Consider the following 271,123-nt stretch of genomic DNA (forward strand, 5'->3'; position numbering starts at 1 on the left):
AATGCATGTTGATCATAGAAGAAAAAGAGTACCTATGCTGCAAAATGCTTTTAGAGCAATACTATGACCTTGTTCATTTCATAGGTAATTTATAACAATTCTATTGAGGAAGCCTTAATTCAGGTAACTCTAAACCTCCAAACTTCCTGTGGTCTTTTCTATTGCAGCTCCTTCCATATTCTGCTATATGTAAAGCTTAAATATTACTGGATCTTACCTGATCATCCCTTTTCAATTTATTTCCATGCAAACCAGGCAGCATCTTGCCTTTTCTGCAACCAGCAAAGACCCAACAAGACAAGGGACAGACAGTTTCACCAATGAAAATACCAAAGCTGGAAACATAACAAAAAACAATAAAATACTGGGGAGGGAGAGGAAAGGTAATTACAGACACCGCATAAACCAGACAGAGAGGAAAGGTCCTTACCCTTCAGAAAATTCAGATTGGTGGATTGGGTACTATAAAAAAGAAACACATACATTAGCAAAGGATAAATTCATTCCTCTTTGGTAGTTTTCTCTAGAACAAAGCAGGCTATATGCAACAGGAGTGAATATTTTGTGTCCTGAATGAACTCTATACAGATGCTGGTATTCACCATGGAGCTAAAGCCAGGACTGCCTGCCTGGGGACTCAGTGGGAATTTCCCTCAAGCACCTCCCCAGCCCCTGCGAGTGAATTTGGCTTGTCACAACATTTATAAACCAAAATCCCAGCCAATTAGCTTTTTTGCAAGAACGTACCTTTTTGAGAAAATAGTTTTACATGTGTTTTGGGGAAGCCTGTGATCTAATAGAAAACTTGTAAATAAAAAGAGCAAATCTTGGGAAATATTGAGACAAGACCAAAGCATATCTCACAAGACCGTATGCACTGCCCACTAAATTTGAAGACTTGAATACTCACAATCAGAAAGAGAGTACAGTACAAGCCATTATTTTTACAGCAGAATTGACTGAGTACTGAAAAAATACATGGAAAAGCTCAGGCAAGTTAGACTAGAAAAGGTGGTGTTATTATTAAAAGGAACTTCTTTAAAAAAATAATTGCACAAGCATGCACATGAAAAGATATGTTGGTTCTGACTTACTCATCACCTTATTTAGGGTCAAGTCAGGTTGATCAGATTGATTTTGTCTTTGAAAGTCTGATTCACTCTACCAACTATGAAGATCAACCTCCAGCTCTTTGATATGTAACAAAATTGGGAAAGAATGGGAGAGTAAGGAAGGACAGCTTTGTAGGAAAGATGCCAAAAAAAATTCAGCATGCTTTCTCACAGTTCAAAGCAGCAATAGCCAAGGTGAGCAACATCAGAGAAGTGGTATTTTTACTCTGGTATTTGGGAAAAGGAAAAAAAAGTACAGATAAGATCATACAGGTAGAGATATCTTTGGTGCTTCCTTTTTACCTCTGAGGGTTTCTGGACTTCTTTCATCTTCTCTTTCAGGAAGCCGATGCTGTGATATTGTACATTATTAGCCCTCAGACTTTTACTGGGGAAGTTTTTGTTTGTGTCAGGCTAATTAGATCTAGTCACACATTCACCAGCCAAGAAAATGTAGCCCAGGGCACAGTTCTAAGAGTAGATAGTTCTGAGCTACTTTCCCAATGGAGAAGGTAAAACATGGTCTGTACATGTGCAGTCTCAGAATTGTGTAACCTAGAACTGCAATACTTAGCTTTCCATTTTCATCTGTTTCATCTGTCTGATTATTATTTGAATAGTCACTTCTCTTACAGTGGCATGAATAATTTTTTTCATTCTGCCAAAGCTGGCCCAGTAGTAAGCTTGCTTTCTTAACCTTGAAAGCTTATAAGCTTAAAAGGTTAAATAATGAAAAATAAAGTGGCAAGGGAAGTGGAAGAGATGGAGTAGTCATTGCCTATCTAGCAGAAAATGTCCTCCGTATTTTTGGGATGACATTCCAAACAATCCAGCTCAGTGGAAGCTGGGACAGCGTTCCCATGTTCTCAGCACTGAGAGGCTTTCCCATCCTTGAAAGCAAAATATAAAAAAAATTATAGCTAACATTTCTAATGATGATAATGGAAAAATAAAGTTTTTCTATTTCAAGTTCGTATAAAGTTTACATGACCATAAAATCTCTTTTTGGAAAAGATACTATGTCTATTGCGTAAACACAAGTCAAAAATAGGAATGCAGTAAGGTAGTAATATTTACATCAATATAATACCTAACTCCAAAAAATACTGATTTAAGGGTGGTAGCAGAATCACACAAGAAAAGCACATAATTGGAGTACATCAACTGCCAACAATCTAAGATTTCATATTTTCTTTTTTAAAATTTATAACTTCTCACACAAGGAGTAACAGAAGTTGCTTATTTTAATTTCTTCTACTCATAAAATACCCATGGGGACGTTGAAGATAAGGTCTTCAGATATTTCTGAAAACTTTCCATTAATTTTAGCCCTTGTGACAACATATAGGTCTTTTTTTGCATTTTTCTAGGGAAAGACAGTATAGGCACCTACTTTACATCTTCCGACAGCTTGTGACGCAGACATGCCTGCAACAAATTACACGTATAGAATGAACAGGGGATGGGAATTTCCCTGTTAGCTTCATAATGCGATCCCAGAAAATGGTGCTGAGCAGCTGACCATGGGTCTTGTTTCGTTTTATCCTCCTACAGCTCCAGCAGCAGAAACAAAGTCCAGAAGCGCTGGCAGACACACGGCTTGCGTACGCCACCCCGTGAGTGCTCGGCAGCAGCACAGTGCAGCCCTGGCAATGCCAACCGCTCTCCTGCCTGCCACCAAACGCAGGCTCCAGGGACACGTTTTGGGGTTGCTAGACCCACCTCCGCCAGAACAAATTTTTTGTCATCAGAAGCTTCATTTAAATAACATTACAAGTCTCTGTCTATAAATACTGCTCGCTATAAATGCAAAGAACTTTTTCCTAGCTTGTGTTTATCCCACGCACCCTCCTGCTGGGTCTGCTGCCTGCAGCACATCTCACGCTGCTGCCGCTGTTCCTGAGACAGCAGACTCTGAGATACGGCTGATTGCAAAAATGGCTGCACAGTCCACTACAGTCATCACAGAAACACACATTTAGCAACTAGCTCATCACAGGATTTTTACATTTTAGACTATTTAAACAATTGTCCTTCTTTCAATAATCTTTGTAATTCCTGTGAGTGAGAAAGGGTATGTGCTTTTTCAAGATTTTGATTATTTCTTATGCTGCCTTCCAGACACCCACCACTCAGTCCACACCTTGGTAGTAACCCTGGGCACACCGTAGCAGCAGCAGCCTTACCAGTGCAGAGAGCAGAATGATTCCTTCACACGCCATTAAGTATAGTTCAGTGTGCTGTGAGGTTTCTCTTCCATCAACATTCATCTCAAGAGAAGAAGGTTTGGGAAATGGGGTACAGCTTATGAGACATCCGTCAAGGCAGTTCTTACTCTTTTACTCTTGCAGCTGGCCAAACCCACCTATAGAGAGAGACTACCAGCAGGAGGTATTCCCCCACTCTCCTTTTTTAAGATTTTTAGTTTTACTAGAGAGTTCCAAGTACACTGGCCCTTCTCTTTCAGTTTGCCTCAAGTTTAACAAGCACACTCTGGTTCTCCAGGATAGCAATGAAAAATTCTAAACAAACTTAATCCAGAACAGGCTTAAAATAGTTATGTTGTGGGAAGCTAGATTTTTGTGCTTGTTTTCACATTTTGGAAAACCCACTGTTTCCCTGAGAGGAGAAACAAAAGGATTATTTTGTGGAGGTTGTGTTGTTGTGGGTGGGTTTGGGGTTTTTTGTTGTTGTTTGGTTGGGGTTTTTTGTTTTTTAGAAGCTCTATTTGTTAAGAGTCAACACCAGACTTTCAGCATAACCCGCACGCAGCAACTTCGCAGAAAGGCTAGAGAGGCACAAATTGTGTTAGAAACATAAAACCTAACTAGGGATGCACAGCTAACACTGGTTCCCAGAGATGGGAAGACCCCAGTAATTGCTACAGTGAAGCTAGTAAGAGGCATCAGGGTAGACTATATAGACGGTTCTTGTACTCACCAACTTACAGATGCTTCCTAGAAGCAGTTTTCACAGAGCAGGCATTTTCACTGACAGCACTAGCTACTTCGGCTGTAATGCTTGTTCCTAATTACATGATAGCAGCTGATGGTTATTACTGGGTGTCCCCGCCCAATTCTAAATCACAATCATATTTTTCTCCCTCCAAGACAACGATGGATCTCCAGTTGCATTTGTGGTTGTGTCAGAGCAAGCTGATGAACACCACCTCAGCCACTGAAAAAGGACTTCAGAAAGGATCATCATCAAACCATTAAGTTTATCAGCCATTTGCTGTGCCTCTACATATGGAGAGAGCTGTCATACAGTCCTGCTGGTGAAACAGAGCAGGTCGGCACTCCTCAACCACATTATTGGTAAGGCACAAAACCTAGCTTAAGGCAGATAGTTCAAATTTCTGCCAGAAAGTTTGGAGTGACCCAGTAGAAATTACATGGGAGCAGAGCCAACAGCTCTCCTAGAAATCAGTGTTGACTGAGCTTTAGAAGCAGAAGCTACTGACACCCTGACACAAAGGTGTAGCAGCAACCTGACTCAGATATGCCTACAGCTTTTGCCTGATATTTTGTGAGAGGTCTTAACATAAGACATCAAAACATACCTGCTTTCCCTTTTAAGTTTGTAAAATTTGTGGTTGTCTAGATCTAAGTAATCAAGTGCAGTTGCAGCTTCCTTTAGAGCTGTTACAGGAATGCCAACAACCAGCCTTTAAACACATGCATTCCTGTATCCCAGAAAAGGAAAGACTCTTCAGAGAAAGAACAGCAAAACCCTGGAACAAGTTGAAGAAAGTTGTAGAACCTCCATCCTTGGAGATACTCCCCGTGCGAGTGTTCAAGGCCCTGGGCAAACCAGTGTAGCTCTGAAGTGGCACCGCTCTCAGCAGATGGGACCAACTGACCTTCAGAGGTCCCTCCCAACTCAAATTATGCTACAGTTGTTTCAAACCTAACCCACTCAACCTGGTGTGTACTTACCAACTAGATCTGCTCCTACCCTACAGACATGGGGCAGTCCTGTTCTCAGACTACAGCAAAGTACAATTCGTGGAGACAGAAGGCAGTCTCTCTAAGCCTATCCTCCAGGTTACAGAGCACTGGAGAAATTCTTCCAAAAGACTTAAAAACTGTCAAAAATTATTAATAAGAACTTGAAGATTTGTAAGCACTGCCTTCAATATCTTCAGTTTTTCTGGCTTAATAACCTAGATCAAATTAGCACTCAACTGCCAGAGTATCCAATTAACAGTCACTGTAAACCTTATCAGTAGAGAAATTCTAACACTGCACTAGCACAGTTAGTATTAACATTTACTGTACTCCTCCTCCACTTTACTATTTGCTCTAGAACACCCTCAGATTCTCTAATAAGCTTTTTTTTTTTCTTATTTTATGCTAAAAAGCTGATTACTTTACTTACCCCAATAACTGAGAACAAGCTGGCTTTGGTCACCTGAAACATGAGGCAATGAGACCAAGTCTTAATTATGATCGACATATGTTGATTTCACAGGCAGCAAGACAAAGACACAATCGCTTCCTAATCATACATGCATGCTTAGAAATCTTCGTTCTTTTCAGGAAATATTATGTTCCATTAAACTGTAGCAGAGAAAAGCCACTGAAAAAAAAATAAATCTATTAGATGAAGGTGCTAAGTTCAGTCGAGACTATTTCTAAGCTGCAGACGACAGTGTTACCACCTCTACGTAGTAAAAACTGCCCTCTTTGGATGGTGATCAGGAATCGGATTCCTCTGTTCCTAGATATATTACAGTTGATTCCCAGCAGTTGACAGCAAAGATGCAGCATAATCAAGTTCTCAACATTCATTTTCACAAAGGTTTAATCCAATCCTAATCATTTATTATAAGATTAATTTGCTCCACTAAAGCAAGAAGAGGAAATTCCTATACTAAAGACAAGGTATCACTTTCTCCTAAGGATTCAGGGCATTTAACTCACCTTCAAAGTACATAAACCACATACAAAGAGAAGAGGCTCACAATTCAGAGATCTGCATATTGATCAAATCAATGTACATCTACTGGAAGTAAAAAGCACACTAATGTGCAACACATGATACGGTCCAGACCACAACAATGCAACGTAAAAACTGCTTTATTGATTGCAGTTAACATGTTACAATTAAATTATGATTCCAAGCATTAAGCCAGCTGCTTATAGGAAGTATAAGCTGCCATCATAGTCACATGGAATTGGACGAAGAGATGCTAGTCACTGAGATATCTTGAACTGGAATCATTTCTGCTTCTTGGGCATTGAAATGGCGAGCAGCTCATAAACAACATAGGCTGTTCCTGAATTAAGAGACAGAAAAGAGATTTTCAGAATGGTAAACAGAATTTCTTTCAAGTCAGCTTTCCTTTCCCAGTTTGTTCCAGAAGAAATACTGATAATAAGCAGCTACAATCCAGACACAACACATTTCCATAGCCACGTCTCAACAATTTTATTTTTGGTAATTCATATTTTAGAGGAAAAAAGAATACTAAATAGTTTTCCATAGACTGCATAAAAATAAAGAAACAAGGAAAAAAAAAGGGAGAAGCATATCTGTGGAATTTACACAGATGATCATAAAGTAATAGTTATTCTTACAGTAACTGAACGGAAAATCCATTAGATCAACCTAGTTAAGTTAGAGGCTTTTACAAAACCATGTAACAAGCAATATAAAGGTCAAATATAGATAGTATCAAAGTTTGGATATACTCTGCTAGTTTGCACAGTATGTAAAACCTCAGCACGTCAAATACCACCTTGCACTAGAAAGAGTGAGGCTAGTAAGAAAACTGATATATGTATGTGCTATAATTACTCCTTTTCAGAATAAGCTTTCTAAGTAGTTAGAGAAAGCTGTAACATCCTACATGAATTCTGAAGGAGTATTCAACATCTAGTAGTATTAGGGGTAAAAAAGCCATCTGAAAAGCTAAACTTGATAAAGCACGAATAAATATGTAGTATGTCCATTTTTTTCCCCCCCTCTCTACATGCATTTTGCATGTTCTTTAGAACAGACTAAAGGGACTGCCTAACGAATTTACAGAGTTAGTGACAGTCATGTTGGGGATTGTACCAAAGAAAAAGTATTTTCATGTTAGCACATTGGAAATTGTACCAAAGCATAAACATTTTAGTATTAGCCTTACCAACAACTGTAAGACCCATGGTGACTCTATACAAGAGAGCATCCATCACACCACCTTTAAGATGCACCGGGATGCCATTATCCTCCTAATGGAAACAAGTGACAAAAAGAAACTATTTAAATAGAGTTTTTGCAATATTGTGATAATGTAACTAGAATTACCCAGAAGAAGAATTACTGCCTCAAATTATCTTCCCAACTCACTCCCAACTCACATAAAGACACTGAACCTTATTTAGATTCCACTTTGTCTTTCAAGCTTTCGCTCTGGTATCAGGTGATCACTCACTAGGGAAGTATAGCAAATGATGTGCACATTAATTTCTAAAGCAGTGATCGGCAGATGCCTAAACACATCTGACACAAGTAGCCAGCCCCCTGGGGTGCACAGGATACAATGACCATCCCTAGAAACTTCCAACAGTCTCCAGCATAGTCACTCCCTGCCTCAGGGAGCGGCCTCTACTGTCACCTGATGTCACACAGGAAATTGTTTTGCTCCACCCAAAATAAAACTCCTGGGACACCACATCCACGTGATCTTTACCCTTGTGAGCGAGTTCACGCTGCTCTGGAATTCAAGTTGGCCTCCAGTGCTGGTGACCCACAACCCAGCCCAGCTTAACTTGCTACCACACAAGAAAAGAACGGGAGGAGGAAGAGATGTGCCTAGAGCTCTACGCCAGCAGAAACAGAACCTCTGACCTCACCCACTGCCAACATCCCGCTTCCCCCGGGTGTGCAATGAACCCTGCGCTCCTTCGGCAGCGTCCCAACAAGACTGACTTTATCTTTCAGGGAAAAGTAAAGCAGCAAGACACAAAAACTATTAAACTGGGGCTTCTAATGTACTTTTTCACTTTCACATCGCTGAATCCCAGTCTACTCTATCATCAGTATGAAGCTACTGCTCCAGGTTATGGCTCACAGTTGGGAATATGCTCTTGAGTATCCACTGCTTTGGCATTTGAAGAACCACTAGTTCTCACTAGGTGGCCCTATCAGTCAGGAAGGGATCAATTCAGAAATTATTTTTAAAGATTTAGTAATTTTCTAGGAGTGAACCCAATCCCTTATAACCTTTACTGTTTTCATAACTGAGAAGTACAATAAAACCACATCCTCATTAAGAGCTATGGGGCTCATCCTTGAGCTATGGATATATCTCTAAGACTGCAAGTTTAACTTTTCACTGTACTTCTGCACTCTCACTTGTTGTTTTTTCTTTATTTTTTTCTTAGGACATACTCCCCCATCTCATCCCATTTCAGAGTACTTTGGTTTTATCTTTATACAGTACCTACACCTCATAAGAAACTCGGGTATAAATCATTTCACTGGGTAAAAAACCCTAAAAAGTCAGCAAGTCAAGCATGCATGTACAAATACTCTTAATCTCTGCAGAAAATAACTGCTGATTTCCAACACTGTAGTCATACAACTGATTTCAAGAGGTCACCTCAGATGTAAAGAGAACTTTCACCAGTTCTTCAGAAACAAAACATATGCAATTACAATCTACTAAAACCTTGCTGTTCTACTAACATTATCCTACTATCAGTGCTCACTCAATACCTGAAAAAGCTTCTGCTTCTCAGGAACTCTATTTTCAAACTGCCTGCGTGAAGCAGTGCTTATGGTCCTCTGGGAAATTTGGCGAAGACCCTGAAATAAAAGATAAAAGAGTGTTTTAAAAACAGTGAATTTTTTCTGCCATATGCACACTGGAGTAGAAATATTTTCTTTTAAAAGTAAGATGGAAGTGGAAGAGACAGTCTTAAAAAAAACCAAACACAAAAAACCCGAAAAAACAGTAACAGACAAAGTTCACCAAAACCCACTGGTTTTAAATTCAGTCAATCTTTCAACAAACTATGTAAAAGACTTATTGACTGATTACCTAAAAAGGAAAAACTCAGGATTATTACTTTCAGTAGGATACAACAGATTTATGGATCTGCAGCATAACCTTCATAACTAGCATCCTTTTGGGGAAATTGTGACCTCAGCCTCTCAGATCTGCGTTTTAGGCACAGATTTTCTACGTCCAAGTCTAGTGATAGGGGCAATAATATTTAAGACAAATACTTTTGTGCAGACAAGGATCTTCTCTCAGCTGCAGTCGATGTGCCAGCCACCAGCACAGGAGCTAACCTTCACAGAGCTGAAGGAGGCGCGCACACGCTCCCCAAAGGGCACACAGAGAATTTAAAGACATCCTGCTGCATCCTAAGCTAGAATCTGTTTCTGTAGTCGGATCATATAGGTGCTCGTTAGCACAGGTCAGGCAAAGAAAAACAATATCTACAATTCTTCCGATGGCTCAAAGCTTGCCTTCATTAACGCGTCAAGTCTCAAGAGCCACTGTGCCTCTATGCTGCCAACTGTCTCCTTCAACCAACGCTGATCCTCCCTCACGAAATTACCACCACTAAAAATGCCACCGCAGGGCAAACATCCAGATGATGGAACGACACACCTCCTCCCCTCGCCCACCCCAAATAAACACACTATAACATTTATCTCCTTAGAGCCGTATTACCGGAACGACCCAGACCCACTGACTCAACTCCCGTCCCTTCAAGTACCCGGAGCTCAGCACTAGGCGGAGCGAGTGGGCCGGGACGTGAACGGTAACACTTCTCCCCCGTCCGCCATCGCCAGCAGCTCCTTCAGCAGCACCCGGCACTAGCGCGGCCGGCAGGGACGTGACCAGCCGGCCGAGTCCCGCAGCCCGGGGGGCACCCAGGAGGGCGCCGGCAGCCCCTGAGGGAGCCCCGCCACACACACACACACACACACACCCCCGCCCTGCCGCACCAGATCGGCTGCCCGCGGCGGCCCCGCGGCGGGCTGACACAGCGGCAGCCGGTTGCTCCCCCGGCCCGGCCCAACCCGCCCCGGCCCGGCCCGGCGGCCTCACCAGCAGGTTCCGCCACATCGCGGCTGTTGGTCCCGTCACCTCCCGCCGGCAACAAGGGCAGCGGAAGCGGAAGCAGCTCCCCCACCGATGGTACCACAGAGGCAGCCGCGCGTCGCGCTCAGAGCGCCGCCGCAGCGCCTACAGCGCCGCCCCGCCCCGCCAGCGGCGTTAGTCCTCCTGGCGGGGGAGTCCGGCTGCCGCGCGGGGGCCCTGGGGAGGAGCGGGCCGGTGCGTGGGCCTGGGCTAAGGAAGGGTACTCCCAGCCCGAGAGCGCCTTTCCCTGGAAAGACAATGACGGCAGGCGGCGCAGGAGGGTCCCCGCCCTGAGCTGGGGGAGGCGGCGGGAGCGGGAAGGTGCACGAGGAGACCCCTCGGGGCGGGTGGGCGCGGGCAGCCCAGGCCCGGACCCCGCCGGGCACGGGTTTTGTCCCAGGCTTGGTCCGATGGGGTGCTTGTCCGGTGTCAGGGGCCGGGAACCGGAGAGGGGCCCCGCAGCGCCGCGATGGGATGCGGAGGGTGAGGCGGGGCGGGAACGTCTCCAGCAGCCGGCGTGCGCGGCGGTTTCGAAGCGGGAGGCACTGCTCCGCACCGCGCAGCGGGAACCGAGGGACGTCGTTGCCGCAGCATGCTGCGGCTGCCAGCTGCTTCCCTGCCTTCAGCGGCGCTTGGGCAAATCCGTGATATAAACATCCCTCCCGGCTGCTACATCCAGATTTTAAAATCGCCTTTCCTGAGCTGGTTTCAGAGCTGCAGAGGGCTGGAGGCGCGTCCCGGGAGAGTACCCGCATGGGCTCCCTCCACATCCCCTTCGCCGTCCCTGCAGGCAGGGCACCGAGGCAGGCTCTGAGCCAGCCAAGTGGGTCTTACACCCCTAGGGAAAGATGTGGCATCCCTTGTCGAGCTGCTACACGCAGGAAAAAAAGAAACTAAACCATGCACCTGCCCTCTGCCCCAGACTTCATTAGTAGCAGGGATAGCGAGTACTCTGCATGAGGAAAAAAAGAAAACCCAACTTCAGCTTCATGTTTCACAATACATAATTACAGTGAAGCAATGCCAGATTTGATTCTAAAGGGAGAATCTATTTGCCCTCCAAGGAAGCGCTCCGAGAATCCTGCGTTTTTTCTGCATTGCGGATCTAGCTCCATAATTGCATCTTCTCGTGCTTCAACCTCACACTGAAATGCAGTGCTGTCAGAACATTATTTCCCGGCTTTGCTGCAGTTGCAGTGCACTCTGGTTTTGGCATTGGGGTGCTTTTGCACTGGTGCCAAACCTCTGGTGAATATTGTGTGTCAAACACAGCAAATTAGTGCTCAATCTAGTATGGAAATATCTCAAAGCACAGCACTTCTCAATCTGATCAGCTGCCCCAGAAGGAAACTAGAAACACAAAGATGAAGAGGTATTTATAGGTATAGTCTTAACAGAGAAGAATATTAAAAATACAAAGCATAGTCATAGAGAAATATGATGCATTGTAACAAAGGAAGAAATTGGATGCATTATTTAACAAATAGTTTTCAAACACCCAGGCAGTGCTATTATAAAACAACACTTAGAATACATTACTACTACTGCAGGGTAGATTTCCATTCATTACTCTTGCAATCTTTCATCTAACAAGGCCATATAATATTCATATTCTGATTTTTATATACTTAGTCATACTTAGATACTGCCGAAAGGATCATAATCCCCAGATAAGTTATAATTGTTTCTGTTCTGCTGCGTGGATCATTTCCTGGTATGTCTGAATCCGAGCTTCAGTGCTGTTGTCTGTCAAAATACACTTTACAACAGCAAGGCCATACTTAAAGCTTGGGATGTGGGTTACGTACCCATCAAAGCTACAAGATGACTGCTCAGAGCGAGCACAGCTGGTGTCTTCAGTGTTGACTAATTTATGAAGAAATGAAAACTCAAGGGAAAGAGAAACAGCAACTTGCAGCCTCAGGGTGAGGGTATTTCACTAGAAGAAAACTCAGACTGCCTTTTCCTAACAAGATACAGTAACTTTTGCATGTATTGTATTGAAGAAGAATAAAATTGTTAATCAAAACTCATTGTTAAACAGCTTTAAGCCAGAATGAAAACAGGGCTGTTAATCTATATGTTAATAAGCATTCACCACAAAAAATGTTTTACCTCTTAAACCAATAGAAAGGTATGTAAACCCTGCTGAAAAGATCACACAAATAACTGAGTTACCACTCAGCCCAGCCCTGGTGCAGCAGGATGGCTGAACATGACAATTTTTTAAACCTCCTCCTGAGTCCTGCCTGACCACTGGTTTGATTTTTTTTCTTGCAAACAAAATAGACTCAGTTAAAAGCTACACTGTGTATGAAGAGAGAAAACACACTGTATTCTATCTTAGTATAACCATTTTCCAACTTACTTTGTGTAATACACTAAAATGGCATTAAAAGAACTTGCTGACAGAACAAAGATTTGTTATGAAGTTTACAAGCATCTTGTGAAGCATACACTGGCTTTGGTAGGCAAGCCTGGAGACAATTGTATTTTAATTTCTTCCAAGAATATCACAGTCTAATCTTCCCCATTTTCGTAACAGAATGAATGAGGTCATTAATTACATTCCTGGCCCTCTAGTACTACTTAAAGCATCTCAATGTTTTATTTTGCAAAATTTAAGCAAAATCCACCTGCTCAGGTGCAAGTTTAATTAAACTTGTACATAACTGGTATTGTTTGCTTGAATTGTTTTTGTCATCTTTATCCACAAATCAGCCTCCAGTGAGAAAGAAAACCACCTATTTTTTTTTTTTTAAACTTGAGCTTCATTAATTATTGACTTTTTTTATTCCTCTTCATTCCCAACAGGACATGAGAAAGATAATTTTCCAACTTCAGGCGTTCTAGCAGCAGTTGGTATAATACTTTATTTTCAAACACAGGTTGAGCATGTTTAGAATGGGAAGCTCACAGGAAGGTAGTTTTTTATTTGAGACTCAGGTCATAGAAGGACCTGCTAATTCTTATCAGGCCATTGCATAATGGACTTCAGTCTTAATTGAAACTGCCAAGTAAGATTAGACTTCACATTTAGGCATAGAAGGCAATACGGTGATCAGAACAGATTTCATGAGCTAGAATGAAGGGTATTTTTACATGCAAATACTGCTGCTGATCTGAGGAAAAATCACTACTTTCTGCAACTAGGCTTTCTACTTCAGAGTCCATCTTGACACTGCTAGGAGCAGCCTCTTCCATAAACTGCCCACGTTGGTAAGAAAAGAGCAGGAATACAATTTGCTTAGTTTTTCACTTTTTTTCCTCCTACTTTGAAAGTGAGAATTTTTGGCAGGCTGTTCAATACAGATGAGTATTTGATATGTGGAACACTTTGGAGTGTTAGGTTTTTTTGTGTTTGGGTTTCTTCTTTGTGGGTTTTTGTTGTTTGTTTGTTTTTTTTAACTCACTGACCAGGTCCCTCATGGGACTGGCTTGACTTTAGGATTGATAACGCAGCCCTTCCAGAAGACCTTTGTGTTTTTGCACTCCTCATTTCTAACTCACCATAACAAGCTAGTTCAGTGATAGGGAACAACCCCAGTAACACAAGTATTGAACTTACATAAAAACCAAACTTACGTAGTACCAAGGGTAGATCACAAATTTTCAGGCAAGATCAGAAACCATATTATTGTCATGGGATTTTTGAAGACCAGAATCATTTGCAGCACTTTCAGACTACTCTGTGGTTATACCTTGTTCTTTGTCTTCAGCAGTTCCATTCCAATCAGTAACTTTTTTTTTTCCTAAGTAACTGTAGGTACATTCTGCTTTAGATTTAGTCACATTTTTCCACCAGTCACTTCAACTTAGTCTGTCTACAACCATTGTAATCCTTATTTTCCCACTGCAAGTAGGGCAGCTGAAAGGTGCCATCAGTAATGTCTCCTGCAAATCCAATCCAAATGCCAGCCACAGTCATTGCTGTTTGACAGATTGAAGCAGATCCATATGCTTGCAGATGTTACCTGACCCTAGACTGTCATGGCCTTTCCTCCCACAGAGACTTCTATTAAAAAAAAAAAAAAAAAAAAAAAAAAGAGGCTTGCATTCTTCAAGGTTTAACATTCATAATTAAAGCAAAACCATGCTGCTGAGAACCTGGTTTCAGCACCAGTGTGACCTTGGGGAGGCAAAGGCTGTGAAGGATCCTTCACATTCCAGTTACAAGCTGGTAACTCTTCCCTCTGACTCAGCAAAGCACAATCGACAGCTCCCCAAATAGCACGCAGTTAAAAAAAAAATACCTGAGTTGACAATCTGCTTTGTTACAGGGATGTAGATTTTTTTACAAGAAACCAGAAGGAAGTTGGTCTCACACAAGAGATTTTGTTTGGAGACTACTAGCATGAGACAGAGACATATCCTAGTTTCCCAAATTACTCTCTCCAGGAACAACTCCTTTGTAAGCAGACCCTCCTAACAGCAGCAGCCTCCAGAAAGCATATGATGTCTGACACTTTGGGCAGTGCCTCGTTTGGGTAGGCCTTGGAAAGTGCCTAGATGGCACTCAGAAAGCAAGAGGCATTGCTCCTTGTATTGCTGAACCCTGGTGGCAAATACCTCCGAAGGATGCCACTGAAGAACCAAGTTGTGGGTGATCAAATCCAAATCCAAACACAGGACACTGACCACCAGGACAGGGACAGTGCCCTGAGAAGTGTCAGAACATGTGACATACAGGCGACTTGTAAGAAATACAAAGTCCAAGGATCTCCATAGTTATCAACATGGCATCAAGACAAATGAGCATGAATGAATGAACAGTTTACAAATTTGACCTAATATTTTAAGTTGTTATAAGTATTTTAAGCTCCTCAGGCATGCTATCTGTCAGGTATACTGCCTGAAAGGTATTTACTGCTACAGGCTATCAGAGAAAAAGTGTAATTGTAACAGAAACCGAACAGACAGCAATTCTTAGAATCATAGAATCTTTAAGGTTGGAAAAGACCTCTAAGATGATCAAATCCAACCGTCAACCCAATACCATCATGTCTACTAAACCATGTCCCAAAGTGCCACGTTTACATCCTGGTGCACTTCACAGAGAAGATCAAAGCGGCACTGACAGCTACAGTCAACAGAAAAGGAAAAAGAAAAAAAAAAAAGGTAAGGCATTAAAAAATATTTTAAGGTAAAGACAGAAAAATACTTTGTTTTTAATTCTGAACACAGCCCAGAAAGCAACATTTCCTACTTGGGAAAAGATAGGGATTATAAATGAAGCAGAATGTATTTGCATTTCAAGTGACAAAGTTTAAAAATCAAAATATTTTAACAACCAGTAATTGGGAATTATCTCCTTCCTTGCTTGCTACATTTTGCACTAGCAACTACTCTAGGCATCAAAGCCAGCTTAACAGTTTGTGTGTGTTTTCTGCCTTGCAACATACAAAGGTACATACCCTTATTCTGTAATTCCAGCAATATAGATACATGGCTGCAAATAAAATCTTAACATCTTTTGACTATTTAAAGTCCAGTGCTGCCACACCATACTATGCAAACAAATTATCTTATGGAGTTACAGAAAGCTAGCACACTGGAAACGTTACCTCATTCCACAGTTTATACAGACTTACACACTTAAACTGCTAGCTTAAAAAGATTACAGAAGTAATTCAGTAAAAATGGTCATATGTTTATGTGATAAATAGTGTTGTTTAAAGCTGGCTATAGATTAAGCTCTTGGACCATCAGCAAATATGCAATCCCAGAAATACAAGTCACTTAAACGGCATTCACACTTAATGAGAATACATTTTTCATCCAGATGAAAATAAATGTATGTTCAAAAACAAAATAAAATCTCTTATTAAATGGTTTGCAGATTTATTAGAACTTTAATATACTCAATATTTTATCAAGCTAGTTGCATATAAAGGGATCTCCACCATATACATTACAATTTCTGTGCATCATCTAAAAAAAAAAAAGTCACCACAAAGTAGTATTTTACAGATTACAGTTAACTTAATTAACCTAAAAGTGAACCCTTCTGTAATTTGATTTAAGACACTAACCCGCACATTGCTTCTAACTGTAATATTTAAATTAGGTTTCACAGCAAGCTCAACCTGCATTTCAGTGAAAAGAGGTTACTGCCATCTCAACTTTTGAATTTCTCTCCTAACACTGGAAAAATTTCATGTGGTGTTTACTCCAAATAAGGATAAAGTATATGACAATTCCTTTACACAGCTTGCTCAGAACATGTATGCCTCAAGAAAATTAGGAAACTCCTCCAGTAAAAGGAATTCACCCAAATTTGTGAATGGAAAAAACATTTTAGATTGTTCTTGATTAACGCTTGGAGCTGCTCATAAAAAGCAAAACCAGCAAGCACAATAGGTAAACTAGTATTGGATATGACTTAAAGCAAAGAAAATTAGAAAAAAGCAGATTCTACCTGCAACAAATGTTTCCCAATTTAGAAGAAACTTTAAAAGGGACTCACGCAGATAATCAACAAATAGGTTTTCTGTTATCTTCATAGGATGCTAGTTTACTGGCCAGGCACATACATTGTAAATATACAAAGAATCCAGAGCGCTGAAATTTACACAGCACTTAAAGGATTTAACCTAACAGAGGTGGGTAGGACACAGGAAAAATATTTAACAACTTATATAAATATATTAAAATCTCAGCAAGAAATGTAAGAGCCCATGCACACAAGACAGTAAATTGAAAAAACATTTAAGACTTGACTTTTCCTTTCAACAGCACTGACACCTGAATTCCGGAAAGTTAACCATTTACAGTATCTTATAGCAGTCTTTATCCGCACAATCTCTATGTACTGAATCATACAGACATTACACAGCACATGAACAAGCAGCAGATGCATCAAGGGAACAGGAGCTATATGCATCATGTGGCCTGCCCAGTTAGAGGCAAATATCAGAAAAATTGTTTCTGACATCGGCAGAGATACAATCAATATAGCTAATTGTATACCCGTCATTTTCAATAGTTAATCCACAGTACGGGAAAGGGGAGCTTTAGGTAAAAATTGAGTACCCAGTCTCAGAAGTGACAGAAGCAGAGACTTATCTTTCAAAAACTGGGTCCGTTCTGGACTGGCCTTGATGCACATGCAGTACATTTGTTTTCAGAATGCAAGATTAATTGGGAATGTCTGCACTAGTGTTTCGATTTCCATATTTGTGATGGATGATCAGCAATACAACTCCTAAGAAGAAGCATATGGACCCAACAGTGATGTAAGCAATTCCCAGAAAAGGATTTTTGCCTCCCATCCACGAGATGGTGCTCAGGATCATTCTTTTTCGTCCATCAAAACTGTGTACAGGATAATCTGAAAAACATTTAGGAAAACAAGAAGCACGTTTCCAAATCTAGCTTGATGTGGTCAGGCACATTAAGATTTTGGGTCATTTTACTCAGGTTCCAAATACAAACTGCTGCCTTCAAATAACGAAGGTGTAAATACGAACATTTAGCCGTTCTTTTAGGCTAAGACTAATTTTGGCACGGTCAGCTACTCCAAGAAAAATGCCACATTAGGAGATGTTAACTCCTTTTTAAGGGAAAAGTAAATGCACCATTTTGTGGGTTCTTGAAAGCAGCTTCACTAAAATGAGGGAAATTCTAAGTTTTAGTTCCTGTATATTTTTAGTACAAAATTTTTCTTTATGTTCATTCAGTTTTATATGCATTCCTCAGTTTTGCAGCAAAGGAAGACACTGCAGTAGCTATTTAAAAATGATCATTAAGTGTTTTCAAATTTTAAGAATTTGGTAACTATGACAACCCTCCTCCTCTAATCTCCTGCACTTCTACCTAGTCTTTAGTTTGTCCAAAATAGAATGACAAACCTCCACTTGATCCACAGCTCTGACATTTTTCTGACCTCCGAAGTCAGTCTGCCCTTAATTGCACATTGTCATTACACCCTGAAGTTCTCAAATTTCTAGGCTGCCAACTACCTCTGTTCTTTCCTTTTTCCTATGCTCTCTCAATTCCTTTACAACACCCAAGCAATCCGATTTCCCTCTCACTATGAAGCCACTAATTCTATAAAAACTTGCACAGAAGTAAAAGATGGTAATACTCTACCCAATTCTCACTACTAGTTTTCAACCACAGCTCAATACCATAATTTTTCAGAGCTGCTAAGAAAAAAGGCTAGTTCAATTTGAACTTGCACAAATACATGCCCATGTAATCCAGCTAAGGCCCTTAGCTGCTTTCAAAGGATACTGTACGCAATATCCAAAGAGTATTTTCCAGCCTGTAAGGTAGGCTGTAAGTTATTCTTCCTTTCAATGAGACGATACAGCTTGCGAAAGGTTGGCAGAGCAGCAGTACGCATCCACACAATGAAGTCTTCATTGATAAAGCCATTGTTGTCAGGCTCCAAGTCCAGCATATACACTGGCTTGGGCCAGTTTACAGGTTTTGTTGTGCCTAGGATTAAATGAAAATAACAACAATAAAGTATTTCAAACACAGGACTAAGTAACACACTGGCTCATCAAAATTCTTTCTAATATTACAAAAACCCCCATATTAACTTCTAAACAGTATGAACAGACAGGGTGGCTCGCTACTATTGCAAGACACTGGGCTGTTTAAGAACCTTTTATTTTGCAGCTTAAACTGTAGTGCATATCGATTTATTCTCATGACAGCACTGTCCATTTGTTTAAACAAATTTGTCTCCCCTACCTATTTATATAGCTATAAAGTCTTGTCTCAAAACATTACTCTACCTTAGTGACATAGTTCTCCATTATGATGATTGCTCCTCGGCTCACTCGTTAAGAGTTTGACTACCACTTCCTGGACCATGAGCAAATAAAATTATGTACAATATTTTAGATGATGCCATACGAATGTTTTGGCTTATTTTATTGGAAATACAATTCTACACTGTATCAAGGTAAGGTATCTGCTTTTCCAAGGGTAGCATCACATCGGTAACACGTAATTTGGCTGTGACTAGGCGAGAAACGCACATCAGGTTAAACCTGAAATTATTACATACCTTGCATAAGCACACACACACACCCCTTAAAGCCCTGAGGAAGATTATTTTCAGACATTGGTAGCCAAAGAAAACTTTGATTAACCAAACTGTATTTAACCTAACAAATGACAGACATCAGTCACTTTTAATCACAAAAAAGAATCAGGTTTTTTGAAAACTTTGCACACTCTAGCAGTAGAAATATTTAAATGAAAACTCCATGTGAAAGAGTTTCATTAAACAACTGCAGGATTTCTTTTCAAGTTAAATCCAAGCATTAGGGCAGTTGTACTGGTTTTGGCTGGGATAGAGTTAATTTTCTTCATAGTAGCTGGTATGGGGCTGTGTTTTGGATCTGTGCTGCAAACAGTGTTGATAACACAGGGATGTTTTCGTTACTGCTGAGCAGTGCTTACACAGAGCCAAGGCCTTTGCTGCTTCTCACCCCACCCCACCAGCGAGGAGGCTGGGGGTGCACAAGGAGTTGGGAGGGGACACAGCTGGGACAGCTGACCCCAACTGACCAAAGGGATATCCCGTACCATATGACGTCACGCTCAGCAATAAAGCCAGGCAGGTAGAGGTAAGCAGGGGCTGCCATTGCTCAGGGACTCAGATGATGATGAGCAATCATTTTCTTTTGCATCACTTGTTTTTCCTTGTGTTTTATTTTCCTCTCTCTTTGTAAGAGAAAAAAAAACAAACAACAAACCAAACCCAGCAATGTGGGTTTTTTTATTATTAAACTGTCTTTATCTCAACCCACAAGTTTTCTCACTTTTACCCTTCCAATTCTCCCCCACACCCCACTGCGGCGAATGACTGTGTGGTGCTCAGTTGCCAGCTGGGGTTAAACCATGTCAGCAGTGCACATAGTCAATTTTTCTCAGTATTCAAGGTGGGGAAAAAGATCAGAAATAAAAAAAAAAAATGATTACAATAAAGGTAAAACCCAAACACTTTCACGTGAAATTTGCAACTTTCATTATTTAAAGACAACCTTTCTAGATAGCAGAGTAGTCCTCAGCTTGGATTTCTTCAGAGCACCACAATATTTTTTAATTAGGACATTCAGTAAAATGTTGCCAGTGAGGTAAAACTCATTGGAATCAAAATACGTTTGAAGTGTTTTGTTATTCTTAAAATTTCACTTTTTTTTTTTTACCTTGGAAAAGTGCAGTTAAGTTATTTCCATCTCCTGTAGGATTCCTGAACTTTACATTTTTATCCGTCCACCATGCAATGCCTTTTTTAATCAAAGTAATAGGAATCCTTGTGTCATTGTCAATGCGGTATAATTTCAATGTATCTAAGGAGAAAATCAAATTAGAAAAACAGCTGAAGAAACTTTCATTAGACAGATGATCCTGCCGGGCAATGAAACAATTACCTCCAGGAGAAACAAAAACCAAACCTGGACAAGGCATTTATTACCTGCCTGCCACAATCACATGCTGTTCTGTAAGAATCAATGTATGTTAGATAGCAGCGTATTCTCCATATATGATACCTCTGTTTCTACTCCACAGGAGTAACAGCTTCTCACAAGCATTTCCATCCTTTGTATGCCATCAGATTAATTCTGATAGCAATTTTGAAAACAGCACCAGCAGTACAATACAAGATATTTATTTTATACTGAACAATGAAAATGAATTGCAAATTATTCTGAGTAAAGACATCATGGGCCTCTCTTTTTGGAATTAACACAACCCAAAACACACACTAGATCACAAAAACATTAAGCGATAACTTAAAACTGTGGTACCATACCATTAAACATGCTGTTGGCAATAGCTCCACAAGGAGCAATGGGTTTGTCTTCATTTGTGCGGTAAGGCTCACATTCCTTACTTGGATTCTGATAGTTAGAAAGAAAAAAGGCAGATGAGTCTGTGCTAGTTTATCCAACTAACCTGTCTGGTTTTTTTACTACAGTACCTCAATATTGTGTACGTCTTAAATGTACCACAAAATAATCTTTTCACAAGTCAGGTTATTTACAAAGACTTCAGCATTCTAGTTATAAAATAAAACTAGTTAGTTTATTTTACAAGCAGGAATAAAATCTAAATAAAACATGAATAAAGTCAGAATCACATCATGGCCATATTAAAATAACGCTTTTCTTGGAAGCTATTAGAACTTTTTTCCTTTTCTTGTTTAATAGAAACAATTTCCCAACAGGAAGTACTCAAGTATTCTTTTATTAAAGGGGCTTTTTAAGTAGCATCAGTGTTATAGAAAATAAGACTGTAACAAGAAACCAAGCATAACATAAAAAAGCAAAAGGTTACAAGGACTCCAACAGCATGCCAAAAATGCAAGCAGAAAAAGTCCCCCGCCAAAACCCCTGTGTCAGTCATCAGATGTAACCTCCTGAAACTCCCCTTTTTTAAAGTTTACAGATAAAAAGGAGACTCGTTCTTGCTGGAGCAAGAACCCAACTCGATTTCCACTCCTCAAAGCAAAAGAGGAGGTCTGACCCTAAACATTACGCAGTACCTTGAACAGAATACACAGTACTCATATTTTCCAATATTGCTGATGTTCAATATTGAACCAGTCTACAAAAATGGATGCATTTAGCTGCAACATCCAAACCAAGTGCGAGGCAACCAAATATTATTTTATACTGAAAACAAAAACTTCAGACAGAATGGATACAGATAGATACTACTGACTGAAGATAGCAAGACAGTTTAAAACTATTCAAATTTGAGAACTGATTGAAGTATTGCATTGCTGTCCACTTAACGAAATTATTGACATGAAATTTTACGGTATTGTACAGTTATTTCTGTGAACAAAATATGAATTCCTTATGGTTGTCTTCTGTTATGCATAAAGTCTAGTACCTCATTATTATTAAATTAAATATTCTGCTATGTGGCAATCTATGCAATAGTCAGAAGTTAGTTGCTTATTAATATCCAAGCTTGAACACCTACAAGTAGTGAACTGTTGTCTCCGTTTAGCTGGCTATCATCTCGAGATTTCACATAACGACGATGGTTTTGATAGAAGTTGGAAAGTCCGTAATACATGAATACATTACTCTACAAGAAGCAAGATGGAACAAGATGGGTTTTCATTCACACAAAGCTTAAATTTTAACCTCTTAAACTCTGTGTTTACTTTACAGCAACATTCATAAAGTACGAGGCTCAATCCTTTCTTCACACTGAGTACGTAAGAGTACTATCCTAACATAAGCTGGCATCCTGAAAGCAAACAGTATAAACATGCCATTAACTATCAGAATGATATTCATCAGCACTATTCCGAACACCTATCTTGTTCAATGTTAAGCACATAATTCTCATTATTTGCCTCGAATTTGTCAGAAAGCACGTATCTGGTATTTCCAATTCTTGTTGAACTGAGTTTTTGCAAATGATGCAGGTATAGCCGATCTACTCACCAGCTGTAAGACACATACAGTAAACCTAAATGTGTAAAACATAAGCATTCCATTTAATGTTGTACATTTCCAGATAAAGAGAGGCATCAAAAACTATCTCATCCCTGCTACTGAAAAGGCACACAAAAATCAGATCCAAGTTCATAGGAAAACTAGAAATAATCCTTCTTAAAAAAAAAACCCCAACAAACCCAAACTTAAGTGATAGAGCTTTCCTATCAGTTATGAAATAAATCTTAGAAACTGTTCTAATTTCACTTTGCATAGAGGGTAGCATACCTCAAATGAATGTTCCAATGTAAAATTGATGGTGCAAGTACAAGGTGGTGTGCCGTCCCAGGACACATTTAAACATTTGTTGCAGGGACTAGAAGGCTCTGTTCCTGTATAGTCAATCTACAACAACAACAAAAAGTCAGTAATTTACAATGGGAAAATAAAGAAAATTGATTAATAAGCCAGAGAGAGTTGACAGGGCCTTTATTTTGCCATAGTATTGCACCTCAACTCCAAAAGCCCATTCAGGCCTGTCTGATATCTCAAGAGGCCCCTTCCAACCTAAATGATTTTGTGATTCTGTCTACGTGCTTGATTTCAGCCTCAAAGTTAACACTGAGGTGAACCATTACCGCTGGGGGAAAACAAAACAAAACTAAACCAAAACAAACAAAACAAAAAACACATACCAAAACATAAACAGCAGATACTCCAGAAACGATGTTTCCAAACACACACATGCTATACAATACACAGATCTGAGCTTTTACATGCTTTCCAGAGGGGTGAAACTCTAGATATTTACTAAAAAAAGGTCTGCATTAGAAAACTTGCTTTGCTGACCTTTTTTTTTAAAAAAAAAAAAAATCACTTAATGCCCAAGAACTCTCCTGAAATAGGGAAAATGAAGACATTTATACCGTTTTGCCAGGAATGGTAAAATACCAGTAGACAGACAAGAAAGATGATCAGTGTTAATCTCGTTTATACAGTATTATCTTTCTTTAATGGTGTAGCTCAAAACCCCCCAGTATTTGTAATCTATACATACAGGCTACCTGGACAGTATGCATAACATATCCCGAGCAGCCAGAAGCTGACCATACGGCCCAAGTCACCTTGAAGTTGTTTGACCACAATAGCTCTCCCTCATGTGTAGCTCCAGCATGTGAATGGCAGGAAATAATTTACTTGAGCTCCACAGGCTAGCTCCAAGCGTAGCAGGAAAAAGCTTCCATCTGTCTATAAACTATGTATTTCTACACTTAGAATGAACTTCCTATTTAGAATTTAGACTCAGATTGGTGCAACGTATACCAAGTTATGGCAACAAACTGCTTAACAGCAGTATCATTTAAACTACAACACCTGTGTAGTTTTATGAAAGGTGCTGCAAATGGTTTGCCCTGATCTATGCTTGTAGTGAAATGCATTATTAAGAATTAGAGTGATTTATGATCTCTCCTAACACCCGTATTAAGGTTAGCTACAATAAACATGCAGTTTCAAGGTTCAGGAATAACTGAAGCTATTTTCTTCTGGATCTTCTTCAAGGTCTCTCCTCCTGCGATTTCTTCGGCATCTCTTAAACTACAGCCCCTCCCTCAGCACTTTTCTTAGTATGTGCGCTGCTGCCAGATTTCTGACAGATGAGACCTACACCCTAACAAGCCTAGCTGAAACGAGTCAGCTTCAGAAGCTATTAGCTGGCAGAGAGAGAGAGGATCACATAATCTTTGCTTCCTTCCCTGAACAAGATATTGAGTTTATACTGATCTAGAAATAGCATTACTGCAGCAGTCCTGAAGAGCTCTATTTAGCTACAGCAGACCGACCACCACTGCTCTCAACAAACAATGCACCTCATTTGTTCAAGGCTAACTTGGTGTTGGTTTTTTTTATCCTGCTGAAGTCATCTTAAACAAGCACTTCCTTTAGAAAGAACTTAAACCTCCACATCTCGAGCTAGTTCTTCTCTGTGTGGAGAAGTTTTAGATTTAAGAACAAAACTCAAATACTCTAAGGTTGCAAAAGATCTGAAGATTTCACTTTTAAAAATATAATTGACTAAATTCTGTGGAGCATGAAATTGATGTATATTGAAAAAGAACCATGCTTTTGACCACTGCTATCAGCTTCAATGCTATCCAAGAGCTTTCCTGTACAGTAACTGCCAACACAAGTGGGTTTTTTTCTGCATCCCCATTTACAGGTTACATTCAATAGCTAGCTTAACTAAAGAGATAGTGGTATCTGGCTTCATCTCTGACAAAACAATGGAACCAGGACTCTGAGAACTGAAGGACTGACGTTGGGGTCCATGGCAGGAACCCGCCTGACCCACTGTTCTGTCCCCAGGGATCGGCCAGCAGCTGAGTATGACAAACCCCCATTGACTGCGCCCTTCCCCACAACTGCTGATCCAAGGACATCGGGTACATCCAAGCTATCCAGCACCAATGGCTTTTCAGGCTGTTGATGGCCTTCTCCATTGATTTACATTTTTGCAGTACAGAGATAACATAACTATTGCATAAACATATTCTCCAAACCATTTGTGATTTTTAGACTTCATACGCTGTCACATATTTATCCTACTCTGCTTGGCCACTTCTTGTATAAAAGACATCCCGTAACTCTGGTCCTCTTTACTATCCCTCTCTGTAGATTTTATTAAGTTTCATGTAATTTATGAGATGGCGCTACTGGAACTGCACACAACACTGAAGATGTATGCAACACTAATCTACTTTGTTTCAGTTCTTCATTCCTCGTCATGCCCTAAAGCCTATTTGGCTTTCTAACTATGATTATGCATTTCACAGCACAAAGATCTGTTTCCCCACACAATTAATGTTTTGGATATTCCTCAGTTTTTAATCACATTTTAATATGCTGTCAATACTTCTTAGCCATTCTAAAAAAGAAAAATAAATCAGGAAATAAAGAACTCTTTCACCCTTTAATAACAGGACAAAAATACGCACTTACACAGCTGATTCTCATTTTCCACCCAAATGAACTATTTTCATGATAGACCCAAGATAAATGGCTGTTTATACCCTTTAAAACAGTGAGAAAGTGCTAGAGAACAACCAACACAAAAAACCCCCCATAATTCTAGTACACTTAAGCTGTTGGAAATCTTCCACATTTGAATTCAAGAGAGCTTATAAAGGAAATCAATGGAAAAGCTACATTTTGCTCCTCAGTCCCGGCACCTGTATGAGAACAACACAGTTCGCAGAGATACAAATGGCTGCAATATCTAGTTCCAAGAAAGGGTGATTTGAACTGTACATAAATGTGTATTTCAGGGGCATGAATTATACATCCTATTCAATTCCAATACACTAAGTTTACAGGCAGATTATATATATATACACACACGCGCACACACACTTAACAAGCATGCTATTGTCTAGGAGGTGGGTGTAAATAACTACCTCTGCTTCCTCCTTCGATTACATTTTTAAAAGAGCTTAGTCACTGCACCTAGCTTCTATATGTCTTGTCTCCCAGAGCTAAATTTACAGCTATTTGTGAATAATACTTGGAAGTTACTAACAAAAGACAGCATACTAAGCAGGGACATATCTCAGCTAAGCATATAGGCGATAGCAGTGTCTTAAACTGCATCCCTCACTGCTGTTCAGAGCCCAAATGTTGGTCTGTAAAATGTTTCATCAACATTTTGTTGCTGCAACTGTAAAGCCTTTTTTGATCTAAACTTTTTTTTTTCCAAAATTCAGCTGCCTTTAAAATGATAATCTCACTTGCAGAATTTCTACATTATAACACTTTATCAAGTGTTATAATGTGGTAACACATGAGGATCAGAGAACAGAACCCAAGTTTCCCCATTCTTACCCGCATACCCTGCTTGTCTGATCATACTCTCAGAAGTCAAGAACTCTGTCCCTCCCGTCCTCACGAAAGCCTTATGATCTGACTTGGGAGAGCTTCATGTGACATGGATAATACAAGTCTGAACCCGCACAGTAAAACACACAAACAAATGAAACCCTTTCTAATCTTGAATATCTTGAAATTAGAAAGGGTGGAAGGCCAGCACCTACCAACTGGTTTCTAAATATAAATGGCTGCTATTGCTTTATATATGCATAGGGGAGCATCAGTTATGCTCCCAGCTCACCTATGGATTTTTGTACTGCACATTAGGTGGGAACATCTAGTTTTTGGCTCCTACTGGCACTTATCAGGAGTACATGACTGAGCGGCTAAGCCACAATAGTATATAAAAATTCCGTATATGCATACAGCAGCAATATAGGCACAAGGAGTCATATTTTTGGACTCGTGAAACTCTGCTGCATTTCCTGTCCCTATAGATCAAAACAAACCCAGTCATAATGAAAAAAAGGAGATATATTTTTTCAATTATATTAACCTTACAATCATTATTACTTTCTATTGCTTTACTATAGAAATGGCTATTTGAAATGCAATTGTGAAAAAAAAAATCAGTTGGCAAGGATTTGGGTTTTTTTACTTCTCTTGAGTGTCCTGTTGAAAACATGTGATTGTATTTACCTTAAATATAACTGTAACACGACAATTTAAAAGTCTACATGCCCACAACAACTTGGAAACGTTCTCTGAAGCGCTTGTGTCAATCTTCAGATGTCCTGCATAACCTCAAACCTTGACACAAGAAGCAATTGCTTTTTAAAAATATGCTTACATATAACATTTGGACACTGAAAAATATACTTCAGCTTTGGGTGTGGTTTTTTTTTCACGTCTGTTTTTCTCCTTGATTGGAATTTTAGTTCTTAACATAAAAGGGAAGTATACCTTAAATTGATTTTATTACAATATTGTTTGTATTTTAACAAAAATATGAAAATATAATACCATTTATTGCCTGCCTCAGGATTTCTTTAGTTAATTGGACTTCATTGCCACATTGCTACCACTAGCCACGCCACTGTCTTGAACACTACTTATTTGAAAGTGACAGCTTAGTCTGATAACTAGAACGATTTGATCCACAAAAATTCATGTTCTCCAATATAGCAATCCAACAAACAACTACACTTTTTTTTTTCCCTACAATCAATCTTGGTGGCATTAGCTCACTGAAACTAATCCTAGCTGTCAATTTGCTTTTCAAGGTTGTCCCTAAGCCCTCTGCGTTGTTTCCTTACAACACAAAGTGATTCTGTTACCAAATGGAACGGTGATACACGGTTCAGTTTTTTGTTAATGCTCAGCAACTTTTTACAGCAGTGGTGTGGTTAATTATGAGATATAAATGACTCAGGTTTTGTAAGCATAATTAGAATAAGCCACACTGTTCAATCTTTGTTTGTAAGTTTACTCAGGACACCCTGATCTCCCATAGAGCATCTAAAACGTTAAATCATTAGCAGTCATAAGAATTACAGCACTACATTCACCACAGAGTCTTGTCCTGAAACTACAATTACTTTGGAAGATTTGAAGATACATAACCCATTACCACAAGCTATCCCGAGGATGATGCACACGCTTTCTGTACTACTGAGAACAACACCTCAAAACTCGCATCGGGCTGTGTCGATCAGACACCGGCATTACGCTCCCTGGCAGTCCACTCAGGAGCGCTGGCAAGGCTGGCAGCAGGGTGCAATCTACGCGGAAGATACTCTGTGAGCTCAACTTCTGCTCAGGGTAATTAGTGGATGGTTTGTTAAAGAGTACAAACGTTAAACTGAAACGGAACAGCCAGGGCGAGGTGTCCGCTCACCACACAAACCACGTAACCCACCTCTACTTCCCGCCGAGTGTCGGCAGGAAGAGACGGCGGCAGATTTCGCAAGGAGGAGCAGGCCGAGTTACGGGTACGCGATCCCTAACACCGCTCGCCCAGCCCGGCCCGGCGCCCTCCGAGCGGGCTCCGGGGGCTCCCCCGCCACCGCCCCGCCCGGGCACACGGCCAGGCCCAGGCACCCACCGGCCGCCGCCGTCCTCCGCCCCTGCCGGCGGGAGGAGCCTGACCCCGCGCACCTCATACTCGCGGATGTTGTTGGAGGTGACGAAAATGCCGATGCCGATGGGGATGAAGATGAGGCCGATGATGAAGAAGGCCGGCAGCACCGTGCCCGCCGTGAGGATGGGCTGCCAGGCCGGCAGCCGCTGTTGCTTGAACGCCGTGTTATCGGGCTTGCGGGTCTTCACGGCCCCGCCACTGCCGCCCACCGCCCCGCCGCCCGGCACCCCGACGCCGCCCGAGGGGTGCCCGTCCGCTTCCTCCTTGGCGCTGTAGTTCACCGCCATCCCTACCCGGCGTCGCGCGCTGCCACCGGCACGGCCGGCGACACCAGCCGCCCCGACACGTGACCCCGCCCCCCGCCCGACACGTGACCCAAGGCCCCCGCGCCTGCGCGCTCGGCCGCAGCAGACGAGAGACAGCGGGCGCGCGCCTGACGAGCATAGCAAGGCGCGCGGCTGATGACGCGCCCCCTGGCCACGCCCCACCTTTCCCAGTGGCGAGAAGACCGCCTCGCCCACGCTGCGCATGCGCAGAAACTGGAGCTGAGGAGGCCGAGCTGCGCCTGCGCGCTTCGCCTCTTTCCGCCGGCGCGAGGCGGGTGGGCGGGGTTAGTGGGGGCACGCGCAGTGGTGCTCGGCGCGCTGGCGGGCGTGAGGGGAGTGGTCGTGGTTCCCGCTTAGCGCTTTGCTGCGCTCTGGGCAGCCGGTGCCGCTGTGGGACCGAGGCCTGCCCTGCTGCCCGCCCCCACGCCGTGGACGCTGTCTGGCGACCGGCGCCGTCATGCCTGCCGCGCTGCGTAAAGTACTGTGTCGCTTTCCGATACCCTCGTCCTCTTCCGGCGGCGCAGGGCCTGGCTGAGGCGGTTCGGGCCCGGCCGGCCCACAGGCCCCCCTCCGAGTGGGCGGCGTGGCCGTGTGTGCCCCGGGAAGGACCCTGCCGCCGCTGCCGGCCTCCCTGTGCCGCCGGGGTGCGGCCGTCCCGACCGGCTGCGGCCACCTCCGAGCGGAGAGGCCCCGGGCCTGCAGCCTTGTCACTCCCACTCGGTGCTTCAGGAGGAGCCCACGCACACCTTCGCTTCCCGCTGCGTCAGAAGAGTTGCTGGAAAAAGGCAACATCCGTTGGATGGCAAATGGAGAAATTAAGCTTCCTGCTCATGAATAGCAACAGCATTAGTGCCGCTGTAGAGATGTAATAATATAGGTCATGTCAGCGAAGTTATAAGAGTTTATCTTAATGAAGCCATTCATACTAACCGTCGCTTTTGGGAGTTGTTTTGCACTATGTTCCTGCTGCATTGTCAGGATGTCTGAGTGAATCAGAGTGAAGTGAATGCACATATGGACATTGCTGTCAGGATTACTACTTATTTCCCTTAGGAGCTAATCCAGCATCTATTCAATTCATTAAATAGTCACCTTGTGGAAATCAGTGTGGGAGTTTGTATCCTGCTTTGTCAGACATTGCCCAAGCCAATGCAACATTGAAAGCCTGTATTTCTCACTTCATTGGCACTTTTATGTTAGAGTTTGTTTTGTGAGGACAGTGTGGTCTTCACTATAGAGAGTGTAGCTCTCCGCTTGCAGCAAGTATTTCTGTATTTACTTGATTTTAGGAAAAAAATAATTAAAACTATTAATTTTATAAGCATGTAATCTAGACTAAGACGACTTAGCCGCCTGCGGAACAGTTTACCTCAAATAAATACTTTTCGAGAATGAAAAGGTATCAACAAAGACCACTGGGGGGAGCAAATGACTTGGGCAAATCCAAGTCTCTCTGTGGAGACTCAAGACCTCTCTTCATAGACAGTATAGGGAATTTGGATGCTTAAGCACCTAAAATATAAGTATGAATTCGGTGCCTAAATAATTATTTAGGGTTCAAAATTTAATCGTATGCCTTGTGGCATCTGCGCTAAAGCTCTGTGTCATTCCTAATTCGTCCTTTCTGTTATCTTGTGGGCTATACCGTTTGCTGTCATTCCCCTTAGCTAAGCCCCTTGTCCCTGTTATCACCCTTTTCTTTACTATCGTTTGCTTTCGACTACCATCTTCAACTATAGTAACTTTTACTCCTGCAGCCTCACAGAAAATCCAGTGAGGTGCAACCTGAGGTGCCAAGGGAACAAGACCACTTGTAATCCCATGCTGTGAGATGGCAAGAAATTTATCTGGCAGCAGGATAAGCGAGGGGCAGTATCAGGAAGTTGGGAATCTCATGCCGCCAGAGAGGATTGGCAAGGAGGGGTGCATAAAATTTGTGTGGGAATCTGTTCTGCAGTGCTTAAACTGGGCAATACTATTAGCCAGTTACAGCTTGCTCTTTTCAGCTGCTTGTATCTAAGGCTGTATGTTCGTCTATAAGCTTGGCCTACATGTACACCTTGCACTGTAACAACTATGTTAATTAGAAGCATGATTTTTCTTTTTACTAAAACAATTACATCCTGAATAGCATAACTGGATGCAATCACGGGGTATATCTTACTTCCATTCTTTAGAGAAAGAAAGAATATCAGCATAAATACTAAAATATATTGGTTTTACTTTTTCAGCAGTAAGCTAAGGTCTTGGTTGGGTATTATTCCACACTTTTACACTAAGGCAAATTCATTTATATACAGGCAAGTACAACCAACAGATTGTTCATGAAATTTTACATTGAGGTGCTGTGTGATGTAGTGCACTTCACGTTGGTTTGTGTGCTGTTACAAGACAAATGGGTAAAGAAAAAAGAGAAAAATACTTCTGAAAACACACATTTATAATGTTCCTTTTTAATATGTGGAATGGCAAGCTGATTTATTAGGCATTGACTTAGCAATGAGGGCTACACAGACAAATAGTCAAGGCCTCGGTTTGTTACATTTATTAATCTTCAGGGCAAAGAAGAAGCAAATATATGTCAGACTACCTAAGAATAAATGCTAAAATTACAAAATTTTAATTTGAAAACAAGTCTGATTACAGGAGTATAAAATGAGCCTTAAAATTGTACAAAAATGAATGTATTGTAGTTAATCTAAAAGATCACCAGTTGGCATTTACTTTTTAATTGTGTTCCATTAAGCCCCTAAAATTATATTCTTCTGGCACTTATTGTATCACATTGTCTACTTGTTTCTAGGAAAGGTGTAAATAATTAATACTTTTCAAAATAAAATCTAAAGAAATAAAACCTTATGCTGTTAAAACTACTGCTATTTAGAACAGGCAAGGCAAATGAAATGCATTAACTGTCAAATAGATTATTTCAGGGAGCAAATCTACGTAACTTAAAGCAATAAATATGAAGTTTTCAACTTAAGAAAACCCAGCAATTCACAGTAGGAGGTGGAACATTCAGGGCAGTAACCTCCATTTAATATCTTTTTTTCTGCATTAGAGATGGTTCTACAAAATGGGCAATTTTGTCTCCTCTTTGTGTCCAATTGTATTTCACAATGAGGCAAAGGAAAACTAACTGGCTGTAGAGTTTTTCTCAAGAAATCAAAGTATTTGAGATTTTTTTTAATAGATTGAAACATTGTATTTTATCTAATTATACTAACACAGGTCTTCCAATCCTCTTTAGAGAGTAAGAGATCTTTAAGAGAAAAGTGAATCTTTTGCTGGTTTTCAGTTGCTTAAAAGCTACTGATATCTGTAGCCAAAGGTGGCCTCTGCATTGTCTTAGTCTGAAAGCACTTCATTTAAAGGATTGCTTCCTTTAAAGTGACAGTATTTGTAGAAATTAATCACATCTCAGTCTATATTAATAGATTTCATCCCGAGTGTCCCCAAAGTGTAGGCTAATTATGTGGCTATTGCGCTTTCGTTACTTGTTTTAGATTCAAATCCAAATTAGGTCATGTAAAAAATTGACCAGGAACATAAATGCATTGAAGATGAAATCCACCCTTTGCACATGTGAGTTTTACCCTTTGGGCATTTCTAGGAAATACTTTAGCTGCTTGCCAGGTGTCAGATCAGAATTTATTATTGTACCTGCATAAACCATCATCAGCGATGAAATACTGTATATCACCGCGAATCTTTTATGACCAGGGTTACCAAAGTGCTACAGTTCTTATTTTAAAATCTAAATTATTTCAAATACACCACGACTGTATTTATGTTTTAAACAAACCTTTATTTTGTAAAGCTTAAAAACTTAATGTATTCGCAAAACTGTAAATGTTCATATATTTGTTCAGGAATCATAAACCAAAAGGGGACAACTTATACATACAGTCATACTGAATCAGCTTTATATTAAAATCCAGACAAGGAAAAATAGTTCCTACTTGGATTTGGACCTTTTAAATCTAGACTCAACTTCAGAATAAGATTTTACTTATATCTTACTCATATTTAAAAGCTGAAGTTTCTTTCAGGCATGTCACTTGTCACTTTCAAATAGCCGACAGTTTCGTTCCATATGAGCTCAATGTAGTTCTTAACATGGATAGGTTTTGATTCCGAAGTAATGCTTTGAAAATAAAAGATGTGGGTCATTACAATGTTCATTCTACTGCACAGTAAATTGAAATGTGGCACACACCAAGCTTTATTCACCTCAGCTGTATTACTCTCTGAAAGCTGGAATTCTTCTCGACTCCAAAATGATCTACAGAGACAGCTAAGCTATTGGCATACATTGTCGGCCATAAGGAAAAAACACCCGCTCAAAAACCTGGGTGTACCAGCTGAAATATAAGCTGAAGTATAAACTATACAAAAAAAAAAAAAAAAGACTTTTTCGCAAGGATAAGCAGCATTTATTTTGATTACTCAGTATAGCTGTATTAGCAAATGCTTTACAATGCAGAGCAACTCCAAGAAAGTTTATACAGGTCCCAGAATATTCTGCCTCTCTGTAACGCCAGCATTTGCTGCAGAACTCGTATCTAGAAAGGAAAAAAGCTCCCCTGGCTGGCAAGCAAACTAAACCACAAAGATCCAGTTGACTACATAGCAGTGCATTATTACATCTTCAAAGATGAACTAGCCTTCTCATCTCCATGGGATGCTGAGTTAATGCACTCTTTCTTGCATTCCACAGCACATCTCCTGCAAGCAACACTGTTTTCCCTTCCAAAAAGTAGTTTCTCCCAGTGGCTTCTGCAATTAAAAAATCTGCAGTATTTTCAATATGTGCCAATGATTTAGATTAGAAGTAATTCATTAGGAAATGTATAAGAAAAAAAGACCCTGCCTGGGTTGTATCCAGCTTTATATATAATTCATTCAAAAATCATTTGGAGTATAGCTGCCACAGAACTCTCTGGATGCTATTTAAAAAGTTACAGCCACCAGTGTAAAAATGCGCCCTTCAGCGTATGGCAGAGTGCATGGCATCTCATTTCTGCAGTCCTGTCCATCCTGGACTCAATCTTCTGACCGTACCAGTCCAACATCTCTGCCAGTGCGGTCCAAGCACAAGGTTAGAAACCGTTAAGTCATTAAGGCTGATAGATCCCCTCTCTCTCTTAACATTGGAATTGGTTTTACTATGTACATCACTGCGATACCGCAGTGAAATACCAGTCGGAAAAAGTAACTTCCAGAGGCGTACATTCTGTCCCTATAGACAAATACATATGCGAGTACTGTCAACCTTAAGAAATTAGAGCTAAAATTCAAACACTTGATTACATTTGCATAGTTGTGAAAATTTATTAGTTACAGTGTAATGAAAATCAGCTTTTTTGGTACAGGCAGAAGTAAGAACATACATTATATAGAAAAAAAATCACAGCTTTAAAAACTGGCTTACATGGTTTAAAATAGAGTAAATCTGGTTGTTTTTCAAGGACTTTAATACTTAAATTTATGCCAAACCATCACACAGTGCAAGAAATATTCTGCAATAGTACAAATTCCATACAGCAGTCTTCAAAGTATTTAGTCTCACAGAATCTCATGTTGGCAAAAAAATGTGCTGAATATTTTTCCATTTACACACAAAACGTTGTTGAAGTTACATTTTTCTTTCTTTACATACTCTCTATTACAAAAATATCAAATCGCGAATTTGACAGTGTATTCTACAAATAAATGCGCCGTGGACAACAGGAATTGCAACTTTGGAACAGTTACTTTACAAAGTGTATTATAAAAATAAATTATATGGCAATCATCAAACAAAATCAAGCACGTGCCTTAGGCTTTGCAAATAAAAGTGAAATTCAGCTGGCAGAAAGACTGCTTCTCTCTCTCTGACTATGTACTTCCCAAATATCAGCAAGGCCCTTCATTCTTAAAGGTCTACCAAGAAAAAAAATATATAAAATCTGATGGAAGCAAGGAAATACTTCCATGAATAATCAGTAGCACAAGAGACCCTGGTGTTGATGGTAGAGAGCTTCTACAGTGATCCGTCCGACTGGTAAGGAGGGTAGTGCACACAGAGAGCGTATCGTTGGGGCAGTAACTCATCTAGAGTTCATGCGTAACTGGTGAATGATGACACTCTCTAAAAGAAAAGAGAGCAAAACATTTAGGTTTGTGAAACTGCAATTACATTACAAGTTACTTTAAAGGAGGACAATTACAATGGCAATGCAAAGCATTTTTCTTCTAGAAATGTCTCGCGGACTTAGTCTCACATCGCTGGTTGATAAAAACTGTCCTGGTTAATGCGACAAAGGGAAACTAAATTAGTACCAGTCTAGGGCTTGGAGGCCCTTGGCTTCCACTTCAATGTCAAGACCATCATTTGGCCATCCATAGGGAAAAAGGATAATACAGTTGAATGGATTAAACCGCAGGAACACCAAGGTTCCAGTCCCACACCCGAATCAGGTAGAGGAAGATTTGGAGTTGGGTCTCTTGTATCCTGTCTGAGCAAATCCATCATAAACTCGCTGGCAATTCTGAAATGGGGATGAGGAAGAGATATGAGGTCAATTCTCATTTTTAATTGAAGTTTGGTTTAGAAACCTATGCTGGTTTTATTCAGCAAGTCTGCTTGAATCTTGCTACTGACTTTAATGGGGATAAATTTCAGCTACAGCATGCAAAACTAAGCGTTGGCATTGTCTTTGAAAGGCTGGGTTTAACTTTGCCTTGTGTGTAATGTAGGAGATCCCTGATCCTCTGCTGAAATACTAATGACCTGGTCTTCTGTTCTTCTATCCATATTCGCTGCTCTTACAGGCAACTTTTGTAAAGTAAGAATTTAGCTTATCAATGACGTTTCTCTCTGAAAAGGTGTATTTTATGCATTTCAAACAACATAATTGTACCAATGCTAACCACAAACAGACAATAATACATTTTCAGAAATACTCATTTTATTAATTGAAATTATTTGTTTTCTTTCTTAAGATTCCTTCCTCTCTTAATAGTCTGGATTTTTCAGAATTTACATGACCCAAGAAATGACACTAATCATGTCACTATTCCCTTTTACATTTTTATTGATTTCTGCCTTTGTCTGCTTCCCAACTAATATTTGCAAGATGTCTGATTAAGTTACATTATAAGAGGAAAGAAAACCAAAACGTTTTCTATGTACTCTTAATGCCAGAACTTTGACACTAGATGGCAGATTCCAGTGGTGCTTTTCATACATGGTGAATCGGAAAAGCAGGGCTAAGGCAACATTCAAGAACATATGTTAAGGCAAATGAAATAATAGAATTTCCTAAATAGAAAATATTTCTTTTCCATATAATTTATCATTAAGAAATTATTTTCAACAAGATACGTATACCCGTTCTCCCAAATTTACGCAATGAATGTGAAAGAACCACAAACTGCAGTAAATATTTACCTTACAACCAGGGTTGTTCTCTAGCTTCACGCTCTTGAGGAATGTGATGTAAAAAGCTGCATTTACTTAATATCAAATTGTAACCTCTGGTGAAATCTCCCATTTACTTCAACAGGAGTCACACAAACTCTATACGAAACATTTTTTTTCTTAATATTTACTATGTGTATTATATATTAATATGGACTTTAGATACAAAATTTTAAAAAACTACATGTGTAGCAGAAAAATATCATGCTCCTTGTAAAGGCTCAATTACTGAACAAACAGCAAAACTACGGTAGGTTTCTGAATCAGTCTTCCTCGTACAGATCAAATATAGCAATTATGCAGGGAAGAGCAGGATAATTAAAAAAATCAAACGATTTCCACTTCTAGTATTTGTTCATTCATTTCTCACACACGTGTATATGTATGCTCTTAGTTTTTCTAACCATTTTTTTGTCTTTAAAATGCTTAGATATATAAATAAATATATGTATTTATACACACACATTGTAGTTACTAAAAGAGGTGTCCAAACAGTTATTAAGCTAAAATTATAGTAGGGTAGATTTTGTCCGAGTTCTGTAGGACTAATCTCTGTAGGACCATGATCATATCTGTAGGATATGATTACATACATTTTTCTAGGGTTACAGATGTGAATATTTCAAGGTGCTATGAGTTCACTTTATGAAAACTATTTTAATGACAGGAAAAGAAAACGAAGTTAAGGTAAAACTGCTAGTTCTGCTTTCAGTCCCACTGATGTAAATCAGAACTTCTCTGGGAAACACATCATTAGCAGCTGGCCTATCAAAAATACCAGTTCATGTAATGAAGCACATCAACTGACATTTTAACATATGAAGTTTAATTTTTTCTTACAATATATACAAACAAATAACACCAGATAATACAAAAATGTTTGTACCACAGACAACACACGACTGCAAAGAATCATACATCAGTATTTCTATTTTTAAAATCCTGTTGAAGAGTTTTTAAAGTGAGGAACCATTCATACCTGAGTGATTGGTACTTGACTCTCAGAGCTGATAGCTCTGCATCTGAGAGTGTTTAACCCTGATTGCATCTTCCAAAAAGCCAAGTAAGAGCAGTGTGTAGGTAGTAAGAAAGATTCAAAGTGAAGTTATCACCTATAATGAGAAACATTGCATACAGTTTTGCCTGAGAGAGCAAAATTAAGGGAAAGAGGGTAACTCACACTGACGTAGGGGAGAAAAACATTCCCCGAAATGAAAACAAGTTCGAAAGATGAGCTCACAGAAACTCCTGCCAGCAAGCTACAGGTTTCAAACCGACTCAATGGAATCGGCCACTGATGTGTGATGGGAACATTTAATTAGTCTGAAAATTGCCTTGACTGTTGCAGTTTATGCCAAGTACCTGAAACCCAGCAGGACAGTAGCTTACTGTCTTTAAAGACATGCTCTTCCACTTCTGATCAGAATCTGAAAACTCATGTATATGTTGGGCATGTTTTAGAACATGTGTAGCATATTTCAGGCAGTAACATTCGACTTGGCATCCAGTTGGCATGAATCAACATATTAACGTGACTTTAGAGATTACTCACATGATGCTAATTACTAAGTGCTGTAAGTGGTTTGAGGTTTAAATATGGTAACATACATACTTTATGGGCATATTCAGAAGAGTCACAAAGTGTTACTTGTTTGTTGAAAATCACAGTAATGGGTGTCATGAAAGGAAGAAAAGGTGGGCAAAATAAATCAAAATCTCTGTTTTTCTTCTATTACTTACTTAGCTTGTTTACCAATCTGAGAGCAATCCCTCAGGGGTTAGGGCTGAAGCTCTGTGCTCCCTCATTTTCGGTCACACTTACTCAAATGTATGGCTCTGCTAATGACTACATTAGCAATACTCATATGTAACAGTAATTCAGGTGATAGGATCTAATCTAGAGCACAGTGGAAAACTTACTAGGAACCAGATTTAAAATCACAGAGATCATCTGGAGAACTGAGGGTGCACCTTCTCATTCCATGTGTGCTGCTCGTGAATGGGCTGGCATTGCCCCTGCTCTTCTGCCTCTCCACCTTACTGCTGTCCCAAGCCGTATGTTCCCACTGCTGGACTTGAGTTATCACAACTGCTTATATGGCCACACAGTCAGCCAGAACAGGGCATCTCTCCAGCTGACACTGAATCCTACCAAAAATTACAAAGATTGGTTCTCAGCCACCTCAGTTCCTGATAAGGCACTGTAACTATCATTACTATTCTGACTTGAGTGCATTTTGCTACTGAAACTGTTCCACTTCATTTTAAAAAAAAAATCAATATAGAGAAAAAGGTAGGAGAGAGAAAGCATGAGGATGAGTCATTCTAGATGATCACCTGGGCAGAGGAAGGCTTGGTTTCTGCATTGTAATCCGGTAATGTAGAATACACAAGAAGCCCTGTAAATAAAGGCCCTAATATTTTCCTATGGATTGGTGTCTCAGAGTTTGATTCTTTGGTCCGTAGTAAAATCTGAGGTCTGAACAAAGCTTGTCCTTGTGGTATTTCTGACATCACTCTCCTGTGTTCATTCTTTGATGTTGTATGAAGGTGAGCTCATGCTACATTCTTCCGCACAGTGGGGCACTGCTAAGGTCTTGCTCTTCTTCTCTGTCACCCTTTTCATTAAAATAGAAGAACTTCTTACTATGGAGACTCCTATTGCTTTGTCAGATTTGGTTGAAATTGGTGTTCAATGTTATTCATCAATGAAGGACAGATGGAGGGATGGATGAACACAGACACTTCATCTTATAAGCCGCCTTTTCACAAAAGGCCAGGCTCAAAAGCAGCCTTTGGAACAGGGACCAGAATCCGGGGGGAGCTCCCTCCTCCTAGTTCAATATCCTGACCACTCAACCACTCCTTGTTTCTGCCCAGTGAACACTGAAGCCCTCTGTGCAGAACAGCACAGTCATTACATGAGGGAATGAGAATGGCACCTTCTTCTCCCTCAACTGTCTGTCAGTGCCATTGGTGAACCTGGCTGGAGCCGATGTGGGTTTGAGTCTCCTCAGATAATGGTGAGAAGGGGGACCCGTCTCCTACCTTTGAAGAAAGTCTGCAATCAAAAGGTTTTAAAATAAGCAGCACTACCCCTAAATTTGTGTGGTATTTGATCTATCGGGGGCATTCATGATTCCACAGCCACTGGTTTCCTACACCTTCCTTCTTTCTTTTCCTGGCCTGAGAGCCTGGAACTAAGCTATGTTAAAGCCAGCCTTCATGCTTTTTTGCCAGATTCCTTTTAGTTCTGATCGGTTCCCCAGTTAGGTTCAAACATTTGTGCCAGCTCAAGGGACATCCACATGGAAGTGAGTACTTTCTTGAGTGGAGGTGACAAAGACAGGACTACAGCTTTTGACTCCAGTGAGGGGTTACATCCTGACTTTAAGTGACCATGAAATTGTGGCTTGACTTAAAGCCCTTAGAGGAAATACAAGAATACCCAGATTATGGATCTCGATTAGGTTCAGAGGCTGCAGTGCTAGTTAAGTCATAACCGAAACACTGACTAGAGAAGTGCAGTGGAAGAACTTCAGGAGGATCTTCAGGATGCCTCTGGGGCTTAGGCACTGTCATTAGACTTGGTTGCCTAAATTGCCTTCTGGTGCTGACCTACTGAATGGAGAATCTTACTGTAGTCACTAAAAATAACTGTCTTCAGATTCAGAGGAAATTCCTGTATAATAAAGATAGTTACGCTTCAACTTTTAAGACTTCTGAACTATAGGCTTTCTTTTTTCTTCATCTTACCCTTCTTCTACCTTCAAGAAACAAGAATCTCAGGTCAATTAAAACGTGTTAAAAATGATAAGTATAACTAAATACCTATTTTTAGCTAATGGTTAAACCAGTTGCCTGATTCCAACTCTCTGGGCTTCTGCTATGGAGCAAAAGTTCCTTTTTGTTGTGCTGCCCCTGGGAAAAATAACAGGATCCTTGGTCTGACCTGTCTGGAATTTCTCAAGCCTGTCTCACCAAATCCTACTGACTCTACAAGAGTAATCCTTGGGTTGTGCCTGCAGTTCTGGTTCAGTTGTGCTAATTTGTGTGTCCTGGATTTCAGGTACTGTAAGGCTGGCTTGTTTCTTCAGGTGGATTAGTTTCTTAGATCTCAAGCAAAACAAACAAATTTTTCAACCACAGGCACATGTAGAATATTGCCTTGAATATAGCAACAGTTAACAAAGGAACTAAGTTTCTTTGAAACAAGGATCTGAAAAGGAAGGCTTAAGGCAGCTGTAGTTCATCACTGTATCGAGCCACATTAGCTTGGGGCTCATGCTTGCAATATTATTTAAATGACTGTTTTGACCTAAAGACTTGTTTCAGTGCCAGTGTTTAGAGTGAATATCCAGCAAAAAGCTCTTAATAATGTGTTTTCTTCAACCATCTGCTAAAAAGTCTATGTTACAATAAGAACAGTAAGATCTCGGCAACAATTTATTGACAAATTGAGGCTTTTAAGTGATAACAGTTAGTTGAGAGGATCTGATGTATTTCCGGCATAGTAACTCACATTGCTTGCTAATTCGTTTCCAAGTTTTATCTGAAATATTGGGAATTGAGCGTTATGAAAAATGCTACTAATACAAATTTGATTTTCAGATGTCATAAAACCCAGAACCTTAAAATTATCAGGTATTGCAGGTGCTACACGTGTAAAAATTGAAACTGACTTCTTTTCTGATGTGACAGCAGCTTTTACACCACAGACAAAATGCCCTTCACGTGAATAATAAAATGCCAACTTTATGCTGGGATAATGGCTGTATCTGGATCTTAAACTGGAGAGCAATGCAAGGTACAGACTGAAGACTAAACAGTGCTTGGACTGAATATAATTTTGTTGACCTTCTGTGGCAGATTCTTCCATGAAATCTCTTCTCCCAGACATAAAGCCATTTAATATTTTAGCCACTGGTGCATTTTCTTTTCTGTGAATTGTATTTATTATTTATTGGTGGTCTTCCTGTCTTGCCATCTGAAAGCCATTGCTAACCACTGGGTCCTTTACAGCTTGTTGTGGTGGTTAAGGTATTATACAAGCTTTAAAACCCTCATTTATCAGTCTGCTTGGCTCCATTTCTTTTGGTTTTGACTTTCTTCTGTGGAAATTGATCACTTAATGGCAATGCCCTTTAATAACTTTACTGTTATTAAATAAACAATCATAACAATCATCAGCATCCACACCATTTCCATGCTGGAACAATTCCTTAAAACATGCTTAAAAATGCAAACATGTAAATGAGGAAATGACAAAGAGGGAAGGAAAAATGATGGATCGCCATGGTATTGTGAGGCAGTCTGCCTTTAAGACAAAATATTTCAAACAACAGAGAATTGAGAGTAACTTCCATACCAAACCCTCTCTCTTTCACTGTCTGTACCTGAGCTGTGCCTTTAGATAGCAATTTCTGCCAGCGGCTGTCTGTGTTTGCTTCCCCTCTAAGACATAAGGATGCTTGGCAACTAAGGTTTAAATATAGCACAAGTCCATCCAATCAGGAAAACTGAAAACCTAGTGAAGTCAATGGAGTGATTTACTTCATAGCCTTTAGCGGTCTTTGGAGCAGGCACAAATGGAATGTATTGATTTCAGGCAGATCAATGTTTCTCAAGCTTTTTTTAAGGACTAAACGCCTTTTGTCTCATTTGCCTTCATCTGACCCAAGCTGGCAGTATCCTGGTGTGTCTAAGTCAGGGACCCGGCTGTAAGTACTGTCTACAGGTGTTAACCCCCTCTGGAAGAAATAAGCTGCTGCTTAGCTCCACTGCTGCTGAACGTTGTGCAACTTCCCTACCCCCTTGAATTTTGTAACCACCTTGAGAAAGCAGCTCATCACTGAGAAATGCTGATGTGGATGGGAGACTCCCAGAGAGAAGGCTGGCCACAGGGTGCCCATCCTTTTTCTCTTCCCCTCCCTCCCGTACCTGAGGTACTAGTTTTTGTTAAAATAGGACCTCAAGTGGGCTGTCTCCTGGCATTGCTTCCCTAGGCGACGTGGCACCTCAAAAGATGTGATCACAGGCAGGAAGGAAAGTGCCCCATGCAGTAGCGAAGGTGGGAAGTGATCTGTTAAGGTGGAAGACAATCTAGTAAAAGTGACCAAACTTCCTTTGATCTATTAAAAAGTGACAAAGTCTATCATTAAGAAATCCTGGGCTAGATTAATAACCTAGTGCAGTTGCCCCATTCTCACTTCCTAGGCTGAAAATCTTCCTGGCATACAACTGCTTTTCAATGGCTCTTTTTTTTAACTTCAGTAAGAAAACAAAAGGATGTTGTTACTTCAGTAGTCAGTGCACACACTTATTAGTTTGTTGTAAGTGACAGCTGCAGGACTCCATTAGTACAGGCAAATGTGAGCAACTACACAGACAGGGGTCTGACTTCCATGGTAGCAGTAAAACCTGCAGAACATACCCCCTGAGCCACCGCCATCAGCCCTGACCCCCGCCCAGGGAGGCAGAGCTGCTGGCTGAAGATTTCTTCAGTTCTATTTTCATAGACTGAGTCTCGGCACGAGGCTCGAATTTTGTCACATTTCCTGCTCCTGGGGCTGCCACTACTGGCTTTCCTGCTTTCATACCTTTTGACACAGGAATGCGGGTGGGTGCAGGTCTCGGGGATGACCCATCCTGTCCTGTCTGCAAAAGAGAAAGACAGAGAGAAATTACATGAATGGACTTCTCCTTCTCATATATGCTCATCTTTTACTTTTCACTGGTTCTTCATTCACCTCTCAAGCAACAATGTCCCAAATCACGCCTATAAGCAAATTAACGTTCACATTTGGAACCTGGCCGTAGAACATACTGCTAGAATAAGGTACAGTCAGCATCAAACGATTTTCCCAGAGCTGAGGTCTGCTGTTTGGATGTCGTAGGGATGGGAACCCCTGCAAAACTCCGATCCCGCAGCACGACACAGTGCAGGACAGCCATAGAGGCAGACCTCTGCCAGCCTGCCACCCTGGACAACAGCCTACCAAGCACACTTATCCCCAAATTTGAGGTCTTCAGAATAAAAAGAAAAATATGGCCTTGAGAAATTTTTAATGGGTTTTTTTTCACCTTCTGTATGGAATCTGGTTGGGGACCCGTGCACAGGGCTGGCAGACCCAACATGATGCCTACCAGGGATCCGTGCCCTTCAGGAGCCCCAGCTGGAGGCCAGGCCGGCTATGCTATAGCTTTGAAAATGGCAGTCGGTACATACATTTAGGCAACTGAATCCCACTGTTTAAACACACAAGGTGCACTTGGGTAGGACAAGAAGATTCAAAAGGTCCAACTCGTCTTTTCTGTCTCCATTGGCCAGATAACGTTGCACATACTCTGCAGGGCCAAAACTGGAAGCTACCCCTCATGGACCATGACCTAAAAAAAATTCTTGTAACCATGACAATTCTGAGAGGAAAATGTGTTCTACCTTCTGCAATGTGCAACACAGACACAAATGTTAACAGGGACAACTTCACTGTCTCAGCTGAATTTTTAATGTGACTTTTTTTCTGTTCAGATATCAACAAAGACTTTGATCTCACAAAAGAGAACACTTTTCATAAGATCCTGGAATCCTAGCTAGGCCCATCTGCTAAATGATTAAATTCTGCAACTTAAGACATGTAAGCAAAATAAAATTAAACTGCAGAAATAGATTGGATTAGGGGTTCATGTCGACTGCAACATGTATTTGGACATTTACTTAAAAATGCTTTTTAAAAATGCTCCACGAAGGAGCATTTTTCTCTCTCGAAGGATTTCCAACCAGTAGCATCAGAGCCTTCTGTCTGCATCCAGCGTATTCAAAGGAAAACTATTCCTTAATCTTCTAAGAACAGTTCAAAACCCCATGTGTATGCACACAAAAAAATCACAATTGCAAAACTTGAATGCTGTCTGCCTGGCAGGAAGGAAGCCATTTTCAATAACTAAAAGCAACATTTACAATAGCAGTCTAAAGGCTAATATGGAACTCACATGTAGATGTCAAAACAAGTTAGGCCCATACAATTCTGTAGGGCAAAACATGCAAATGCATTCCATCAGCCTTGGAAAATATGTCAACATCCCAGGGAACCCAAATGACAAACATCTTGTACTCCCTGAAAGAGCTCCACAGTGTGTAAACATGAGGCAATCAAATGAAGTAGCTGGAATCTCAGGCATTTCTTCAGCTTTATTCACATGTAAATTATTAACTAAGGATTTGGGTGCTTTCAAGTTACTCATTTCAAGCCTAAATTACTCAAAAGCACTTTGAAAAGAACTCTAACTTGCTTTAAATTTCTGAGTTGCTTTCCTTATGGCATACTAACATGTTGATCATATGGAAGCTAATGCCAGCTTCACACGTAGCTGCAAAAGCATTTTGTGTGTGCCAAGTGAAATGGCACAAAGGTGGCTCTTCAGCAAGCGGTCCCGTAAGCGAGCAGAGGACACTCTCTGGTACACGTCTGTAGTGTCTGTGGCAGAGAACCCACACGACTGTCTGTCTCTTGGTCATCTCTTCCAAGAACCAAGCTCTAAGCAATTCCCTCCAGCCCTGTTCGTCTGTAGGCTGCTGTCTTCTGGTTGATGCAGGAATGCGGCTCCAACCAGAAACCAACTCTTACGTCCAGAGACGTGGCCTTGCGGGACGCAGAGTGACGCTGGCTGGCTCTGAACGGACCGTATGTAGTGCTGGAACAGCACAGAGGGCCAGAACGAGGTTAGAAAATACATTACTGAGAGTGAGATAAATACATGCAGCCGCTAAGCTGGTGAGGCCGATGATCAGTGCTCACTGCAGACGCTGAGGTTGCAGTAAGGTTGGACAGTCCCATTGAAGGAAGAAAAGCAATTTGAATGTACAGAATGTTTAGCATGTTTTAGTGGTTTAGAACAGATCCTGCTTAGTGCATTTTATTGACACACAAAAAGAGTGCTTTCATTCACACATTTACTTTTGGAATATTTTCATAACAAAGGTGTTTTTTTCAGCACTTGTTCTCGATCAGATCAGGGACCAGCTTGCCCTGGACAGAAACGGCTCAGTTCAGTGGTTGACACAGGTATCTAGTGCTATTTGAGATGCCCTGGGCTACTCAAGCTATCTGCACAGGGCTAATAGATAAGACACAGGACCCAAGGAGACCAGCAGCCTCTGATAAAGCAGCTGGAAGTTAGGTAGGCTACTTGACAGCACTTAAAATGACGCTAAAGAAGTATGTTTAGGCAATTGAATCCTGAAAGGGAGGGACTTGAGATCTAGGCAATACAGTCAGTGGAGCCCAGTGGGCAGTTCAGCTCCCACCGAAGCTAGCAGCATCTCAGCTGAATCACCCCCTGGAGCCAGCATACAGGGCACAGCACTGACAAGGGGACTGATGACTCGGGACTCAGTTGCCTGCACTGAGGCATCTGGTGCCATCTGAGGTATCCCATCAGCTAACGCTGCAGAACTGTCCAGGTCTGTGTTATATCTACCAGCCTCATGCACGTCTCAGCTGCCACAGGGCATGCAGATAGCACCGTGCATCTCTATATGGGCAAGTGAGCTGACCTCTGGATCCCTAGTAACTAACAGAAGCTTAGAGCGTATATGGGACACCTATGAAGAGCTAAATTTAGGTGCCGATCTCAAACTAAATGCTGCCCAAATGGAAGTAGCCTTATAGCTGCTTTAACGTGTGCCAGTTAGCTCTGGCACCCAACAGTCTTTCAGCCGTGCCTGGCTGCCTCGGTCACAGAACGGTCTGCATGGTTGGTGCCGTGCCACTACGCTGGCTCTGCTGCAGCCGGGATTCCCTCGGCTCCCTGCAGATTTGCACGTCACCAGATTCACTGTGTACCCTTGCAGCGTAAACAGCCGGCGCTGGATGCCAGTCTTGTAGGAGGTGGGGAGAACAGCAATGAAGTGATTGTAAGACTCACACCCATCCTGGTAACCAAAGAATCCAAATTCACCAGCAATCCCACAGCCAAATGTAAGGCCTAAATCCAAAACCAGGATATAGGCAACACAGTTGTTTTTTTCCCAAAGAATATTTGTTTTTATTCTGTGGGGGTTTTAATGTATACCATATGAACTGTCCTGGGAACAGGGACTTGGGCTAATGTGCTAAGGCAAGACTAACAACCAGGTTACAGTTTCACGCTCATTTTGGTCTATATATTCTCTGGTCTCATAGTCTTGAATTTTTAGTTGTGCTGCAGTCCTTCTGTAATAAAAAAATTATCTGCTAGGTCTGCGAGGGTAGTCCAGGTATTTTCCTCGGAGTGGGTTTGACTCTAATCAAGCTAAGGAGGACCAAAACCCAATTTTTCCACTTCTGTGGTAATTACCCAAATCCACAGGCTATCACATAAAAGGCAGTTAACAGCTTAGGGTTTGGTTCTTTTTTTTAATCAAAGCAGCAATGGTTCTGAATTCAATCCAACTGGTCTACCAGTTTCATCACATCAGCACTGGGATCCAGGATGCACTAAAGCTCCTGCCGTGGAGACCCCTGTGGGACTGGAGCACGCTGGGTGGCAGTGCTGGTGTGAGCAGCTGGCCAGCCCTGGGCTTGTGCAGCAGGCAAAACACAAAGTGCCCTCCTAAACATTTGGGTCTAGCCAGTGGAGACACAGTCACTGATCGGTGCCTTTTTTCGTTGATCATTTTGGTTAAGTGCTCAAAACTTCCTTCAGGTGTCTGTGTCTTTCTTTGGATCGGGGTCTCATTTTATCTAAATCAAAACTGTTGCAGACTGAGAATAGGACTTGGATCAGGGGAATATAAATCTCTAGCTACTCTAGAGTGTATGTCAGTGTAAATCAACGCAACCATAACATCCCTTAATCCATGGGATTCATGGGATTCGAAAATCTTGATGATCCATCATGAAACCACAGTCTCTGGTTTTGGACTCACATACGCAGGGAAACACCACAGCTCAGGCTGAACCTTTAAAAGCACCGTGTGTGCACTTCAAAATTAACTCCACTGTTACTGCAGTACTGAAGATAACCCAATAAATTCAAATTGGAAGAGGAGTTAAATGTTTTCTAATATGAAAACACTGACTGCAAATTTGTTACAGCAACAGATGAGAGCTAGGAACTTTAGGATTATTTTCCCCTTTGTAGTTTGGCACTGCATTAGTACACTGTACACAGCATCTTGTATGAGGAGAGCTAAGAAAAATATTAAAAACAGTGAGATAAGAAAGCAGTTTTGTATCAATTTGTCGTCTTTGATTTTATGAACTTAAACACTCAAAATTGTATCAATGTTGGTTTCTTCTAGGGTTACTGAGTAAATTATTAAAACTTGTTTTTTCCAACTAGGGGTATTGAAAAGTGTTTGTAAAGTAGTCATTTGCAAAACAGATGGTGAATATTCAACTTCTATCTATTTTCAGGGGGTTAGGGAGGAAAAGACACATTTGGGCTCATTAGAAGTTCCCTGTTCATCTGACTAGGGACCTTAAAAAACAAAGGAAAGCACAAGATAAAGTAAATCTTATGGTTGAACTATTTTCCTTACATTCCAAATCAGGAAGGATGAAATGAAGAAAGAAGCCACTTTTTAGCTAGATGAAAACAAAACAAAAAAGTTTTGTCTACCATGGTTCGCTGCATCATCACAGTAGAGACAGACATCTAGTAAAAGAGAATGAAGAACTCCTAAAAAGAAAAGTTTTCCAAGCTTCTGAGAGAGAAAGGAGTTTGGAAATTAATTAATTCAAGACTTTTTAAAAAAATGAACAGTTCCTTCTAGTACGTAGGAAAACACTGTATAGTAAAGGATACAGTACATTATATATGTGGGGAGAGAGAGAGCACGCATGTGCGATCCCGAATAGATCCGTGTGATGAATGCAAGTTTTCTTAAGTCAGGGGGCTTAAATGGGAATGGCAGCCTCTCTCCAAAAGTGTGGAAGTGTATCTTAAATACACTTTGACATTTCAGCTTGGAAAGAGATGCCTGAAGCGGCATGTTGTAGGGGTCTGCAGACTCCTGAGCAGCATGGACAAATGAACAGGGGATGACTATTCAGTATTTGTCAAGATACAAGAAAGAGGCTGTAACCAATGAAGGTATTGCATAAAAGGTATCAAACAAAAGCGCATTTTTCCCAGAGCCCACAGCTGAATTCACTGCCCCCTGATGTTGTGGAAACAACAGTATAAATGAGTTCAAAAAGCAATTAGAAGAATAAATAGAAGAAAACTCCGCTACGGTCTATTAAACACAAAGATGTGGCTACAGGCCCTGGTTCAGAAAGAAATACCCACCTATTGCCAAAAACTGGGAACAGACACTGAAGGAAACATTGCTGTGTGTTTACCCACTTAAAATAATCTTTCCCTAAGCATCTGCTACAGGCTCTGTCTAGCTAAATAAGCTTTTGGACTAATACAGTACTGCTGGTTTTATATTTTGGTTAAATTCTTCTTTCTCAGGATATTTCAAACTAAAGCAAAGCAAAACCATGTCCAGTAATAAACCTAGGGGGAGGACTATCAATAAATATTGTCTGCTATGTTTAAAGACAGAAGTGAGAGGCTGATTTAAGTACAAAAAAAAAGAAGCTAGGGAATCACCACAGAGGCACACAGAGAAAGCAGCAAAAAATACGTTAGAAGAAGGACTACTGTAATACAATACGTACAGAAGTTGAGAATTTCAGAGGAACAGAAAGAGCTTTACTGTTCACTGACTGAAAGAGGCTTGGAGCTGTAAGCGATGACACCATGTCTGCCTATTTATTCTTTTGGTGTTCAGTATTACAGCAGATCATAGAATCATAGAATCATAGAATGGTTTGGGTTGGAAGGGACCTCAAAGATCATCTAGTTCCAACCCCCCTGCTGCGGGCAGGGACACCCTCCACTAGACCACATTGCCCAAAGCCCCATCCAACCTGGCCTTGAACACTTCCAGGGATGGGGCATCTACAGCTTCTCTGGGCAACCTGTTCCAGTGCCTCACCACTCTAACAGTAAAGAATTTCTTTCTAACATCTAATCTAAATCGACCCTCCTTCAGCTTGAACCTGTTACCCCTTGTCCTGTCACTACACTCCCTGATAAACAGTCCCTCACCAGCTTTCCTGTAGGCCCCTTCAGGTACTGGAAAGCGGCAATTAGATCTCCCCGGAACAATCCCAACTCTCTCAGCCTGTCTTCACAGGAGAGGTGCTCCAGCCCTCTGATCAGCTTCATGGCCTCCTCTGGACTCGCTCCAACAGCTCCATGTCTCTCCTGTACTGGGGCCCCCAGAGCTGGATGCAGTACTCCAGGTGGGATCTCACAAGAGCGGAGTAGAGGGGCAGCATCACCTCCCTCGACCTGCTGGTCACGCTTCTCTTGATGCATCCCAGGACACGGCTGGCTTTCTGGGCTGCAAGCGCACACTGCCAGCTCATGTTGAGCTTCTCATCAATCAACACCCCTAAGTCCTTCTCCTCGGGGCTGCTTTCAATCCATTCCTCGCCCAGCCTGTGGTCGTGCTTGGGATTGCGCCGACTCACGTGCAGGACCTTGCACTTGGCCTTGAACTTCATGCGGTTCGCACGGGCCCACCTTTCCAGCCTGTCAAGGTCCCTCTGGATGGCATCCCTTCCTTCCAGCGTGTCAACCACACCACACAGATATTAATTGAATTATAACTACAATGGGATTCTACCAAAGAAATACCAGCCTACATGATCAGACTCTAAAGACCCTCCAGCCGAGCCAAAAATCATTATGAGTATTTTCAGAAGTCAGAAATTGCACTTACCAGAAATAAGAATACAGTTTCCTGCTCTCTCATCTCCATCATTCTTCGTCTCTCTCTGTTTCTCATTTGCAATTTTACAGGATTGCCATTATGAAAATAACTTTACACAAACTTTGCAGGGACTTCCTTTGAAAGTTACTCCTTTGGGAGATAATTCCAAAACTATACCATTGTCCAACACTGGTACAAAAATATCCGAATCAGGCAAATTCTAATTTTATTGTTAAGCTTGTATCTGAAACAGATGTAGGGAAGTCAAGAGTTTCTCCTTACCTCATCCATTCTTTCTGGTGTCTCAAACCCAAACTATAGTTTCCCTTCTCCCCAGCATGAAGACTGTATCATGAGACTATGATGCTTACCACTGACTGAGTTCCTCGTGTGGAAGACGTTGTAACAGGCGTTATAGTGATAGTACTTGTCACCTTGCTTGCTGCAGGTCGCGAGGACAGGTTGTTCCGGGGTGATCGAAGGACGGTACCGGTCACAACTTCTTTCTCTGCTGCTATGTTCACCGGTCTGACTGTTATCACAGGACTCGCGCCATCAGGTGCAGCACTGGGAGAACGTTTAAACTGGGAACCTAAGTGGATGTGGATTTTGTTGTCTTCTGTTGTAATAATGTTGGCGTTGGCATTGTACTTGCGGATTGGAGTTGGGACGGTTTGTTTTTCCGGTGTTACTTTGAAGACAGCCCTTCCCATGGTCATATCTTGTGACTGCGGAGAGACAGAGATTTCTGCTGGTGCTGCGGATGTCGATACTGTCATAATCTGAATGGGCGATGCAGGTCTGTCGGCAAAGGGTGCTCTCCCTCCCTCTGGGGACTTTTCCCTGGAGAATGTTGTTATAGTGACTGGAGACATAGAACGATCTGGGCCCATGGGACCTTCACTTCCTTTCCCTTTTTGGGGCATAACGTTTGGAGAGGGAATGATGGTTATTCGTGGCTTCTGATTTCCCAAAGTAGGAATGACAGTGGTACTTGAAAAAAATTCCTCTGAGGTTGGACTGGTTATCTCTAAAGTAGCTGTGCTGTTCTCGTGGTCTGGTGTCACCCGAATATGAAGAGGTTGACCCTGCTTTGGTGAAAGGACAACCTCTCCAGGATGCGCTGGACTACTGTGCGTTCGGGCTCCTTTATCAGGAGTTGCCTGACCCCCAGTTTCCCTCTTTCTCATCCACGGTATCCAAGATTTCCTCATTGCAAGTTCATTCGCGGCTGGAGGATATCTCTCGAGCACTGAAGAACGCTCCATGGGTTTTTTCAGACCTACCTGTCGCAGATTGCTCATGATGTGATTCTCTTCCTGGAAGGATTTCCTTATAAACACTGCTGGAGTTTCTTCTTCTGCTGCTTCGCTGCTTACAGCATCTGTTTGCACGCCAGTGGATGTCACGGGAACATCAACCATTCTTCGTCCATTTATGCTGGGCCTCAGAGCACGGCTGTAACGCTTAGAAAGCTCCAGCTCTCTTGTTAGGTTCAGAACTTCCTGCCCCATGCTCTTGTTTTTATTTTCTTCTTCCATAAACCTTTGCTGCAGAACCGAATAATCGACTTGCAGCTGAGAAAGCTGGTCTTCTTTGTTCATCAGCTCATGGATTTTTTCCTTAAGAGCTTGAACTTCTGCTTTCAAATCTCTGCTTTTGGCCTCTTCCAGACGAAACCTGTGCCTCAACTCTGCCTCCTGGCTCACTGCTTCACCTTTTTCTATTGCTTTGGTTTTGGCAATCTGGAGCTTCATCTCCTCCAGCTGTTGAGAAAGAAAGTTAGCTTTATCCTGCTCAGTCCTGAATTTCTGCTCTAGCTGATCATATTCATCTTCTGTCTTCATCAAATCTCCTTCAACCACTTCCAATTGTTTGAGACGTTTTTTCAGTCTTTCAATTTCAACCGTAAGTTCTTTAATCTTGTTGTCCTCATGACAACCATGCTCTGGTCCTTTCCTGGTTCGACCTCTTGTAATTTCTCTTTCTACTTCCTCTATACCATCAATTCTTTTCTTTAACAGGTCAACTCTACAGCTTAGTTCAGAGGATTTTTCTTCCTCGCTTCTCAGTTTGCCAATTAACTCATCCCTTTCCTTTGTCAAACTAGACACTTTTTCCTCCATTTCGGATTTCAGTTTCAAAAATTTCTTACTTTCTTCTATCAGTTTCTCTGTTACATCCATAACTTTCCCTTGTTCAACTTTAAAATTCTTATTTAGACCCTCAACCTTTTTTTCCTCCTGTTTTATTTTTTCCATCATATTTTTTCGTTCATCAACCAACATTACGGTAAATGACTTCAGCTTTGTAAGGTCATCTTTTAAGCTCATTTCAGCCTTTTCCAACTTGCTCTCTGATGCCTCAAGGTCTTTCACTCGAGTCTTCACCACTTCCAACTCATTTATCAAATCCTTAGTCAAATTCTTTTCTTTCTCCAAGTTTAAGTGTAGCTGGGTGCATTCAGACTTACTTTTACTGAAAGCCTCTTCCAGTTTCTCCAGTTCCGACATTCTTTTCTGCAATTTTTCCACTTCAAGTTTCAACTCTTTGCAGTGGTGCTCTTCCTCTTGCAGTTTATTTTTCAGCTCTTTACACTGGGATTCAGTTTTTGTGATTTCTTCATCCTTCCCTTCCATTTCAAGCACACGCTTGCGGAGGTTTTCCACTTCTGCCATTAAGCTAGAGTTCCCGCATTCCCCTTTTGCTATTTTATCTCTTAGTTCTTGAAGTTCCTCCTCAGCTTTTTGAAGATTTTTGTTAGTTTCTTCTAGCTCCTCTATTCTGCGAGTCAACCCCACGAGCTTAAGCCTTAACTGTCTATTATGTGACTCTTGATTAGCGAGTTTAGCAGTCATCTCCTCATGTTCTTGAGAAAAGGATGATGTTTTGTGTTCAAGTTCTGCCTCTAACTTCATCAGTTTTTGTCCATCTTCTTTTGTTTTTGCACTAATAATTTTGAGCTTTTCTTCTTCTTCCTTTAGTTTTTGATTTAAGTCCTGTATTTTCTGGCTTTGTTGACCAAGTTGTTCAATATGCATTTGTCTTTCATCCACCAGCATGAGTGCAAATGATTTGAGCTTGACTAGTTCTTCTCTTAGTTTATTGAGTCTCTTTGTATGTTCCTTCTCCTTCCGGGCTTGATAGATCTTCTCCTGCTCAAGAAGTTTCTTCAACCTGAAACAAGTTAGAAGAGATGCATTAAACTAAAATATATATGTGTGTATATTGCTGTATTTCTCCTTTTTTAAAATCACCTTCATTTTATCTTTTTTTTTCATTAATAACCTAGGTAGTCTTTCAAGAAATAACTACCTACTACAGTTACATTCCCAAACCAAATATTATAAATTACAGATGTTAACTGAAAACTGTATAAAATCATCCAGAAATCTGAAAAGCAGTGAAATTTTGTACATGTATAGGTAACAAATGCATCAGGATTTAATTCCATTTAATTTATTTCTCTGTTAGGATGATGTTGGTAAAACTATATAATATCCTAAAAGGACAGATATACTTACTCACCAATCCGTTTATACCAAACTTGTTTTACAAGCTTCCTTATGTCTTGTATACACAAAAATGTGTAAAATAAGATAAAACCTGAAAACTAATTGCTATATGCTACATAAATAGATCAATACTGGTTATAAATAAACAAGCAGGACAGAAGATTACATTAGCACACAACTGATAACCATCTGGGCATCACAGCCATAAGAAATTAGCAGGAAGATAAATTTACCAGCAGAGTGACTATTTGTTAGAAGGTTTGTTCTTCTAGGCACGTTTCCCTTTACAAAAATAGATTTTGTAGACTGCAAGGGTCAGACTAATCAAACCTTTGGCTACAGCTAACCTCAGCTGGAAAATGCTCTTCTTTATATAGTCTGTAAAGCTGTATCTTCAGACAATCTCAAGGCTCACGATAGACAAATTAGGTGTATCCTCAGAAAGAGAATAAAGACCTAAATTTTCCAGCCTTACCCATGCAACATTTCAATGCAGAAATTACAAGTAATGTAAAAGTATTTTATATCTGTGATTTATATTCAGGGTATGTTGACATCAGCATGGGAAGTGCCTGCACATATTGTAAGCACAGATTTATGAGGATGGTGATCCTCAACTGACAAAGAGGTACAGAAAACACAAGAATATATACCCTACTAATGTAACATCCTTATTGTAAAAGTAGCAATACGACTTAGAAAAGAAGACACAGGTATGCACGCTGAATTTATGTGAAATGACATGTTTTTCAAACCACTGTCACATTACCTGCAGCTCCCATTTTCTCTATCACGACACATGTGATGATTGAAATCCACTTGCTTTGCTTACCCTATGTCTGAAGCTTTTCTACTTCTTTATAACTGAGACACGCAGTGAAGTAATAATAGCAGAGCAATTTACCGCCTGTTAACTAACTTGCAATAAGTGGAACATCCATAGCTTAGCAAAGATAGACTGTTATCAGTATTTTTATCTTAAATGCTGGACTGTAGATGGAGGTGGGTAAAGTACAGATATACATTCCTCTCTGCTGCCCCAGCAACGAAGCGGTGCAAAGAGCTCCGGGGCACAATGTCCTACACAAAGGATGTCTCTCGGAGCCCTCACCTGAACTCTAAACTCATAACAACAGCTAAATTAACTTGGACCTCCAGCAACTGTTAATGTTTCACTCCTCGTTCCTCAGGGGACCAGAGTGAACAGGAACTGGAAAGAAAAGCTATAAGAAAAGAGAAGGAAATCAGAAAGCAGAACACAGGATGCAGTAGGTAGGGAAGGAGAAGGCTGAAGAATGCATTTGAAAACAAGAGTCAGATAGGATGTGGGAGTAAGAGAATAGTAGGAACCAGCAGGAGAGAGAAAAACAAACAAACCTTACAGCCAACCTTGCTGCGTCACAGATTATTCTCCAAAAAATCTCTTCAGTTTTGGCAGCTCTTTGGAAAGGACTGAAAAGGCGTGCTGGTGGATGCCTCATTATGGGTCAAGTTAGAATGTCAAAAGGTAAAAGAAAGACCCGCTGCCACTCACAAAGCATGTACTTTTCACACTGAAGAAGGAACTTTATTAGCATGCAATATATTCCCTGGCAGCTCTATCATACTGCTTCATGCAAAAGTTTCTGCCAAGAACGCTCCCTTGTCTCCCCGAGGCTACATTTTTAAATAAATAGTATGCATCCTTCCACAACATATCATTTGCCACAACAGAACAGTGTACCCTAACTTGGTGGTGCTCTAAATCACCCATCTCCCAAGGTCATGAACATATATATGAAAATATGAGATCTTCAAAACAGAGAACATTTCCAGCCTCCTTTGTCCCACAGGAAAATTTGAAGTTGACCCCTATAAAGTCAAAACAGGGAGGCAGCATTTTGATTTCTTTTTATCAATCTTGCCGCTTGAAAGCCTATCTAGAGATGCTCAGAAAACTGCCTGTGATTTTGAATTCCTAGGCTGTTCATAAAGGGCACATGTGATTTTCACCCAGCAGTTGTAACGGGTGGTACATGCCAGCCAGGCTGCTAAGCAGAGTGCAAAACAGTTCACTGGCCCCACATGGCCCCACAATTACCGGAGAGTCTCCTGGGGAATACTGCCAAGAAAGCCACTGAAAAAACCCCAAATATCCATTAGACTAAGACAAAGAAATGCCTGGGATGAGACTGAGCAACAGAAGAAGAAAGCACATTAGCACCGTCACTGCCTTGCGGTACCTAGCAGGAGAGTTAGCCATGGGGAGTAAGTGGACAAGTGAACTTTCACAGAAGATACTTGACAATACTTCTGTTTTCCACATCCAGGAAAACCGCTTCTAAAATCTGGTTCTGTGAGGGATGAGTGGGAAAGCAGCATCCTAATTTGTGCAGATACTGAAGTAATAAACAAAATCTACACCTTTTCAGTGTTACTTCTAAACACTAAAATAAATCATAGAATCATAGAATCACAGAATGGTTTGGGTTGGAAGGGACCTCAAAGACCATATAGTTCCAACCCCCCTGCCATGGGCAAGGACACCCTCCACTAGACCAGTGGTTGCCCAAAGCCCCATCCAACCTGGCCTTGAACACTTCCAGGGATGAGGCCTCCGCAACCTCTCTGGGCAACCTGTTCCAATGCCTCACCACTCTAACAGTGAAGAATTTCTTTCTAACATCTAATCTAAATCTACCCTCTTTAAGCTTAAACCCATTACCCCTTGTCCTGTCACTACACTCCCTGATAAACAGTCCCTCCCCAAAACTCATAAAGCTGAGTTTAAGCTTGGTCCTGCTTTTCTATCCTTGTACAACTCTCATACCTCAGTGGTTATAGTGGAATTTCAGCAAGACTGCAAGGTGACGTTGTCCCCTCTTGACACTTACAACTGATTTATTATCAGGCTTCTCATCTGACTGCTGCTTCTGCTGTTTGCTATGTAATGCAGACCTGCATGGGCTTCGACCCAGCACTAAAAGCACCTCAGAGACTCAGAGCACGTGTATCTTCAGAGTGTTAACCAGAGCAACTGCACGCCAGATTGTGAGAAGGTTGAAAGCACCTCTATTCAGGATAGAGAAGAGAAGAGAAGCTTTAATAATAAAACATGAGGCTAGATACAGCCAAAACACTGACAAGCCAACAGTTTGGTACCCCCAGTCCAGTTCTTGTACTTGCTGTCTCAGTTTGTTTTTTTTTTTTTTTTAGAGATAAGGAGAAATATTTGGCTAACATTGGATAATCTGCATTCATCAGTAAGAGTCTCAGGGGCTCAGCATCCAGACCACAGTGGGGAAGCAGGCAAATCTGCTCAGGTTCCTTGTGGTGAGGGGTACCGTACCACTTCCTTGCCTGCGGAAAGCACTGCTGAGGTCTGTGCAGCACTTCTTTTCCCCACAGGTTACCACATGTATCATGTCAAAACATGCAGCCCTAGTCATTCCCTGAATACACGGTCTTCTGCTGCCATAATGGTCCAGGTAGTCTCTCCCTCTTCTTGCTATCTGTCCTCACCCCAGTATTTGAAGAATGGGTGCCCTACAGCTATCCAGTGTTTAAGATGATCACACTCCCCCTTTACAGTAAATGAGATAAAATAGCAACCCTTATGTATGAATAAGTGCAAAGCGTTAACTGCTTCAGTTAAAAACAAACACCCCAGGACAATGCTGTTCCCTGATTTTGTACCACAAAGGAACTGACCGGCACGGGGCAGGACACTGGCCTACACAAGCTACTGATGCAACCGCACCTGGTCCCCGGTGCATCGGGGAGTGGCGTCTCCTGCAACCCTCACAGCCCCCCCGGGCAGTGCTTCGGCAGCAGGAGGGAGGTGTGTGGGCAGCAATGCTGGGGGGTTAGGAGCCTGAAGACTTTCAACACCCAGACACCAGAGTGGAGAAGGAGAAACTATAGACTTAGTTTTAATCTTCTTCATGAACACTGTGCTGAAAGCAGCCAGCGAGGAGGAAGGTGGGAGTGGACGGGCAGTAACCAGGCCCTCCCTGTCCTCCCTTTGGTGCTGAAGCATTTTATTGCACAAGGTCTTTCTGTCTCCTCTTCCCACCTCCAGGCCTCAGACTGATCATCAGAAGCACAATGGGATGCTGATAGCTGCTGAACCCTATCCCTCCAGAGATGTTTCATAGAATCATAAAATCGTTTAGGTTGCAAAAGACCTTTACGATCACCAACTCCAACTGTAAACCTAACACTGCGAAGTCCACCACTAAACCATGTGCCTAAGTGCCACATCTACACATCTTTTAAATACATCCAGGGATGGTGACTCAACCGCTTCCCTGGGCAGCCTGTTCCAATGCTTGACAACCCTTTTGGTGAAGAAATTTTTCCTAATATCCAATCTAAACCTCCCCTGGCACAACTTGAGGCCATTTCCTCTTGTCCTATCACTTGTTACCTGGGAACAGAGACCAACACCCACCTGGCTACAACCTCCTTTCAGGCAGATGTAGAGAGTGATAAGGTCTCCCCTCAGCCTCCTTTTCTCCAGGCTAAACAACCCCAGGTCCCTCAGCCGCTCCTCACAGGACTTGTGCTCTAGACCCTTCACCAGCTTCGTTGCCCTTCTCTGGACACACTTCACCACCTCAATGTCCTTCTTGTAGTGAGGGGCCCAAAACTGAACACAGTACTTGAGGTGCAGCCTCACCAGTGCTGAGTACAGGGGGACGATCACTGCCCTACTGCTGCTGGCCACACTATTCCTGATACAAGCCAGGATGCTGTTGGCCTTCTTGGCCACCTGGGCACACTGCTGGCTCATATTCAGCCGGCTGTTGACCAACACCTCCAGGTCCTTTTGTGCCAAGCAGCTTTCCAGCCACTCCTCCCCAAGCCTGTAGCATTGCATGGGTTTGTCGTCACCCAAGTGCAGGACCTGGCACTTGGCCTTCATTTCTTTTATTATGGTTATATTCCTCTGCTTTCTCCTACCAGACCTGCCTGCCTTGCTTAGGCTGGTGCCAATCACTCCTTCAGGTTCAGATCGCAATTTTTCCTTAAAGCAAGTCTGGCCAATACCATACAGTTTTTCCGCATCAGCTACATGCAGCTCCCAGAAAGTCAGGTTATTTTGTCAATGTATTTGTAAGACACAGTTCTGGTTTATGGCAGACACAGTTTTCAAAACAGCATATTGAGTAAGTTGGGAAGAGGTGTCTAACACAGGCAGGGCTCCAGTCTCTGCCCTGAAGGATGAGTGACAGAGGACATGGATGGCTGTACCTCCTCCTTCCAATGTGAAATGCAGAGTGGTTGAAGGACTTCTTGCTGGAGTTTGTGCTGGATTAACTCTACTGGTTAGCCATCAGGGTGGTTTAACATTCTCTTTAAGGATGATCAATTCATTGAATCATTAAAGCTACAGACTTCACTTAGCAACATACATTGGTTTTCCTGTTTTGTTGCCACGTATGTCAAGTTCAGTCACTGGGCTGCAAAGGAGGAACCCAACACTACCATTTTCACAGCCTCTCTTTGCAGACCAGAGCGAGACTTCAACATGAATTATAACTTACAGCTGGAGAACAATGTTTTTGTGTTTTTGAAAGACATTGCAATAGTTTCATACCAGAAGAGGTCCAATGGGCATTGCTGGATTTTAGATGGGATTTATTTTATTTGTAAGTGGTAAAAGCAGTAGCTGCAGCAAGACCTTCGCTTAGCAAGAACCATTAGTTCTTGCCTACATTTGCAAAAGAAATTACAAATAGTGGTCAGTAGACATTTTCTTGCCTTCTGAAGGATCATGAACTTCATGACTATATTTGAAATACAAGAAATGTAGCAAATTAGGAACTATAAAAGCCGTGCTTAGCACTCCAAAGTGGCTTACAATATTTTGAGAAAATATGAAGAAGTTTCAGTTATCAGGGGGAAGATGCTCAGTGGATTCCAAAAAAACCCACCTCTCCCCTCAAAAAAGCATTCACTTTAGAATGTTTTAAATAGAGCATGCAAAAGTGAAAATCCTCCAAAACATTTATTGAAAATTATACCAGTGTTTGCATTGCCATTCCCATTGGTACTTCCATCAAGATGAGAAAACATCACTAATGCTCGTGTGACGTTTTCCGTCTCTAGCATAGAAATAGGCACTCACCTACACGAGGAAACCCTGGTAAGGCAGGGCAAGACAGAGGATGACCTGAAAGGACATGAGCTGCCCCTGCGGTTTGCGTACGTGTGAACGTTTTGGCACCACATTGCAGCCACGCTGGCCTGGTTTAGCTACCTGCTTTGCACACAGACTAAGCCAAGCTTCCCAAGGTGTCTCCCAATGTTCAATGAAGCACTCACAGGAAGGGCTAATGATGTGGAGGGCAATCTGGAGAGGTGGAGAGCTATTTCCCCTTTTAAGAAGACAGGGGCAGCAGGAGGAACAGCAGATAGAAGGAGGATGGGAAGAAGGGAAGCAGGTGAAGTCTGTAGAGGACCTTTTAAGTGAGTTCATACACAGCCTGGAGGTCCACAGAGCTCCTCATTGCTGCTCTAGCACAAAGCCACCTCAGATGTACTGCTCCTGTAGTACCTTATTTTGCCATTTAAATTCTGAAAAGTTTGTTGCGATGGGATGTAATGACTTCTACTTTGCGGACGGCCGGTAAGTGAGGGTTAAGGGAACTGCATTAATGAGGACTTGGTCACTCTAAGGATGAGCTGACAGCTGGTGAAGGCTGCTTCCTCCCCAAGGGGCCAGCAGGGTTTCTGCCACTCACACAGGAATCCCAAGGAAGCACTGGGAAAACAAATGCCTTTGGAAGCTCGACTTTCCACTTCAACCCTAAAGAGTTTGCTGCTGCATATGCTGTGTTAGAGAGACTGGAGAACTTCCTAGTGGTAGCTAGAAAGCTGCTGCCCATTAAGTGATGTGAGAGGCTGCTCACTAGTATCCCGGGACAATGAAAACCAGCAAGAGGTGGTTTAACTTAATAAAGGAGTTCCCTTTTCGTTTTTTCTTCCTGTTTAATGTACAACAGCTGATTTTGAAGATTATTTCTACAGCCACTGGGAAATCCTCCACATGTCGGGACTATTGCTGAGTGCTTCCGTGTTTGGGGCCGGGCTGAGGTACCCAAAGGCTGAATTGCACTGATTCTGAGCACTTACAATTTCAGCTAAAATCAGAGAGCCAAGAGGTGCCTAGGCTTTCTAGGAAGCAAAACAATCAGGCCTAACACTCAAGTTGAGCAATTCAAAATTAGGTAACACTTTCAAATCATCAGCTTGTCCTTCCCTCATATCCATCTCAACTGAGAGAAGAAACATATAAATGAGATCAGATCCCATGGCAAGTAAAAGAATAAAGCGCATCTATGTTACTTTCTCTATACATTTCTATACGTTAAACATTAAAGGCAAGGAACAGAGACAAATGTTTGAATGACTTTGCTACAGAACTTCCCGAGTTGTTGTTCAGTTTATCACAGGGTCAACTCTGAAAACAAATAGAAACTTGTAAAAAAAATAGTTATCAGTTCTAGTAACTCTAAAGACAAATTTTAGTAGCTACCTGCTATACAAAGCTGAAGTGTAAAAAACTGCATATTCTTCACTGCTGAATTAACTTTTGAGAAGTGATTGTATCAAATTATATCAAAAGCAAATTAATATTCTTGCTACGTCAAAACTACATGACAGTTCCCAAATTATACTGAAAGAAACAAACACTTTCTTTATTTAGGAGAACACATTGCTTGTTTTCTACAATTTTTCCTCCCCTTTTTGTTCCTAACACTGATTTTATAAAAATTAAAATCCAGTTTGCTGACATAGTTCATTTGTGTTGAAACTGTCTCGCTTCAACTGAACAGTGAGTAAGGGCAGTGTTCTGGAGTAAGAACACTTAATAGATTCAGCATCCCACCACCTTTCCAGCATCTTGTACACATAAGAAAAGCACCAAAGAACTTTAAGAACAAAACATGACCAAAACCAGTTCAGGCTATGAAACAGGACAGGCGCTTTTTTTCCCAGCCCCCCAATTAAGATATCCACAACAATTTCGCAGGTCAGAGGATGGGAAGAGGGATGCGCAGAAAGCATGCAAACAGCGTCCGTGAGAAAAGGAAGCGGCAGCACTCAGCTGAGAGATGAAATTTGCCAAACCTGTCTCAGAACTGCGGTTATCCTTCCCTGACCCCTCGCTGCACTGTCCGGGCGAGGAAGCCCCGCAGCACCACCACCCCCCGCCCAGGTGCACCTTCCAGGGCTCCAGCCAAACACTAAAATCAGCTCCGGACTCCCCCGGCCCCTTAGCGCAGTTCTGCCCCGTCCAGCCCGGCTGGAGCCGGAGCCGCAGCGGCGGGAGCGGGGCTGCCCCGGGCGCACATGCCGGGCATCCCGGGCCCCCCCCGCCCCGGACGCACACCCCGCTCCAGCCTCCCCCCCGGCGCCTCCCCCCGGCGCCTCCGCTTATGCGGAGTTATTCCGTGAAGCGCGCGTGTACAAGAACAATTAGCACTGCTCAAATTAAAAATAATTTTAAAAAAAATAAAATGGAATTATCTTACCTTATAATTAAGACTTTTTTTTTTTCTTTTCCAAGCTACCAAAAAAATAATTAAAAAGGAAAACTTTCACAGCACGACTCGCCCCGCGCCGGCTCAGCCCCTCCGCCGGCGGAAAGGCGCTGCCATGTCCCCCGCGCACTGCAAGGTGACTGCTGCGCCCCGCCGCGGGGCACGGGCACGGGGACGGGGACCGGGGGGGCCGGGGGGGCCGGGGGGGCCGGGGCCGCGGCGCGGCATTGTGCGCGCCCTGCCGGGGCAGGGGGAAGGGGTGGAGCCGCCGCCGCGCCTCGGCGGGGCAGGAGGGGTGGAAAGGGTTTAGCCGAGTCGGTAGCTCGCTTCTGGCCCCGCTTCCTTTTAGCACCCCCTTTCCCGGAGTTTGTTATTGACGGCCAGCTCCGGGCTTAACGTTTATAGGTTGACGATTAAGAAATAATAGTTCGATCTCGGGGAACCCTTGTGAATTGCTTTCGCTTAACTGAACTAGGATGCACAAAAGCGATGCTTCCCAACCCGAGCTGCCAATTCATTCTTCTGACCCAAGAAAAGTTCCTGTTGCTTTTCTCTCTTGTCTTGCTGGTGTTTGAAGTGACAGTACTACTGTTAGTAAGCACTGGCTGAGCTTAAGATCAGTTGATAAAGACGTGAATACATGAAGAAAATCCCCTGTGGATTTAATATACATGCATATTTGTTTTCGAAAATTCATGCATAGTAGCAAGGCTAACCTAGAATCTGCATGAGGTCTGAAAAGCACCATTCTGCTAGCTCCCTGCATTAAAAAAGTCCTAAATCAGCCCTTTTGTTCCCAAACCAACATAAAAGAATTTAGAGATTCTTTCTGTTTGCCTAATGATTCCCTAAACTGCCCACAGTCACCTTTTCAGTCTTTGCAAGGGGAACTAGAAACCACTCTTCCCTTTCCTTTCCCCTTCCCTTTCCCCCTCTCCTTCTCTTTTTCTTTCCTCTTTATCTTCCCCTTCCCGTTCACTTTCCTCTTTTCTTAAGAAGCCTGTAATATCCAAAACCACTGAAAACATATAATGTGAATTATTATTATCCACAAAAAATGGACCAGTGTGTGTGTTTACATTTTTGAGAAACTATCTAATTCCATGCTTTTTCATTATTTTTCCCTAGGAACCTTGCCTCATTCAGTATACAGGCTGGACAGTGCTCATTTGAAAAGCAGGTGCTTGATGATTGATTTTATGGTCTTTATTCAAGGCCCTATTTACCACACACTCTTCAGACTCTGCTGAGAACAGAATTGCTCATTTCTGCATGGGAAATAGAAGCACAAAGGGACTAGGGTCTAGGTTGGTCACCTGCTCCAGGGTACGTAGGATGTGGTTTTCGGAGCACTGCAGGGTGGGTGCTGCGTGTGCTCAGATCACAGCTCTGTTTGCCTCTAGCCCAGGAGTGGATGCTCCACACTCCTCCACTTCAGAGCCCAGATCTCCAACAAGCTCCCCAAAATGAAAATCAATCTTAAAGTGAAAAACAGTCACTACCTATGTAAATTAGCTTCACGTGACTTAACTAGCACCATGTAGGAAATCCGTCACACAAACTCAACAAGGGTAGAGTCATATTTTCCAAGGAAATATATACCAGCCTTAATCATTCTCTCCCTTTTTATATTCCCCTACCTCATTTACTAAATACTTTCCAAAAGATGAAGTTGGGGTCCTACAGAGAAAGCGTTGCCTCCTACATGCAAAGCAGATGCATCTTAACATGTTTCTATTTTTCCAGTGTCAGAGGAAAGGTTTCTGTACAAAACTTGTGTTTGATTATGCAATTACAAATGATCACATGCATTGAGCAGACGAATGTTCTGCTTAATCTACTTACTGTATCCTTTGCAATCCTAATAACTGTTCTGGTAGAGCCAACTATTCTTTAAAAAGAGGAAATTGCACGCACAATGGCAAACATGAAAATAAATATCCACCATGTAAATTTAATGCTGTGGCATTATATTGGCACTTAGGGGACCTTCAGAAGAGTTTAGGTCCTTTAGATTGCCTGCATAAAAGTCTCTGTTCTTGAGTTAACAAAATAATTGATAGCAATAGCAGGTTGACAGCCTCGAGGCAGTTTGATGCTAGAGGGGCACAGAGCACTATGCAAGCAAGTTTCAAAACTGTCTGCTGACAGACAGCTTTGACTGCGGTCAGCATCTGAGAGCAAGGCTCTGGCCCACTGGTACTGCCAGCTCTGGTTGCACGCCCTGTCCCAGCTGGCTCTGGGCTTTGAGCTCATTGCACAGCTCATCCCAGTCCTGCTGCACCCACCATTCAGTCCCAGGGTCCTCCTCACCTCTGCACTCCATTGCTAACCCCCATGTTTACCAAATCCATAGCCCTCCTATATGTCCCCTCATATCTGCTCCATGATGCCGTGCTTGGACCAGGCTGGAACTGCAAGTGACACATCTTCCCTCATCTGTGTTTTCATAGTCTCAGAGCAGAAATTTCAAGGACATCAAGAGGATCCTAATATTTATATTAGGAAAGCAGCTGTGAGTCTGTAGCAATCAGCTTTGTACAGATGTGGCATGAAGAAGGACAGGGGTCACTAGGGGTCCAGGACAGAAGGAATCACCTGTCTCAAGAAGCCTGACCACTCAGAATCTCAGCAGCCATGCAGCAGACTCCTGCCACACCACAGACTTCAAGGCATTACCTCTACTCATCACAAATTTGGTAGCAAAAAACCAGCAGACAGAACAATTATCTGTCATGAGAAGACCAGAGAGTGCCTGAGGGCATTGCCAGTGTCCCTGCCTGTCCGGTGTTAACAGACCCTGCCCCAGTCTAACCCACTGCCTCTTGCACAGGGCTTGCTCTACCCATGCTCAGCTATGTCCAAGGACGGAGACATCACAACCTCTCTGGGCAACCTGTCCCAGGGCCTGACCAACCTCATCTTGAAAAAAATCTAGATTAGGTCAAATCACTAAGACAACGTGACATACACCACATACACTGCCTCATTGTAGTCACCAGTGGCACCTGTGACCATAAGTCTTCCCCAGAGGGGACTTATCCCAGACTGCCAGCTCCCCCAGCTTACTCTGCAACTTAGAAATAAAAGCGCAGGGAATGTGATGTGGAGACACTGAAGTTGGTGGATGTAAGCCAGCAGACAACTGGATGCAAAGCTTGATAGAGAAAACATAGCATGGTAGTGGTGAGCCTACACAGCCTGCACTAGCTGAGGCATGTCTGTACCACCACCAGACTTCATAATTAAAGTATTCTTCATCACCAACTTCATCTTCAACTACTCCAGGTACCCACTGCTTAGGCAGTACCAGAGCTATCGAAGACATCACATAGCATGTCACAGCTAAGGTAAAACAGGCCTCTGACCCTTATAATTTTTCTTTTACTGCATAAGAATCAAATTATGTGTGTATATAAAATATAAAGGTACTCCATATGTTGTTATTTCTCAAGAGTATCTTCACTTTGAAGTCACGTTGTGCTGGTTTTGGCTGGGATAGAGTTAATTTTCTTCACAGTAGCTGGTATGGGGCTGTGTTTTGGATCTGTGCTGCAAACAGTGTTGATAACACAGGGATGTTTTCGTTACTGCTGAGCAGCGCTCACACAGAGCCAAGGCCTTTGCTGCTTCTCACCCCACCCCACCAGCGAGGAGGCCGGGGGTGCACAAGGAGTTGGGAGGGGACACAGCCGGGACAGCTGACCCCAACTGACCAAAGGGATATCCCAGACCATATGACGTCATGCTCAACATATAAAGCTGGGGGAAGAAGAAGGAAGGGGAGGACATTCAGGGTGATGGCGTTTGTCTTCCCAAGCCACCGTTACACGTGATGGAGCCCTGCTTTCCTGGAGATGGCTGAACACCTGCCTGCCCATGGGAAGTGGGGAATGAATTCCTTGTTTTGCTTTGCTTGTGCATGTGGCTTTTGCTTTCCCTATGAAACTGTCTTTATCTCAACCCATGAGTTTTCTCAGTTTTTCTTTTCCAATTGTCTCCCCCATCCCACTGGGGGCAGTGAATGAGTGGCTGCGTGGTGTGATGTGCCGGCTGGGGTTAAACCACAACACACATCAAAGACTGGGAAAATCTATCTTGCTGCCCAGAATTTCATGAATCTTCTTGTTTATGCTCTCATTGGGATGAAGTAGTCCAAGAAATGCATTCCTGAGTAAAGCAGCACTTGCAACATTGTGAGACCAGATAAGAAAATCATCAAGAAATAAAAGCAGGAGAGGGAATAGACAGGAATCCCAAATTCCAGCTCACCTCTGAAAGTCAGAAATCGTACTGTGCATGTGGCACAGTTGTCTGCTATAGAGGGGAGTAACTAGGAAGCAAAAGATGGAATTGGTTTAACTATTTAATGATGTGCTAATAGACTACATATTTCTTTGATATGTTGCTCTCTTTAAAAATTCACTAAGCTCTGCACAGCAATGGGATTCCTCTTGCGGATCTTAGAGACTTGTAACAAATGATTGCCTGATTATAAAATTCTCTGTATACAGGACTTCATAACCTTTCCAGCAGACTGCCCTGCTCTCTGTTGGCTCTTTATCTTCAGTGCAGAAACATTCGTAACATTTATAGTGAAGGCAACCCTTGCAACTTTCTCCAAGTTCTGTAATGTGTTACAAAAAAGCCCAAATATTTCTGTCTGTGCAAAAGAAAACTTTTCCTAAATTTGTGTTTACTTACACACATGAAAAAGTACACTTTGTAGCTTGCCAGGCTTAATTTTTTATTCATAAAACCTTCAAAACAGTCTTTCATCATTATTTTGTTTGGTTTTGGTTTTTTTTTTCCTTCTTTTGGTAAGTCAAACTCATTTGGTAAGTCAGATCTGTCCTCCACTTTCTACTTAGCCAGTTGCCTACTCTGAGTGTAACAGATATTAATGAGTTCAGTGGCATCTTGATAGAACATGAAAACTTTGAATACTGAGGGAAGGAAGAGGCTGATTTTAATTTGCTGCTGAAGATAGAGTGAACAAGGTGTTCAAATAGGCCTTTTGGGCACAAATAAATAATGATGATAAATACAATAAATTCTTGAAACAGGAAGAACCTGAGGAAAAGACTTCAAGTTGGACTCTGTGCTGTTATATCTCAGGCAATACATTTTATATGGCATACGTCATGCACACTAAAAAACTTCATTTGGTGAGCTGCACTGACAACTGGCTTTGTTCACCTTTGTTCTTATTTAAAACAGGTTGTTCCACGCAGCTGTTAAAGAAACTGTGCGCGCACACACTCACACACATTCACACACTGGCTCTTTTATTACTCCCCAGATCTTTCTAAATAAGTCATGCTGCCTAGATTTAAAACTCTTTTTCTCTTTACAGCATGAAAATTGCCCTACGTTAGGATCTACTGCCTTTTATGGAAGCATGATTCAAAAGTGTAACAAAAGCATTTCTGGCTTTGTTTTCCTTTTCCACTTTTTTTTCCCGCCCTTCTGGTTTTCTACTTTCTTAACACTTGTGCGTATCTTTTGGTATCTGGGAAAGCTCAGTATCTCCAACATTACACACCTGACTCAGATATTTCAATAAATAAATAGAACGAAATTGAGTGGAAATCACAGATAGGTACAGAAATGCACAACATGAAGTTATATCACTAGTTTCTTCTTTCCATGAAGAACAAAGTCTGCATTGGTGGGACTCCCTTAAGTCAAGGTGATTACAGCTGAAGTAGGACCTGTCTACACAGGTACTGTTTCATAGTATGTTTTGATCATTATTTTGTGAATAAGCACCAACGGTGTCATAGAAGCAGGCTGTGGCTCTTTGACCAAAGCATCTCTGGAGTCAGGGGCTGAGGTGTCCAGGACCTCATAGAAGTGCCACATGATAGGGTCATAGAATCATAGAATCATTTAGGTTGGAAAAGACCTTTCAGATCATCAAGTCCAACTATAAACCTAGCACTGCCAAGTCCACCACTAAACCATGTGTCTAAGCACACATCTACAAACAACCCCCATTCCCTCAGCCGCTCCTCATAAAACTTCTGCTCCAGACCCTTCACCAGCTTCATTGCCCTTCTCTGGACACGCCTCAGCACCTCAATGTCCTTGTAGTGCAGGGCCCAAAACTGAACACAGTACTTGAGGTGCGGCCTCACCAGTGCTGAGTACAGGGGGACGATCACTGCCCTACTGCTGCTGGCCACACTATTCCTGATACAAGCCAGGATGCTGTTGGCCTTCTTGGCCACCTGGGCACACTGCTGGCTCATATTCAGCCAGCTGTTGACCAACACCTCCAGGTCTTTTTCCGCCGGGCAGCTTTCCAGCCACTCTTCCCCAAGCCTGTAGCATTGCATGGGGTTGTTGTGACCCAAGTGCAGGACCCAGCACTGAGACTTGTTGAACCTCATACAGTTGGCCTCGGCCCATCGGTCCAGCCTGTCCAGATGGTTCCTTGCACCCCCTGTGGACCTGCCATTTTAGTGTTGGCTGCTTCCACACATCGATGCTTTATCACAGCACCCCACTAATGCTGTTTTTCTCTGCTCTGGTCTTCACCTTTGTTTTTCTAAATTACTCACTTTTGATATGCTAAGTGTTCATGCGGAAAAATGATGTGGAGGAGTGACCTTGAGGTTTTGAGAGCAGGGAGAGCCATGGCTGTTCTCAGCTTACCGGGAGAGAGAAACTTAGTCTTTTTGCAGTGTTTCGGCCTCTTTTGCTCAAGTTGGATCTGGGACGTTAATTAACCCTGACTGATTTTACCTGTGTGTTGCTTTTGTTCTGTTGGCAGCTGACTCTCTGTTGTTGCCCCTTCTGCTGCCTCTCCCTCACCTGACTTCCCTGAGTGTGGGTTTGTAGAACAGAAATACTCCATCTGGAGATAAAGGTCATGTTTTTAAGCATGACAATAAGTAACTCATAAAGAACAGTGGTGAATATTCCATTACTGGAAACTGAAAATCAAGACAGAATTACTTTTTTCACTAAAGTGTATCATCTGTTGGTGCAAACAAGCTCTGGGAAGTCCCAGTGCCTATGCTATACTGCATCAAGCAACATCATCAATATGTTGCCTTCTGCTTAATTTTGGCTATATTTTTCTTTATATATCTTCTTCTGCTTGCAGCTTGGTCTCTCTTCCATCTTCATCTCTTCACCATCTTTCTTCCCTCTGTCATCCACCTGGCAGGCTCTGCAGCACTCGACTTGCACCAGCAGCTAGTTCCCCTCGCCACTCCCTCTGTTCCCATTAATCTCCTAATTCAGATTCACTTCCCATATTCTTTGTCTTGTGGCTGCCATCCCTTGCCCTAAACCTGCCTCTTTGCTATTCCTCATCCTTTGCCTTCCAGCTCCATCGGTTCAGTTCTTGCCCCATTGCTCTAAGTCCTGCTGACCTTTTCTGGACTTCCTTATAATAATGTATTTGGTAGAGTGAATAAAACAAGTGGGCAGGAAAAACAAGAGAAAACAGGCACCAAAGAATTGCTGCTTTGTTTTAGCGTCAAGCAACCCAAGTGATGGTGTCTGGAGTCACCATGACAGGGTGTCAAACATGGGAGAAATGTCCAAAAAAAAAAAAAAAGAGTGAAGAGCTTTAAAATCTGGTTTTAGGAAGTAGTATCATTCATATAATTCCACACACTGGGGTAGTCAAGCATGGAAAAGCTCACACAGTTGTATGACAGCAATGCAGCTTGAGAGCAAGAGTCTGCTCAAGTGGAGTCAGTATAAAAACTCCATCTCCCTCAGTACAGGATCTCAGATTTTCTTAGAAATACAGGCTATGTGTCCACTGTTTTATATTATATTTGGCCACCTCAGTCACAACTTGACAGAAGGATAAAACAACACACACCTATAAAAGTGGAGAAAAGCAAATAATGTCATGAAGATCCCTTCTTGATTTTTAAACATGACTTTCTGTGAGCATTGTATTGAATAATTCAGCAAATAATAATGAATCCTTAGTAAAATTTTCAAATGCTGTAAAAGACCAGTCAGCATCTGCTTTTATGAACTAAAGAGAGACTAATAGATTTTAACATCAGCACTGAGTAATCCTGGCTGTCACACCACATCCTAATATGCCATGTCCCAGCTGTCAGTATGAAAGGCTATGAAGGTATTGCTGTTAACGTTCATGCCAAGACCCTCAGCTCTTGCCCTGAACACAAAGGAGCACACACCTGCCCACCACATCCATCTCACAACCCCACCTTTGCTAGTGCTTTTTGACCCTGTGTTCTGGAGGTGCAGCATTACTGGGCATCTCACTTAAAAAATAAAAAACAAAACAAAACCCACGAACACCAAAACACACCACAACATTGAAAAAAAACCCCAAACAAAAAATCCCCCTACACCAAGCTTTTCTACCACCACATCACTAATTACTACGATTCATGCAATTCTTAGGTTTGCTGCTTGCATTAGAAGATTTGTGTCTCTTGAGAGGCAATTATAGAAGAGATTGTCCTCACTGTACACCCCACAGCACTCCCCCAGGGGCTAGACTCTCCCAAGATTTGAGCCTGCTATTTTAACCTCCAACTTGTACTTGCTTAGAGCAGGAGCCAAAAAGGACTCACACAGATTTCTGGAATGCAGTTAATGAAGAATTTAAAGAGGGAAAGATAAAAAATACAACAAAAAACCTAATACACATAGAAATCGGAATGTTCATAGGCACCTGATTTTTGGTCAAATCTGTATTTTGATTGCTAAAATACTTGCTGTTGCACATTCTTGGAAGGCCTGTCTTGCCTGAGCTGAACATCATTCTGCACCTGAGGTTATCTGGGACTCATGAAATATACGCCTTTATACATAGGGCGGCAAGGGGCTTGTTCTGAGGAGCCAGGAGACGTGGGCTGACCACAGCCATCGCACAAAGATGGTAGCCATAGGTGCTTCCATTCCAAGAAGGACTTGCAAGGGGGCTGCCTCTTGCACCAGCACCTGCGAGCTGCGTTACTTGCCCAGGGAATGGCATACCTGGCTTTATTTCTCTCCTCAGTCTGAAATAATTCCAACTTGCACTACCCTTTTCCAAAATGATGTCCTGTCCACCAGCCTGTTGAATGTTTGGATGGCGAAAGGACAGGGAAAACTCATTATTATCATAAATGGAAATGCATATGGAAGTTACATAAAAATACAATCATACAGGAAATAAATATTGTTGATAAGTTATTTTGCTAGAGAGTGCAGCAGGAGCTGTAACTGCACTCAAGAATCTGCTGTATGTATGTGTATATATATACACACATATACTTCTACAGGTACATACACACACACTCTCTCTTTTAACATTTTTAGAGTTCCTACCCTGATTCTCACTAATCCCATTAATCAAGAAGAGCTCTACTGACTTCAAAGGAATTGCACCAGTGCCAGCTCTGTGCTTATAAAATCCCCCATCAGGTTAGTGTTTTTATGGATTAGTTTAGTTATTTCCTAAGACCCAAAGAGGCTGGATGCAGAGACCTCAGCATGCTAATGATGGGCACAAAGCAATAGTGCCTGCCACCGAAAACAAGTTGGACCAACAGCACATGGTCTGTCAAGTAAGGACACGAGCCAGTCGAACCAGGACACGCTTTTCTCTGTCATAGGATTAGCAGTGCCCACAAAGTTTGAGCCGTGCAACAACTGCAAGTGGTGATGCTCTACCCTCCACACCACCCCCCCGCCTTTCACCAGTATGGACACTGTTTTGCCCCTACTGTTTTTGGAAACCAGGGTTGTATCCCAGCCAGAAATTTGCAAAATAAAAAAAAAAAAATATTGAAAGCTATGCATCATTGTAAAACAAGTCATGTAGGAAAAGCTTGATATTTAAATGATGAAAGAGAATATATCTATGCCTTTCCAGTTCCTCTGAAAATAAACATTTTAAACGGAACTGTACAGGAACTTTCATCCTGTGATATATATACTTGTCACTAAGAGATACTTTTTCACCTATGACATAATTGCTATCATCAGGAAAGCACTGCTGTCACTCTGCTGTAGTTTAACCTCATTTTTTGCTCATTTCTTTATCTTTTCTCATTAGGCCATTCCGTAGTCAGCTACATTACTATTAATCATTCCCTAATACAAGCAACTGGATAGCAGAGCTGTGTGAGTAATTGATATTTCAGTTCCAGAGCTGAACCAAAATTCACTAAGTAATTATGAAATAATAAAAAAAGCTTTATTCTTCTCTCTCTCTCAAGTGAAAAAGAAGTTTCATGTGGATTTCAGTGAAACATCTGTTCATCTTGAATAAGTCATTTAATTTCCATCTTTGTTATTTTAAGAGAAGTGGCTGATAGAGAGGACCGTATCTTGGCACCATTCACCAAGGCAACAAGTGAAAAATCCTCGCTTTTTGGGAGGTGGAGAGACCTGGCTCAGTGAATTCCTGTGTCTGGGGCACTGACCTACAAGAAGATTTTCACCCCTTTGGTGAAAAGAACACAAAAAAGTATAAAAGTAAATTGTAAAAGTGGAACAATTTTGTCGGGAAAAGTGGGAACGGAAAACTGAAATGATGCAAATATAAAACTCATTATTGGTATGGTATGGAGTGGTAGTCCTGCTCCACTGCAGGAATGAGAAAGGATGCACAACTTAGCACCCTTTTTGGGAAAGAAAAGGGAAAAAGCATTACAACTGTTCAGGGTTAGGAAATCTTCTGTGCAGGCTTACTGAGTCAGAATAAACCCCCAAATCAGATGGCATCTTGAGGTTCCTCACACAACTTAGTGGAAGTTATCTGACCGTGAAGAACAGGTCTTGAATATTTGTAGGGCATTAATCAAAACAGAAGTCATATACTTCACTGATCAGTCTGTACACCTATGCACAGGTATACTTCCATTTAAACGTAAAGCAAATATCCGTGTTCAAGCTTGAGTGCCCATTAGCATATATTTATACTTGTAAATAAGTGGCATCTATCTAGATTTTTTAGAAATTCAGTGAAACCTGGCACTTCCACTGAAACCTGTTTCTAATCTTTCTGAACGAGGAAGCAATTTTCCCCACATGACCCTGATTCACTGCTTGTTTTCTTTGCCTAAAAAAATGACAACTTGAAAAGACGGCCTCAATAGAGCTGTGAACTGATATTTATTTCAGTAGTATAATAACTCTGAAACATGCCAAAGGCCCCGTAAATGTTAAAATTGTTACCTATTGCACCCTGGACAGAGTTTGGGTTCGTGAGTAGATTTTGAATGAAGTCATTTTTTCCCCCCGTCTGACCCTGGGAGCATTTGAATTGATGATTTTAGCAAGCAAACTTGCTGGGAATAATGAACTACATATAGTTTTGTATAATAATTCTCTCTCAAGGGCTGTGAAGCTGATGCCTACTTAGAAATAATTTTGGAAGAATAGCTGAAACAACACATGATGCCATTTTATATAATCCCAGAAGTGACTGAAAGACTGGACAGTTTTGAGGACTATCCAAGTGTGAAGAGATGGATTTGGATTAGTCCCAGCTCATGTCAAGCCTCACATTGTGTAAGGCTCGCAATACTTTCATATTGTTTCTCCACAGTCCGATGTGGCTGTTTGTTCACTCGTTTTTAAATTACCTTTGAGGCCGTTTTGTTGGAACTCGGGACCAGATTCGTTAGTTAAAACATAAACTTCGAGCAGTCGCTGCCTTGCAGTCAGCTAGAGCTGTAAAACAGGACCTGCAAAATGGATGACCTTCAAATTTACTTAACTGTGCAGAAATGGTATTTGTCCTTGCCAGATTTTTTCATTTATTTCTTTTAATAGACTACCACAGAATTTGTGATCTATGATCCTGCGAATATATTACATCGACAGAAAAAAACCCTCAGTGTTTCCAAACCATAGAGATAGCATGTCAGCCTAAAAGGAAAGAATAAAAACTGTACTGCTACCCTTGTCTTCTACATTATAAGATTAAAAGTTTAGAGATGCACTTACTGAAAAGTAGACAGAGAGTGACTCAGTGCTCTACTACGGCCAGTAATGGGCGGTAAGATGAGTAACTACTGTAAGCAATGGTGAATTCCCACAGTCCCATCGGACTGGCTTTTCCGTTTTTTGGGTCACAGTTTGGAAACCAGGACACAGAAACAATTACCATATGAGAAAAAAGTCAGAGTACAAATATGGCTAAGAACTCTTGGAGGAAAAGAAATAGCAAAAATCTTTCTGTAAAGTAACTTAATTTCCAGACTGTAGAGGAGTCACCAACAGATTACACGCTTACCAGCCAAAATCTGTGCTATATGTTTGCACCATACACCTCACCCCAATATCCCTGTATGGGGCTATTCTTACCACAGAATTTGGCCTTAAGCTAGCAAATCGCAGGGATTTATTAGCCCTGAACACTTTATACTTTTGGGTGATTGTTCTCTAAACAAGTAATTGACTGATGGATACACTGCCCTGCTGTCTTCCTGCCAGCTCCTCTATTTTACAGTCTCCATAAAAATCAAGAGAAAATGCAAACTGGAAAGGCAACGCACACAAAATCTCCAAGCTGTGTCACACTCCAGCCTTTACACTTGCTTGGGTCCATGAAATAAAGGGAAACAAAAAGGCAGGCACTTCCCGGTGAAAGGCTTGGTGCTGCCGTCTCGTGGGAAAAGGGAGAAGGGGAGCCTTGGTAATAAAAGTAGAAATGCAAAAAGGGGGAAAAAATATTTTAAAAACTTGCTAACATCAACACTCCCATTTTTGTTTTTAGACGTCTGTGTGCTTTATTGCTCGCAGATCAGTTTCCTTTGCAGGTGATGCGGGCCCAGAATTACATCACCAGCAGAGCAGCCAAGAGCATCTCGGTGCCAGGATGACCGAAGCCGAGAGGAATGTATTATCACAGACCTCCGAGGGACTTGCCAGTGCATTCCTTGCTGGGGGTGCTGCGATGGGGGAGGCAGAGAGGAGACAATTTTACTCGAAGACTGAAAGGAAACTTTGTGGAGGAAAGATCTGGGGTCACAGTCCTGCTGTCTCCTCTAAGCAGATCTAATTATGGCCATGTACTTCAAAAAGAGGGTTTAACTAAAACCAGATTTAGCAGGGCACTGCTTAGGAAGTACAGACTGAATCCTCGGCTTTGCCTTTGAGGAAAATGTGAAATGCTTCAGTGAACTGGGAACACTGTCGCTGTGGTTGTAAAGAATGGTTTGAAGCTGCAGCAAGGAAAGCAAGAGCCAATTTAAAATCCTCATCGCTTCAAGGAAGTTTTACAGCAAAATGTGACTAAACATAATATCGATGCTTTCAGACAGACAATACTTACATTAGATACTGGGTGTGTATTTACTGACACGTTGGGGGGGTGGGGGGTAAAAGAGTCTCAGCAGTCTCGGGGATCATGCTGGAAATGGTCAAATTACTCACAAAGCAGTTGCACAGATCTCCCTTAAGGAGCTCCAACAAAGCCTTTCTGCCACATCGCACCCTCTGTTTGGCAAACCACGTCCCATACATATGAAAGAAACTCCCTCCTCCCCCATTTTTGGGGGCTTTCAGGCTATTTCTGCCATCCGTCCTGGAGGACTGGCTCAGTGGTCCTCACCACAAGCCTGTTTCTGAACCATTAAAATCAATGGTAGCTTTCCAGTGCTTTTAATAGCAGCAAAATGTGCTGTCAACAAATAGGATTAAAAGAAGAGTACAAGACAAATTGTTCAGAGATTAGCACCTCTAAAAATGTCAGGATTTTAAACCTCATCTCCTAGGTCGATTGAGGGGTCAAAGCAGTGCCGAGGTTACACAGAGCTCTCCTCTTTTTCACCAGAAGAAAAAGCCCTGATGATCACATAAAAAAGTTTATAATTCATCCTAAAGATCTTCCTCCACACCCACCAGTTCCCTAAAGGGGAAAGCAAGAGGGCTGGGACTAGGTAGAACAGAGAACAACCAAGTACCACTTCATGTTAAGCCTACTTCACACAAGAGCTTTTTGGGGTAGGGAAGTGCCAATAGTGCTCATGCCGCCAGGTCACTCCCCAAAGCGTGGCTGAAGATCAGGAGAGTGCCTGTGCTGGAATGACTAATTTTATCATTGCGGCTGCTGCTGCGTGGCCTCCTGCTCTTCAGGTGTCCACTGCAAGCCACGTTGTCAGAGCAGCTCCAGTCAGACTCCTCGTTCTCCACCTACCAGACCAGAGACTCCTTACCCCACCGTCTGCCACCAAAGGTCTCTGATGGGGGCCTGGGGGCCCCCAGCTCTTCTCCTTATTCCTCAGCTGCGTTGGGAGGGTCCAGGAAGGTGGCTGCTTTTGCACTCTTGTGGACAGGAGATGCCCAAGGACTACTTGATGTTACAAGAACAGCAGCTAAGGTGGGCAAGCGTGGAAGAGAGGAATTTTGGTTGAATGGTAAAAATGGAAAATACTGTCCCTAACTTTCAAAACATTCCCATCTTTAGATATGATTATAGCACACTATAGAGAATTTGCAAAACACTTCAGCCACCGTGTCTGTAGAAGCACCTTCCACTAAAAGTACGGGATTTCTTTCACCTCCCTCTGGCAAACAGCTGTCACTACTCTTTTCCTGTAACACACCAACCTTTTCCACAACCTTTCTACAGCTTAGTTGCACTTGGTGTTGCGGAGCCAACACCAACAGTCAGGCACTCCAGCTTTCTCCATTTACCCCTTCTAGCTGTCTACATTTTGAATATCCTTCAGTATACTTTTTTTTATACTTTTCATGCATAATTATTCTTGACAAATCATGTTTTCCTGTCACTTTCTTCCTGTGCGAGGCTGACCTAATAATTAGTCCCTCATAGGGACTGTTTACTTTCATATCGCATTGTTGTGGATGGATTAGAGATAATGTATGAAAGTGTATGTAAAAGAATTTTCCAAAGTAAATACATTAAGAGAGTGCTAGAAATACATTAGAACCAAGGAATATTTCTGCTCTTAAATAATTCCCCTTTTTATCTTGTTCAAACTTTCACAGGACAGCAAAAGCAGATGTGGCCTCTAAAAGTTGGTGTGGACAACAATGGTTAGGAAAGATTGGTAAAATACTGTGAGGAAAGAAATTACTTAAATTAGTTGGATCCAGGACAGAAATTATTACTGCTCTTCTTGTACCCGACTGCTGTGAGCTGGCTGTCCCACAGGACTGTTCTTCCTCCGGCTCACCCTGTCTCATTAACGTTATAACTGCGAGTGCAGCAGAGTGGCTGACGGGCAAAGTTCACCTCCATGTCCCTTTTCTTGTTCATGGAGACTACTTGTCTGCTCAACTCTTAATAAAATAACCCTCAGGCCTCAAAGCACCACAGTAAAACAAATTATATATGTTGTGGTATTTATAAAACAGGAACGCCTAGGCAGGACCCAGAGAAATGCCTTTGGGCAGGTCAGTTCTCTGTCCCAATATGCAAATTAAGTGAGTATGAGAGGGTTTTGTGTGTTTTAGCTATTGCAACTTAATCTTTCCACTACGAACTCTCTTTCTGACAAGAATCTATTGCTGATTGCCACTGTGGGGCTTTCTCGAAGAAGTCATCCCATCACCCTCTCTTTCTCCGTGAATATAGCCCTCAAATGATACTACTTCAAGTTTTTAATACCTACAAAGATGTGGGTGCAGCCTCAGTTTCACGTGCACTCAGCAAAGAAAGATGAGGGTTGAGATCATTTAAGACTATACACTAATGAGTGGTTTCCAGCCCATCCTGATTTTGCTAATTTGCTCTGCAAGCGATCTGGGAGGAGGATGCTGAAGAGGGAGGAACGTGTGTGCTTGGTTTTCTATGTTTAGCTACATGCCATGTTCTCTCTGCTTGGTTGCTACTAAACTTGAAACGAATTTTCTCATTAGTGCCTTAGACAAACAAAGTGGATTAAATAGCAAACATCAGGTTTCTCGTGTCACTCAACATAAATCAAATGGGCTTCAGCACTGCAGTTCTTTCCCCGCGGCCACCAGTACAGAGGCACTGGTGACTAAAGCCAGCGGATTTAGTTGCTCTTAAAGATCTGCTTTCAATAGAAGTTCAAACCCAAATTCTCCTTTTTTTTATTGCTGTTTTTCCAAAAATTGTACAATGTGGAAAAACTGACGTTTAAAAGACATGAAAGAGCAGGAAGAGTATGAGAAAATGCCCACAGAGATGGGACTTGATATCTCAGTAGTAGTAATGTAAGACAGAAAGCTTTTTAATCAATTCATTGAAGGAAATCAGTTCAAAACAGGTCATAATATCAGGCTATTTAGATTCATGAGTTGAATTGGAATAATAAGAAGGCAACAATTGTCAAATTAGAGTGAATATTAAATGTAAAGACAAATGTAAATAGTTTTTTAATAACACTTTTTCTTTTGAAGCATTTTAGTTGCCCGCATGTCCACACACACACAGATATTCAGCATAGAGAAAAAATATCATCTATGAGAATCAGATGTGAAATTGCTCCTTACTTGGAAATACAACAAATTTTTTTATTTTCTGCTAAGACAATCAAATTGCCAAGATGCAATTTTGTCCTTTAAAGTTTGCCAGTCATCTCAGAAAAGTAGAGAGACAGAAAACCAGGAAATATGGTCGCTGTTGCTCACGTGCCACCTACTCAAAGCTGGCTCTGAAGGGAGCTCAGGAAATACGCTAAACAATGTAGCTCCTGGCTTTTTGCAAATGTCTGCCACCAGACTGTGGTTTCCTCAAAAGCATTTCTTCTTTGAACTTGCCTTAAGTATTTTTCTCAGAGCTTTTTTTTTCTCCTAAAAAACCCCACAACCAACCAATGTTGTGGATTGATTTCAGGCAGTTTGGTATGAGTATGAAAATTTCATCTTGAAAAACTGAGGCTGTTACCGAGTACTCATTCTTCACCTGAGGTAGGTGCTCCTTCTTTTCTTAAAGACTCAGAGAACAAATTACTCCCACCAGGACAACAAACACTTGAAGAAAAAACCTAGAGCGTATGAGCCTGTGAGATAAGCGCTGCAGATAGTCCATCGCAGGCTGGGCGCGTTTTATAAAACATGAAAATATTTTCTTCCAGGGTAACATAGATCTTGCCTGAGGCACGTGTCTTCAAAAATATGAAAAATACTGCAAATGGTTTGTGACTTTGCAAACCTAAATGCGAAGGGCATGGCAAGGTCCCTACCACTTGTGTGCCAGTATCCTAATGTGTGTTGTGGTGTTCCTTACCCTGTCCTCCTGCTGTGAGAAACAGTGGCCCGTCCCTCGCAAAATGCAGCTAAGCAAGCCAGCCCCAAACTTAGCCAACATAAATAACATCTCATCAAAAGCTACCAGGAGGTGAACCCAAAATGGGCATGAGTAATTCAAAACAAATTCATTTCTCAATTCAAGCGCAGACTGCAGGAACATTCAGTGGAACTCCTCCAGTTCTAGACTTGCACGGTAACGTACTTACTAATAACATGAGTAGACTGACATTTACAAATAGTTTACACATAAGTTTACTGTTATTTAAACACAGAAAATACCAGATCGTGTCCCTGCTGAACCAACAAGCAGTGGGACACTGGGGATAGATACTCTTTGCACTGTCTCAGGTACTCACCTCTCCCGCTCCTGTTCCAAGAGGTTGGTAAAGTCATCGCTCTTGTTCATGTAATCTGTATGTTTATGTTTCTCGTTTTCTAGCTCATAAACTGTGCGGCGATGGCACTTTTCTGCCAACAGGAGCTGTTCCAGCATGCGCCGATATGTCTCTTTCTGCTTTTCTTCAAGTCTGTCCAGCTGGATTGTAGAAAAGGAGAATAGACTGTTTTAAGGGTCTCCTTGCTTACTTCATCTGATTTATTAACCAACAATGTTGTGGTTGGTAAACATAAGTCCCATAATTTTATGTCTTGGGCTTTGCATAAAGCAGTGACTAGAAATAAGAGTAACTGTCCTGTAAAAGTAATGATTTCTTTGAACGCTGTGTTTGCAATAAACATTTGCACGGTTCTCAGATACACAAGGGACAGAACTTTGCTTAGTTTTAGGATAAGAAATAATATTGTTGCAGTGCAGAAATTCCCCTGTGGCGAGGTGCTGTGCACACTTTCCTCATTGCACACAGGAAAAGCTGTAGCAAATGCCAGGGCAGGATACGTGCCCCCAGACCCTGGCAGCCTGAGTTCGCCCACCTGTATGGGGACTGGACACCTACACGTGGAGCATAAGCTGTAAGCTCAAGGCTGAAATTTGTTATGCATCTTCAATGCATCTGTAGGACTGCTGAGATAAAAAGTCTAAACTATTTAGATTCAGCACAGATTTAGTTTTACATTACCAAATGCAATTCATTATAAGCCTTAGGGTTTTCCCCTCAGGCTGTTTTTGACAGAAATTTCTTTCTTTATTAGCCAGACTTTACCTTTTTTGTCTTCGGGGGGGTTTTTTATTAATTTAATATGCCAATTATTATTCAAACAAACACTAAGGCCAGAGAGGTGTGTCTGAAAAGTTGCCAGGGCACTCTGAAGCCACCGCAGTTATTCACGTTGCTCCTTCCACTGTTTCTTGGCAGCTGATGACAAACTCCATCCTTGGCCCTGCCAAAGCAGCCTGCAGCCCTGGCACTTCTCTGCTGGCCTTCCCCCGGTACGGTGGCTGGCAGAGCCTGCTCTGCCCAACCTCAGCCCTTTACCCTGCGGGAATTGCATCCTCCTCAGCCTCGGCTGCACCAGGCAGTTGCTGTTTCACAGGGTGCCTCAGCAAACTGAGGAAAATAAGAGAGCAGGAGGACCACGGTGATTTGCTCTCCAGGGGTTGACCATGGCAGTCAAAGCAAAACAGTCGTTGCATTTTATAAAGGAGCCAGGTTGAGCTGCTTTGAGAGCAGATCTTTTGCATTTAGGAAATTTCATTACCATCCTATTTTAGCTCCAACATAACCCCTGTGGACCTACGCATGACAGAAGTTTTACACTGAGGTCCCCATCAAATTATCAGCTTCTTTAGACAAAAGCCCTGCTAATTTAATCTTGTACAACAGTATTTCATGCATGTTCCCACATGCTAATGTTTGCTTGCCTTATTTACTATTGTCATAGTTTAGCACTGGCTGAAAAACAGGACAGCAATCATACCAAAATTTCTAGAAGATGCTTCAGTGAGAATACAGAGGATAAAGATATATTGTGGTAGACACAATTCCTGCTGAAAAAATTAAATGTTCTAATAGGAGGAACTATGAAGATTTGGACAGGCACTACAGCATATTATATTGCATGTTGTTGCATGCCCTTTCTCCATGCCCTGAACTGTTCTGAAACTATAAACATGAGCAGTGGCTGCTTATTGTGGTGTTCACGCTGGCCTCAGACACTCCCAGGTCTATTCTACGTTAATTTATTGCTTAGATTTTAAAGCAAGGGATCAAGTCCTACAGGTCTCCTTTAGGGGCTGAACTGACTTTGCAGTCCTAGAGCTTAAGCGATGCAAAATGATTCTGGATTTATGATCCCATAAATATGGTCAAAGTAAATCTCTGAAGATCTTCTTTTCCTAACTACACATGTGATAGGGGTATAGTTGGCCAGGAAAATCAAAGAGTGCTTACCAGTGCTTTGAGCAGTAGAGGTTGGAGCCTATAATTTAAAGGAATTTAAAAACCAGAAATGTAACACCCAAATATTTTGTTCTCACTTAACAGCACCAGCCCTAAGCAGCATATAAGTTCATTATTGTTTGGGTTCAAACCCAGTGACTTTGCATACAATTTATTCTGCAGTTGAGTGAACAAGAATATTCAATTTTTCTTCGATTTCTTGTCATTTGTACAAATGCTGTGTTATCCTCTTGCATGCTTCGCACACATCCACATATGTGGAGTCTCAGTTCTGGTTAGGATTCCCCCTGTGCATACATAATGATGTAAATCAAGAAGTTATTACCTCTGAAATTGGTTTTTCATAGACGTCTTCCCCTATAGACTTTTCTTGGGCAAGGATGGCATCCCTGTGTAGCACTCGGAGCACGTTCTCTGGAGCTGCAGACCCATAATGAGCTTCTAAAACTTCAGGTTTGGTTTTCTCTGTCTTCAGCATGTGGATCACATCCTCCCTTGCCTGTAACATTGCAAATCACTACCATAAGCCAACCTATTAACCAACAGGGAAAACAGGGAAAATAGGGCATTTCATACATACGGACTGCATACACAAAAATAAAATAAATTAGAAGAATGCTGGACTGCCAATGCAAATATAAAAACTTTGGGAGATATCAGAGTAAACATGATCTGTGCGATCCGAATGTCATCCTTGTAGGCATTAATTATTCTATTCCTGCCTGCCATTACATTCGAATGCTATGAATTTTTTATCTGGATTGCAACTATAGCCAGGGAACATCATTACTGTTCATATACTTGATCTTATTCACTGCCCATGCTATTCTCCAACTGGCGTAAAGAGATGAGTAGAACAAGCAGCATAAGTGGGCTGAATTAATATTTCTCAGACAGCCTCGAATCAAGTATTTCCTAGTCTTTCCCTACCTGACTTTGTGACTATATATTCTCTTCAAGTAAATTTTAAAATAAAGTTTTCTAACTTTTGATTGTTTAAACAAACCCCTAGAAACACAGCAGACCCTGGCTAAGCAGTGTAACCAGTGGCAGACCTGAAGAGGCTGAGCAAACCCTCCCAGCAGCAGAGGAGGGCTGCTGATGCTGGAGCGGGGGCCGTACCTGGGAGCAGTGGGGCTGCTGTGGCCGAGGGAGCGTGGGTCCCAGCTCCCGCTCCCTGCCCTGGGTGGGAGTCCCCAGTTTCAGGCAGTGCAAACAGCCATCTGGGCATGATGAGGCTGCTCTGCAAGGCCACCTGGCTATGAACAAGGGGCATTTTAGGGCTATGCTGCGGACAAACGCTTAATCCTGAGCTCTGTTTCTAATGATACTTGCCAACATCTGTTAAGCCATCTGTAAAATGGGGGCAGGGCACTCATCCTTCAAGGCAGGTTTATAAGGCCATGATCCAGGGAGGAACTGTAAAAGGTACAAGTTTTTGGCGGGCACAAAGGAGGTTCCGGATTTCCCTGGAGAACATCTCTCCCACAAGCCCAAAGGGATGGGGGGCAGAAGAGTATGGGCAACAATTTTTCTCCTGCCTGCCCTTCTGACACTCGGCCCATGTGAGCTTGAGAAGTTAAGGAAAGGGTCAGATATTTTAGGAAAAATGCCTTACAAATCCTGCCCCTATGTAAGTAATGACTGTTGAGGATTTATGAACTGACCAATGCTTCATGTTCATAATGGCACTCCGTATTATCCCTGTAGCAAATCTTAAATCTTTACCCAGTAACACAGAGGCATTGCAGCTCTACAAAACCACCTGCTTTTAAAATGAGCAAGGAAATAATTTCAGAAAATGGCAAAGATCCTTTAATTATTTTTTTTAATACAACAGAGTAACATGAAAATAAAAAAAAAGATGAACTTGAGGCAAAGATCATGCCACCCCGTTGAGAATCACAGAATCATAGAATCATAGAATGGTTTGGGTTGGAAGGGACCTTAAAGATCATCCAGTTCCAACCCCCCTGCCATGGGCAGGGACACCCTCCACTAGACCATGTTGCCCAAAGCACCATCCAACCTGGCCTTGAACACTTCCAGGGATGGGGCATGAACAGCTTCTCCGGGCAGCCTGTTCCAGTGCCTCACCACCCTCACGATAAGGAATTTCCTCCTTATAAACATTTTTGGATATGATATTCATAGAATCATAGAATCATAGAATGGTTTGGGTTGGAAGGGACCTTAAAGATCATCTAGTTCCAACCCCCATGCTGCGGGCAGGGACACCCTCCACTAGACCAGGTTGCCCAAAGCCCCATCCAACCTGGTCTTAAACACTTCCAGGGACGGGGCCTCCACAACCTCTCTGGGCAACCTGTTCCAGTGTCTCACCACACTCATAGAGAAGAATTTTTTCCTAATATCTAATATCTAATCTAAATCTACCCTCTTTTAGTTTAAAGCCATTACCCCTCATCCTATCCCTACAAGCCCTTGTAAACAGTCCCTCACCAGCTTTCCTGTAGGCCCCTTCAGGTACTAGAAGGTTGCAATTAGATCTCCCCGGAGCCTTCTCTTCTCCAGGCTGAACAACCCCAACTCTCTCAGCCTGTCCTCATAGGAGGGGTGCTCCAGCCCTCTGATCAGCTTCGTGGCCCTCCTCTGGACTCACTCCAACAGCTCCATGTCTCTCCTGTACTGGGGCCCCCAGAGCTGGTGTGGTCTCACGAGAGCAGAGTAGAGGGGCAGCATCACCTCCCTCGACCTGCTGGTCACACCTCTTCTGATGCAGCCCAGGACACGTTTGGCTTTCTGGGCTGCAAGCGTACACTGCCGGCTCATGTTGAGCTTCTCATCAATCAATACCCCCAAGTCCTTCTCCTCGGGGCTGCTCTCAATCCATTCCCTTCCCAGCCTATAGTCGTGCTTGGGATTGCGCCGACCCGTGTGCAGGACCTTGCACTTGGCCTTGTTGAAGTTCATGCAGTTCACATGGGCCCACCTCTCCAGCCTGTCAGGGTCCCTCTGGATGGCATCCCTTCCCTCCAGCGTGTCAACCCCACCACACAGCTTGGTGTCATCGGCAAACCTGCTGAGGGTGCACTCGATCCCACTGTCCATGTTGCCGACAAAGATGCTAAACAGCTGGTCCCTGAGGAATGCCACTCATCACTGGTCTCCACTAGCTCAATTATAAACAGCTAGATGTAAGAACTTACTCTGTACAACATTTTGTAACCTTAAGTAAAAGCTTTGTGCATGTCTGCAAGATACAAAATACAGACTGGAATGGTATTAATGTTGTTTCAGCACAAGCATGGGAAAGGTGCATCACTCATGGATGTCAAAACTACAAGTGAATTATGTGGGCTGGTCCCAAAGAGTGCCAAAAAGAGCATGTACACCTCACTACATCATGTCCTGGGAATACGCCACTCTCAGTACAGGAAAAAACGTTATTTTAGGAAAGTTTTAGACAGGTTTGAGAATATATCATTTTTTATATCCCTGTAAAAATAACAGTTTTCTTAGTGTCTTTGTTACTATGAGGCCAATGCTTCTAAATTGATGAAAAAGCCTTAAAAAGTCTAATAGGATAGCATGGGAGTTTGAGGAGATTTATAAATATCCAGATTTTATGACGTGTTGTCTTAGACCCTTTTAGGAAGAGGGCCGTTTGGGGGCCATATCTGTGCCCTGCCCCAGTGAACGAATTCGGTGTCCCGCTGTGTGCCTCGCAGCAGGGGCTGCATGCCACAGGCGTGCTCGGGGAGAGCCCTGTGCAATGGGAGCACCCAAAACAGGGGGGTGAGTGGGTAGCCCCCTGCCACCCTATGCGCCAAGGGCCACAACCAAGCATGCTGAAACCTCGGCACAGAAAGCATCAGGCCCCACGCACCCCGTTCCTCAGGGACAGGCACACCTCGGACCCTAGGCTATTTGGGAGCGGAGGAGGATGACTTCATTCTCTCCTGTTGAAGCTCTCGGGCCCAGATGGCATAATTCAACATTGACAGGGCCAGGCAGAGCAAACAGAGACAACTTGGGCTTGCTGATTTAACATTATGACTTGGGAGAGCAAAGAGCTGGACTCCAGTCCCTGCAATGGTTATTCAATACTGATGGAGGAACCCAACACTGCTCTTCCCAGCGAGTGCCTGAGCCCCTGTCCAGTTGTGTGCTGCCGCGCGTGCTTCCTTCATTAGTCTTTAATAACTGACAATTAAAATGGAGAAACTTTCGCAGGAGGGAATGAGAGTCCCGGAAACAGCTTATAACTTGCCAGCTAAGAAAGGTTTCTGGAAGCTGTGGGTTTGGGTCCCCCAAGAGCCAGAGGGAGCTGAGGCAGGGGGGTGGGTGATGCTGAATGGAGGAACCAGCACTCCAAGTAGGAAAGAAGATGCCCAAGCTCAGTTCAGAGCTTTGAAGGAAACGCCTATTCATTGCTTCATCTTTAGAAGGAAGCAGTGACACATTTAGCTCCAGGGCAGGGCTGCCAACCCTGCAAACACCTCGCTGCAGCCCAAGGGAAGGGTACCCAGCCCGGGGACAGCCTGGGTGGCTTCATCCGCAGGGCACACACAGCTCCCCACTGACATACCCTTTCTTGGGCACCCCACGCTCTGCAGGCACTCGGGATCTGGACCGCATTAGCATGGCAAGGTGCCTTCTGCCCTTTCTGGGCTTGGCCATTGCTCCTATCTTTTCAAGGGTATCAGCTAATTCACCAAGTACTCTGTTTCCATGGACTTATGATAACAGTTTGTGAAAAGCAAACTAACAAACAGACAATTAGGTTGCTAGGAAGCATTGGACCAAAAAAGGGGGCCTCGTGCTAATAATAAACTGGAAATATGCTTTTATTTGGTCAGCAACAAGCCCAGCAAAGGAAGATTCTGAAGTGCAGCTAGCCTAGGACAGAGAGGGGCCAGGGCAACATCCTAATCTCCCATTTGCAAACTCCAGTTAGTCTCTCTGAAACTCCTCGGGATAATATAGAGGGAAGGAGCTGAAACAGCAGGCCTGTGTAACTTGTGATTTCATGTTTCCTCCAAATGACTAATTTTCCACTGAAACAACTAGAAGAGAGCTCACATAGAGATGTTTTCTTTCAATGTATGGTGAACAACTATCACTATATTAACCAGACCATTGTCAGAAAACAAGTCAGAATAATTCTGTAGAGGAACACTTGGGCTACTTCAGCACACGTACTTGGAAAGAGGTACAAGAAGCTCAAAGTGGGGACATCCTAGCTAAGAAGAGGGAACCATACTGGCAAGCTGTTTCTACTGGTGGACATCTACTGTAGGTGCCTCCCTTGTCTCAAAGCACAATGCTGTTTAGCATAAATCAAAAGCTAGGAGACAATCACAAGGAGGAGCTTTCAAACTTGTATATAAATGCCAGAGGAAAGTTTTTAGCTGTTTTGGTAGAAGGAACATGGTGTTTGGCACAGGAAAGCCATCTCTCAAGTCTTTTTTGTTTTGTTTTGTTGGTGCTCTGATGAGAGAGAGTATTCAGGCATGAGAAGACCACATATTGCAACAGCTTGTAACACAATGGAACTTATTTGCGTAAGTCTGGAAGACTGCAATTAGTCAGAAAAGCTCATTAAAGTCAAGACACAGAATTTAGAAAATACATACATTTACTTGTATTGTTTTTTCATTGCTTAAATTGTCCTACAGAAAACTCCAAGCTAACTATACTGTTCAGATTGTGGGCTCTTGAAAATAAATAGACTTTTCTGTCAATAAAGTGCCTCCAAGTACTGATTCTTTAAACAGTAGGAACAATGAAGACAGATTAATCAAGAGGCCACTTTTACCTCTTAGTACACTCTCAAGGCAAGAAACACAGAAGGCCAGATATGTTGAGAGGTGTTTTTCCACACTCATTTTCTCCAGGAGCAAAGCATCCTTAGAGATTCCCTGTCCATCAAACTCAACCATAGAACCATAAAACCATAAAGCCATAGAACTATAGAACAGCCCAGGTTGGAAGAGACCTTAAAAGCTCATCTGGTCCAACCTTTCATGGGAAAGGAAGCCTATATGAGATCATCTAGTACCATGTCCAATTGGATCTTGAAAACTTCCAGTGATGAGGACTCTAGCACACCCATGGGGAGCTTGTTCCAGTGATTGTGCTCACTGTAAAAAATTTTCATATGTCAAGATGAAACCTCTCCAGGTGCAACCTGTACCCATTGCTTCTTGTCTTTTCCGTGTGGTTCCTTGTGAAGAGAGAACCTCCATCGTCTTAGTAGCTGCCCTTTAAGTACTACAATAATCTGATGAGGTCCTCTCCAAGCCTTTAAGAGAAAACTTTTCTCCAGGGAGAAAAGACCTAATTCCTTTCATCTTTTGTCACAGGGCAGGTTCTCCAGTCCTTTGATCATCTTCACGTCCTTCCTTTGGACCTCCTCCAGCTTGTCTGCATCTTTGTTGAACTGTGGGGACCAGAGCTGGACACTGTACTCAGTTAACTCCTTCAGCTGTCCCTGCTGATAGAGGAACTGCAAAGTTGAACTGTATCTAAGCCTTGTTTTATGCTTACTGGAGGTGCCAAAATCTAAAGGCTGATGACCTCAGATCTTGAGTATGTCCATGGAGGGGCTGAAGTGCCATGGAGCATTGTTATCCCATGCAGCTTTGCCTGCTCTCCTTTCCCTCCTCTCTGCTACCCACTGATTAGTGCACTTACTTACTTAAGATGTGGGGTCTGCGTTTCCACCTGGGAAACAGGAGACAATGCTCCCCTGCCCTCAGGACAGCATGCTAGCCGCCCAGCTGGAAGGCTGAGACGTGAGGCCACTCTTTGCAGGGCTACCCTGAAATACTCACTTTTTAGCAGAATGAAAGAGAAGGGTTTTCTTTTGCTCGCTGCATGCCTAGTAAAATATTTAAATGATATAGAAAGGATATAAAGAGGTCCCTGCATAAAATTGAAACCATTTAGGAAACAATAGCATGACTCTGCTGCTTGTAAAAGGGGACCAGCAGCCTAGCAACCAAATTCTTGGTTAATGGAAAGACTGTTACACAAGCCCGGCATTCGGAGGTGCTTCCTCCTCATGCCCTGCCCTGCCAATTTACTACAGTCGTCTCTCCCCATTCCCACAGTCTTTGGCCTCTCCCGTGAGACTGCTAACAAAACTCAGCACCCACTAAACGGGGAATTTTTGCCACAGGCCATTTGTCACCTGGGAAATGGGACTGAGCTGATCAAACTCCTTTCATATAAAGCATCTAGTAAATCGGAAAAAAATTTCAGTTGTATTCAAGATGGGCTGAATGGAGTCAAAGTAATCACTGTCAGATAAGAGTGAAATCCAGTTCAAGATCTTTTGCTAGTACATCTCCTAAACTCTTCTCCTTAATTTTGCTTGTAAGTAGCCTTCCTGCAAATTCACAATGTGCCTCTCTCTAAATCAGTTACCAGTAACTATTTACTTCATAGCTCCATGTTTGGAGCCATCTAAAATACATCTAACTACTTCAGACCAATATAAATACTTCAATAACATGATGAAAATCCTTTCAATTTATTAAAAGAAGTTTTGAAAATTCAGGAGCAGGAGTAGTGTTTGCAGGGAACACACTTATACAATATTTGGAAGATCTGATATTTCCAGCTTTTGACTACTTCTTTTCTAGTTATCATGACACTTTCTTACGCCTGCACAAGTGAAAGCACCAAGTAATAGAGGTTTAATGTTTATGAACTCATATTTTTCTTGCCAGTGATTAATGGCAAGAAATAACTATCAAACCACAGACAGGAACCTTTACATCTACTTGTGGTGGTGTTACTTGCCTTTCACACAGTTCAGGTTATTTATAGTGCAACAGCTGCTCTGTACTGCATCAGAAACTAGATAAGGTCACAGGTTCTCCATGTAATGTTGTGATCTTACCAGTGGCTGATTTCCTGAGTTCCAGTAGACTTTACAAATGTTTCACCTAGAACTAACAAACATCACACTGAAGGCATCCTTCTGAGGGGGATCAAGAGGATGTTCTCACACTGCTTTCTGCGCTATCCAGGACAAGCTCATGCTGTGTCACTGCCAGGGCAGGAATAGTCTTTTTTTTTCTGAAAATTCCCATCAGAGACCTCAGAAAGTGAATACTGCATGTTTGCTTAGCTTACTTTAATGAAGAAAGCATCTTCAGGCAGGTGTACTCAAAAACCTGTAGTTGCAAAACCTTCTTAACACTAATCCACTAATCCCTGTTTAAACTCAGTAACTTCCCTTTTTTTCTTACCTTAGGAAGAAATTCAAATAATTAAAAGGAAAATGCACTTTCTTCATTTTGTGTCATGATACTATGAATACGAATAGAGAAAGTAATAAAAATTACCCCTGTTAAAGGCTTGATTCCTCAAACTATCCCTACATACTGCTACAGGGACTGGGTAGCAATTTGTTTTCAGGTCAGATGTACTCAGTGTACAAAGCATGCTGCGAAGCTGGGAAGTTACTGCATGTTCCATCGTACAAAGGTCTTTTTTGCTAAAAACTCAATAAATATTTTTCTCTCCTATACCAGATACCTGAAGTAGCCTTGTTTATATCACTCGCTTAGTGAATCTAGCCATGCAAAATGCTGGCTAATGACACGTGTACATAGTTTTTATTGCAAGGAAGACTATGTACAGCAAAGTTTTTTTCTTGCCTTTCATGTTAGCTTAATTTCCTAATACTTGAAACTGCGGAGTTCACTTGCATGAATTTCTTTTAACATTTCTGGACTCGGGCCTATGTACGTGATTTACTTTGGAGGTAAAGAGATGACTTTAGTGATGAAAAGTGACCATCAGTGTTTTTGTACAAAAGTTTAGTGAAATGTATTTGGAAGTGCAAGTGATCCCTCATGACTCTGGGGATAGGAAACAGAATTGTCCTGTCTTCTCCACACTGTCAAAACTTTCTGGCCTTGTAGGAAGCCCTTGGAGCTATACAGTGTATTTCATTTTCTTGTGTGCTATCTTACAGTGATAACACAGAAAGTTGTCCTAAAATCAATACTGGAGGAGAGGCACATGATAGACCAGCTCATCACTGCACAAACCCTCTGAAGTGGCTCCAGAAGAATTACATCAGAGATTAATTTGGCCTCTTATGTTTAAAAAAGTCCACGCTAAAGATTGCAGAGCTGAGGAGAAGCAGCACTGAGCAATGTATTACTTCTTACAGCAAGCTTCGAAACAGATCAAATGAGCACTAGAAGACATCTGTCTGTTATTTCCTGCCCACACAGCTTTGTTCTGCTTTATTGCCAGAGAGCTCCATGGATGATGTCACTTTTTTCTGAAGAAAACAGGCCACCAGAGCCTTTCACTGACATAATTAATTATCTGTAGTCTGGGCCTCAGCCAGAAAATTCCCATGGCAAGTCCCTGAGAAGTATTAACTCCACACTGCTTGATGTTTTCAAAATTATTAGGGTCTGAGATATCCTGTCTTGTCTTTTCACACTGAAAGAGTGCTTTGCTCGATATTATCGAACCATGGGACAGTTACTGCAGCATATAGAATTACAGTGTCATGATCCAGTCGGCACAGAGAGACCAATGTGAGGGGTCACTGTCAGTTACGCGCACAAATCTGCATGTTGGGATATGCTCTACATGCTTCAGCAATGCATCACAATGGCTAAAACCACTGTTTTGGGTTTGCCATATCTAGTCATATAGTTTAGGTCTCAGCCAACGTTAACCGTATAATAACAAACATTTTGCACATGACCTGACGCCTGGCAGCAAGCAGAGACCACAGATTGATCCAACCAGCCAGCAGGGAGAGGAAGGAACATCTGTTAAAAGACCTTTTTGGACACCTGAGCAGGAAGAATCATTAACAACAGCGTGCGAATGACTGTATTCGCAGTTCAAGGCTGGTATGTGATCTGCGTGATGCAGTGTGCATCCTCACAAATGAGGTAATTAGCAAAGCAACTTTAGGTCTTTTCTCTGATCAGCACTAGTCACCACAATACTCGCAAAGGCAGAGGAGAGCTCCCTGGTTCAGGTATTCCAAATCAGACATGAAAACCCAAATGACTAAGTCCCTATTCTGGTTTATTCATGCTAAGGAAATGATCTGCAGCTTTCCATATCCCAGGTGAATGGCCAGTCATGAGTTACTATAGCGGTATAGGAAGTCATTAAAATTGTAGCACATTTCCCACACATTGAGGTGTTTTTATATTGCTGGACTCATGTAGTAAGTTGACATGTTCTTTTTGTAACTACAACTTATTTTGTGATCAGTTAGCACCTCTTTAAGAAGAAAAAAGATGACTAATGAAAGGTTAATAACAGAAAAAGCTTTTATTTTCCTCTATCTTGTCTTATCATGTGCCCCTTAGTCTTATGTTAACCAGTCTGGACCAAGACTCAAGAAATCCATGTTCTGTTCATGGACCTCTTTCTCATGCTTCACACATAAAGTTAACCTCACCATGCTCCAATTCCATTCCATGAAGGAAATAATACTTCCCGATGAATGCTATCACATTTAGTTCATAAGTATATATGAGATCTAGGTACTAACGCTATGAATACTACAAAAACTATGGCATTCTGACGTCACTATAGTTGTTCTCCTATTCGTTTTCCCCCATTCATTATGTTCTTTTATTTCCTTCATGTTTACGTACTTCTATACTATCATCCAATTTGTTGAAATCCATTGGAAACTAAAAAGTATCTTAATTAGACATGTAACTCAGCGTGTCTAAATTGCTCTGTGAAAGTGCTTCATTGACTGTATAAGGAACTGAAGCATCTGAAATTAGGTGCTGTGACCTGAACTTCAGGGAGGCACTTGAAGCTTCTGGCTGAAGTACCCCCTCTCCAAGCGGAGCAAACCTGCCCAGGTATTTTTTTCCACAGTGATCTAGCTGTCTTCTGGCAGGAATGAGCACGTGTGGAGTGGGACAGAGCAAGAGACAAGCTGGTGCCAGAGGGGCTGTAGCTGTCAGGATGATGAAGCTCAGAGGAAATCCTTCTGCCTCCTCTGAGGAGACGAGAGAATAACTCAGAGCGGGATACCAACAGACATAAGTGTGTATACATATGTAATAAACTGTATACACAACTTTCTCTTGTCCAAGCATTTTGTTGGCTTCAGCAAACTGTTTTTCAGTGCTCTGTGCTACATGGATGTGCATTCAAGTTACTGATGACTGATGAATGGGCAAGAACAGTAGGACTGCATTACAGCGAGCACTTACCAGCGTAGCCAATTATTTGAACAGAGGAGTTGTCAGAGGAGACAAGGGAAGTGGTGCAAACTCTTAGAGTGAAGTAACTTAGAGAAGGCGGGCAACGAAAGGCGCAGAGCAAGATCTCCCGGCCATGCCCACGATGCCCTCACAGCCTCCTGCTGTCTCCGAAATCCCCCTGATCCTCCCCGATGTCTGTCCTTCCCCTCGTCCTCCCCAAGACCCACTTGGATATCCTCTCCCCTCTCCATCCTCCCATGGCATTCCCAGGAATGACTCTGAAGCCCTTTCAGGATGCCATTTTGCCTGAACTGCTGAGACTGCCTGAACCAATACTGAGGAACGGGTTTTCGTTATAAAGCTGACTGACCACATCAATACTTCTGCTTCTGACTTGTTTAAATGTGGAGGTGACAAATGCCTGGAAGTTACCACGCAATTGTACTCATTTTGCTGGCATGGAAGAATTGATGCTAATTTTTTTGCAAAGAAAAACAATCATTTCCAGGATGAGACAGACTTCACTTGCAAAATTCAAACCATTCCTGTCTTAGGAAAGAATTTCCCTTCACGGTGTCTCAGCAGTGCCTCATTTTGGGTGCTGCATGTGCACAGACCTCAGAAATTAGTCACTGGGCTCTTTTTTTTTTTTTTTTTTTTTGGACATCATGCAAAATTCTATGCTAGAGCCAGCAATTTCGTAAAGATGTGGCAAGACAGCGGATGTTCAGTAGGGCCAGCAGTTTTCTATGTGAGAATGGTACATTTCTCTCATTTTAGTCAACCAATAGGTGGAGCCTTTAACCCTGCAAACAAGACACTTTCTCAGATAGCCATGTTCTCACAATTATTATATAAAGATTTATATTTGCTTTTATTTAAGCTCATTTTGGATGGAAAATAATCCGTTTTGCTCTCAAGAGCTTATCTGATCCTCAGCTGGAGAGCAGGAGACACAAACCTAATAAATACACAATTGGAGCAACAAAGTTAATAAAAACAGACTCAGCTACAGCGGCAATGTTAAATTAACAACTGGTGACTCAGAGTACTGGACAGCATTATGACACATAAGACATATGCTCATTGCAAGCTCTCTCAAGAATCCCAGATATTTTAAAGCCAGAGAGTCCATGCATCTAGCATCTATTGCAAAAGGGTTGGCCATGTCCTCTCCCACAGACTGAGCCTTCTCTCAGGAAAATGAGAAAAGATATAAGCTTTCTCATTGCTGTTGTACTGAGTATACAATAACTATTATGTATATGGGAAAAAAAAAAGAGTCAAACGACATCATTTCATTAAAATTATTTTTAAAAGTTTTCAAAGGAGGATCAGTTAAAGACACTGATCCCGATGGGGACAAGACCAAAACTTAAAAGTTGATTGGGGGCAGTCCTTGCTGTTCTGTTTTGGACAGAAGACCAAGAATTTTTTAAAAAAAGTCCAAATTGTTCATACTCTTCCCTCCACTCTAGATGAGTTGTTCAATGGATCAAATACACCTGCCCACTACTCCTTTCTCTTCTGACCCTCCAAGCCTAAATAACATGATAGATGTAGCTCTGTGAAGTACAGCTCAGGCATTAACAGAAAAGGATGCTAAAATGTCTTTGTGAAAGAGATTTTCAGCATACAGACGTCCAGTGACAGTGACATTTTATTGAGGATAATTACTTTGAAAAACATATAACTCTAAAGCAATTTTATTACCAAAGAGATGGCTATCATCACTCTGGTTGATAGTACATCTGCCCTTAATTTCAGAGGGAGCAGGAAATTGCCTGAATGGCACAATTTGACTACATTTCAGTATACTGTCTTTTTTTTTTTTTTGTCTTTTTTTTTTTTCCTCCCTCATAAAACAGCAGGGTTCTATTTTAAAATCCATGATTCTGGGACTTGCTAGACAAGCCCTGCTTACTTCCCATGGTATCCCACACTTTGCACAGCAATGATTGCAAGCTACAGAAAAAACATACTACTCTGGAAAAAATTCATCTCTGGTTATAAATTATTCAATGAAAATAGAAGAGAGCATTTGTGGTCTGAAGTCTATCCTAACTTAATTTTTTTGTCCTACAAAAGTCTGCTTCACCAGGAAAACACAAACAAATGAACAAGGGGTCAGTCAGAGAGGAGAGGATTTTTTAACTCATTGTACTGATATTCTTATGGCAGACATTTTTAGGGATTAGAGCCTCAAAGACTCTCACTTTGCTACAGTGTGGATACCATCTTTCTCTTCATTGTCTTGCCTTTTCTATGTCCCTTTTCCATGTCTCTAGCTTGGCTCCATTTATCACTGTTGTGTTTCCCCTTTCCTTAAGCTCTTTTTCTTCTATTGCCCAACCTCTTTCCTCTCATTCCATTCTCCTTAAGTCACCTCTCCCTCCTCACATTAACCCTTTCTTCTCTTTTTCCCTGTGGCTCTGTACATGCCCACATTTTTCTATTGGGGAATTTGAATTTCATCTGTATGATATGCTCAGAAAATCCTAAACTATTTCAATCCAATTAACAAGACTTCACAGTTAGAAACACTTATGCAAAGCTACTCTACATGCACTTTTCTCTGGCTCTACCTATTCTTTCCACTTTAGTTCCTCTTCAGCTTCTCAAACTGTGAGATTTTGCTAATGACCATTTGGAAATTCCTCCCCTTCACTCTGTTACGTACTCTTTCCTCTATTGCCGAGGTATCTTGTCCCAACTTTCTCCTCTCGCTTTAATATTACCTAAAAGAAACAGATCTGATTTCCACCCACCTATCTATCCCATATTCCTCACTTGATCTTTCACGCAGCTCAATATTTAATAATATTAATGCAAGAGTATCAAGAAAGGCACTGAAGAAAAAATATAGGAGTTTGTACGGTATTTTTAGCCAAGCAATACCCAGGTGGCTATCACAATGTTGTTTCAACATCTCAGGAAAGTCAAGTTTGAAACAAAAGCAGTTCAAGGCACTACATGAGAGTTTACACATTGCAGCAAGAGGAAAAAGAGACAGAGAGAAAAACATCACAACTACAACGTCAAACTCTTTCACTTATATCAATCAGACTGACAAGTGATGGGAAGGCCAAGTAAAGCCATGTCAGCAGAGAAAGAGGAAACGAAAAGGATGTGGCAAGGCTAGCACAGCAGAACAAAGGCTCAGAGGGTGCGAGACTGCTGTCTGCAAACACATCAGGCATTAAACAGCAGGGAGAGAAGTAGGCTTTTCAAAGCATGATCGATGTATCGCACAATTTCATGAAGGTTTCACTAGACATAATTACAATTGCACTAGAAATTAAAAGAGAGAAATTTGCCAAACAATAAAGCTTTTCAGTTCTGGAACTGTTTTCCGATAGGAGTAGTCGAGGTAAACAACCCACCTAATCTTAAACCACAGCTTGATAAATTCATGAGAAAGGTTAAATGAAGTGGTTGCCTAAAGAATTAGCTGCTGGGACTTGATTTACAGCAGGTCTTCTACAATTTTATCTCCAGGATTCTCAGGAAAATGGGTCAGTCAATGCATCTGCAGTACGAGGATCATAGAATCATAGAATCACAGAATGGTTTGGGTTGGAAGGGACCTTAAAGATCATCTAGTTCCAACCCCCCTGCCATGGGCAGGGACACCCTCCACTAGACCAGGTTGCCCAAAGCCCCATCCAACCTGGCCTTGAACACTTCCAGGGAGGGGGCATCCACAGCTTCTCTGGGCAACCTGTTCCAGTGCCTTACCACTCTAACAGTAAAGAATTTCTTCCTAATATCTAATCTAAATCTAAAGGATGAAGAAAGCCTGAGTTAGGAAGTGATAAGAAGGTAGAATAAGGGAAAAGGCCACAACTAGAGAAATAAAGGAGGAGGGAAGGAAAGCTGAAGAACGAGAGAAAGTTAGATCTTAGGAAAGAGAACAGAACAGAATGATTATAGCATAAAATGTATTAATAAAATATGTAGCTATACAAAAAAATGTAAGTAGAATGCAGAAAAATGGAAAGAGTAGAGAAGTTTCCTTTTCTTTCCATTTACAAAACTTTGTTTTCTGATAGAAAGACAGATGGTAAAATGCTAATATACCTTTACAAATGTTAGAACTCAATAGGTAGTACATCACCTATACCCATGTGGGTACCTGTTGATCGAGTTTGTTGAGAGGATTTCCCTCGTGGCAAGATATACAGCCACTGTTATCTAGGTGTTTCATAAGGACCTTACCAGAGAGAGCAAAACACACAGCCCTCACCCACCTCTGCTAAACCTTCCCTCATACACCCAGGTCAAGAAGAAAGTCTTGCAGCCCACCTGAAAGCAAGCTCCTCCTGGGTCTGTGGTATGAGAGGTCTCCCTCCCAACACGATTACTCTGTTTCAACCATCAGCAAACAGCCCCCCATACCTGCTCTGCAACAACCCTTCCGGCAGCTGATGAAGCCACCAGTGCAATCTGCAGTTTGGTAATCAGTGGCACAAATGCAATTAACCTACTAACCCCAGGCTGGCAGTCTTAATCCTGGAATGATGTTTTCACTAGCAACCTCATCAGAAAGACCAAATCAAACAGGGTACCATGAGATGCATTGGCTTCAAGCTAGGACCAGAGATAAAGGGGGAGCACACCTTGCTTTGGGGTGCATCATGTGCTGCTCCTCAGGCAAGGGGAGAAATCCTTCCTGGGGAGCTATCACTCTGACGCCTTGACCGAGCGCTCAAATTAACCATTAAATGCAGTCTTAAAAAATACAGCTTAAAGGAAAGGGCTTTAACAGTGGATCCGTTTGGTCTCTCCTCTTGAAGGAGGGATGCTATGCAAACAGGTTTACCTCTGAATATCTGCTACACAGTGTTTCCCTTCAAAAGTCGGTCCAAACTCAGTGTTACATTAGACCATTTGGAAGTCTGAAGACTTCTCAGGAATTGTGGTTTATGATTAATCTATATATAGCTTGTATATTATAAATACTGTTCTCCAAGACATCACATTTCACATATTGCCCATCCACATCCTCAGGCCTGCAACCGAGGAAACGTACCGCTGATACCTTAACATATATTTCGTTTACACCCCATGGTTGCCCAGCTCTAAGGAGCAGAGCTCTGCTCCTCCACAATGCCAGGCTCTCAGAAAACATTTCCCTCAGCCCTAAAGTGTGCAAGGGGCCTCGACAGGAACGGGTGGCTGAGCTGCAGGGGATGAATGCCATTTCTGCACTGGAGAAACACAGTAAAACACTGGCTATAATAAAGACCTTGAGTGGAAAAGTGGCTCCTATTTAAATTGGTGTGAAATACAGGAACCTGTCTCCCATGCTTAAATTGTCATCTGGCAATAGGCACAGAACCTGGCTAAGTAGTTATTTTTCTTGATAAACCCAGTGATTTGTAGTGGGGTGCTGTCTTCGTAAATGTACTTGTATTATTGTCGGGGGTTTTTCCAAACATGCAATAGAAGAGTGAATGGTAAACATGTATGAATACTGCTCCTCATTTCCTTTTGGGCCCCTAATCAGGAAATGTTGAAAATCAGTGTTGGTATTGCTGGAGATTAATGGCTGCTGCTGAGACAGTGTACAGGGAACATATTCCTGCCAGGACAAATACACAGGCCATTGGACAAAAACCTGTGAACCACAGATAGGATTATATCATCATAGTAAAGATGTTATTATATCATCATTGTAAAGATGCCTGTGTTGCTCTGTAATTAATAATATTCACATGCTGGTTTGACTGAAATCACTGTAACAACCAGGCAAATTAATGCCATGCCTTCATGGTCCAATTTATTCTACTGGTGTTTGAAGTTTTCTTTTCAAATCAGTTTCACAGTATTTAAAAATCAGAATTTTTTTCCCCAGGTATAGGAAGAAATAATTTATGGATTTTTTGCCCACTTTACATTCAATATATGTTTAAAGACAATGTAATCACTGTTTTTTTATATGAGCAGTGAGATCTCACAGAGAAAAGACACTCCACAGAGCTATAAAGCCTTTAAAATCAATCCCTGTCATCAGTTCATTCGTTTCCCACTATCCTTCAGAGAGGTTGTACTTAAGAGCTCTCCTACCATGTATATTGGGATACATTTTCATCGCCGCAGCTTCTGTATACTTTTTCTCCCCTTTTGTTTTCTTACAAAATAAGGCCTAGGCTATGGTGACCTCAGCCGTTTATGAAAACCTTTCCTTCTCTAATTCAGTAACTGCACAGTGCCCAGCCAGGAAATCTGACGACAGGCAGAGCTGAGTCCAACTCGGCCCTGGAAGCTAAGGCACATGCAAGCTACCTGAGGTCATTATAATAAAAAAAACCAAAACCTCCAAACAAACAAAAAACCCCCCAAAAACAAAACAAAAAAACCCAAACCAATGACAAAAAAATGAAGACATAAACATCACTGCTAGGGCATGTCTCCATGGTTTACGGGCACGTTCACCTTCAAAATGAAGAGCTGGGAGGTCAAGTCCCAAAGTAAGGACTCAAAATTGATACCAACAGCAACGTGGCATGTGTCTACGTTTGCTATGTTGTTAGATTACGTGAATAGGGAACTAAGCACATGAAGCATATATATACATTACCAGTTTACCCTGCTGACCCCGTGGTTGTCATGGCCAGATTACTTCCCGTGGCTGAGCTCGCTGTTTGGGGTTTACAAGGTAGCATCACCCTGCTCTGCATTTGGCAGTGCAGGCATAAGATCCCCCTTGCTCATGGCTGCTGAGTAAACAGTCATGGTATTTTATCCCATTTTGTTCTTCAAAAAATATCAGATCTTCCTACAGGTACACCCAGCTGTTATTCTCAAAACAAAATTTTTTTACATATGCCTATATAATGTTTGCTTTGCCAGTATTGAAATGGCTTCAAAATAAACCCACAGTCTGATTCGTCAGTCCAACAAAATGCCAGCCAGCCACCAGAGATGTCCGAACAGATCTGAAAATGAAAAGCCACGAAATGACTCAGTGCATTAGGTCACTGTGACAGCCAGGAGGTAATACAAGAGTATTTACTTTGGCTGGAGTCTTCCTTGGCTCATCTTCGTTTGTAGCGTCAAAGCCAGGCTCTCATCTCAAGCCAAAGTGCTGTAGCTTGCCCACTTCAGTAACGGTTCAACACAGGTACCAGGTAAATAAACCAAAACGGGGGGGGGTGTGTTTAAATGAAATTAAAAACTTCTATAGATTTAAAAGAATAATGATTCTCTTCCCTGCCTGGCAGTAAAGAGCAGAAGAAAAGATGCACTCTATGGCTGCGAGCGTGGTTGTCCTCACAATCCTCTCATGATGCTGGGAAGCTTTAGCAGAGCCTAACATCTCAGGGTGGGGTCTGTATGTATAACTAACCCTAAAAATATTGTTCAGGACAATGGGAGTATCATCTTGGTGAGGATTTTTAGCCCACACTACAGCGCAGATGGCAGCTATCCCCACTGTTCCTACAGGGACAATGAGAACATGGGCAGTCCTTTAAAGGTTTAACTTTAAAGTAAAAGACTACGGTGAAGAGCCACATTTCCGTGTATTGAACAGGAGAATTACTCAGAGGTAAGAGTAAAGACCACATTTATTGCCACCCAGGAAACATCAGTGACTTTCTTTGCCTCCCCTTTCCAGACCGCAAAGGTGACTTTAGGGTACATCTTTCTGCACAACATGAGCATGATACATTTCTAATGAGGTTTGGCTCTATTCAGCACTGAAGCTGCATGCTGGCTCCGTCTTTTAGGAAATGACATATACAAGTTTTTGTACAAAGTAAAACAAAGCACTATAAAAATGGATACTGTTCTGTAATGATAATTTTTTTTTCCTTTGCAAAATTGCATTCAACAGATTTTCTTGCTTTTTTCCACAGTTTTTCACTGCAAAATGACCATTCTCTGTCTTTATGACAAAATGATTTAGTTTGAAAGCATATTGCCTGCAACTTGAAAGTGCTTTCTGACAAACTGAAGGTGAATTATGTACAGGAAGAGTGATAGTTAATGATAATTAATGAGATGGAATCTCAGAGTTGTGGTAATGGTGCAACTCAAGTGACTCCTATACCAAAGAAATTAACAAAACAATTGCTTCTTGTAATCAGATAAGATGGTAACAAGTCCAAAATGAAAGTAAAAATGTTATGGATGTGGGAAAAAGAAAAGCCTTATATGAAATGCTAAATAATGATGGTTAACTAGAATAAAGGAATTGAGACAAAATGTTTTCACACAGGTTGGGCAGGTTTTTTCTGCGTGTCCATAGGTTCAGTGAAAAATATCACTGAAGTGCAAACAAAAGAGCGTATAAATTTGTCAGGCAGTCTTACTGCAAAAGGAGATAAGTTTTGAAAAGTCAGAAGTCTTCATAGTGACTTTTTGACATACCACGTTTGAGCTCTTTATTTCGAAATTCCCTGAAGGCTGACACTCCTGAGAGCTCAATGATTTATTCGCATTACAGAGAATCCTCAAAACTGGATGGACGTTTTGGGGGATGAGTTAAGCACAAAATCAGGCTGTCTGCCATCAAGGACTTACTACTGGGCTGAATAAACATGCAAACCGGGACAACTGAGAAAACTTTCAAGCGAGCGCTGCTCCAAGAAATAAAGCTCACGCGTCTTTGCCAGGCGGGGAATGTGCAGAGCACTGGAGGCCAGGCAGAGCCTTGGCTCAGCCCTGCGCAATATCTGAATATGCAGAAGGTCCAGGGGCCATCTTAATACTTTTTCAGTATTGCTGACTTGCAGATATGTCTCTTGAATATTTGCATTAGCAATTGTAATTACACTCACTATATTTGCTTGTCTTTCCACTCCCCCTAGCCTACCCCCCCACCCCACCCCCCCCCCCCCCGGCCCGAACTGATTCCCCTGTGGTTGTTTTCTGCCTCTTTTTAAGTGTTTGAGACCTGGAGATCTCCCTTTCTTCGTCAGTTCTGACCAGTGTTTATAATTTCTTTTGCTTTGGTAGCTGCAGATAGAGATGGTAAATAAAGTAGTACTTAAAACTACGACTATCCTGTTAAATACCAGCTACCACCGTTCTCTCCTTATGGTCCTTTGCCTTAAATTTGCATGTCCCTGTCAGCTGAGCCCTATGCTTTTTGGACAACATAAAAATATATAGGTAGCTAGAAAATATAGTTTAAAAGATGTTTAATTTACCTGTAGTTCTCCTTCCATTATACTGAGGAGTTTTATCAAGTCCTCTTTAGAAAGCTCTATGGACTTCTTGTTCTTTCGTTCAGTAGGTCCAGATGATTTTGAGTGCCGTTTGACAGTTGCTGAAACCATGACCTCATCTTCCTTCCGATGAGGTTTGTTCTTTTTCTTGGCATCCTCCTGAAGTTTTTCATTCTCTGCATGGCTGATGACAGGCTTGGAACTGGAGAAGTGCCCGTTAGACGAGCTTTCTCCACCTTGGTTTCGGGATCTCATCCCTACCTAGAAAGAAACAAACATAAAGATGCATTTATAAACAAAATTACTTACAAAAAGCCACAGTGGAAATACTGCCTTTTGGAAGAACAACACTCTTCTAAAAACTGAAAAACAGTGTCATGCTCAAGAGAAAGCTCAACCATTTCAACAACTCTGTGTGTGGCAGACAGTGAATCCAGGATATTAATAATAAATTTAACAGAGTCCTAAAGTAAAGGTAACCATCTTTCTCAGCATGCCAAGATGCTGATATGAGTTTAAATGTATGGAACTAAAAAGTTATGTAGGAAAATGATAAAGAACATTTTCCAGTGTTCCTTTTCCTTCAGTGAACATTTTGATTACTCACAATTTATCACTACATAACAAAGCAGGTTAAGTAGATCTTATTTTAACACAAGGTTTACTTGAGAGACAGAAATGCAATGTGGAGTGACAATCCATGACAAACAAAGGTCACTCTATAGTTTCCCTGAGTGAAGCAATGGTTTTATTGCAGGTAACCAAGAAAAATGGAAAATGCAGACTAAATCAAGTGGTAAATTCCATCTTAAGCTAAATACCATGTGAGATTATTAGACAGTAAGTGCCATACAGGGAAGTTGAAAAGAAGCTTGAAAAAAGAGCACAGAGGTCATGAAACCTCTAAGAGGTAAATGTGCAAGACCAACGCAGTCCTTCCAGAAGATTCAGGGTTTCTCCAAAATGTCAGGTCATGGTTACTGAATGCTCACATCTCTGTCCCCTTAAGCATCTACCCTGTGCTCTTAGACTATGTGTATCCCAGGAAGTTAAACAGTGACAACAAACGTTCCAGAGCTCTGGCACTTGACCTACTGTATTGCTAAATTTTTAGCACATTCCTTGGCACACTTGTGGTCCAGGCTAACTACCACTCTCCCAACCAGTTCCTGGGCACAATTCAGGAATTAACCCAGGTGGGGTCCAGATGCAGCCACCCTGTTCCGGAGAGTTCAGTAGTACGAGCATGGCTGGATTGTGCTATTTGACCCCAGGGACAGAATGGGTGCCCTGGGACTCTTTAGTTTACAAGTAACATAGCCTTGGTGTCACACGAAACATAGCTGTGAAAATCATCCTTCCTGCGTATCATCCTCATCAAACAGTCTTCTCTGATCCCTCTGCTGAATGCCATTCGGCTATATCAAATTAAACCAATTGCCTTTGTCTTCAAATCTTTTCACAGTTCTTCTCTTTCTTACCCATCAGGCCTTTTCAAGTTGTCATCCACACAACACTTTCAACTAAAATTAGCTTAATCTGCCTGTCTGTTGTCTTAACCTATTAACATCTCTTTCCTTTCTTCCTCCTTGACCCTGTAGATTGGCCAGGGAGGTTGCTAGCCCTTAAAATCCCATTTACCCTGTAAAGTCTTGTCCTGTGTCACAATGGCAAACAGGATGGGTTCATCAGTGTGTATCTCATTACTTATCATTATTAAACAGATCTGCATGGGATACTCAGACATTTTTATATATGGACCCATATTGCTATCCTGTCACCTTGCTATCCTGACACCTTCCTATGTTATGTTGAAGTAGGTCTTTGTAATTATTTTCTGTGTGTAACTGTGGAAGACCTTGATTGTTATTTGTAATCAAGGTATTTGTCATAACAATACAAAGGCAATAGTGAAATTAGGCTTGGTTCAGAGCCCAACACAGATGTAAAAAGTAAGTTGGTCTCCTAAAAATTAGATATTCTTCATCCTGCTTGAAATTGCTTGTATAACAGACAAGGAAAACCATCAGGAGTTCATGTTGCCTTACTCCAATTTACTTTTGTATATGGTCATATTTTCTGGTACCTTAATTTTTTACTTAAATCCTGTTTACCCAAGATAGTCTAAGAATACTAGAAAGCAAGATCTGCACAGAGGAATATCTTGCTTTAGATCAACTTCAGTTTGAACAGACTTCAGAAAGCCGAAGAAGGGTCTGTATGTCTGAAACTTGCCCAGTTTTTAAATAAATCTAATGAATAATATTTCACTGCTTCCAAATCTTCCCTCTCACTTAAATTCATCTCTGGATTTAGTCTGCAGCTTGTTCATTAGTCAAACAGATGCTTCTCAATGTCACCAACATCACACACTTTTCTGATAAGGATCTCAGCAGCAATTCACTAGTGATGGGGCAAAACCTAAAATACATTGACTAATCAGCTTGGCTAGTGTTACACCGGGCCTGCTGCAGATTGCTACTTACTTGACTCAGGCCAGTGTTATAAATCTCTCACTCACATTAGACTTGCATTTTGGTAGTTTCACACTCTGCAGAAAGATTGTCTTTTTATTATCATTGGTTACTCGAGTCTTAACTTCATTAATTCAGTGGCATTCGTCCAGCAGCATAAATGGAGTGAGAATTAGACCCAATGTTTTCGAGTGAGAGAGTTTCACAATGAGATTCCTTGCATTTTAGGTCTGCTCCTATCCAAACAATATGTGATACAGGTATACAATGGCCTTTAACTTCCTGAATGCTTATGCAGTGTGTTTTTCATCAAACAGTTTGGATTAAACACACGAATTACGCTTTCTAAAAACAGATCTCCATTATAAGCATGAACAATACCTGAGAACCTCAGGAAATCTTTTAGGTCTCAGGTTTGTAATGGAAAAATAAACATTGTACTATGTTTCCTCTCAGATAGGGCTTTTCAATTTGTTTAACTTTAATGGGTTTTAAACTTTCCAACCGTGCTTCCTCTCAGGAGAGAGCACTTGGGATTCAATCTGTCTCTATTTTCTAAGTGTTTCCTTCTGAGTCCCTGTGGGTCATAGCCTCCAGCCACTTTCATCTCTAAACCAAACCTATTTTTCATGGCTTACAGTGAATGGCTTCATGGCTCTAGAACATCCTACATGTTTTAAGAATAAATATTGCAAGTCTGTCCTACATATGTTTTCCAGTGGAAAACAGATTATTACATTACAGCGTATTCTGCTTAGTAACATGCTGTGTTAGTGATTTCTCTGTAGTAAGATGACTCAACTGTTAGACCTGAAGGTGCACAATTAATTTTAAATTTAACTCATGACTAGTTGAGACACATCATCTACCCCAAGCATTGCATAATCAACCAGATGCACTTAACTGAATATGTTATACTTTACGAAAGGTGGTGTGTCACCCTGTCACATCATAACTCAAGACAGCCACTTTGATCCATCTGTCCACGTGGGAGCTGAGATGATAACAATTCGTGAAGCCATGTAAAGACTGAGTAGTTGACTATAGGTTTATAAGCATGCTGACAGAGAAATAAGGAATGCATGTTTAAAGTGTGCTTTTACTTGATGTAAATCAATATAGGTCCACAAAGAACAAATGCAGTTTTTTGTTTTTTTTTTTAATTCATTCATACAGCAGCAGAATGGCTTAACCAATTGATCTGGAGTTTTGTATCAACTAGCTAATTAGAATACGATCATCACTAAAGGAAGTAAAACTTAGCCTTTTTTAAAATTTCTTTAGCACTTGTAGATTTATTTTGCAGCAAGTCTTACATCACCGTAAGTGTGGCAGACGGTCTGTCACTCTCAGGGACATTGCCCCTAGCAGCCCTTCTTTGTGTAAAAGCCTGCCAAAATCAGTGTAACACTAACACCTACTCTGTCTTCAGTTATGATTTTGATACTTTTCCAACGTGTTATCCAAATGCAGAAGTGTTGTGTGCTGAAGCCAGAGATGCAGGTGAACTCAAGCTTAAATGGTGACAGAAAGGGCCAAAGTTTTGATATTCACACAGTAATTTCCAAGGAGTTTAAGGGCCAAAGTCAACGGCATGATCCAGCTGTTGTGCAGTGCTCTAGGAATACAAAGCAGCTGTAAGGATGACGGAGTTTTAATTAGAGCAGCGTGAAGTAGCCAGAACATACTAGTGATCTTGGCTGAAATACTGTGTGCTGGAAAGGAGTGCTTAGTATTATCATTTTGGACATCCGTCTGTATTTCTGATGGCATCATGATAAAAAGGAAAAGTTTCTGACCAGTTGCATGACATTATTGCGGTATGCAAATACCAAAATCCCCAAACTTTGCCTGTCTGTTGTTTCACCAGGGTTCCAAAACCGATTCTGGGGACAGTGCCAGTCTAACACTGGTAACAAATGTCCTCCTGCTGTCTGCCCTGATCATGTCTCTATATCTTACAGCATTCCTGATCTGCTGAAGGGATTGTGTTCCCTGAAGAAATAGCTGGTATGATTTATAATGACTTTAGCATTTAATATTTAACTCTACTGGGGTTTTTTTTCCAACCCTTATCATATTGCATATTAAACTGGAAACCTTTCCAAACAGTCTCCAGTCAAACAAGAAGTCTTTATATGATCAGTCACCTTGATTTCGACATTTATTGGCTACTCATTTCAAGATGTGCTCACAGCATTGGTACTTGGCATGGGAACTCTTCAGCCTCTCCTCTGTTACACTCGTTTGTTAAGCTTTAAGCACAAAGGACAAATGCTATGATTATTTACTTGAGCCTGTATTGTTGTTCTGGGCATGGGTCCTTCGATTTTCACAAGTTAGCAATCCATATAAGATTTTATGAAATAACCTTTATGTTAGTTTTACTGACATCAGGAGGAAATCTGTGAGGAATTTGCTGAGTAGGATGTCAGGAGAGGACAGGCTGCATGCCGTTCCAAATCTTTCCCCAGTCGACAGCAATTTGTTCTCCCTACAGCTCTTGAAATGACAGGTTAGATTAGGCTCTGTTACTAGTGCTATCAGAATCAGATAATGCAAAAGGGTTCTTTGAATTAATGTGTAGTCCCTCCTGCTAATTGGACATGCTGATTTTGGCTCTATAGTGCTTTCCCCTATAATAATAATAATAATAAAAATAATAATAATAGTGATGATGATGATGATGATGTTATAACACACACACAAGTTGATTTACAGCCATGATATGGTTGTTGCCTTTGGCTATAAATTTGTAGTCTGGAGTTCAATTGTAGATCTAACCAATTAAGATATCACATGGAAGTGCTGGGTTTCTGACAGGCTAACAATGTGTTGTAGGGTCGGTGCACTTGGGTTATTAGTGAGCCAGAACTGGAACTGTTTCTCAGCTGTGGCACTGGGAACTGTACGATGGGGAACCGTATCTTTCAGAGGCTGCGCTGCGCAGGCATTTGAGTGGAGCCGAGCACTGTGCAGAAAACGCCTGGTACACGGGGGAGATTGCTGAGAACTCAGGCACTGAGCAAGCCAAATCTCTGCCCAGTGATTACCGATCAATGTGTAGCACCAGGAGTGAAAAAGAAGTTAAAATATACTCAAAATGGATACTAAATCATATAAAACCTCCATCAGATCTAAACCACCCCATAAATGAGGAGGAGAGCCGGAAATTTTTTTAAACAGTATCAGTCTGTATCTGCAAGTAGTAGATACCAATAAAAAACCACCAAACAAAAAATACAAAAAAAAGATGACACCTTCTCAGATGTCAGGAAGAGAGGAAGATAGGGACACCAAATTCACCTTGTTGGCTTAGAAGTCCTCAGCAAGGACCACCCCAGATGGGGATGGATGGCTTTAGCCCCAAGAGATCTGGATAGCCGGAACTAAGGCGACATGGCCTCAGCGGTGTGGCTTTCACAGGACAAACATGTAGAGATGCAAGTGTTCACACCACCTCAGAGACTGATTAAAATTGTTAGTTTTATTATCAGTTATTCCTTATTATTAGCTATTCCAGGCTGTTTTCCTGGACTCTGAAAATGTTCATTATTATTGTTTTGTCTGACTTGAAGAAATAAAAAGGAATTACACTACCAAGAGGTTGTCATAGGACCAGGTAGGAATTGATGGCCGCATTGTGCAGAGGCACGTGCTGAGCAATGCTGCCCAGATGAACTTGGATGCTGCATGAAGCAGACATGTGTCAGACTCCGCACTGTGTGATAGCCGAACAACACCATGCCAAGGGAACGCAGACCTCATTCTTGGGTTTGCTTTTGCAGATGACTCCAGTGTTTGTTTCAGTCATACTGGTCAGAAGAGAGTGCTAAACCAAATGACTAATACAATGAAGAGCAGAACAAATATCTACCCTTAGCAATTCCGGAGTTTCCTGAATTTCTAAACATTCATGCCTAGAGCACTAATCCAGTGTGCTCTCTAACCCTCCCCCGATCTCTTGCCCTCATATGCATCACGAGTTATCTGCAAGAGCAAACAAGGAAAGGTCTTTGTTCCTTCTGACAGTATTATACATTACCTGTGTGCTTTTGTGAGAGCATGCGTTAGCTGCTTGCCCTTGTTGTTGAAGCATTGGCACGGAGGGACGGATACTTTATGAATCAGGACAATTCTCTACTCAGTAAACAGCCTGAACAACTAAGCCACAGAGCTGCAAATCTCATACAGACTAGGAGAGGACTTGTGGCTAGTCTAGCTTCATAACACCACTACTGCCTTCGTTCTTTCACCTGGTCTGCTTGCTGCACTAGAAAAGCATTTGTTATACAGGTGTTAGGAGGAGCAACGCCCAAGCACACGTGCTGAGCCTCAGGCGCGGAAGAAGAAATGCTCACGTCATCCTGTGGACGCGGCCCCCGTAGCGGGGTTTGCACCACCTGCATTAGGAGTGCTGCTCGGTGGGCTCCCTCCCACCCTGTCAGCCCTTTGCCAGCTGCAGCAGACCGGGCTGGTCCCTGGACTGCGCCCGCTGCCTGCGCTCGAGTGAGAGGGAGAGGCCATGGCATTGCTCGGAGGAGCCCGTGCGGGAAGAAGATATTGTCCTGTGGTGGAGGGGTGTCACGGTGTCTCCCTCATTTTGTCATATCGTACATATGTGGAGTCTCATCGATGGAAGAAACTTGAATCTTTTTAATTATGAGAAAGAAGGTGAATTTGTCACTGTTAAGTGTATTGGACAAAAATGCAGTGCAGGACACATTATTTTCTTCTATCAAGTCACTGCTATCTCATTATCCCCTAATCTATTTTGGTGAAAAGAACTTTTCTTTTTATGCTGCTTGCAAATAGTGTAGAAAAGTAGCAAAGTTATAGCAGACATGCTTGTTGAGGTACAGCACAGGAATCAGCAAAGCCTTTTTGCTTTATCAAAGATTTATTTTATAGCTTCTAAAATTGATTCTTATAACGGCGGAGCATAGTAGCACATGGATTATATTCACCGAGGATTATATCAACAATAGTTTCTTTGCTTGAAAAAAGAAATAAGAGGAATAAGCATAAGTGAATCCTCAAGAAGAAAAGAAAAAGATTTCTGAAAATTCCATATCCGGATGCTGTTCTGAATAGGTATAATCTGCGTGAAAGCAGAAAAGGATTTCACAAAACTAAAAGAGGAAACCCAGTCACCATTAAGGCAGATTTATACTGCTTTAACACCATTTTCTTAATTCCAAGATAAACTCTTCTCTGGCTAAATTATGGCACAGATTTACAAAGAACAGAGTTTATGCTGGTATTATTCCATTAATTTTGTCATTTTCAGGAAAACTTGTGGTTTCAGCTGGAATACTTTTACTTGAGGAATGCATGCTGACCAACTAAGGAGTAACATAGACTTGTTTCACAAAAATTCATGTTTCCCAGGCTTCATCTGGAAAAACATCTTGGATGCATGAGGTATGAGGAATGATAAGCTATTAGATCATCATTCAGTCAAAAAAATAAACTTTTATATATCACTCTACCATGTTTTGATTACTGTGCTTCCCAGCTGCCAGAAAGTACAAACAGGAGTCATAGAGAAGAGACAGCTCAAGTAGCTGACACCACTAGACAAACATGCCGCTAGGTCTGACGAGGGTTTAGATATTTATTCTGCGGAGTGGCTATGTGGCTGAAAGGGACTGGCCAGGAGCAGGGTAGGTGGCAACTGTGCTAACTCCCTGCGGTGCAGCCTTTCTAGCACATTTCAGCTGAACTGGGAGGCATGGGAGCAGGTTGGTTCCCATTCATCTGTTTCCAGCCCACTGGAGTGTCCTGTGCCCAGGACTGCTCCTGGTTTGAAGGAAAAGCACGGATCCCTGGAGGAAAGAAATGCCCCTGCTTTTTGGGGCTGCGTCCCTTGCACCCAGCTGATGGAGCCTGTCTCAAGACACAGCCACCCCTGGATGGCTGGATGAGCACTGTGCCCTATCATGAGTCTTCACATACTGTTTTACGGCTTTCTGCCCTTTTCGGTTATGCCATTTCAATTGAAAATCAAGCTGTGAACTTCACATGAGGATAAAGCTAGCAATGTCACCATTACTTTCCGTCCAAACGCGCCAAACATTTGTTTTATCACCTGACAGCCAGAACGTGCCTGGAAAATGGTAAGAGAGGTGATGCAGATTAACTGGCCTACCAAAGATTTTTCTCTCCTGCAGATGGGTAATCTTTGGCGTTAGGTAAGCATTAGTCATTTCTTTTTGTTGACAGCATAGAACCAAGCTGATAACCTGCAAGATCAAATATACCATGAACTTATGAACCACTCCGTATCTCTCCTAAGTAGTTCGTAAAGACCACTGCTTCTATAACAATACATTTTTGCTTCCAAGATGGCAACTGCTGAAAGCAGCAACAGACAGGAGCAGGCTGATAATCATCACAGCTCTTGCCTCCGAGTCCCTTGTCCCTATCCTTACAATGACCACGCAAAATACCTAAAACTGATATATCACTGAGGGAACACAGCATGGAAAGTAAAGTCCTTGCAATCCTGCTTTAACCTAGGAATGAACCACAGGGAAAATAGGGAATGTGATTACGAAATGAGGAAACTAACTCTTATTAGCTTTCTGCAAAATCTATTTCAACTTTTCACTTTAAAATTATTTTTTATTTCAAAATTAACTTGGATTTTAACAAGTGTGAGACAAGACAAAAAGCTAAATGTCCCAAAAGCAAACTTCAAGCTTTGGGTTGAGGGAAGTATTCTGCTGTCTCCTGCTGACCAGATGTGAATCGTGAATCCTGTATTCTTTTCAGTAGCCATGATTTGCACAGCTCTGATTTTGCTGAAACTAGTAAACAACTATAGCTACATTTTATTTTTGACTAATTTATCCTTCTTTTGTTTTATAAAAATGACAAAAAATAATCGCGATAAAGATACCATTACAGATTTTACAGCACAGGGGAAAAAATTATACAGAGGACCTGTATCTTCTACAAATATTGTCTCCAAGAGACAACAGCGTAAAAACACATCTGCAGCATCTCAAATTTCAGCTGTCAACCAAAGCAGGGAGCAAGTTCCAAATCTCTCTCAGTGACTCCTTTGTAGGAAGTTTCAGTTGTTGATAGACACAGAGTACCAGCTTGCACATGAATGCCTGGTCGTTTGGTGAGAGGTGAATTTAACCCCCTCCGCTAGACTGGGCTGCCTTCCACCTCCCAAAAGGTTCCTCCTCTGTGAAGTTTAACTGGTTTCAAAACAAGGAGTTAAAAATAGTCTCTGATACTAAACCTGCCCTTGAGTTTCATTATCAGTTTTGGTGGTTTTACAATAATATTTTTTCCTGGGGGGGGGGGGGGAGAATTCTCTGGCTACACGTATACTGGAGATTAACCATGTCCAGGACTGCTCTCTGACTGTGAGGCCAGCTGTCCTGGAAAATCCTTCAGGCTCTTAAGCCCTCTTAGCATCCCTAACATGCTGGCTTCATCCACACTGCCTGCTGGGAATTGCTCCTAGCCCATGCTGACTCCCAAAACACGCTCTCAAATTGTTCGGGAGGGTGTTAAGTGGCCTGGTCAAAAGCGTGCCGGGGACCACTCAAACGGTTTTAATAAGAGTACAGACATTCACCTTCCAGAATCTGTGCTCATGCCCTGGCACTGTTTAATTTACAGCCTTTCCTTTCCACAGCCTGCTCCTTTACAAACAAAGGAAATGGAAAACTAATCAGCCGTGCAAAGGGAAAGTGCAACTCACCATAAATACACAGTCTGCAGAGAGAAAATAAATGGAGGGTGGTGGGAAAACAGAAAAGAATCCGTATTTTTTTAAGTAAGTTAGGTCAGAGCACACAGGAGTATATTACTTATTCTGGAGGCATATTTTTAAGTTGCTGCTGAAGGATGGTCTGGAGACAGAGCAGTTCAGCAGGGGTCAGGAAGAGACAGGGCAGCTGAAGCAGAGAGAGAGGTCGCACAACATCCCCGCTTCACACCAGGCTTCTCCTGGCTTTCCCTGGGCTCGGTGGCACTAACTTTGAGCTCTTCTGCTTCATGTCACTGATAAGAGGACTAGCACTTGCATTATGCAAAGCCCTGGCCTTCACTTGTCGTTACTGTTTGTAAGGAGGTAAAGGAAAGGAGAGTCTTACTTCATTCCTGGCAGTGCCAGCCCAGTGACTGTCATTATTTCCCAGTAATCCTGCAGGCTTTCCACTGACTTCAGAACTTGTGACAAAGAAAGTAAAGAAGTAAATGTCAGCCTAACTTGTCTAAAAAATACCAATGCTTCACGCTGGAAGGGAGCAGCACAAAAACCTGCAGATACCTCACCTGGGCATTGAAAATGGCCTCATCCACTTGAATAGCTTTCATTTATAGAAACCATATTTATGTGCCTCTTCTAATGTCTTGGTTTCAAAATCCCTAGACAATTTCTTCACTTGAAAAGAATGAAGTTAAAGAGTTATCCTGCATCTACAGGTTGAGCTGGCTTTGATCTTTTTTTGAACGGCCTGTCAATGTTAATCTGCTCAAATCTTCACCTGGCTTTTTAGTTCAGAGCAAGAAGTCAGGCTAAGCTGAAAACACAGCATAGCTACTTTGAGGAGAGAAGGAAGAAGCAAATAAATGTCTCTGCATGGGCTTGGTCTCGCATTAACATAACTAAAATTATCTGCTGCCAGATCCAAGTTGCTTTAATGTCCGTGACTTCTTAAAATACAATTTCAACAGGGAGAAAATCTAAGTGAATTGTGTTTGTCTTGATGCAACTAGCCAAACTCCCTACCTTACTTAACTTTTTAAAAAAGGTTGCATTTTCTTTTTTTTTTTTTTCTTTCCACTAGGATAGAGTAAAAATTCTTAGCTGCTTTTCTTAGAAAGTAATTTCAGTTCAGAGCCATGGAAAGATATTAAAAAGAGCTCCTACAAATGGAGTGGGTGTTTTACAAGCCTACATGAAGATAAAATCATCTGCACTGGCACAAATTCACACTGTTCAGCTTTAAGTATCTCACTTGTGTGCCTGAGCTAGGAGTTTAGGTTTCATCCATAATCTGCAGTGTCTTTGAAATGGAGCCTGAGCTCTCGGAGGCTATGTTAAGACTTCAGGCCTGTCCTCATCCTCAGTCATGCAGCTCCCATGACCACTGCTGAAGCCCACCACAGCTCCTGTCTATCAGGGAAAGCATCCCCTGATTTTCTTTCCATGGAAAAAGGTGCTGGGCAGAAGGCGGTGTTGCTCCAGCCTTCCTGTGAGAGGACATGGCTGGAGGACACCACTGCATCTTGACCCTGAGATGTGCTGAGAGGTCCCAGTTTTGCCCCTCCGAGCCACCACCGACCTCTCTGAAGAGGTTATGCCCCTAATTTGGGCACATCAGTAAGCTGACTGATAAACTGGGGCTGGATCCATAAATGCATCACCACAAAGGCCGATTTTGCTTTTGGGTGGGGAGGCAAGAGCAGATATTTGGCACTATGTTATCAGCATCTGACACAGTGCCGTACTTGGTGGCACGTGTTAGGACAGGACAGAGGCTGTGGGACTGTGCCTACCCCTCAGTGTTGCTGAAGGGAACTGGTGGGTGCCTCTAAATATTAAGGCATCACTCAGTCTCTCAATATAAATTTAAAAGACTGATTTGACTTTTCACAATAATGCCAAAAAGTTTGGACATCATCCAAAAAAAAAAAACGGGGGGGGGGGGGGAAGGGAAGGCTTATACAGATGGTATACGAATGGTAAATCAGGTAAGAAAGCAGGTAAGAAAACAGCATATAAATAGAGAAATGACTGTTTCTCTTTATTTAGTGAAAAACTGTCTGACCCAGCAGTTATGTAATGTCTCAGCATTACTTATTTGTTTACTTAAATATTTTTCAGCTGCCTTCAAGGAAGTTTAGGTGACTGGGAAATTACTTTGGGCTGCTTCTCCTGTGCATGTGTGGTGGATCCACGGTGTTGGCAAGGACCTGCTGCGGTCGTTGTTGGCAGCTCCGTCACGTCTTGGCTCCGCGGGGAGCGAGCCAGACCCCGCGCTGCCCGGGCAGCTGCTTTCTTAGGTGTAAATGCTAGTTACGGCCAAACGCCTAATCTTTCCTCCTGCCTCTGAATTGTTCAAAATGGTATCGGTATTGCTTTTTAGCTTCTCACCTGTGGGTTGGGAAAAGGAAGATGATTAACCAGTTTTCTTCCATTAACCAGTTTTCTTCCTGTGAGGATGCAAATTCGCTGCTTGTCATTTTAAGGTGCTATATTTAGTTATTTTAAGAAACAAGATGAAGCAAAAAGCATTCTCACATGCTCATTTCACATTTCACACATTTTACTCCCAGTGAGAATAAACTTTACTCGGTTTTCTATCCCTAGTGACAAAGTCTAAGTGAGCTTTGAGTACCACCTCTTTCCTCTAAATACTCACTGCATAGGCCACAGATAAGAGCTTTTCCTTATCTGTATTTGTCCACACGCACACTGCAGGAATTTCAGAGGGGAAAGTGGTTTTTTTTTTCGAACCTGCCCAGCTGAAAGTTAAAGGGCAGCTCTCCAGAGCACCCAGTAGCCAACTGGTAAGCACAGCTGTACAGAAAAAGCAAGTTCAGACTAACCAGCTGAGCCTCCGCGGTATACGTACTCAGAATACTTCACAAGGCTTTCAGAAAAGTCAGGACAAAGTCCTCATGTTGAATAAATATTTCCTTACTGAATTATGTAGAGTATTTTATATCTTTAAACCTGAAAGACTCTGTTAAACCAAATGTAATTTGAGGAATGCATACATTTGCTTATTATTATAATACTTATCAGCTAGGAAACCAATTTAAATTCATCAGTTCATGTTCATTTCTATTCAGTTACACTTTCAGATTTTCTTTTATCAGCACAGTGCTTTAGGATTTGTAGATCATTCTCTTAGAGAAATTACTAAACTCACTCAAAACCCCAAAAAACTGTTTGCCTCCATATTAAGTTCTGTAACTCATTTAATCAAAGTTAATTCCAAAATCTGGTATCCTACTGTATCTTTAAAATTCGTCCCGTACAACATCATTGACTGCATGCCAAACAGCCAGCATAAATTAAAAAAAAAAAACCATAAATAAATCAGCAGTTTGTCAGTCGATCTAGGGCTGCACATCTGACCTGGTATGAAATGGCCATACTTAGACAATCTCTGTACAGCTGGGAGTTTGCCACATGCTTGACCTAAGGTAGCTGTCAGGCTTGTGAAAAAAAATCTTTATTACAATTGTAATTACTGATACAAATTACAAATTACTTTTTGGCATCTAGAAAAAACAACAGCCTGCAGGGAGAAATGCTTGGCAGCACACACTGGCGTAGTAGCGTCGCTCAGCTGTAGCACCGGCCTTCCAGGCACGGGAAATCACCTGGCCGTACCCCATGGAAAGCAGCAAACGCCAAGTATTTGACAAACCTCAGACTTGTTGAAATAAGCATATGTGTCGAAGACAAAGCATTATTATGAGAGGGATAGAAAAGCCTAGAAAATAAAAATATCGTCAGAACCCCACATTTAGTGTCATAGCACAGACATCATGGGCTGGTGTGCCAGCAGCAGGCTTAGCTCCCCTGCCCTCTGCTCAGCCAGGGTATGAAGTAATGTGGTGCAAACAATTTCTGCAGGTAGCCAAATACATGCCGTTATCTCTATTTAAGTAAGCAAGAACGAGGCTGGAGAGTTCTGTATAAATACTTGTTGCTGACTGATCTCTTACACCTCGAAGATGGATTTCTAGAAAGGAAAAAAACCCCACCAGAATTGTTCTTCCCATTGTATCTTTAAAAAAAGCTGAAATGTGGAAATTTATTAGGCTTTCTCAAACCTCGGAGAAACTTTTCCAAATGCCTATAAAGGTGGAGGATTAAATAAATGGTTTGTTGAAGTAACGGAACAGTTACTGGACTTCATAACACATGCATATTTTGTAAAAAAAAAAAAAAAAGAAAGAAAAAGAAAATACTGTGGGGTTTTTTAAAATTTGGTTTTAAAATTCCATAACTAGAAACACATCATTAGCCTTTTGTACTTACATCAACTTTGTATCAGAGAAAAATAAAGTTTTGTTTGTGTAACATTGTTAGGCAAAGTAGTAACTATACAAATTTAAGCAAGAAAATAACTTGTTATGCCAAGTTAATGGAAATGAGCATTATGAATGACAATTTAAGGAGGATTATATGATGTATTGCAGGTTTCAACCAACTAAATATAGAAAAGCTGTACAAACCATGGAGATTGCACAATGCACAACTTTCAGTTCCAGGAAGATTGTGTTTGCAATCCTTGACTACAAATGGAGCTGCTTTCTGACTCTTGAGATAGATCTTCTCGGGCCATAATTAATATAGACTATCCTGAGCTTACCAAATGAGTCAGAAATTTAAAAATATGATATGATAATGGGCTTAAAGTTGTGAAATATTTGTAGAATCAGTTAGTGATCGCATTCCAGTTTTTGAGCTGGGTTCACAGTTTCAAAGTATGTTCCAGCACTGTGAGGCATTTTAAAACTGGAAATAAAGATTGCTGTATGACCAATGTGATACTAGCAATGGAGCTTTTACAAGACAGGCAAAATCCCAGATGAATAGTGTGAGACATCCAGTATGGTCATAAAAGCCATCAGTGCCTGATGAAGAGTTCCTTGTTACACTAACTCGTTAACTCAGGATGTTTATTATTAACTCATTGTGCTAAAAATTTTCAGGGAAAATAATGTACATTCAGGATGTCCTTGGCAATCCTCAACAGTCCCTGAGGGCTTTGACAGCTCTGCAGTTCAGATGAGCTTTTGTAAGCCAAGACATGACATAAGTCACTTTGGTCACCTCCTGGAGCTGACATCTGCAGGAAGCTCAAGTGTTGCTTTCCCACCGTGCTATTGCAACAGCATCTCCTGAATGTTATTAATTTAGGAGCGCAGCTCCACCTGGAAGCCGGACAGCCCGTGGTGTGGAGTAATACCTGTGTCAAGGGATGCTTCCAAAGCAGCGGCTTCGCTAGAATCTAGGTCCAGAGAGGGGGAGGAGGCAGTCGAGGATGGAGGTGTCCCTGTACCATCGCTCTGCTGCTCCCACCTGAGGCTGACTGGGGTCCCTGCTGCTCCCTAGAGAAAAGATAAGGCTCAGGGGCTGCATGCGGGGGCAAAGTGAGAAGCACCATCTTCTGCTTGCTCTGCCTGCTGGCCAGCTGGCCAGCTAGAAAACACAGACTTCCAGAATTAAAGTGGCTTGAAAATGCTTATATTTTCTAATCTAGAGATTCCCATTGACTTTATCCATGTGTCTCCAAAGCCATGACAGAGCACAGTGACCTGAAGAGTCCAGAATACACTAGGCGACGTGTTTGCAGGTACAATACAGTATATCAACCCGGGTGGCGAAACCTCTCACTCCTGCTGCCTCCTGAGAGCTGGTACCACAAGGTGCAGCTTTCTGCTTCAATTTAGCAATCAACACCAAGTAACGCTCTCCATCAAAAAAAACCCCAGCCCTAACGAGGGAAGGAAAAAGCTGGTAGGTAATGCACTGGGTTCCTCATTGAGTAGACTAGTTCTGCAGAACATCTGCAATGCAATGCAATGCGATGATGAAATGACAGCAGAGAAGTAACGTGTCCGGCTTGGCCCATCCATTAGTCACACTGCACACAGTCTGCTCAGTGAGAATCCATCACTCCTTCGGCTGGCCAAGCTGGGTGACCTGCAGGACAGCAAGAGCTGCAGACCGTTTTTTTTCACAGCCCACGAAGCAAACAAAGGAAAGCTGGGGATATGGTGACCACTCTAAATACCATGGAGGTATTAGCAGACATGGAGGGAACTGGGAGCATTGCTATTGGAAAGCTGGGAATGTTGCAGAATATATGGGGAACGGAGCCATAACGCTGGAGGGAGGCAAGGTCTCATGTTGGTAAAAGCTCGTTCATGCATTTAATTAGTTTGCATAAACAATCAGAATTTGAATTCACTTTGTGGATTCCCTGAATTCTGCCCTGACCTTCTCAACTGTGCAGCACAGTTATGGTATAAGCAAAGCTTGGTAGGTCAAGTCAAAGACAGCTAGTATGGAAAGATCAGAGCCAACAGGTCTGAGCAGTGATATGTCCAGGCAGGCTCAGTGGGAGGACTGGTGGTGCCAGATTGCTTCTGGTGGCTGTGAGACCATGGAGGTATTTCCTTTGGCAAAACATTTGCTCAGGGAGAACATGGTGTTCGGGAAAGCTGTGATCTTTTTAAAGAAAACAGTAACAATTCTGTTCAGCTCTAGAGGCTGACTGCAATTTAAATCATTTATATGGCTCTCCTAATAACAATATAGTCATACTGGGGACATTACCATTTAAGGAACAAAGCAGGACTATTACAGTCTAAGTTAATAGCAGTTAGAACAGCGTATGTCACATTTCCCAATTATTTCTTAACATACTGTATGTGAATTCTTGCAAAATAGTAAATACCAACTTGGGAATTGTAGAGGTTTTTTTGTCCTTGCTCTGAATTGAAAGAATGAGATTTACTGGATTATAAACAACACAAGGATAGATATAATAATGAAATCTTAACTGGCTGTAATCACAGTTAACTTGGTGCAAACACATTAAGTAAAAATTGGCTTTTTAAGAAAAAAAACCAGACTATTTTATTGATACATACTTTAAATTTCTTGAAAATTTGTTTAGGAAACTTCAGTCTTGAACAGCTAGTTCTAGGAGAAAATTGAGCAATTATTCATCTATCTATCTATCTATCTATCTATCTGTCTGTCTGTCTATCTATCTTTTAATAGTAGAAAGCATTTCCTACAAGTGCAAGAATTCGGGTTATCACACTGTTATACCCACAAACCCTGAATCACATCCGGTATGGCAGTTTACAAGAAGCAAACTAGAGATAATTTGTATGAGGTACATGGGATTTACAGAAATTAATTCTTTGCCCTACAAAAAATTTGTCTTTCAAAAAAGTCAGTGAGAGTTTTCTCATTAATTTGAACAGGGAAGGATCAAGACTATTAACTTTAAAAGTTAATATGCAAGTATCTAGAGCTAATAAAAGAAAGTGAGCCATGCTTTCTCAACGAAGAGCTTCATTTTCAATGCAATTCACAAAGTATAAGAAGCAAAGAATAGTTTTCTGTCAATCAGTTCATACTAATCATTAAGATTACAAAGAGGATGGGTGAAGGCTTAATGGGTCAAATTCTGAGCTCATTTGTCTTGACTCTTCTGAGTTTAAAGAAGTTACTCTGTGTTTTCATCGATATAAATGAGATTAAAATCTAGTGTACGGAATGCAAAAAAAGTGGCATTGTTCATGATTTGCAGAAACCTTGTTCACAGGAGACATAGTTTAAAAATAGGCCCTTAAGAGAGCTTTCCCTCTACTATATATTGGTTTAAAGTTATCTTACAAGTGTAGTAACTACACCTACATCTTCCCAAGAGGAAGGGAAGTTCCCCATCCTGGAACACAGTTAGGACTTGAGTAATATAGATCCTCTGATGTTTCACCAAGCAGCAGAATAAGGTAGATGTTTTACACCACTCTGGAAAACTTTATTCTTCATTAAACTTTAAAATATCTTGAGATAATATTTATGCCTATACATGTCATCTTATTCCCTATTTTAACTAAGTGATGCCACAGTAAATATGGTGAGCAAAAGAAACAGTCAGGATGAAGATCACTGTATTAAATTTAAATACTCTCCATTACACAACATTTTGTTGTACTGAAAAGTCTATGGGATTCTGCCACTGACTTCATTAAAGCTGGTATTTCACTCACAGTCATCACATGGGTACATAAAAAATGATCCTAACCACCCGTTAGGCTAACGAAAGCAGCAGCCTTGCTTGCAGACTTCACCTCACTAGCATCTTTAGCCTAATGGGGCTACAATAACATCACAGTCTTTTGCACAGCAGGATGCCTCTTGGGCTCTTTTTTCCATGCCAGTTGTTTAGAGTTTTAATCACATGCACTAAATAGAATCTTTTTTTTTTTTTTTTTTTTTTTGTTAATCTCAGTGCAGTAATACGAAGCTATTGATCTTTGAGTTTGCCAACAGCACCAAGCTGTGTGGTGCGGTCAACGCTCTGGAGGGAAGGGATGCAACCCAGAGGCACCTAGGAGGAGAATAATGTTGATAACACACTGATGTTATTAGTTGTTGCCAATCAGCCAAGGACTTTTCAGCTTCTCATACTGGCCTACTCATGAGGAATTAGAGGGTGCCCAAGAAGCTGCAAGGGGACACAACTAGGATAGCTGACTCAGACTGGCAAAAAGGATATTCCATACCATATAATGTCATGCTCTGTATGTAACTGCGGGGGAGGGTTGGCCAGAAGGCGATGCAGCTCAGGAACTAGCGAGCATCAGCTTCAGGTGGCGAGAAATTATGCTGTTCATGACCTGTTTTGAATATTCTTTTATCATTGTTGTTATTATTATTGTTATTTCCTTTTCTGTCCTATTAAATTGTCAACCCATGAGTTTTACTTTTTTTTCCCTTTTCAATTGTCTCCCACTGGGGGGAGTGGGGAGTGAGCGAACGAACAGCTGTGTGGTTGTTTTAACTGCTGGTTGGGTTTAACCACAACACCTTATAGCAGCCTTCCAGTACCAGAAGTGGCCTACAGGAAAGCTGGAGAGGGACTGTCTACAAGGGCTTGTAGGGATAGGACAAGGGGGAATGGTTTTAAGCTAAAAGAGGGTAGATTTAGATTAGATATTAGGAAAAAATTCTTCTCTGTGAGGGTGGTGAGGCACTGGAACAGGTTGCCCGGAGAAGTTATGGATGCCCCCTCCCCAGAAGTGTTCAAGGCCAGGTTGGATGGGGCTTTGGGCAACGTGGTCTAGTGGAGGGTGTCCCTGCCCATGGCAGGGGGGTTGGAACTAGATGATCTTTAAGGTCCCTTCCAACCCAAACCGTTCTGTGGTTCTATGATTCTATCTTTCTATGATTCTATGATTCTCTGTAGATTTGTTTTGGAGAAAGCCTCTCAGCTCTCATTCACCTACACATATCCCCTTTCCCCTGGGGCACCTTGGATCAGGGAACCAAACTTAGCAGAAGGAAAGCTGAAATTTTCTTTGGCAGATTGGCCAAGATACCCTAATGACAGCTTTGATGAAAGTCCCCATCTTTCCATTGATCTACAAGCCACAGTTCCCAGGACCCTCAAAGGAACAGCCAGGGAAAGCAAAGAGCTTTTGAAGCTCCCGGCCTCAGCCCCTCCGCCCGTCCCCATCCCCAGGGAAGTGCCTGATGCCCAGGGCTGGGGCTGCCCCCAGCCCACTAGTCCCCATGGGGATTCCCCCTGCTCCCAGCTCCCAGGGAGCAGCCACCCATGCAGTGCCCTGACATGTATTTCCTTAATTGTATATTTAATTGCTTGTAATCACAGTTGGGATTCCCCTTTGCTCTTGTTTAAGAAATTGCTTTTATTTTAAAAGCTTTTCATTTTCATTGATCTTCATACATGCATGTACCAGCTTAAATTTGTGCTTTTCTTTTCCTACAGCATATTACAAAAACTCTCTTTTCCTTATGCTACAGAACAGAGAAAAGCTAAAAAAAGATATCAATGTGTTTATTCCTGAGAAAAGAAGGATTGTAGAAAAACAAGTGCCCCCCACCCCACCCATATTTCTCCTCCACACTAACAGAGGCATCATACACTCCAGTGATCGTGGCCCCAAGCGCTGGGATGGCAGGCTCAGCACAACTAGGAAAGAGTCTCTGCATGAAGCTCCCCTTGAAACTTGATTAGACTATCGACTTGGTAAGGATTAAAACAGCCAAAAAAGATTGCCGTCATAGTCTTAACAGCTGAGAGTGAGGAGTTTCCTGGAGTTTTCCAAGAAGCTATGGCACAAAAGACCAGGAGATGCTGGATTTGACCAAATATCCTTTTCTCTGTGGTGCTGGGATGTGGTTGGGTCAGTTGTCCTCACATTCTCTTCTGCTTTCCAATGGCCCACACCGACAGGAGCAGTCTGCAGAGCTAACTCCAGGGAACCAGTCCCCAGAACTCTGCCACTGAGATTTCTTAAAGACAACTTGTGAATGCAATTGTGGCTTCTCCAGAAAAGATTCATCGCATACTATACAGTGTTCACAGGAATTTTCTCAGTCATTATTGTCAAACAAACTTTCAAAATGCCAGACCCATTTCTTCAGTGATTACTGTCACAAATCTAATCAACTGAATACTACGCTGACTGAAGCTCTCAACCAAATCGTAGTTTTCATTCATTTCCCAGCTTGTGATTAAACCCCTAAAACCTTTCATAGTGCAATTTCAATCAACAACTTAGGAAAAATCCCCACATTATTTCTAATAAAGATCCCCTTAGAAGATTTCAAAACCTTTACTCAACCTCCTAAATATTTGGCACAGCACATCCTCGCAAGCCTGAAATTATTACTCTGTTTGCTATGGTTTCTTTTATTATGCTATTATGCAAGACTGTTGTACTTTGTCATTTGTAGCACATTACCTCAGACTTGTTCAGGTACAAAGATGGACTTCTAGGATGATCAGGGGAATAGAGAACCTATCATATGAGAAGACAGAATGAAGAGCTTGGCTTGTTCAGCTTAGCGAAATAAAGGCTGTTAAGGGATCCAGTTGCTGTCTATATATATATATATCACAGAGGCAAACATCAGGGAGACGGGAGAGCCATTTAAACTAAATGACAGTGTTGGCAAGGGAACCCATTGGCACAGATTGGCCAGAATTCAGTCTATGCTAGAAACCAGAAACAGGTTCTCACTTGGAGCAATGGGATTTGGGAAGAATTCTAAAGTTTGAGTAACAGCAGCAAAAATCTTAACCACACCCACAGTGGAACTTGATAAGTTTATGAAGGGGATTATAAAACAGGATTCCTGTAATATTAAGACAATAGATTTGATGAGCCATTAGATCCTTTCCAGTCCTGTGTTCCTGCATAAAGCAATAGTATATCGTGCAGATTCTGTAACCTTCAATTGTGCACGCTTAAGAACAAGATATGCCAGCATACTTTATATGCTTCAAGCTATTTAAAAACAAACTAAAACATATAAACCCCAGAACCAAATAGTTCAGTTTAGTAAGTGTATTTGTTCAGGGTAGTGGTAATACTGAAATAATTTTCTCTCCCACAATGACAATAAATTCAATAGAACCCAAATGTATTACAAAATAAACATCTTTTACATTCAGTTGTCCATCACTGAAATTCTTAGGATTATTGATAATTAGTTCTACTTGTCTCCTAGCAATGTTTATTACAAATTTTATAAAATATTTTATCCATGACTTTAAAACTTTTGGAGCTGAAGTTGAACTGTTATTTATGGTATTCTTCTCTAAGCTATAAATTAATTAAGGACAAGTACATTTTTGTGCTAATGCATTTTATGTTGGAGGGTATCCAAAAGATATAGCCAAAGGAACAGCATTATGATTGTTTCTCATTTACTTTGGTCGTAGCATGGGTTGTACATGTGAGAGGAAAGACATCTTGTTAAAAACAGAGCCCTCTGGTTTTGGAGATACTTTATAGAACTTCATTTTTTTTCATGCTTAAAAGATTGCTTATGCTGAGCTTCAAGTAAAACCCCATGAACTTCTACAAAGCAGAAAACTTCTTAGGCAAAAAAAAAATTTGGAAAAAAATCTACTTTCACCAACAGCAGTAAAATGTTTACATAAAAAGCAATCATTTACAAAAAGTATTTCTAAATGCACACACCTACACATACAAACACAGAGAGCTTCTCCAAATGGGACGAAAGTATAGCCTACGCATATTTGCACTTTCCTGTAGATCTTATTTAAAAATTTGATAGAAATACCAGCACGCTATCTTCTTATAAAGTGTACTAGCACAGTGAAGGCAAATTTTACTAGGAAGATGCTCAACTCATTACTATAAGATTATATTTTATGATAATTAATAGTATCTTAATCTGATTTACTCTACTCCCACCAAAGGAGGCTTCATAAACCTAATATCAGTTTTGCTGGTTTTGTTATTAGCGGTTTGTTTTCTTAGCCAGTGAGGTTAAAAATCTCTCACCAATTTCTTCCGAACAATGTTAATTTCAGCTCTCCAGATTCAGCATTAGATGCTCAGGAAGAAAGGATCCAGTAGAACGGAAAACATCTCTCCATTGTCATCAGTTAATGGATGGCTTAGGACCTGAATTATTGACTTCTAACGCCTTTTCCTACCTTATAGAAAAATTCTTTTGAAAGCATTCTAAGCTTCTGGCTTTGATCAAACATGGTGAAAATCAAGCATCCATTTACATAGGTGTTTGTCTACATGGCTTTGCATTTATTTTTTTCATTTTAATTTTGTTGCCTTTTGCTTTTACCATATGCACATTCACTCGTGCATTATGAAGGAGAGGAGCATCCATCCATCTTCTCCAGTCTCTTCTTATTCAACATCCTTCCTTCATGCCTCCTATACACATTTTTCTCTCGACTAAGCAATCACAGTTTCACTTTTGACTCTGACAATGCTCGTGATTTTCATCATAGCCTCAGTTTCTATTCCAATTATGTATTTTTAAGGATTCAATCAGAAAAGATATGCATTTTTCAAGTTCCTGATTTACCTCAGCAGTCCACTTGATGTATGTTCTCGTTTTCTCCTTAAACTGCTACTTTTGTCTCAAGCAAAAATAGTCCTTGATTTGAACAGAAACTGTTCACGTGTTCTGAACTCTTTCAGGAACAAATTGGTCAAGAATAAATGGAGACTGATGATTTTTCAGAAGGCTGATGTTCTGAAATATTTTTTCATACATGGGGGGAAATGCCCTTGCTATTTTTAAGAGAAAACTTGATCCATGTTCAAAAGAAAAGTTATATAGTTTCTGACACTAGACTCTGAATTTACACATCAGTAATTCATTTTTTTTTTCAAAATGTACTCCTTTGATTTGTCAGGATTTATTTGCCATCAGACTTCTAATTCTTAACTTCTTCCTCCCACATTAAAAGTAACATAAATCACTGTGTCACCTACTAATTTAAAGCATGATGTCTGATCTCTTTTCCACCTTTTTATAGTAAATATAGCAATGTAGTTCTAAAACAGTAACACATTGAATTTTGCTAATCTTCAGTTGAAAATTTACAGATTATTCTTAAAGATTCGTGCACAAAACCAAGGTGGTTAGGCATTTTCTGCTTTTTTTTTCCTCAATGCTTAATATGTGCTTTACTGTGTAAATAGACTGATTTCACCAATCCGTAAATTCAATCATCTCCACGTTCAGTGAAAGTGGCGACTACTCAGCACATTGATTTAGACAAGATAAATTAAGCATGGCTGCTACGCTCAGCAAGAGCTGACCAACACGCGGCACTTAAATGTGCTTGTGTGACAGTAGGCCACGTTGGTAGTAAACAGGAGCCTGTATTTTCTCATGACTTCTCTGCTCTTTATATGGAATAAATTAGTGGCTGTGGTGGGATTCCTGACAGACGCTTATTCACATAACAAAAGCACCATGGTATCTTGCGTGCAGATCCTACGCAGAGCTGCCAAACACTGGCAAGGCAAAGATCCTGAACTTTATTTCACAAGTGAGTCAACTAAAAAGTGTTGGGCCCTGAAAAGTCTGAGAAAATCCTAATGGGACACGTTATTTTGTTCAGGTTTGTTTATCAGATACAAAAGATGGCTTCACTAAGGAATCTCCAGGACTACAGGTTTTAAGTCTCTGTTATGACTGGTATAAGCATAGTAAAGCCTCCCTAAGGACTGCTGGTTTCTGTGCTCCTCCGAAATATTAGGGAGAAGCAGTTTAGGGACGGTCAGAAAGTTTATGGTACTAATTCTAGACCTAGAGCCCTGGGCAGCAATTTAATGTGCAGGTTTTTTATTCATTTGCTGTGAGAGGCAAGCCTGTTGTCAAGAATGTCCCAGAGTTATTAGATCATTTCTGTGCAACTCGGCAGCCAGAGAGCGTTTGCCTTCACCCCTCTTGCATCTGAACAGCAGATCTGCAGAACGCCTCGTCCGTGGGTGCAGAAGTTAACGTGGCTTGGAGGGATACAGTAAAAAATACTTGGAAGAAATGTTCACTTATGGTTGCTAACCAGATCAACCACATCAGGTTCGGGCAGTCTCTTAAACAGAAAATAGCTGGAGGCGGGGAGCGTGCTCAGGGGAAGTTTCGAATCCTTGCCCTGCACTTGCTCTCCCTTGATAGCTGCTTTCGGCCGCTGGTTTGTGTGTTGGTTGGTTTGTTTGCTTGCCCAGAGCAGAGCACAAACGTCGTCCCCAGCTGCCACAAATGACGCTGCGGAGTTCCCAGCAGTTGACTGAATTGCAGGGGTTGGCACAGAGAGAGTGCAAGGCTTTAACCTCACCTTGGGAAAACTAGTTGGTGGCTTACTACTAATTTAGTAAACTTCTCTCTTTTCATCTGATTGCTTATGACAGGACATGGGGCTAAAACTGAAGGATTTGATACTCAGCTATTTTAAATTACTATGGCTTGGCCGAGGCCCTTGAAAGCAGGCTTCTTTATCCCACTATAGTTCTGACATGGAAAACATATCTTTATCTCACCGAGGATGCTTTTATGGAATTGTTTTGAATGTAAATGTTATGTTTCCTTTATTGTCCAAATGCAAAAGACCTCTATTTTTAGAAGAAAAACTGTAATTCATACCCTACAACAGCACAAGCTAACCATATCCTCAGCTGAAGTACACAAAAATCACGATATCTCCCGGCAGGTGCTCTGGAACTGACTTAGGTTAGTCTTAAACCACAAAAATTTGTTGTCATTACTGAGCAGTTCAAATGAGAAAGCTGTTCTTGCTAAACAGTATTTAATGGGCCTGCAAATAAGAACAGAGCAGCAGGGAGCTGCAAAATGTTATCTCAAAAGCACTTGCCTCGCCCTTAAATTAAATCCAAAATCAGCTCTTCCCGTGGACGGAAAGAAGGGCAGAGCATGCTGTTTGTCACTGGGCATGGGAATGAGCTGCATGCCATGGCTCCAATGTCACAGCACTCTTTTCAGTAATATTTTTAAGCTTTCAGTAATGCCTCAAGCACCTAAAATTAAAGGTGAATATCTTAAACAGCAAGGATCTTAATCTTACATATATTTAGAGATTTATGTTTATTGATGTAACAGTTGTTCCTCGGAAAATTTTCAGCTGAATTAGTGCTGGAGTTGCAAGTTTTTAAACAAGCTGTATCCAAATTTTTGTTAAGCCAGAAGGACTGTTTAAGATAAAAGTAACATACATTATATTATCAGAGCTACAATTTAAAAGTATATTGAGTTGCTTCTTAATTGCAGAACAGTCTGATATTTGAAAACATTAGCAATGTTCACAGTGCATGTCACAACCAGAATTCCACATAAACATATTTTTAAAATGATCTCTTCTTTCACTTAGCCATTTTGTTCAAGAATCCCTTTCTCATGGATGAGTTGGTAAAATATGCATCACTCAAAGCTCTGTAAAGAATGCAGCCTCTGCTCTGCTTTATGTCAGATGATTTCATCTGCTCTTGGAGAAGGATTTGAACAGGGATGTTGGCAGATAAAAGTCCTTTTGGTTTGCTTTAAAATTGTGATACATTCATTTCTAATTTTAACAAAGCATGCATTGTACATGGGGCATTGGAAATGTATGCAAGAAGAGGGGTGGTCTTTTTTACTTCATGCTATCACTTCAGGATGGAGTTGCCTCTGAGGTTCTGCTTCACTAACAGGAGGAACAACTCCTGGGGCTCTAAGGCACCGCCACTCTCCTCTCACAGGAGAGGAGGGCCAAGGGATTCAGCCGGCATCAAATCCCCATGAGTTGCTGCAGACTCCGGTGCTCTACTTCTGCATGGAGCAGTGCAGAAAGCCCTGCGTGGCCTGATGTTCCCACTACGTAACAGTTGTGTGCTCCATTCTGCTGAAGCCAAGGGTCCACAGTGGTTGTTTGAGTTTCCAGTTAGTTTGTTGTCTGTTTACAGTTTAGCCATTGATGCACCAAGCAATTATTATTATTCTCTTCTCTGACAGTGCTTAGAATTGCCTGTATGGGTTTTTTATGTTATTCATTGAACTGCTGTTCAATAAAAGACAGATCTCCAAAACCACATATGGTTAAAATAAGCTTTTTTGCTGGCATTTTTTCCTTGCTCACATGTTTCCTTTTGAAAAGGAGATAGTCCCGTGAAACCCTGTGCACAATTGTGCCTGTAGCTCTAAACACTGTTCGTTCATGAGGAACTAAGAAGACCCAATGAAGTGTTATTAGCTTTGACTCATCTGACCGTATCATCTGCTATGCTCATTAATTACAATAGTTCAGGTGGAAACATTGGTCCCCAAGCTTTATTAAAATTGTATGGGTTTTTATTTTTTCACTCATCTAATGAAAGGAGAACAAGGAAACTAACATTTGAAGCAGAGCAGTAGAAAGCAAACAATGGCGCATGCAGAGGAGATGATAGTAAAATAATGCCTAAGGAACCAACTCAAAAAAATCAGTTTAAACATGTGTCGCAAATGTTTTTTCCAATGCTAAAATTTTCCAGCATTCAAAGTTCAAAATATTCTTGGAAAGCAGTCACTCTATCCACAATCTTAGAGAAGTCTGATTCAATAATAATAAACTGCATCTTCATAATGCAAAAAAAGTTTTATGTGATTGTTCAGATAATCCCCGCCATTTGATGTGTTCAGATGTGTATGACATGAGGATTATGTCTGAACTAGTAGATTAAACAGTGCCAGGGCTTGCTCAAAATTTTAGCACAGACTAGCCGGTGATCTTCTTGGAATGGTTCAAGAATTAGCCCTGGCTGGGGACCAGCCTAGCCAGGGGTCAGCAGCCTGGATGTAGCCAACCTGTTTTGAAGGCTAAGGAGGTTTAGTAATGTAGGTATGACCAGCCACTGATGACTAAACCAAGGGTCAGAGAACCAGCATTGGCATTGCCTAATTTCCTGAAAGCAGACATAGTCAAAGTATCACCCATAAATTCTTAACAGTTTCTGTATGGCCATTACCACATCACTTTCAAACAAGGATAAAACTGTGAGAAATGGAAACACTCATTGTTGCTCTACAAAACCGCAGCAGAACTGCAAAGCCTTGACTTTTGAGAGGAGAGCAAGGAAATGAGAAGCACTCGGACAGATGGCACAGTCAGATGGAATGAATTCCTGAGGGGGAGTGCAGCAGAGAGAAGAGGAACAGCGAGCATGGTAAAAATATGGGAATAGCAGCTGCCATAGCTGTTTCTACAAAAGTAAAGCAGGTTGAGCAATTGCCTCAGGAGCGTGCCCTGTGCCCAAACCCAAAGGGAAGAACTAAGATGACAGCTTTGCAGGGAAGCGTGGTGCTGTGCAGATGGGTGAGGATGGGCTCTGTACTGTGGTTAGGGAGGGACCGGAGATGATCACTTCCACAGCTCACAGCTGGAAGGTCATCAAAGATGGACACTGGGACCCAGAGAGAAGTCCAGCTCGCCTGGCAGGCAACGGTGAAAGGTGAATGCCAAACAGAGCAATGACACAAATCTCAGACCATGTGAACTGAGAGAGTTCTGATTCCATATGAGTCAGCTGAAGATCCAGATAAATTCCTAATAAAAGCATATTTACACTGACAAAGTGTCAGTGTGATTGTTCGTTATCCTCTGCCTTCCCAAAGAGAGTGTTTCCATCCCACGGCAAAGGTGATGGACAATACCTATCACTGGCAAAGACATCCTGACTGACAGGTACAAAGGTTTCATCCAAGGGCTTGTCCCAGCACTATTCCTTCCCAGTGTCCCTCCCTAGCAGCAAGAGCAATCATGCTGTCCACACAGCTTTTCCCACCGTGGCACAGTCTCTGCTGAGGAATTATTACTGAAACAGAAAAGACAAGAGCCTCGGGGGGGTTTTTTGTGCTGTAGTGCTGTAGCATCAGATGAAGAAGTAACTGTGGGAAGAGTATTGCTTAACCCTGTAACCCTGAGACGGAGATGCTCTCTGGAAATGGCACGTGCATATGCCAGCTCCAACAGGTGAGATGTGAGGAACTGGGACAACATCAGCATACGTGCGCTATTCTGAGACATTAGCTACAAATCTCTACCAGGTACCCTTGGTGAAATACTTTTTTCAGTGCCTCTTAGCCTGGCATAATTTTCACAGTGATGGCAAAAGTCAATTCGCTGCCACAGAGCAGTTCCCTGGCTGAATTTCAGTAGATCAAGTAGATCACTCTGGAACATGGAGACATCAAAGCTCTTCAGCAAAATGGTTATGGGATTGTTTTCACATGGGGAAACAACAATTTTCTCTCATCTCATTCTTGGAAATGCTCAGAGCATTCTAGTTGAAACTTCCAAAACCAATTCAGACTCAGCCAGACATCCAACCCGAACAACTGAAGTTTGGCAAAGCTGTGAACAACTGGGTTTCATACAAGACTAGATTTTTTAATGAAAAATGTCAGGCAAACTTAGATAGGGGTCCTGTTATCAGCTTGCTCTGTAGTACGTCTTCTCTTCTGTGCCGCAGCTTAACATCACATTTGTAAGTCAATTGGTGTACCTAACTTTTAATATAGCATTTAATATCTGCTCACATTTATACTTCCCATTTTCATCTATTGCTCATTCCCAGTTGATCAGCTACATTTTGCTGACACGATGACTACACTTGAAACTAATAGAAATCCTTCAAATGCCCCTATTAAGAGAGTTCCAGATTATTTTCTAGATCAGAGAAATCTGTGTCAGCCTCACAAAAATACCTGGATGGAACATCTTGATTTTTCCCAGTTTTCTCATGACTTTAAGGAAGGATTCACAAGGAAAAGTTAAGAGAAAGCTACAGAAGAAGTTGACAGATCAACTAGTTCTCTTTCTAGAATTAAACAGATGAGACTCACAATGTACTTAACATTGATAAGACTGCTTATCAACCAACCCACTCCCTCCTTTCTGTGTTCAAAAAGAAGCATGTCTAAAAATGTGATAAATAAAATCAGAGGTTTTATTAAATAACTTAATACATTTTTGTTTGTAACTGAAACATCAGAAGTAGTGTCTTCTGACTTTTGCTGTCTTATTCTCAGGGGATTTCATGGTTTCTTAGAGAGTACATGAAAAAAGGAGATGGTCATGATCGGTGAGCTGACATACACAGTGCATTCTCAAAGATGCCCTAAGAAATTTCTAAATATTCCTTATAATGGTTTCAGCCAGACCTGCTAAGATTTTTCCTTGATTTGATCTGCAAATGACCTATTTTGGCAGCATTCGAAAATATATATAAAAATAACATAACATCTGCAATTTACATTTTCCTGCCTGTAACGCTCCATGACAGCATTTTTAAGATGAACCTGTCTGATGCTCTGCCAGACTTCTCTGCAATGTCCTTGGGAATTTTGACCTATTAACTACAATGGAGTTTTAATGCAAGCTGTTTAAGGCAGGCTTGTTTCCATAAAGAAACTGTTTTGGTTTTAGGGGTTACACAGATAAAAGCCACTCCTCAGAGTTAGAATCCAGATTATTCCGCTGAACTGCATGACAGAATTGCAAAGTTTTTGCCATCCTTGAGAAGCCTGTGGAAGGAGAGTTGTACCAAAGAAGACAAAATAAAACACAATTAAAATACAGCAGTAGCTACACTAGGTATTTCTTAAACTGTCAAAAGCTATATAATCCAGTATCATCATCGGACTCACAGAAAACCTAGGTTCGTTGCTTCCTTCGTAGTATACTGACACCATATTATTTATTTGTACTAGTAGATATTTTTTTCAGTGATGGCTATGTGCTTGCTTAAGTTCTCTCTATGGAGAGAAATGGGAATATGAGGTTAATACCAATATTCTCCAGCACTAAATCGGTTCCCCGCGGCCTAGAGAAGGGCTGGGACACCTGCACACTATCTCTACAGGCTCAAGGATGGATGTGCTTTTCTTGCTTGGCTTCTGGTGTTACAGCTACCCATCCGTCCTGCTGCCAAGGCTTTGCCCCTTGGGGATTCCCACCGCAGGGGGACGGGAAGCAGAACAGTCTGATTAGAGCCTGCAGCTGAAATTATGCTGGGCAATTTCTTCTAGTAAACAATTCATCATGCCTAAAAGCATCGGTTTGAGTACTCCGAAGAAGATTTGGGTCAAATTCAGTATAAAGTTTCAGAGAAATAAAAAATGAAAATGGCATGTATGAACTGCAGAAACAGTTCCTTTTGCTATTTCCGATCTTTTTTTCCCCCACACTAACATCTCAAGAAGGCAGAGGTACTATCAGAGTGAAGCAGAAAGATGATGAGAAAATGGTTTCTCTGCCCTCCTTTTCCACACATCCCAATTCCCTGTCAAAGCCCAATAGCGTGTTAAGTTCTTACTATACAGAAATAAACTGTTGTTCAAATCGTCTGCATAATTCAAAATGTGTATTTGAGTAAGAATGAGTGAATTTTGGGTCACAGAGAGTAAGAACAACTCTGTGACTTTGCATGTAGCTCCGGGTCTTCCCAAGTGACAGGTCTTGCTCCGGTGAATATTTAAGTATTTCATACGAAGCAGACTTTTTTTTTTTTTCCTGCAAAGAGTGAAGCAGACATCTCAGAATACCTTGTATTTAAAGTATTTTCCTGGGAGGTGGAAGACCTATATTGTAGCAATCCCTATATTATAGCAATAAAGTATTCTAACCTTTTCTTTTCTGGGTTGTTTTGGGTTTTTTCCATGATTCCAAACTCCCGCTTGTCATCATCTTTAAATTTTGCTAGAAGAGCCCCATAATAAAAAACAGTATTTTACAATCTGGTAAAATATTTAATCCTAACAAAACCTAATGTGCCTCACTGCAAATCCTGAAAAAAAATAGCAAAGTATTTATTTGTTTTTAATTTTTTAGATTCAGCCATCAATCAAAAAAGTAGAGATATATGCACAGTATTAATCATAATTAATTTTCCTGGGAATTCCTTTGAAGGACTGAGCAATGCATCTTTCCCACTTTTCTCTTTGGGTCTCTCTCTTACGTGCTGGCTGCCTCTGAAACCTACCCTCCACCTTCTTCTCCTCTCTTACAGCTTCAGAGGTTCAGGGGCAGAACTGGGAGCACTGTAAATGTTCTTGCTTTCTGTCTGGGAGGAAAACACTGCTGCATTTGTGAAAAGTTCCTTTTGTGGGTGAATCACAGTGAAAACTTTTATGATCCAAGAAATCAAAACCTGTTTGCTAGGGGATTATACATTAAGATGGATAAAATATTGTTTATATTGACCATGGTAACAAAGATAACTACAACAAATATATAGGGCGACAACTAATGTAAAATGCAAAATATCTGTCGACAGATTTCATACCTATATGCGCACTATTATTTTTATTCCCAGATTCAGGTGCCTATTTTCTTAGAGCATGGGAGCTGAGATGAAGGGAAAGGAGAGGAGTTGCTGCTGCGCCATCAGCAGCTGTGGGATGGCTGATGTGCCCCCCCAACACGTGACCTGACTGCAGCCCTATTTCTGCTGCACTATTACAAGTGAGCAGTGTGAATAATTGCGTAGTTACGGAGTTGCACTGTGGTGCAGGTAAAGCCACGAGGAAGGCAGCGTTGTCGGTCTAAGTAAGGGAGCCTTGAGATAGGGTTGATGTTGGGGTGAACTGAAACGTTATCTGTCAGCTGTAGCTGTCAGCAAAAAATATTAAAGAAAGAGCAGCTGCATCATGCCACAAGCAGGGGAGTGGAGCGGTCAAAGCTCCAAAATAGATTTTAGAGTCAGACAAAGTTTTCTTTTAATGAACCCCAGTAATAGTCATGGACTGTTTATTTTCAAACTTGCTTTGAGCCAGTTGATAATGCTACTGATTTTAAAATGCTTTAAACCAATGCTTGAGATGCAAGTAAAGAAGAGCTATTTCAAATAGGACTTACTGAAAAGGATGTTACTACACCTATAAAATGTAATTTTCCCTACTAATTATTTTCAGCTTCTGTAGCTTTAAATTTACCCTCACCATTTTTGTGTATAAGTGCTGATATAACAATAAAATTGATATGACAATAAAAAATCATAACCAAGTTTCTCAGCTGGAAGAAAAATTATTGGCTTATTATAGCTTCTGTAGCATTTATTCCTCTGTTTGAGAACATTTAATTAATAAGGTTCTAAGCTATCCTGAAAATATTTATTAAAGAATAACATCTTACAGTCTTTTTGGGTTACCATTAAAGAAAATAATAAGCAGCAGTCTCGTCTGGATCTTGAATTCCAAGATAAATGTAATAAAGCTTGTGGCAGGGTGTTATTGTTTACTGCTTGGAAAAACTTATGCAACAGCAGAATACTGTTCTGATTTTTGAGCTGCTGCTAATGAAGTACAACCAGACAGGGTACATCGCCATGAGTCAGGAAATCTGGATGTTCCTGGACAGAGGCCAAGGGAGCTCAGACACATCAGAGATGTGATGTATATGTATTCTCTGGGGGAGATACACTGAGTTGTTTTCAAGCATCTCAAGCTGCCTGATTCAAGAAGCAACCAAATGACCACCCTGAGAAGAAGTTACTAGCTGTCTGTTTCCCAGAGTCCCTTGTTTTTACACCAGGAAAACAAGAATGAAGTAGGCTGTCCAGGGGAGCTTAGAGATTAGATATTAGGTTCAGCCTTGAGACAGTAGGTCCAAAACCCTGAGGGTTTAGCTTTGTTCTTTCACTATAAAAAGAAAAAAACCCAAACCAACCAATAACCAAACACAAAACCGAACAAAACAAAACCCCTAAATTAAAAAAGAAACCCTGATATGTTACAATTTACTGTGAGACTTTAAACAAACCTTTCAAACTCATGGTTTGCTAAAAATGGTATGACTTTTTGGTAAGAGCATGGGCACTACCATTGTACACATGGGGACAAGCTCCGCTCACCACAACGCTAAATTGTTTGCGGAAATGCTGCTACGTTTCAGTACAGCACTATGGTACATATGCAACTCCCTAGCATTTTTTGAGCCTTCAAAAAGTTGTTATTGTGGGCCCCAATTTTTCGAGTGACATTAACTGGTTTCCTAAAGCTAGTTGGTATCACGTAAAAGGGTGCCACCGGTTTCTTTTCCTATACACTCTCCTTTCTTGCAGCTTAACATAACTGCCTCAGGAGTCTTTAATTTTTCACTCTCCCCTACCCTTTTTTTGGTAGGTGCATTTTCCTTATCTTCCACAACCCTCCCCTGCATCGTGTCCCAAGGGAAGGCTACAGCTTTCACCGCCTCTCCCAGCAGAGCAGGACATGCAGAGCAGTTTTCCCAGTTGGTGCTGGTACCCCCAGGTACGTGGGTGGCTACTTGGACTTCCACATTCCACTTCAGCTTCATCAGGGGAAACTCTCACAATAAAGACCTGACCTCCCTTTCCTGAAGTCCAAGGGAGAGTCATTTATTACCCCATTCTTTTCTCCCCTGGAAGGGCTCTCAAGTAAACTAAGAAATATATTCCAGACCTACTACTTTGATCTGGACTAGCTTTGGGCCCACCTTCGCAGTTGTTGCTGCCATTACACCGCGGCAGGGCATGGTGTGGTAGACCTGCATTGTGTTCGATGGTGTTTCAGCAGCTGTGATTGCAAACCTTGGCCTGCCTCTTCTGTGCCCACTGAGTGTGGGACTCTGCCCTGCTCTTGGACTCACTGTCCCTTCTGTTTACTGGTACTGCCAACCACACACATTCAAAATCTTCAGATAATCTTCCAAAGTTGTATTTCAGGAGATTTTAAAGCAATACATCATGGCATCATATCATCTAGACCTCATAGACTTCGACTCTCTTGAAGCCATCAGGACTTGTTTTTTCTAATTTTCTCTAGCTTTAATTAAAGCTGAGAGTCATGTAATGGCAACCTATCCCCTAGCGTAAATCCTTATCAAAAATCTCAGTTGCCACGAGAGTCACCTGAGCTGCTGCCGCCATTGCTTTAACAAAGCGGGCAGGACTGGGAACCCCAGCTACTCGCTGAGCCTGCAGGAGACAGGCAGCACCGCAGGACATTTCTGTTTTCCAGGCACTCTCTCTTCCCCCAGAGAGTACATGGGGTTTGTGTGCCTCCCCACAGCCCCATGCTGTCTCCAGGGCTGCCCCACCACCAGCTAATTTGGGCAGTCACCACCTGCCCACCCCTTCCCTCAAAGGTCCTTTTTTCCTCCGAGCTGTTTTTTTTTCCCCAGCAGCCTCCTCCTTGTACCAGGCAGCTTGTCCTGAGCACTCCCAAAATAACAAGAAGCCTACGAGCTGACAGCACCGTCTTTGCCCTATGAATTACTTCCGGTACAACTAAACCTGAGGGAATGGTTTTGTTTTTCCCGAAATATTTTAGTAGTGACACTAGTTTGGTTCTGTTCTTGCAGCTTCCTGGTCACGTCCCCTGTCCTCCTCTTTCCTTTTTGTGCTGTGCTTTACCAGTATGGCTGATTTTTTGCCACACGCAACTCAGGGCACAGCTATGCTTCCCTCTGAGGAGCTCCTCTAAAAATACGTATTCTTGTCATTCAGACTAATTCAACTTCTATTCCTACTTCTCCCAGTAGAATCTGGTTTCCAAGGAGGGCTATTTAAGTCTCCTTATCCAAAGCTGTTGACATGATGTTCAACACTGCAACATCTCAGGGTGTCAAAGTCACTGCTATATTTATTCTTGTAACATCCCAGGTGTTATTAAAAGTGTAGAAGTAAATAATTCGCTGAGAGTCATACAAGGAGTCATACAAGTGATGTGAAAGCCAGCCATTTAACCAGCCTTCCTCTCCCTCCCATATGATACCTAGGACCTCACATTTTAAGGTAACATTCTTTGAAAGGGATAAACAACAAAATTCAAAACCGGCATGTATATTTTGGAGAGGCAGCCTGAATTTAGCAAAGTGTTTCTGATTAATAAGCAGTCCATCAGATGTCTTGTCACTCCTACAGCCTATTCCCTGCAGCATGATTTAGTCTTTGTTTATACAACCGATGCTGGAGGTATCTAAATTAACCCTCCTCGTGTGCAGTTATGTTTGCCTCATTTTTAGATACCCACTGCTGTCTTGGAGGGATTTTTTGAGTTGACAGCAGTTGCCTGCAGAATTGTTCCCGCTCTACTTTAACAAACCGTTGTGTTATGTTCAGGGTGTTAACTGAAAACCTACACAGATTATTCAGTTTATTTCTGATGCATTCCTGCATTTCCTTTGTGCTATCTGAGCTCTAAGGAGAAATTAATTATGCTTTCTATAGCTAACATCATGTATTTTTCTAGCACTTCGTTAGTTCTCAGAGGCCTGTGGTGATAGAGGTTGTGGGGAGTGTAGTGATACTGAACAGGGACTAGAAACTAGTATCGCTGCAGGGAATTTGTTTTCCTGGAGCCAGGTAGCTGTGTCACTGTCACAGAGAAGGCTCTGAACGGCCCTCAAGTACCACAGCTATCCTGTTGTGTATTTTCTTCTACAAATAGACCAAATTCTGTATCAAAGCTATTAACATTGTACCCCCTTCATCTTTCCAGTAAAAAGCTGTTCCAAAATAATTTTAGGTTTAAGAACATGTTCTCGGAAAGTGGGAAAATCAGTTTAGTTGTTTTTTTTCTCCAACCCATAAGCTACTTTTGAAACCATTGCCCATATGGATTCAAGGCAGGGTAGTTAAAGATGCTCTTGGCTGGTTAACCCATGGTTTAGAGGCCCCTAGCTTTAGAACGCTAAGCTTCCTGGCCTCGTGCTGAAGCACTTCTTGTCTGTCCTAGCCCATTCTGGTGTCTTTCAAAGCATGATCCCGTCTTCCTAAATCTCAGTAACTTTCTCACTAACTTAACCCCCACTGGAGCATATGGCAGCTTTTTTTATTAAAAAAGCTGCAAGGCTAATTTGTATGACCTCTGTGTGTGTGTGCAAGTCATATTAGCTCCTCAAGTTCCTCTCTGCAGCAAGTGCTGACTTTAGACAAATACAATGGGACCTGAGACCTCTGCACTCCACCAGCTGTGAAAATTCCCTGGACTTCTACTCATCTCTACTGATGACATCAAAATTTTAGTTACAGTATCCAGTTTTAGGAACATTACTTGCTGATTCATCTAAAGAGAAGAAGAATACCTGTCTTCAGTAGTTATTCTTAATAGATATGAGAAATCCTCTATGGAAAAATTGCCTGCCACATGCCTTTGAGTGCCACGAGGCCACTACTTTGTCCTCATTTCATGCTACAGTAATCACCACCACGTAAATTTAGATGTTTCCACAACCAAGGGCTATTCTAAACCAAAAGTGCCTAAGCTAGTCTCAGGTTAACCTGAACTCCATCTAGGAATCCTGTTTGCCATATGTGCATCATGTTCTGTTCCTGATTAGGATACAATTGGAAAAAGGTGTTCTGTAGGAAAAGTGAACTCAGCAGTGGAGGCAGTCTCCAAGGTTTCCTTCCTGAAAAGCAGCATCCCTGTTTTCCTTCCTTATTTGCTTATTACTGACCATCTCAATGCCAGCCTTTCAGCTTATTGGACTACCTGGAAAGATAAAGATACTTGATCTTTTTTTTCAGAATTATTTTTCAGAGAGATGGCAACTTAATGGCATCCTAATTCTAAATGTTTGACTTTCAAACAGAATATGGCAGGGAGGAGGAGAAGGAGGATGTGCATTCTAAAAGCTGGAGTAAACTAGGGTAGAGAATTACATACAATATTTTTGCTTCATATTATGCTTAATTTAGCATATAACACATCAAAATATAACAAAATCAAACAAAAAACCCTACAGATATTGCTGCTTTTGCAATTTTGAAAGTGCCAAAGGCCTGTGATTTATGTTAGTATCAACTGTCTCTCCAGCCATCTTTTATTCAGCGTATAGATTTTGATACACTGATTATCATTGCTGGCAAAATAGTTCTCGGTCAGCCATGTTCAAAACTTTGTGATCCAAATAAGATGTGAGACCTTATAATAATTACAAATTTAAAATACTTAAGATACCTGAAAGTAATCAAAGCGCCAAGCAACCTGATAACCTGATCAGACTCTGGAGTCAGTCCCACTTTGAGTGAGACTGGGTGACTTCTGCCAGTTCCTTCCGCGTAAATTCTGGTTCCGTAACTCCGTAAGTGGCACCTCTCATTCAGAGGACGTGCTACTGTGACCCTGCCTTTTACCATTTGCAGTGTGATACCTTCTGAGACTTGGATTCTAGCTTCTGGCTCGTGCCGCTCACAGGGGCAGTGGTTCCCACAGCCAGGTGCCTCCTAACACGTGGATCCTCTGGCACTCAGGAGCCCTCTTGCCACGTGTGTCCCTCCGTGCAGAAGGGACATCTTGTTCTGCACTATGTTTGACATGCCCGAGGACATCTAGCATGGCACCATTCTCTTCCTTCTGACTCTCGCCCAGAGTCAAAAATTGGAATGTTTAATTTTCTCTAAAGAATTTTATCAGATTGAGGAACTGAAATTCTTATCTATTGGAATATAATTCATGTTTCTTTTTATTACAGAAGTCCTTGTAGAAGAATGAAAGGAGGAGAAATAAGACACTACAGAAGAACTACTGTAACCTTTACCTTAAAATTCAGATCCAAGAAGTTTTGTGATTAGAGTTGGTGGGACAAGTGAGATTTTGGGGATAAGTATGAATGACAGACACAGAAATTGAAAAGATTTAGCATGAGAAATATATGCATAATTTTTTTTTTTTTTTAATTTTAGTCAGCCCAACACCAAACTAGTCATGGTGAACCACATGTGCTTTGCCACCCTTTCATTTATGTCCTCGCTTATGGCTTTTAGAGAGATATTTTTTCAACAATCTGAATTACGTATTTTTAAAGTAAGAATGTCCTTTGAGTCACATAACTAGATAGTGTGAGATTTTATGAATATCCTACCTACTACGTTCACAAATCTGAATTTGAAGATAAATTGTGTGTGTTTTTCTTTAGTGTATATTTGTTGTCACAGTAACTGCAGTCTTCCCAATAAATGGAAATTGCATCGTTTCCTTAGCATTCAGGTTATTGCACTGAAATAGCACCATGAACTCACCACCGCTTCTCCCTTCCTGTTGTCAAGCTGGATCTCATTTAGTTACAGGAACAGACACTAAACCAGGTTAGTTTAGATATGTGTGCATTAGAAAGCTGAAGCAACTCTGCTTAGCCCCATTACATCCTATGACTCATGCATGTGTGGGAAAGACCTTATTTTCACAGAGATCTCTTAGATAAACAAGGCAAGTTGGCAGCAATTCGATTACACTGATGTTAGCAGTCTCCTGCTTTCTGTTGCGTTCGGTTGCTTTATATTTGCTCAAAAATGCAAGCAGTCTGATAAACTCTAATGAAAATTCTTGCAGCAAGGACACACAAGATTTCATTTTCAATTACTTTTTTTTTTTAACAGGAACAGCCTTAAAACAAATCTCTAAAAAAATCCTTTTCTGTTATTACAATAGAATCCACTTTTTCTCATTTTTTTTTAAAGTTTGTTAGTGAAACTGTAGCTCTACCTATCCACAGCCATAACACACTAGTTAGTTAGATACCTCCCCCCCAAAACCTACAAGCCTCTAAATACTGTGGACTTCAGATAGAAAACAGCATAAATCACAAAACATTATACGCTTTGACACCACTTCCCCAAAAAGGAAAAGCAAAGCAAGCCACCCTTACTGTATTAAAGAGCTCTTCAAGCATATAAATCGAACTGAAAAAGTTTATTGCAAGTTCATCAAGGTTTTTGCTCTTGTTCTGAAACCCTGCTGGTTTATATCTGAATGAGTCTGGCCACATCACAGGTGATTAAAATTTTTAATTGCCGTTTTATCAGCTTTGAAATGAAACTCCTTCGCACAATGTACAGCAATCTTTCAGCTTCACACACCCCTTTGCTTGTGTCAGCTAACAGCGACTAGACGGGTTGCCCATTTAAGGGAAAAAGTACAAGCTCCAGCCTATTTCCCTCTGCTTCGGATGTGTTTGTCCCACTCCTTCAGCAATGCATTCTGTAATGCCAAAAAGCATTTCTTCTCTTACAAAAGGCACGCACACGTGCGCGCATGCACATTTCTGATTAAGTTTCAGCTCTCACTGAGCTGCGAAATCAAGGAACTGGATGTTGAAATTCTTCATTTTCTTTTCAGTTCTATAATATAATAATTTTCTATTAACTGGGGGAAAAAAAAAACCAACCTCATTGCCTCAGAACACTACTCTCTAAACAGCCCAGGATAAATCATGCATTTAACAGTTGTGTATCTATAGGAGAATGATTTCAAACCAAAATGCGATTGCGCTTGTAGGATATGTGTTTTTAATGGCAGGAATTGTCTCTTTCTCTGTATTTGCAAAGTGTGTAAACCACTTTGGAGGCAACCACAACCTATGTAATCTTACATATCATCTTTAGAGCTAGCACTTGCATGCTTTACTTGTGGAAAAGATTTAGAGATATAGTCCAGCCAAAGGAGAATGAGAATGATAGGGCAAAGACATCTTGAATTAAAAAAACCCCACAAACCTGTCCCAATTAGGAAGATTTTGTGTTTGCATTGATATTAGTACTTATTTTGCTATGATGGTAAGAATAAAAAGTAATACAGAAAGTGCAGCTGGAGGAGTAGATGAAAGGACCCAAAATAAAAGGAAAAATCTAATCAAGTATCCAGAAAGGCACAATTTTCGCAAGTACATTAGGCATCACAGAATCTTCAACAAGATTAGAGACTCACGCAGTCTCTCCTCAACAGGAAATAGGTAGAATTGTTCCTGTCCTTTGGACACCAGTACCTCAAAGAATAACTGCAGGACTGTGTTATAAAGGCTTTATTTTTCTAGTATCACTAACTTGGTACAAATACTAGCTACTAAATGAAAAAAAGAGAGGTTAAGGAATCTTAATTCTTTATTAAATAATTGTTTGCTCAGTTGTCCAATATCTTCCAATATCATAGAAAAACTGTATTCCCCAAATAATTCCAGGAATTTTGTATAATATTAGGAAACAACTTTCACTAGAAAACACTGGGAGAAATGAAAAGAGAGAAGGCTAAATGTGAAAAGCACCAGAATATGATGATGAAGCTGAAAAGTATAGGTGTTTGTGTTTCTCTTAAATAAATGTTTAAACTGTTCTTTTCTATATGACAGATCATTATTTTATCACATACACTATTTTATCTTTCTAGCTTTCAGCTCTTATCTTAGGTTTCATATACTAAATATTTTTGGTGAAATAGGAAGTATGAATAGATGAAGTGGAGTTCCTTCTCCTTTGTCTTGTTGTTTTATCTGGCTTCTTCACAAATATTATAGCTCTATTTCTCCAATGGCATTTCAGACATGTAGAAGGACAAATTCCCTGCCCCCAAATTCAGTTAATATATTAAAATAATATGGCAAACTGCAACAACAGACCTTGAGAAAGGAAGGGAAGAAACAGGAAATTAGAGAAAAAGTAAAATGTCTCTTAGGAAAAAATTATTTGGACAGGAATATAGATGATCCATTTTGTTAAATGCTCTTGAGGGGAATGGAAATTTATCTGTCAATTATTGAACACTAAGACCTGATCTTATTAAACTCAAAGGAAATCTCACTCAGAATTCAGTGGCATAAACCTGGCCTCTGACTCAGTGCAGCTCTGAGGCACATTCTTAATTTATGCCTGGGGGCACACCAACTGAGTTAGATGAGATTACAAAAGCCTTAAATTAAGCTTGTGTGGAATCTGTGCCAACAGAAAGATCCTCCATCAGGAGGAATTTTACTGATACACCTGTATCAGTAAAAAGCTTTTAGTATGGAAATAGCTACGCAGGCAAAATTGTCACCCAGAAGAACAAAATAGGGCATACTAGTAAAAGTAGAGATTTTCTAATATAGCTATGCTTACTCCACAGACTGCTTGCTCCACAGGAAGCACAACTATATCCTCAGGAGTCCTACCTTGGTCAACATCAAGGGCTACAAGGATGATTAGCGGACTGGAGCATCTCTCGTATGAGGAAAGGCTGAGAACTGAGTCTGTTTAGCCTGGAGAAGAGAAGACTGAGAGGGGATCTTATCAATTCTTATAAATATCTAAAGGGTGGATGTCTAGAGGATGGGGCCAGACTCTTCTCTATGGTGCCCAGTGACAGGCCAAGGGGGAACAGGCACAAACTGGAACACAGGAAGCTCCATCTCAACGTGAGGAAAAACTTCTTCACTTTGAGGGTGACAGAGCACTGGAACAGGCTGCCCAGAGAGGTTGTGGAGTCTCCTTCTCTGGAAATATTCAAAACCCACCTGGACGTGATCCTGTGCAACCTGCTCTAGGTGATCCTGCTTTAGCGGGGCGGGGGGGGGGGGGGCTTGGACTAGATGATCTCCAGAGGTCCCTTCCAACCCCTACCACTCTGTGATTCTGTGATTGATGCTGTGACATAGCTCTGTTAGTAGACAAGTTTAGTCTTTCCGTAACATTAACATCAGGTGCTACAGTGAGAGGTGCTATAGAAAACTCATGTGTCATTAGGTCAATTTGAAGCTTACTAAAGCCGGTAGCATAGAGGACGGACCAGCTAACACCAGAGCCAAAGGTTAATAGTCTACCAGATATGGGCGTGAGGAGTAGGGGAAAATCAGGGCAGGTGTAGGCAAGGACAGAACAGTGCTGAGCTTTGAAGATGAATTTCAAGTCTTTGTATTTGGTGTTAAAAAGAACCAGACGTTCTATAAAGAGATTGAAAGACTGAGGTGATGACAAAACACTCAGTTAAGATGATGACTTTAACTGTTGCTAGATTGGCCAAAAGAGGCCATAAATTATAATATTGCTGTAATTAAGGTGAAAGAACAAGCCACATGCAGAGTCTGTAAGTGCATTCAGATTGGGGGGGATACACAGTCTTTAGCACCATGAAAGGCACCATTCATTCCACCGTTACAGGAATATAAACAAAATCAAAGTAATATATAATGGGGAAAATAAATGGGTATGCTATGTCTACTTGTCTTCCAAGAAAATCTCTACAATGGAGTGTATCGCCAGAACCTAAATTACTTTTTGATTTGATATAAAATTGAGCTTGGTTTCACTGTAGTCATTAGTAGAATTGGCTATTCTTCAAATATGAAACCATCTGTTGAATAGCCACATTACATATTCCACAGATTTGATTGGAAAACCCCAGAGCCTCTTTGTGGACACCTGTTGAGAAGAGTAATTTTAGCCTCCTCCTCCATTTTGAAATGGAAAGGAAGACAGATGTATGTAAAACCACAACTCCATGTGTTAGAGTTGGAAGTTGCTATCAGATTATTCAAAAGCCACTTCATTTGATAGTTATCAGGCTAATAAATTTGCCATTTGCTTTTAAAAACTTTGCTAAAAGTAAATTGTGCAAGAAAAGTAGAATTGTAAAACCATCTATTACGCTGAGCAACAACTAAAACCAAAAAGCAGTCAATAATTAGCATAGCATTTTCCCGGATTTTGCCATCCCTATATATTCAGAAGGTAAATTTGCCATTTCTCCACAGTTTATTATTTGCTGATTAACTCAGTCAAAATAAGAAACAGTAATTTTCACTCTAATGTCAAGATGACAAAAACTGTACAAATCATGTTGTCTCAGTTTTAGTTCCCACTGTACAGCTTCCTTACGAAAAAATAACTTTCTCAGGATATGTCTATATTAAAAAGTAATACCAAAGTTTCCTTTTGAGATTTAGATTTGGGATACCATAGTGCTGTAGTAATTCCACAGCAATTATTATAACATTAAATCATGGCCACCAAAAAGTATTCCTAGTTAATGCTAAAGTAGTGTGCCCTTTGCTATGAAATAAAATGTAAACTATATTATTTTTGCTTTTAAGAATTTTCCTCCATCCTAATACTTCATTTATCTTATTGTTTCACAGGCAGTTACGTTCTCAGCCACCAAGTCAAAGTTGCTTCAGAGTATTTTAATTTCATCCAATCTGTAAGCATGTCACTGCTAAGATGTGGTATTGATGTCATTTCTATAGTATGCAGGGATGAAACTAGAAAAGCTAAAGCAAGGCCTTCTCATCTTCCTGAGGCAGTCCCAGAGTCCACAGACGAAGTGTCAAACACCACAGACAGTCAGCATAGACTCAGGCAGTCCATTCTTTCATTAGGACAAATAATTTTCATCTGAGACAATTCTACATAAATCTGTGAACAGGGTTTTTGCAGGGGTTAAGTGCATTATTTAAATCTTTACTTCATAACCGAATTCATATTGCATATAAATTCACAATCAGCACATCTTTTAAAAATTCATGCATACTAGATTTCTTTTGTTTCAAGAAAATGGCTTTAAAGGACGGGATGGGGGGATTCGTTCTTCAACTGACCAAACAGCTTTTGTCAGTTTAGACAAAGCAAATCATACTAAGCAATTCCTCCCTTAAATGACGTGACCCTTATGGGACCATAGGATACGCATTGCCAACAGGCAAACAGGCTGCCACTCTGCTGCCAGGGTAAAACATCTCAGAACTGGTTTCTTATTTATTTTGCTAAGAGAAACACACACTTTAACACCAGTGACCCAGCTCAAGCACACAGGTCACAAAAAACATGTCAGTCTTTAGGATGGTTGCATTATACAGCTAATCAATCGAGCAGAGATTAATATTCGGTCTATGTAAATAAGTACAAGAGGAAGAACCGAGAGCTGTTGTCACAAGGGTAGTATGAAGGGCACCAGGTGTGCCCGCGTGCTGAAAGTTAGTATGGAAACAAAAGGTACAAACGTGCTGGGGCACAAAGTATTCGGTTAATTCAGTTACTGAATGGCTATTTCCTCTTATCACACAGGCTGTCACTGTTTTTAATAGCTGCTAGACTGTCACTGGTAGGGGATGATATGTATTCTATTCTTAAATGTTGGTTTGTCTTCTGTCAGCATGTAAGCAGATGTAAGCAAGATACGTGTCGAAATCTAAACAATTTTTTTCATATGGATACTTGATTATGCTCATTCTAAGAACTGCAAAAGTTATTTAAGCAATGTTTTTCTGTGATGCAAACGTAAAAAAAAAAATCTAAAACTTTTATCCCAGCTTTCATCTACTGACATTTCCAAATCATGCAGAAGATTGTTCGTAGAAAGAAAGAGACAATAGTCACTAGAAAAGAAAATCACTTCTTGTAAAAAAGAATCGGAGTGCTTAGCTCAGTCTTACCTGTCAGCAACACGAACCTAGGAATATATCCTTTAGACCGCAAGATCGCAGTAGCTCGTCCCACAGTACTACCACAGTGGTAGCCTGATCCAGCCCAGGAGAATACAGCAGAGAGAAACTTTTCCCACTTTTCTAGGTCTACCAGCAGCTGAAGTAATGAAGGAAATGGGGTAGAGAACAGAAGACCGGAGCTGCTTCTCGCAGAAATCCCAGGCAGGAGAAGTAGGAGGTATACTCCGTCTGTGTCTCACCCACACTTTTGTTTAAAAGTTTTTTCAACTGTTGCTAGGTGGTGTTAGGCTTTGGCAGTTTAGTTCTCAGATTGTATTTCCCCTCTTCTGGTCTCTTCACACAGTGTTACAGCAATGACTTTGTTGAGCTCAGCTCTCTTGTGCTATATTTAACCAGTGTTCTCAGCAAGTCAAGCCTGTCAACAGCTGAGAAGTTTGGAGCGGGCTTTGCAGAGTTCCTCAGCTGCTGAATTATCAGTGGATGTAGCACTGCACAGCCCAGCTACTACATTCACTGAAAGATTGTGGGGAAACTGTCAAATCCTTTTAAGGGCTTCCAGTGACTTCACGGGAGTAATTACTATTTAAAGCAGTAAGTACAAGATGTGTATTTAGGCATATATTTTAGACTGCTAGAGAAAGAATACTTGTGTTCACAGCAGATGAGTTCAATTATTTATACAGTGAGGATTTTCCTAGGACAAGTAGGAAGTTTATAATTTGAAAGGTATGCACGTCACTTGAGGAAAAATTACATGTGGGGAGAACTTTTTGCAGCATAATTTTTACGGAGTTTAAATATATTAAGATGACATGGAGAAATTAATGAAAGGCTTAGGCTGGAAAGTTTTCAGTGTGATATTTATTCCAAAGACAACTTTTTTTCCCAGACCAAGAGCTTCCTACAGCAATTACTACTCTAACTCTCACTGAAGAAGATAAGGAAAGCCACACAAACCCCGATTTGTTTGATACGGGTATTAGGGACACATTACTCCAGGGCTGTACACATTTTGATGTATCCACACTTGCTTCTGGATCTAATTACTCTTCCTAATTCTAAGCTGTAAGTCTCTTAACCAACACACCAGCAGTAACATCGGACAGCTTTTCAGCCCACAAACCACCATGACATCAAGATTCTCCAAAGATGTTGCAGATATCAGACTCCAGAGCAAAGTTCTACCACCTCATAGCAGAACAGCCCCCGTAAATGTCTCTGGCAAGGAAAATTCCTTACCCCAACAACTCTGTTCTTACCTGAGGTGTGCTTCAGAGCCTCCTTTGGAAAGCTTTTCCCTGGTGACAGTTTACGATATTCATCTAGGGTTAGATGAAGAGGAAGGAAAGAAAGAAGAAAGGGAAGAAAAAAGTAGAAAGATGCTAAAAAATTCGCTTGTCAATATTTATACATTGAGACACCCCAACCTTTCAGAGCAAAAGAAGGACATTCAAGCACATCATAAGAATGACGTTGGGTCGCTGTGCAAATAGTAGGATGGGTAGCGAAAAGGTATGATGCTCTTTGTGGCAATTTCAACGTGCAGGAACCTAATCAGCCACAACTATATGAGATGCTGGGGGGTGAGTACGAACCCTTACGGGAGGCAGCTGTACGATTAGCTGTAGCCTGGGGCTCTTACCCTGTCTCTGGAATGACTTCTGCTTGATCTGTCTTGTTTTCTAAACAAGTAAGGAACAATGAAAAAAATACTTTCATTCCCAAGGAGCTTATAAGGAGAAAATGAAGTAAATATTATGTATTATGTCGAGTAACTGATATGGATGACACATTTATAAATACCTCAAATGTTTCCATCATGTCAAATATATTTTATTTTGGAGATCAAGTAATAATCACTAATTTCATGCTGTCCATTTCAATATTTGACGTGTACAGAACAGCTAGAATGTATAAAAATAGCAACACTTCTATTGTACAGAAACAGCTATTTGGAAGATTATTGTAGAAACAGATAATATATTGGTACAAAGTTTGGTGTTACATGCTTACAGTTTGAAGTGCATTATATATATCCACATTCTAAAAAGAACATCTAGTTTTGTTCCCTCATATAAAATTGAGGTACTCCAATCAGATGAGTAATGTTTTGACTATTCTGGCCTTAACTTCTTGCACAAACTGCAATATTAATAGTACTTTATCCATTCAACTACAATAAATCAGGAAAAAAAAAAAACAACCCAACAACCCAATTAACTTGGCTCATAAATCTCAAAGAAACCAAATGATTCCCAACATTTTTCTCCCATTAGTTAGTGGCACATTCACTGAGGGGAACACAATACAACTTTTTAGGAGGCAATCTCTGCTGCCAGCCCTTGTGGGTGGGTTTCAATAGTGACCTGCTGATGCAAGTCAACTTATTCTTGTACACTTGAAAACTTACTCCCCAGTTATGCACCATAGATATTAATCCTGTAACACAGTGGAAATTTCAGCAAAAATTTGGGGAAAATAGATTTTGCAAGTGAATCAAAGAAAGGACTTCTACCATAGGAAAGAATGCAATCAATCTGCATTACTGGAATTGTAAAACTTTTAACTTTGTGCAGTATATAAATGGTTCGCATCTAAGTTTTTCCCCTACTGAATGATGGAAAAAAAATAGTAGATATGTTGTGGAGATTGGGAAGTAAGAAGAGGAAAAACAGAACTACAGAAGAAACTTTTTAGTTTGGCATCCTACATTAGGTCCTAGTGTGAACATACAGCATCATCCTAAGTCCTAGTGACATTCTACAACTAAGTCTAACACGTAACTTTCCCACAATTTCTGATAATTATGATATCTCTTAATTAAGTAACCATGATACTACAGTCCAAAGTAAAGACTTCTAAGAAAATTTTTAATGGAAGCCAAAGCTCTCCGCATTATTTCAATCGAAACACCAAAGGCCAGAGCCATGCAAAGGAAAGGGACAAATATCACTCCAGAGAGTGAAGAAGAGCAGGAGCAGGACCTGTTGCCATTTTTGGAGATAATTTAGTCACAAAGACAGAAGAGGGATCGTCATTGTTCACACTATCATATTTCTCTGTACTTACTTTACTGGAAAATGGAAGAAAAATTTTTAGGATCTGAGGTGCTCTAGAGAAATTCCAGGCTTGAGGCAGCAATTACTGGCAGAAAATCTACGGGTTTTTTATAGAGAAGATCAAAACAGATGTCTTCTTCTGACCTTAGTGGTCCCTACTGACCTTCAAATGTATGCCTGTAAATAAGCTTTTTCTGGAACACATACAATAGAATTACTAGATAATTTTTATCTCAGCTATCCATCACTGTAGTGCCCAGGTGTATCTCATTCTCTTAAGTCATAGTAGCATCCAGAGATAACAACCTTCTACCTTTGTCTTTTTCAAACATTTTACATCATAATTATCTGGACTAATGTATTAGAAAAAAATCCGCAAAACATATGCAATTAATCTTAATTTTGCTACTGGTAAACATGTCAGATGTATCAAAAAAATCAGATCCTTGCCACAGTCACAAACCTCCAGGAACACTTACTGGAGTTTTCTAGTCTTTCCTTTAATAATTTTGCATGCTTTATCAGTGAGATAAAAAAGGGGGTCTTTCATTTTGATGCTTCATATGCTGTCTTGATCTATATTCTGTCTTCAAAAAGTATTTCTGGCTTTTTTTTTTTTGGGGGGGGGGGTAATTTTAGTGAAAGAAACACATTAAAGGACCTGGCTATTTCAGTTATTTTGAATTTCGTATTTCTCCATTGTGCCAAGAAAAATATTGTCATTTCATAAGTCTTCTCCAGATGAAGTGAGGTGCAAGTCAAAGATGACTTGAGATAGTTAGATACATAGCCACATCAAGGAAATCAGCTGGCCCATCAGACTTAGAGGGGCACAACACAGTCTACAAAAAATGACAGCAAAACCAGTGATAGTAGAAATACGTTTGGACACTTTTGAATCTGAAACTCCAAAAGCTGGCTCTGACTTACAGTTGGGTTATATGGAGACAGCCTGAAGTATAAATCTGGAGGAAAGTGCCAACTCAGACCTCCGGAAATGAAGCTAATCATCTTATTTGCTTCGCTGCCACACCCCAGGAGTGGTATGCAACTTACTCGGAGACTATGATAAAAATGAGTTGAACATGGATTAATTGCTTTTAAGGCCTGAATAAACTATTTTCATAACCTAATACAGCCTCCTACACAAGAAAGGCTGTGGAATTTTCCTCCTGTGAAACAGCAAGTTGCAGTGACCTAAAGCGCGTCTTCTAGAGAGATTATATAAATGAAATATGGACAGTTTACTCTGTCAAGGTATAATGAAGTCCAACAGTTAATTAGTGTTTCAAGCAAATTAAACTTTGCAATTTATTTCCAGTTTTGATGTTGGGTGACTTTAGCTCCTAGCCCATGGATGACTACTGAGTGGCCTTCAACCTCTCTCCATTTGTTCAATTCTAAAAATGTTCCTGTGGAGATTACCAGCCCTGCAGAGAACATCCAATCCTACGGGAGCTAGCTGTACTTTCCCTGGGTTTTGTGGCCCCTTTGGAAATAGTGCACAGATGTCCTTGGACCACAGAGTGAAAACGATTCTACACCACTTTTCCCTATGTAGGTAAATAAAAATCATAATCAAATCAGTTCAGAGTCTTCTCTTTTAGGGACTAAATACAGTGAATTTCTTACTGTCCCTTAGCAGATATTTGTATATTAAGAAAGAACCCACTCAAGCTACCTACAGTTGTTAAAAATAATAAAGCAAATAAACAAGCGTCCTACTTGTCTAATCCTGTGACATTAGATTACCCATCAGATAAATACGGATAAATAGAGATAAAAATAGAATACTATTTTGAAGCTTAAATATTTCCTTGAAATTATATATTTAGGATAAATACACCTAGGATATGTTTCATGAATAAACTCATGATGAGATGTTGCAGTGCATGAAAATAGTTCTGTATTTTCTTGAGATTTGTTTGTGCACTCTTCAACCCTGAAGGGATTCCAAAAGAATTGCTACAGATTTTTGTAAAGTAAAGTAATCAAAATATCACCTTCCATTTAATATTATTACAAATCTTACTTTTATAAAGGAAAAACACTCAGAAAGGACCATAAAGATATCAGCTGCAGGTAGGTAATTACCAGTAACACATGCAAGGAGTATTGTAAACACGTGCCCTTAATGAAAGAAACACAAACTTCACTTACACTTTTAATGGAATAAAACCAAAATCTAACAAGCTATGAACCAGAAAACTGTAGCTTAATTGCAGTCAGTAGATCAACATCTATGTTATACCAGTGGTAGGTCTGGTCATTTATCTTTAAGATGGCTTCAATTCTTTCTGCTGTCTTGCCTTCATTAGTCCATCAGTAGCAGAAAAAGTGGAATTATCAAGTAGATGCAATTCCATTATTGTAACTCTGTAACTGTACAGATATCGACAGAACTTGGTAAGATCCCTCTGCTATAGGTGTGCTCTTTACCAGAACTCTCCCTTCCATACAAATGAGCCATCTTCAAATGAAAAGCAGCGGTCTGAAGTGAAAGATGGCAGTCTTCGTAAACTAAGAATTTTACACAATAAATATGTAGACCAGAAGTAATAGAATATTTTCTCCAAACAAAACCGATCATCTGAATGTATTATTAAAGCTGCAACACCTAAGGGCTAGATTATCACGAACAGCATCTCTATCCTTGCAAACAGTGTCATGCACTCTTGGATGTCCATTGGAGGTGAAGCTCTCGTTTTGGCATCTCCAAGAACACAGTGCCACCTATCTATACGTTAGGGTTAATTCATGGTAGACGGCATGAGAGGATGGGGAGAGGGGACTGTATTCCTTGCATCCAGTTCAGCGCCATCCATTGCTCCCTCTCTTGCTTCCCTGCGGGCTGGGGGGAGGCTTCTTCCACTGCACACCCCCAGGCTGCAGCTGCATGTCCCCTAAGAGACTGGTTTCTGTCATCAGCTCAGTGCCATTTATGAGCTTCATTTCAAGTTCTGACTGGTTATACCTTACTTTGCTTAAGACATTGTAATCTAACACTCATATCATTGGTACTCCTACAAATTTTATTGACAGAAGCCTAAACTGATTATTATATCATCTGGTGACCTGTAGAACTTGAATTGCTGAGGAGAAAGGAGTGGCTAAAACATGTATAGGCATCCTGATAGCTTCAAAATAGGTACCTGCCTGGAGTTATCTGTCTAGCAAAGGGTAGGCTCACAGGAGCAGCCTTTCCTAATTTTGTCTCCCTGGAAGCCTCAGGACAAGACGACCCAAAGATAGGTCAAAAATGTACTTAAGATGTAAATAACAGTCCAACTAATATTTTCATGAAGAACTGTCTCCAGTCCCGTGACAAAACTACACATACACCTCTCAAAGACAGTCGTAGCATTTGCAAGAATAATTTGTGTGCACTGAGCAGGAGAACAAGAGGGAAAGGATAAGGTATTTAGATTCAGGCACAAATCCATGCTTGAGGAACATCTCTGCAAGGGGCTAGAAGCAGGGTTCTGAAATTCAAGATTATAATCTCTATGGAGTATCAAAGACAAATAAATATGGGCTCAGCTAGGCTCAGTGCCAGGTCCTGCACTTGGGTCACGACAACCCCATGCAATGCTACAGGCTTGGGGAAGAGTGGCTGGAAAGCTGCCTGGCGGAAAAAGACCTGGGGGTGTTGGTCGACAGCCGGCTGAACATGAGCCACCAGTGTGCCCAGGTGGCCAAGAAGGCCAACAGCATCCTGGCTTCTATCAGAAACAGTGTGGCCAGCAGCAGTAGGGCAGTGATCGTCCCCCTGTACTCAGCACTGGTGAGGCCGCACCTCAAGTACTGTGTTCAGGTTTGGGCCCCTCACTACAAGAAGGACATTGAGGTGCTGGAGTGTGTCCAAAGAAGGGCAATGAAGCTGGTCAAGGAACTGGAGCACAAGTCCTGTGAGGAGCAGCTCAGGGAACTGGAGTTGTTTAGCCTGGAGAAGAGGAGGCTGAGGGGAGACCTTATTGCTCTCTGCAGCTACCTGAAAGGAGGTTGTAGCCAGGTGGGTCTTGGTGTCTTCTCCCAAGTAACAACCGATAGGACAAGAGGAAATGGCCTCAAGTTGTGCCAGGGGAGGTTTAGATTGGATATTAGGAAAAATTTCTTCACCAAAAGGGTTATCAATCACTGGAACAGGCTTCCCAGGGAAGTGGTTGAGTCACCATCCCTGGACGTATTTAAAAGATGTGTAGATGTGGCACTGGGGGACATGGTTTAGTGGTGGACTTGGCAGTGTTAGGTTTACAGTTGGAGTTGGTGATCGTAAAGGTCTTTTGCAACCTAAACGATTCTATGATATAAACATAGATGTAGAAAATATCAAAATAAATATAAATATGGGATATATGGAAAATAGCTTATTTCTGTCAAACTCTTCAGCAAACAACAGGTCCTGTTCTCTAGATATCTCTGAACATTTGCCATAATTTACACTTTGTGGTGTAAATTCACACTTTGTGGTGTGATAGTCAAAAATAAAACAGTATTTCAAAATGCCTTTTGTTTTTAAGCAGTGATGTTTAGAACAGTTGTCTAAGGACACAGTTTCCTGGGGTGTTAGGAGAGACTTGTTTTGTCTTTTTTATTGACTGTTGAAAGGGCAGGAGAGTTTAGATAACAAAATTTTAACAGTAACAAGTGAGGATGAAAATAGGAAATTTAAAAAAAAAAAAAGGGTTTATTGTTTTAAGGCCAGTTATGCCCTAACTTTTCCATATTAGCATATAAACTTTCTGCATGTTTTGGCACTAAAACTATATAACTACTTCCCCTCCCCCCCCCCAAACAGCAGGAGGATTTGTATTTTTAAAACATATCTGTTGGAAAACATTCTCTGTAAAAGAACGCAAATGCTGCTCCTGTTATTACCAGAAAGTCAGCAGTTGGAATAACAGAAAAAGTTTAAACTACGACATGTTTGTACTGAATATAAAATCTGCCACCTTCCCTCTGACTACGAAGCACCGTGCTAGCACATCAACCATGGGAGAATTTAGCACTGAAATAGGACAAGGAGACCTGGATCACACCGGTATGTGACTGACTTAAACCATATGCTCATAGTGCTAAAGAGCAAACTGACAAATATAATCCCTTTTCTTCCATATATATTGACTATGCAATTGCTTAGAAAATTCATCTGAACCAAAACCTACGACGAACGATAATCTCACTACAGATTGGTGACAGGCGTCCGATTCCTGTCTACTAACACAAATTTCTGAGACGAAAAACCCTCTAAGTTAGAAGAAACTACTTAAGGTTCCTCTCAGTCCTTGTAAATAAGAATGCAGGTTTTTAGAGAAACCGAAATAGTGATGGGAGGTGAGATGGGAATCCCTAGGCAACAGGGAAATGTGTTACTGCACAGTGCAGAAATCAAGAGAGGGGATACATAGAGGAAACTGAACCTGCAGTAGCAAGAGCACCACAGAATGCCTCCTCGCAAGGCACCTCTGCCCACAAAATGAAAAGGAGACAAACAGAGAAAGTACCTTAAACTTCTTCATCCACTAAACTATTTGCTTTCAGGGTATAAGCAACCTCCAGAGAATGAGGTACATTCTAAAAGTCAAATGTAACCAACAATCACCACCGATAGCCATGTACATTTTCTTCTTTGTCATTACCTGGCTAATTTAAGCAGATCTACATTCAGCTAATTCCTGAGTATCCCTTCTTTCGGTACTCAAAACCATAACAGCACAAAAACTGCTGAGCAGAGAAGCCAGAGCTAGTACTGGCTAAAGAATTTGTAAGGAATTTATATTATACTATTTACTTTAGTAGGCCACCTTTCTCTTTACAAATTAACAATATTGCCACTTCCTACTTGCAATGTCATCTTTTTTAAAAAGATATCACAGAATCAGACAACGGTTGAGATTGGCAAGGACCTCTGGAGGTCATCTCATCCAATCCTTCTGCTCAAGCAAGGTGACCTAGAACAGTTTTGTTCCCCAGAAATTCCTGAAATTCTGGTTATTTTTATGTTTTCAAGACTCTAGCGTGTCAAGACCTAAGTCTTCATAGTTACCTAAATAAAACAGGGCCAGGCAGCAAGTTGCACTGATGGTTGTTCAAACCAATAGTGCTCTCTGGTCATTTAAGTGCTACAGGTCTTCCAATGCTGAAGAGCACAGTTTCTAACTGCCTTTGAAATCAGAGTTTTATGGTCTAAGACAAGTCCAAAGAATCTCTTGAAGTACACTTTTAAGTGTTCCTCAGGGTTCAGTTGTATTCTTCAGGGTTCAATTCTAGGGCCAGTCCTGTTCAATATATTTATCGACAATCTGGATGCAGGAGTTGAAGGCACCATTAGCAAGTTTGCTGGTGATACCAAACTGGGAGGTGCTGTTGACTCTCTTGAAGGACAAGATGCCTTGCAGAGGGATCTAGATAGATTGGACCTTTGGATTATGATTAATGGGATGAAATTTAACAAGTTAAAATGCTGGATCCTGCACCTAGAACAGAATAATGCCGGACCCAAGTATAAACTGGGAGAGGAGTGGCTGGAGAGCAGCCCCACAGAAAGGGACCTGGGGCTGCTGGTCGACAGCAGCTCAATATGAGTCAGCAGCGTGCCCTGGCAGCCAAGAGGGCAAACTGCATCCTGGGGTGCATCAGACACAGCATAACCAGCCAGTGAAGAGAGGTGATTGTCCTGCTGTATTCAGTGCTGGTGCAGCCTCACCTTGAGTGTTGTGTGCAGTTATGGCCCCACCATTTAAGAAGGATGTGAAGGTCCTTCAATGCATCCAGAAGGCAACAAAGCTGGTGAAAGAGTTGGAAGGAATGTGCTCTGAGGAGCAGCTGAGGACTTTGGGTTTGTCTAGTTTGGAGAGAAGGAGGCTGAGGGGCGACCTCATTGCTCTCTACAGCTTCCTGAGGAGGGGGAGAGGGAGGTGCTGAGCTCTTCTCCCTGGGATCCAGTGACAGGATGCACAGGAATGGTTCAAAGCTGCGCCAGGTGAGGTTCAAACTTAATATTAGGAAGCGTTTCTTTACCAAGAGGTGGTCAAACACAGGACCAGGCTTCCTAGAGAGGTGGTCGATGCCCCAAGCCTGTCAGTGTTTCAGAGGCATTTGGATGATGCCCTTAATAACATGCTCTAACTTTTGGTCAGCCCTGAAGTGGTCAGGCAGTTGGACTAGATGATTGTTATAGGTCCCTTCCAACTGAAACAGTCTATTCTATTCTATTCTATTCTATTCTATTCTATTCTATTCTATTCTAAAGTGATATTGAGGAAACATATGATTCAATTAATATTCAGAGCTGATGCACTTTGTGCTACTTCTGTGGCATTATCCCTAGAATCTACATTAAGCCTAAGATTCCTTTAACCAGAAACAGATCTCTTTTTGGCAAGTATTACCCTCACATTCCTCCTTTTACAGAAGGCGGGAGGCCAATATTCCTAAGTGGTTTGTGCTTCCATCCCACATATATACCTTTAAAAATTGAAACTTCCTTTATTTTCTCATGTTTTTCCCACAACTCTTTCATATTAAGCAGATTTTCTTGCTCCCTCAGGTCTGAGTAAATCCTTCTAGAAAGTCAAGACGACACTCATGAATCTCAAATTATTCTTCTATATTTCTGTCAAAAGGATGCCCTCCAGATCATCCACTAACTGCTTCTGCATTGCTTGCTTTTTAGTGATGCATGTATGATAGGTTGGGATATAAAAATTTTCCAGGAAATAACAAATCTCCAGGGCACCATCACTAAGACTCTTCTAGGGACAGTTTACCCTTCAGAAAACAAGTAATAGATAAAAAGCTAATACTCTCCAGACCATAGTGATATAGCTGGGAATTAACTCAAACAGAATAGAACAACATGACAATTTTAAGTTAAAAACAAGACAAATCAGAAAAACATTGCAAAACAAGCAAAATAAATCATTCTCAACAGAGGGTAACAAAGTACTGAAGCAGAACCTGAGCACCTGCGAAAAGATTAATTCTGCTGTAGCTGAAGGATATGGCTGGTTTGTCACATACAGCTGTAGTGCTCTGTGAGACAAAGAAACCAAAAGAATTGCTAGCTAGTCAAAGAGGGAGGAAAATCTGATGAAGAAGAGCTCTGTATCCTTCACCTTAAATATTAGTATGAATTGTGCCTTCTCTATTAAGCAATAAGCTGACAAATCTGAGAGAAAAAGCTCTTCAGAAACAGCCAAACAAATCATCAAACCAGGAAAGGGAAGAAAATAGAAAAATGTCCTGATGTAGAAAAGAAACCAGTGAAGAGGTGGAATGGGCAGTTAGAGCACACAGTATGTTGTAGCAGGAGTGTAGAAGTTTCAGTGACGAGGGCAGTCTAAGAATCTAAGTAGACATAAACGAGTGTTTTGTGCAATCAGTTTGGCTTAACACCGCCAGCTGACAGACATTGTTAAATATAAGTGTCTCCAAATCCAAGAATAATAAACACTCTTTAGTAGGAATATGAGTTTCAAGCCTTTACCTGCACTGAGGTTTATTTCCATCATTCATAACAAAAACAGGGGTGGTCACATAGAGTAAGAGATGGCCACTAAGATAGACCTTCAGCTGCAAACATAGGGATTTGATTTTTTTGATACATATATTTATAGGAAGATAAAGACATGTAATAAACCAATTTGCCTCCAAACATCTAAATTAATTTCAACAATCATTAAAGCAAAAGATATGCTCATGGATTATTGTAATATGTGAAGAGAAATATGATGAGAAATAAATAAAATAGTAAGGGATTTTAAATAGTGTTCTGTACTGGTAATTGAAGCCAGTTAACTGTTAAACTGAGGTAGAAATGAGCTTCCTGTGGACAGAGATTACCATGAGCACTCCAGCTTCACTCAGGCCTGAGAGAAAGACTTTAATTCAAGATGTCGAAACTCATCTGAGAGCAACGTTCATTTCTAAAAGGCCAAACTATTGTGTAAATGTTGTGTCTTCAAAACATTTTCTTTTTGGAAGGGAGCAATAGAGAGGAATGGGCAGCCTATCACCGTGTACGGTACAGGTGATGGGCAGGCAGTGTGGCAGGCAGTGTGTATGCTTTCCATCTGTTTCCACGCATAGAAATATTTTACATCTTGTCACTCATAGGATCAGCCTAATCACTGTGTTCAAACTGCAAAGGAAATATTTTTTTGCAATACTTCAGGAAGTACAGAAAAAATAGACAGGCAAAAATACAAAAAAAATAACTAGTTTGCATTTTCTAAGCTGCGTGTTTGGAGTAGGCGCGAGGCAGCAGCATAGAGACAGTCACTGGAGCTGTATATGGGACCTGCACGGAACAGCAGCACATCACAGGCCTTTCACACCCTGTGAAGACCTCAAACTAATGGGACAAAGCGAACCTGGACAAACACTGTATTTAAGTGTAGTTGGTAATCTATGCGGCACTCCTGGGCACTCAAACTATTGATCTCAAATCATCAGGCTGCCAGAGGTGGAACTGAGGTTGCTGTAGAGCCAGAACTACATATGAGAAGTTTTATTAGGATGGTAGGAAAGGATACAGCTCCTCACCAGCTGCCTACCACACATTTTTCCTCTTGAATATAAGGGATTTACCAGTAGCTGAGTATAGTAGATTCACAGAAAGGCAAAGGATGGCCAGGGTTTGAAGTTACAAGTAGCACTTGACTGCACCAAGAGAGAGAGGCTCTGCTGTGCTGGCAAGGACACAAGCAGGACCAGTGACCCTCAGGAAAACACTACACCCTAAAGAAAAAGGGACTCGCTTCCCAGTGAAGAGCAGTATCACCTTACTTCAAGATCTTTCTCCATCAAAACCGGTAAAACCTTTACCGAGGCACTGTGGGAAGTGCTCCTTCCACTACTGTCTTCAGGTCATGGACAGAAGCAGGAGGGGTTTTAGTGAATACCCTCTGTCTGCTTAGTCACTCTTTTTTTGTTACCACTGATTCCCTGCTTTTTTCTTTAATTCTAGCTAGTGCATGTCCTCTATTCTATCCCAGATTTTTTTCCTGGATACATTACAAGAATGAATGGAAAAATAGGTTACTCCAAAAATACTAAGATCCGTACTTTTGAGAGATTCCACAAAGAACAAAATCTAGTCCAAACATATATGAGTCATATAAACTTTAAACCCATTTATAGAACTGAATATGAACATCTCTATTCTTTTATGTAAATATTTCTGACATCCCAGATCTTGCCTCAAGTTTCTTCAATGAATAAGTAAGTACAAGAGAAGGCAGCAGAATAAATTTTCCATGTTTCCATGTTTTCAATAATTCTCCAACTTCATTATCTTCACAAATTAGAATTTTATAAATTCTATGAAATTACCTCCTTGTTGCAGCAGAATAAACACACCTATAGTGAACTTATATTTACATTATTATGAACTTATATTTTATATTTATAAAGAAAAACTTCAGAAGCAAAGACAGTAATTTTTTTGTTTCTATACTGTTTGAATAAAATAAAAATAGATGAGTTAAAGAACATAAAAGAAAAAGGAGAAGCACTGAAATGTTGTTCTGAAAGATCACTAATGAGCAAACCCTCCCAAATTCCTCTTCTTTGACTTCACCACAATCATGAAATGAATTCCTCTGGAATGTAAACAGGTTTGTCTTCTGTTCAGCTACCAACAAAATTAAGTAAGCCTTCACCTGACCTTTGCAAAAAATGGAATCACAGTGATATACATTTCCCTGCACTGCCCACAGCTTCTAAAGTTCTCTTTTTTTTTTTTTTTTTTTTTTGTGGTACACCTCATGGTAAAACAGCAATGCACTATTTGTTAAAAACCCAGCATGGCAGTTTCTTGATCAACTTTTGTTACTTGTCCAGCTCCACCAGTTTAACAAACTGTATATTGCAAATTTTCAGTGTATTATAATACAAAAATATTGCTTAAAATCTATCCCACAGCTCTGAGACTAATTCAGGATGCTACTAGTGGTTACACAGAAACGCACCATTTTATTACTGGTCAGAAGAAATCCCACAATTGCTCTGCATCCAAGCTGTGCGGCTGTGAGAAATCTGACACCTGAAGAGAATCATAGAATCACAGAATCACAGAATCATAGAATCACAGATTCTATGATGGGTCAGAAGGGCCCTTTAAAGGTCATCTAGTCCAACCCCCCTGAACATCTTCAGCTAGATAAGGTTGCCCAAAGCTCCATCCAACCTGGCCTTGATTGTTTCCAGGGATGAGGCATCTACCACCTCTCTGGGCAATCTGTCCCAGTGCCTCACCACCCTCATTGTTCAAAATTTCTTCCTTATATCTAATCTAAATCGACCCTCTTATAGTTTAAACCCATTACCCCCTGTCCTGTCACTACACTCCCTGATAAACAGTCCCTCTCCAGCTTTCCTGTAGGCCCCTTCAGGTACTGGCAGGCTGCTCTAAGGTCTCCCTAGAACCTTCTCTTCTCCAGGCTGAACAACCCCTACTCTCTCAGCCTGTCCTCATAGGAGAGGTGCTCCAGCCCCCGATCATCTTCATGACCCTCCTCTAGACTCACTCCAACAGGTCCATGTCTTTCCTGAAGACACTTCGGATTAGATATTCCAGTCTAACAAAACTTTAGGGGAGCTTTTGTTACTTTGTGCTTCAGCCAACAAACTTCACATTAAATGGAAGAAAAAAACAACTATAATGAGCTTAAAATAACAATGCATTATATGATAAGTAGAAAGATGTTAATAAATTGCTGCTAAAAATTTGCCCGAAATTATTCATTTGGTAGCACACACCTACTGATTTAAATGAGTTTTGCCTCTCAAACCTGAGGAATTTCTAGAGGAAGGAGGGGCAAGCAGGGGCAGGAGGCTCTTTCCCCATGCTCTGATTTAAGCAGCAAGAGAGAGCTTCCATAATCACTATATTATGATATCCATACCACTGATCATATACATTATGATCAGCTTGGGATTCAGCTTTACTAACATGGAAATCTGTAGTGTTCATGAATGCTTTTAAGGTAGTTGCCCAGTCTCCCTGTGCTGTTGAGAGAAACAAGCATTTCTAAAGGGTAGTTCCTCTCCTACTAATACAGTCGATTAAATCACTCCCTAGAAGTATTTATTTCTCTGCACTGATCATAAGATGCTAAAGTTAAATCAGATGTCCTTGATGTCTGAAATTAGATGACATGATTCTCACCCTTACCATCTTAACTGTTTGTACTCCTGAAAAAAACCTGCATTTCCCTCACAAACATGACATTTTCCTTTAAGCATCTATTTTAAACTGCTAATTTTCTGTTCTCTGTTTTCACTAAATTATGCAGCCCTATGTTTTCCATTTTTTCTTCAGCTCTTCTGTCTAGCCAGAAGATCATGCCACAGCTAGTGAAGACTACTGAGACCTACTGACTAAAGGTCAGTAGAGATATGTACCTTGGGAATAAATGCACTTAGCCAATCTAATAATGTTTTCCTCCAAGTTTCAACCCAACTTTTCTACTTGAACTTGAGCTTGATGTAAACTAACTCTGTGGTTATGCTTATATCAGCTGAAGCCAGTATAAACAAGTAAGGGCATAGCACAAAATACCAAAACCTCTTGAATGCATCCTGGTTATCTCAGGAAAATTTAATGAGTCTGACCCAAGCCTTATTCACATCAGATCTTTATAAACAACACTACATCATACTCAGTGTATGAAAAAAAACCCCAAGCCACCAAAACCCATGCAAACAAAAAACAAAACAAAACACCCCACCCTAAACCAAACCAAAACGATGGAAAGAAAAAAAAGTCAGAAAATAATTAAACTGCCTTGGACAGACTTATGTTGGTAGCAGACAGACTTACCATGCTATTTTAGTTAGCTACGTTTGTATGTATATGTCCCAGTACAGTATATAGTAGATGTTATACTACTATACTATCCAGTGTACAATGACTGAGTGTGACTGGTGAAAGAACAGATTATGTTTATTATACCTGTATTTGAATAAGATTTTATTAGGTTAATCCTAAAAAGAATAAAACTCAAAATAATATCTGTTTTTATATCTTCTGCTCACATATCCTAATGACAAATATTAAAAGCATATGAGATGGAAAGCTTCTTCCTGTAGTGATGCACTGAAGAGTTTTCCTACTCTGGCATTCACTAAAAAAGCTGTGTCCTGGATTTGAAAGACACTTGTGCCCCAAATGGAGGATTTCCACCATGAACAGCTCAGGAGACTGGTGTATCTCTCCCCTCCTTGCTGGTACCAACAGCCAATACGAGCTACTTATCACCAAACTGTGGTTATTACTACAATTCCTTTCTTCAGAGAAACCTATGTCAAGTGGCAGAAACTATGGGAAAGGTTAAAAAGAACAGCTCCCTTCCTTGTTTTGTAGGTGCTACTGGGGAACATCATCTCTCTTCTGTTGCCAGACCCATCAAATACCTTACACAGAGTCTGATACTCATTTGACATGAGTTTCAGGTTCTCCCACTGCTGCACCTCCACTTCAAAGACCAGTAGTTGCCTGTCACAGCCACTCTCTTGCCCCAGCACCGAGCATACCACGTGCAGCTGGCTGACCTGTCCCAGTTGTACTTTTGCCTGGTGTTACGGACTGCAGGGACATGCAGCAGACCCACCACTCGGCGTGGTCCTAGGCTCACAGAAGCCCCACTGGCAGGCATGATCCCACTCTAAAACTTCATGCCTGAAGCCCTCTCCACCCTATGACAGGACACGTGTCACGAACCTTATGCATAGGCTTTTCCCTACTCTAATCAGGCAATGTAGCATCCTGGAGATGACATACTGGGACAGTACAAAATTGAGACAATGCTTGGCCTTTCCTCACCTTAAATACTGTCAGGATTTATTAGTCTAGTAAAATGGAAAAGGACTATGCAGTTTGATCAATGTAAGGATTGTTTTGTCTATTTGATAACAGGTCAGAAATAAATTTTTTAGGAACTTAAACTAAAAGCATCTACAAACAAGACTTATAGATCAGTAAAATTTGATTTTTTTCTCCTGATTCTTGAGAAACTGAAAAGACTAAATCTGCCCTTATTTATAAAGGTGAATCAACAAGAGCTATATGCCTGTAGAGAATTGGTCAGCATTGGGGCCATTACTAATAAGACAAGCCTTTGGGATACAGGCATTGTCTGCAGAATGGAGGCATTTGAAAACTAGTTTCTCATGGATATTTTCTCTCATTATGAATCCATCATAGCAACTGGTAAACTGAATAGGCTTTGTTAAAAAAGTCCCAGGGGCCACAGTACTCTTGGTAGAGATATACTAAGGCTGCAAATTTTGGATCTGAGACTGGATTTTAAGCGCACTAAAGTTCACGAATAATTGGTTCCAGGAGATAGTCCCATTCTAAACATGGGGAACATTTGCAAAATTCCTAACTGGAAATGAGTGTTGAACATCATCAGGGTTTGAAGTTATTCATCTCCAGGGTTTTAACTGAAACCCATCTGTAGCTTAACTCAAGGCTGGATACAAAGGGAGGAACTGCAGAAGAAACTTTAAATTGTGTGAGTGCATTGCATTTGTCATTTGTCCCCATTTTTAACATTACTAATATCTCCAGAGATGATTTTAAGTGTGTATACACTACTAGTCTGAGTTAATAAGCTAACAATTACTAGCATGCTGTTACAGAAACAATATTCAAATATCATATCTTATGTTGGGCCCTTACCGTGATACCATTTGTCTGAGACTTTGTTATTACTACTTGAAAAGAAAAAGATTTATTGCGGTGTAGTAATACTTACCCATTTTCACGTTATCTGTACGGGTTATTAGTATCCTGCGCCTTTCCACAGTTCCTAAATTACTACATAATGCCACCTAGTGGTATAGAGCGTCAGTTCTTTTAAAAACTGCTAAATTTAGACTAAAGTTTGCTGCTTAGGATGTCTAATTGTCTGACTTGTGACCAAAGCCATTGCAATTATGATTTTGGTGTCTTTCTTCACCGAAAGAGTGGTCAGGCATTGGAATAAACTGCCCAGAGGGGTGGTGGAGTCACCATCCCTGAAGGTGTTCAAAAAATATGTAGACATGGCACTTCGGGACATGGTTTAGGAGACATGGCGGTGTTGGGTTGATGGTTAGACTTGATGATCTTAGAGGTCTTTTCCAACCTTAAAGATTCTATGATGCTATAAAATAAACTGATCCTCTAAACCTAAAGATCTCAAAGCTTATTATTATCCATTTAGATTACAAAGTGTATTATTATCCATTTATAACAGACACAATAACTAACCAGTTATTTAGAGTCTCAGGGCAAATATATAGCACCCATTCTCACAACTGACGCAAATATATTTCAGCTATTAGCGAAAGAAAACACAAGATGCACAGCCAAATAATAATAATACTGTGATTATATATTTATAACTCTTCATATTTAACATATATGCTCCACCTGTGGAGGTCACACCTCAGAGTTAGTGCAGAATGGGCCACATGGTACGCAGCCCCCTGTTCTATCCCCTGTAAAGCAAGATGAACCACAGAGACTCCTGTTCTACTGGATCCTTTATACAACTCCTTTGGAAATAAACCCTTTTCTACCAGCCTTTAAACATCTCCATTTTACCAGACTCATTACTCTGAGATTGGGTTTCTGGCTTCACCATCCCTGGCTACACCTGTATTAGTAAATAATGCTGTGGCCCATTGCTCTCCTTTACCTGCTTCCTGGCTGCCCATGGGGAGTAGACCCTGCCCTGTGCTAACCTGAACCTTTCCCAGGCACTATCTAGGAAAACGTTGGTTGGCACAAACCAAAATTGTCGCAGGTTCTGCTCTAATAATTTAATGGTATGGTCATGTGTCATGCTCAGGCCCATAGGTTGGATCAGTTTAATTTAACAGTAAAGATGTACCCTCCATTTTTTCGTTATGGTTCTTTGAGCTACATCCATAAAGCTGAGTGTCAATTGGAGAGGTTCCCACAAGGTAGGAATGCAAACCTCTGATGTTCTGGGAGATGATGGGGCAGCCTTTTCAAATATAGTCTGCTGGAGCAATAAATTGTATTTTAGAGTATTCAGACTGGAATGGAAAGAAATGGCTTATGAATATTCCATGGTTAACCACAGTGTCACCGGACAGTAAAGTTCCTGTTTCAGAGACTTGACTCAGAATTGAAATTTAGGTACCTGAAGTATTGCATGTGCATTTCCTATTTTCTTTCTAAGGTAAAACTACTTACAAGTGGACATCCTCTCATAGTTCATGTATGCTAACACAGTCCTGAATACATGAGCTACAACCATTGCCCATTCTTAAGAAGTTGTTAACACTTTTGGTCTTAGATCATGATATAAAAGTAGGTGGATAAAAGGAATGATACATATTTCGTATAAAAATAATTGAGAATCTCTCCTCCCTTTTCCACTTGCACCCTGTCCCCAAAGAGATCACAGAGGGAGCAGCTTTGATGCTTTGTTACATGATATTTCCCAAGCAGCCTGTTTCAGTCTAAACTTTTATTTTATGGTGGTGTGTTTCTAGCCATTTTCACTGCAAGACCAAGTAACATGTAAAGCACATGGTACCCTTTTCAGTTTGTTAATGACTTTTTTTAAACACTATAGTTCCCATTCAGTTGTGTGCCCTATGCCTTCTTATAGACATGTATAATCTTTTGCCATGAGATCAGTAAAAGAGTAATAAAAATACCTTCCTAAAAATTAGAAGCTAAATTATTTTTTCTAACTGCAATGAACTTACTAAATACCTTACTGTCATACACCTCACATATATGCACATACTAGAAATGTACATATTAGTATATATCACCAAAAAATCCAAGTCAAACAACACAACCTTTAGCAGCAGTATAAATTATAAAAGGTCTTTTTTCAAACTGTGTTCGGTATGAGGTCAATATTTCAAAAGATATTAAACAATAGAATCAATTTATCCACTGAATTAAGCTTCAAAATTAATTTTCTAACATTTTTATTCTAGGAGCACCATAGCATATAACGGAATTAAAAAAACTCGCTTTCTTACCATCACCTTTGTCACTGTTTTCCAAAAGTTTCTGGGCATTATACTTTGTTACTGAATTCAAAATCAAAGAGAAAAGATCAGACACACATCCAGAATGATGTTTTAAAGTGCCTGGAGAGTAAAAAGTGCATTCACAACCAGAAAGGTTTCTTAGAGGGCTCAGCTGAAACTTGCACACACAGTGCACTGAATGTTTGCCATCTGGTCTGTATCACTGGTTAGATTCTAGAAAACGTCTTAAAGAGTACTTTGATTCTGTTTAAGTGTGGGATGTACTGTCCACAACAACATTAAGCATATTTTTCCCTTACATAATGTCCTGGATACAATGAATAAGGTCAGTACACACCAGATTTACCAGTAGGAGTAATGGCAGCATGGAATAAATATTTGGCATAATAAATACATTTCTGTTTCTCTCATTAACTGCTACCATGGGAGACTTAAAAACACAAGAAGAACACACAATAATTACAGAAATTTAAATAACATTGTTTTGATGTAGAAAAAGACAAAGGCAAGTCGACATCTTTTTCTTTTAAAAATAGAACATAAATTTCAACAACAAGGCTTTTTAATGCCTTCCTTTTGATCTAGAACAATCACCACTTTGTACTTCATCCCACATCCATAGGACCTACAGACTGAGAACAGATAGCTCAGGCATTTGCTTATTTGTAACAAATCCTGACATCTGAAGATGCTTGTATATATATATGGAGATATAGAATCCCATTTAAATAATTTGTGTTTGAATTTGGCATCAGAATTACATATGTCAAATATTTTAGTCAAATGTCATTTCCTTTGACAGAGCTTTTATCACTATACATATGTATAAAATACACAAATATATATATACACACACGTATACAGTATGCGAAACTACTAGCTAGATTCTATTTTCTATAGTTTTCTCATACCGTAAACATCTGAAATTTTCTACATGTGATCTCAGCTTCGGGCTTAGGTTATTTTTATTTCATTTGAGACATTTTATTTCAGACAAAAATTCTTGCCATCTTCTAGTAAAGATTGATTGCAACTCTGCTAAAATTAAGGTTCTTTTTTAAATTTTTTGTCTTGCCTTTCATACGAGACCTGATACTTCTGAAGGTGGGTTGCTTTCACAGTTAAATTTGTTATCAAACTATAACCTTCTGAATTATCTTATTTTGCACATACTTAAGAAGCAAGTGCTTAAAACTTTGCCTGCTTGTTAGAGTTTCACAGATAGAAGATTCTCTCTGTATAGACTAGTCTCCATGTTGGAATCTGGAAAACAGACAGTATTTTTGTGAAATTCATCCCTGAAATTCAATTAGGCTTGCTTTCATATCATCATCTGTCTTCCTTTTATTTTCTTTTCACCAGGTGACACTGGTAACATTTCTGTTATTATGTGGTTAGAAGTGGAAGATACTTTTATCTTTCTCCTGTTAGCAGTTTCTTAATATATTTTTTTTTTCCTAGGATCATAGATATTAAAAATGAGACATTCTTTAGTATAGAAATGTGTTCTAAAAATATTTGCTCAAAGTACTGCAGTGCATGTTCAGTGTTCTCAGCACAGGAAATATTCTTATGCTACAATAGAATTTAGCAAAAATTTTAACAGAAATACAATTTTTTTTCCCTCTTTACACTATACAGTAAATTCAATGGATTTATTACTGTTTTTCTCTAGTATACAAAGCAATTTTTTAAAATTTATTTTCTAGATCAAAATTCAGGGGATCCTTTAATAGCTCATTTGAGTCAGACACTAGCTTGTGCTAAGTGTTTAAGGTTTTGAGCACAGCCTTATCTTGAAAAATCTGTAAGCTGGAGCACTATTCCTCTTTCAGTATATACGTAAACATAGCGAGGGCCAAACATAACATAAATAATTCTGAATGCTGTTACTTTGAATTCAGCAAATATCAAAAAAGGAAATGTAAAATGTTACTTTTCAGCAGGAAATTAAAAGCTAAAAATGAGTAGAATTCACAATGGAAAGAAAAAGGAAATGAGGAATATTCAAGTTAAATTGGCTTACAGCCTTCAACTGAATGGACTGTTGAGTCATGCTTGTAGCAAATAAACAGAGGGATGCAGTTTGAGGTAAGAATATACTGTTTGAGAAGTAAAATGTAAGACAGAGAATAAAGGTTTGGTTTTTTTAAGAAAGAAGTTTATTTATGGAACTAAATTTCTACCGGTTTAATTTACCTTCATAAATAAATTTTATTTTTAAGGGGTACTACACACTATTATCACATGATTACTAAAAACTGTGAAAGAGTTAGAAATTTTGGAAATGAGCTTTAATGAGTCGAGTATTTCTCATTTGCATTTATAAGTTATAAAATTTACAAAGTGGCAATAGCTAATCATTGCAGTGTTCAACTAAGTAGAATGGAAAATCCATTACACTATATTGTTTCATTTGATTTTTTGCATTAAAAAGTTACAAATACAATCCCTCAGAACAAGCATCCATTCTGTGATTGAAATATTTAAATAAAACACTCATCATTCAATATTGATAAGAAAATCAAACTGTAGGCAGCAATGTATATCAAGATTTCTCAAATGATCAGTCTGAACATATGTCTTCTCTTGTAGATTGCTACTGCTGATTGGTGGAAAAAAAATCCAAACTTCAACAGTACTAATCTGCCCCCTTGTGACAGACTAAGAAAAATCATTAAATAAATAAAATCCTGGAGTCTTCACGCTAAAAAAATTAACTGAGAGTTCAGTAAGTGAAACTGAAATCAAAGTTGGGCTGGATATATCAAAGCTTCTTGATGCTGCTGCTAGAATACAGCATCAGTAAATGCAGTCCTCTAAAAGTCCACTATAACACATTCACTAAACGCTAGTCATAGAAGAGGTCTGTCATCAAATAGTGCTATACCTCCTCGTGTCTTATACCAGTTTGGGCTACTTGTACCCTAATATTGTGGTTCCTTGTGTCACAGAGTTCAGTGATATGACAGGGTGCTTTATAAGATTTGTAAATTCTTCTGAAGAGTAAAATGTTCATACATACTTTCATAGTTAGTTTAGCCTATTTTTAAGATTAAGACTGTCAAGACCGGGGGGGGGGGGGGGGGGGGGGGGGGGTGTTGGTTTTTTTGTAAATGTAAGTATGTTAATGGCACAATCTGGTCAAGACTAGATTCATAAAAATGAAATATTTTCAGCTGCAATTTATATGACTAAAATTATAGTTCCAAAAGTATGATTTGAAAAGGTGACAAAGTCCTTTTCAAGGACACTTGCTCTTTTATTACTGCACATATATAGTTTATAAAGCCAAGACTGCCTAACTAGTGACATTTATAGGAGCTGTTCTTCAGCTCACTAATTAGAACACTCCCTCAAAAACTTGAAAAGAGTCATTCTTCAGTTTCAACTTTATTAGGGAACGAAAAATCAAAAGCACATAATCCTTTAATTTACTTTGTAAATTACTTGTGGAAGGACAGTGTTCCACTTTACTCTGAAGCATGGACAAATAGTCTATAAATTCTTATGCTTGCTTAAAACTTTGTAATTATATACATCAAATGCATAGGTCAGCACTATAAAACATTGCCATAACAACACAATTTCATGAGATGAAAAAGATGTGAATAAATTTTCATTCCAGAGATGACAGAAGAGGGAAGTCTTAACTAAAAATGATTAAAGGTGCTGCTTCCACTGGTAAAATGACATCTGTGCGAGGCAGGATAAGAAAGAATTTGCTCTAAGTTCCCTGTTCCCAGGAGATAACACAAGAGTTAAGGGAAAATGTCATATAGCTGTTTCCACAGTAAGTGATGAAGGTAAGTAAAAGGGGGAATAAACTGTGGATGCAGTGATTATAGATGCAGACTGCATGAGGTGAAGTTGTCACTTCAATTTCCTGGAGAGATTAACACATCATTTTTGTAAAGGCCACCTCACTGGAGAATCTCAGTCTTACTACACCCCAATGACTCTACATCATATCCTTTGCCCAATATAGGACATCCTCTAATCTTAATTACTCTGATTGCCACTTTAAAAATAGCTTTTGTTAGTTACTTGTTACTCACATTGGTGTAATGCCAAATTTTGGCTCTTCCTATCTAGAAGACTGGACATTCTTTTCTTTAGAGTTGTCTACTCAATCAGATCACACAGAAGAAAGAAGAAGCTACATGTATTCACCAATTCCAAGACATCATTAGATCTTTTCTGTTTTACTTATATGCAATGATCTACTCTATTACACAGTCATAATCAGATGACAAGCAAACTGCACAGCTGCAAAAAAAAAGCAGATGGAAGGGTTATAACCTTTCTGCAGCTCTGTCCACATGGTTACTTTAGAGAGGCCCCAGATCACCCTGCCTATGTTCTGTGCTGATCAAGAGATGCATGAGTGCAGTAAATGTTGCACCACGCCAGAGCTAACAAGGCCACTATGCGGCACGGTTAATTAGCCAGGGCCAGGCACCGAGCGTGCACACTCTCGGTTGGCTCAGAACACTCGCAGCATGAGGTTGTATCAGCTTTCAGCACCGGAACAGAAAGTCTGTGTCTACTCACAGCATGACATGTAGGCATATTCTGAACATAAATCAGGGTCCAAAAGCATTGGAGAAGAGAACCTGCCCAGAAAAATCAGTGAGGCAAGGAATAAAAATTTAAATTCATCTCGAGACACTCGGACAGGGCATTGAAATAGAACATTATCCAGTACTTTCCTCTTTAAAACTAGGGAAGCATGTGTGATTCTGGAACTGAGACAGCCAGCTTGTGTTTTCTGATAAGTCTCTCAAGATACAATTCAGCTAATCAAATAGGGAGTCCTGCACTATAGAAATCTACATTTCAGCTAGACATCTAGATACCTTTTATAGCTAATGGAAAGAAACAGGAGATTTGAGGGAGCAATTCTTCTCATTCTAAAGTAGATATCTAAAAATACGTTAAATGAGTCATACCTTAAAAGTGCCTATTTCTCTCCATTAAACATAATAGAATGCCAGACCTCTAGCTCAGGTGTAGACTATAGTTCTGCATTGATCTAAGGACAAGAAAGATGAATCCCACCATCTGTGCCTATGCTCATTTAAGTGAGGATAACTATTTCGTAATACGTTACGAGAATTTTGAGGCATTAGAAGCTGTGAATAGTTCAAAGACTGACTTCTCATGGCCCGGGTAGCTATAACAGAATTTTATTTTTATAATAGCATTTATAAAAGAATTCTTACCTCTCAGGGTAGGTATTTTGAGATTATATATATATGTGAGCTATTTTGTTCTTAATAATACCTGGCTTCATCCACATGTTTTACAAATACCAGTCAGTATTATCTGTATTATGCAGCTGTTTCCTAAAACACAAACTAAGGCCAAGTGCTAATTTTCTGATTTCATATTTAATTGCCCAAGTAAATTGCCCAGTTCTCCAAAACATTCACCAGATGGTCCTGCTGATGGACTTAAGAGCTTGATTTGGATCTCCTTGTCCTCCCTCATGTATTCTCATTCTCAGTATCTTTCCCCTCTCAGCTTGAGGTCTACTGTTTTCAATACTTCAGATTCCTTGCGCCCTTAATTGAAGCTTCTGTCTCACACCTGAATGAATTACCTTTATCAGCTTATTTCAAGATCTGGTATTAGTGATCAATTTAAAATTAAATGAGTAAAACTGGGTTTTCATCTCCTAGCTGACTGCTGGTCCTTAACTTTCTTAATGGTGCATCAAAGCAAAAGAGTAGTAATCTAAGTGTTAATTTATCTCAAGCTGCCAGGTTAATGTACCTTGCAGCACTGATACCTCATTGCTAATCTTTATTGTTTGGATCTATGAGAAAACAACTGATTTAAAAGTTATGTTATTGCTATAAACAGAATAGTAATTATTGCACCAGAAGCTCCAATTATGAAGTAGGCATGCCTCAGGCAATCATAGATGGTAGATCTCTAGCAAACGAACTCTAATCTGCAGCCACAAAATTTTACCTCTGAAATGTTAAGTTGCCAGTTTCTGAGTTCATCTAAGTTAGAAGTAGCATTTGTTTCTTAAACCAGAGAGATCTGTATCAGAATGCCATTACACTGTTCCAAAATGGTTCTATGGTGTTGTCCATGTTGACACTTCCCATGGCATTATGGCTTGCAAATGTCCTGCGGATGGTACGTGTGGAGTGTAAAAGCATCAGGAAAATCTTCATGACCCAAGAAAGGCAAATGTTGATGATAAAGCTAACTTTACTTCTTTGCACTTCCCCTTGATGGTAGGCTATTCTTACAGGTACACATAAATTATGGATAATTCAACCTACCCTTTGGTAGAGTTTTTGCTTATCGGTTACTACTGTTCCAGAGAAACTGAAATATTGCATTTGTTATTTGCAATGCTAGTATCATATGTGTATATATATATCTCAAGCTAAGCGTTGCAAGACTAATATATTTATTTACATTAACCTAAGTGCTATGACCAGTATACTTACAAATATTGTACATGATGAGTAACAGTCGAAAAATGTAGATGTTTATGAAGTTCATAACAAATAGCTTGAGCAAAATAACAATGGTTTGACCCAAGAAAAAAGAAAAGGCTTGCAAGTTTTCCAGTTGAAAACAATGCTTATCTTCACTAGATTCACAAATTGCTTTCTTAGAGTAACACAGTAATCAGTAACACAGTATCTGTATTTAACTGTAGCTGTAACCCCAGGTTTCATTACCTAGACGCAAATACATCTTTACACTCGGCCAAAGATGTTTCCTCCCCATTTCGTGACCTGCGCAAAGAAGGCAGCAGCGGGAGGAGAGAGCGATGCCAGAAGCCCTTCTTTGAGGGACGGCTCCACTACCAGCAGTTTCCAGGTGAAGTGAGGCAGCACTTTGCAGGTGTGGAACCCTGGGCCTCCAGGCAGTGCCCACGCGGGGCAAACAGCCCTCATGCCCCACGGGCCGGGCAGGCCTTTGCCTGGGCTCTGCCGGTGGTGAGGCCGGTGGGAGCTGAGGGGGGAGCGAAGCTGGTGGGCAGTGAAATCGAGGGGTGCTGAGGGGGGTGCGGCGAGGCCGGCGGGCGCTGGGGCTGGCAGGCGCTGAGGCGGCAGCTGGTGAGGCGGCCGTTGGGGCGACCGTTGGGCGGGTCCAGGCAACTGCCAGCCAACCTGCACTGCCAGCCTTGCCCAGGCGGCCGCAGGCTTTCCTGCCGGCTGTGAAGGGGGAGCTGGTCAGGAGGAAACCTCACCAGAAGGCTCCCCGACAGATGAATGTTGTTTCAGAACCAGATGCATCTTTTGTGGTTCTTCCCAGGCGTCAAAGCTTTTCCTTCCTCTCCGGACACGTGGGCCTTTCCCTTGACAACGCAGGAAAGATGTTTTGCTGTGCTGCGTCAAAATCTGCTTTCTCCAGGCAGTCACTACAAGCCCGTAAGTAACCATGTGTGAAGTTTAAAAAAATAACCAACCTAAAACCTGATAAGAAAACAACACTTTTGCCTGTGGACCCTCAGGGCTAATGAGGTTCTTGTCTCAGGATACAGTTAGTTCAAGTGTGTGGTGTTCCTCACACGCCAGCCAGCGTAGATGGTTGCATGCTGCTCTCCTAGTGAGTGAGAAGCTGCAGTTATTCCTGTCTCAGATGAGGAAATAATATGCTGTTGTCTGTGAACTTTGTAATGTAGGTTAAAAGTATATTGACCCACTATGGAGAATGTTTTGAACTGTTTCAACTAAGAGGACAAATTGGTAAGAAGGTCAAATATTCTTGTTGCTACTCCATTTACTTAAGAGAATTTGCAAGGCTCTACTTCCCTGGGTATAAGAGGATTTAGAGTTCCCCTGTTCATAGCATCAGAGGCCATTTCAGCCTGTTCTCTGACATACAAACCTTGACTTCTAACTGGTCACACACTTGTACTCTTCAAACTCTCAAGCTTTCCCCCCCATTATGTTTCCATTTGTTGTTTATGTATTTTCATCTGAGCTATTTCCCCACTTCGCCTTCCTAGATGAAAGCTTGTCATTCAGAGCACTCAGATCCCTAGGATCTCATGCATTTGCTTTTTGTTTGGGTGAAAAAAAAATCTTAACTTTCTCTCACTGCTATCTTAAATGAAGGTTTACCATTAAACTTGCTAGTTTCAACAAAGTTTAATCCAGCATAGCACAATATGATTACTGCCTTGTAACATCCCTGTGAGAAAGAGGATATTAGTTGACTAGTTCCGCATTATTATTTCTCTGGGGAACTGTTCAATATTTCAGACTGCTACCCACTTTTATTTGGACACATTGTCTCATTGTTGTCTATATATTATCACAGGAAAGTAGATACTTCAGGGATTTGCCAGTCATCTAATAGTTGAGTGTTGGGTTTCTTCAGAGCTAACAGTGGTTAATGCCAGCAGTATCCACCTGCTTAGCTTCTAACAATTGTCAGAACATTAACCAGGTCTTCTCTGTAGATCTTTTTTACAAAGAAACTGAATATGGAAAATGTATTCTGCAGCCCAACTGAGGAAATGGATGACATTTCTCTCTTTCGTGTCAGGAGTATTTCTTTCAATGTTATTCCTTGTTTTTCTTCATCATATTATTCTTGTTTTAAAATCCTCTCCAAATTAACTGATTGCCATCTGGTTTGCCAGAGTTTTGTATCAATGTCATATAAAACACTTCCAATTCCAAATATACATTTCAAGGGTACAGATAAATTAACAGGGATGTCAACTTTGTCACCTTGATCTAGATCCAACAAAAACTTAGAGTTTGATTACTTTTGAGCTTCAGTGCCTAACCCAGCATCCAGAAGTAGAAATCAAAATTGATGAACTGAATGTTGATGTACCTTACCCAATATCTGTAAAAATATATTCCTAGGTCTTCTGAGACAGTCACAGCTGAAGAATGTAGAGTGCTGAATCAATGTTAACTCATTCTGCTGGTTCAAATACACACACACAAATAAGTTTTTTCCAACAGTCTTTATATATAAGTCAGGTATTATTGTCTGCATCATTTTAATATTAGGTCAAATAAGGTATCATTTGTCTCTCTGCAGTCAAGGTAAACCCAGAATAATCACAGTATTGTTTCTGTATCTATTCAAATGAGATGATAGGCCAACACAGGCTATCTAATCCAGAACAAATTTGTATTGTCAAGTGAACATGAAGTCATGGATTTAGACACTGATATAAGTGTAGTCTTGGAAGACTCCTGTGTCTAACCCATAAGACACATTAAGAACTCAAAAATGTCTGAAAATCTCATTCCTTTTTCTTGGACAATACAGCTTGCATTTATCCTACTTTAAGCAATAAATTGGGCCAGGAAGGAATCTCAACTGGTTTCCCCAGACCTACTGTATAGTCAGGAGAGTAAGATAGGCAGAAGGCAAACCACATCTCAGGAGGACTAAATCATCCCCTGGAGATGCTCTTCTGCCTCCCTAAACTGTAGAGAAATTACAATGTACATATAACTTTGGCCCCTTTATTTAAGTGCTTACAGTTAAATTGAATGATTTCAGGTCCTGAAGTCTGACCAAAGCCTGCCTTTCTTGAGTTCCCATGTGCTTTTATGTAGCTACCCACTCTGGAAAATAATCACTTAAAATTGAAGAGTCTGTATTGACTACAATTGAAGAGTTGTATTATTTTTTAAGAAATACCACTCTTCCATGGTATTTGTTCCATACAATTTTCTTCCCATAATTATTTAGCCTTTACATTTTATATATATCTACAGGGAAACAGATAACTGGCAAACTAAAAACACACCAAAAATTCACTTGCAGGCAGGATTTATGTTAATGATGTTGTAACATCATGTTGAAGCTTACATGAAAATTTCTTCTAGTATTTATATACCTACAGTACCTCTACAAGCCACACTGATTTAATTTCCTTTGAAGACATATATATAATTTTGTAAGTCCTTGTGTAGTTAACTCACCTATTAAATGGATGTTCTATTTATGGAATAATACTGCACATTCTCTAGCAATATGTGGCCATGTGAAAAAAGACTCTATCACACAGACACAGGAGGAGATAGAGTAAGGTTGCTATGGGAACCTTAGCTCTAAATGGTCTGGCTTTTGTTGGCTTAAAATCTCAAACATTGCATTGCATTAATTATGTTTTTGTTGAGGTTCTTTGCACTGAGTATTAAATTTGTTGGATTAGTGTTTCAGTCTTACATGTATCTATGCATGCAACATTTTTCAAAACACGTGTCAGCTAATACAAGAAGAGAAGAATGTGTTTTATTACCAAACTGAATTATAGCACTGAAGGAAATATACCCAAGTAATAGGGACAAAATTTTCTTTTTATTCAGCTAGCTAAATTTCATCTGTCACTATCCTCAGTTATCAAATATGGATCATGGATCCTAACAAACTAATATAGCAGAAGCAGCAGTGGGAGGGAGCCACAACAAAATGCAGGAATAGGGTGGCAATTGTGGGAGAAAAAGGTTGGAGAAATCTCTGTTGGAAGCATGGGAGGGATTTTGGTACTGAGAGAGTAGGTGGAAAGAAGCCGAAAACAGAAGCTGATTGATTGAAAGAAAGAGCTAGAGAGAAAGATTTTAGGGAAGAGCTTGAGCAATGACAGACAAGAAGTTGAAAGATTGCATTTAGTGCAGGAGCCAAAGGGAGAAGTGAGACAGAAGTGGATAAAGAGACTCTGAAAACAAGGTGAGTCTGTCTGGGGAGGAGGAGAAGATGGTAGCTGACAGGTTGCTATTAAATAAACTGATGAGGACAGTAATAGAACTCAAAATACCCCAAATTATGAAAATACTGTTAATCAGATCCTACAAATTAGAAACCACAAAACTTTGTAACATAGTTTAATATAGATAGCATATATATTGTTCTAAGGCCTCTTCAAATCTTCTGCTGCATGAAAGCAACAGTTTCATGCAATAAGAAAGGAAACATTCTACAGCATTGAATTTCTTCCCAATACATTTCAAGTGTCATTTGATGAGTTTCCTCTTGGAAAACTACTTATGGGTAAAAAGTAAGATTTAATTTTCTTTTCTTTAAATGATATTATCTATTCTTAAGAAGACTATATTTCATTTGCTGAATTTTCCATAGAATGATTACAATCTTTATTCATCCTTATAGGTGGTCTAGAGTCTGGAATTTTTATGACGAAAACTGATACAGCGCTTTAAGACTTTTCTATGCTGAAAACCAATACATTTAGCTTCTATACTACAAGGCAGCAAACAGAACAGACATTAATAATAGGTCAGCTCCGGTTTAAATGTCCTCATATGGTAACTGTAATTTAAACAGTCTGTTAGAATTTCACATTGTTTTAGCAACCATAAATCCTCAGTCCAAGTACATATATCTTCAAACTGATGGAAAACTGATTAGTTTTCATATCTTTATTTTGTTTAAAAATAAAGAAAACAATGCTTGTGATCTAGGTACCTCCTATAGAATATTACAGAATTCAATGTACTGAAGTAAGCAAATTTAATCACAAGTTACAGGTTTTTCTCAAAAATAAATAGAGATGAATGTCTTCATAATATTAAAAGGAACAGTATCTGAGCACTAAACAGTCTGAGTAACATGCTTACATATGTTCACAATATGCTTACAAACTGCTGTGGACCTCATGCTCCCAGAAAAGACAAGTAAGTACCAAAGCTACTCTCAAGAATTTTTAGCAGAAAAAGAAGTGAAACACCAAAACCAGTCTAATCCACTCCTGTAGAAATCTGCAGGACAATCACATACTGCTTATGCTCACAACAGTTAACATCTCCTTAGTTTTTGACAAAATCAACAGCAATATTAGTGACATTTTTATTGTTATAGGGGGCCCAGTGATTTTTGATAGGATTCAGAATGATAGCAGCTATTCCCTGACCCCACTGTCTCCTATCATCTTGGCCTCCTACTTTTAACAGCTACATGCGATTACTTGAAGAGCATGACCTGATGGTACCCATTAGGAATAATACACCAATGACAACCAGATTAGTCTCATTTTTAATACATGCAGCTAATGATGATATATGTCTGGAATGAATCAAAGACAGATACATAATGACTGACATTGTCATTTATCAAAAAGCATAAACACTTTGAGAATCTTTAAAGTTAAAACAAATCCTTGTGATAGGCTACTTCATAAACTGGGACACCTTACTAACAAATACTGCAGAACTCACATATCACTGTGAGTTATAACATCTGCTCCCACTGAGATGTCCTCATACAGTATAACTGTGAGCACATGAGACAACTCTCATTTCTTTAAGCTTACCTGTCTCAGGGTTCATATTGAATACACCAGTCAAAGTTCTCTGCAGACTCCATCAGGGCCAAGGCTCTACTCCATGAATATTTCTTACCTGTTATTTCATAGGGATTAGGGGCAGGGGCTAGTTTGGTTATCGATATGATTCTGGAGAAAACTCTATTTTGCCTTGAGCCTTCTAAACACACATTCCACCATTTGACAGTTACTATAGTATAAGTAAGTATTTCATGTGGACCAGTGCTGTTAGGATATACCTCCATGAAAGTATGTAAATGACATCTTCAAAAATAGCAGTGGACATCCACATCCTTCTAACAGAGAAAATAATGTCTCAGAATTACATTCCTCGTCTTGTGAAAAGAGGAAGACGACAAGAAAAGCAAAGAACTTTGGAGTTCTACATACATATGAAGGTCTTCTTACACATCTCTGGGACTTGTATGCCAGTCTCCCAAGAATTACTGGAAAGTTCTGATGTCACACTACAGTTTTGTCCATCTTCATTGGAATAGTTGGCATGCAGAATCCATAGGGTAAGAATGCAGGTGATACTCACTCTAGTAAGATATTAGCCACTGTCGTGTATGACTTCTTAAAAACGAACCAGGAAATAGGCTGAAAAAAATGCACTCTTAGTGTTTCACCGGCAGTCTGAGAGAGTCAATTGATTCTACACAGGTTTATCCTAGCTATAATTCTACTATTACTTTCACTGCCAGACCACAAGTGTTACAAGCACCTAACAGGTGGTTAGGTTAAGGACAGGATTAGAATTCAAAGTGATCTGGATAAATTAAAAGAAATTATCTAAAACCAGCAAGATGATGTGCAGTGAAGACAAGTAGAAAATCATACACTTTAGAAGGAGAAATCAAATGAAGTAATCCAAAATGAGATATAGCTGGCTAGGGAACAACAGCACAGAAAAGGACCTGGGAATTATATTAGATTATAAATTGACCATGATCTAACTGCGATTTTGTTGAAAAATATTTTAGGATATATTAAAGGGAATTGCAGTATGTCAGAAGCAGAAGACAGTCATTCTGCTTTATTCAGCGTTGGAGAGACCTACATTATTGTTGCACCCTGTTTTGAAGGCCCTACTTTAAAACACAGACAAGTTAAAGAGACTCCAGAGAGATGAAAAATAATAAGTGAAGGAAGACTGAAGGAACTGTAGAAAAGACTGAGAAACACAACAGCAATCTCCCAGTACAGAAAAGTTACTCAAAAGAGCACAATGAACTCTGAGGTAGAAGAAGAAACTCATTGTAGAGGAGGTTATTTAGGTTAACATGGAAACACCCCCCCATCTTTCTAATTTACTATCTGTGGAGACTAAAGATCAGTCTTAAACTAAGACTTTTTTTAAGGGCATATGCCAGTGACTTTTTAAGTCTTTACAACTTATCTCTATGCAGAAGGACAAATGAAATGATCCCTTTACATCTTTCAAATCCTGCATTGTGCGGACTCTATTCTTTGCAGTACAGTTATTCCTACATATGCTTTTACAGGTTCCACTTTACAGATGAGATTGAGTACTGAACCACTAAAGTACACAGACAGAAGCAAATCCATCATCATAGTCCAGATCTGTAATCTCCTTTCTACATTGAGAAAGAGATTTCAGAAGTTGTTCTGATTAGAAGGGGAATTTCTAAGAAACAAACTCAGTGTCTTAGCCAGCAGCATGAGCAGTAGGGGAGTAAGTCATGCCCGTTGACTATTGGTAGGATGGAGTAATTTTTTTGCCTCTGCTTTCATTATAATACAACCCCTTGTACACAAATCCAACCTTTTTTTTTTTGCTTTAGCATGTATTTTTGCTTGTATGTATATGGGTTAATATTTGCTGGTTTATGTGCCCTTGGTGTAGTTTATTTTTATAAACATTATTCAAATATATACAGAAGTTTCCTACATAAAACATGGAATAACTTTTGCTAAAAGATTACCTTAATTGCTCTGAAACCTAAGTATTCTTCAAGCTTTAAACAAATAGGCATCTAATGAAACAGGCAGGGCAAAGGTGATCCTCCTCTAAGACATGTGACCCTATTGAAACAATTTCAGTTGGATATTTTCTATTACATGCATTTGTTTAAATCAGACATCTCCACTAACATAAAGATCTTGAAGATAATGATTATTGACAAAACATCTACAAGGATCTCAGCTACAAAACAGTTTCCTTTTCTGATGGGTCTGAGACCATTATAAAGAACGACCATCTGCAAGTTCTGGTCGCAGGCAATTAAGAACACATATTTCTTTCAATGTGTGATTGTAAGAGTGACTTCTGTATACCTTCATACAAAAAAAGTTTCAGTATCTATTAAATGTGTTTAAAAATACTTTAGAAGTTGAGTTAGGCATATTTCCCATTGACCTGAAAAGCAAGAGATTAGACACAGGGTCTGACCCTGTGCATATATGCATAGTGTGTTTTGTGTGCTGGATGTTTTTGGATGCCTGACATGCCTTAAGTAACAGTCTTGCTGTGCTTTTATTTTTATTGTGGTAAAAATTTCTATTATTTTATTTTCCTGATTACATACTCTCTGATTTTAATATTTCATGCTGCAGATGCATTCATTATATTCTTTTTGTTAGTAAAGGCTATTGTGATTATGCCATACTATTTATGTTGACAAATGCAACATTTAATATTTTTCCTCCTTTAAATCAGTTAGAACTTCCGCTCTTATTAGTAAAATTAGGAAGGAGTTACGCTGACAGACAAACAACAAATTTATACTGTTGCCTAATCATAAAGCTTGGATTGCAATCAATAAATGTATTTCATCAGCCAGTATGCAAAAACATATTTCCATTACGGTATCACCATAAAAAATATTAGATAAAAGGAAAAGTTTATTTCAGATTAACAGCAGAGTTGCTTCAAGAAACTTACAGCAAATATGATAAAATGCATCAAAATATATTGAAATACCTTTTATACAGACATTTTGATATCCACTGGGAAGTATATTCTAAGTATCTCAGATCTGACGTATTCTCTTGAGCCTTCTCTGTGCTCCCCTTTTAACACTTACAAAACTATCAACAGTTTTGCTTTGTTTTAGTTAAAGATCAATCTTTGCCTCAAAATCTGTCATAAAGCAACTACCCAATGCAGATTATTAAGGATAATTAAAAATATAGATTATCCCAAATTTTTCAGATGGAATATTTTATATTTGATTTGTAATTGGCCATTTCTTCAGTATGATTCCATGCATACTTATAAAGTTTTACTTTTTCTCACAATCACAATTATAATTCTTCTATTTAGGAGAGGTCACTGATGCAATGGTTCTGGGCTGTGCAGCAAATTCTGTTATTTTTTTCTTCTAGAAAAAATTGCCTTCAGGTGTAGCCCAGACACTGCAAAAATAAATGTTTATTTCCAAAAGTAATATCTAATGCTGTGTTGTGGCTAACAATGCTGACACATCTCTCAATCACTCTTTTATATCTATATATCTCACTTCAATGCTTAATGAGTCATAATCTTTTTAGCCCAACACAGTTGCTTGATCTCACTGTCCAACAAGAGAACTTGCAGATTTAAAGCAAAACTGTTTCTCTTTGAATGGTTGTAATGCAGTAATGACTAAGACAGCGCAGCAGATATTTAAGCAAAAGCCGCAACAATGAATAATGGGATTTTTATTTTCAAAATGTTTATGTCATTAGCAGGAAACCTAATAGGTATTTGTTTATTATGGTTATTCCCCAGCAACACAATATTGCGTTTTGAGATAGGTTGATCAGATTTTAAAACCAGGTCTCCCTCAAGGAAGGAATTAAGAAAACATTTTAGACAAAGTCCCAATGATCTTAAGCAGTCTGTAGTTATTTACTACCTACTCAGCAAGCTATCTTTGATACCAAAATTTAACAAAACACTTTTCCATGTCCTGAAGTATCATTATAAGTCCTAGCACATCGATGAATAGTACTCTTCCATTTGGGAATGTTCCTGAAGAGTTAACTACAGTATGTGAGCTACCTAGGAATAATATCAGTTAAAAAAAGCCAACCCAACCAACCAAAAAAACCCTAAAATTGAAACACTAGTTTCAATAGCAAGAACAAGACATAGCAAACACAAGAAATAAATCTGATTTTGCTTTAAAAATACACAGAGGAAAAACAGGCACCAGGTCATGAGGACAGCAACAAAACTGTTTGTTTTTAACAAAGGACACAGATTGTGCATCATTAGTACATTCAAGGAACAGTTCTAAGCACAACAGTGGAAAACAGTGAAAAATAATTCAGCCCATAACTGTTATTTTCTGAAAGGTCAGACTGCTAAAAAGCATTGATTTATAGTCTGTAGAATGGGTTCATGGACTGTAAATAACAAAAAATTATTCGAGTTGCCTATAAATTCCCTTAAACTTCTATATGCAATTTATGTAGCAGTAAAGAAAAATAAGTAATGTACACTACCACAACTACAAAAGCTGCAAAACTGCAATCCAAATTCCATTTAATTCCTTAACTAAGGAAACAGCGTTTCTCTGCAGTAGCCACCCGCATTTTGTTGGCTAACCTTAAAAAATATAGAGGAAACAAGAAATAATTGGAAAGAATCCAAATACAAAGAAGAAAACAGATGTATTTTTTCCATCATTTCAGTACAGAATCATCTAAGCCACATTCATTAATAACAATTCTTTTCATTGTGGGAAGAGAAGGAAAAGTTAGATTTCTAAGGTGAAACAAAAATTCTTCATCATTGCCTAATGAAGTAATCAGCTTTCCACTGTACACAGTGCTGTGCCAACAGAGCTGTGCACATGCAAATGTTTGTAAATTCAGGACATTAGATTGTGTCCTGTGATTGTCAACTACCCATAGTGGGACCAGTCAACTTCCAGGGGCTGCTAAAGGCCAGGAAGTAATGATGTGATGCATTTCATCCTGGGGCTCTTACTCTGTGAACACAATAAACACTTTGGCTGAGAAGAGAAAGATAACTCAGTAAATTCTGTATGATTTCCCCCAGCAGGAAGGGGAATGTTAATTTTCTTTTTCTCATTGATCACTCACTTCTTATACATGGAGAAAATCCTCTGGTTCTAAGCAAAGTTAAGAGGATGCTGAAAAGATTTTGGAAGACTTGAGTGCCATCAGTATTGCATTCCCTCACAAATACTTCTCAAATAAAAAAAAAAACACTGCTGAGAATGGACTACTAATAAAAGCTTAATGAAAAACAAATGAACTAGATTTGACTACATACTCTTCTCCTGCATCCTTCAAGAGCCTTAAAATAAAGGGAAAAAACCACTGCAGTGAGATGTAATTTTTGGGACAGCTCTTCTCCATAATAAGTAGCTATTAAATTATCAATCAAAAATTCTAAAACCATGCATCTAGATGAGGATTGGTAACTTCTTGTTATTCCTATTTTAAAAGGCATTTTAATCTGCTGTACCTCAGTTCACTGAAAATAAGATTATGAAGCTGTATTTGATGTCTTGATCAACAAAAGCACACTACTGTGTATCAAACATTTATTCAAATAACTCATAATCATAACTAATAATTCCTAGTTTTTAAAAAACTGTGAAGAATTATGTAGACCTGAACCAGTCTGGTCTCAACTGTCAACAGGAACTTCTTTTTGTGAATTAATGCTCTAACTCACACAGTAAACCCTCTGTTTGGACAATGCTCTTCTGAGAAACAATAGGGTATTTTTTGAAAATTGGATTCTAAATTTATTTTTTCTGCTTTTGTTTGGGTTTTAATATTAGGTTTCTATTAAACATACAGTATTCTGGTTTCTGTTTAATTAGCTTGCACTGATTTTTCCTAATTGTTTCCCCTTAATTTTATTACTAATGAAACAAGAATATTTTGTGATCCCTCTTTCAGAAAAAGTCTTTTGTCTAAGGAGATTTAGAAGATCGAGATATGTAGGTTTGCTAGCATTTGGAATTCTAATTGCTTGTTAGCTCTGGTGGTGTGACGTAGCATTCTCGGAGCAGTCTGATGTCTCTCGTGTCTTATCCCAGGCCAGCTCTGCGCTCTTCTCTGCTTCTTTTTACCTCTTGCTTGTGTAAAAAATGAGCACTCTCACTTAAAAGTATTTTAAACACATTGGCTTATGAATAGGGTTGGTGTCAATGCAGAAAATTCAGGAATGATAATAAATTCAGAAGACTTAAAGGAAAACAAAGAATTTTCCTCTCTCTAGTTTTTAATTTTCATATGCACTAGGTACTTGAACTTATCTACTTTAGGACTTCAGTCTACAATTTGTTAAGGTCAAGCATTTTTGGAAGTTCACTTTTCAGGGATTAGTCATTTTAGAAATGAGGTGCTTTAAATTAGACATAAAATTTCCCTGATTCTGCAGTAAAAGTGGAGTCGGTAGAATTCCAGATGAAGGAACATGTCCGAGAAAGCAGTATTTAATTTTCCCTAATTCTACTGTCATAATTTACCTTCCAGTTTTTAAAGGATGCATGGTTTTGGTACTTAGGTACTTGGGCTTCACAAGATAGCTTTTTAAAATGTAAAACCTTACATGCTAAAAAAGGATTTTTCGGTTTTAAAAGTCAAATACACCTGAGACCATGACTTGCAATTTCTGTATAGTTGGCTTGGCAACGCTGCACGTTTTGCAGAATCCAAATTTTGGATTTAAATATACCTTGATTAGGCCACAGAAGATTGTGTGATTGATAAGAATTCACAAGAGCTCTGTGGCCTTTTGCCCGAGCGTGAGGTGAGATCAGCGGGCCCCAGTCCTGCGCAGCGGACTCCCGCACTCGTGAAAGTTCATTCATTTTCCGCAGCCCGATCCACCTCCTCACCTCCCAAAAGCTGCTGCCTCCGAGCTGATCAAGGGGGGAGCGGGAGAGCCTGAGGCATTACCGGTCGCAGCCCTACTGCGGCCATTTTATCGTCTAGGGGCCAGGGAAGCCGGCGGCCCCCGCTGCGGGTGGCGGGCCGGACGCCCGGCGGGGCGGGCGAGCCGAGAGCCTCGGCAGGAAAACGCTGGTGAGGCCCCGCCGCGCCGTTCATGGAGGAGAGGGGCGGCAGTGCGGCGCGCACCGTCTCCTCGTTCTCCCCGTGTGCTCGGAAGAGCCTCCGGCGGAGTCCCGGCCAGGCCCCTCTCCCCCGCCGGGCGCCATCGGCGGCTGCTGGGCCAGGCCCGGCTGGCAACCGCTCGGGGGGCTGCTGGTGGCGGACGCGGTGAGGGAGGAGCGGGCGCGCTGCCGCCGCTTCCTCCTGCACGGGGGCCGGAAGGCAGCGCGGCCCGGGCCGCCGTGCGCGCGGACTGGGGAGCGGGAGAGGGCCGGGCCTCGGCGGCGCCGCCGCCGCCGCTGCGGGTCACCCAGCCTTCCGCAGTGGGGGTGGGCGGCGGAGCGCGCAGGCCGGGGGAAGGGCCAGGCCCCGCCGCCTCTCTGGGCGATGGAGTGAGGGAGCGAGGCTCGGCAGCGGGAAGATGGCCGGTGGCGGCGGCGGCGGCGGCTGCCGAGACAGCTTGTTTCTGGAAGGTGCGTGCATGGCTGAGAGGGGGGGAATGTGGCCCATGGGCTGCGTTTCCCTTCTGGCAACCAGTAAGGGGCACGGTACAGACTGGGGAACGGGGGAGGCGGGCGTGTGTGTGCATCGGGGGGGGGGGGGGAAACGAGTCCCCTTTGGGGGACGACAATGAGAGGTGGCTTCGTGGTGGGGGAAGGGTGGGTGCCGTAAGGGGTGGTTTGATTTGGTGAAAAGAGACCTGCTTTTGAGGGAGGGGTCAGTGAGGGCGATTTGATTTCTTTTTCTTTCTTTCTTAATTTAATTTTCCGAGGCTTTGGAAGTGCAGTGTTTTCTTTGTAGGGGCACAGCGCCGAGAGCAACCTGGGCTCGGTGCAGCAGGGCCGGTTTTGCAGCGGGAGGAATCGTCTCTCGGAGGGGCGGTGGGCTGGTGGGCGGCGGGACAAGGTTAGCGCTAGGTGAGGAGGGGAAGCGAGGATTGCTGTGCCGCCTCCCCGTTGCATTTCCCTGCCTTTAGCCTGCTTCCAGGCCCCGGCCTAGCCCGTGCCCTTTCCCCCCACCATAAAATGAGTCTCGTCTGCTTCTGAAATGCTACTTTAAAGGTTTGGGACTGAGGTTAATTTTGAGGGGGCGATCGTTCTTACATTTGTGATACGAAGATGATGATGAACCTGTTAGCTGCAACTGAAAGAAACCTTTAGCGTTTATAAAGCCTTGAGTAAATTTTTTGATGTACGGGTTTGTTGGGGTTTTTTACCTGTCACTGTAAAGCTCTTAATTACAATGCAGAAAGTCTCCTGAAATTCGAATATCTAACTGTTGAGCCTTTACAATTTTGCCGATTTAAAAAATGAAAAAAAAATAATCTACTGTTGTAGTCTTGCAAAATTGCTGTAAGCACATAACCTGATGACATAGGCCAATAGTCTGGTAAATTCTGCTAAATTGCCATGATGATAATGAAGAAAAAGCTACGTTAATGAAATAAATTACTCCTCCTAAGTAGAGTTTTTCAAGTCAAGGATAAGTTTAGCTCTGGAGATTTTGTAGTACCTATATTATACAGAACATACCTCTTGCAGATTTTCTTTTGCTGCAGAGTGTTGGGTTTTGTTTTTTATTACTAGAGGTTCTGGAATAGAAGTACTGTGTGAACAAAATACTGCTTGTTTTGAATAATTAATCTGAAATTCTGATTTTCAGAAACTCTTTCTGCTTAATAACTGCTGTCACATTACCTCCCTTTTACTTTTAAAATGTTCGGTGGTGAAATGCAGACACTCCATTTTTTCCTGAACTCTCTCCACAGAATGTAGTGAGGTTTGCACAGACAACTAAAAGTGTCAGGGTGATGACTAGTCGCTGTCTTCTGTGTGCACCTTGGCTACTTGCTGGTTGGACAGGTGGCTAAGAAAAGAGATTTCATATGCAACAGCCACATGTTTTTTACTTCTGAGATCTCTTTCCAATATCAGGACCAAGATGACACTGGATAGCATCCCCATTTGAAGCTTCAGTATTCCATGATTGGTGAACCGAGTTAGTAGCTGGTTTTGTGTTTCCCCATTATTTGAGGATGTGATAGAAACCTTAAGAGTGTGTGAGTGTGCATGCACATCTAAAGAAAATGTGATGTGGATGGTACTGACAAAAAATTTCTGAGGGTGGCCCAAGTCCAAATGGGATGATAGCACCATAGTAGGTCTAGTAAGAGCTGGTAAACTTTGTACTGATATGAAGCAGAGGAAAAAGAAGGCTTTCAGACGTTATTTGAGAGATTCTTATTAGGGAGTTGGCTTTATAGGAAAAAGTAAAGGCATAGAATAAATATATATATATGTTTTTTTGACAATCTATAATCTGGAAACATACAGCAGCACATTAGATCAACATAATGATGTCAGAACCACCATTATCCAAAGGCTAGACAAGCATGAGAGTGCTAGACTTGTGAACAAGTACAGCGTGAACAAAAATGGGGATAAAAGTGTATAGAGTAAGAAATATGTCAACTTCTGTTGTAAGATGATGATGAATATATGAGCCTAGAGTTATAGATATAACTAGTCTGAGTGTGTATATTTCAGGGACTCTGTTGAAGTCTGTGTAAGCAACAACCAAAAATTGTTTACTTGATGTTTTTGGAAGTGTTATATTAAAGGCTGGTAAAGAGGAGGGGAGGGACTCCTTTGTCCATCCGTGCCATTAATGTGCAAACAAATGAATTATGTGCCAAATGGATGTTAGATCTTATCACTAATTGAACTCAGTCTAATGGAGACTGTGTTGTTTATGCACACATACATACATAGCTACATATTTACATATATGTACACAGAAACTTCTAGTGTTGTCATGCTTGTGTTGACTATCAGTCAGACTTAAGATAAACATACAGTTAAATGAAATTAATCGTTTTTAAACATACAGTTAAATGAAATTAATTGTTTTTAAGTATGATGGTTGTTCAGAATTTTGGGTTTGATTCTACATGTCCAGTAAGATACTGCTTTTCTCTCATTTAGTGTTACAGATCCTAAAATGAAGAAATATGGCTGTCATTGTGCTGTTAAAGTGCTTCCTTTTAATATTTTTTATTATTTTATTCTCCAGTAAAAACAAAATGGTCTTTCTGGAAGGGTGTTCCTTGAGTAATTTGTCTGTTGCCTTTCTGGTAATGCCATTCTTTTGAACACAGTGATTCATACTAGTACACGGTTTTTGTCCAGTTCTGCGTATCTAATGTGTCATCATTTTTTATGCTGCGTTGTATAGACTGTTTAATGCAAAAATGTGAAAAAAGATCCCTAGAACTATAATGTTTGACTCTTTTAAAGCTGTATTTGTTATCATTTTGGAGCAGTGCTAATAGGTGATATATATAACATATCCATAGATATACATGACCTGTGTGTTTACTTTTCTTGAAATGTCAGGGCTGTTAGAATTTAGAAGTGTGGAAAGTACCTTCTTTTTGTTATGTAAGCTAGTTTGTAAGTGGAATTAGTAAAACTTTTTTGAATTCGCTTTCCTACAGTAAGCTTTCAAAGTTATGGGCAGAATATGCAGAAATTCACACTAACCAAGTAGTCCTGTTGCATGGGAATTCTTTCCTATTTGGAGGACTAGAAATTTAGTGATTAGAGATTTTCATCTGCAGGAATTTTTTATTTTTTTTTAATTAATTGATGGTCACACCTAAAATAGAAAGCAATGATAGGCAAATCTATTTGGGTTTAGAATAGGGGGATGTTCAACGTGTAGGAATGGAGAGTACTGTTGATCATTACCCGTGGAGAAAAATTGTGGAAACTTGTTATATTCTGCCTCTTTGCATATTACTGAGCTGCAAGGCAATTGTAATTTCCCTTTTCCAGCCTTAAATTTAAAGTTTCCCTATGTTCGTGCAGTAGATAACAGGCAAACTTTAAAGTATTCCTAAATGCATCTATTTTCCAGAAGAAAGTAGAAACATTTTATTCCTTCCTGTTTTCTTTCTTCAGTCTCCTGGTGGTTACAGTAAAGTTTCTTTTTGAGGATCTCCTTTCTAAGGAATGTTGCCAGTCCCTACCTTCAGAGCTGCTGAGGGATTTCAGTGCAATCATGACAGGAATTTGCTCAATTTTCATTCCATTTTCTTGGCTACAGGTTTCCTAATAACAATAGAGAACACTATGTAGACTACCCATTAGCACCAGCAGAAGAAACTTCACAGTTGTCTGCCTGAGGACTCTAGAAGACTGCTTTGTTTTTCATTCAGCTCACGTGTAAAGAATTGTCTTCACCAAAGCAAGAGTTGTAGACTTGTGTGTTTTCTTAAAGGTAGCTGAGATTCTGGAGTGGTACAGAAACACACAGCATTTGTGTATTAGTGTGTGGACATAGAGTTGCCATTTGAAGTGGTGGTCAGCCTTTCCTGCTTTTTTTAAATTTTCCTTTAATCATATTGAGAAATCTCTGACAGGAGTAATACAAATTCGTAGGGCAGGGTGGAGTTTATATTCAGGTAGAACACTTGAAAATTTTCTACCTGCTAATGCTCTTCTCTTTATTTTTCTCTTAACAGTGAAATTTAATTATTGTAATTGTCTCTGAAGCAGTCTCTGACACTTTGTTTATGACCTAGTGGAGATAAGTATTATTTTGAAAATGAGAAGGAGGAATGATTCAGGTATCATTCACCTTCTTCTGTGTCTTTATCATAATCTAAACTCCTGCTTTATGCTGCTTAGTTCTCTGGTTTGCATCAGTTTCATCAATCATAGAATCATAGGATGGTTTGGGTTGGAAGGGACCTTAAAGATCATCTAGTTCCAATCCCCCTGCCATGGGCAGGGACACCCTCCGCTAAACCAGGTTGCCCAAAGCCCCATCCAACCTGGCCTTGAACACTTCCAGGCAGGGGGCATCCACAACCTCTCTGGGCAACCTGTTCCAGTGCCTCACCACCCTCACAGTGAAGAATTTCTTCCAAACATCTAATCTAAACCTGCCCTCTTTTAGTTTAAGGCCATGACCCCTTGTCCTGTCACTACATGCCCTTGTAAACAGTCCCTCTCCATCTTTCCTGTAGGCCCCTTCAGGTACTGGGATGCTACTCTAAGGTCTCCCCGGAGCCCTCTCTTCTCCAGGCTGAACAACCCCAACACTCTCAGCCTGTCTTCAAAGTCCAGACATGTTCTGTTCCTTTCTTCTGTTTTTCTTGAGAGTAGTGTTATATCTGAAAGTGGAAAATTTGTGTCTCTTCCCTGGCTTGCTTATATCTCCCAGTCCTCTGACCCATTCAGAATTTCTTTCTACCACTGCATATGAGTCTTCTCAGACCTTTGTTCAGCTGTCCTTTCCAGTGGTTTTAAGGATAAGAAACATTCTCATTGACTTCAATGACAGATTGTTTTCTAGGAATGAAACTCACTTGTTGAGAACTATTTCTCAGCAAAGTACAATTTAAACTATCTTCTTACTGTCTTATCTAACTTACTGTCAATCTAACTTGGGTGATAGGTAGCATGAAATATTAAGGAAGACAGGCTGCTTCTTAAAGCATGTAAAAAGATAGTAAAAAAAGATACATTTATCTATTAATACTTTATAACATATGTTGTAATGTGCTTAGTAGTGCATTCTAAAATAATAGCCTGTGCCCAAGTCCTCTTCCACATCATCACCTTCTCTTGAATTTTGAGAGGTAGGATTGTAGGAGCCCAGACTTGTCCTCGGCTTTCTGAATTGGAAAGCATCTGTGTGCAATTTTCTGGTTTTCATTGTGGGGACATTTATTATTTGCTAGCTTTTCCTAAGTAGCTGCTGCTATAATAATTTTGGACAAAGTGGGACATAGAAGCTTCAGGTGTAAGAGTTACTATCTTGTATGGGATGCCTCATCTGTTATTTTCTGGCACTTAGATTTGGTAGTATAGCACTAATCTTTCCTCAGAAAAGGTACAGAAATTCTACTGGGTTTTAGTGGCCAAAAAAGAATTAAGTAGAGAATGTTCCTAAAAGAGATCCCTACGCTCTTCTTTATGTAAGTATAAATAAAAAGTAATAGTAATAACATCAATGTGTGTCTTGATAGCAAGCATAAACCAACATTTTGCAAACATCTTGCACAGATACTTTTATGATGAGCCTATTTGGATATTTTAGTCTTTTGCTTCTTGTTTTATGTACAAGGATAAAACATAATGGATTATTTATTGTAATGGTTTCAACAACAACTTTGGCTTTTATTACTGTTGTTTCTGGAAGAGTATGCATGGATTTCAGTGCAGTATCAGACTTCACCTTTTCTACAGAGTTTTCGCTGTGTCTCTTAGTTGAGATAACTGAGGGGTGTTGAGGTGTTTTGTGTTGTAACAGATCCTATAATGTGAGACTAATCACCAAACTTGCCACTTTCAAATATTGCTTTGTAAGGATATAAGGGGTTTTTGAGTCATCTCTCATCATTTTGTCTCCTCTCTTCCCACTAATAGCTATTAAACCCTTTGCTTGCAGAGGAGTAGAGATCTCCCAGGTAAATAGCTCCAAATTTTGTGAAACTTGCCCACTTCTATAGAACAGAGAAGTCAAAATTAGTGTCCCTGAAGCAAAGGTTTCAGTGTTGCCTCAGCATGGTTCGGTTTGCTGCTAACTGGTGTTAGTACTACTGGCTGAACAGTGAGGGGTCAGGGCAGCTAGAGGACTTGGTACACGGGACAGTGCATGTCTCCATCAGAGTGTGTGTGTGTTGCAGAAAGGAGTGAAAGAGTGTACAGGGTAGCTTAAGATACTGCAGGAGGCTGAGAACACAAAAATTGAGCTGTTGTGGTGAGGGAGGCTGTAGAGATAGAGGGAACAAATTCTTTTTGCAGGAAAAAGGGCAAATGTTATTCTTAACTTGGTTGTTCTAAAAGGCACTTCCATTGGGGGTAGAGGGGGGGGAAGCAGACTTGTAAAGTTCCTTTCTTTTGGCCCATGTTTTAGCACCTATTTGGTTTCAATTTGGAGGTTTTTTTTAAGGTAGGGATATTCTTACATAGGTTGAAATCTATCTGATGCTCTGTACTTGCTTACTTCTTGCTTAAAATTAAGAAACTCAAAGCACTAGTAAAAATACAACTATTCTTATTCATTATATAGAATTAAATCTGGTGGTAATTTTATCTTACACATTTAATTTTTGAAAGCATGTGTTCTTAAACTTCCTCTTACTGTGTTCAGCAGCCTAGCATGTGTAATATTTTCAGGTAAAGCTGATTTTAAGCTGTGGTGAAGCCAAAGTTGGTGTCTTGTATTGGCCAAGTCAGTTGTTTATGAATGTCGTGTTCACAGCAGTAAATGGCACTTCCATAGTGGACGCCCAGCAGCCTGTGTTGATGGATATTATGACACAAAACGAATTACCTGATAATCTTTATTTCTCTGATCCTTCACAAATATGAGATAAAAAATGTTTTTCATTCTGCTGCTGCGGCCATGAAATTTCATTTCCTTTAGGAAATGTGGAAAAGATAACCAGTTCTTAAATAATAGGTTAAAATCAAATGGTGTATTTTTAATAATTAAATCACTGCCTAATTCAGTGACACATGTTTAGGTTGGAAGCTTTTTTTGAGAACTACTAACATGTTATAAGTAGAGCTTAGTAGTTCATTAGTACGTAGACACGTTTGTGAGATGTCTTTTGAGTACTTTCAATAGAAAGTCGTAAAAGTACTGAAAACTTACTTCATTTTCTTGTATGGTGTAGTTTCTCTGCACAGAACTGGGGATTGTGCCAAATGGAATTCAGTCTCTGAATTACAGCCTAGTATAAATCAGAATACAGAATGGCTAATGGTTATATGGGTACTGTAGCTAACAGGAATGATTAAGAGCAAATAACTTCTGACAAGTTGTTTTGTTTTTATTTATGGAACAATGTCTGCTCTGAGTTAAAGAAATTGCATTTTGGCAATGCTGTTTGAATAACTTTTTTAAAATAATCTGTGAAGGAGTTATGTTCTAATATATGAGGATAGTTGGTTAGTAAAAGGATTATAGTAAATGCGTGAGTACTGATGTCTTGTACTTAATGTACACTAGCAATTTGCAGCATGAATATCAAATTTGAAAATAATGCTTTCAAAATAAACTGTCCAAAGCATAGTAAAATGATTAACATGCAATGCTATTGTCTTGTACAGGGGAATGATAAATTGGGTGTATGGATTCCCTAAAGTAGTGAACTGTGACGTTGCTGCTTTTATTTTATCATGCTGCGACTCCATTTTGGATGCAAAGCTGCATTCATGCCAACTATTTATTGGTTCTCTTTGCAAGGCTTAAAATTATTAGCTGGTTTGGGCATAGGGACTGACAGAACATTATTAACTGATTAGAGGGAGTTACGTGTTGCAGCTGTGCTGCTCTTAAGGCTCACTGCTGCAGGTGGGGGAGAGGGAGAGGTCTGCTTTTGCCACCCCCACCCCCCAAATTCCAGCCTCATGGTGTGCCTGTACTGTCCACCACCCCCGAGACTTACCAGTTTATTGCCAAAAAAATTGAACTTGCTTTGCCAAACCTCTGTTGAATTTGCTCACTGAACGGTAAGCGGGAGAGGCAGGGCAATGGCTTGGATTGGGGAGAGCAGGCAGACTCTGCGTGTGAGAGGAGCAGGACATTCCCCCTTTCCCCTCTCTCTGGTGAGCTGTTAAGTCAGGTTAAGGTGTAATACATAACTTAAACTTCAGAATAAATACTTTTGTGTAACAGCAGCTTTATTCTGCCCAGGGAAATTCAATTATTTTAAATAACAGGTTAACTTCTGCGTAGAACAAGTTTATGGTGGAGGCTGGAGACTGGAGGGAATAAATTAACAGGCCGTGGTTATTCTTCCCAGGTTGGTCAGCAGGCCTTTAAAAAGTTTTTGTTAACAGGCAAGTGCTGTGTGAGGCAAGGAAACATTTCTGAATGCACGTCCCAGTAATTCCTATGAAAGAATAATTTGGAGTGAAAGACACTGAATTTGGGATATTTTTCTCTGACTGAATCTTGAATGATTACAAATAAAGAACAGTGATGATTCAGAAACTCTGTGTGAAGCCTTCCTGGGTTTTTGTTTGTTTGTTTGTTTTCAGACTTGCTGGAGCAAAGTCTCTCTGGGTTTTTTTGTGGGTGGTTTTTTTGTTTTTTTGTTTTAATAAGACTTGCCACAATGATGTTTTAGGAATGATAAATACCAATAATATTTTGCTGGTGTGGTAAAACATAATACTGTATGTCATGATTAATATTATGTAATCTTAGACATTTACATCTGTAAGAAACAGCTGCAAAAATATTTGTTATTTTCATGAGAATTTTTTATCCAGTGCCATGCAGTTGTTTCACTTGTACTAAAATTCATTCTACTGATGTGTTTTTATTAATGTTGTAGGATATAATGTTGTATGTGTTTAGCATGTCCAATTTTTGTGTCTCATTTAGCAAAATATGAATATCGTGCTGATGACAGAATTTAATATGACAGTCTAACAGAAAGATTATTCAGGAGCCCATTAGATGAGAATTTGAACTATGCAGTTGATGTTAGGTTTCATATTTACAATTGCCTTTGTAATTTCTGAGGCTAGCTTCTTTTAGAAACACTTACTAGAGTCCATTGTAAGTTTATTTCTATCAAGGCTTACTGCTCAAGAGGCAATTTAAGGATCCTTTACAATTGGGAATAAACTTTCAGAAGTGAGCTTCTGAATACTCTGCTCCAGGTTATTATGATTGCATATACCTGGCACAGTAAACCTTTCACTGAGATTACTAGTTCTGCCATAAGGCAGATATGTTGCAGCTGAATCTTTACATGATGAATACCACAAAAAACAAAAAATCTGTGATTAATGTAGTAAAGAAGTTCTTTGTCATCTAGCAAAGCCTTTGTTAGGTGGAAAAGGCACTGCTCCTTATTTGGAAGATTGTCTTACTGTGTGCCCTGTGATAGAAAGAACTGGTAGATGTAGGTAAGCATGAGTTTCATGTTTGGATGAAGGTGGCTGAAACTCATCTCCAGTTGCAGGTCTCTTAAGAAGTTGGATATTTTGCTTCAGCTGTCTTTTGAGTGATATTTCTTGAAAAGTAGTTTCATAACTGGGTGCAATTAGCAAGCTGGCATGTGTTATTTTGTTATATTAAAATTTAGTCGATCGATGGCACTTCCTTATTTTCACTACCTTTATAAGTAATTACTGAGAAAATGTTTGTTTTCCCAGGGATGTTAAAGTTATCTTTTAGCTTTCTAAAAATAAAGCCTGCTTAGTGAATTTTAGCATACTGTGGTTCAGTTAGCAGTTGTCAGTGTTCCTTAAACTCATTGTTGTCAGGTCTAGTGAAGTTTGATACTTCTGTTACAAAGATTTCAGTGTTTTTAATGCAGTAATTTAGTTGCATTAGTACATCATGCCTCACTGCATTGATGATCTCTAATTACAAAGGGAGTTGAAGTGTATAGTGTATCTAGTGTGAGCAGGAGGCTGTTGCCTATATTTGTGTTGCATTTCTCTTTTTTTTTTTTATAAACAGACACAATTTACTTGATTTTTTAACTGTATGTGTATTTGCAGAGTCTTTTTCTAACTCTTAGCAGTCCCCATGTGTAGGGCCATACTGTATGGCCATGCAAGTAATTGTACCAGCAATTTATAACACAGGCAGGCCTACCTAGCTGCTCTGTGCTGCTCATGGTGACAGTCCTGCTGCCCCTCCCAGAGGCACGGTGCTCACAGCCTTGCTTGAGTCAACACTGGCACTTCTCTGGCTTCATGGGAAGTTGGCTGAAGGAGCTAAATTGGCAGAAAACTAATCCTGGGCAGGGGGAGGGAAGTGTTGGTGGAGCTAGTCTGTATTGCTTTTCAGCCATATCAGCAATCTAATCCAGCTGACTGCCCTCTCATATGGATATGAAAGCTTGCCAGTGTCACTAAGAATAGGGGAAAAAACAGGTCTTTGGCCTTTTACAGAAAGGCAAATGCAAATTTTTCGCACAGCTTAGAGTTTAACTAACTCTTTCATGCTCCTTTCATCTGTTCCCTACTCAAATTTTTCTAGGATGTGCCTTTTTCATTTGACCAAATTATTGATCTTTTCTTGGTTGTTGAGTTTTCTTTTTGTGTGCTTGCCTTTTGATGTCCATTTCAGGTGAATTTTAAACAACTGACAACATCAAAGAAGCGCCTTTTTTCTGCTTTAATTATATTTTAAATAATTATATTTATTCTTCTGTCCTACATCTGCAAGATATTTTCTTGTATAAGTCATGGAACCTTTCTAGACTTTAATTTCTCTATGTTTTTATGGAGCGGATAATATCTACTTGACATTGTCTTTGAAAGTTTGCAGGATAAATCCAGAAGTGTTAAATAATACAAATTCTTGATTTTTTTTCTTCTTCCTTTTGGTATGTAGATACAGTGCTTTATTTCAACCTGACATTCCAATTATTGCAGCAAACCTGGAAACCTTCTCGAAGTGTTGGTTGCCTAATTTCCAGGTAGTTAGACTAGGTTATTAATCTTATTTGGTATGTAACTGCCTTTCAGCACTTTCTAAAAATAGATTGCTGTTTGTTTAGTGCTGCTATATTCTCAGTTGCACAAGCTTAGCTTTTTTTATTATGATGGATCCCATGGTGCATAACTAAGTCTAAAATCAGAAGTGTGCAAATCAGATGCATAATAAACTGCAAGGTTTCCTGCTGTGTTTTGGTTATCTTATAAAACCCTTCAAGTGTTCAGAATTTGAGATCATATGTGATTAACATCACATACTGATTTGCCACAGAAATAGTATTCTGGAATTCTTAGTCAAGTGTCATCTTCCTTGAAATGGCTTGTTAGCTTTACGTACTTTTTCACATTTTGAGAGTAAATTGGCAGTTTAGAATTTGTCCCTAGCCTATCCTAACCTTTTATCCTCCATTTTTTCTTACAAAATAGGAAGATCTCTCTCCTATGTTTATCTTTCCTATAAAAGCATTGAAACTTTCTTATTCCCTTCTGAATTTTTAGTATATCTCCAGTCTAGCAATAAAGGTCTCATGTAAGTAGAGAATTATATATATTCATAATGCTAGTGATGAAAAAATTACTTTTTTGTTTATTTTTTTTTTTTCCTTTATTGTTGGATCCTGCTTTTGATGTTATTTAACTTATTTTACTTGTGTGGAGAGTTTGAATGGGTGGCAGACTTATTCAGAGAGAGAAAAGAAGGAAAGTGACTGAGGTACTTCATTTTGGAAGTGTTTCTGATGACGGTGCAGTTGCCTTAGGTGATGCTTTGTACCTATGCTTAGTCACTGGTTTTATTTGACTGCTGGTTGGAATCACGTGGGTTGGAACCTCCTGTCCAAACCAGGCCCGGTTAGAGCAGGTTGCTCAGGGCTTTGTTGAATCTCCATGACCTTTCAGGTCAACCTGGTCCACTCTTAAGCACCCTCATGGTAAAAAATAAATTCTTTCATTGATTTGGAATTTTCTTCATTCCAACTTGTGTCCAGTGCCTCTTGTCCTTTTGCTCTGCATCTCTGTGGAGAGTTTGGCTTTATCTTCTCCCTGCCTTCCCATTAGGTAGTTGAAGACAGCAAAAAGGTCTCCCCTCCCCCTTTTTAATAAATAAACCCATCTTTTTTAGCCTCTCATATATCATGTGCTCGATCCCCTTGGCTATCTTGACAACCCTTCACTGAATTTGATCTAGTGTGTCAATGTTTTTGTTACACTGGACAGCCCAAAACTGAATGCGGTACTCCAGTAGCAATTTCATATGGAAGTGCCATGTAGAAGGGAAGAGTCACTTCTCTTGACTGCTGGCTAAACTTTTGCTAATACGTCATGTGGTTGGCTTTCCTTGCCATGGGAGTGCACTACTGACTTATGTTCAGTTTGCTGTCCATTAGGACCCCTGGATCGTCTTGAAGAGCTGCTTTCTAGCCAGTTGTTCCCCAGCCTGCACTGCTACATGGCTTATTTGGTCCCAGATGTAGGACTTTGCATTTGCTTTTGTTAAACTTCATAAGGTTCTTGTCAGCCCATTTCTCCAGCCTGTCAGGTCTCTCTGAATGGCAGCCCTGACTTCCAGTGTATCAACTGCTTCCCCCAATTTGGTATTGTCTGCAAACTTGCTGAGTGCACTTGGTCCCAGCATTATTAACAAAGACATTAAACAGCATTGGCTCTAGTACTGATTGCTGAGGGATGCTAGGAGCTGGATTTGTACTGGTAGTCATCACCCTTTGATCCCAGTGCTCCAGCTGTTTTTTTTCCCCCTCATCTTCTCATTCATGTCTCTCTAGTCTGGCTATAAGGACCCTGTGGGAGACCACGTCAAAGGCCTTGCAACACCCATTGCTCTACCCTTACACACACAGCCAGACATTTCACTGTAGAATGCAGTTGCGTTAGTTGGGCACAATTTGCCCTTGGTAAATCCATGCTGGCTGTTCACCTTCTTGTCATCACGTAGCTGGGAATGGATTCCTGGAAGATTTGATCCATAACCTTATCAGGGGTTGAGGTGAAGCAGACTAGCCTGTACTTCACCAGATCATCCTTGCTGCCCATCCTGAAGATAGGTATGATGTTTTTCTAGTCATTGGGAACCTCTCTCGTGCTGTGATCTTTCAAAGATCACGTAGGGTGGCCTAACAGTGACATCAGCAAGCTTCCTCAACACTGTCAGATGCGTCCTGTCTTCCCCTATGGACTTACACATGTACAACTGGCTTAAGTGTTGCTTAGTCGTGTCTTCCTCCACAATGGGTGATGTTGCATTCCCACAGATTCTGCTGATAGAGTTGGGGAAATGGGAGGTCAGAGGGCAGAATTTACCAGTGAAATCTGGAGGGGCAAAAAAAAAGGATCAAGTTCTTAATTTTTTTTCCATGCCCTATGTCACTAGGTTCCTGTCTCATTTAACAGCGGGCCCATGTTTTCCTTAGCATTCCTATGTTGCTGGTGCAGATAAAGAAGCCCTCTTAAAGTACTTCTGCATTGTTTTCTGATGCTGTCATAAGGGTGGCATCCTTGGGTGATACCTCTACATCTCTGTTGGGGGAATCAGTAGAAAAGGTCAAGAAACACCGGTAATCCATTGTGTGGTTAGCACCGCTATCTTACCAGAAAAACCTTCAAAGACTTTACAAAGAAAATGTTTAACATACTTCAAAGCTCTGTCCTCCTTTTATCCTCTTCTGTTACTCTTTGTTAATACTCAGAAAATATTAAACACAGTTCGGCAAATGATCAAACTTACGCAGCTCTATGTTCTTGAGTCCAGTCATTTTACATGATATTCTGTACAATAAGCAACCCAATGTGTATGAAAGTCCTGAAGGAAAAAAGTTGTTTGTCAGAATATACAGAATTCCATCTTTGAATTACAGACCTCTTACAAATGCTTTTTCTTTGCAAACTTTTTGCCCAGGAGTGGATGCTCTGTATTTATCAATGGTTTTCTGTTGACATCACATTGTTGAAAGGGTGAGGATTTTTATTAGCCATCTGAGAAATTAAATTGCCTTCATGTGTGAAAGAATGTCCATACTTTATCTGTTACACTGGTATAGAACTTTACTACTGAACTCTGTGCTTCATGTAATACCTCACTATCAATTTATGATTACTGCCTATTATTGGAAGTGATTTTGACAGGTTTTTTGCACCTGCAGCTAATTTAGGGAGAGGAAAGTTAAATCATCTTTTAAGCAATAGATCTATAAATCTGTACCTATAAATGTAGGTTTCATGCAAATTTCTTTGGTATCCTTAGTGCCTAAAACAATCTTGATTCTTGGATGCCCCTTACCTCTGCTGTGCTGTCATAGCTGTGCTGTGGTAGTGTGGTTGAACAAAAGAGGAAACTGATATGGTTGAAAAATAACTTTCCCCCTCCCCTGCTGCTCAAGGTGTTTTTGCCTGAATTAGTTTCATTCCCCAGGTTTGCTCTCAGTGAAGAAACAGCTGTGGTGACGTACGCAGGGTGCAGGACAGGAGCAAGAAGCCCCAGCTTTTAGGAAGTATGAGGGGTACGTAAACCTGTTTGTGTAGTGCTGCTTCAGTATGTGAAAATGCAACCTCATTGCAGTTGCACAGTTGACATACTAGAGCTGATGGTATCAAAGCTGGAAGATAAAAAGCTGTTTTGCGTAGAAGCCTGAAGAAGCCTGTCTGAAAGAATGATGAAGCAATGGGGAAAGTAAAACAATTAAAAAATATTTCAGTGTCAGATTTTATGAGTACTTATAGCCTCTTAATATATGTGATGACTCTAAATGAACAACAGATTAGAAAGCTCAGAAGCATTCATTTTAGTTTGTCTTCATCCAGACTCATATTTAAGTAATGATTCTGAGCACAGTTAAATTTATTTGAATTTTTTGTGTGAATGCTCCAGTATCTGATAAGTTGGTTGCAGTTGTAATGGTCTAAGCATTTGTAAGATACGGCTTTTATTATTGCTTTTTTTCAGACCAGTGTAACTGGGGAAAAAGAATGTAAATTTCAGATCCTCCTGGAAAAACTCCTTGGTCCTGAACCAAACCTTTGTTTGATTTAGGTTTCATGTTTAGGGTCATTCTTAGACACACAGAAAGAAATGTGATCTCAGCAGACAAAAGAATTGTAAAAGCTTCTATACGTTGTAATATAAATCTTAAAGTCTCTACTGTTGTATTCCATGGGTGGTGGGGAGTTGTTCCGGCAATCCAGTGATACATCTGAAAAAGTTGCTTTCCTAGAAAAGTTGGTCTTCATGTGCCATCTGGCATCTGTAGTGGGTTGCCCTTGGCTGATTGCCAGGTGCCCACCAAAGCTGCTGTATCACTCCCCTCCTCAGCTGAACAGGGGAGGGAAAATATGACGAAAGGCTCATGGGTCAAGATAAGGACAGGTGAGCGATCAAATCTTAAACCATCTTTCCCACACCCCTTTCTTCTTCCTGGGCTTAACTTTACTCCCAGTTTTTCTACCTTCTTCCCCCCCAGCGGCACAGGGGGATGGGGAATGGGGGTTGTGGTCAGTTCATCACATGTTGTGTCTGCCGCTCCTTCCTTCTCAGGAGGAGGACTCCTCACACTCTTCCCCTGCTGCAGTGTGGGGTCCCTCTCACGGGAGACACTTCTCCAGCGTCGGTCTTTCCTGCAGGTTACAGTTCTTCACGAACTGGTCCAGCATGGGTCCCTTCCATGGGGTGCAGTCCTTCAGGACCAGACTGCTCCAGCATCGGTCCCCCATGGGGTCACAAGTCCTGACAGCAAACCTGCTCTGGCATGGGCTTCTCTCCCTACGGGGCCACAGGTCCTGCCAGGAGCCTGCTCCAGTGCAGGCTTCTCACGGGGTCACAGCCTCCTTCAGGCAGCCACCTGCTCTGGCATGGGGTCCTCCATGGGCTGAAGGTGGATATCTGCTCCAGCGTTAACCTCCATGGGCTGCAGGGGAATCTCTGCTCCGGTGCCTGGAGCACCTCCTCCCCCTCCTTCTTCACTGACCTTGGTGTCTGCAGAGTTGTTCCTCTCATGTATTCTCACTCTTCTCTCCCAGCTGCTGTTGCACAGCAGTTTTTTCCCCTGTTCTTAAATATGTTATCCCAGAGGTGCTACTACCGTTGCTGATGGGCTCAGCCTTGGCCAGTGGCAGGTCCATCTTGGAGCTGGCTGGAATGGGCTCTGTCACACATGGGGGAAGCTTGTGGTGGCATCTCACAGAAGCCACCCCTATAGCCTCCCTGCCACCCTTGCCGTACAAACCCAATACAGCATCATATCCAAAACAATAAAAAGAAATAGGTGTGCTTTTCTGGTCAGCTGTAATATAGATTCATATGGATTGATTTGCCTTAGAGCACAAGGTACAAGACATGCAAAAAAATCTTCTAAGATGTTGTCTACTGTTGGACACTAGCACTTTACTAAATACTGTATATGTAACTCCTCACTTAAGTCTTGTGGGCAGAATTTTAAAGGATTTTTTTGCAAATGCACAACTTTGCTCTTATTTCATTGAGATTCACTGTGAACTTTTTTCCTCCCATTTAGGAATTTCTTAATGACACTGTTGAATGATAGTAACTCCTGCTAAAGGAGTTTTCAAAACAGTGTCCACACACGGTAACTTAAAGGTGTTAATCTGCTTTCCGCCATTCTTCCTACAAGCATACTTCATTTGGTAATCCAAAATCTGTTAATTGGGTTTTATACAAAAAGACCGTATGGGGATTTTTAAAAGGCTGGTTTCAGGATGTGGTTAGTAATGCTATGGAAGTTTTAATACAAACTAAAATACAAAATATTTTTTCAGCAGTCTTTTATTTGATTTTTAAAAAATGGCATGTAACTGATCACAGTTGTTTAAAAAAGCAATGAAGTATGTTAGACACATAGACCTGTGCAGGATATCCATTTAAATTCCATGTAGTTTCTCGGGCTCAGAATAGCTTACTTCCCTTGGTATAACAGCATCAAAGGGAGCTTGTAGTAGGAGGAAAAGTAATTTGTCATTGCTAGTGAAATCTGCTCCAGCATGCTGCCTTTCTTGGGCAGAGGTATAGCAATTGTCTTCTGTTGTCTCAATATCTGAGGGCCAGGTCTGCTTATGTGAATATTTTTCACTTTCTGGATATGAATGTGTCTTGCTGATTAAAATGGGCTTGATAGTACACATAGTAAAAATTGTAACAGGTTCCAAATTTAAGTCTTACTACAGAATAGTTAGAAACTTAGCCTTTGTGACAGATGACTTGTTACCCCTGTTTAAAAAAAAACAATCCTGTGTAGAATCAGATCCCAAGTTACCATTCAGATTAAGTAACTCGGTTAAGTGAATGATCTGGCTAACATGATGGTATACTTTGAGATTTGCATTTTTTGGTAGGACCAAGAATGCTGGAGAGTGAAAATTGATCCAGAGCTGGGTGCTAAGACTGTTCTTCCATGGACAACTGTGCTGGTCTTGTGGTGGACAAACCATCCAATATGGAAATGCTTAATCCAAAAAAAGGACTACAGAAAATCTTAAAAAACTTTTTGAAAAGGACCTAGAAGATGCAGCCAGAGTGTAAAACACTTGCGGACAGCTTGGGAGTTTTTTAAAGACACCATATTGGAGGCTTACAGCATATACGTGCTGCTTGTTTATATAGACTTTGAAAGGACCCCCAAATGTTGGCATGGCTAAATAGCAGGGTAAGGAGATATGTCTGAAATAAACAATTATCCTTCATAGACTCATAGAATGGTTTGGGTTGGAAGGGACCTCAAAGATCATCTAGTTCCAACCCCCCTGCCATGGGCAGGGACACCCTCCACTAGACCAGGCTGCCCAAAGCCCCATCCAACCTGGCCTTGAACACTTCCAGGGAGAGGACCTCCACAACTTCTCTGGGCAACCTGTTCCAGTGCCTTACCACTCTAACAGTAAAGAATTTCTTCCTAGTATCTAATCTAAACCTGCCCTCTTTTAGTTTAAGGCCGTTACCCCTTGTCCTGTCACTGCACTCCCTCATAAACAGTCCCTCACCGTCTTTCCTGTAGGCCCCTTCAGGTAGTGGTAAGCCGCAATGAGGTATCCCCGGAGCCGCCTTTTCTCCAGGCTGAACAACCCCAACTCTCTCAGCCTGTCCTCACAGGAGAGGTGCTCCAGCCCTTTGATCAGCTTCGTGGTCCTCGTCTGGACTTGCTCCAACAGCTCCATGTCTCTCCTGTACTGGGGCCCCCAGAGCTGGACGCAGTACTCCAGGTGGGGTCTCAGAAGAGCGGAGTAGAGGGGCAGGATCACCTCCCTTGACCTGCTGGTCACACTTCTCTTGATGCATCCCAGGACAGGGCTGGCTTTCTGGGCTGCAAGCGCACACTGCCGGCTCATGTTGAGCTTTTCATCAATCAATACCCCCAAGTCCTTCTCCTCAGGGCTGCTTTCAATCCATTCTCTGCCCAGCCTGTAATTGTGCTTGGGGTTGCCCTGACCCGCGTGCAGGACCTTCCTCTTGGCCTTGTTGAACTTCATGTGGTTCGCACAGGCCCACCTTTCCAGCCTGTCAGGGTCCCTCTGGATGGCATCCCTTCCCTCCAGCATGTCGACCCCACCACACAGCTTGGTGTCGTCGGCAAACTTGCTGAGGGTGCACTCAGTCTCGCTCTCCATGTCGCCGACAAAGATGTTAAACAGTGCCGGTCCCAGTACTGACCCCTGAGGAATGCCACTCGTCACTGTTCTCCACTTGGACACGGAGCCGTTGACCACAACTCTTTGAGTGCGACCATACAGCCAATTCCTTATCCACCGCGTGGTCCATCCATCGAATCCATGTCTCTCCAATTTAGAGACAAGGATGTCGTGCGGGACAGTGTCAAATGCTTTGCACAAGTCCAGGTAGATGATGTCAGTTGCTCTTCCCTTGTCCACTAATGCTGTAACCCCATCATAGAACCAAATTTGTCAGGCACGATTTGCCCTTAGTGAAGCCGTGTTGGCTGTCACCAATCACCCCCTTATTTTCCATGTGCCTGAGCATAGTCTCCAGGAGGGTCTGCTCCATAATCTTGCCAGGCACAGAGGTGAGACTGACCGGCCTGTATTTCCCTGGGTCTTCCTTTTTACCCGTCTTAAAAATGGGGGTTATGTTTCCCCTTTTCCAGTTGGTGGGAACTTTGCCAGACTGCCAGGACTTCTCAAATATGATGGCGAGTGGCCTGGCCACTTCATCCGCCAGTTCCCTCAAGACCTGTGGATGCAACTCATCAGGTCCCATGGACTTGTGCACCTTCAGGTTTCTTGAATCTGAACTTTTGTCTGAATGAGGAAAATAAATAGAGAATAATAAAAAAGCTGATGGATTAAACCTGTAATAATAATGAGGTAGACAAAAAAAATAAATTGATGGATAATTACTTTGATGAATAACAGGCATAAGTCTTTCTTCAAACTAAGCAGAAAAGTTTCTGGAGTATCTACAGGGTCAGTAGACAACCAAGTTGTAAAAGGCAGCTTTGGAGAATATAAGGTCATAGCTGAAAACCGGAATTGCTTGCACTCACTTTGACAACACTTACAGAGGTCTTCATGCCAGAATATTTCTTAAGAAGGAATGTGATAGAATATATGACTGAAAATGAAACATCAGTGGAAGAAATTGCAGTACATTAAGCAAAAAATGCAAAAGGCAGCAGGATCAAATGGCATTCATCCAAGTGTTGTAAGAGGAACTGAGGGATAAAGGAGGTAAGGACTGTAGCACGTTACTTGTTGGTCAGCATCGTCTTTCTGCTACAAGTAAAAAGGTAATGAGTATGGTAGCAGCTTTTATAAAGGCAGTGGAGGTATTTGAGAAACTTTACATCAGTGAGCTTTGTGATCATCAAACCCAAATTCATAGAAGTGATAATGAAGACCAGAATTAATTTCATCATTCTGTCTGGAGAGTCCTTTACCAAAGGCTTTTGGAGAAGATAAGTTGCCTCTGGATAAAATGGAAAGTTTCTTAAGAAACAACTGGCAACAGATGGAAAGAGAGGGCAAAATTGGTTTGTTTTGTTAATAGGAGGAATAACCCATTGAATTCCACAAGGTTCTGTGTTAATATTGCTGCACACATATAAGGAAAAGGGTTTGATAGAGAGGTGAAAAAAATTTGTGGATGTTGCAAACTTTACTTGGTTTAGTATAATGGCCAGTTATTTAAAGAAAATTGCAGATGCTCAGGTTTTGGGTTATGTGAGTTAAAATCATATATGAAATTCAGTGTAGGTAAATGCCAAGTAATCTAAGTGAATGAGAAGTAGGAAAGAGAATTTTTGTAGGTAGTGATTGGCTCTGAACTGGTTCTTACCAATCATGAGTGAAAGATCGAATTATCTAGTACATAAAGATCAATGCAGTTCTCCATAGCAGTGAAAACAGCAAGTCCATTGTTAAGACTTATTAGGAAAGGAGTAAAGAACAAAACAAACATCATGCTGCTTCTGTAGAAATTCATGGCACATATGCATCTTGAATATTCCTCATAGCGTTGGTATCCTCATCTCAGAAAGGGTACAGTAGATGGGTTCAGAGATAAGCATTGAGAGTGATTTAAAGGCACGAAACAGCTTCTATCTGAGGAAAACTTAAAGAGACTCAGGGTTTTTCTCTTTTTTTGCCTGGGAAAAGGATGACTGTGAAAGAACACAACAGAGAGCTATGCAATCATGAGTGAATAGGGAAGGATAACTTATTACTATCTTCCAAGTACAGGAACTGGAGAAATGGAGTACTAAGTAGGAGCAAAAGATGCCAGATTGAATCAGGACAAACAAAAGCAGATACTTATTCAAGTACTGTATAATTAAGCTGAGGTACTATCTGCTGCAAGATGCTGTTGATTCTGTAGAGTAGTGTTGATTAGAAAAAGCAAGCGGGAAGAAGAAAAAGTCTAGTAAAGGCTGTTAAAAAATACCATCCATGGCTCAGGAAGTCCTTGGTAGATGCAAATAGCTGGAAGCAGAGGTTGAATATGCAGTAAGTGTTTTGGTATGCTCTGTTTATACTTTACCCTAGACATCTGTTGTTGGTTGTGATTTTTTTTTCTTTTCTATCAAAACATAGAGTTGCATTCATTATTTCTAAATGCATTTCCAACTATATAAAGAAAAACATAGTAAGAAAGACTTGTATAAATTATACCAAAATCAAAGCCGTTGCATAGTTTGTCATACAGAATTTGTGTGAGACAGCTCTTAGTCGCAATAATTAGGGCCTGGGGTGAACGGTGCCTTGCTTTAATGAGTGCTGTTTCTATGCTCTGGAACTCCTTCACTTAAGAATACCCCCATGCCATCATATTATATGAAAATGTCCATACTGTTGCATATTGCAGTAGATAAATCTGAAATTTGATGTAGTATGACTGTTCACAGAAGGTTCACGGTTTTACTTAGTTGATGCTAGCACTGAAATTTCACTTAACATCGGATGTTAATTCAGGTCAGTGTCAGATGTTGAATTAAAAAAAAAAGTATTAAGTTGAAATTGTACTTGGGGCAGTTCAGCACTGTTGCTTTTATATGGAAAAAATAAATATGTGCTTGGGTATTAGACATTGAAATAATAAATGTGAGGACTCTTTCTGCATTTGGCATGTAGTTCATATCAGAGAAGGAACCCTCAAATTTACAGGTGTCAGTAAAACTGTTGAAATCTTTGTAAAACTACTCATATCATCATTTTGAATAGCTTGCTAACTTATTGCATTAGTAATCAAGGTGTTGACAGGTACTCACTTGTATTTATTTTAGGAAAATGTGTCACCACTGCATTAATGAACTTATTTTGTCAAATGATAGTTAAACGTTGACATCAAGAAAATAAATCCTTGGGGGAAAATATATACATCTGGTTTACTCCTCTAGTTTGTGTTGATTAATAACTCAGCTTGAAATCAAGACTTATCTTAACTTGTTCTCATTTCAGCTTTGGATAGATCACAATCCAAGAGAGATGGAGGTTTTAAAAATAATTGGAGCTTTGATCATACAGAAGAAAGTGAAGGAGATGCAGAGAAAGAGTAAGGATGCTTTTATCTAGGCTATTGAAAGTATAAGTGTCTATAAATAAATACTTTTTTGTAATTTATTAATAAGAAACTATATAAATATCTTAAAATTTTCAGTGATTAAGAAAAATTGTTTCAAAGAAGTTATTTCAACTAGTATTGCCATATAAAAATGCATTAAATGTAAATTTAATTGTGAACATGGGGCTTACAACACAGGGCACAGTACATTTCTAAAGTGTTGCAGTCATCTTTGGAGCTACTCTGTAAGTCTAAGGAACACAGACAAGAAATATGTTAACACGCAAAGTAAGGAAATGGAAAGGTAGGGTATCCAAGTAGCTTCAACTTTTCCTTTTAGTGACAATGCTACTTGGTACTTCACAGTTATGATTAAGGTACTTCAGTAGTTGTAGGCCTACATTAAGTTAAACTGAGTTTATGAGACTAGGTTTTTCTCCCTTGTGGTTGTCTCACTGGGTAGAGTTAAGGCTGTTTTGATTCCCTGTTCATTTATTTCTTTACTTAGTATGTTTGGCTTTTGACTAAAACTTAAACCCTACGTGTGAAGTTTGAACACATACTTTGACCTTGTGATCTTTTATTGTTACTAGTATGTTTTCTCTATATTAATGTATTTATGTCAAAAAAGACTAATGAATTGTTAAAGGAACAGCAAGTTTCATGCATGAAGAACGTATGCTAGGTTTAGTTGTTGTTCTTAGATATTTAGAGAGTAGGACCTGCAAGTTTTAAAAAGAATACTATGGTTCTCTAGTAAGGAGAAGCTGAATCCTGTGTTTAAGTACAAAAATAATTCTTATGTGAATTTGTATCTTGTAATACTCTGCCACATATTGTGTGTTGGAAGGGAGATAGGAAAGTAGACACATAACCACTTAGGCTGCAGCAGCAGGCTATGCTGTAATCTTAGAAAAACATTAAGAAAAGTGATGTTTTAGTCATTAAAAAATTAGTTCAGGAGCTCATTGAAATGTGAGGTAAGCATTTTTGTCAAAACAGAACTTTATCAGAAGTTAAAACCACTTTCTGAAAGGTTCTCAAACTATGGGCATTTTAGTTTTATAAAATTAAACTTGCTTTTTTTCTTAGCATTTTTAACATGCATTTCTGGTGCACAAGTAATATGTTTTAAGTGTAATTGCAGTACTTACAATGCAGTTAGTGTTTGTGTTTTTCTTGTCTTCAGAAATAAAAGTAACTCAGATTTGTAAGCATAGCAGCTTTTTTTCTTCTAGCAAATTACTGGTGTTTTCCATCCGTATCCATCTGATGTTGACTTAAGAACACCGAGTGAGATGTGCGTAGTGTAGTGATGCTAAAAAAAAGTTTGAAAAACTGATTATGGAACATATGTTTTATACAATTGTATCTGATTTTAAGATGGTATTTCTGAGTGATTTTTCATTCCTTTCAAATATTCTGTATGATAAATAGTTTTTCTGTAGCCAGCACTGAAATTTTATTACCTACTCACATCAGTAATTTGTTATTATATCTGTGAATTATCTAGAATCTTACCTGGAAGTACGGACAAAAGAGTAGCTGAAAATTGATTTAAACTGGAGATACTGCCTTTTTTGCTTACCCATCCTCCAATAGCATTTCAGGCAACTTCTCACTCCCTCCAAACAACTATATGTTTTAAGCTGCCCACATATTTACTTTTGGTAACACCTAGGGGGTTTTTTGTCTTAATGGCATTGTAAACTTTCAGCATTTTGAAATAATTTGTGTGTTTTGCTTTTCTAATACATTTTTACTTTGTATAACAAAATACTGACAGAAGTGAATCTTTAAAAAAAAATGACTTGACAATAAATTGTTCTTTTCTTTCTGAATTTCCTTTACCCTTAGCAAAACATTTCAAAGATTAGCAGCTTTAGTTCATAGAATTGTTCCAGCATAAAGCTTTGTGTGTCCCCCAATATTTTGAGTATACTATGCAGTAAGTATGCATTCTGGCAATTTTTAAAAAAAATGTCATTATTATTCACTACGGTATGCTGATATTTACTAGCAATGCTTGTAATTTACTGTGTTTCTGCCTGGGGAAAGCTGTAGAACTGAAACAAGCATCTGGGTGCATCTCATGCTTGTTGTTGAGGCACTAGCATTTTAGTGTCTGACCTTACCACAGCTTTTTGTCCTCCTAATGGCAGACGCACAATAAGTTTGTTTTGAACTGGCCCAAGAATAATGTTACAGCACTTAAAGGATTGGCCGTATTCCTGTATCACCCCATGAGATCTGTGCTAATGTTGTTGGTCAATACTGGATGTCATTTTGGATTATCTTTCCTCAGTGAGATGAACACAAAATATGTGGCTGATGACCTCCTACCAAAGCAATTTTTTGAATAAGTAGATTATTTTAAAAGAAGTATGTTGTTTAACTTATTTGGGGAATTAGATGGGCTGAGTCATAATGGTAAGGTTTCAAGTAATGAACACAAAAAGAGTAAAGAACTTACGTAAACTGAAGAAGATTTGGAAAAATAAATGATCACCCAGCACAATATATACATTTTTAAATGCTGTTAGAGTTTATACTCAGCATGGAACTAGAGTTATGGAAATTCAAAATGGTAATTGACAAGTATCTTATCCCAAAGTAAACGCCTGAAGAAAATCTTCAGTCCACTCGAAAGAGTAAAAGTAACATTTTTGATGATTTACAAGATTTGATCTACTGAAGATAGCAATCAAGATGATAGCAAATGACTTGAGACTTTTCTTGCTTTGTACTTGGAGATCGCACAGGAGAGGAACCTGTATGTAGAACAATAGAAAAAAATAAAGACCAGTTGGTCAGCTGAACACAGTGAAACCTGTGTAGACCATCACAGAATAAATGATGGAAACGATGTGTATCTTATGTAGCAGAAGATGTGAAAGGATGGCAAACTTATGCAAACGTGGCCAAAGTAATATATTAATTAAATTCATTGCTGAAATTAACATAAGATGCTTTCTAGTTTCACAGGTGATTGTTCTTGAAGTGTCCTGCATAATTTATGTTTACTTCCTTTTTTAATATCTGGGTAAATATTTTTGAAATATGTCTCAATATGCCCCACAGTGGTTTTGTAAACTGATGGGCCCAGTTTTTTCTTGGCTGTCATACTGTTTTTTTAATAGTCTAGACTTCAGCCTTCCACTGAGATTTGTTCAATAATAGCCTTATAAAAAAACCTGAATACAAATAAATGGCTCTAATTTATTTGCATTATGGTATCCTCTCTTCACTAACATTTTCTTTCAAAAAGTTTTAATTTTTTTCCTTTTATTTAGGGGGATAAACTGCTTGTTCCCTTGTATTCCTGACTGGAAAAGCAATAACACTTTTTTTTAAATTATTATTTCTGTTTAGCTTTATTTCAATATTTTTTTTCCTTTGTATTCCTTTCCCCCAAAAAAGCGCCCCATAAGTATATAGATGTTTTATGCTTCTTTTGTGACTCTGTTAGTAAGGCACTATAGCCTTTAAATTGATAAAAACCTTTTTGTTCGGAGCCACAGTTCTTAATTTTTAGCAGTTTTAGTTAAGGTTATTTTTAACAGGATGGCATTGTGCATGAGTTGAATAATACCACTGCTTCTCTTGTGCCTCTGATATCAGGGCTTTTTTTAATGCGCTACCTACCACCATGTAATTTAAAATAAAGAATGTACACAGTGGGCTGTGAGGGGAAATATGTCACCCTCCTGTTTTTATATGTAAGAGTTTTCAGAAAGAAATTCCAGTTACGTTGGAAATGTGACTGGATCACTTGGTAGTTGATAGAAATGTGCTTGCAGCTCATTGGAGTGTAACCTCAATGATCAAGGAGTTTAAAGTTGGATTGCTTGTATATAGTAGTAAACATGGTTTATTAAACTGGGGTAGCTAACTAGCTGTTGCACAGTTCTTAATGTTTTTAAACATTAAACAAATGGTAAGTAATTAGAGATAAGTAAAGATAATTTTTTTCAATTAATTGAAAAAAATCAGAATTTTTTTGTTCAATGCCTAAATTTGAATGCATAATTATGAACTCCCATTTGGAAAAAAACCCTGTTCACCTGAATTACTTCTATTTTTTTTTCTTAATTTTAGTGAAGACTTAACTTCTATTTGTTACAAAATTTTAATTAAAGTATTGAAAAGTTAGAAATTATTGTTCTAATGTGAAAATATCTCTCTCTGGTTCCTTGATTAAAAGTGACAAAGTGTGGAGGCATAGCCTCCTCTCAGCAGGACAACTGTGGTTTCATTTCAGTAGTGTTAAAATGTTATTGTCTGGTACGTGGGAGTGTGGTATAATGTGGGGTTTTTTCCTGTCTGTATAAATTGCATCTTTTAAGCAGGCAACTGTAAGCATGTGATACATGAGCAAATAGACATTACTCAGTTGCTATGTATTCTGCTCTCTGAAAAAACAGCCTTTCTGGTACTAATGCATATACTTTGCATTCCTTAAAATCTAAAAAAAATGGTTCTTTGAAAACATCCAATTCCCAAATAGTTTTCTGGTCATGTCATCTTAGTTGGATCATAAGAGTTGTTCTTGTTCAGTTTGATTTAAGGATTTTTTTCTGTATTTTGTTCATTTGTAATCTGTCAACCTTCTCTCTCACCTGCCCAAACACCCTTTGTTAAAATGGTTGCAGTATTGTGGCATCTCAGAGCTCTAAAAGTCTAGCTGCTGTACAAGGGCATTTTAAAAATTGTCATGATTTTTGTGGGAGCTGGAGCTGAAGAACGAAAATGTGTCTAGCGGTACAATGATCTGGCTAGGTCAACACAGCAGGTGAATGCCAGAGCTGCAGGTACCATAGGTTGCTATTCATGTCTGTGCTGCAGTGTTTCATTTATTCTTTAGGATCTGGAAAGTTTCTGAAATGGTTAAACTCATTGTCTTCTGAAGAAGGGTTGAGAAAGCTCAGTGAGTCTCCCTTGAAAGAGTAATCTATCCTGAAAGAGAGTTTAAAAAACCTGTTACAGTATTTTAAAAATCTAATATCCATGGATAGTCTGTACAGAAGTACAGCAGTACTCTGTGACACTTTATATTGGAAATCAGTGATGATCCCCTGCACTGTTCTTTTTACCATTAAGCACCTAGAATTGTTGTGGTCCGTAAACACCAGGAAAATAGTGCCACTGGCTAAATGTTGACATTTACATCATTCTTGCCACATCAAAACCAACTGGGTACACAATCTTATCTCATAAACATTCTGGGTCTGCAATTCTTTCACCCTATGAGTCAAGGACTTTTTTCTTTTATTCTATTTGATGTAGGGATGTCTGTATTATTTAAGATGAAGGAATAAATTGTAACATGAAGGGGAATCTTGTGTGTGGAAGAAGTTTTTAGGAAATTGGGGTGGGGTGGGCAGAGTACTGAGTGGTTACCTTATGTATAAAGAGCTAAAGTCATTACATATATTGCAGTCAACATGTCATACCTGCAGCTAAGAAATGTTTTCACCTTCACCTCCATCGTTGTTTCTTTTCTGTAGCTGTTCATTGGACCTTCTAGCATAACTACTTGTATTCTTCAGTAATTTCTGCCTGAATGGCCTTAATCAAAACCCCCCCAAAACCACGTGATTACAAGTTGGCTAAAACATTATTTTGTTACAGCCAAGAGAAGAGTAACCTTATCAGGATTGACGAGAAGGGTTTATCTGCAGGTTGCTTCTCCTGGAAGCAAGAATGTGTTAGCCCGATCTAGCTGCTGTCAGTATAAAATGTATGATTGGGGTTTTAATTAAAATACTTAAGGTTATTTGAGGATAATTGCCTATTACTGAAAAGAGTACGTTTTCACAGTGTCATGGGCTGGGTTTCTTTTTTTGTATCTTCCCCATTATAATTGTTGAAGATCACAGACACAGAAGTACTAAAGAAACACATTTTAATGAGCAGTTGAGCCAAATTGAATACACTATTTTTAGAAAGACACATTTTGGCAGTGATTGCCATGGGCTAAAATTTAGTAATATGTAAGTTCTTCTCCTAAAGCACTGTGAAGTTTGCAGTTTTAAACTACATACTTGAACATTGATATTCATGAACAAACTAGTACTATGTTTTATAGGTTAATTTAGTATTTAACTCAATTTACGCATAGGGTTGTATAGAATCTTTCATGTTGTCAGTAACATTGCCTTAACAATATTGAAGGTTCAGTAGTATTCTCTATTTTGAATTCATAACATCCTTTTAATTTTACTTTTTGTGAAATAATGTATACTTCAAGTTCACATGATGCAACTGGATCACTACCCTGCCCACTTTTTGTTCCTGTTGTGTTAGGCATATATCTACCATGCGTATGTGATACATTGAAATTTAAGAGGGAAGGAAAAAAAAGCCCTTTGTGTGCTTAAAATGTTTTGCTGGTGCTCTGTTGCATTACAATGTATCTACTTTTCTCTCCCACACCTATCTAGTGAGGCAAATCTGCTCAGCCTAGATGACAGTGATGGGCCTTTCAGTCCTAATGAAGAAAGAAAGGTAAGTACTCTGTTTATGCTGAAAATGTATCTTTAAAGCTTGCTAGGTTCTCAAACAACTTGTCATAGTCATCTGTGCGGTATTACAAAATGAAAGTTTATGTGTTGATGTAGCAAAATATGCACAAACTGTTTATCTGTCTACCCTTACTGGTTTTGTTCCTCTGTTCCTATACTCTTGTTGGTTTGTATAGTATTCTAAAAATTTGACCATAAATAACTAGTTTTGAGTTTAGACAATTATCATTAAAGGGATTATATTTTTAAATTAAAAATATTTATCATTATATACCGTGATTACTTACTGTCAGATTCCCAATTTTGTATGCATATATGTGTGTGTGTATATGTATATATAAAAGGAGAAGATACATAGGCAAAAGCCATGCTTTTTGTGTTTTTTGATGTATACTGAAATAGCTTACTACTGCAAGGTGCTTCATAATACTTTGAAAATATTCGTATTTTGTTTAGTAACATGCCTAGTGAGTAAGGGTGTAGATGGGGTGTATTTTACATGAAAATCGGTACAAAAGCAGTCTGAAAATGAAGTCAAAGTAACATTTATAGAAATATTTTGCAATTTGTTTTTTCCTTTTAGCTTTTATACGAGTATTTTAATATATGTGAATTCTCATGTTACAGTCACTTCGTTGTCGGCCCGGAGCTGTCGGCACCAGTGGTGATTCCATAAAAACATATGCAAGGCGAGGCAAAGCTGGAAGCTTGAGACTTTTTAAAGGGAACTCAATTGGCCTCAACATGATGGGAAATAGCAAGAAACTGAGGTACTACATTTAGTTTTATGTTTACTTGCCTACTTGGTCATTAATGTACATCAATTCTAAATGAACAGAGCTAGATTGTTAAGGTCTTTCCTCTTCCAAAATGTTAAACAGCACATTAGTAAAATGCCAGAAGATAATTAAAACAGAGCACTCACTGGTATACTTGTCAGTGCCTTACCAATATTGTCTGCATGTGCTGTTATTTCCTGTATACAGTGCTAGCAGGTAGAAGAATATTTCCCCATCAAGAATTTCATCTTTTCATGATGCTGAATTGCCAAGGTTAAATCAGGATGCATTTTCTGTTTTCTTTACTGCAAGATATCATTTGATTTAGAAGTCATGGACTATTCCTTTAAAGGATTCAGCAAATATCCATACTCCTACATGACAGCCTGAGATTGTCACTTGCATTTAGAGCTGACAGAAACAATGTTTAAGCATTCAGTGCTGTACTTGCTTGTTACTACAGTTCCTAGCTTGTAACAGACTGATCTCTTTATTTAGTGTATAATAAAAATTTATATGTTCACGTACCTTTCTCTAGGAGTGTTTCATATTGCTAAAGTGCACTCAATTTGGTTACCTTTGCAGGAAGGAAGAGTTCGTAAGATAGCTAGCTATGGTTGGGCCAGTCATCAAATATCTAACTCGTGTAGCTGTATGAGGGATTGTCTTCATTCAGGATTGTCTTCATTCTTGCATGCTGATTCCTAGAGCATTGTCAGTTATTGGGACCTTCTTATCACAGAATCACTTGAGGAAATCCTTGAAGTTCTATGTGATGTGTGTCCTCTCCTGCTGTTCTGATCTTTGAGCCTGATGTGCAGGGAACAAATCCAGAATTTCCAGTCTGGGCTGGTGGTCCATGGGTTTGATAGAGTACAACGAATACAAGAGTTGTACATACTTCAGTCAAAATAAGGACTCTTCTTGCCTTTATGTTGTACTTGTAACCTATTCCCACATATTAATCTATCTTGTTGAATTTCAAAACCTAGATGACCCTTCACCCGCTGCCTTAACCAAATGTGATACATACTGCTCTAATTTAGTTTTTCTGTAGCTGGTCTGGATGGTCTTAAATTCATGGATGCTCTTAAATAAAAAAACAACCAAACAACAAACCCAAAACAAAACTAACCCCCACAGATCCTGATTTTCTGATAAAATAAGACCTCTTATGAACATTTTCTTGTTAGGGACTATGGCTGTAAGGACCACATAAAAATAGTTTAGCTTATTAGGTGAATGAAGGATATTCTTATGCTGCATTCTTTTTTTTAGTGGCTTAGTTTTGACAAAGAACAGTGGAACTTTCAGTGATGAGTAAAATTCTGCACTGGTAATAGTTCAAGTTATTGTCATTATGACCAACATGCCACTGTATAGGGGATTGTTTGGGTATATGTAATGTATGTTTGGAACAGTAACTACAGGATATGAAGTATTATATAGTAGTTTATTCTGAATAAGCTTAAGTGTCTGTCTTTAATACTTTATTTACATTGTATTAAGTTTTCAATAATGAACTTGTCTGAAGAGTCATGATTTCTAGCTAAATTTTTATTAATGAAGACAAAAAAGGCATGTAGACTTATATAAAAGTATTAATCTCTCCCATTCCATCACTGTTTAAAAATTGATCTCTGCCCGTAGCATTTTGGTGTATAAGGTTTGTTTGTATAAACCTAAAGCAAAATCAGTGCCTTCCCAATGTCCAATGAAATATAAAAGCAAACGTTATATTCTCTCCATGACGTTTCAGACCTGATCAGAGGAGATCCACAGATCAGACATGATCAGACACGTAAAAAAAAGATTTCACTGAGCTTTTTGTAAGAGTGCATCTACATTTTCCCTCCCTTCCTTTGATGGGAATACAGACAATGTCTTGGTTTCTGCTGTAGGTTAACAGGATGTTATTTGGAACTTAAAAGCTTTTTTTAAATAAAATAGATTTAATAATGGCAGGGGTTTTTTGTTACAGGTTAAAAGTTGTGTCATTGCACAGGGGTCTCTTATTTTTCCACGCATTCAAGCACTTCCTTGGCAGCTCTTGCTAACTGAACATGGGTACTTCCATCCCTTTTTTTTAATTCTTTTTACATTTGTAAAAACTTGCATAATATTTCATTATCCTTGATTTATGCTATGCAAATGATTTTTTGTGTTTCATTCTTTAATTTTTAGTACACACAGCGGATTTATAAGATTATATCCAGGTTTCTGTCTTGCTGCTGTTCAGATTGGCCGGTTCTCATGGAATCATCCAGTTTACTTCCATTCTTTAGGATTCTGTTCTTGAACATAGACATAAAGATAAAAATGCCTGTTATAAATCTGTCAGGACTTCTTTGCTCTGTTTTAGTAGTGAAGAAGCCTGTGCATGTACATTATATTTGTTGCTTGTTTTGAGTACACATAACCATTTAAAATAAGATTCCTCTAATCCTTTGGATACTAGAATTTTCTTCTGCCTGGCTGTAGGATTTGTAGTGAAATCCAACCTTACTATGTAGTTTTTCTCCCTTTTCTATTAAAGCAGTCGTACTTGACTGTGTATGTGTGTGTTTTTAAGTTCCAGAAAGGTATGTGGCTTTTATTTTGTTTTCAAGGTAAATAATTGCTGAGGGTTTTTTAGACAGTCTAAACATTTAGTTGAGACATTCTGTTACTTGGATTGGGACTGCCTTCTATTGACAAATACTGCATTATAAACATGAGACCTGGTATGATTTATGAAATTCAACAAAAGAAAGTAAAATCTGTTGCATGTTTATTACCTTACTTAAAGGTCACATCATCTACTTCGAAAGCAGGCATCCACCTTCTGACTAGTACTGAGCTGCATGCTGAATTTAACTGGAAAATATAAGTCTCCACCTTCTTCTTAATAAACTGCCATTATTGAAGGAATTTAATGGGGAATAATGGATGTGCATAGGCCACAGTGACTGCCATAAACACTGAATTTTTGATTTAAAGTTCTAAGTGAACCTGCTTTAGCAAGGGGGGTTGGACTAGATGATCTCCAGAGGTCTCTTCCAACCCCTGCCATTCTGTGATTCTGTGAAAACTAACAGTACCAACATTATTTAACACCTTTTCAGATTTTGGTCACTAAGTCTGCTTGGAAATGTGATTATGCTATAAGTGATTATCTTGATTTAATACCTTAATTGCGATAGGGTTTTGTCTTTCATAACACATGTATCACAGCAAAAGCCCCAAATCAGTAAAGGTTTGTTACTTAGTCACTGTCTGTAGTGAAGATTGGTGGTGTGTTCACTTTGACATTGCAGCATGGAAGGTTCTGACGGTTGATCATGCAATTAAGCTACTAGATGAAGCATAAGAAGATCAGATACTTGAGATTCTTGAGCTGTTCGTTGTGATTTTTATGACAAAGTTGAAGTCTCTTTTTGCACCTTGTCTGCAGAATAGGGATTAAAACCTCTTCGGATTGGTGGGTCTTGTCTCAAATTAGTGTTATTGTAGTACAATATTCCCTAAAATTCAGGGAATGAGTGATAAGATACATCATTAATATATTTTAAGTTCTTTGAGACTTCTAGAACATTTGTTCTTTCAAGGAACTTTCTAACCATTACATCACCCTGGTTTTAGTGTTGTATGTTAGTTTTCTTGAAACTGTGCTGAAACTTGCAAACCCAGATTTCAGTTCAGATGTGCCCATTTTGCAACTTGCTAGAACTTCACGTTTATGTTTTCTGGTGATTCTGTCTGCACTGGGTATGTTCTTTTCAAAGAACAGGATTATAGAGCAGATTGTATTTTACAGCTGTCCAACTTGGAAGCATATCTGACACCATATGAACCATTTAAGTGTGCCATCTAGAACAGTCTGCTTTGACTCAAATCTGATCACCCAGCAAGCTGCAATACTCTATTCCAGCACCTATTGGAGTTTCTCACTACTTGAGTGTGAGGCAGAAAGCAGAAGCACTGCTTTGCTACAGGGGCACAAGACTTCAAGTTTCCCAATCTGATAGTTTGGCAAAACTCGGTTTCAACAAGTAAAATGGTAAAACATGAGATAGATGTGGTTATAGACTTGCTTGCTTGTTTAAACTCCTTAAGTCTTAAGTATTTGAGAAGGCATTCTTGCACTCTGCTTGTGTTTTCTTTCCTAGTATCCCTTTCAAAGACGTTAAACTGGAAGCCAGAGAGCATTTCAGACACCCTAAAGTATTTAGGGCGTGTAGCTGTCAGCTTTTTATTTCTCAGGTGACAACATTAAACAGAAGGTTGACTGTAAATTAGTCTGGATGATGACTGACCAGCTGGAGTTGTATAGTCTTGATTTGGAAGCATGTGGGATGAATGTGTTTGCTTTCAAGAGGTTGGTGATTGAATGGGTCGCTGTTAAGTTAGTTCTGAGGAAGTTGAACTGTTAATTCAGAACATTTACGATGTTTCTAAACTTCATATTTCAGAAAAGACAGTTTTACCATTTGGTTGGCTTTGATAGGTCTTGTTCTGTTATGTTCACAATCAGTCAGATCATAACAGTCATCTTAGGATCAGTCAGAAACGCTCTGAACACTTCTAATACTGACTTACGATACTCGATTTAAGGCTCCCAAAAGGATTTGTAGTGCTAAACTGAAAAGAAATTTAAAAAGCAAGCTAGCGTTTTGCTTGCTTTCATCTTTTGGGGGAATGTAAAGGAAGGATTAGGAATTAGTTGCCAGCTTTTGGGGAAATTCTGGTACTTCTGGTTTTTTTCATTGGTCGTAACAGAACAAACAGCAGGAGCAAAACTTCTGCTGAATAATATTTCTGAGAAATATTTTGAATCAATCAGAATGCTTTTTCACATCATTTTAGTTAGTGCAATTAAAATTTCCAAGCAATTTTACAAGCAAAATTTAAGTGTTGTATTTCCATAATTTGAAACAGTTTGCATTATCAACATGCTCTCTGTTAAAAGTTGCATGGTTTTTTTACATTTCAAATGTAGTACTGTGTGTCCTGTCCCAGAAACATGCAGGATGATTGTTAGGGTCTCACGATCTTTGAAGGAGTACTATATTATTGATCTACTGTATCTTTATATCAGCTTTTACTAGAGATGATAATGGGAAGTAATCTTCTGTCCAGAATTAATTGTTTTACATAACAATGAGATTAAAGTGTCAAAAAGCAACAAATGAAGAAACCAAAGAAATGCTCAAAGACATTGATGAATATGCTGTCTCTCTGCAGAGTCCTGCTGAGATATTTAGAATCGTGGAATCATAGAATGGTTTTGAGCACTTGAGAATCTTTTTTTTTTTTTGAGATGTGTTGTGTTGTTTCAGTTACCAGCCATCTTACATCCATAAATTTGCTGCATTTGTTTTCCCTTATGAGTAATGAGGGAAATTCCCGAATGTGCAATTCAGTCTGTTCACGTTATGCTCTTTAAGTCATATTAAAGAAATTTATATTATGCCTTAATAAAATGTATAGATGGAAGTATAAAATTATTGTAAGTGGTTATAATTTGTTAAAAAAAGGCAGTGTCTTTTTGCAATGACAGTGTTGAGTAAAGGAAAACTGGTTCACAGTGGTTTGGATGGTGATAAAATTTTAAAAGATCTTTAATTTTCCTTCCAGGAAAAGAAATAACATTGTGTATATTCTTATTTGTCTATTTTATTCTAGGACTGAATGTGTTTATGCCTGTCAGAGGATCCTAACAAGCTGTATTATTGATTCAGAAATACTTTGTTGATTTTTGGTTTTGTATGGCTGTTATTGTAGAAACAGGACACCACAATTTTTAGCTAAGACAATATGCAAATACAACAGAGTCTTTTCTTAAACCATTTTTCTGTTTGTTTGCAGTGAAAATGCTCAGAATATGTCTTGTCCTGTAACTGTGGTACATGGCAGACGTTTTCACCATGCGCATGCACAGACAGCAGTAGTAAAAACAGCAGCCCAAAGGTAAGACTACTTGTGTTTCTCTGGATGTTCCCATTGTAAAAAGTCCTTTCTGGTTTTGTATGTTGTGATTTTCCTTATGCTGTGAAGAGTTTTAAGGAAACATAAGTAATTACATGGTGCATTCTTGATGATGAGCTTTGATCTTAATTACTAAAATTTCATAAAACTTACCATTTAGGACTTATATAATCTTAGAATTTACTAATTTTAAATCACACTATGACATATATCCAGTAGGAGAGCACCTGCTAATGTAAATATATTTAGAAAATACTTTGAAATGGACAAACATAGTATGCAGTACTAATTTATATAACTGACAACATGATCATCAGATATTAATTCACCAGCTTGTATAGGATCCATCTGAAGATTTAAGTTATAGACCTATTGATCATATGTAGTCTGTAAATAAAACATATAAACTGGGACATCTCACAGAAGCAAGGTTTTGCATTTATATAAATAGATGTTAGAATGGATGACTGGAAATGGGGGAATCTTACTCAGCTATGCTAAATTAAGCTTCATTGTTTTGAAAACTTAAAAGTACATCAGACTTCTATAACTTGTGGGGTTGTTTTATAAATTTTTTTTGCAGGCTTTTCACACCCAATGTGTGTCAAATGTATGAGCTAACCATTGCTTTAATGAATTTTCTTTCAAAATTTATCCTTTCAGAGCTCTTTTTATCTATAAATTTTTTGAATTTCTACCAGCCCACATGATTGCTTCAGTCTGTCAGCATTTTGAAGCGTCCCTCTTCTGCCCCCTTTTTTCCTGTCTTTTGTGTAGATTTTTTGGGGTGTGGGATCATATGTAGGCATCATCCTCCTTTTCATCCCACTTCCCTCACTTTCATTTGCTATCTTCAGAAAAACAAAGCCCATATACTAATGAGGATGAATGATGTGATCCAAACGTGCATTAGGGTAAACTGGCATTGAAGAAACAGACTGAAAAATGGATTTTGCAGTCCTGTCCCTGAGGACCTACACCATTGTTGCGTCCTTCTATTTCAAACTGTATTATCATCTGTGAATGGAAAATAGCACGGACATTTCCTTCCCTTTAGTAATAGCAGATGCAGTAGTAGACATCTCCATTTTCTTTATATTTCTTCCCATCGTTGCAAGGCAGGGATGACTAAGCAGGAACTTTTCCCACAAATGAAACTAAAAGATGAAATTCATGTTTTCAGTGTGGTTTATGCTGAACCACCTGTGCTCATTTCTTCTTACATGCCAGTCCTGTTTAGAATATTTTTGTTCAGTGTTCCATTGAGGAAAACATGGGGCATGTCTAAGCATTCATGCCCTTATCTTTCACTTTTTTTTTTTGGTAATTCTAAGGGATAAAATCTTGATCTGCAGTGCTAATTAAAATTATTTGAAGTAAGCAAAACCATGCAAGACTGCTTTTTCTTGGATCTCTGAATATTGACCTCAATAATATTAGTGTACTTGATTAAGCTTTGTTGTAAGATGACTCTGAAACAGCCAGTCAACATGGATTCATCTTACCTAGTTCAGTGCTGTAGGCTTTTTTCAGCATGCAAGAGAGTCCACTCCAGAGATTCTTAATCTTGAGGGGATGTTAGACTTGCCTGCTTGCCTTTCTCACCTATGGGACTTGCTTCTTTATAAACCTACAATGTAATGTGGGGGGGGGGAAAGTAGCAACTTCATATGTGTGACACGCAGAAAGAAAACTAATGCATAATATAGGCAAGCTGAATATTGCATGAAGTAATTGGATAGTAATCATCTTGAATGTTTCTAAATACGTTTTCTTTTAGGGTTGTTTTTTAGTTCATTTACATTAACAACAGACAATTAACTATTACGCTAAGAATATTTTAGGAGTTTCAAAGGCAGGAAACAGTCATAACAATTCCAAGCAATGTTTTGCTACTGGAGGATGTCAGAACCAGCATGATCTAATTGACTGAGGGTGAGCTTACAGAGGAACTGTGCAAAGGATATTTAATCCCAGTATCTTTTGCCAGTTGACTCAACTAACTAATTTTTAAAAGCTTCTAAATCTATTTCTGAGTTACGGGATTTAAAAATGTATAGAATGTGGCCTCCTGTCACACTATATTTTTTTACTTAAAAAAGAAGGGGGACTTCTTCATATGAAAATGGAGGTTTATGAATGTGGAAACAATAGTTGTTAGAAAAAAAAAACCAAACTAAAATAGGACTATTTAAAACTGTTCATAATACAAAATTCCAGTGCATATAAAGTGGGTAAGTTGGGTTTTTGTCATATATTTTTAGTTGTTTGTGATTTAATACCTTTTTTTTACTGGTTTTTATTGACATTAGACAACAGTCAAATTTAAAAGTAAATTCTGATGGTGTCTCCTCAGAAAGGAGTATATGCAGAAAATGTGAGTGGCAAACCAAGAATAAAATTCTAGTTATATATCAAGACAAAGAAAAACTGGTAGCACAGAAATTGAGTTCTAAGGTGTTGGGGTTTTTTTCCTATACTAATTTACAGGCAACATGAAGTTGTGTTCTTTTACAGTGTTTGCATTTATTGAATTGTTTTACAGTATGGTGATCAGTAACAACATGGGGAAAATCGTTTTAACTAACCCAACATATTGTTCTTAAATCTATAGTGGATTATTGAAAGGATAACCAAAAATAAAAACATGATTAAATTACTTCTGAGCACATTGAGTCTCTGGCACTGATGTTACAGATTCTGTTATTTATACTGGGTTCTTGGAGTGGGGATGGTGTCACATGGGGCAGCTAATTATGAAACTCAGTTGTGATCTCTATATAGAGTTGAATTTGGAGCTTGTGATGTGTACTGTATGTCTTTTTCTCCAACTTTTTTTGCACATGCATGTTAATTTAAATTCTGTCTGAATATCTGTTGCACTCATATTTAAAATATAAGTTTCCAGTAGAACAAAATTGGGCATTTCAAAATAATATTTTGATAAGTATTATTCATGTTTTTTCTAGTGGAATCCGGGGATGAAATGAAAATTCGTTCGCTTCTGATACAGCAGATTTTCAGATACAGCTTAGCCTAGTGTTATAGTTGGTTCAAACTATTTTTCTTCATTTAATGGATGCATAGTTCTATCTTATGCTATTGACTGACTGTTCTCTAAGATTTGGCATCGGAGTAGCATGTATGCACAGCATGTCTAACAAATCTTATGCATGAGCTGCATGAAGCAATTCGTAGGGACACTGCTCATTATAATTTCTGGATCTGTCCAGGATTCTCATTTCTTAATCTTTCTGAGATGTAAAAATGAGAATTCTCTTAAATGTATTACATAAATATGAGATTTTGAAAGAAGCAAGTGAGGCATCTAATGTAATCACAACGTACAGTATCAGGCATTCTGGAGGTTTTTTCCCTGCCTTAAGTTTTCTTAGCATTAAAATTTACAATTCTTAACAGTGTGACTCTTTACAACACCTGTAAACAGTTAATCCGAGTTACATATTAACTGTGCCAAGGATACAAAGATACTAGATATGGGTCCATATGGACATGGCTTGGATCTGACTGGATTTATGAACTCAGATATGACCTGCACAAAACCAGTGTTTATTGTTTGTAAAGGCTAGCTCCAGTTGGAAGCAATTTTTTCCCACTTTCATGCAGCATTGACTGATAACCCCCACCCCAGTCTGAGTTGCAGCGGTCATATTCAGTTTTGTATTCCTTTTACTTCCCAGAACCCAGAGCACTGTGGAGACTGAGTCTGTTTTCATATTGCACTCTGTAGGATTATCAGGATTACCTTCTTACCTGGTTTACTTTCAATCCTACCATTCCTCTAGGTAGCAAAGAGAGAGAATATGCTCTGTTCTTGTGAATGTTCTGTTTGTGAAAAGGAAAGGCAAATGAGTTTATATTCCTCTGTAGTATTATTACTCTGTTTAATTTGACTGAAGTAAAACAGGAAACAGTTTGAATTTGTTCTGGTTTAGAATAGTGTTAGTGTAAAGCACATATGATAGAAGTTTGTTAGGCTTTTGCTATTTGGGAGGAACAGCCATGTAGATTAAAAGCTTACAGCATTCTACATTGCAAGTTTTGAAAAGGCAGGAGAGATAAAGATACTGTTTGCAAGTTGTCTTTGTGCTTAGTTAGATCTATTTTTATATCAGTTGTGGTATACAAAGGACTTGAGTTGTGGGCACCAGCTACGTTCATTGATGTTAAAGGAGACGCTTCTGAAACTAGTTGCCCTAATTCTTAAATATTTTTGGAGATTCTTTTTAGCCAAAACCTCAGGAGGAGGCTCGTTGCTTCTTTTTATCCTGCTCTGTCCAGTAGCTGGTTTCATGTGGTTTCCTAAATATTAAAGTAGTGCTTTCTAATTTACTTTTTTCTCAGTTTAAACACTTAGATATTTTTGAATAGTTGGAAACAAGGTGTTACATAAATTTGTTTTATCTTCTTTTGCATGGTGATCGGGGGTTGGAAATGAGGCTTGATCTTAATTCATGTATTAGGATTCTGTTATGTCGGGTTCTACATCGTGGTGAATTAAGTGGGATGACCAAGTTGAGTTCAGAATTAATCAAATTTTACATGTTGAAAAAGAGGCAAGACAATGTCGTATTTAGACCACTGACCATTGCTGTCTGTGAAGTAACATTTGTTTGTGCGTTTATAATTACTGTTACAAAAATATTGTGAAAAATAATGATAATGGTAATTTGAAAACTAGTCCAGTGAGTGCAAGAGGCAATGAAACAGTTATAGTTTATATTTAATAACTTTTGAATTGAATGATGTGCAACACATATGGGGCTTTGCATCTTATATTTTTTTTTCTTTTTTCATATTTTAAGCAATCTGGACCGAAAGGAAAGGTAAGCTTACTGTTGATGAAATGAGCATGGCAATAAGCATTAAGAAAATGAACTTTGTGCTTTGTCAATGCTAGTTAAAGAATATTCAATCCAGTCAATCATATCTGCTCATGTGTGAAGGGGGTTGGTTGGTTTTGTTCTGGTTTTGTGGTTCACTTACTCCCTTTTACGGAAAAAGGACCTTTACATCCATGTCTAAATAATGCCATGTTAATGTGAACTTTGGGTACGTTTCCACTGGAAATTTGTCTATCTATTTATATATCCAATGTGAAAATAGAAAAATTTCAACTTTCTCTGGAAGTTAAGAATTCACTGCTAATTCTTTTTGTAGAGCAGCAAACTTTGTTTAATAGAATGGTTCTGAAGCATATCTTAGTAGGGTGTTTCACACCTTTTGCTGTATCATCTCAGTTTGATTTGAATGGCATTAAAGGTTTTTATTGTATTACTGTGAACATCCTGTTCATGAAGTATATATGTTAAAGCAGTTAACAGAAAATGTATAGCAGTATCAGGCACACTGTAAAGCTTATTTCTCACTCCTTTTGCATCTGTTTTACTACTGTTAATATTTTGTTAGCAATATGAAATGCCATACATTTGTTTTTCTTTCTTTTTAGCTTAAATTTATATGTTAGTGTAAATGTTTTGTTGATAGTAATGAATTTACTGAGTTTTTGTAAACATCCTGTCTGTAGGTGGGTTTTGGCAGTATATGCTTGATATCAGGTTGAATTGTTTAAACAGTATATATAATGTTTAACCAATAATGATATAAATAACACAGAAATCTAGTGTAGACCTGTTCTTTGTGAATTCAGGATTTTTTAGATTTATTTCAAATTCAGTAGTAAAATCGAGCCTTTTTGTTTTATTGCCTTTTGTTATTTCTTAAATACCAGAGAGATACTCACCAGTTAGTTTTGGCCCTCTGAGAAGGGATTTGGTCATCCTCTCACTGCCTGGGCTTTGTGTTCATGTATTTTTTTCCTGTTTTTCTTTGTGCTGCATTTATGTTCTTAGCCATTCAGCTATTAAGGTTTTTATTTTGGTACTGTACGTGATGGGAAGACTAGGGTTGAGTTGCATGCTGGTGATCTTCATTTTCCCTTGGGAACACCTGCTGCTTCATAATCTAGTACTATTGGATATGTTCTTTTTTACTTCCCTGCTTTTTGGTGCTTTCCTAGCAGAGGAAGATGGTTTAGGCAGGAACTACTAAATTTAGTTTTAATCATTATCATCATGATAAGTGCAGCTGCAACTCCTGGCTTTCTGGGCCAAATGGGGCTGCTGACCTGTATACTAAAAACCCAACTCGCTGTGTGGCTCCTTCTCTCTTTCAGCTTTTAACTTTTGTACTCTACTTTTCCTGTAAGACACGCTGAAGGTAAATCTTACCTCAGCAGCTTGATGCTTCCTGTCTTATCGTGCTTTACTCTGGTTTTGTGTAATGATGTAGAAACCATCAGGCTGCCTGCAGTGGTATACCTCCAAGTTGCAGAATACAGAGGTAGCGTGAGGAAAGGCAGAATAAGGCAGCCTCCCAAAAAGCCAGGCTGCGCATTAAACACAACTCTTGTGCATGCTGCCACCTCAACAAAGTTAGGAGTTGGTGCAGCCTTGCACATACATGGTATTTTTGATGTGACTCATAACAGATTGTGGGTAGTTTTGAAAGCTCTGACCTAAGACAGCATTATATCCTAAATTCCCAGATCCAGATGTTTCTTTAGGTTTATTGCTTTCTGGCACAGACAGAAATTGTCTGTGTCCTGCCCTCGCCCCCCCCTTTTTTTTTTCCCCTTAGAGAAGAAATTTTAATATGAAAATTTCACTTTGGCTGGAGGGTGTCACAGAGGTCTGTCTGCCAGCCCAAGGTGAAGCTCTAGTAAGGTCTAATTCCATCAGCAAAGGAATATGGCAGTAATCTTGAATGTGTGCTGACAATACTAAATCAGTGACACCATTCTGTCTGGGCAAAACATGTTTAGTCAAGAGTGCTGTGCCATTTAGCTTTTAAAATGTGTCAGAAGTTCAGGACTCTCCACAGTCCAGATTACCTCAGTATTTTTGTCACATCTGTTGCAGGAAGAGCCTGATCTTTTTTGGTCTCGCAATCAGTGTTTTGCTGTTTGATGCTTTACTGCTTCTTGAGGTTGTTTTTATCAAATACTGGTCTACCTTACTTGTACTTAAAGGTGCTAAAATAAAAACCGCTTATAATGGATAAGATGCTTAAAATGATTTAATCTCTGAGCATCGAGCCTAGTTCTTCAACCAAAATCTAAATCTCATAAGAAGTATTTTTAGGAAACAGGCAAAAAAATTTGTGTATTTTTAATATTTGCTAGGATGGCAGGAACAGCAATCAATATTGTATTTCTTGTTTTTTTCTATTAGACACAGTGTGTAGATAGTCTTGCATCTTGATCTGTTTAGCTGTTTGATTCTTCGTTTATCCTTTTTGAAACAGGAGACTATTAGTTTAAGTTAGGCTGTAACAGCAAGAAGGCATTTGTTTTGAAGTGTTTGAAGTTTTTTAATCTCTTATAACAATTTTTTTCTTTTCCAAACAGTCTTTTTAAAGATAAGTGTCATGTTTGATTTAAAAAAAACCCACTAGTTTCCATTCCATTTCTGCACTCACACATAATTAAACCTCTCAGTGTACCAAGTACTTTACTGGAGAAGGTATTGATGGATCTGCAGCTGTTCAAATGGCAAAAACCATCATGCTGAGGGGAGGGGCTTTGTTTTAACATCTGTAAAAACTTTGTGGTGGTAGGCTCTGCCTTTTGGGAGAGGTCAGGATAGGAAACTAGCAGGAGGTGCTTCAAGTCGCTGCCCTCTTGTGAGAGGGCTGTTACTGACTCCAAGAAAGCAATTTTTTTTTCAGATGAAATCTACAATTAAGTAGTGTTTAAAATTGTCTTTGCTTTTGTTTCTAACTCAAAGCAACTTCAAACCTGACCTTGATTTGCTGAGCAAGTAAAACTCTGTTGGGAAGCCTCAGTTGACTTGGAGCTGGTTTTCGTAACTTAGGTTTGGGTGTTACTGGTTCATTATGAGCATACGAGTAAATGTCTTATGTTGTGGGAGAAGAGAGATAATCGGTTTTTCTGGCCTTTGCATATTCTTGCAAGTGGTTATATATTTAATCAGTATCGAGTCTATGCTGATAACACAAAATTCAGACACGGTAAACAGTGCTATTGTCAAAAAATTACTGAGCAATATATGGTGATTAATTTATTATCTTAAAAAGATAACTATGTTGCATGTAAAAATGTAATATAAACCTGTACAATTTTTAGAAGAAAAACCATAACTTACAAATGTCCAGAGACCTTGAATTGTCAAACTAATTTTTAAAAGAAATTTTAGTATTCTAAATCTACCATATTGTTTTAATTGCTTTCAGTTAAATGTCAAAGTTTCAATATTATTTCTCTTAAATATCAATTTTTTAATACTTAAAACATTATACAGAAAGTAATTTTTCTAAGAGTGGTTATGTTCAAAACAAGACTTATTGTTATGAAATACTACTGGTAGTAGCATGATTTGACATGTTTGTGTGTAAACTGAAAATGTCTTTCAGGAGTCTCAAACAATCTTACAACAGTGATTTATATTGCAGTACTTTGTACAAAAAGCATGTGATATGTATGTTATGCAAATTATACCAACAAAAGTTTTATTATCCACTAATTTGTCTATATTATCATATTTTAAAAACAAATATATAGGAACTATGTCTTCTCCTGTCTTGTTCTTTTTATTTTTTGGCCACAACAATTTTTGACATCACATCTCTTTCCTCTGTTTTGCATCTTCTCTTCCTGTTTTTTAAGTTGTGGAACTTGTGGAATCTACTTTAATATTAAAATAATAGTTGCTCCTATTTTGGGGTTTCAAAAGTATCTATCTTGTACTGCGTGAATGAGGAGGAGGAGATGCAGGCTTCAGTCTTTGAAGACTTGGGTCTAAAAGTGAGAGATTCCTGAGCTATTGATTACTATCAAAGGGGATTTAGATCAGAAACACTTCTAAGACCTTTACTGTAGCTGTTCCTAGCATTCTGGTAATATTTTTTTAAGTGTACAAATAGCATGTAATTGGAGAAGTTACTTATTCATAGCTTTCAGATACATTTCAGGTTTATTTTGCTCATGTATAATTTTGGCTAAATTATAATGGTGTGTGTCAAAAGAGCAACCATATATCTAATTTATTTTCCAGAAAAGAATACCCCCCTCAGCTTCAGAAAGTAGAAGCAGACCACATTAGGTTACCAAGGTCTCAAGGAGTGGGTAAGTTATGTTTAGAGTTCTCATTTCTTTTAAGCAGAATAATTTTTTGAATACCTGCTTTGGACGAGTGTGTTGCCAAACTCTGTGTAAGCTTTAGTATATCTATTTATGTCCTTATATCATGTCATTCTAGATTTATACAAGTTTGTGCATGAAGGGAGGAATTTACGCTTTTTGATAGATTTCTGCAACCTGTTCAGTCATCTTATAATTAATTTTAAATTAGGCTTCAGTTATTTTAAAAACAACTGAAATTAGGAAAGTTTAGAATCATAGAACTGTTGGAGTTGGAACAGATCTCTGAAGATCATCTAGTCTGAGCCCAACCCCCAGCTTATTAAATTATTAATGAGGAGATTCTGTAGCACCTATGGTATGTACAAAATGTAACATGGCAAATAACACTTGGTATGAAGTATATTGAGGTTGTCGTGGTTTAGCCCCAGCTGGCAGCTGCACCCCACGCAGTCACTTGTTCACTCCCCACCAGCGGGATGGGGGAGAGAATCGGAAGAGTAAAAGTGAAAAAACTCGTGAGTTGAGATAAAGGCAGTTTCATAGGCAAAGCAAAAGCCACGTGTGCAGGCAAAGCAAAACAAGGAATTCATTCACTACTTCGCATGGGCAGGCAGGTGTTCAGCCATTTCCAGGAAAGCAGGGCTCCATCGCATGTAACGGTGGCTTGGGCAGACAAATGTCCCTTTCGTCCCCCCCCCACCCCACCCTTCCCGCTGCCCTTCCCCCCCCCCCATATGGTAAGCATGATGTCATATGCTATGGAATATCCCTTTGGTCCTGGCTGTGTCCCCTCCCAGCTTCTTGTGTACCCCCAGCCTACTCACTGGTGAGGTGGTGTGAGAAGCAGAAAAGGCCCTGACTCTGTAAGCACTGCTCAGCAATAGCAAACCCACTCTCTCTATAAAAAAACCCCCTCAGTATTATCAACACTGTTTTCAGCACAAATCCAAAACATAGGCCCATGCTAGCTACTATGAAGAAAATTAACTCTTAGCTGAAACCAGGACACAGGTGCTGAGGTAGTGAGTAGAAGAGCCTGCATCAGCACTGCCTTGTAGCTCAACTGAAATAGGTTCTTATGTTGTTGGTTAGGGACATTGATGGAGGTGCAAGAGAGAAAATACAATTTGCTTTGAGGTGTGGAAAATGTGAAATTAGAAAAGAAAAGCAACTGTTTGGTTGAGCTTTGTCAGTACAGCTACAGATACAGTCTGTAAACCTGCTGTTAGCTGCTTAGCAGTCTTCACTGGGCAGCTATTCTGCTGTGCCTTTTTAGCTTAATGTTAAGTAGCACGTCATCAGTTCTGCACATAAATTAACTTTTCTTTTTTGAAAACAAGTCATTCTTTAGTTTTGAGATTTCCTCTAACAGTAGGATGTTTGTGAGACTATTGGTATGTATATTGAAAAAGTGTTCATATCTGTTAAAAAAAAATACAGACTTAAAAAAGTTCCAATATGGAGACTGCAATCAAACCAGGGACTGTAAATAGCACTTTAACGTTAAACTGAATTAAGGCACCCTTGTACAACATACTGTATTTCTAAAAAGAAAATCTCACTCTATGCATATTTTTTCCTATACTCTTCCACTGTTTAAATGAAAGCCCCAATGTACAACAGGGTATGGCAGTATAGTTCACTGTACTGCTGTGTCTTGTGTTGAAGGAATAAATCCTAATTACACAGAACATTTCCAATTATTCTAAATGCATTCACCAGCAGTCTTTTAGTGAAAATTACCATCAGCATAATCCAGCAGATCGTCTCCTATTTTCAGTAGCGGATGCTCCATTGTAGTTGTTGTGAAGTTAGTATAGATTTTCAAGTCCAAAGCCTCCTCCAAAGATATTACTTTACAAATTGTCCCAAGAGACACTGAAATAGTATTAATAAAACAACATTTTTCAAAGTTACTTTGGGGCTTTTTTTCTAATTTTACAAGAAATCGAGAGACACTTGAAGCAGTGTAGTTTGATGGGTGTTGAAAAAGATGTTTATGGTCAGTTCAAGTTAATGTATGTAAAGAAATAAGTTCACTGTAATTTTAACAGCACATGAGTAGACATTTCTTATTAAAATTTTTGCATTTTTTCCCTCTTAGACAGTATAATGGAAAACACAGAAGAGTCAGAATCAGAGTCAGAATCTGAAATTAAGAGAAAGGTGCAACAGAAACGTCACTGCAATTCATATCAATCTGACTTGACTTCTACAAAAAAATGCTTAACTCAGTTAAAGGTGGGTTAGATTTTAAAAACATGTAAACTTCCGTTTAACTTTAAAAGTTGATGCATATTTTTAAAACAGGCATTCAGTTGTAAAATAATTTGATGTCCTAAAAATCCTTAGAGTTGGGAGGAAGATTTACGTAATTAAATTTTTAAAAAGTTACAATGATAGAGATATTTAAGTGTTAATATTGATACTAGTTATGAAATATGTATTTTCTGATTTGAACAAACAGGTGTTGCACTGGAAAGCAAAAGAACTTGTGTTTAAATTCATTGACTGATCAATAAACCAGAAACTGATAATTTTGGTTTGCTGTCTGAAATAGAGGAACAATATTTTACTCTTTGATTTTATTTTTTTAATTTTTTTTAAGCGTCCTGATTTTCTGTACTGATGATAACGATAAAGACAGGAGTACTGCAAAGGTGCAAGTACTTTTATTGCGTTGCTCTCTTTCTCAGTGAAACTAGCGCAGGTATCCAAATGGTATTCTCCAGTCTAGATGGAACTTTTCTGAATATGAGATGTAAGATATTTTGGAAATTCCTGTAAAGCTCTCCATATGTCTTATAATCTTCCCAAGTTACTATGGAAGATTCATAATGCCCACATACAGGTCCCACTGTATGACTATCAAAGCAAGACTTGCTGTAAGGAGATCTTGGTTAAAAAAAAAAAAAAAAGTAGATCTGTGATTATTATATATATCAGCTTGTGTTTGTTCCTGTGTATTAGAAAGTAAGTCAGACTGTATTTCTTTGTTAGGATGAAATACTTGGTACTACTCTTATGCATTTCCATTATATATTTAGTTAGTATGATGTTACTGGAAATAGATGAAGTTTTGATCTACATATGGTATCGATATAGATATGATCTGTAAAAACTAAGTAACGAAGTAACAAAGCAGTTGAAAACAAAAGACATTACACTTCTGTGGGTTTTGTTTTAATCATTACATTGATAACTTTTTTTGTGTCTGTTTAAAGAAGTAAAATATTCATTGCTTATGTCCTGTCAGGTAGGGGACAAAAGCAGAAGTCTTCTAGAATGAAGTGGTCATTGAAGAAAACAATTTAAAAATAAATGGAATCTTACCACTGCCTTGATAAAACAATTTTCAGTCTGAAGACCTAACAAATGTCATCTTTTAATATACGGAGTTTCTTCCTTACAAATTATGTGAATTAGCATGAGAGGAAGGATAGCAGCCTCATCATTTGTGGCTGGAATGTGATCTGTGTAGGCCATTTGCAGTAATTCCTGGCTCTAACTAGAAGACTCTGCGTTCATTTAGAAGTGAGGTGTGCTTTCAGCATATTCCTCCCTATTACAAAGTCATGGTACTGACTTCCAGATCTACTTCCTGTACTGTATGCATGTACAAAGTGAGGGCTGGAGCTGCACGTAGAAGCATCAGCAGCTTGGTGTCCTTGAGCCAGACTGCGTGTAGCTGACTGACCACATTGCTAAAACAAGCTGTTCTCTGTCTCCCCGATAAAAAAGTGGCAGACTTGATTACATTGTTCCAGGGGCATGATTTCATTTCCAAACCCATCAGACAGATTGTACTTGTAAACAGTATTTAATAATTACATATGGTACTTTTTTCCATGTGCATCTTGGAAATCTGTGAAGTTGAGAACACCGACAGTCATGAATGGAAACCAGTTAATTTTTCTCAGACATGAGAGCTGAGTGCCTGTGGTAAAACTGTCAAGTAGTAAGCTTAAAAAAAGGTGAAACCCCCCGTATTTTTCACACAATGTATTATGAGATTTCAAAATGGGATTGATAAAATTTTCTGAGGCTACATCATCATTAAACAGGTTGATTTAAATTCAACCACTGATTCAGGAAATGTCTACATTGGTAATGACATCACATAAGGAGGATATGCCCTTACTCTATTCCCTGTGCTCCCAACCATCTACTACTGACCACTGTTGAAAGTACAGCACAGGGCTAGATGAACCATTACTCCAATCCCATGAGATAGTTATGATCCTGTAAGACTGTGTAGTTTATGGATACACTTTCTGGATATAGAACAGATCTCACTGCAACTGAATTCACTAGCACAACTCTTGGGTTTATTTTCTCTTTCAAATGGGTTAAAAGTTTTATCCTTTTTTACAGTAAAGGGATTTAACACAATTATTTATGTATTTGTCATGAACCATATGCATTTTCATGAGTTGCCAAAGTGCACAGATGATCGATCAGAGGTTTATGGAACCTCTGAACAATTCAAAAGTGTTGGTCATGGTTTTATGGCAGAGGAATTACAGATATAACCAGCTCCTTGTCAGGCAAAGTGCAAATGGTTTTCATTTTACTAGACTATAACAGGTTGCACTTTCTAATTGTTAAAAATGTACAGAGTTTTTAAAGGAAGGAGGATTTTCTGCTTCATATGTGCTTACTAAAAAGAAAAAAGCTGAAAAATAACAAAGGCTTTGGATTCTGAAACTTTTAGAGATAGGGCAGAGTATTTGTATAGGGCATATAGTATTTGTATTTTGCAGATTTCAAAGTTTAAAAAAATGCTGTATTATACAAGTTATAAGGCAGACACATTGAGGTAGAACTCATCTACTTAAGTAGTCATTTATCTTAAAATAGAGTCTAAAAAAAGAGTATGCCCCTCTTAATTAAACACTGTTCCCTACCATCAAGATGCAGGCTCTCAAACCGTGGAAAGGAAGTTGATTTTAAATTTGTGGTGTGTGGTTGAGGTAGAGGGGTGCAGTTATTCTATATTTAGGATCCTTCAGGTATGATTGGTAGCTTCTGTTGAATATTTTAATGTCTGATTGAAATTCTTCAATGTGATTAGCCATGTCTTTGTAAAGACTACATCCTCTAACTGAGCACTAAGGCACAACGCTGGTTTTCATGTCACTTGCTATCTTATACTACCACTCAGGTTTTAAAGGTCTGATACATTTTATACACTGGGCTTTTTTTGTATCTGTTTCTCTACAGTATATGTAGCTTTGTTAAATCACAAAAATTTTGTAAAAATAATATATTCTCCTTATATGACTTTTGCCTTTACATTTGTTTTTAAAAATCATTGAAGATCCCAGAACTGAGGAAGTCATCTTTATTGGAAAGGTGTTCATGGCTGGGAGTGAGGGGAAAATAGGTTCAGAAAATTTTTGGTGGGATGTACATATTTATTTATTATCTTCAGTAGTTCACAGTACAGTGATTATGTCATTCGAGTTCAGTGCTCTAGGAGACAACCACATACATTAAATTTCAGTACTACAGGTATCACATGTCCAACTCTGTATACATTCAGTAGCTGATGTGTTAGTATTGAATCGCTTAGACTTAGAAGTCCTGCGCTTGTGAGTGGTACCTAGTACGTGAGAGAGCAACAAAACACATCTCTGCAGTGACAGGATATGTTTTTCCCTTGTAGCCTTCTGCTTTCCTCTTGAAAGTTTGGGGAACTTCTGTTCCTGAAGTCTTGGTTTCTTCTTTGAGATACTGAACTCTAAAACAATGTATTTCCTTTTTCTTTCTTTTTTTTCCTTTTTCTTTCTTTTTTTCCTTTTTCTTTCTTTTTTTTCCTTTTTCTTTCTTTTTTCCTTTTTCTTTCTTTTTTTTCTTTTTCTTTCTTTTTTTTCCTTTTTTCTTTTTTTTCCTTTTTCTTTCTTTTTTTTTCCTTTTTCTTTCTTTTTTTTCCCTTTTTATTTCATATTTTTTCATTTTTCTTTCTTTTATTTCTTTTTCTTTATTTTTTTTTCCTTTTTCTTTATTTTTTTTTTCCTTTTTCTTTCTTTTTTTTTCCTTTTTCTTTCTTTTTTCCTTTTTCTTTCTTTTTTTTCTTTTTCTTTCTTTTTTTTCCTTTTTTCTTTTTTTTCCTTTTTCTTTCTTTTTTTTTCCTTTTTCTTTCTTTTTTTTTCCTTTTTCTTTCTTTTTTTTTCCTTATTCTTTCTTTTTTTTTCCTTTTTCTTTCTTTTTTTTTCCTTTTTCTTTCTTTTTTTTTAGTTTTTGTTTGTTTTTTTTTCATTTTTATTTATTTTTTTTTTTTCCTTTTTTTTCTTTCTTTTTTTTTTCTTTTTCTTTCTTTTTTTTCCTTTTTCTTTCTTTTTTTTCCTTTTTCTTTCTTTTTTTTTCCTTTTTCTTTCTTTTTTTTTCCTTTTTCTTTCTTTTTTTTTCCTTTTTCTTTCTTTTTTCTTTTTTTGAGGAGTGATGCAAATGAACTTCATGACCTAGGAGGTTGCTTATAGTCTTCTTTAGCATTGCTCCGTCGATCCTTAAGTTGCTTTATTTTTGTCCAATGAAACTATTTTTACAGAAGTGATATAACTGGACCTTCTTGCTGATGGTTATACATATCTGAACGGTGTGCAGCCTTTTACGTTTGGAAAGAAAAAAGGCAAGAAGGAAAATCTGAATTGTCCAACGTTAATCATTTTTTAAAAATTGCCACAAATGACATTCTTCTTAGAATATTTTTCATTTTCTTAAATGAAAAAATATAACTGTATTTTAATGTTTGCTTTCTCTATTTACTGTAGTTGCTAATATAGTGTTGTCCATCTACACTCTGAATGGAAATTAAATGCAAGATTTGGAAATGGTATCTTTATACTTACACAGTTACTGATTTTGTGTGTGTGTGTGTCCCCTCTAGCTTTTGGAACAAATTGATTATTCTGCTGATTGCCCAAATTGTGGGCGGGCAAATGAAAATCAGACCAAATGCCGACATTGTGAAAGTGCTTCACTAAAGGATTTGCAAAGAGTCTCTAGACAAACTGTGACACTAAGTGAATCTGTGGGACCTTTATCACGTTCTTCAATACATCAGAATTCAACAGGGCAAAAGTCTTCAGGTACAGGGTTCAACACAAAGAAGTTTTATAGTTCTGCTGTTGGGAAAGGTCCAACGGATATTCTACTGAGTAATGAAGTTGTAGGACATTCTATGTTACGACAGAATGGAAAAGTTGGTCTTATAACTGGGACAAAAAATCCTAAAATTACAGGAAGCTTAAGACAGAGGAGTACAAGACCATCTGAACTAAATGATCCAAGTAAGTACCTTTTCATGAATATAGCCATAAATTGGAAACCCAAAATATTGTATAATGAAGGAACTGTCCTTGCAGGTTTACATTACAGATTTTGCATGGAATTTTTTTGTGGGTGTGTTCTTGGGGAAGAGGGACAGACCTTCTTATAATTTCCTTTTCATATACTGAGGTACTCTCTGAGAAAGATGAACATTGGGGAAAACAAAAATTATTTCATTAATTGTTTGTTTGTTTGCTTTAAAAGACTTACACTTTATAATTTTTAAAAAAAATTCTTAGCAGAATTCCATCACTTATTCTCCCAAAGGGAAAGACAATCTCTGATTTTTTTTTTTTCTTTCCTATTTCGAGATATGCATCTGAACACTGTCCAGGTCTTCCCATTTATTTAAATTTCTTAATTTGTAAAATGATTATTTTTGTGCTTTCTCTGCATAAACTCAAATTAATTTATAAGCAGGAAGGAACTGGAATTTGGGAAATGATGTTTCTAGTTCCATGCTTAGCTTACTAGACCTTGTTGTCTTACTGATTTGAACAATTTCAGTCACAATTTCTCCTATCGGTTTTTCTTAAGTTGTATTATTCACTGTCAATTCTTGATTGAACCAAGAAATGTATGGCTTCACTTGTGTGTCTAGATGCAGAGTAATGATATCCATTTCTTGTATAGTTAGTTGTGAGAAAAAAAAAAAGAGGGAGAGAGCACCTGCAAGCAGATTCCAAATAAGCACTCATAAAAGCATAATATAATGATAAATGTGGACTTTTTTTGGCACTGCAGGACAATTACATAAATTACTTTTAAGCTATTGCTTGAAAAGAAATTTCTCTTACAGCAAAATGTAGTGGTTGAGAATTTAATATTTTCTGTTTAGTTGTTTTGTCTAGTGATGATGATGAGGAGGATAGTGGCAGCACTAGGAGAATGGAAAGCATTTCACCTCGTCCTGCAGATTCAGCCCGCTCCTCCCCAGCTCCTTCTACAGGAAAGGTGGAAGCAGCATTAAAGGAAAACAGTTGTGGAATAGAACAGAGAATAGGTAGTATAACAACAGATACAGAAATTGCAGTCACACTACCAAGAAAAGCAAGAATGAAAGATCAGGTACTATTTAATGCTTTGTTTAAAGAAAACAAAAATCAAATCATAAATGGAAAATGTAAAGGCTTGTCTTGCATTGTTGGAAGTTGACTACCTTTGATTGCTTTTCTTATTTAGCAGCTCATTGAGTAGTATCTCCATCATACTGGAAACATAAGAAAATGTGTTCATTATATGGTTACAAGTGTTCACAATTATTTGAATTATGCTTTTAAGGTAGATGCTTCTGTGTTAAATGTGTACGCTTTGAGACTGGGCAGGGTATCTCTTTGAAACTCAAGGGCCTACTTAGTTTTCAGAATGATGTCAGTACCAGCTGTTGCCTGGTAGGACTGCAGACATATGAAGTTCAACATGAAAAGAAACACTGGGAACAATAGTGGCTCTTTAAAATTAAAATACTTTGACAACTGTCCCAATTAATAGCACTTATTTTAAGGATTTCATGGTGGTCCTTTTGGTTTTTAGTTGAGTACCACTGCAAGAATTGGATAAACAAAGACAAAAAATGCACCATGAGCAGACTCCTTAAGTGCTGTCAAAGGGGACAGCTTTCATGGTATATTAAAAACTTAACCACTTCAATAGTGAGCCATTAAGAAGAATAAATTCCCTGTGGCAACTGGTGTTGAATTAATAGTGCTGATTAAAACCATTCTTGGGTCACTTGTCCAGTTTCAGTATTTTGAGTTTGGTTCAGCAAGAGTTATCAGATTTCCACCTGCAGTCTCAAATCCTTTGCATTTTCTGAGTTAGAACACTAAAGTAATGATTCCAAAACCTTCATGCTATGTTGAGATTCAGAAGCCAACATTCTAGTGCTGTAATCGATGAAATTATGGATGTTTATTATGAGGTGTATAATTAGTCACCACTATCAATATAAAGCTGTGAACCTCTAGCCTACAATAAAGCTGTGGGGCTAAAAGCTTGGATGATAAATAGTTTTGAATTTCAGTTATTCTGGCATTACGTGCTGGATTAATTGAAAGCGTTGTATGTGAAGGCACTGGTGTCTAAGACTTCTGAATCTCTCCCATATGTTTTCCTTTGTATATCCATATGTTCCTGTTCACTAGTCTTTAAGAACCAGTTGTAACACTGGAAAATAACTGCATATTTTAGAGAAAAGAGCTTGCTTTTGAGAACAAGGGAAACAGAAATTTTTTTTGGTGGTATTTAACACAAACTTTGCATTGATTCAGGGAAACTGCTAAGAATTGCAGCTATCACAGTGGTTTTGTCAGATACGGTAGAAGAAGCTTTAAGAAGCTTTTTTCATTTGTTTTTCTCTCCAAAGATTCATTACTTCTTTTCGGAAGAGGCTACTTGAAAATAGCACCGCTTTAATGTTTACTGTCTTACTGTTTGTCTGTGATTTGAGTTTTGAGCTTTCAATAATGTTTAGCTAGTCCAGCAGACAAAAATGAAAAGCTGTCTTAAACAAGAGTCCTAGGAGAATATTTTAAATTACAGGGATTTAGAGTCTCTGCCTTCTCCACTGTATTTAAATGAAGGATCCAAAAGTATATTTTGAATTATGGCCAAGATAGGCTAGTGATTAGGGATTTTGAAATAATTGTCAAGGTTTAGTCTTAATAGAAATATTGAATCCCTTAAAATATTTTTCTGTGGCAGTTTAATTGTATTTTGCAACCCAAAAAGAATGTTTCTTAATGCACAGCTTTATTGAACAATATAAATACCAAAGAAAAGACTAGTGTACAGAAAATCCTTCCACAAAGTACAGCAATATAAGCAATACAACAAATAAATATATTAATCTGATGGCTATCAGCCAGCTTTCCTTCATTTTAATAGGTTTTTGTAAGATTGTTCTGTTGGTAAACAGGAGACTTCATTGAAATTACAGCTTCAGTCAGCATCCAGAGACTTTCTTGAACTGGAGCCAAACTCCACGTGGCCTTCTTCAAGTGCTTAGTCTTCCGATCCTAAAAACATCTTAATAGTTCTGTACAGTTGCTTTAAGGAATTTTGATTTGGTTTATATACTTACATTTCTTGAAGATTCTACACCTGCTAATGTGGTGATGCACTGTCCTTCTGTAATAACACAGTGTTTTCATTCACCAAAAGCTTGGACTAATAAAAACTGAAACAAAAAAACCACCACCAACATTGTGGTGCTTTTACAGCATTAGTGTTTTTATATAAATAAACATATATTAAAAATAACCTTGTTTTGCCAGGCTGCACAATATTTCAAAATGAGGAAAACTAAATTGTTTTGGCAATTTCAGAAGCATTATTTGTAGACATTTTGTGAACTTTTCCAAATCACAAGTGTCAGCTTACAGTTTTTTCTGGAATGTAGCAAAGTTAACATCTTCAGGTGTTGCAAAAACTGCTTTAGGAAATTTCTACCTTTGGTACATGATTGGGGTAGATGCTATAGTAAGTAATCTCGTTGACCGATAGAAAAGTAGCCAAAAATTTAGTCACTAGTTTTTAACAAGCTTGTTTTAGCAATAAATCTTAGACATTCTGAAATGTTGAAAATTACTTTTCAGTTTGGGAACATTGTGTCTAACACTCCAATAAAACGTCGTAAAGTTATTTCTCAAGAGATTGTAACTGAGGCTGTACCTGTAAATTATCAAAATTCCTGTGAAAGTGTCATTCTGAACTGTCGAAGTATACGAATAGGAACGCTACGAAGAATGGTAGTGGAACCTGTGATTGTAAGTAAACTTGTTATTTGACAAATCTTTTCAGTTTTTGATGGACATTGTCATTTTCATACTTGAACAACATACTATTTTGCTTTTGTCTGTGGAACAGTAAATTTGTCTCTAATTTCAGAGGCTGTGATTCCTAAAGAATCCCAAAGTACTATTTCTAACACATATGATCTAGTTCTGGTGTTTAATAGAAACATCATGCTTGCAAAACCCTTGAGGACCCAGTTCAATTGGTTGGGGGGGCTTATGGATTAGCATGCATTTTTTAAGAAAATTGAAGGCAACAGTTACCAAAAAATGGATATTGATAGATGGGAGGAAGAAACATGCCTGCAGGTGAAAAATTTTGCTTCTGTAGAACAATTTTTTTTTTGTTTTTGTTAACCTTCTTAAGTTACTTGGAGACTTTCAAGGAGACATTGAATGTTAGTTGTATGCAGTAAGCCAGACAAAGTGCATACTTCTTGCTGGGGTAACTACATAAATAGCAGAGAGGTGTTACTTGTTCTTTCCACCTTTCTGGAAAACCCTGTTGTTTGATGTGCTTAAATACTGATACTGATAGATGACATTCTCTTTCAAAGATTTTTTTTCCTCTCCCTATAATTTGTGGTATTTTTCAGAGTATTTTAAACCTTTTTGAAAACAGAGTACTTAGGAAAGGTCTTAAGTTTTAACAGTCAATATGACTGAAAGAGACACTGAATAGTAAAGAGTTTACTTGCTTGAGTTGTGCTAAAATGTCCACTTTTGTTTTTTAAAAAAATTTACATTTTAAAGTATTCATTACTCAAGTACTTAGTCAATTGAAATATGTTTACTAATAGTTAAAGGGCATTAAGCCAATTTTATTTTGGGGAAGTGAAATCTTATTATTGTCTTGTCTTCCACAGTTTTGCCTGGATTATATCAAAATACGACTTGAAAGTCAAGAAGGTGAGTACCTCTTTCATTTTATATTAATACCCAATATATATATTTTGAATGAAGTAACTTTGTCAAAGGAATTAACAGGTGAACCATAATGAAATGTCAATTCTGGTTTTGTTATACTTGTAATAAATTATACTAGGTGCCTGTAGTCTGATAAGAGAAAAAAAAAAAAGAGTATAAATTTGACCTGAACTGCCTGGTGAATAAAAACCAAAATTATTTTGCACTATCTCTGCCTTCTACTGACAGAAAGAAAACTCACAGATAGCAGGAATTAGCAATTTATGGTGTGCCTGCAACTGGGTCATTAGTTCTTCCCCTTCATCCTAGTAGAAGAGCTTTTGGTATTCTGGTGATAATTGGCAAAGGTTGTTTTGAAAATGATTAACAAAAACAATAGGCAAGTGTAACCTCCTGTAAAACATGTTACCTCTTCATCACTTTATTAGTTCTTTTATTTCAGATGCATAAGTGGAGAGTAAAAACCACACAGCTGTCTTAGACTTTTCTGTCTATATCGCCCTTTACAATTCTTTTTCTCTAGCCTATAGGTTGTATATTTCATGCTACTGAAAGAAATACAGTGTCATAGTTTAGGAAATAGTGAGCTTACTACTATTGGTCTGTTTCCTCTGTTTTCTTTCGTAGAGTTCTGCTTTGGGCCTGAAAAGAAGCTTTGCCTCCTTTTGTTAATCTTAAGTTTCCATAAAGATGCAGTCCTGTCAAATTTTGCCTTTTGTTATTAGTAAAAGAGAACTATTGTAGTTTGTTATTATTATATGCGAAAAGGTGTCTCACAAGCTGTAAAGATAAGAGTAGCCTTTGCTCAGTCAAGTATTTAAGTTTCTGTTGCATCTGAAATATAGATGCATAGAAACTATCCGTTTTCATGCATTGAATGTGTTAAAAAAAGACGCCAACAACCCACTAAAAAGCTGGGTAAAATTTGTAGAAAATGTCTGTCAATTTTTAGTTGCACAGCTTGCACAGTGAAATTATTTCCATGGGACTTGTCCCTCAATAGCATAAAAATGGTGACTCATTAAATCATTAAATGCTGTGTTTATTGGAACATTTAACGCTTTTTTTTTTTTTTGAGTTTTGCATCTGGATGAAGATGGGTGTATTCTCAGCTAGCTCCATTTCTATGAACTTCATAATCATAGTGTGATTTGTTTTAATACAAGTAAGGATCTTGAAATAAAAATGACACCTATTTTTTTTCTTTACATTTATTACAGTGGTCGTGCTTTTTCAGGGAGAGGCAAATGCTTTGAACAGCTGTAGAAACAGCAGTACTGTTCTGCCTTGAGCTTGTTTTTGCATATATTGTGGTGGGTTGACCCTGGCTGGAGGCCAGGTGCCCACCAAAGCTGCTGTATCACTCCCCTCCCTCCTCGGCTGGACAGGGGAAGGAAAATATGACAAAAGCCTCATGGGTCAAGATAAGGACAGGGAGATCGCTCAGCAATTACCATCACAGGCAAAACAGACTCAACTTGAGGAAATTAATTTAATTTACTACCAATCAGATCCAAGTATGATAATGAGAAGAACAAATCTTAAAACACTTCCACCCCCCCACCCCCTGCTGCCTTCTTCCCAGGCTTAACTTTAGTCCCAATTTCTCTCCCTCCTCCGCAGCAGCAGCACGGGGGACGGGGAATGGGGGTTCATCACATGTTGTCTCTGCCACTCCTTCCTCCTCAGGGGGAGGACTCCTCACACTCTTCCCTTGCTCCAGCATGGAGTCCCTCCAATGGGAGACAGTCTTCCACAAACTTCTCCAATGTGAGTCCTTCCCATGGGCTGCAGTTCTTCATGAACCGCTCCAGCGTGAGTCCCTTCCATGGGGTGCAGACCTTCAGGAGCAGACTGCTCCAGCATCGGTCCCCCATGGGGTCACAAGTCCTGACAGCAAACCTGCTCTAGCGTGGGCTACTCTCTCCACAGGGTCACAGCCTCCTTCAGGTGCCTCCACCTGCTCTGGCATGGGGTCCTCCATGGGCTGCAGGTGGATAGCTGCTCCAGCGTTAACCTCCATGGGCTGCAGGGGGACAGCCTGCTTCACTGTGGTCTTCTCCATGGGCTGCAGGGGAATCTCTGCTGCAGCCCCTGGGGCACCTCCTCCCCCTCCTTCTTCACTGACCTTGGTGTCTGCAGAGTTGTTCGTCTCACATATTCTCACTCCTCTCTCTTGCTGCAAATGCTGCTGGGTTTTTTTGTTTGGTTTTTTCCCCTTGTTAAATACATTATCCCAGAGGTGCTGTTGCTGATGGGCCTAGCCTTGGTCAGCGGTGGGTCAGTCTTGGAGCCGGCTGGCATTGGTTCTGTTGGACATGGGGGGGAAGCTTCTAGCAGCTTCTTGCACAAGCCACTCCTGTAGCCCCCCTGCTACCAAAACCTTGTCACGCAAAGTCAATACATGTATAAATATATATGTCAAGTTCTCAAAGTTCTCTCCATGTCCCTTGTCATTTTTCTGCAACTCCCAACTGGTGTTTCAAGGAAGCAGCTTTCTGTTTCTAATACGTAAAAAAACTATTCACATTGCCTTTATATGGTTAAATCCTCTTGTCTGTCTTATGTCAGTGTTAAAGGAAATACTGTTCACAGGTTAAGGCATTTATGGTGAAATGTATTATAAGATGCCTGTCTTAATGCAAAAGGATGAATATGATTTAAATTTTCATCTGAAGAGTAGACAATCTTCTCACAGGAAATTCAGTATGCTTCATCTCAGTGCAAGCACAGTTATAAGGATTCAGAGTTTTCTCCAAAGGCCAATTTGCTCATGTTTTGGCAAGGAGCTTCTATCTAGACACCATTAGAAGGACCTGTATTCCTCAATTAAATGGGTTGAACCTGGTTTTAAGTTGGGATTTTTTGTTTCTGCAATCCGCTCTGAAAGCGGGAAGTTAGGTGACGTGAATTAAGGAAAGTATGTACGTGTAGGAGGGAGAAAACTGAAGTATTACTATACAAATGGAGGTATTGTAGCCTAGCCCTGGAAAGCTGTTTTATTGTTTGTTTTAAACACAGAAGACTCTAGGAGTCATCTGTAAGCCTTCGTTTAGTTACTAGCTTCATTTTCTCCTATGTAAGTCCCTAGGGAGATAAAGGAGAATCAGTGCAAGGAGATGGACTAGTTAGATCCCTGTAGCATATTTCTGCTGCTCTTTTCCTGATGAGATGGCAAACTACTGTTCTGAGCACTCAGTGCTGCCCTGTCGGCTTGAAGGAAGCAGGTTGTTGCTGCCACCTGACTTGGAGCTGGGCTGCTTCTTCCCCAGCCAGTGGGACAAGGGCGTTGGAGGTTTAGAAGGAAAGGAGAACTGCCTTGCTTTGCAGAAGCTGTGGTGGCCACCACTTCCAGTCTGCAGCCAGTGGATGCTTCGCTTTGGGTTACTGTTTGCCCTGTCTTTATGAGCAGCAGACTGCTTTCTGGCAGGCACAGGGGTGTGAATTCAGTTGCCAACAAGAAGGGAGGATGTACAGGGCTGCTGCTGGACACTGGCTGCTAAATGCCAGGAGAAGGATAGGGGAAACAGTTCAAAAAAACAAAAGGGGGGTGGGGAGAAAAAAAAAAAAAGCACTCCTTCCACTAATAAGAACCTCTAATAACTAATACTAGTAGGGTAGAAAGTAATGATATGTCTTTTATGTCGTATTTTTCATCATATGGTTTTAGCAATTATGTTCAGGGTGATGCAAATTAAACTCGTTAGGTGGTAACCATTTTGCTGATTTTTACTCACTATCTGTCTAGTGTCCTGGTTCTGGCAAGGCTAGAGTTAATCTCACAAAGAGCCAGGACAGGTGAGCCAAGCTGGCCGGGGGCTATTCCATATCTTGTGACATCATGCTCACCGTAACAGGGGGCTGGTCGGGCAGGGGCGGGTTCGGCGCGGCTCCGGGACGGGTTGAGTGTCCGGTCGGTCGGTCGTCGGATCGGTAAATTGTTCTTTGTTATCACCCATTGTGAATATCTGTTATCAGTACTGTTGTTGATTGTTTCCCTCTCCCTTGCTGTCCCAGTAAACTGCCCTTATCCCAACCCTCGAGGCTTTGCCGTTGTTTTTCCGTTCTCCCCCCCATCCCGCCGGGGGAGGGGTGAGTGAGTAGTGCGTGGCACCCAGCTGCCGGCGGGGGCTAAACCACGTCATCTAGTCATGAAATATTTACTAGAATTTAACTTAAGAAAGGCCTTAGTCTTTTCAGGAATTCTCTGCAGTGTCTCCTCCAGTTTACAGGGAAAGGAAGAGGAGACGAACTTCATACATTGATTTTTATTTATTAGAAGGACTTTGTTGCTCCATTTCGCCTTCTAGCCTATGTTTTTTCCTCTGTGTAAGGGGATATAGTTTTTCAGGTGGAGGCTGCCACTAACTAAAGCTTTAAGTGACTACCATTAACCATTTTTCTGATCTAGAAATAATTACTGGCATTGAACTTTTGCATCTTTTCACCAAATTCAGAGAACCTTGACTTCACGCATTTTTCCTTCCCTTTTTATAATGCAATAAACCCCATAAAATACTCAAACATTGGCACCAGCAGCATCAGGTGTAGTGTTAAAAATTTACCATGTTGGTAGCATTTTTCTTTTGTAGTAAATTGAGAGCAGTACCTTATTTTCTTCAGGCAATCACATCGTTTCTCTGCATGTGTTTATTCTCTTTTCAAGTTGTTTTTCATAAGGGAACTCAGTCAAAGATAAATCTACAAAGAAAGTTTTATGAACCTGTTGTAAAACGTGTCACAGCAATAGCTGCAAATTTAAATCGTCACTGGAAATATTGGGGTTTTTTCTGTGGAATAAAATCTAGATTAAAGTTGGTGAGAAGGAAGGTTTTTTTCTGATGACTTTTATGAAAGGTGACAGTAGAGTGCAGTTCATCTTTCAAGATATTAACAGACATCACTTCCTGGATATGTGTTAATTTTAAACTTTTAAAAACTTTCTTAAGTTAATGAGCACATACTGATTTCTTGTTAAAATCAAGGGAGAAATTGTAAAGGTACCTACATATTTTTACTATAATTTAATATAATGTAATTATTTTTTCCTAGAATCAGAAAGCGATATCCGAGAGATTAACCTGAAAACTTCAGAACTTACCAAATGTGAATGGTGTAGCGTCCGAAAATTACCGGTAGTTTTCCTACAAACAGTACCATCAACCTGTAGTAGTCTGAGAGACCAACTGAAAATGAGTAAAGATAATGTCTGGTACGAATGTAAAGGAGAAAGTAAGTAAAACAATTTTAGTCTACTATTTCACTTTAAATTGCATTTTAATGTTTTGGATCATGACTGAGTGCACTAAAGAATAAAACTGGCATCGCTGGCTGGGGCAGGTGTAGTGTTTTCCCAGACACAATTGCTTTCCCAGGCTGATGAGCAGTACAGTTCAGAACAGCTTGGCAAAACTGTGGTCTTGTTTGTCCACACACATGCTAGTTGCAACATTTAGTCAGTTTAGTATAACTTTTTTCACTAATACTTTTGCTGAATGAAAGCAAGTTGGTTTGTTTAGCTTTTGTATGCGGGCTTTTACATTTATATAACAGCTTTTGGTATACTTACTGCTGCTTTCTGTGCTGTTCTGCTTACAGGCCTTAGTTTAAGTAGAAACTTGTGTGGGTTGGCTTGCTTTTTTTCCCCATGTGCTTGTAGTGATGTGATGTAGACAAATATCTGCTTGGAAAAGTGGATTGTCTTCATGTATCTTAAAATTAAGTTTAATTTCAACATAGTTTTCCTCAAGGATCTAGCATCTCAATATGCACGCTATTTTTAAATTTAGAATAGAGTCATCTTCCCCTTAAATAGGCTTTTCTTAAGTTAAATTTTGTGGTTATTTATACTTGTATTCAGCTTCATAGATACATGATGCATTCAAATGGAGGAAGAATGCTTTCAACAATCTCAGAATTGTGTGCTTCCAACATACAATACTGTTATAACAACATCATCCACCTCCTATAAAAAGTAGGAGCTGTAAGGAGTATTATGATTACAAAAGTAATTGGAGAGCGTGCGGGGGAGCTAGAGGCAATGCTGGGAGCAGGCATTAGACCCCGGGTAAATGCAGTGTTCACAAGTGAAAAAAGCAAAAGCTTCCTGAGTTGCTCGGGTAAGAAATCCTTCCCTTTCCATGTCTCTCAGCCTTTCTCCCCCAAGCTTTTCCCTCTGAGGCTGTGGTGCTGAGCTAGTTTTACACCCGCCTGCTTTAGTGTACTTGATACTTAGGAGTACTTTGTGATAACACAGTTGCTATTTGCTGTGTGAGCGATGAAATTACTTTAAGCTTGAACCCATAGCTGTGTAAGCAACTGTGTGTAGATGCCTAGTTCCCAAAACCCAGTTAGACACCTAATTCCTGTGTGCGGTGAATTGGGAAATACGCTGTTTAAGAATTATTTTTCACAAGTTAGCATGCCAAGTTAAGAATAACCAAAAGGAAACGGTTATGTGTGTATCTGAAACTCATTTACAGAAAAACAGGTCTCTGCAGCTCTGAGTTAGCCAGCTACATGAGACTGGGTTTTGCAACCACAATCCCATTCCTGTGTCTGACTGCCTAAATAATTCTTTAGTGTAACTTACTGCTTTTTTTACTTCTCTGGTGATGCGAGTGGGTGGTATTTATACAACAGCTGTTTGATCCAACTCTCATTCCCCAACATTTTGTAAAGGTGCAGGCTGACCTGTTGAAGCTAACCCACTGTACCAAAAGAAGTACAAGATTTATTAGGGCTAGCAAGAGTAAGCATGAGAGAACACCTGATGGTATTGTGTTTGCACAATGTTCACTGTGGGCAGAGAGGTCTTGGTTTGTTTATGTTATAGGACCTGAAAGCAGGGCTTTGCTTTTCTAGGTGGCGAGATACCTTTACCTGTGTAAGGACATGAAGATTTTGATTACTGTGACATTTTAAATTCCTTTTCTTGTTCAGATGCATACTTTTTAGAAATGAAAACTGATTGCCAGTGGACTGGAGATCCTTAAGAGATTTCTATTTTCTATGGTAACAGAAATCTGATCAGAGACAAAAACCTGTTTCTTCTGTGAAATTGCTGTTACAGGGTTTTGTACTTAGGTACCCAACAGCACGTGCCTAGAATCAGTAAGAGTAGTTTTGTTAGAACTTTGTGCTTCTAATATGTGTACACAGTTTGTATCCGCTTTTTAAAAAAGCATCATGCTTATTTTCCCATTTAAGTCTGGAAATGGTTGTCTCAAAAATGTACTTCCCCTCGCCCGCAGTATTCTACTCAGTTCAGTTTTTAAGCAGTGGTTTAAGTTTTGCATTCTGCTTGCTAGCTACCCCAAGTAGTATTTTTTTTCAACCTGTGACTGTTTCTGAGAGAATATTGTCTGAAAGAGCTGATATGCAGATGTCAGTGCTATATATCCATGTAAAAGTGATTCTTATAGACTGTTCTAGCTAAAAGACTTGGGGACCTCTGGACTTAGATACTGTAGTGACTTAAATATGATTTTCAAAAAGCAGTAATGTTTTATAGTGTAGCCTTCTAGGATCAGGATAGACCATGAATCTACCTGAATCATGGTGTCTCGTATACTGTTTTTTGTTTAATTTAGTATATGTTTTCTTCTTTTTTTTTTCCATTCCCCTTTTGCAGTCACATCTATTTGAAAGTAGGAGAAAACCAGACTGAAGTCTTTTAAAATAAAATACCATGTTGATGTTGAAGGGGTTAAGTAGATGAAAACCATTTTTATAGTAAACATTGAGACCATAAAAGCTCATCTACTTTCTTAATACAGTTCTCTTTTTCTAATAAATTTCCGCGGATGAATATATCTTCATTGATTTTTGAGAGACCTACTCTAGACTTAGTGTTGACTTGGTAGAAATTAGGGCATGGTATTTCCCTATATAGAGAGGAAATTATGCTGAATACATAATTTCTGGAATTGTATTGAAACAATAGGATAGGAACCGTAATAAGAAAAAGAGAAGGTATTGATTACAGACACTTATTGTCAGTAAGCAGAGAAGCTGTTACTGCAAAATATGATTTGGCTTTGCATTCAGTGTCTTTTAAAAAATTATCAGGTGTAATAATTAACATTTCTAGATTAAGGCAGAAGCTGAATGCACTCTTTTTTGCAAATGTAGGGACAAGGGTTTGGTAGTTAATCCTTCAGTCTGCTTGCATACATGTGTATTACTGCTTGTAGTTATTGTCAGCAGTGCATGCACATGTTGGCTCGTGATTCTTTGAAATCTGTTCATAATTGCAACATTATATTTTGTTTCTAAATGAATAATTTTCTCTCTGCTTTTTCGTAGGTCAAGAAGAACAGTACATCATTTTGATTTTTGAAACTGGTCTTGATCCTCATGCAAACTCAATATTTGAAAAAATAATTAATAGGATTGGTTTGAGAAATAATATTTCTAACTTCTTTGTGAAAATTTCTTTTGAAGAAGCCAATGGCAGGCTTGTTGCATTTACTAAGTGTTTGGAAGACAATTCCAAAGGCAGCCCATCTCACAGAGAAAACAAAATAAAAAATGTAATTATGTTTTTCTTTTAGAACAAAGTCATTATATTATTTCAGTAATAAATACAGTAAAGATAGTGTGCTAGTCACTAGACAAAAAAAAAAAAAATCCAACAACTTCTGCTGTCTTTTATATGAGGATTCCAAGACTGGTCCATGGTGGGTTATGAGACTATGTGAAATAGCCTGTGCACTCACAATACTTTTTCATGTGTTTAGTTTGATCATAAGATTGTACAGTGGTCCACAAGTAATGTTGTCATTTAAAAATTATTCAGGGACAAGAAATTTGCACTATAATTAGACAATTGTTTCCAAATTCATCTACTGCTAAAATTATAATATTTCAAACAGGAAGTTAAGTTGCAGTGTTGTAGTTAAATTTAATTAATGCTTTCTTTAAACAAAACTACTTATTAAAGAATTTTAAAGTTTTGTGTGTCTGCAAGAAATGAGTACAGACCTAAGTGTAATAAATGAACTAGGAAGGGAAAAAACCCAAACTTTAAGTTCTTCTCAAAAGCAATGGATGTTACACTGCTGGACTTCACAAAGCTTTATTACTTTTTTGGTAAATTTGAGCATGGTATGCAAATTAATATTCACTCTGTTCTTTTAAGGTTGCTTCTGAGTCTAAAATGCAGCAGCGAAATAAACAGTTACCGTATTTTGATGATGATGATGAAGTTGGAGAACCACATACAGTATTTATTGGTCCTATAGAAAAGTAAGATATTTATCTTTGCCCTGTAACAATTCTGTTGAGTTTTTTTGACATTTCATATTTATTATTGAATGTATTTTTCTTTTCAGGTTGATAGTTTATCCACCTCCTCCAGCTAAAGGTGGTATTTCTGTGACCAATGAAGACCTCCATTGTCTAAATGAAGGAGAATTTTTAAATGATGTTATTATTGATTTTTATTTAAAGTAAGTTTTGTTTCAAATCAGTTTAGTTGTCTTTTACTTTGAAACTTGGAAAGTTCTGACAGTAAAAATTCATAGGTCAGTTGATAACACTTGGTCTCCAACTCTGTATAGCTCTAATTTTAAAGGTTTTTTTGTATTTTTGCAAGAAATTTTAGTTCCTCCTATCCTGTCTGACAGTGACATTGTTCTCACTTGGAAAAAAAGTTCTTTAAAATTTCCTTGCATCTGAAAAGGAAATAACTGCAAGGAAAACAAAATAGCCTTTTAAAGTTAAATTGTTTTTTTCAGAGTATTTGTGTTCCCTGGAATTGAATTTGTTTTGATTAATGTAACACATCAATTAATTTTTGGTGTTGCTGCTGCAGATGTTAGAAGCACATTAAATTGTTACATGCTGCTGTGTTTACGCTACATGTAAGGTACCTGTGTATAATTTTAGTCAATTCAAATACTTTAGAGGTGAACAGAAAATTAGTGCATCACTCTGGGAGTGTTTGGAAATTTAATGGCTCAGAAAATATGGGTCTTTCCTAGCTAGGTTACATGCAACAAACTCATTGAATTTTTTTCTCCTGCCATGATATAAAAATGAATACAACAGCAGGACAACTTGTTGATTGAGCAGAGCACTTAGTACCTTGAAATACTGAGACAGATATTGCATTAAGGAGTTCCTGTGGTTAGTTAGCTCTAATATTCTTACAAATATTTTGTGAGAGGCTGCAACAGTTTGGTGGGGAGGTAGCACTGTCAGCAGTCCTTTTGACTCTGATGATGAATATTTGGAGTTAACACCTCCATGAATTTTTCTTTTTTTTTTTTTTGTTAACTAATTAGGTATTTGGTACTTGAAAAACTGAAAAAAGAAGATGCTGATAGAATACATGTGTTCAGTTCATTCTTCTATAAACGCCTTAATCAAAGAGAAAGAAGAAATATTCATGAAACTTCAAACCTTTCGTAAGTCTGTTGATAAGTCAGTTTTACTAAGAGCTAAGTACAGTGAAGACTACAAGAACAGATATTTTATAGAGATAAAATTCTTACAGACAAAATTACGATACCAACAGAAATCTAGGAAGCATCCAGACATATAACAAACATAGAATTTGACTTGAAAATCTTAAGAAGCTGTTAAGGTGAAAATACTTGGAAAAGTAGTCTTTCAATTAAAATAAGCCACCCTATAAATCCTGCGTTGGTTTCTTCTTGCAGAATACAACAAAAACGACATGGACGAGTAAAAACATGGACACGGCACGTTGACATTTTTGAGAAAGATTTCATTTTTGTTCCCCTTAATGAAGCGTAAGTAAACACACCTTTTTATTGCATTTACAGGGTAAAGGCTTAAGCTTCATAATTCTAAAATTGAAAGTTATGTTTTAATGTGAATCGAAGTTAAAAATTAAGAGAATAATCATCTTTTTCCATGTGATAAAAACAAAATAGTAATGTAAGATCTTTAAGTGTACTGTTGCAGTATAAGAAGTATTGGACAATATAAAGACTGAGCAAAACTGGCCTTTTCTGAGTACTTTTTCTAGGTTTTACCTGGTTTTCTGGAGTTCGTTCTTCTAAGCTGTTGTTATTGATAACTTTTGGATTTACCTTTTTCAGTCCTTATTTGTTCTTCTAAGAAGATCTCTTTGATATAGATGACATCATCCTTTAGTTACGATAAACCCGTATCAGAAGAAAATGCAATTGAAAATCTCTACTGCCCTGTATTGGGAGTTGTAATTCTTTTTCTTTATATCCCTTTTTCCTGATATTTTTCTTTGGCCAGGTAGCAGACTTTTAGCATTCCAACAGTTGTTAAGGACTTTTAATGATGCTTGCTTTCCTTAAGATCAGAGCAAGTTATCACAAACACATTTCTATATTTCACAAAAAGAATCTAAGCAGTCCTTTAGCTAAAATATTTAGGAAAGGTAAACTACTGCCTTTTAAAACTACACAATAAAAATGTAAATCAAGTAAGGGCTGAGAGACAGGAGAATTGTAACTGACTTATAGGCATATCTAACTGATCTTTTGAAAATTCAAAGAATAGGGTGGGGTTTTTTTAATTAAAAGCTCTTCAAAGAAATTTATCTAGATACTGTGTCATTGTGCAGTGGGAGGAGATCTTCTGAATCTTCTCTTTTCCTGCCTCTTCCCCAGCTGAATTCTGAGGCTAGCTGTAGAGAGGCAGTTATGAGGTAACTGACCATAGATCTGTCTTTGTTATAAAGTCGTAAGTAAATCCCTGAAAAAGCTGTTCACAAGCACTGACTTTAGCATTTGAGATGCTATGACCTCTGTACAGCCATGGGAAGACAGCCAGTCCTTAGATGATGAAAACGACTCTGGTGTAAGATACTCTTCCTCTCCACTGCAGACTGCATCCTTGCCATCCCTCTCCCCCAAAGCTTTAAGTACCAGAACTTTGAAGTGTCTATCACTTAAATTTTAGTTGCCTTAGAGCTTGTTATATAATTTACTTTCCACCATCCTCTCTCATGTCATTCACACATCCATGTTGGTTATGCATAGGAGAAATGAGACTGATGATGCTGCAAATACCAGATAGTGTGACTTAGAAGTCACCTGAAAATACGAAGAAATAGTTCTGTGGTTTTACAAGAACTAGTTACATTGCTAGTAACTTAGCACATAGTAGTTTTCACTACCTTGTTCATTTACTGTTAAGCAACTAAAGCAACGTCCACCTTAGCAAGTAGTGCAGCTCAGTAGGAGTGAATTTGCAGAAAAAAACAGTTTGTACTGAAGACATGATGTTGATACCGTATGTGGGTTGGGGGATTTTGCTTCGGACTAGCTTGGTCTCATAGACTCATCCAGTAGTGATTAGAGCATGAGAAGTGTACTCTTGGTGTGCATCTTTCATCTGGAAATGATCCTGGTCACACTTTTTGGAACTGTCCTTCACTGTGAACTGAAACTTGGTAAGCGGTAATAGTAGGACATTCGTTTGCAAAAATGATTTCCCGATACATACAGAGCAGAAAAAAACCAAGTATCCAGGGAGATGAGAAAGTGGTGGTTTGACAGGAGGTGCGGGGGGAACGGGTTTGGTTTTTTTATTGTTGTTTATTATTGTGTTTAGCTGTCTAGTTGTTATTTTTTTGTAATCGAGCACTGTTTCATACCTTCAAGGGATTAGTGAAAATGCTAGGAACACAGAGAATCAGTGATGAGGAAGGAGAGCCAGTTAATGCTTGTGGTGTATGGAGAGCAAAGTATGTGCCATTCTGTGTCGTTTTTGGAGAACCCCATTTTCAGATTTTTTTCAACATGCCTTTGCCTGGAGTTCTGTATGCGCAACCTAACATAGTGTAGCAAGGCTTTCATCACCCACTTCTTTCCATCAGTTTATTCCTTGTCTTCATAGGTTATGATCATAGAACTCACATACAGCCTTGAGTTGTTGAGACTCTCCCAGTGTTCACAACTTGAGGCATTGCAGCACTGCAGGTATTTTTCAGGAATTTGACACCTGCTTTGATGCTGGTAATTAGTCCCTGTAAACAGAACTTTCCCTATGTGATACAAAAGCGGATCAAAAGTATGGAAGAGTTTCTTTGGTTCCAGTGAAAGATCTGCATTCATTACTATTTATAAAAGGTCTCAAACCTTAATCTGTGGCAAAATTAGTCTGGTTGAGAACCAATCTCAGAGTTTCTTTTGTGCCTTGAATTAAGTAGTATGTGAAACAAGTTATTCTAGGGTTTGAGAAAATTTGAGAGCTTCTCTCGCATTATAGGAATGCTGCTAATGGTTGCTCCTGATAATGCTTCTCCTGTGCTGCCTAGGATGATGCTTTGTTTTCTTTTACGACACAGCTATTTATTCTGGCACCTGTTTTAAAAGTACATTCTAGAAATGATTGCTTTGGAGTTGCTGGACTTCAGTACCTACTTCCAGAAAGTCTTCCCAGGCTCTCCTGAAAAACCACTAGTTTAGGGAATGGGAGCTCATCAGCTAACAAGTTGTCAAACTGCAGTAACTGGAGGTGGGCAGGATGAGTCTAGAGGAGAATTAACTTCAGAACAATATAGCTGATTTAACCATGACTGCATCAGTGTCTTTTGGGAGTACAGTAATTTTTTTCAAGTCTCCAATGGAAATAGATTGTTCTTCTAAAAGTTACAAGCTATTTTCTTTTTAGATCCAGGTTAACTTTGTGGTCTGTTTACATAACTGGTACATAAAGCATGTACTAATAGAGCACACACAAATTCCAGGGCTTGGCAACACTTAATATATTCATTTACTAGGTGCGGTGAATTATTCAAGACATAACGTCTCCTTACTTCACATGCTGCTTTCAAAGGCTGCTTACTTTAACTGCCATTGAGTTTCAGTGGAATTTAGGCTTCATAATCATCTAATTAATTTTTTAATATGTCACTTAGACATGCATTTTTAGCTCCTGCTTTTTCTTTTTTCTAAAACAAATTGAAATGTGGCTTCACCTGGATAATACATAGATAGGTTCTGTTTTGTTATTTGCTGTAGGGAATCTGAGAACCTTCAGAAAATTTCTAAAACAGGTCTGTCGATATCCACTTGCAATGCCTCAATCCCTGAATTTGCTGCTGCTCCATTTCTGATTGAGTGGCACGTCAGTGAAGTCCGAAGAGGCAAGGAGATAAGGAGGAAACTGGAGCAAAACTTATCTCCCAGCTTATTTTGTGTTGGGGGATATAACTGTTTTTGATCCTGAAGGGGTTAGAATGTCAGTTCTGTGAAGGGTGAGGAGGACAAGAGTTGTGGTGATGGCATTACAAACACTCTTTTCTCCCCTTTTTAAATTCACTGTTGACCAGATTTCTTTAAAAATGTGAAGTGTCATATACAATTGGAAGATCTCATAGGCAGCAGAATATGAGCAATTCAGCTATACTGTTAGATTTGACTGCTTGTGTAGCTAGTGCTGAACCACTAGAAAACTTCATACAGCCATAAAACATGAGTTCTACAATCTCTAATTCATGCAGTGGTAAAGAAAATGTTAAAAAAGAAATAAGCTTTAATTCAAAGATGGAAAAGAATGTATAAAGTATGAGCAAATTGAAATAAATATTTAGGCAGCACCTGTTTTCAACTAACTGCATTGTATTAATGAATTTGTTGGTGACTACTTGCATGGAGTGATCTGACCTTTAGAGAAGACTGTGAAGGCTTGAGTAAAACCTGCCCAGAAAAGTGAACAGCTATTACAATCTATCTTTGATAACTGTGGGCGACAAGGTTTGGGTTTTGTGTGTGTGTGTGCACGCACACTCAGTGGGGTGGGGTTTTTTTTTACCAGCTTCAGATTTAACCATGAGCATTAATGTAATTGCTAGTTTTTAATGGTTTTTTTTTTCCTTTGCAGTGCCCATTGGTTTTTGGCTGTCATCTGTTTTCCTGGTTTAGAAAAACCCAAATATGAACCAAATCCCAACTATAATGAAAATGCTACAACACAGATAAAATCTTCCTCTTCAGATGGAGAGCGCAACACACCATCGCCTTTGCCAAATGAATTAGATGCACAAAACTCACCTTCCAAGTCCACAGCAAAGAAGACATTGACCAAAAAGTACAATACAGCTTTAATTGACCCAAACACTGAAACAGAGGACAGTGAGTCTTCATGTTGTAGAAGAAGTCCTTGTAGGGGAAAAAGTGCTTTCAAAAAACTAAATCAAATAGACAGTGATGTGGAAGAACCTAACACTGTGGAATCAGCATGCCATAAACTTGACTATAGGACTCCAGATGAAAATGGTATACAGGGTGAATTCACAACTGCTAGCCAATCTATGGGTATGTAATGGTAAAAATATGCATATTTTAATGAAAAAAAATTGGAGATGTCACATCTGTTACTACTTTTGCTATTGTGTAAACTCCATACTTTTAAAGATTAGTATATGGCTGAAGTTTGAGTGCTTGCAATAGAAGTAATTTATAGGCATTGCGTTTAAAATGTTTTTGTGGCTGTTGACTTAACTCTTATGGCGTAAGGCTGGAGATAAAACACTTCTTCTACATCAGATTAATTTTTCAGTTGTGTGATCTTTTTTCACAGAAAATCATTTTGTAGATATCACTTTGCATCACTTAAGACTGTAATTGTTAAGGAAAAAATTGTAGTTGACCGTGGATCCTCATAATGTATGTGCATGGGGAATAGTGTGAGCAACCTTAATTCCAGTGTCTTCTAGCATTTGAGGTTTTACTTTAACACTATTAGGATCCTTAATATCCTGATAGAAGGTATGTAAAAAGACTGAGAAGAAAATAATTTAAGAAAAATAATTCTCTCACATGACCTCCAAGTTACCATTTAGAGAGGCTTTCTCCAAGCATCGCTGCTGTGGAGGCTGATTTCAGTGATCCGGAACAGCATTTGTACTGAAGTGAACAAAAGAGCTGATGTACTTTTAAAGGCCGATGAAGGAATTAGGAGAAGATTGTTTTCTCTGCTCACTGCAAGATTTGGATCCCCTTGAGGCACAGAGTACAAAACATCTAGTCATGCAAAAACTTTTACTTTAGTCACTGATAGTATTCCTACAGACTTAATTTACACAGTAAGTAATTGCATATCTTAAAGTAGAAGATCAGAAGAGATTATCAATCCTATGGTCTAATCTGTATACTGCAGGCCATTACAACTTTAAAGTCTTTGTGGGTGTAAACACTCTCCTAGTTTCTAATCTAAATTTATTCATTTGCGATAGCATGGTCACTTCTAGAAGGTCTTCAGGGGTGGTGTTGGGGGTGTGCGTTGATCTGCTCTTGTTTGAATTGATTTTTCATTTTATGTCTGATTGTTACTGTCTATGATATTGCTGCTGTATGATACGGTCTCTTGTCTTGGGTGCTGCTACTGTTACTTGTCTGTAATTAGTTGGAACATACTTTATGACATACTTTTGCTAGGGTTATTTTTTTTCTTTTTATTTTATGGCTGCATTGTATTAGTGGCTGATGGTTATTCTGTTGCTGACTAAAATGCTCACATTCTCTTGCTCAGCTATGGCAGATGATGCACCCTTTCATTAATGCAGACATTCTTAAGGGTCACAGTCCTGGTTTAAGGGTGAGATTCAATTTGAAATTGACACTAAGCGTATGTTTAGGCAGCTAAATTTAGATGTGCAGTGTATCTAAACTCCATTTCATCCAGATGGAAGATGAGGATGTAGGCCTTGGGTTTTCTGCCCAGCCTTTAGCTGTTGCTCCAGAGGGGTATGGATCTTGACTCTTGGCTCTGCCAAATCCATATGTATGTCCTGGATATCCTGGGATATCTCAGAAGACAGCAGGAGCCTCTTTGATAGTATAGTCAATGAAACCAAGAGACCTCCTCTTCTCATCCTAAAGCAGACACAGAGTAGCTGTTCAATTGAGTAGCTCTCTGCTTTGATGATAATCTCCACTTAATGTTGTGAGACCCTGCTATACACAGGAGCCTGAACTTGGATGTCTTGATCTGAAACTAAATCCTGGGTTTGGACTTGTGAATCAGTAGGAGTTAATACCTAAGTAACTTTGAAGAAATCATCCAAAATATATATTTGCTTATTACTTAACTAGTCCTTTTTATTACTCAGTTCTTGTACAAGATATGATTCTTCTTGATACCAATTTTTATTTTTTACGAATCTGTCAGCAATAAGTCACACTAGTAAATGGCCTACTTCTTGTGGTAAGGTCTTTTCAAAGATATTGAATGACTAATTCCCAAGTTTGTCCCTGTGGAACTCCACTGGTAACCTCTTTCCAAAATGTTACTTCAGCTTCTCTGTTGAAGTATTCTCAAATGCAGGTCTCCGTTTTTTCCATTAGCTAGTTCATTGCCCTATTTACTGTTCCTACAGAAATCCTGGTTTTCTTTAATAAGTAATACGTCCTCCAGTGACACCATGACCAAAACTTTTATTTTTTGTGATTGTTTAGATATATTGCATAGCCCTTTTCTAGGAAAAGTTTTCTTATGAAGATTTCAGGTTTTGCTGGCGTGAGTTAGTAATTTTTCACTTATTTCCACTTAGTTTATTATTTTTTCCCCTCAAAATCTGTTCTAAAGTCTTGCATAGTAGTATAGTAAGACTAGTGAGCCTGTAGCTGTCTGTAGCTGCTTCTTTCACAGATACAGCTATAACATCATTATTCTTTATTTCTTCTGATGCTGTTTCCCAAGTGACTAAATATGTAGAGGCAGTAGGGAGTGAATTTACAGGTACTCTTTTTTTATGTAGCAAACAGTGAAGTTGCACAGGCATTTCTGAGCTGCTGCTCCCAGGAGAGCTGATGGTGCATTCCACCTTCCCTAACAGCATGTTCCCAAGCTGCCTTTTCCCTTCTACCAGCACAAGTCTTCATATACCTGCACAGCGAATCTGATCAAGGAACTAATTCAAATTAAAAAATAAGCTTGTGACTGACTTTCTCAGTCTGGTCCACTGTGTGTGGATGTATTTGGTGTTGTGGAAGGAACCAGCTAGGGATGGGAATAAGCGGTTATATTTGGGACCAAATGAGGCTGCCCCTTTTGGTAACAGTACCGGTTTATACTGTTGTAAAGGCTTCATGGAACTACAGGGTAATTTCATGGTGGGTTTTAGTCTAGGTTTCTAGCATTTTTTTAGGTGTTCCCCAGAATAAGGAACAGTTTCTGCTGCGTTATTTAGAAGAAGCTTTTCACTTTTGTTCATATACATGCATAAAATACTATGTCAGCTGTATCACAGTTATTGCGAGCAATCCTGAGCAAATCTGAGGCATTTAAAATTAGTTTGGTCTTCAATGATGATGTAGTAATTGATGTTTAAATATACTACTGTCTCTGATTGATACAGATGGATTGCACAAAATCAGGCTAAACTATAGTGAAGACTCAGCTGATGGCAGTAAACTAAATGAAGATGAGCTTATAGATTTTTCTGAAGACCAAGATAACCAGGTAAAGAATTCAGCAGTTTTATTTGGGAAATGCAAACTGTTGTATTTTGAATAGGCAGCTTAAAAGCTATATACACATTGTAAATGTGCATTGTCTAAAACTAGTTATCTTTACAAGTGTCAAATCCAAAGCATTGGTTACCTACAAAAATTTGCAAATTAGCTGACAGGAGAGGATTGTACATTTGTTCACTAAACTGTTTAATAGGAAACTGCTGTACTGATCCTGCATTTAATTTTGTGAGTCTTTTGCATAGTGACAATACCACACAGATTTTAGTGGAAACTCTGAAGGTCGGCACATTTCTATCTTTCATTTTCCCCACCGCCATGTTTATCTACCAGACCCAAGGACAAGTTGCTCTTCTTTCAGCTGCATTTCCTGGAGATAAATAGGCACATTTATAAGTAGATGCTGTTCTGTTGTTTTGTTTCATTGGTGCTTTTCCTAATCCAATTTAAACAACATGGATTTATAATCAAGTAGTGTTCTTGTTCAAGTTGGAAGATGTTTAGATTTTAGAGCTGTGGAAGGACTGATCATTAAAATGTCCTATCCCGACTCGCTACTGGGTATGAGGGCATTATTCCATAGCCCTGTTGCTTCTACAGTGTAAGTTCAATGTGAACAAGCTAGGAGTTACACATTTACTCTTCCTAATTGGCCTTCCTGTTCATGTTCCAGGTGTATGACTCCAAGCTGTCCGAAATAAAGAATTGGAGGCTATCAGATATACAGTCTAGGAATTACCTATGTTTCACCTTTAAGTCCAGAACAAAAAATTATTTTCCAAAGTCTGCAGCTATTTGTAATGGCTTCCAAGTAGTCTGTATATGTGCGCAAACATAGAAAAGCTCCAGTTTATGTTGAAACCTAACCATGCTTTTCATACAGACTCAACTCACTTCTGTCATGCCACTTGCCCAAACATTCTGTGAGTCTCACCTGATGGATGTGCCTTTCTGTCTATTTTGTAGCAGTTAAGAGATGGAGAATGAGTAGTAGGGTGTTTCCAATCTGAAGTACATGGCATGAAGGCAGGGAAGAAAGCACATGACCGGCTGTGTTCCTTGAGAGAGGAAAAGATGCCGAGTTCCCTGGTTGCAGTGTAGCTTAGAACTTAACTCAGGCTGAAGCCATCTCTGATGTCTTCTAGAATGCACAAAGCAAATACTGAAATGGTAGACCGTGACAGGCTGAACGCACCTTCACATCTGCCAAAAATGGACTTGAGGTTGCAACAGAAACAAGTGTATTTAGGCACTAGACAGTAGTTTCTAATATGATAATATCCTCATGGCATAGCATGAGGATGTTGGTCATAGCATCCTGTGTGTTAGTGAAGTGTACATAAGTATCGCCAAAAATTTCACAAATCATACTGATACAGGGGTTCCTATTTTTGGAAAGCAACTCTTTCCCTATAACACAAAGGTCTGTGGTAGTAATAGTGAACTTGGTAGAAGGGTGAGAAACTATGGATCATCGGGATACTTTTAGATACAGTACCTTAGTAGTTTTGTTCATAAAACTTCCATGTCCTTCATAGCAATCAATATTGAAATCAAAAGGTCAAAGGATGTTCCCAGGCTTGTGGTGTGACTGTATTTGCAAGCCATGACATATAATATCATGGCAGTTTAATTTCCCTTCACTAAGAACCAAATTGGTGCATTCTGGAGCAAAGATCAAATTTTACTTCTGAGTTCATTGCAGATTTCGTCTCTTTTCATCTAGAAGATAACATACATGAAACTGCCGAGCAAGTTTCTAGTAATCATTAGCAAGGGAAAGTATTGATTTGGATTATAACCAAGTAATGGAGATGCACCTCTTTTAAGCCGACAATACTTTGAAAATGTGAGTTGCAGCTTTTTTTCTAGTTTCAGCGGTCATTAAATAAGTAGCACCGTTCGCTCCATGTCGTTCCAGCGTGGGTTTGAGAAACCACATGACTAAAAGTTGGTAATGCAAACTTTACAAACAATGAATCGTTTCAGATTAAAGCTGCCACTTCTTTATTAATCTTATGTTATTGGTCTTGAATAGAAATGGTAAGTATAGCAATAATTTCTTTTGCATGTTTGAAAAACAGTCTTAGCTTTTGAACACCTGTAAACATGTTCCTTCTGTAGGAAGACAGTAGTGATGATGGTGGCCTTGTAGATGATAACTGTAATTCAGAAATGGGACAGTCGCACCTGAAGCCTACTATCTGCAAACAGTAAGTATTGAAACAGTTAAAATAGAAATTTTGTAAAAGTTTATGAAATTTAAAGGACAGTAATTATGGGAAATGGTCATACATCAGTCTTCAAACACTTTAATCAGCATGTTATTAGTGTTTGAGAGAGAATTTTATACTTTGTAGTATTGTTATCTTCAGTGAGAAGAAAATTTAATGAATGAAACTACTAGTGACATGATAGCTTTTTGGGTTTCTGTTAAGCCTGTGTTCTACTTCAGGCAAGTGAAGATTGTTTCTTCAAGGCTGTTCTTTGATATCTTGCACTTAGAGTGCTACAAAAAGAAGGTGCGGAAGCATGTTCATGTGTATCCTTCTATATTAAAAAGCAGATTAATGTCTTTAAATGAAAATAATTAACTTAAATTGATAACTAAAGAAAACGTTTGCCACCACTCAAATTAGTACAGGAAAATGGGAATAATTTTTAACTGCCCTCATTTCTTACCTAAATGTGTTCCAGCTGTTTCTTTTTATTGTCTCTCTCTGTTCTTAGTATTATTCTTTTTTCTCTAAGAAGAGTGTTCCATGGTACTAAACTGGGTTACGGGGTTTTTTTGTTTACTTTTTTCACCTGTTTTGGATTTGAAAACTCTTAAAACTTATTTTTTTCCTTCTTTGTGAATATAAGGGTTACAAGAAAGGTAAAAGCTTTCACAATACATTCTTATGGCACAGAGTAAAATTTTATGTTTATGCATGGTATGTATGAATTATTCTTAATACATTTTCACAAACAGTTAAAAATCCATCTACGTTGTGAGTTTTAAGAGTATTTGTGAGCTTCTGATTATAGCTTGCCTAAATTTGTCCCATTCTGATGATGGATTATCTGTACATAATGCTTTCCACCAGATACTATTTTAATCCAAACATTAAATTTCATAAGATCTTTGACACTTCAATATCAAAAGTCATTAAGGGCATTTAAATACTATTAGCATATTTTAAATTACTTCTATATGAAAATACTTAAAAATTTATGTTCTCTCTTAGGCCCTGCATTTTGCTTATGGACTCCCTGAGAGGCCCTTCCCGGTCAAATGTTGTGAAAACACTAAGGGAGTAAGTTTCATATCTGGGTTTTGTGTTGTGGAGGAGTTTTTTGTTGGGGTGTTCTTGTTTGTTTCAGTTTGTTTTTTTCCAAAATTCTTCAAGAAAACAAAAGTTTGAATTTGCATGGTCTTTTGTCATAGATATTTAGAGGTGGAATGGGAAGTCAGGAAAGGCAACAAAAGAAGCTTTTCCAAAGATGTCATGAAAGGTTCCAACCCAAAAGTGCCACAACAGAACAACTTCAGTGATTGTGGAGTGTACATACTGCAGTATGTGGAGAGCTTTTTTGAGGTATATATACCTGTTTGTTAACTGTTTGCTTTGTCTCCTGCAGCAATCAAATATGAGCTATTAGCCTTTTATAATTGTAATAATTTTATCTAGTGTAGCTCTTACAGCTATTTATTAGTTTATGCATCATAAACTAATTTATACTTTAACACACGTAATAATGAATACTTTTTGGAAAATAAACTAATTATCATTATTAGTTACACATATGTATCAGAAATCAAAAGCCATGGAATTTTCTGAGAAAATGTAAAAAAAATATATTTGGAGTCTTCCTTTATGTTCTTGTAGCGCATACCTTTTAAAATTATCTGGTAAGAAACAGAGTTCAAATTTGAGTTCAAAATGTAAACTAAAGATGTGTTACAAAAAGCTTGGGTTTTTTCTCTCAGAAATGTGGCTCCAAATATATTCATTAATGTGACACCGCTAGTTTAGACTTTTTTTACTTGCATGAAAACACGTAAGTGGAATGATTACAGCTGAAGGCCAAATCTTGATTCCACTGAGGGAATTGGTTAAACTCTTCCTTTAACTATCTTGGCCTTCGAGTTACAGCTCCTTCACAAGTGGAAGGAGCAGCACCCTCATCAGGTCTGGGTTGGGAGATGGTCAAGTGAGATGTTGCCTGCATGGGACACCAACTCTGTTTACAGTCCACAGTCCTTTAGAGCACTGTTCCTAAACTCTCCTGTAACTGACCCTGTCCGGAGAAAGCTGACGATTTCTTCTCCATTCCTCCACCCGCCCACTTTTTCATCCTTTGTATGAGAGCAGCGAGGCTTTAGCAGAGTGTGTTCGTGCAAAATGAAGCCCAAACTTGTTAATATGCTTTTGCTGTACCAATGAGTCCTTGAGAGCTTAGAACCATCCTTGAGTGCTTCCTGTTTTGTACACAGGGGTTATGAGGAGCAACCAAGTTTTAATAACCTTGGCCACTTCCTTCTTGCACATTGATTGCTGAATTACATCAGGCTGAATCCCTTGTCCTGCCTGGTTTTGCATTGTGCAGCAGCTTTGCCTGCCAGAGAACAGGGGTGGCGTGTAGATGTGTCAGATAGCAAATCACGGGGTATTCTCAGACGTGGCACTAGTGGGAAAGGAAAACCTGTACTGGCTGCACAGTACCTGACTATCTTGCAGTTACTGAACTAATAATTTCAGGTTCTAATGTGTTTGAAAAATTGCACAAAGTCTCATTGTTTTCAGCAGCTGTACAAACTGAATGGGGAGCGCACGGAGAGGGGCACTTAACTTGATGTTTGTGGACTATTCAGGCACATCTCTTTCTTCTCTGTGGATTTATTTAAACTATCTTCTTTTTAATAATAAAATCACGATGCATATTTGCTACAACCAAGACTCGTTTGACAGGGTAGGTAGTGTAATAAGGAGCATACTTATCAGCTGTCACAGTAAATAGTTTTTCAGCCCTCCCTTAACACCATGCCTGTTCAGCTTTGCCCTTCGGCCCACGAGGGACAGCTCTGACCTGCCAAATGTGGAGCCGGCGGGGGGGGCGGATTAGCCGGGCTGCCTGGGGCGCGGCTGCCGCCGCCAGGGGCCGCCGTGGTGCCGCCTGCGGCGGGGCCGGGGCGCGGAGAGCGGGCGGGCGGCGACAGCCCCTGCCTGCAGCCCCAGCCGGCTCCTGCGGTCCTGAAAGCCCTTTGGTGGGAGCCGGGGTTTGGGTGGGGGAACGGGCAGTGTCGGTTCTTGACGAAGGTAGTCGCAATGCAAACAGGAAGCTCCGAGCCAGCAGAATAGTTGCACAACTGGCTTTTGACCCATGTCCCTGCTTCTCCAAAGTGAACATCAAAATGCCCTAGTTAAGGACGTGTTCAGATTAATTTGAAATATCTTTCTATTGTTGGTAACTGCACTAATTAGATTTGTTCATGTTCTTATTCCTTTGTCTGGCCTATTTCATAATTGAAACGATGGAAAACCTATTCAGTTTTTGCCCGTGGTTTTCTGCATATTTAGTGTCATTCTCCTGAAGTCTACTTACTGCTGGTATTAAGCGGCTCCATTGGCAAAGTCAGTTCAACATAGGGTTTTTTTGCTGCCATATCATCTAGTTGATGATCTGTTTGGATATGGAATAATGTTGCTAGTACAATAATAGGCATTGATATGTTCCTGTGCAGAATGTGACTAGTTTTTTCCCAGGTAGCCTTGCTAGTGTTAGCTCAGTGGAGGAATGTAATTTACTCTTAAATAACCTGTTAATGATGTAAACTAGAATACAGAAAGGGAGGAATTTCTTTGAGAGAAAACACTATTCCACAAACTGTTGTTTGGTTAGGGTGAAATTGTTGTACGGTGTCACAGAAGTGGCATAGGTAATGCCTCATAATAATCATTCTCTTAATTCTTTGGATGAATGACCTCTAGCAAGAAAACAGAATGTTAAGTGTAAAAAGGGCTGATGGTAGCCCAGGGCCTTTCACAGGCCCTGTGTTTTAGGGTGAAACGTAAAACTGACTTTCCTAGTTGGTTGTGGTCTTAAAGGTATTTATAACACCAGGAATATTTAGCAACAGATTCCTAATCAGCTCTAGACTTTGATGCTAGTCATCCTTTAAAACAAAAAAGTGCTATATCATTATAATAATTTTCTTCTTTTTTAATTAGAACAATTTTACACATTTATGCAAATGCTTTGTTTAAAAGATGTAGCAAACTGACTAGATTATTTCGGCACTCTTATAACCAGAAGTGTGATCTGCATGAATGTTACTCTGTAACATACTGAAGCTTGATTTGATTTTCCCTTAATAGTACATGTACAAAACACACAACTTGTCGAAATTTTGTTCATGCTGATGGACTGAGGTGGGGAAGAATGTACTTTACAGTTCTCTCCAGTCTTTTAGATAACAACTCCTTACTGTAATATCCAAATGGCCTTTCTTTCAGAATCCCATTCTGAATTTTGAGCTACCAATGAACTTAACAGACTGGTTTCCACGCCCAAGAATGAAAACCAAAAGAGAAGAAATACGAAAAATAATCCTGAAGCTGCAGGAACAGCAGAACAAGGAAAAGAAGGGACAAAAGGACCCAAGTTCAATGGAAAGATCTTTGCAGGAGAAAACAGAACAACTTATCAACAGCAGCTCAGACTGAATGTTGTATCTGTTGCATGTTAGCTCCACAATCAAAACTGAAATACACGTTTCTGTCTGCCCAAACTAAAGATTTGGCATATTCTCTGCTCAAAGTTACTTGGGAATGTTTAATGCCTGTATAAATGTGTGTCATAAAATGATTTAATTCCCACAAAGATGTGTATTAAGTAAGCAAGTCTGTACATATGTTAATGAGGCCAACTTTTTCAGCATTTGTAATTACTTTTTTTCCACTTGTTAGGGAGCTTTTGTTATGTATTTCTGTTAATAGAACTTAAATAGCAACTTCTAAACATAAAGCAAATAAAGAAAATATTTATAGGATAAAATGGTTAACTTTTTCTTTTTCAGTAAAGTTGTAATGTTGCAGGCTTAAGTAACACATAGGGAATGATTTGGTAGTAAGGTAATTCATATTTTGACCCTATTTAGTTGCCCTTTACAAGATTATTCTGCTTGCGCTACAAACAATAATATGGGTAAGTGTCTCAGTGTACTGTGGCCTCAGAGAGGGTGATTCCCATCCTCCCAGTATCTAAGTGTAGGCAGTGTAATAGTTAATAGGACTGCTTCAGATTTGGGGTTTTAAAAGATACGCATTGCAATTAAAATTCCACACTTGCTTTAGTGGGACGGGCTAGGGAAAGGGGGAGAATGCTCTTTGACCAGAGATTACTATTCAAACAGTATTATAAAAGTGGTTTCAATGAAGTGATCTTGAGTGATACTATTAAATCATATTTTGTGGATCCCAATTGTTGTACAGGTGTATTTTGAGACTTTCTTCATTATAAAATTGTATTTTGGTAAGTGTACTTGGAATAGCAGATTGCCCACATTACATTTTCTATGTTACAATTCTGAATGTTACATTCATATGTGCTTTATCTAAGTAATGAACATTTAAAAAGAAAAAAGTGTATGATTACTATTTTTTGTAATATCCACGCAAAAAAACCAAAATACCAGTGTTCATTGCTTGCTTGTTTGTTCTTGGCTTTAGGTAGCATCAGACTAATGTTGGAATTTGTTTGGATATTTCCAGTGTATTTTGATTTTGCAACAATCGAAAATGCCATCATTGCTTAAACTGCAAACCTAGCCTTTTATCCTTGTAATAGGCTTTGGTATTCAAATGAGGGAAATGAGAGATGATTCGTGCAAGGGTATGTATATCCAGACTTCTGCTAATATAGATATCTTGGAAGGGAGCCAGAAAGTGTCTCTTCCCAGGAAGGAATCTGTTGGGGGAAGAGAGGGGCCTTCTATCCCTCTTTGCAAACAGTATTTCTCTCCTGATTTTTCTACTGGGAATGTTGTTTGTTGTTCCCTTCTCCCAAAGAGAAGCAGCAGAAAATTCATTAGCTGAACTCTGTGTCCTCTGAGATCAGTTTTTATACACGAGATCAAGTCTAACCCAGTAGCTGAGGTTCTCCACGAGTTTTCATTCTCACTAAACACTGAAAACACGGCTGCTAATGATGTTACTGCCGGGGCATTTCAGCAGAGATGGGACTCTCTGTGAAACCCTCTGTTTAAAAGGGGGTTCGCTCACCAAGGCAGAGTGATTGCACGTAGAGCAATACAACCGTGGGCTGCTAATCTTTTGCACAGATAACCCGTGGGATTTAGGGGAGTTGTTCATTCCCTTGTCTCTTTCTTCTTGTGTAGACCCCAGGCTCCACGGAGAATATCTAAGCACCACATATGTACGTTATGTTAGAGATGACTCCTATACAGGTTTCTTGTTCAAAGAAGCAATCTTCTGGACTACAAATTAAATACGTAATGCGCACACCTCCGAGTTGTTTCCTCCATCAAATGTATCCGGTGTTCTTGCCGTTGTTGGGGAAAATCTGTGAAAAAACATTTTCAGATTGTTTTCCTTCAGGGTCTTATATTATCTGGCTTTAGTGCAGCTGACGTACTGGAATAATAGTTTATACAAATGTGAGTAAATGAGTGATGGCTTGTAGAGAAGGAAGGAAAAGGATTTCTTGGAAATACAGAGAAGAGGCAATTGCAAATGGAATGTATTCCTTCCCAGTCTAGTCTTTTCCCAATGGTATGTTCTAATTATATGGAATATATCCAAATTTGATCAATATGATAGTTAGTTTTCCTTTTTTTAACGTTTGTGATGCAGGTTCATAATTTGATGCTGTAGAACTATTTGGTTCTTTTGCTAGGAATGGCCTGGTGCTTCTTCCTCTTCCTTCCTCTTTCCTGTCCTCCCCTTCTTCCTCCCTCCCCTTTTTCAAAGCTGTGAAGAAGGTGTTTGATTTATTATCATTTAATGTTAAAGGTTTCGAGATCTTCAGTCTTATACAGCAAGCTAATATACATGTTAAATATAGGAAACTTATTTTTTTAATAAAATGTGATGTTAATAGAAAAAAACCCACAGAATTAAGAATGAGTTATTTAAAACCTTACTGACTTGGTTTAAAAAGCTCACTGTTGCATGTGCTTGTTAGGTATTTGTTCTGAACACAATGGCCAGCTATAGTGCGGTGTTTTGCAATCTAACAATGCATTTTCTGAATCAGATTTATTCGGTGGAAGTTGGTGGGGTGGGGACTAGATATGTTTGTTTAATAATTAGATGGCAACATATACACTCTGAGGAAAGTATAAGTTGTGTATATTCCTTTATAAGATTTAAGATTACAAATGCTTTAAGAAGAGCATGAC

General features: G+C 39.7%; 4 protein-coding genes across 8 annotated transcripts; 1 reads left to right on the forward strand and 3 right to left on the reverse strand.

Moving 5' to 3' along the window:
• Positions 1-6,175: 6,175 nt before the first annotated feature.
• LOC129204273 (cytochrome c oxidase subunit 7A2, mitochondrial) lies at positions 6,176-10,316 on the reverse strand. Its single transcript, XM_054819904.1, has 4 exons — positions 10,171-10,316; positions 8,823-8,912; positions 7,249-7,333; positions 6,176-6,393 (listed from the first exon to the last, which is right to left on the reverse strand). The coding sequence occupies exons 1-4, from the start codon at positions 10,186-10,188 to the stop codon at positions 6,335-6,337; spliced, it is 252 nt and encodes an 83-aa protein (XP_054675879.1). The 5' UTR covers positions 10,189-10,316; the 3' UTR covers positions 6,176-6,334.
• A 5,714-nt stretch (positions 10,317-16,030) lies between these two features.
• On the reverse strand, positions 16,031-29,021 carry TMEM30A (transmembrane protein 30A). The gene is made up of 7 exons (XM_054819905.1): positions 28,641-29,021; positions 22,911-23,027; positions 22,159-22,266; positions 20,981-21,068; positions 20,373-20,516; positions 18,439-18,645; positions 16,031-17,533 (listed from the first exon to the last, which is right to left on the reverse strand). The coding sequence occupies exons 1-7, from the start codon at positions 28,908-28,910 to the stop codon at positions 17,340-17,342; spliced, it is 1,128 nt and encodes a 375-aa protein (XP_054675880.1). The 5' UTR covers positions 28,911-29,021; the 3' UTR covers positions 16,031-17,339.
• A 5,242-nt stretch (positions 29,022-34,263) lies between these two features.
• Positions 34,264-147,347, reverse strand: FILIP1 (filamin A interacting protein 1). 4 transcript variants are annotated; one of them, XM_054821305.1, is made up of 7 exons: positions 146,824-147,306; positions 102,108-102,386; positions 82,086-82,259; positions 79,760-79,938; positions 50,542-53,347; positions 43,014-43,071; positions 34,264-35,082 (listed from the first exon to the last, which is right to left on the reverse strand). In XM_054821305.1, exons 2-7 carry the CDS (start codon positions 102,378-102,380, stop codon positions 35,042-35,044), a joined length of 3,531 nt encoding a protein of 1,176 aa, XP_054677280.1. In that variant the 5' UTR covers positions 102,381-102,386; positions 146,824-147,306; the 3' UTR covers positions 34,264-35,041. The 4 variants fall into 4 exon arrangements, with proteins under 4 accessions (XP_054677280.1, XP_054677279.1, XP_054677276.1 ...); XM_054821304.1 differs by having other exon boundaries at positions 42,848-43,071; XM_054821301.1 differs by adding an exon at positions 117,562-117,703 and having other exon boundaries at positions 34,264-43,071; positions 146,824-147,305.
• Positions 147,348-186,252: 38,905 nt separating this feature from the next.
• On the forward strand, positions 186,253-270,815 carry SENP6 (SUMO specific peptidase 6). 2 transcript variants are annotated; one of them, XM_054821324.1, is made up of 24 exons: positions 186,253-186,737; positions 208,677-208,770; positions 215,223-215,286; positions 215,931-216,073; positions 221,930-222,031; positions 226,876-226,896; positions 231,145-231,215; positions 233,338-233,474; positions 238,123-238,525; positions 239,404-239,633; positions 242,162-242,332; positions 243,226-243,268; positions 248,339-248,518; positions 251,594-251,820; positions 252,429-252,535; positions 252,622-252,738; positions 253,576-253,698; positions 253,954-254,046; positions 258,125-258,558; positions 261,603-261,706; positions 263,842-263,930; positions 264,948-265,016; positions 265,148-265,298; positions 268,218-270,815. In XM_054821324.1, the coding sequence occupies exons 1-24, from the start codon at positions 186,686-186,688 to the stop codon at positions 268,425-268,427; spliced, it is 3,435 nt and encodes a 1,144-aa protein (XP_054677299.1). In that variant the 5' UTR covers positions 186,253-186,685; the 3' UTR covers positions 268,428-270,815. The 2 variants fall into 2 exon arrangements, with proteins under 2 accessions (XP_054677299.1, XP_054677300.1); XM_054821325.1 differs by lacking the exon at positions 226,876-226,896.
• The last annotated feature ends 308 nt before the right edge of the window (positions 270,816-271,123 follow it).

This window comes from Grus americana, chromosome 3 (genome assembly GCF_028858705.1).
Source record: "Grus americana isolate bGruAme1 chromosome 3, bGruAme1.mat, whole genome shotgun sequence".
Lineage (NCBI taxonomy): Eukaryota > Metazoa > Chordata > Aves > Gruiformes > Gruidae > Grus > Grus americana.

Bases quoted from the DNA above. Each gene is read 5' to 3' on its own strand.
- LOC129204273 (XM_054819904.1), bottom strand. The intron at 7,334-8,822 runs GTATTGAGTGAG...TGTTTCCATTAG, and splicing joins AGAAGCAGAAGCTTTTTCAG to GAGGATAATGGCATCCCGGT. The intron at 6,394-7,248 runs GTAAGGCTAATA...CTCTTAATTCAG, and splicing joins CATGGGTCTTACAGTTGTTG to GAACAGCCTATGTTGTTTAT.
- TMEM30A (XM_054819905.1), bottom strand. From the start codon at position 28,910: ATGGCGGTGAACTACAGCGCCAAGGAGGAAGCGGACGGGCACCCCTCG. The intron at 21,069-22,158 runs GTAGGTGTTCAA...TCTAACTATCAG, and splicing joins GAGACAACAGTTCACTACTT to AATCCAAGTAAGGAATGTGA. The intron at 20,517-20,980 runs GTATGGTACCAC...TTTTCTCCTTAG, and splicing joins TGCCAACAGCATGTTTAATG to ATACATTGAAATTATACCGC.
- FILIP1 (XM_054821302.1), bottom strand. From the start codon at position 102,380: ATGAGATCCCGAAACCAAGGTGGAGAAAGCTCGTCTAACGGGCACTTC. The intron at 79,939-82,085 runs GTAATAACTTCT...TCTACAATCCAG, and splicing joins ATGAAAAACCAATTTCAGAG to CTGGACAGACTTGAAGAAAA. The intron at 53,348-79,759 runs GTGAGTACCTGA...AACTTGTTTCAG, and splicing joins TTGGAACAGGAGCGGGAGAG to GTTGAAGAAACTTCTTGAGC.
- SENP6 (XM_054821324.1), top strand. From the start codon at position 186,686: ATGGCCGGTGGCGGCGGCGGCGGCGGCTGCCGAGACAGCTTGTTTCTG. The intron at 231,216-233,337 runs GTAAGTTATGTT...TTTCCCTCTTAG, and splicing joins ACCAAGGTCTCAAGGAGTGG to ACAGTATAATGGAAAACACA. The intron at 253,699-253,953 runs GTAAGTCTGTTG...TTCTTCTTGCAG, and splicing joins CATGAAACTTCAAACCTTTC to AATACAACAAAAACGACATG.